We start from the raw sequence: 288,358 nt of genomic DNA, 5'->3' as shown, positions 1-288,358 counted from the left end.
GCAGATTATAAAGTGGAATTGAGTGGAATTGTATTGAAAAGTATTTGTGCGAAAAAGTGCAAGTGTCACTTGAATAGCAGAATGCATCAGAATTGATCGTATCACTGACTTTAAATCACCAATGATCTATAAAAACTACAGTGTAGACGTGAAGCAAAATGATTAATAAATGGTTCCTCTTTATTTCAGTCATTTATCATTTTGAGTCTTGCTAATATAATACAGTTATATAAAGAATGGTGTTTTTAACTTGTTACTTGTGACAGTAACTGTGGATAAGAATGTCCAGGTCAAGTACGTGTTACTCACCTTCATTTACTTTCTAATTGTGAGTAATTACACGAGGGTTACCAAGACAATTTAAAGACATGTTTTACATGACAATGATATATTATCAATATATTTATGTTTATAACTTGAGAGAAGGGTATACATAGAGACAAATGAGATTCAACATTACGATTCCCTCAAACAAGATCCACTAATGTTAATCTGCAAGTCCAAGTCTACTGTTGATTATGTTTTCAAGAGAAATGTCCTTGACCCTAGTTCACAGTTGGTCTTCTCTTCACTCAAAGTGTACACAGGCTTTTGCTTCGGTAACAATCATTACGTATCATTCATATGTACCTAGCAATATTCTGTTATTATGCACAGTACTATATTATCCACAATGTATAGCAGACCTGCGTCGAAGATACTTTCTAATCAGTAGAGGCTGATGGAGTCGGAGGACAGGCTCATTGTAATGGATGGAAGGAAATGAGGAACGGTATCAGCCACATATAAAACATGTGTTTGATACCATTGCTCATTCCTCATCCTGTTGGTTTTTGTAGTTTGTAGTTTCATCCAAGTCATTTTGTAGTTTGGATGAACTACCCCTTTAATTATTGTCGCTATAAAGCCTATATATCCATAATCATTCTGGTGAATTACAACCAATAAAAGGATTGTAATGTTAACGTTCAGTAACACATTTTTGTCAAAAGGTTTGAAGAACTTATTCGTGAGATTGTGTTGTAGAGGTGAAGTTTGTGAGCTACATGCTGTAAACAACAGCAAATAAGATACAGCAGGTTAAAATACAGTAGTTGCACCCTCATGGTCTTGCGAGCACTATCCCTTTTGCATGAACGAAGCACATTGAATCTAAAGATCATGGCATTAAACAAACGCATCTGTAGTGCTCTGTGTTTGAAGTTTGCTTTTCACAAAAACTGAAGCAGAAGAGCAAGCCTTGCTTTTAGGAATATTTAATTAAAGTATAACATACACACGTTGACAACAATGTTATTTCTGTTTTAAATCTTCAAAACAATATTATATAACAGGTTGATAAAAAACAAGCATTGTTATTGGTCGAGAGCTGTTCAAAGCCATTATTTAATGTCCATGTCATGGTTAAGTCGCCTGTTATGATATAGCCCCTTCCTTGGGAACTCAAGGCAGGGCAGAAACCACCACAATCTATCACAAAATAAATACTTAAAGCATTGATTTCTTGTCACAATTTTCGGATTTGTTGTGTAACTGTTGTATAAAAGTAATAATTCCCTAAATATCGTCACTTGGTAGAGCATTTGCCAGTACTCCACTCACTAGGCGAATGGGAATTAATGGGTTCTTGATTGAACCATGTCAGGAGTAGGTTTAAGAGAAAAAAAGCTATTTTATTAAGGAATATAAACCATGTTTGCCACATTCATTATAATGATACTTTAAAACGTTTAATGGTGTCACCATCATGTATCGGCGTGATTTTCATTGCAAAATGTTGTTTTTGTAATTACAGTGTTTTGACATATTTCATGACATATAGTGATGACATATATGATGTATGTTTATGGGTTAACCAAACTTAGAAAGATGAAATTGGAAGCTTAATTATTGATTCTGAAAACATATAAATAATGACAATTCACCTTTATTTCACTTTCTGTACAAATCTGCTGAACGCATTATTGATTTGACACAGCAATCACGATTTACTCACTCCCAGCTGCAGCGTAGACCAGTTAACTGACTGTTTTCGGGGAACACGTTCTGAAGCTGTCTAAAGAGTAGATATGCATGGTGTCAACTGCCCCAAAGTGTTTAGACCAAATTATCTTCATGAAGCAGTGCTTTGGTTTGCTCTAATGTTGATATCAAGATTCAAGATTCAAGATTCAAGATTCTTTATTTGTCACGTGCATACAAGTATACAGTGAAATGCAAAAGTGACAGTGCTATGAGTTAGGGTTTCAGTTATAGAGGATGATCTCTCAGTTCTAATCGTGGAATTAGAACTGTTTATTACAGATTTAAAAACTGTCTATAAACTAATAATTACTGTAGTATAAACTACTACTAATGTACATGTAAAGTGTAACCGTGTTTTCTTTGTCATCATTGTCTTTCTTTCACTTTTGTTGTTGTTGTATCATCTATGAAACTCATACACTCAAGTTTGCATACCTGCATCAATATAATTGTTCTGTTGATTACTAGTTTCCTTCATTGATATGTGAAACATTAAAACGATTGAATAAAATACATACACGTTCTGTAACGTTTGCCCTGTGAGTTGGCAAACTGCCAACATCCGTTTATGCATTGTGCTCTCCATGTTCATAATGCCTTGTAATGTGGATGACAAAATAAGATACAGTACATGTACTGCATTATAGAAATAGTTCAATATCAAGTGTTACAAACTACATAGGATATTAGTAGCAATGAGAAAATGTATTCTGCCTCTTTTATTCGTTGTACTGTGAAACTCAGTATACCAATGCTTCTCTCTCTTTTCTCTCTCTCTCTCTCTCTCTCTCTCTCCCCGTCTTTCTCTCTGTGTCTCTGCCTGTGGCGAGGTCTGTGGTTTCTCTGTGGTCTGTTTGTTTCAGCGTCAAGATGAGGAGCCTGGAGTTGAAAGCTCCACTAGAGAGAATGATAGCATCTCAATGCATGTCTCTCTCTCTTTCTCTCTCTTTCTCTCTCTTTCTCTCTCTCTCTTTCTCTCTCTCTCTCTCTCTGTAGCACAGGAAAGGGTCTTGTGCTCTCATCGAGACCTGAAGAACCACTAAAGACAGATGTTTTTTGCCTCCCCCCAGTTCAAATGCTACAAGAGTGTATGCTCTTTAACTTTATCCTGATGTATTCTTCTTGTGTGTATAGACTGTAATATTGTGATCTACATCAATAAAAATACTTAACTTGATGCATATGATGCTGGTTTTCGAAAAGCACTGCATATGAATGTTATACTACAGTATAATGTACGAGCTAGTGTGCGTGCTTGATCTGTTTGTACAGAAATTGAATCATATGATGGTATGTGTACAAAGTAAAGGAAGAAACGGCCCCCTTATTTCCCACTCAACTTCCGTCATTGACAACAAAATATTGAGACTGGGAAATCACACCCTACTCCTACGAGCGCATGCACGCACACACACATACGCACACACTCATGCACGCACACGCACACACACACACACACACACACACACACACACACTAACAAGACGACATTGACGTTCTAATTCACAACAGGGAATTGAGAGAACTTGTTTATGCTAAATCACAAAAATAGAGGTGGAGAAGAAACTCTTCGAGCCAATTGCTGCCCACTTTTACTCTTCAGCCAAAAGTTGCACTTCCTCTTATTCCGCAAGCATGTGTTCTTTTAAATTCATTGTATGAGTGCACTTGAGGAAAAGGTGAGAGAACCAGGACGTAACCCAATACCATTTAATACCATTTAATCCACCCAATACCATTTAATATCATTTAATCCACCCAATACCATTTAATTAATATATTATTTGTACAAGGAAAAAGATAATTTAAAATCCCAATATAGTTAAAAAACAATACATTGGAATTTAAAAGAAGTAAATGTTGAATATTATAGAATGAAAAAAGAGTAGTGAGTGAGGACAGTGTTATTGGGTAGAGAAAAGGGTAGAAAAAGGGTAGAGACAGAAATATTGGATACAGTCAAAGATGATGACAAAGACGAGACACACACATCCTCATTATGGGCTCATGTGCTTTGGCATGCAACATAATCAACTGATCAACATAAAAATTAAACATAAAAATCACATTTGGTATTGTTGTGGTGATTTAGTATTCTTATTGGCTCCTTCTTCATATCAAAGGCAGAACACTGTAGCATATACAAATATAAAACCAGCTTTTATTGACAGTTGTCAGAAGTACAGTAAATGGTGTACACAGGCAATATGAATGAAATAAGTGATTATACTGTAAGTGGTAGCAACCCAGCAATAACAAAAATGGTTTTAAAGATGACAGGTGAATGATGGCTGTTTCAGACAACAACATAAAAAAAAAACAGCGCTACATGTATGTATATACAATATATATATATATATATAGTGCCCTGCATAAGCAATGGAACAGTGAAGCTTTTTTTCTTATTTTGGCTCTACAAACAATTACTATGAGGTTAGTCAAGATTCTCAGCTTTTATTTGATGGTATTTGTGTAATATTGGTTTTACCATTCAGAAATTCCACCAATTTGTATGCAAATTGGTATATTTCAGGGCTATTTCAGGGTACCCAAAAGTAATGGGACAATTACCGTGACAGGTGTTTCTGGTGTTTCATCAATGAAAAGTCAAGGAAGTCATGAAAAATCATAAAAAACAGAAACATAGCCAAAACCTTAGGCTTGCCTAATGCTCACCATAATTAAGAAAACCCCCAAAACCACTGTCCCACAGAACAGGAACACTCTCCAGGAGTGTTATCCTCAAAAAGGATGGTCAGGTTACAGTTTGCTAAAAAGTACCTAAAAATCCTGCAGAGGTCTTTATTATAAGATTCTTAAGATACGATTAATATTATCATGTAAGTAAAAAAGTATCTGCCAAAGATTTACAGCATACCACCTCGTTTGTGAAACATGTTTTGGCATGTATAGCTGCCACTAGAACTTACTAACTTGTCTTAAATGATGATTGTACCTGCTGATGGCAGAAGCGGAATGTATTCTGAAGTGTACAGAAACATCTTGTCTGCTTGAGTGCAAGCAAATGCCTCCAAATGTATTGGATGGTGCTTCATCATGACCTACTGTATACATAGTAACTAGGGAGTTTTTCAGAGCCAAAAAGTGGATAGGTCTTGACTGGCCAAGTCAATCTTCACATTTAAATCCAATTGAGCATGCATTTAATTTCCCGACGATAAGATTTTAGACAAAAATACCTCAAAACAAACAACTGATCATAGCTGCCGTACAGGCCTGGCAAAGTATCACCAAAGAAGATACCCAGCGTCTGGTGAGCTCAATGGGTCACAGACTTCAGGCAGTTATTGCAAAGGATTGTCCACCAAATGCTAAACATGAGTGCTTAATTTGGACATGTGATAAATCTGTCCCATTACTTTTGGGTTCCCTGAAATATGGGGACTATGCATAATAATGTATAATGTAAGCGTCTGGTGGCATCAATGGGTCACAGACTTATTGCAACTATTGCATGCAAAGGATTGTCGACCAAATATTAAACACAAGTGCTTATTTTGGACATTTGATAAATCTGTCGCATTACTTATGGGTACCCTGTAATAGGGTATATGCATACATGGTGTCTTTTCTGAATGGTGAAACCAATATTACACAAATACCAATAAATAAAAGCTGAGAATCTCTACTTTAACCTCACAATAATTGTTTGATATCAAATCCCAACTTTTGGAGTATAGAGCCGAAAGAAGAATGCTTCACTGTCCCATTACTTACGCAGGACACTGTATTTCAGACCTTTCAAGTGCTGCACAGACGCTGTCCTGGTACACACACCAGTGCATAAAACAAGCTTGAGTGTACATAAATCCATTTCATTACAAATTCATAGCCATAAACATAGCAATTGTCAACGGAATCCTAGTCTCCTTTTAACAGTTAGATCTTCACACTTAATATGTGAGCAAAGGTAGTGGGATGCCCCGATGTACATGGTCTGAAGTCTTTGTCAGAGTGGGAAGAGGGTGTGGAGGCTGAACAGGCCGTCCTCAGGTTCAAGCACTGGAATTGGATTCCTGTAATGACACACATACTGTAATTGTGATGACTTATTTTTTGCAATCTCAGTACACAAACTACAATTTGTATCACACAAACTCAGATTACATCAAACTCACGGTACATTAACGTTATTTGTGAATGTTTCGAATGGGATCGAAGCAGATTTTTTTTCTCTTATCAAACATCATCTTATTGATTACATTCCTTTAAAACATGATTGGAAAGGTTGGGATTGTTAGAGAACACACATACTCTGAGTCAACAGCTTCTATGATCTTCTTCACTTGAACCGTCCTTTCCTGTGATCTTCTTCACTTGAACCGTCCTTTCCTGTGATCTTCTTCACTTGAACCATCCTTTCCAGAAACCAAATTAAAGCGAGTCAAATACACAGATGCAACATATAACACAGGGAGATACACAATGACTGAGTCAGCATGTACAACCTGCCAGCATTGTTTCTGCTGTGTCTTTTTTAGGAAACTAACTACCTATTTTATGTTCTGACAACTCACACACACACACACACACACACAAAGATCATGATCAAATGTTCTTATAATTCTAAAATCACACATATGTCTTAAAGAGAAACTTACTTCACAAACTGATGTCGGCACTTTTTGGGTAGTCCTGTGGGCATATTCAAACAACAATATTAGCAAATCATTAACACACTACTGCCCCACAAAATAAACATATCCTACACATATTATTGCAGTTGCCTCCTAGTGCACTTTTTTCCAGTGTTTCTTTAAACAGGTCAAATGTTGCAGGTTTTAATGCCGCGTGTGGATGTTCTGGTCATTGAGTGTGATAGGGAGGGGAAACACTATAAAGAAGACTTAAAACAGTACGAGAGCTAATCTCAACCAGCCACATCTGTACAAACGTGTAAATACAGCGCCAGAGCCCAATACCTTGGGACTGACCCATAAGAACCTAAGCAGATTAACATTTCAGACCAGCTTCATGAGTGCCACAGGCAGGATAGCAAATCAGGACCGACTAGAACATCGTAAGGGGGAATAGGTGAATGTTGACAGACCTTGACTGCTCAAAATTACAATTCAGTTCTACCCAACTGCACACCAACAGTGTTAGTCTTAGCTAATGGCCTTTTGTAGGTACAGTAATGCTTTATCAGATGTTATGGAAGGAACGGAAGGGAAGGAGGTAAGGAGGGAAGACTCACGGCTGAAGTAGAACAGTGTGGAGATCAGAGCCACTGCCAGACCCAGGAGAATTCCAACCAGTGGCCAAAGCACCATGGTACCACAGCCTGCAACACAATACACAATCTCTTACACAGTGTTTCAATGACCTTTAAAACAATAAACAACAGCATACCCTGTAACACAACGCTCAACCTGTTACGCTTTTAACACAACCTGTCATACAACAAACCCTCTCCCGTTACACAGTATTTCAACGACCTGTTACACAATTAACACAACCATACAGTATGGAACAAACCATATTTTACATACTGTATGGATTTACACACCTGTACAACAAACAACCTGTAACACATTCAGTGTTTTAAACATTGTTTCCACAAAACTGTACAGCTCATTTGACAGTGTTAGGTAACACAAGATGTTACCTAATGTTACCTGAAGATGAACCTTGTACTGTATACAACCAATGGTCAAACAACATACACCCTACAGAAGCTCACCTTTCGGAGTTTGGCGGTTGCTTTTGAAGCAGCGGCACTTTGGAACCTCTGGAGGCTTTGGCTTCTTTATGGGGGGTAATGTCGGGGGAGTTTCTGGAGGATCACAAAAACGCACAAAGCGATGGAGATACAGTAAGACACACAAAGAGACGGTGGTAAATTACACAATTATCGCAACAACACCTATAACACATCATCACACCTGCAGCCAGATGATGTGAGTCTATAAGAGTCCATATGGGGGTCAATGACATCCAAAGATACATCTCAGCATAAAACAAACATAAAGCTAGAAAACACATGGAGGGCTAAATCCTGACTTGAGGTCAACGCTCAAAAGTCAGACTAAAAAAACCCACTCAAATTAGTATTAGTATTAATGTGTTTCACAAGGAGGACTATCAGAGGCGGGTTCACATTCCAATCTTGCAAAGTATTGCATGATATTGGAATGTATATGCCTAATAGAGTTCTTACTTGGTCTTGAATCATACAATCCATTTCTGATAAACTTACTAGGGTACCATGTCAAACAGCAGAACGCTTGAGCTGCAGAGACGAAGTGTGGGCTTTCATGTCCTGCACCTGTCACCTGGGTTCTCTCCAGTGTTTACTTATGCATGTTTTCTTTAAAGGGGTCTTATCATGTCATGAGTCAAGTGCATAAATAAATGTAGGTGTAAGAAAAACAAAGGACTCTCATACACAGTCATGGTACTACTAAGTTTTGACTACTGATTTAGGTCTCAGTCAGGTCGATATATTCTTTGTCATGGGAGCAGAGAAGCGGTGTACTGTATGTGATTTTTCACATTTACACAGACTACCTACCATAAACTGCTACTGTTATTTATGCTCCTAATTCATAAGATAGTTCTACATGTGAAACCCGCGGAGAAAACATAGACAATGTACATCTTTTCACGATAAAGATCTATATAAGGTAAAAAATACACAAATTCCGGAAAAAATCCATTCCTTATTTTAGTCAGAAAGAGAAGGACCGAACCGACAGTGGGATGGCAGTGTTAGAGTTCCACTCACCTCCAGGCCTGAGGAGAAATCCGGGCCTTAGCTCAATGTGTGAAAACGTATTCCGTAGAACACAGGAGTAGAGTCCCGCATCCTCATCTGTTACGTTGTTGATGCGAAGGGAGAAAACCAAGTCCCTCCGGCTGGTCTTAAACTTTTTTTGGTCAACCTTGTCTCCGTAAATGCTCCTATGAGCCATGTTATGGTAGACAAGGTGCTGGAAGCTGGAGATACTGCCGTCACCGCGAAGACTGCGGAACCAGTAGGCTGTTTGGCAGGTACTGTCGGGGCATTTGCAGGTCAGGATCGTGCTGGTGTTGATCGGGAGGTACTGGATGAAGTCAGACTCTGCCGTGGACTGACTGGACACTGGGCAAGCTGAGGAAGAGAGGTTACAGAGAGTCCAATTGGACAATGAAATAACACAATATGCTCTTGTGACCATTGTCAATTTCGACGCCAATCTAACTTAGACTTTTGCATTATTGATCTGAAATCAGAGGACAGCCTTTACCAGGAACAGGGAATGTGATCTATCGGTGAAATACAGACAATGACCATTCTGTGGTTTAGTCTATGCCTGAGGATACTAAAGAAATGTAGTGGCCAACGTTGCTGGACCTTGGTCACCTTTGAGTGGCAGTGTCATCTAGGCCTTCTGATTATCACTTAGTAAATTGAAAAATTATTTTGCAATTTAGATATCGGAAAGGAAATACAAAGCATGAAAGCGAAGGAGTTCGACAGAGATGAGTGAAAGAATTAAGGATGTCCACAATACTTATATCCCCTGACAATACTTTCTCTGGACATCTATACAAGATTGAAATGTCGTCAGCTTGAGTGTCAATAGACAGGCGAATGAAAAGGAGGGAAATGGAGAGAAAATAACGCTGATACCGCTCCATTTGGCAAAGCAGAATTGACAAAGAGACACAAACCTAGCATTTTTTTAACCATGTTGAAACAACCTAGAAGGTTAGAGGATAGGCTTATCTCTAAAGGTGACATTATAAGGTGAGCATTGCGACATGCCACTGCACTTTTCGCTTCTCTTCATTATTTTAAGCGCATCATAGAAAAGTCTATAGATAAATGTCTAAACTATATGTCATTGGAGTTATGTATAGAGTGGTTACATACTGTCGCTACTGGATTGTCTTTGAATCTCAGGTTTGGAGATATGGCATGTATTGTCTTGGTGGATTTTGATGAAATGCCAAAAGCTGTAGGAGGTTAAAGGCCTCAATAGTGATGCATTTTCTAAGGTTTGTTGGGACAGAAATAATAACAACAGTAATCAATTGCAGCCCTAAAAAGTTTATTCCTTACACTAGATAAAATATATTTACTGCATAGTCCCATACGTATAGCAGGCCGTATACGCATACATGTAACTTGAAAACTCCCAATTTAGGGTAGATTTAACATACATAACTATATGTTGTCAATATAGGATTTATAGTATTATGAATGTCATTATCTTATAAGGATACTCATATTTTGTGTAGACTTAAGTTGACTTCTCTTAAACTTCTTAATAAAAATGGACTTCTCATAAATATCACGAGCAGGGCAACGCGCACGAGAAGACCTCCTGTTTTCTATGGCTTTTTTCAGTTCATAACGATTTGGACCCAAAAAATGTATTGAAGTTCTTCAAACTATTTTAAATATACTACAAACTCACGGCAACTAAAGATAAAGTTAGAGCTTAAAACACCTTAAAGCACCTTATTTAAAGAACCATGGCATGGCCTTTCACTGCTTTGACCACAACCTTTACAGGTAAAAAATCGACTTACTCTACACAACAAATCACAAACAACAATAAACTACAAACAACTGCAAATCTCACATTTGAACAAAGATAATGACACGCAGCCTAACAACAGTACGTTAGTCGTTTAAACAGACCTACTACAACATTTGTGTGATCAGAGTTTGTGTTTTTGTGAGGCCGAGTAGTGCCAGTTATAAGTAACAAGATTGGGGCCTACCTGTTGTCCACAGACAAACGGCTGCCCATACGAGTGCCAGTGGGGTCATCTTGAGTGGTCGAGATGAGCGTCTCTAATGTTGGCTGAAGGGCGGCAAAAACACTTTCTTTTTTCCTCTCTGCATCTGTCAGTGATGAGGGGAGGAACTGAACTGACAAGGCCCAGTGTCGCCAGGGTAACACCCCACCATGACAGCACACAGCCACTTATAGGGCGTATCAGAGAGTGAACCACATTGCATGCAGGCGCGCACATGCACACACACACACACACACACACACACACACACACACACACACACGCACACGCACACTTAAATGAAAATACACAGTCAAGTAAAGTAACACTTTGTAACACTTTTATTTAATCAATGTCCTCTCTACCACAGTCACACTAAGTGACACTTTCATTCAAAAGTTTACTCCTTATTTTTCTTAAAAAGTACAGCTAAAAGATTGAAAAGAAAAAAAAACAGTAGACAAAATTGTGGATATGATTGTATAAGTTGCTGAAACTGAAATAAAAACTGAGTAAAAAAAAAAAGTTTACTCCTAGTTGAAAGAATATTTCAACTAGGTAGAATGTTTCACATAAAAAAATAGAATCTGTTTATGCCATAGCAGTGCAGTAAAATGATCATGCGTAAAGTGTGCAGAATTGCAGTCTTGATCCTAACCTCTGACCAGGTGCGTGATCTAGAGCCCAGCTGCAGTAACAAGACCTGAGTTGTCAGCACCACTGCAACTCCATGCACTGTAACATCACTTAATGTATCTTTAAAAAATACAGCCAAGAAAAACAAAACAATGACATTAATTTGCATACATACGTGTATGGATGATGTAATGTATTATATCCAAAATACAAATGACATATACATGATGTATTGTATTTATAGTACAACCGTGTCTCAATACTGAGTGGTCCACAATGTGATTTTTAAATCTATATTTTTGTATTGTCAATTATATGCATTATTGTGGAGTGACACTTAAATAAATGTTCTATCTATCTTCAATTGGAACCTCGAGAATTGAGCTCATAAACATTATTAGTTATTGAAATTCTACCCACGCTTGCATACTATACCCACAGAGCATACTATATATATAGTAAAAAGGTGTGATAAAGCAGCATTGTGGTCACTGACCTCTGTGTATGATAAGCTCTATGATAATCAATGATTGATGTAAATGTCATGAGAAATACTGCTCTTCAGTAGAAAAATACAGTACAGTAGTTCAAATTTCAGGCACGGCGACATTATTCTCAAACCTATACAGAAAAAAAAAATAAGGCTATATCAAATAGAGAGTACTGTATATGTTTCAATAATTAATACCAAAACATATTCATTGAAAATATCATAAAGAAAAAAAAGAAAAAGGAAAAAGTGTGACAACCCTACCTGGTCTCCATGTGTTTCACAGATGAACAATAGCCTGCTTTGGCTATAGAATGAAGGGGATGCTCAAATGCACAAGCATTAGAAATATTAAATGACCATGTCCACTCAAAAGTGACATCATAACACATAAGTTACTGTTTAATCAGATCCCATTGTATTTTGAAACACAAACACAATTTCTAAATGTAACCCATCCTGCCCACATAGAAAGAAGGGTTCTTTGCCCCATACAGTACCTTTCCTCAGGGTCCTATATGGCACCAAAAACGTCTCTTAAAGGGGCTCTCCTACAGGGACAAACTGAAGAACCCGGTTCTTTTTGGTTGTTGGTAAACCTTTTGTGTTTCCAAAAGTCATCAGAAGTTTGAATATGACTACTTGTATATCATGTCAATATGACTATGATTGGTTGTGTAGATCCAGCAATATACTGTACCTCAAACCCAAATGGATGGAAAAAAATCATGAAATTATTGAAGAATATGACTTAGAAATTGCTCAGTAGACTGTTTTACCTCATCATAACCCAACATAAGGTTATTTTATGTCATTGTTTGTAAACAAGGTCATTTTAAACAAACAATATATAGCTGTGAAATATGTTTAGTACCATTTCATGGTCTAGTCCTTGTACGCAGAGCTCTATGAGTTTGAGAGCAGTCACATTTCCCAGCCCCATATCTCAACTTTCTACCAAAACACGTGACTGGCCAGCCATTTGCCTGAACACTGAATGAACACCTTACTTCAGGGCTGTATCGGGCAAATAGCCTGACGGGTGTGTGATGGTTTTCAGGTATGAAAGGTTTAGAAGGGTTGTAGAATCCAAAAGTAAAATAAAATAATATATGAATATGAATGGCACATATCATTCCTGCGCAGCACCAAAGACGCATGTAGAACAAAACTAGTTTTGAGGCATTTTCTAGATCTTCTACAATATGAACATTATAGTACTTGTTTCTGTTGCGCCACAGTCGCAGGGTCTATACTAATAAGAAGTGTCAAATACAAGCTGCTGAATGAGAGAAATGTGAAAGACAAAGATACTAAAATAAATAAAAATACTATGGAAAAACAACCGTTTCCCATTATTAGTGGTAATATCTCAAGTTCAAGTCTTGGTATGAAGATATAGTGTGTGTCTATAAAGCTTGATTGTGTAACATGTTGTGAGGGGGCTGAGTGGTTTAGGGGGGGGGGGGCAGAATGGCCTAGGTGGGGGTCGTGGAGGGGAGGATGTGGGCACCGCACAGCTCTACGGGGGTCGACGGTTCCACATAGACAGGGAATGTAACCACAGGATTCTTTGAAAACAGGAGATCTCAAGGGGGCTTTGGAGCGTTTCTTCTCTACACGCCTCTGAACGAGCCTTTGTTGGTCTCTTGACTTATAGTTCTTCTCATGCCTGTGCGAGCACATACAGTGCCCTCCATAAGTATTGGAAGGAGAAAGCATTTTGTCTTCTTTTAGCTCTATACTCCGACGGTTTGGATTTGAAATCAAACAATTATGACAGGGTCAAAGTAGAGATTCTCAGCTTCAATTCAGAGTTTTTTTCTTTCAGATTGGTTTTTATCATTTTGAAAGTACAATTTTTTTAAATATTTTGTTTAGTATTTGGTCGACAATCCTTTGCATGCAGTAACTGCCTAAAGTCTGTAAACCAGATGCTGGGTATGTTCTCTGGTGATGCTCTGCCAGGCCTGTACTGCAGCCATCTTCAGTTGTTGTTGGTTTTGAGGTATTTTTGCCTTAAGTTCCCTCTTCAGCAAATTAAATGCATGTCCAATTGAATTTAAATCTGAAGATTGACTTGGCCAGTGAACAACATTCCACTTTTTGGTCCTGAAAAAGTCCCTAGTTGCTATGGCAGTATGTTTTGGGTCATAGTCTTACTGTATGATGAAGCACCATCCAATGAATTTGGAGGTATTTGCTTGTACTGGAGCACACAGATGTTTCTGTACACTTCAGAATACATTCTGCTGCTGCCATAAGCAGTAATATCAATTAACACAAGTTAGCTAGTTCAAGTGGCAGCTATATATGCCCAAACCATAACACCCCCAGAATTGTTTGACTAGCTACAGTGTTTTTAAGTTGTGGATGCAGTGTTAATTAAGTTTGACAATGTGGATGAAAAGCTGGCTTAGCCAGTCACATTTCAGATGGAACGAAATGGGTGCACATCAGCCACTGTGTGTACAAAACAGTGCATATAAATGCCACTAAAAGTAGCCAGCTACTTTTTTTTGGAAGCAAATGGTTTGAATTGAGTTTGGAGTGGTGAGTGCTGGCCCCTTATTATATCTATATTTGTAATTCCACTTCAAGCAATGTTTTTCTGATATCACAGCACGACAGTATACAGAAGTGTATAGTATATTGACGCAGATGCAGAAATTCTTTGATTTTTAAGGATGAGTTCCACAATTTTGCAAGACAGGTGGGTGGAGGGACTAGCATTGCATATGAGTGATGCCTGTAACACTTCTTTTGAAGGTAGCATACATAGGCATTCATAACACCTGACGTGACTGTTTTATAACACGCATGAATTCCTATGTATACTACTTTAAATAAAGTGTTACCAAAACAGTAAGGATTTTGACCAACATATAATATTGTTACAAGTATTGTCATACAACTACAGTATGAATCTGGAGTGTGTGTGTGTGTGTGTGTGTGTGGGGGGGGGGGTTAGGGTTAGGGTTAGGGTTGGGGGGGGCACCATTGCAAATCAAGTGTCCTCATTTTTACCTCCTGCACCTGTTTAATCTGACACACAAATGTAAGCACACACAATATGCAATTTCTTTACAGGTCTACAATCTCTCAAAGATGACATCTCACTATTTTGATAAGCAAACCCTATTTAAAATTTAAATGTAATGAAAAGTCCAGCAATGACAGATTATATTGGTTTTAGCTGAGATTCAGGGTCATACTGTCATATGACCCTCATGTTTATGACCCTGATGTCAACGACCTACCTTTTCTTGGGCTGCTTGAATGGAAGCTAAATGAGATGGGTGACTTTCCAGTGGTTATGGGTGGGATTGTTTTATCAGGTGATGGACCCCATTTTGGACTGTGATCCACCACTTCCCTGTCCCCGTTAGTTAGTTAGACGGTTTGGGTCTGAAATAATGCTTAAAAGTGTAACATGTAGTTCTGCGCTTTGCTGCCCTCTTTAGCGACACTGAATATCTGGAAACGTACAATACGCTACGTGTTCTAATAGTGGCAAATGTGTGCTAACCCAAAAATTTACAAATGGTATAAAGGCCAGTGCTTGACCACAACACCAGATTACAGAAAGAGCCTTGTCTGGACCAAAACATATAATGAACTCTCATGAACGGCTTATACCCTGTTTATGTTTTGGTTGTTTACAAGGATATGTACATATTTACACCTATTAAAAACACATATTTACCTTTTATATTTTCATTGCAAATACAGAGGGCAGCAAAGAGCGGAACTACACACTGGACCTTTAACAAGATTGGCCGAACCCCACGTGGGAGACTGAATTCTAGGTTGCTCCTGGATGTAAGCTTTAAGGAAACCCTATGTATCTGTGCACTGAAAACCATACCGTAGACTTAAAACTTGCTGTTGACTCGTCCCTCTCTTGTATTTGTCGCTATAACATGTGAGAAATAGTGAAGGCAGATAGATAGATGGAGATAGATAGGTGCACACAAAAGAAGAAGAAGAAGAAGAAGAAGAAGAAGAAGAAGAAGAAGAAGAAGAAGACTTTGGCCATGCTATCAATTCTCATCAATTGTAGGAATTTGACACGTGCACACCCCTCCCGAGACAACCCACACACACACACACACTACACCCCCAAGGGAGAACAGAGTTCATATTGACATTTCATATGGACATGTTTTTTGGGGGGGAAATGGAAGCATTGCACAGATACTGTAAAGCGATGTTCCACTATATTTTGTAGTTTTGCTCAGGGATTTGATGTAGTCAATCACCTCGGTAGTTTTTATGTCCATATCTAGCTTCTTTAGGTATTAAGATGCAGCCTTCAGTCTTCATTTTGTCCATTGATGCCCATTAATTCTGTAACTCAAATCAAGGATAAACAACAATGTTGTTTCTGAATAATTTTTCTGTATTACTTTAAGTAATTCACTGAACATTATTTTTTTGAAAGAAGTTCCAATGCAAGTACATTTTCCTGTTTCTCTGTCACTTTCTCCAAATGTTTTCACAACACAACTCTGTGACTGCCTACCCAATGGGCAGTGACCTCTGATGTTCAGTAGACATGCCACAACTGCTCACCTTCGACGGGGGAGGCAGTTACTTGCGCCATTGACAGGAAATGAGTACACTCACATCTGTAATTGATGGGTCATTTCCATGTGAGATAATGATAATCTCCTCCCTCATTCGGCAATAAGCAGTTGATATGGGCCACAGTGTATGAGAATCAGAGAACTTGTAAGAACAGGATAAAACATTTTGCAATCCTGGGTGTGTTCACTTTGGCTGTTTCAAACTGGGAAAAGCGCATGCCACTCATCTCTGAATATTACCGATTGGCTTTCTGCAAATAAATCTCTACTTCTCTAACGCACCTTACATGATACAATATCAAGAGTGTTGATAGGTGAAAACATATTATTCTATTGAAAATTACGTACATTAGACATGCATTTCTGTTTACCTAACTTGGTTTCACAGATGCCTTGAATAAAGCTCAACAGTACCTCCCAGTGGTTGTAATAGGTAAAGCAATCTGGTTAACGCTTTATCCTGTGTGTGTGTGTGTGTGTGGGTGTGTGTGTGTGTGTGTGTGTGTGTGTGTGTGTGTGTGTGTGTGTCTGGGGAATTTTTTCCTTGGCTTACTCCCGGGGGTCTATGATTTGGTGTTAGATCATATTGTTTGTACTGTATTTATTGTTTATATTGTTTAGTATTATTTTGTTGTGAAGCACTTTGGGACATTTGTCAATGTAAAAAGCGCTATACGAATAAACTTGATTGATTGATTGATTGTGTGTGTGTGTGCGTGCGTGTGTGGGTGGGTGGATGGGTGAATATTGTGTTGCACCAATTAAGAAGCCAGTCCCCTCCAACTGCCAGTGAAACCTACCCACAAATAGACCTTCTCACTTTAGTTCCCCTCTACAACTCTTAAAGTATCTGTGCACTGCTCTATTTCTCCCCGAAAATCGATCCATATATGTCAATATGAGTGACAATCTTTTTTTTAATCATTTTGTATTTTAAATAGCAACCTTGGTGTGCACTTATTTTTCCTCTGGGCGCTAATGCCAGGAATCTGGTGTGGTCTTGTTCAACAGCTGAAGTTGTTGAAGTTAGCTAGTAAGCTAATTAAGAGTACATAGGAAGTAACCCTACATCTAAATATGTCTAGCTAGCTAGCAAGCTACCTTACCTCGTCAATCTCTCGAACAAATCTGATGTTTCATTTAATGTAGCAAATATAGGGTTAATGACTGTTGATAATTAATTACTTGGAATTATTAATTTGGCTATTTCAAATTAATACCTGGAAGCACCACTTAATGATTTTATTGGCCAGAGATAATTAAGTTAAACTCTGAAATGTTCTTTTACAGAATAATTACTTGAACAGTCAGTCTCATATCAATAATCTGAAGGGTATTTGGCATCTCAAATATCTTAGTAAATTATTTAATTGTTCTTAGAGCCATTTGAGAGAGGAACAGTGGAGTTTCCAGAGTGTAGTCAAGCAAAAACCTGTAAATTCAACAAAATAGACCCCAGTCTTACTCACTACCACAGCCTCAACAGCTAAGGGCGATGCCTAGTGCTGAGAGAGGAACAGTGGAGTTTTCAGAGTGTAGTCTAGTAACTTGGAAAATCCAACAGAAATATGTCCAAGTGTAGTCAAGAAAGTTGTCCTCAACAGCTGTTCAGCGGCTGCAATCCGTGAGTCAGGATTTGATCAGAGTATGAGCTCCGGACACGGTATCCAACACACTCTCTCCTGCTCCGATGCTTCAGGTTTTAACGCTCCTCAGCGGGGAATGACCAGCGAATTGCTCCGGGGAGCTCGTTTTATACCCTTGCAAAAAGTACCTCTCTACCTTGTGTGTGTCTATGTTTAACAGAGAGCGAACAGCACTTCTCTACCTTCTGTGCGTCTATGTTTATCTGCAAAGTGTTTGCAGAGAGTGTGCAAAGTGTCTGCAGAAATAGGGAAGTACTTTTAGGGAAGTTTCTCTGTCCCTCAACAAGCATGGCTACCAGGCCTTATCACATTAATACATTTCAAACCGTATAACAATATAGTAATCAAGCATTTTAAAGGATCCAAACCAGTAAATCACTCTATTCTTCACACCGTTAGTCTTAAACATTCTTAGCATGTTCATACTTGATTATGGACACCGAGGTAGTTTTCTGTTGGGGATTTCCACCAGCTGACCTGCCTCACCCGGCAGGCCTTACACAATATCCCCTTTCTTGCAATGATTAAACTTTGTACCTTCACCAACAATTTCAGTAATATAGTATCTTACTTCAGTGATCATCCCTGAGTAAGATTACACAATCAAGCATGGGTATTCTCATATTCTTAGTACTTTCTTTGATAACGGGCCGTCATCACAATGAGGCCTAAGCAGATATGTTGACCCGGGGTCATACACTCACATTCTAGTTACTCTTATGCAGTTAGGCAGTTACATATGTTTGAATCAACTTATCATCTATAAGCAGTTATGCAGTTACACATATTTGAATCAACTTATCGTCTATAAGCAGTTATGCAGTTACACATATTTGAATCAACTTATCATCTATAAGCAGTTATACATATTTTAATCAAACCTATCGTTTACAGATCCTGGAGTGTAGAGCTGACGAACGGCTCCGTCCCCTCTTCCTCCACAGGGATTGGCATCTCCAGCTGTGGCAGGAACAACTCGTAGAGTAGATCAGTGAAGTCGATCTCGTAGGACATCTCTGGTGGAGAACTCGGCTGTAAGGTCTCCGTCTCTAGAGTGGGAGTTGGCAGTTGGTCGTCCTCTGGTAGTATAATAACTAATTCAGGAACATCCTCAGTCGTGGCGTCCCACATCTGGTTGAGCAGGATCGGATCGATCACTGGCTCCTGAATGACGTCTGTTGTTGTGAGAGGCGAATATGGGGAAATAGGTGAGTAGAGAGGGGTGGGTTCCTCGTCCAATATCACCCAGCCGGGAGGTAGCTGTATGTCCTCCCTATCAGTTGGCTCCTCCTCTTCCTGCCGGGGTATGGAGTTGTTGGTTGAAACCTCCTTTGATAGCTCCGAGGAGGAGATATTCTCAAGTTCCAACGGGACCTGTGATGTTGGCGTGGGCGGTGGTGTAACCACCTTCTTCTCATGCGCCCCCTGGCCTCCTGTGGGTCTCTCTGGAGTATTGCACTTTGCTTTTGCACCCGTGCTTTTAGGGGTCACCACACCCAAACGCCTGTTGAGCCTCATACGCTTGTTGAGCATAGGCTTTGGTCGATAGTAGGTAGTCTCAGACTCAGACTCGGTTGACTCGGTTGCAGAACCAGCAATATAAATTGGTCCACTGTGTCGTTGTGGCCTTAACTCCTTTTCACCCTCTTTGTTTGTACCGGATTAATAGGCCCGGTCCGAGTGACCTCCACCTCCATCAGTGGCAGTATCATCAGTGGCGGTATCGCCATACTGCGGCGTCTCTTAGGGAGTGGTGATTCCGCAGGGGTGCCCTCACCAGCAATGGAGTCCCCTGCAGTCTCAACTCCCTGCTTCTCCCCTGTATCAGGACCCCACCTAGCCTTTGGGCCTAACCTGTTGTAACTCTGGGAGTGGTGCTCAGGCCGGGGAAAGGCCATACTAGACTCGCCCTCTGCGACAATATCACAGTTCATATTTCTCTTGTTCAGATTGATCTTCCATAGAATACAATACACTCAATGATAATACATCAAACCACCTGTGCAACGACTTATGAAACATTTCATATTAAACACGTCTTCAAGAGTCTGAAAGTCAGACAGTAGAATTCATTATTAATTAAATGAAACACACCATATGCTTTATATAGTTCATAGGCACAAATTAACTAAATGTTTTAAGTATTATTTGTCTGAATATAGTTTTAAAACTATGGTTTTAAGTGTACAGGTACTTTAAAAGGCACAAATCAAAAAGGGTTTTTGTACATGGAAGTGACCTTCCATTGTAGACTAATTTATGACAGGGATATCAATGGAAGCTTTCTTTACAGCCTTTTAGACTTCATAAAGTTTTTACTTTTGCAAATTGGGCTCTGGAAAAGTAATTATTACATTTAGCATATCTGTGAGTCTAATAAAAGATAATGTACCAGATTATCTTTTTCTTGTATTTTATTTTGCCTTTCCTTTATATACATACAGTAAATTATTCCTGAGTGCAAGCATTCTTCAGTTCTAACACATTCATACAGTCAAGCTTGCAGACTGGAATAATAACAACAACATCTAAGGGGAAATCATGTACATTTTGTTTTTCGCTTTATTTGTCTAACAGACTCCATTAATGAAAATCGACAGTACCAACCAGCAGTTACCATAAGTATTTGCAATTATTTACTCTCATTGTCTTGTGTGTGAGTCTGTGCAGAGTACACAGGTACTCCACACCCTGTAGAGTTGTTTCAGACAATCTCTACATTTCATCAGTTTTCAGATTAACCACACGTTTACTTTTATTTTCATTGAGCAGAAGAAGAAAAGAGAAAAGAAAGAAAACCATACGTTACATTCATGTGGTCATGGGTTCATTAGCTCGAATAATCACCTGGTTTAATGAAGATCAGAAGTAGTCACATAGCTTCCACCATCACAAACTAATCAGCTAGCCACCATCTTCTGACAGACATAGAGGGGTACAAATTATGTTGCAGACAGGAAACAAGGCTAATAGTCTCTTTCATCATGGGTTAGTCAAAGTGCTCACTAGACATGGAGGGACAGATTACCTAAACATGCTGGGTAGAGACAGGTCCATGCCATTAAGACCAAGAACACTGAAAGCGTCTGGTTTACAAAGTGTTTGGAAATTAAATGTGTGTAATAATATAGATAAAAAAATAGCATGTGTTATAGATAACACATGCTATTTTAAGATGTGAAGTGAGCTTCAGTGGCATTTCCAAATGACTCTTTCAAACAGAATAGATGCAAATGTGCAATTAGAGTCGTTCTGGGCAGGTTGAGAACATAAACCTGACATTTGACTTGAACCAGTCATAAGGCCTACATAAGCCTGTCAGAAGCATGCCATAGCATGTGTTATGAAGTAACAGTCGTGGAACAAAATGTATACATTCATGACACAAACAGTTATCTTTGACTCAGTATATGGCTGGCCAGCTCGCATACTAACAGGACACAACTGTTTTTGTCATGACAGGGAGCATAATGGTCACAAACTTAAAGTCAGCCGTCATGATGACTTATGGCGTCTGTAATGTCACCCTGATGACAACTGCATGATAGCCGTCAAGTGTTGCTCTGCCACATGGCATCACAAGCCTAGGGACTCGTCCCATAGCTTCTCCTCCTCTGTCCTGGTGTCCACTTTTTCTTTCGTTCTCTTCTTCTCTTTCCTGTGTTTGGTTTTAGACTGCTTGGCCTGCTCCCTCTCTTCGGACTCTTTCATCTCAGCCTGCATGTGGAGCTCCGTCTCCTCTCCTTTCCCTACCCTTCCCTCCGTACTCTCCTCTTTCTCCACTCTCCTTCCTTCCACCTCTTCCTCCTCCACCCGGCTTCTCTTTGCTCGGTGCCCCTCTCCTTGTCTTTTGCTCTGGCTTGGTCTTTTCCTCTCCGTCCTCCTCCTCCTCTCTTCCTCCACCTCTGTGTCATCTTCTCTTCCTCTCCTCCCTTCAGAGTCGTCGTCTCTTATCCTTTTCCCTCCCTTGCTCCTCCTCCTCTCCTCCTCATCCGAATCCTCTCTGACCCTCCTCTCTCGCTCCCTCCTGCTCTTCCTCTTCCTCCTCCTCTTCCGCCTGTAGTCGCTATCGCTGCTGTCACTGCTGCTGCTACTACTGCTACTGTTGGAGGTGGAGCTTGTGTAGGAGGAGGAGGAAGAGGGGCTAGGATGGTCCTTGCCCCTCCCTCTCCCTCTCCCTCTCCCTGTCCCTCTCCCTCTCCCCGTCCCACTCCCCCTGGCCCTGGTTGTGGACCAATCAATGAAGCCTGGAGAAGCTGTCCCAGGGAGTAGGGGTTGAGTAGGGAGGTGGGGGTAATGGGTATTCCCTCCAAAACCAAAGTGAGTGGGCCTAGCCTGATATGGTGGGCACCAACCTTGAGGAGGGTAGAAAGCAGCAGTGTACGGATTATAAGGAGGGTGAGAGGAGGGAGGAAGGCGGGGGACCGCTTTATTCACTTCTGTGCCGTCACCTTTGCTAAGGTCCCGTCCTCCTTCCTCTCCCTCCTCCGTTCTCTCTTTCTGTCCATCTCTGTCGCAAACGCCAATGCCGGTCTTGGGGGCCAGTCCACGGGCTTTCTGGACCTGAACATAGTCGGCCAACTCATCAGCAAAGTTGTCGTATACCTTCTGTTGAGACTTGCAGAGATCGGCAACTTTCTTCTCTCTGTTGGGGGTGGAACAATAAAGGTCCAGAGTTACTACACTAACACATGGCAGAACCAGGAGCTACATTATTAAAAGAGCAGAAATACACTCAAGCGTATTGCTATCAATCTGTCTCGACTCTTTGAGGTGCAAAAGTATGTCAGGTGATGGGCATGGCTGTTGTCTTACTTGATCTGGTGTTTGTTTCCTTGCATGTGGGCCTGGAACATCTCCACAGAGTTGAGCTCAATGTTGCACACCGGACACGTGTACAAGTTTGCTGCAGCGGGTAGAGAACAGGTGAGTGTGAGTCAGGGTGAGAACACTGAAGAAGATAATATTTTGAGTCCATGAGAAAGCACTATACAAATCTATTGTATTATTATTATTATAATAACTGGCTTTGGCTTGATACTAAGAAAGACGCTCACACACATCTCTCCTTTTGTCACAGATATTTCTTGTGAATTGACCAATGTTTCCCAGACGTGGGTCAAATGCATGAGTATGTGAGGGTGAGTAAGGGTGAAGATAAAGATAACACTGGCTTTGGCTTGATACTGAGAAAGCTTCCTTTCTACCTCTCCTCAAAGTCTATTGCATTCACTTACTCTACAAAGTCCAGTGTCAAATCAATGGTCAGGTAAGAGTTGATGTCACTGAAGTGCATTAACCACGTAGATAAACCGCACCCTGACGACCACACAGTGAAACATGAATCTAACTGAACCGCTCTTGTGACTGCGGCCTAAGCGGAGGCACCATACCTTGCTGGGCGTCCTCTCCCAGGTCTCTGAGCATCTGCTGGCGGGAGTGGTTCCTCTGGTGCTTGCGCCCGCTGTAGTGCTGCTGGGCCATGTGGGGGTTGTTGAAGGAGGCAGCGCAGAGGCGACAGTGCTTGTTGGGGTCGTTGAGGTCCACCTCCAGGCTGTCCTGGTGGGGTCCCTTCCCCCCATCCTCCTCCATGGTCCTCTGGTCAGTGGTGGGGCCTAGGAGGGTCAGATCAGGGCCCCTTTGAGCTGTGGTGACTGGAGAGAGAAAGAGAGATGCGTATGTTCATGTCATACGCTGGTAATATCTCCAATCTCCAATGTGTTTATTATATGTGTTCTGTTCTACTGGGCGGTGAAAGTTGGCTAGATTTGCCTTTTCATGTGGGAGGGGTATGTAGACTGTTCGTATCAATTTGCTATAGTAGGACATTGGCTGTACATTGATTGGAATTCCAAATTGAGGAATTTAACTGAATTCCATTTTGCTGTATTTGCGTACTTGCTAGGTAGTGGGATGCAGACTATAGGCCTACCTGTCTGTCCAGTACACAGTGGGATGTAGGGCTGTACTTGCCTGTTGGCTGGGTGGTGGGATGGAGGCCTTGTTTGCGAAGGTTTTTAGCATGGACCTTGCCGTCGTAGTGCTGGCGGGCCACCACTGGGGAGCTGAAGACCATGCTGCACAGCTCACAGAAGCGCTCTCGGTCCATAGTGACTCCTCTCTGCTCAACACAAAGGGACACCACACAAACTGAACACAGTGGAATGCAATGGAACACTGATTGAGCACAATAAAACAATACAGAGGACACATCAGACCTGGGTTACATCTACGTCTGGCGCTTCAGCTGCACTTAGGTGATGTTAGTGCCTGGTGCAATGGAAGCGAGGGAATAGTCCCGAAAGTGCAAACTCAAAGCTGAATCAAGTGCATTTCAAATACTTTCACATATTTCATGCATTTCACCCACGTTTGGGAAACACTGGTCAATTCACAAGAGAAATATCTGTGACAAAAGGAGAGATTTGAGTGAGTGAGTGGCTTACCTGGAGACCACTGGCTGGGTCTTTGTTCAGCTTCTCATCTTTCTTGGTCTGCAGATACAATCTCAGTTTCTGGGCATGCTTCTTCCCCTACAGCCAGAGGAAGAGAAGGGGTGTTACACCAGGAGCTCAGTGCTGTACCTGCTCCCGTGGTACGTGATAAAACTCATACAATGTCCACACTGAATACCATGAAGGAAAATACGGCATGGTTGCGTTAGACTTGGGTAGGTGCTACACATTGATACTGGTGGATGAGGTGAGTCACCCCCGTTCAATGTCAAACCCTTACTGAACGAATGCCATTCATTTTCATTACAAAACACAATGGATTTATGGGGGAAGAGCACACCTCATAGTGTGAGATCTTCTGGGACTCAAACAGCAGTACGGCCTCACACACGTGGCAGTACTCATCTGTCAGAAGGCCTTTCAGAAGCTCACCCTCACCCAAGTCTCCTAGGGATAGAAAGCACTCAACATCAAATCGCTGTGTAAAAATACAACACTAAAAACACCCTCAATGTTTTACAGACAGTATACGCAAAGTAGTACAAACAGTACTCTCAAAACAAAGAGAAACCTTTGACTCTACAAACCACAAACAGTACATAAAGACACAGCACTATTTCTGCATGTTTTCACTGTCATGTGTGACCCACTGCAATGTTTGATGCAATGGACTATTTGTTCCACCATCAGATTTCCCAGGCCCAGATTTAGCCTTCCCCTGGACCCAGATGCAGTGGAGATTTTCCATTAAGCAAGTCATTTAGTTCAGAACTGGGCTTAATCTGGCTCAGTGGGACCAGCCTCAATTAATTCTTATTTAGGCCTTCCTACTGAGCAATTATCATTATCTTAAGTATCTTTCAATCAAGTCTGCATTCAGCCTACATCTATTCAGTATCCTACATTTGATAGATGTTGTAAGACAACAATGGATGCTGCTCATGTGATGGCGACAGTGAAAGCATAAACACAAGCAATTAACAGCCTTGGTTTGTCATGGGGTTGGTCAACCAGGTGCAGCCACAAATCCATTTTCATTCTATTCAATCTTAAGATTGAAGTAAATAGAAACTTAACAACTGTCTTTAATGTTCCCTCTTTAGATATTAGCATTACATGTAGATGTGATAGTCAACTACTTTAAATTTCTGGGGACGCAGACATTAATATGGCACTGGGTTACAGCTTCCTTGGACCAAAAAAACAAACAACGGAATGTCAAGCGTTGGTTGTCTTTACTCAAAATGTCCTCACTCACAATACCATTTTAATAGTTTGATTATTAAAATATCATTATAGAATGCAATATATACCTTGCAGCCAGAGCCTGAGAGAAGTAGAGGAGAAAGTGTGATTCCACAGAGGATTTGGCTTAATTTGATAAAGCTATCTTAACATTGACTAAAGATTATTTTCTATCTTTGGATCTAACCTTGGGTGATTTACAGCACAACAACTGATTTCAACAGTATCGCAGTGCTGTTCCATTCTAAGCAGAAAAGTTGATCACTTCTTATATGACACTGTATATCACATATTTACTTTCATTTAAGTGTGTTTCTTTGATCTTCTTCGTCTGAAGGGAGGTTAGCGGTCTTCTTTTGTTACTCGTCACGTTTAATCTCGACAGATTTTAATCACTCCTCAACTGAATTCCACAAGTCACTTGGTTTATGTCTTAATTCAATCACAACATAAGCCTGGTATTGAGAAATTTTGACCATGGACCATAACAATGTTTAAATGAATCCCAGGACAGACTTCACTGCATTTTTAAAAAGTAAAATAGATATTAAAATAGATTTTTAGAGAGTGAACATTGACTACACCACCACACATTGAGTGAAACTGTCAGGGCGAATATATTTCATTTGACAGGTGCCTGAAATAGCATACGCTTCACATACAACTGTCTGGGCAATTCACACATTCTGCAATATTTCAAAAAGCTATGGTTGCTTGCTCTCCTAATTTGTTTAAGGGGTGCATAGAGAGCGATTCCTCTTTTTGATCTGCACACCGACAGTAGCTTTATGAAATAGTGATGCATATCAATATTGTGATCTAGGAGACACAAACTGCTTCAAATTAATCTTTGTGAGGGCACTTGAAAAGGATTCTCTTCATGCAATTTTCAATTATACTAATTCAATTACCAATTGCATCTTCCACTACCATCATGGGAAAAATAAATCTATGGGGTCCACACACATTTGGATGTATACAGATAATCTGCTTTTAAGTACTTACCAAATGCAAACCACAACATTTTGGTGATGGTAAACAAGGTGGCAGAAATAGAAGGCATCTTGATGTTAGGAAAATATCAACACAGGGACAGTGTGGGGCATTTTCAATGTGGATAAAGTTGCAACTTCTCTCTCAAAACGTGATTTAGGTCTATATATTGATTAGAGGAGCTATTGTATTACAGCAACAAAGTATAAGGAATTTAAAAAAAATGTTTTTTGCTACCCAGTGTATGTGGGTATTCTTTTTTCTGAGGCACTATTTATTCCCTGCAGATATGCGTGCACCACTTCTGAACAAACTAAATCTTTTTAACAATTAAATGAAAATATTTGTTGTAGTAATATGTTAAAGGTTACTGAGCATTATTGAGGGATTAATACTTGTTAACTTATTTCCATACTAAAACGTACAAAAATAAAAATCAAAAATATCACGTTTAATGACAGGACCAAGGTAACATGACAAGAGATGGCTAAGGAGAAGGCTATCAGTAATTCAGGGCCTTAGTTGATCAAAAACATGTCAAACTTTAAGCACAGAGTTCATGAATAGCAATATAGAATGCAGTTTAAAAAAAAGAAATGGGCATCAGTTTTATAATTAATAGGATCCTGGTCACTATTCAAAAGTTTGCTGAAATAAAATGTAGAGTAGCAACATATTAGTAATGTGATAATTATGCATCAGTGCTTTTTGAGCATTGGCATGTCATGCATACGGTCAAAGCTTGAGAAATTAACTTTAAGCTCTAGTTACATTTTAGTGTTAGTTAACTGTAACTTTGACTCAACTACCTAGCTACACTAAATTTGACTTTTTCCCAGTCTAACTGGGTGACTTCTCCAAGTCCTCTTCAAGACACGGCTAGCAACTCCAAGATGCTAGCTAGCTAGCTACTAGCTAGCAGTGGCACGTTTCGTGGGGCAAAGGTTTGTAGCTAGGCTAGCTAACTTAGCTAACTAGCTATAGCTGTGTTATTGGGGATGTCTGTACATTCATTTATGTTTTCCTAGACAGACATCTGCAAACGAAGATGGGGAAGACACGATCAATCACCCGCGGAAACGTTGCGGTAGCTACAGACAAGCTAGAATTGAAGCTGAAGGGTCCAATTTGACATTGACAACAGATGCTAGCTAGCTAACCAGCTAGGTACGTTAGCAATGCTAAACTGGACTTCACCAGACCTGTCATTTCACGTTCTTAACGAACTCACCTTCAATCTGGGAACTATTGGTATTATTAGTGTTTATTACTGTGTCAGCATCTGATGAAGAAGCTAAGTTATTATGAGGAATAACATTGTTTTCAGTATCTGCCTCCGCGAGTTGCGGATCACAGATACTTTGCTCCTCCATCTTTTTCCAATGAAATGGGCATGCGCACAGTGGCGCGAGAATTTGATGGTAATTTATGCCAAATTATGAGTAACCTTTACAGAAGAATCACACTTTTGCAATTTATCTGTTAAGAGAAACATTTTGTTCTAATTATATTCACTTTCTGTCGTCATCAGCTTATTCATGCTCGGTCAAAAAGCAGGAAAATTGCCTCCCAACTAATTAGCGCTAGGCTTCTACATTTGGACTAAGTGGTGAAGTCTGTGTCCAGACGGAGGAAATTAATTTAATCTTGTTTAACTCAGTGTGTTGCTAATAGTATTGCTGTGGCTATCCTGCCTGAAGTCCTGGGGCCTAGTTAATGTTGAAAACAATCTGCTTGAAACCAATTGCTGTCAATCTCCAGTGGGAGGGGCTGAAACGTCTCTGCAAGGTACTTAAGTGCCTACTCAGCTCTGACTAGAACTAAGTACATTTGGACTGAGTGGTGAAGTCTGTCTCCAGACTGAGTCAGCGTGGCGACTTCTTAGAAGAGATGGATGTCCTTCTCAGCTTCTTCCCTGAGGACAGCACACCGCTTACACTACTGGTTGACATCAAAATCCAGTCAGACAAGCTTCACTCGTCTGGAGTACTTGACCTTCTCTCCACCTTCGACTTTACCTTGTCTTCACCAGATCCTCCCATACCTTCAACCTTACTGTTACCCCACTTCCAGTTTCTGATCATCATTTTGTATCTTTCTCCCTTCCCCTCAAATCACCCCCTCCCAGTCAGACTCTAACCACAATGTATCCTCTCGTCGCAACCTGTGTACCCTCTCCCTCACCGTTCTCTCTTCCTCTGTCTTATCCTCCCTACCCTCTGTTGAATCCTTCTCCCTTCTATCCACTGATGCAGCCTCCTCCACCTTCCTGTCCACTCTTTCCTCATCCTTCAACTCTCTCTGTCCACTCACCTCAAGGCCAGCACAATCCTCTCCACACGCTCCTTGGCTGTCTGAAACCCTGCAAGCTTGTAGAATAGGGCTCCAGGCAGCTGAGAGGAAATGGAGTAAAACCGGCCTCCCTGATGACCTAAAACCTTATCTCTCTCTCCTCCTCAACTACACCTTCTCTGCATCAACTGCTAAAGCGTCTTACTACCATTCCAAAATTCAATCCTCTGACCCAAGGAAACTGTTCTCCACATTTTCCTCAGTCCTCAACCCACCTCCTCCCCTTCCTCCCTCCTCCCTGTCTGCTGATGACTTTGTCACCTACTTTGAAAAGAAGGTTGATGACATTAGCAGGCTTTTCTCTCTACCTCTTGCCAACATTGCTACCACTCCTCCCAAACCTACTGCGCTACACTCAGTCTCTGGTTTATCAGCTCTTTCCCCCCTCTCCCCTGAGGATATTCTAAAACTGGTCACATCCAAGCGGGCAACCACATGCTCTCTCGATCCTATCTCCTCCCCCTTTCTCCAATCCATTTGCAAAGTCCTCCTTCCGTTTCTTACCATAATCAATTTCTCTCTATCCACAGGATCTGTCCCAGCTGCCTTTAAGACAGTCAAGCCTCTTCTCAAGGAACCAACTCTTGACCCATCTGCTGTTCATAACTACAGACTTCTCCCTTCTCTCCTTCTTATCTAAAACCCTTGAATGTGCTATCTCTAACCAACTGTCTCACTATCTCCTTCTTGAACAACCTCCTTGACCCTCACCAATCTGGATTTAAGGCTGGGCACTCTACTGAGACTGCTCTCTGTGCTCTTGGGGTAATCCTTGACAACCACTTATCCTGTGCGGCGAACATCACAGCGACAACACGCTCCTGGAGATTCTTCCTCTACAACATCAGAAAGATACGTCCATTCCTCATGAGAGAAGCAGCACAACTCTTGGTCCAGCCACTTAGAATCTCCCGCCTTGACTACTGCGACACACTCTTGGCTGGGCTCCCCGCCTCTGCCATCAGACCTCTGCAGCTCATCCAGAATGCTGCCGCCCGTCTGGTGTTCAATCTCCCCAAATTCTCCCATGTCACCCCCCTCCTTCACACCCTTCATTGGCTCCCGGTAGCAGCTTGCATCAGATTCAAGACCCTGGTGCTCGCCTACCAGGCGGCAAAGGGAACAGCCCCTCCCTACTTGCAAGCAATAGTCAGCCCCCAAACCCTTGCCCGATCACTCTGCTCTTCCACCTCGGCTGGCTGCCTGGCACCGCTGCCTCTACCTGGATGCAGCCGGGCATGGCTTTTCACTGTCCTGGCACCCCGGTGGTGGAACGAGCTTCCCACTGCTGTCAGGACTGCAGAGTCACTACCTATCTTCCACTGTAGACTGAAGACCCATCTCTTCAGGCTACATCTTGACTGTCCCTCCTAAAGACCTCTTCATCCCCACTACCCCCCTGTAAAGTTTCTCTACTGTTATATAATAATAATATTTTTTTATCTTTCTTCTTCTAGCATTGTGACTACCAATGGCCATTGGTCCTAGCATAGATTTGTTTTTCTTACAATGACTGATGTATAGATGATTCACTTACCTTTGACAAATGTACTTGTTCGAAGGATAATGGATAATGGCTGTGCTAAATGTCTAAAAATGTAAAAATCTCACATTAGGCTACCTGACAGGCTCCCTTTCTCGTTGAACTCATCATCTTTCTTCTCGAATCCGCAGGACATAAAACATGTCGATTTTGATATATTTTTTTGTATACGCTTTTCATATTAACGCAAAATTAGTGTTCTTCACAAGTGGTGTATCTTTGTGAAATGTCAACGGAGCACTGAGCGAACGCCGAGCATTTCATTTTCAAACCCTTTTACGTTCAATTTATCTCATATCACCTTTATTTAGCTTTCTATGGCCCGCGGAAACAATTTTGAAGACGACCACCACAACATGTACATTCTTAAAAGGTGCTGCTAGACAGCGGCACCGCTCTGCCAACAGTGCTCGGTGCTTATTATCGGATACATTGGGTTACGAAATCAGACTTTTTAAATCCAATGTTTATGATATGTTAGATACATAGCACACGGAACGATTCACAACATGAAGAATCATATTGTTTTGATAAAAATGTGTTTTTATAACATGAGGAAATGGAATTTCACAACCAAAGTGCGGTTTCTCTCACTCTGGTCAGTAATATTTTCAGAATTTAAAAACACTAATTTTAAGAAAATGAGTTTGTTTACTTTGCAGCGGGTGTGGTTGGTACATGAACAATGATGACGTTTATTGTAATATAAAATAATATTTCTATTCTCGTATTTATATGTATTATCCATAATAAGCCATCTAAACGTATCATTGGGATGTAACCTTCCCCAGTCCTTTTTCCTTTGGCTCATTGATGTGATTGAACTAAATAAATGAGAGCAGTACAGTGAGGACACTAAAGGGCCCAGGCTAAATTCATAGCTTCCCCCAAGCTCCTACCCCTTCAGTGCTTGCAGATGTGAAGGAATCAGATACTGACTGGGTTTAGGTGTGATGTGCAAAGTCAAAAGATAAGATCAGATCAATCAACGAATACAATGTGCGCACAATAGAGAGATACTGCACACAGCAAAGTACATTTACATTTATGGCATTTAGCAGACACCTTTATCCAAAGCGACTTACAACAAATACATTTGTTTAAGTAAGTGAATCATCTATCCATCAGCCATCATAAGATAAAGTAATCAATGCTCAGACCAGGGGCCATAGGCAGTCACAATGCTAGAAGAAGGAATTTATTTTAAATTATTTATTTATTTTTATTTATTAACAGGAGAGGAACTTGTACAGGGGGGTAGGGGGGTGAAGAGGTCTTTAGGAGGGACTGTTAAGATGTAGCCTGAAGAGATAGGTCTTCAATCTACGGCGGAAGATTGGTAGTGACTCTGCTGTCAAAGTAGGAAGTATCTCTGAGGAGCAGAAGGCCGGTACTCAAATAAAAAATGACAAGCAGTGGAAAAGTACCCGAGACAGCAAATCTAATGACCTCACTCAGTCCCTCTCTTGCTCCCTGTCTTATCATATGGGCAGCCAGCGCCCATCCTGAGGTCAATGTGTTTACTATGGCACTTGGACTGAGCAGCTTGGACTGAGTCAAAACACATCCTTCTGGGGACAGAGACAAGAGAGAGGGCCTGATGGCGCAGCCTATAACTGAGCTGACAACTGGAATACCAATGCATCATTAACTTAATTTGATCATCTTTTGCTCAATGTGAATTGTGAATTCCTTGTAATCGTTTGATGATTGAATGTCATTTATCTTTTGTTCCGTTTTCTCCATCCTTCCTGAGAAATGGCAGTATGCTGGACCAACATTTTAGGAGATTGCTACAGTGCTGTGTGATATCTGCCTATGTTACTAATAGGCATTACAACCGTCAACTTATTTGTGTTGGGTTAGGGCCCAAAGTATCGGGTGCATGACGCCCCTGCTTGTCTGATCTTGACAACATCTCTAATGGAAACCAATGTTGTTGTAATAGAAATATGTTGAATGTATTTGCTCCATTGTTTCCATGTTGTAAGTGGCTGTAGCATGCGGTGATCAGTGACAGTGCTTTTAAAGCTTTGTTCATTAGTTCAGCCAAAGAAAGTCTCAACGTGTTATAAAATGAACCTCCACCAGGATAATTCAGTGTTACAAATACACCCTGGAAATGATCAAAGTAAAATCTTAGGATAATACATGCTGTAGCAGGGTCCTTGATAGCTGCTGTTCTTTCTTGCTCCACATTCTATACCTTAATCAATTGAAGAGGACAAAGATGAAGACATTGATATCAAAATAGATACTTTATTACAGGAAATACCTGTGCATGTGACATTTGTAATTCCTAAAGCAAAATGGGATACCACTAATGAACAATTAGTTGTTAATGCTGGTAAGAGAATGCAAGGACCAATTTGGGATGTTATAAACCACAATGTTGGACTTGGAGACAAAGGACAATAGTGGTCATATGAGAAACAAAGTAGGATTGGAATAATGGTTTCCATGGTAGAAAAAGCAGGCCATTGGATCCAGGACAAGCTTATTGGCCACAGTGGGTTGTTGTTACTTTCTCTTCTGGAATTCTCTGGCCAGGGCATCCAACTGCAAACAGAGTTGAAGTAAATGTGCCATGTAGTATTTTTCCTACTCAACATAAGATAAGATAAAGATAAGGCTACAGACATTTGATTTGAAGGCAATCAAATCTTATTATCTGTCAAAATACACCGACAGTGTTGCATTCTGTATAAAGTTGTGCTTATCTGAAGAAATAGATATGTTAAATATATATAATATAATGAAACAGTATCTATGAAACACCTTATAAAAAATACATATTTTCAGAATATATTCAGCTATTTATTTTAGAAAAGCTATTATTAAAACCACAAAGTCATACAATCTGTGGTTCACTATGTTCAATCTGTGGTTCAATATGTTTTTTTAAATGAGGGTAGTAAAAATGTGTCACTGTTTTTTTGTTTTTTTTTAAACTACCAAGTGAGAGCCTCTCTTACACCACGGTAGTAAAACTGCCTCTGCAGGCCACCTAATACCGTATCAGTACATGACTGTACTTCTGCCTTCCCCTCCATACAACCACTCACACTCACAAGAATGTTCCTGAGGATATTTCTTTGTTGGGGTCTCAGGTAGCTGCATTCACCTGCCTCACAGAGCTTAAACTCCTCTGAAATCTGAGAGGTAAAGAAAACGAGGGGTAGAGAGAAAGTTTGGGGGGAGGGGAAAAGGAGTCATTTAGTGATTTTCTGCCAGTCCACACAGTCCAAAGCTTGTTTGTCCACAGCCGAATATTCGTGCTAGGTTATGTGTGTTACACATTTTTTCAGATTCATTATTTTTGTAAATTTCACACAGATTTACAGCTACCTGTCGGCTCTCAGTCCCCTGACTAAGGCTGGGTACAGCCGCACTGCGTCGGTGTGTGTTATTATTCTGGCCATGCAAAAAGCAAACATTCCATAAAGGCTTTTTAACCTTTCTACACGAGAGAGTTGAATTTTGTTTTTGCCGTTTTTATATTTCTTACAGGCTGCATACATTTGGGTTTTTCAACATTACAGCTTGATATAGCAATTATAGTTGCTGACTCATCTGCATAAGAATGGCGGAATAAATGGCTGACATGATCCAGACAGGCAATGAACACACACACACACACACACACACACACACACACACACACACACACACACACACACACACACACACACACTGTACAATCGGAAGCACTGAGATCTGGTTGAAAAAGCTCTATATGAATTCAAGTCATTGTTATTCTGTTGTGACCCACCTCTGAGGTGCTGATTGAGTCCAGCTCCCTCTTGCCCCCAGGGTACCAGCCATGAGACCAATGCTGAGAGGAGGACAACTGCACCCCCAGACACAGCAACAACCCCAAGAGCAGCACAAGTCTCGCCACACATGCCATTGTAGAGCTGGGTAAGGAAGGAGGGAGGGAGAGAGAGAGAGAGGGTGAGACACCCGCCAACAAACTATGGATGAGAGGGTACCTGGCAATAGAAAATGTACTGTTAGAGCTAGAGAAAAGGGAACGACTACAGTGTTTTAGGGTGAGAAGAAATCTATCTTTGGTTCATGACCATTGGTTCATTGGGTCTTTATAAATGTTATGTGCTTTCAGGTTGAATTGGAAGTGGTTGGTAATGATACCAAAGAAATGTGATGAAACTTTAGCTGATCAAATATAAATATACAGTTAATATGAATATATAAATATCAACCCTGTTTCCATTTGGAGACCCACCACCACATTACTGGCTGAAAAGTACCTTCTTGGAAGATTTATTTTTCTATTTTCTCTCAAAATCACACGGATGCAAAAGGGTCTGACCAGGCTTTGAGTAGCTAGTTCGCAGATCCATGACCAGAGGCTAATGTCGTCAGACCTATACTTACTATACTTAATGATAAAACCTTCCCCAAGATCACACTATGAACCTACTAACATCCAGATAGAATTCTGGACCGAACTCACAGTAAAAGTAAATCTGGCACTCTTACCTTTGATCCTTTGTCTGCTTATCCCTCTGCTTTATGGAATTGGTCGTCACTGTAGGCGTCTAGCAAGTCTACCACTTCTTCCTTTCAATCTGTCTGTAACTTAGTGGCAAATCTCTGTCCCAGTCGTAGTGAGTGTTGTAGAGCTACTCTGCTTCTCAAAAGCCTCCTCTTTCTCCTCCTCAATTTATGTCCCAACCTGATGCTTACCACCCCCACCCCCCCCTCCCAACCCCGCCCATCCCTGACCCCTTTGCTCCTAGCAGTGCCAGTGGTCAGCTGAACAGCCTTGGGGGACGAGGGACGTGCGTAAAATCCACTCAATTCCAATTATCATCTTCAAACATTCTGACCCCCCCCCATGGGACATCCTTTTTCACTCTCTGCCTAATTCACCCCACACACACCATCACCACCCTTACACCAAAATCAACACAGACATATGCAGTGACGTACATTGAGGAACATACGTAAAACAATGTCTACAAAATCTCAAGTGATGCCTAATAATGTGAGGTTCACTCATCACCATGTGGAAAATGCCCATGGAAGACAAAACACATAAATCAATTGTGTTTTTAAAAGGAAACTATGGTACACGTTGGAAAAGTATGCCCCTATTAGGCTATAATATGTATCAATTACAAGGCACTGTATTGGAAACATACTATGACTAACCTACCCAAATCTAATTATCTTGCTGTAGCTAGCAAGACGGGTTACTGCACTGTTCACTACATTGGTGTTAGCAGTCGGATGGCGCCTGTGAGGCCAGAGATGTATCCTTGTGCGGGACTTGGAATAGAGAGGCATGAAGGCTTGTTCTTCAGTATATACTGTAGGCACTTCAGCCTCTCCACAAAGGAGGCTAATTCTCTTGGCCAGTGAGTCAGTATGGGAAACCGGAGACCGTCCGTTCTATCCTTGCTCCGTACAAGCTACTCTACCTCTCTGTTCGTTGCAGTACATTACAAATATACACTGACCGGCCACTTTATTAGGTACACCTGTTCAACTGCTTGTTAACGCAAATATCTAACCAGCCAATCACATGGCAGCAACTCAATGCATTTAGGCATGTAGACATGGTCAAGACGACCTGCTGAAGTTCAAACCAAGCATCAGAATGGGGAAGAAAGGTGATTTAAGTGACTTTGAATGTGGCATGGTTGTTGGTGCCAGACGAGCTGGTCTGAGTATTTCAGAAACTGCTGATCTACTGGGATTTTCATGCACAACCATCTCTAGGGTTTACAGAGAATGGTCAGAAAAAGAGAAAATATCCAGTGAGCAGCAGTTCTCTAGGCGAAAATGCCTTGTTGATGCCAGAGGTCAGAGGAGAATGGCCAGACTGGTTTGAGATGATAGAAAGGCAACAGTAACTCAAAGGTTGGTGGTGGTGGTGTAATGGTGTGGGGGATATTTTCTTGGCACATTTTGGGCCCCTTAGTACCAACTGAGCATCGTTTAAACGCCACAGCCTACCTGAGTATTGTTGCTAACCATGTCCATCCCTTTATGACCACAGTGTCCCCATCTTCTCATCGGGATAACGCGCCATGTCACAAAGCTCACATCATCTCAAACAGGTTTCTTGAACATGACAATGAGTTCACTGTACTCCAATGGCCTCCACAGTTACCAGATCTCAATCCAATAGAGCACCTTTGGGATGTGGTGGAACGGGAGATTCGCATCATGGATGTGCAGCCGACAAATCTGCAGCAGCTGCGTGATGCTATCATGTCAATATGGCCCAAAATCTTTGAGGAATGTTTCCAGCACCTTGTTGAATCTATGCCACAAAGAATTAAGGCAGTTCTGAAGGCAAAAGGGGGTCCAACCCGGTACTAGCAAGGTGTACCTAATAAAGTGGCCGGTGAGTGTATATAGTCATTATCATTTCACACCATTTTAAAGTGGCTCTAGTCAGCTTATCAGAGAGAAAGACAGAGGGTCATCCTGTTTTTTACTCTGTATTTGCACCTGTTCCCAATGGTGTTGTGGCCTGTCCCTCACCTACCAGTGACGGTGAGACAGGGTGACCATGGGGACACTGGATGACAGCTCACTAGCAAACACTCCAGCAGCCGACATCTCTCTCAATTACAGTGTGACAAGCGTTTTTCTTGTGAATTTGGGAGAGTTGCCCAGCTTATTTTCATGTTTGAAATGCCAGTCAAGTTCCTATTTGCGAAGTGTTTGACAAGCGTGTCTGGTTTTTGTTGACATAGTTAATCTGCTGGCTACAGCCCAATGACATGGGACAGCCTGCGTGAGGGGATGAGTCACCAAGGAGACGCCCAATGAGCCTTAGCTGAGCCTACGAACATGAGGTTAGAACAAGGACCTTTTTAAAGATATGTGGCCCTCTGTTTAGAAACTCTAAGGGCCCCAATTTGCTGGAGCAAGTAGTGTTGAGCAGAGCAAAAAATACCTTACACCTCAGAATAGTCTGCAGCATGATTGACCTTGTTTTAACATGTTTTTGAGAAAACTGTGATTATTCAACCTAGGTTTTAGTAAACAGTCTGAAAATGCATTTGCATATCATGGAAATGTTAGTTGCAGTATTCAAATCTCCCATTGTCTTATGTCTCATTGCGTCTAATATACTGTAAATATTATAGTGAAGATGGAGGACTTCGCTCCCATTTTACATGTTTGCACATTGGAGCCCTAAGTCTTACACCACTGCAGAGATGGGAAATACCAGTCCTGAATTTAGAGTATCATTGTCATTGAAGTTGGACTGTGATTAATGGAAAGGAATCAAGTGTGTTTAGTGCTTGGCTGAACTAAAAGCCTGAACATAATTCAAGACCGGAAATGCCCACCAAAGACACTAGGAACCTATCAAATGCTTCTGCTCTTTAAAAAAAGGAAGTTCTACCTAGAACCAAAGAATGTTATTTGGCTTGTTAAGAAGCCCTTTTGGTGGTGTGCAGAACGTTTGGGACATGGAACCCAGGGGTTCTTAGGGTTCTCCCTAAAGAATGTAAGAGTGGCGCTGCGCCACACTGTGAACTTTTCAGCGCCACTATGTAACCATTACGAGGTAAATTAAACTATATATTTAGTAATGATAGAGTAACTATCTTTGATCTCGAAAAAGGAAAGCGAACTGATGTTCCTCAGTGAATTAATCGTTTTACATGCATTTTGACATGAATAAACGAGTGTTGGGTTTTGATAATGCTATCCAGTGCCAGCTGTTAAAAAATCCTGGGGAAATCCTGGTTGTTCTCCATGGCAACAAAATGTGTTCTTCGAAGGGTTCTGTTACAGGGAAAAGCCTAAGAACACCCTTTTTTCTAAAGGTGTACCACACTGAGTGGATTATCTGGACTGCATTACAAATTTCCCTTTGGGGACAATAAACCTAGTGATTGATTGATTAGTCTCACCAACCTCTACCATGGATAGCTTTGTAGTCAATCTCCCTTCATGAGCATTCCAACACTTTTCCTGAATGATGCAGTGGGGGTAATTAAGAGTTACAAAAGCAGCATGAATATTTGATTCAGGGCAGGGGTTCAACAATGATTAAAACCCAGTCCAACCAAACACTCAATAATAGTTCCTGACCTGGATGGGCATAGGAGGACCAGGCAACAAGCCACACCACCATTAGTCATCATTGAGAGTAGCCTAAAAAGAGCACTAGACTGTCAGCATGTGGCGACTGAAGACTGCAAGCACTGGTCACACTTTGTTTCCATTAGGGTTGTTCTTAGCCTGCTACATCAGAAACATCAAATCTGAGATCAGCATTTCTCATTAACTAGTTGTCTAAGTAAGTGTATCAACTATTCGATAGTCATCGTAAGTAAAACCATCGATAAGAACGTGCCATGGGCAGTCATAGTGCTAAAGAAAGGAAGAAACTTTATTATTTAAAAAAAAATGTATAACAGTAATGTAGTGTGTTAGGGGGTGGAGAGGTCTGAGGAGGTCTCTACGGCGGAAGATAGGTAGTGACTCTGCCATCCTGACAGTGGTGGGAAGCTCATTCCAACAAGACAGAGAAGAGCCGTGACTGAGCAGAGCAACCACTCTGTCCTTGTAGAGATGGCGGTGTCAAGTGGCCAGAAGAGGTGGAAGAACGGAGTGATCAGGCCGGGGCTTGGGGACTGACCATCGATTGCAGATAGGGAGGTGCTGTTTCCTTTACCGCTCTACTAGGCGAGCACTAAGGTCTTGAATCAGATGTTGCTACTAAATAAACCAGACATTCAGCTGCTACTGGGAGCCAGTAAAGGGTGGAGAGGAGGGGGGTGACATGGGAGAATTTGATTGAACACCAGACAGGCTGCAGCATTCTGGAAGACATTTTTGCATTTGAGCTAATTTTAGGAGTGTCATAGCAAATGGGGTGAACACTTATTGACTTTCAGCTTTTCATTTTTAATTGGTAAATATTTAAAACAAATATTTTTCACTTTCACATTTTAGGGTATGTGGTGTAGATCAGTGACAAAAAATATATATTAAACCTATTTTAAAGTCAGGTTATAACACAACGAAATGTGGAAAAAGTCCAGGGGGTGAATACTTTTATAGCACTGTACAAGCTTGTGGTGTAGTTTGGCAGTTAAAACAGTGCACTGCCATTTTAAAAGCAGGTTCAGTGGAACTGGGAGACGTGTAGGCAGGCAGGGAGGATTGTTCAACATTCTGATCAGCACAGTGTGTAATTAATTCTCTATTCAACTGAGGGACCCTACAAAGACAAGGGTATTCATTCAGCAATCGCTTCAACTGTTATTATGGTGCTCAGACTCAATTCAACTTATTGTGTAATTTGTTGAAGAACTTTTTGCATTTGGGCTAGTCTCACATAGCCATACCTCCCAAATGGAAGCAATCCAAATCTTCAATGTTGCAAGCTAGCAAAATAGCCCTACCCGGTTGGAAAAGACGACGCACACAACAAGCAACCATCTACGGGCATGTGGGGGAGGGTTCTTGGAATGTAACGTCCACAAAAATTGTAAGCACATTTTCACAAATTAATTCTGTTTTGCCAGAAGTGTGCTTTATACACAAAATGGAGTCAAAGAAAGCATTACTCTGCTTGAACACTTTACTTAAAGAAAGATGATGTTGTATTTACCTACTACCTATTTACCTATGGTAAAAGTTTACCTCCTGGCTATGGTAAAGGTTTACCTGCTGGCTATGGTAAAGGCTTACCTGCTGGCTATGGTAAAAGTTTGGTGTATGAAGCTTGGCCAACAGTCTGTGATGTATTTAAATTAAAACATTTAGAAGTCGATGGTAATAGTAGTTTGTCCTCGCTGTGTGGAAACATGGCCAAGGTATTTCATTGGTTTAACTTGTGGCAAGGCGTCACTCATTTCTGGTCTCTATGAGGTTACATTTGGGCTAAGTGTACGAGTGCCATTGCAAAGGGATTGAATACTTAGGTAAAACAATCTGTTCTCTGTGTTTTTGTCTTAAATTTCTGAAAATATTTATAATGCACACACATACATTAATCAAGGCATCAATGATAAAATCTCAAGCACTTTATTAGGTTTGAACAGTATCTTGCTTAGAAAGGCCATTTGGCATTATATAATTATATATAATTTTATCATATATATAATTATATATATACATATATTCAAATTTTGAATAACAAAAACACTAGAAAACAAACTGATGCAAATTAAAAATAGGATTTTCTTAAGACAATAATAATACCAAATTAAAAATAGGCAAAACAAAAAACATTTCAAAATGGTCCCAGTACAGTTTTAATATACACAAAGAAATAAAAAGAGAAATTAAAATAAAAAGCAAGGCAGCAGACAGGAATGAAATATAAATAACCTTACATTATGTACAGAAGGGAGTGGGGCAGTGACCGGTTTAGGGAAGACAAAACCAGTCCAAGGGGTAAAGAGAGAGGGAGAAGGAAACTGTTTTGGGGAAAGAAAGAAATGTTGAGAGAGATAGGATAAGGGAGAGAGACATCTTTAGCTGTCTCACATAGGAACAGATCAACAAGTTCAGGACTAAAGAGAGTTTAGGGGTGAGAGACAGAGACTGGTTGTTGAAGCCCCAATCCTCCAGTCTCTCTTCCTCCGTCTCTGGTGAATGTAATGTCCTGTTGCTCAGGGAATAAAAAAAAAAAAATGCTCTACTGGGGCGTTGCTTGCGTCACATTTAAAATGGCAGCCAGCAGGGGGATGGAACAAGGGCCCAGGCACACCTGATATCCCTTTATAAGAAAAAGTTAAATGGTGCGACTGTGATGTTGTTGTAAATGGTGCACTCATCAGTGCATGAGTGTGTAGGGTTAAGCACTTCAGCAGAATGGAATGGAATCAAGCCATGGAGCCAAGATGGAGCTGGTGTACAAAACAATGGAATGGAATGGAATTGAATAATGAATTGGAATTGGAGGTGAAAACCCCACATAGGATAGCTGAAAATGGAATGGAACTTCACGGACCCAGACAGTCAGGATTGGACTGGAGCAGACGTGAATTGGAGAATCAAGGTCTTTTTCTTGGTTCTGTGAAACAAACCCAAGCAGAAGCTCTCTTGTTTTAGGCTATGTACAGAGTGCTTGGCCAATATGCACAAATGGGTAAATGTATGGGGTGGAAGGGGGGACCGATGGGTAAATGTCTGGGGTGGAAGGGGGGACACATGGGCAAATTGGCCTTTTGGTTGACACCAACCAACTTGTTGAGGGAGAGAGGTGCCCCAGTGACATTATTCTCTACTAAAATCAATAACCCGTGAGGCACTTTCTTGGTTAACTAGAGTGAAGCCTTAAGTCAATAGGGTTGGGTGTTGGCTCAGTGTCTGTCTGAGGAGACGGGTTATCACATCTGCCAAACACTCAGAAGAGAAGACAAACCCATAGAATGGAAACTGGGCCGATAGAAACGACCAACCGACCGTTTGGCTAAAACAACAACAACGTGGCACTCCCACTTTGGCACACACACAGATGCCCACCCTCCCATGTTGATTAAACAATATCTAACTCCAACAGAGGAAAAAAACAAAATGGCACCAATCGTAACACAAACACTTGCAATGCTTTGGAATGAAAGTCGATCTGACGATGGCCACGCACCTACGGCTGTGGGTTTTAGTGACCAGTCATTGCAGTGAAATATTCACATCAAGGTCATACATTTGTTTACTTGAAGGACCTAGCTAGAGGCCGTATCTAGAGACTTTCAAGCCACTTTAAATTTGACAAGTCATTTCCTATCTTGGGGCCAAGTTACCCATCCGACCTCTGTATCATTGGTTCAGTCATTTCAAGGGCTTTTTGGTGCAAATATAGCAAGTATTCTAACAAATCAACAAAAATGCAACAATGCTCAATCTAAATAATGGTGCATTTTGTGGAATTTCATGGGTTAGTCTCAATTAAATCACTCCATTAAACTTGAACAAATAAACAGTTGGATTGTGCTCCTGCCATTTTGATTACAAAAATATAAGTGAAGGAACCTTTAACCAGTTCATCCAAACTCTAGAATATAAGAGGGTTTTACATGGTGCATGTATGTGAATACACAGGGCTTTCCTTTGGCCTAATTACAAACAACACTGAACTTCTGTCGCAGGCTGTTGAGCTGTGGACTGGTTAACAGACCAGGGATGGGGTTGGTTCCATTTGACCTGAGGAACTGAGGAAATTGCTTGAAATTCAACTGGTGAATCGAGAGAATCCTTAAAAAAAGGGGCAATATCAAGTCATTTCCTGAGTTGACCAAGATGAAATAGAATTGACCTCAAACCTGTAGCTAACTGACATCATTTATCTTTCATTACAATCACAACTCCAGATGGTGGAACGCTCAGCAGTGGCCTCATCTAAAAAGCATAGCGTGTGTTTCAAGCCAAGCTGTGTTTCAAGCCATAGAAAAAATAACAATCACTGCAAACATTCCATGGCACACTTCAACAATAAAAGTAACAATGTATCCATTTTTTAAGAATATCAATGCAACAGCAAGAAAATCTTCAGTAATAGTGACCTAGACATAGATGATAATGAAATTCTATAAAACACTAAAATATGACACTACACTTTCAGGATGCCAGAGCAGTTGAAATACAAGGAGGGGGGTCTGCAGATGGGCCAATCTTTTAAAGCTATCACAACTAACCTATACCAAAAAGAGATGGATTTAATTTAATACAAGCTCATAGAACAATACGAAAGTAATGTATAGGGAATAACATTTTATTGTCTAAGCCATGAAAAATATTAACATTCATAAGAATTGGTCCGTTTCCAAAATGCATGTTTACTAGCATCCATTTTGAGAAACAGAAACATGCCTTTCATGTATAATCTACTGTATGTAGTTTCATTTATGGACAAATGTAAATATAAAGACATGGCATGTCAATACATGGATCTCCAGAGGTACATTTTAAAGTCTTTTCTGAAAGATTCCACATAAATTGACAGATTTGATGACCAATTCTTACATTTATTTCGATATACCTCTACATTTTACCCATCTAATTTCTATAGGTTTCAATATGTATCTCTTTTCGGTAATGTTAAGTGTAACTTTCCTCCCTTTTTCCTTAAACCACTCCAAGGCTCTCTACATCCTCAAACACAGCAAAGCCAAGTCTTTGTTACTGAATGGGGACAGACCTGGCTGGTCACAGTCTAGGATGACTCTCGGGGTGACAGAGCTCTGGCGCTGTTGGACTGAGGGGCTTTGGCACACCTGGGGATCAGTGATGACCCCCGGCCCTGGCGCTGCGATCCAACGTTTCACAGCTCCCTTTTAAAACACACAGGAGTGTTTGTGCCCTGAGAATGCGTCGGCTCTAGGGCTCTATGCTTGTGTAAACATCTTTCAACTTCATTGCACAGAGTGTGTTTATAGGATGGGTTTGGATCAAAGAACCCAGAAGATCTAATTAGAATGATCCTTCTCACACCATGGTTGGCCCATCATCTCTTTCTGACTGAGCGGAAAACCTCAAGGGTTTGGAAAATGTGATTGGTGACGCTGGTGTGTGTGTGTGTGTGTGTGTGATAAATCATAAGTAAGTGTGAGATAAGACAGGAGAGAACAAAAGGCATTCTGATTGGCTCAGAGCCTCACCTCCCAGCCAAAGCGAGAGTGTGTATCAGATGAAGCTGTATCAACCACTGAAGTCTCACTCAACTTCAAAAAAGAAAAAAAAAGAAAAGAAAAAAATGAAACACCACAAAGAAAGCCCCAACACCATTCCCTCGACTCCTGATTTTCAACCTAAGCCTCTAAAGCGCCAGATTTATATTCATATATATATATATATATATATATATATATATATATATATATATATATATATATATATATATATATATATATGTGTGTATATATGTATACACACACACACACACACCAATAAAATACATTATAAATGTCACCCTAAAAATGCAGCCAAACTTAAACAGCTTCTAAAAACAAAATGAAAATGTGACAGGGTAAGTATATGTACATTGGGGGCGGGAGGGAGGGGAGGGGGGGGGTAGGGATAAGGGCTGTATTAACAAGATCAATATTACAAAATATTTAAGAAGGCATCTCTGATATTCTCTCCAGCCGACTGCACCGCGCTCGTCTCAGCTCTAAGACCTCCGTTCCCTTTTCCTCTGAGCGGTCTGTCCATTCCTCTACATTGTGACAAGCTTGTTTTTCGTTGGGTACAAGTGTGTATGAGTGTGTGTTTATGACTGTGTATGGATGTCCATCCCTGGGGGTCCCCTACTTGAAGTTGGCGTAGTCAGAAAAGGCATCGATATACTCTTGGACCACTTTGTAGCAGAACTCATACTGCTCCTAAGAGAGGAACAAGGTGTGAACAGGGTGTGAATTACTAAATAAACCAGACATTCATGTGAATTAATACATTATGCACATAAACTGAATCGCATATCGACTCTCCATTGAAAGGTTGTTGTAATTGCTGTGTAGAAATGTTTAGGCAAGCAGACAGGAAAATGGTCTATATGAACCTAAAACACTAACGTGTGAACACGGTCATTCAGCTTTGATCACGTAAACGGAAAAAAAAGGAGCGCGTCACATTTTAGAATGGGTATAAAAATGCTTGTAGAGGATAATTAACAATTAACAACATACATCCCCATCAAAACTAACAAACAGCTGTTGAGCTACAGTGCCCAGCGTAAGTAAAGGGACAGTGAAGTATTTTTTCTTCTTTTGGCACTGCACTCCAAAAGTTTAGTGTTGATTTGCCACGAGGTTAAAGTAGAGATTCTCAGCTTTTATTTGATAGTATTTGTGTACATATTGGTTTCACCATTCAGAAATTACAACAGTTTTTATGCGTAGTGTTCGATTTAAAAATTTCGACTTTTGGAGTGCAGTGCCAAAAACACGAAAAAATGCTTCACTGTCCCATTACTTCCGCTGGGCACTGTATAACTGCATCCTTGTGACTGGCCTTACTTCTTTAGTGTAGAGACACTGTACTGTACACTCGTTTACTTCAGGCTCAGTAAATAAAATAAAACGACACTCCAAAAAATTCATACAAAAATGATGATGTGGGTGCTGACTCCTCATTATAAAACCAGAGAAAATGGACTCCAATGGATACATTTCAGATAATAGCAAATGTGTTGCAGGTGTGAGTGTAGTGTCAGGTGAGTGTGTAGTGTCAGGTATGAGTGTAGTGTGTAGTGTCAGGTGTGAGTGTAGTGTGTGCTGTGAGTGTAGTGTGTGGTGTGTGTTGGTCCTCACCAGTGTCTGCACCATGTGGGGTCTCTGCAGCCTGAGGCTCTTCACGGTCTGGAACACGTCCAGGATGCCCTCAGCCTTCACCCGCTCCAGGACCGTGCTCAGAGCACAGAACGTCCCCGTCCGCCCCGCCCCGGCACTGGACAACACACAGCAACATACACACGTTTAGCCATGTTCAGAGTCACATGCACACACACACACACGGCATACACAGCCAACCATGAGAATGCGCGGCCATTTTTCAAGGATGTGTTCTTCATACAATATTCTTGGAATGTCGGGAGGAAGAGGAAAACAATCCCTTCAACCACCGTCTTCCTGTGACTTAATGAGCACGGATGTTTCAGACACACAGAACACACTGGTTGTTTACCAGCTGGTCGTTTACTCCATGACACGGAGCTAGAGAGTCAAGTTGTTGAGGTTGTGGTGCCTTTATCAGTTTAAATGTCCGCTCACTGTTAAGAGCAGGATAGAAGCTGGTTGGCAGGGTAGGAGTGTAACGTTGTGTGTGTGTGTTACCTGCAGTGGACAGTGATGGGGTGGTTTCCGGATTGTTGCTGCTGCTTCTGCACCGCGGCGATGATGTTGATCATGCCCTTGCCATCGGTGGGGATGCCGACCTCCGGCCAGCCGTGGAAATGAAACTGGCGCACCGCACGAGCCTTATTCTCCTATAGACCACACAGGTGGAGCGAAGGAGGAGCGAGAGAAAGAGAGTGTCATATCTAAATGTACCCCAGTTAGATGTTGTGTCGTGTGGTAGATCTTAAAGCCACTGTCCAAAGTATTTTCAAATAATGAAATACACCTTCTAAATACATGAGTAGAAAAACTGTATTACCTCGTCATAATCAGAGCAATAAGAACTACACTGTTTATGTGGTCATTTGTAAACAAATGATGTACAGCTTCATGTTTAATAAATTAAAATGTTTGTACACATTATTACATTTTCACTTGGTCATTTCAGTCCTTTATGGTATATTTGGTATTATTTCTGGTGTACACGCTAAGACATATTTCATTTTAATTGATAGAGATTTTATTTAATCCTGTTTGTTCCATTGTTTATGTTTTGTTGGTGGCCCTGCATGCAGAATCACGGACAGTGGCTTTTAACAGGACTTCCACAAGTGACAGTAACGCAGCTCTATGTAGTGTGTATGGAGAAGGCCGTGTACCCTGTTGTTGGTGACCAGGAGGTCTCGGACAGTGTAGCTCTCACTCTCCTCCTCCCTCTTCAGCTCAATGGAGATGTCCCCACATACCATCACACCATCACTGGGCCAGTACTGGCCACACTTCTCCTAAAGGACAGGAAAGGAGGGAGGGCATGAGAGGAGAGAGAGAGACAGACAGACAGACAGAGACAGAGAGAGAGAGAGAAACAAGAGTGTAAGGTACTGGCTCCCAAATAATGGGTCAAGGCAGATGCTCTGGATCACTGCAAACAAGTAAGTTGCAGTGGCTAGAAGTGAACAAGAAAATCGATCCAAAACGAGTTGGGTCATGGTGCGCAAACGCTCTGCTGTGCTGTCACTGTATGCCATCGCTAACAACAGTAAAGCACATTCCCCACGCTGAAGTCAGCTACAGGAAAGTGCTGGAAAATGACCCACTCATTACAAGAGAGTAGCGGGAAACTGATAAATAACACACTCTTGCTCTTCAGAGATATTAAAAGCACAGATCAGGCTGTATGTCTGTCTGTCAGTCCCATTCATTGCATTTGTGACAGTATGGGGAGTGTTGTGTCGTCGACTGGGTGGGACCGTTTGGGTCGACGCGTTCTAGATTGATTGTAATTGGCTTTCAGGTGCGTAGCGCCATCTACTGGTGCCTGTAAGTGACAGACTTCAGACACAGGAGCTGCAGGCCAACACTCCTGCACAGCAGGTGGCAGTGAATCGTGGCCTGGGGTGATCCAGTGGTCTAGGGGGTGGTCCACCGCGGCCTACAGTGCACAAATCTGCCCATGTCGGCATGGATTCCAATCTGGCCCATGGCCTGCTGACATACCCTCTCCTCTTTACTTTCCTATCTCTCCCCACAATCTCTATCCAATATATCTTATAAAATATAAGAGTGGGACTGCCCCACGCAAAAAAAGTTTAAAAAAGGTGGTAGTGAATCACCAACATTAGATTTATGCCCACTCAAATCACAGAAGATGAAGAAACTTGGAATCACCAACATTAGATTTATGCCCACTCAAATCACAGAAGATGAAGAACGTTGATTACACTCCCTTTAGGGGAGTGCGCCCTCTGGTGGTTAGACCTCGATGGTGTTCTAGATGGACACATTCCTCCGTTTCTCAGAGTTAAAAAAAACAATGGCTGGCTGCTGGGCTGGATTTCATTCTAGAAAGTTCTTCCCTCCCGTCTGCTCACGTTCTCAGATTTGAGACGATTGGGCATCATTGGTCGATTGGTACATTCTGGAATAAAATGTAGCCCTGTCCTCTCTCTCCTCCCTCCATACCTGGCCTCTCTCCTCGAGCTCTGTGAGCATGACTATGCTGCAGCTCCTCCACTCCCAGATCATCCTCCAGAAGTCCTCGATAGTGTGCTGCAGTGGCCCCTGGCTGGCCATGTAAGAGTCCTTCTGCCTGTAGCCCTGCAGAGAGGGAGGGAGGGAGGGAGGGGGAGAAAAGAGGGGGGGGGGGGGGAAGTAAAGAGGGAGAAGGGGATGCTTAGATAAAGTCACACATATCGGGGTAACATATTGGGGACGGACAGCTGATCTCACGTTATGCAAACATGTCACACGTTCATGGGCCATTGGCATCGCCACTCTGGCATTTTTTGGGCATCCCACCCACCTCCCCAGCTTCCACCTGCAGGTTTGCTCTGTTTTACCTACCTACAGGGGGTTTGATGTTATGGGCTCCCTGCCAGGTATATTATTTGTATTTAAGTTTGTTTAACGTCAGGCAGGGAGCTATATCAGAGTGGAAGGCAATCCATTTAAAGCCATCAAAGCGCCACCATGTCAGGCTTTAGCTTCATCCACACATTCCAACTACTGTTCCAACACATTCGGGTTGATGTGAAAGATTTCAGCCAAAGCTACAGAGAGGACAGTGTTATGTTGGACAGCGTGGCTCTGAGGATAACACCCCGTGTGACTTACGTCAATAAAGGAGGCGTTGACGTAGTCTGTGTTCTCCTCTCCCCTTTTGACAGGGATGATGACTCTGTTGAACTCATCTGCAACGGAGGAGAGAACACAGATGAGGTCATAGGGAAGGAAAGGGGCTTCCACAGCATACAGGGGGACAGAAGATGCTACTGTCATACACGCTGGCATCCTGACATGCTTTTCACACACTTTTAGATTAGACGTAAATGACACCTCTCACATACTACTTTCTCGCCTGCACGTACGCACACCTCACACCTAGTACAGAAGTGCACACACACACACACACACACACACACACACGCGCGCGCACACACAGTCACACATGCAGTCACTCACACACACATCTCCTTAGCCCAGAAACTGTCAAACTCACATGGGATGATCTGCAGAACTCTGTTCTTCTTCATGTTGGCTGGCAGGTTCCCCGTTCTCATCTTGTCATTCTGGATCTTGATGGAGGTCAGTTTCTGTAGGAAGAGAATGACGTTTTCATAACATTCATTATTATTCTTGTGAATTATTTCAAACATAACATCTAACAATGTTTTCAGAGCTGAGTACATCTATGGGGTAAAAAGCCATCCTGAAATAGCCCTTCAATCCATATCCATGTTGTTTTCTCCAGTTATTTCAAGAGGGAATTAAATACAAAATATCTACGTAAACAAATGATGTACATCTTGAAAAAAGGCAGACAGACAGATGTCCACGTGAGAGGAGTGAGACAGAGAGCTGGATATACAGGATGACAGAGCGTGAGGAGAGAGTCAAAAAGAGGTAGTAAGGCAAGGAGGGAGTAGGCAAACTGTTGCTAAAGATGTTAAAACAATGTTGAAATTAGAAAGTTAGAAGTTTACCCTAACTCCATTTTCACATGGATTTCTAGTCAATCCGTCTTGAAGTTTCATTATGAAACGCGAGGTCTGTGTTTACTTCATAAAAAATTCTCATACCATGTTAAAATATGTCAGATGACAGTTTTTGCACTCTGACCCTGCTCTACTATGCCCGTGATTCCCAGAGAGCAGCGCGCGCTAGCTCTTGTCTGTTCCAACAGAAGGACCTCGCGTGGGAGAGAGAAGGGAATCGTGGGACTCAAATGGGCAATTTGGAACATCAGGACTGATTCAAAGCGAGATATCTTGACTCTTGAATAATAGAAAACAACATATCCACTAGATTACAGGGTACAATTCTGCTTTAACATCCCTATTGAAAGTACCTGGTAAAAGTGTTATTACCTCAATTTCATATTAATCAGATTCACTGACTCGAGGAAACACCATGTGACATTGAGTACCAGGTGGTTATCAATGGTGATGAATTTGTTGAGGCAAGTAGCAGAAGTCGCCATTGTTAACCACATAGTGTCTTAGTCAATACTGTGTAAATTATATCTAGTGAAAGACGGGCTGACCTTGAACTCTGCCTCCATCCCCCCACAGCCAGCCCCGGGGGAGGGTGCGTACAGCTTGGCCAGGTGGGACTCCAGGGAGGTCACCTCCAGCTCCGTGTCCCCATACAGGTAGTGCTCCAGCATGGCCTGGAAGATGAACACATACTGCATCTGTGGTGGGGGAGGGGGGGAGACAGAGAGATGGGGGGGGGGGGGGGATTATATATTAGAGGTGTATCTGCAATGCACACTTTGACTTTAATAATAATTCTCAGACAAAGACCTCAAGAGGAATCAACATGTTGTCTGCATTACACATCATTACACATGCAACAGGCAACTAAAGGTTTGTCAGCTCTTATTGTGTATTGTGTAGCTTGTACAATCTGACAGAAATTGAGCACCAAATGTCTTGATGGTACAGCTCAATCAAGCACTCCTCATGTTATTTCAAGAATTCGGTGGTCTGGGGTGGTCCAGTGGTCCAGCACCATGGCCTATGTCGGCATGGGTTCCAATCCGGCCCGTGTCCTGCTGACATACCCTCTCCTCCTTACTTTCCTGTCTCTCCCCACTATCTCTATCCAATAAAAAATGAAAAGTGGGACTACCACACTGCAACAAAAATAACCTTAAACAATTAGTTTTTCAAGAATTGGATGTGTATGTGTGGCCCAGGTCCGGTTGGGTGTATGTGTGTGTGTATGTGTGTGTGTGTGTGTGTGGTTATTGGCAGGTCAGCGTAAAGGACGTACGTCTGTCTGCACCATCTGGCAGCGCTGCGCTCGGATGCGTGTGACGAAGCCGAACACGTCCACCTTCCTCTCTGTGTTCATCATGTCCAACATGGCGTCTATCACGATGAAGGTCCCCGTCCTACCTACGCCCGCACTGAGAAAGAGGAGGGAGGAGAGAGAGAGAGAGAGGTCAACACTCATCCACAGGTTTGCTTGGTAGACAGACAGACAGACAGAGACAGACTCACCTGCAGTGGACCACGATGGGGCCGGCGTACTGTGGGTTACAGGTCTTGACCTTCTTGAGGAACTTGAGCATGCCGATGGGTGTGAAGGGAACCCCAAAGTCTGGCCAGCTGGTGAAGTGGAACTGGGTGACCAGGCGCTGGGGCTTCTTACCCGACACATCTCCTACCTAGAGAGAGGGAGGGAGGGGGGGGGGGGGGGGAGAGAGAGAGAGAAGGGGGGGGGGGGGGGGAGAGAGGGAGAGAGGGTGGAGACAGAGAGAGAGAGAGAGGGAGAGGGGGGAGACAAGAAAGAGGGTGAGAGAGTGAGAGAGAAAGAGGGGAAAAAGAGAGGGAGGATAGAGGGGGAGAGAGGGAACAAGCAAATGAGAGACATACAGTAGAGAGAGGGAGAGAAAGAGGCCACATTTAAAAGTTGACACTTTCTCGGCCTATTCAACAAGACGTGGCTGTATTGAAGACAGTGATCCAATGTCATTAGCACAGGAGCTTGAGCCCTTTTGTTGGGCTGAAGAGATAAAGCAACAAAGCGGTCAGACGAGAGGAGGAGGAGACGGTACCTGTTGGATGCAGAACTTGCGGATGGTGTAGTCCACCAGCACCATCATGTCCTCCACAGAGACCCGGATGTTCCCGTAAGTCCAGCAGCCCTGGTCCGGCCAGTACTGGGCACACTTACACTGCAGCAAGGACAGAGAGAGGAAAAAGAAACAGTCACTATGTTTTAAAGTGGAATTTTACCCTATAATCCAGTGGATTTGTTGTTTTCATTATTCAATAGCAATAACACATTGACCAAAACAAAGCGTGTTTTAAAACAACCTCTTGAGACAAGATATCTTGCTTTGAATGCCCTGATCATTCCCGATGTTCCAAATTTGCCCATTTGATTCAATTCCTACAATTCCCATGATTCCCTTCTCCCTCCCACACAAGGTCCTTCTGTTGAACAGCGCAATAGCTAAGACGTGCTGCTCTCTGGGTGGGTCACTGGTAGGGTCAGAGTGCAAAAACTCTCATCTGACATATTTTAACACGGTATGAGAGTTTTTAAGGAAGTAAACACAGACCTCCTCTGTGGCTCAGTTGGTAGAGCATGGCGCTAACAACGCTTAGGTTGTGGGTTTGATTCCTGCTGGGACCATATATACTGAAATGTATGCACTCACTGCAATGTAAGTCACTTTGGATAAAAGCGTCAGCTAAATGGCATATGTGATGCAGCTGCACGTGAAATTATGAACGTTCGAGACGGTATGCATCGTGGAGTGGCCAGAATTAAATCAAATGTATTTTGGGTAAACTTCCCCTTTAAAAGGCACGGCAGGGACTTGTACAGGAGAGTGTGAAAGGGTTGAGAAAACCCTTTGCCCTGCCAGTCATTCACATTGCACCGCCTTTTTCTTCAACGTCGCAAGCTAGCATAGGCAACAACTCTCTGCAAAATAGTCCTACCTGGTCGAAAAGACGACGCACACAACGACAAGTAACCACCTATGAGGGGCATGTACAGTAGGGGGGGAGGGTTCTTGGAATGTAACATCCAATGAAATTGCGAGCACATTCTCCCATCGCTCAGTCCAATGCAACCCAAGCCAGATCGGCTAATCTAACATTTCCAGACCTCCAAAAGAGGTGTCACAACAATGCGATTTGGATACTAATCGTGAGGTAACGTACTGAATGGTTAGTTTATCTGCTGTGAGTCATTTTGTTAGTGTTATACTGTACAACTAACTCTCAAGTATAGCCCTATTCAAAGACCCGCCATCACATCATCATCGTCCTCCTCCTTATATCCGCCACAACAGACCCTAACAACGGTGTTCTAAGAACCATGCCTCCTCCTCCTCCTCCTCTTCCTCCCCTACCTCTTTTCTCTCCTTCAGATTGGTCACCATGACAATGGTGGCTGTGTTCTGCTCCCAGATCATTCTCCAGAAGTCGTTCACAGTCTCCTCCTTTGGTCCTGAGAGAGAGAGAGAGGGAGGGAAGGAGGGAGAGAAAATAAGAGAAAGAGGTTTGGGAGACTTGCCATTTTGTGTATTTGCATCTGTCGTATTACAGAGCAACTACGACTGGTAATAGTCAGAATAGTATATCTGAAACCGAGTTGAGTATGTATTTTGAGACTATGACATTTCGGCATATGAGAAACACAGACAACTAGCAATGGATTGAATTTTTTGCCCCTTCCTCAATGGCTAACAACTGCCTCTTTACCTTGAGCCGCAATGAACTTGTTCTTCTCTTGGTACCCCTGTGAACGAGTGGGGAGCAAGAGAAGGAAAGAAAGAAGTGAGAGCATTATTATACGCGAGTCTCCCACCATTTTGGTTTCAAACGTCAGCCATTTTGGGCCCACCCCATACTCACATTGATGAAGGAGGCATTGATAAAGTCAGAGTCGGGGACTCCCTCCAGAGATGAGAGATGCACCCTGGAGTGATCGTCTGAAAGACAAAAGGAGAGGGGGAAAAAAGGGGAAGAGACAGGAGGAAGGAAAGAGTGAGATGGAATTACAATGACACAGTACGTTTTTTTCGACTGCAGTACGTTTTCGACACAGTACGTTTTTTTCCACTGCACCACGCCACTCATAAGCTCCTTGACACTGTATAAATAATGATAATAATAATAGTGTCATGGCAATGCCACATAAACACACGCAATGTAACATCACGCATCCTACCCACCCTCCCTCCCTCCTACGACAGCTGACAATCATATTGTTCTGAAGACAAGCCATTGCTGTGACAATGTCATGTAGGTTTTATGGCAGGGGCTTTCCAGTTCCCCAGTGAACAGGGGAACAAACAAACTATTCAAAATGGACGAACACGGAGGGCTACACTTAAGCAGACTAAAGCTCACCCAAAACAAGTCTGTTGATGAAACTTAAAAAAAATTCATAATAATCTCGTCATGGCTGGCAGACAGACAAGTCAATTCATTCATTCAAGACCGGTAATATGGTCCCCGTAACACTTTCACACACATGACATGTTCAGTCAAGTGGGTTTTGAGCAATAATAATTGCTCGGTTGTGTGTAACAATCAGAAATGTGGAGGGGGTGACTCACAGGGCAGGATGTTGACGTATCTGTTCTTCTCCTTGTTCTCCTCCTTGGAGGCTGCGTCGCACGATGCCTGGATGGGACACACCGGCAGCGCCTGGACAGATGGAGGGACGGACAGAGACCCGTTAGACACACAGACAAGACTTAAAAAAAAACGTTGCTGCCTCTCCTCATCTCCTTTCCTTGGCGACCGCTGTCTATGGCAGAACGTGACTCAGGGCTATAATGACACCGATATGCCCTGGTGAGTTCAGTGTGTGCTACCCGTGTGCTGTTGAACTGAAGTTGCACAACTATCTTTTCAACGAGCTGCTCTTAGTCATCCTTGTCCATTGTGGGGAGCGCTGACATAGAGAAAGGTGTGTGTGAAAGGCGTGTGTGTGTGGGGGTATAAAGACAGAAGAGGGGGCGGGGCCTACGTTAAACTCCTCCCGGAAAAGCTTGTTGTCGTCGGCCATGCGACGGTTCATCTCCTCCTCCAGCTTGTCCACGTGAAGGGGCGGGTACTTCCTGTTTGTGCTGGGGGAGCGAGCCAATAGCGGCACGCTCTGGAGCTCTGAGAGAGAGAGCAGGAAGTGAGGGAGGGAGGAGAGGAAAGAGATGAGGGAAGGAACGGGAGGTAAGAGACAGGAGGGGATACAGGCAGAGAGAGAGGGACAGAGAGAGAAAAAGAGAGAGAGAGAGAGGGGGGGAGGGGGAAGAAGAGACAGATAGAGAGAGAGAGAGAGAGAGAGAGAGAGAGAATGAAACAGAGGTAAAGCATAACAGTAACAAGTCATAACAATTGCATTCCAAACATGCAGCGACCTCTCAAAGTTGACTGTCTGTTACACAGAAGGCCACCAGAGGGAGACACCATCCACTCCAATCCTGCTACTGAGGCACCAAACTTCACGCTGACCGTTAAGTCATCACACGGAACAAAAGCCTTGGCTAAGAGTCAGTGATTATGACAGCATTATCAACCATTATTACAAGACCAATGCAATCTTATAAAAAAAGACCACAACACCACAAGACATACAGACATACTGTATACACAACTACAAGTAGTACACACACACAGGCGCACACACACACACACACACATTCTTACCTGTATCGTCTGATCTACCGTTGGTCAGTCTGAAGGAGTTGGAATGGCTGCCAGCCTGCTTGTATTTCTTGAACCTGTCAATCAAACATAGCACACACACGAATACATATCTGCAGAATCTATCTCCAGAATCACAATCAGCCATTGCCATGGTAACTACAGCAGTGGGTTCAACAAAGCCGCTGGAGTGTGTGTATTAACAAAAGACGAGCGGACTATTCCATCCTCTTTGCTTCAGGTGTGTGTGTGTGTGTGTGTGTGTGTGTGTGTGTGTGGGGGGGGGGGGGTTCGGGCCATTTCTACTTAGGAGTGAGTGGGACTGACTAACCTGAGCATGTAGAGGATGATGATGATGAAGACGATGACCAGCAGGGAGGACAGAGCCACCATCACTGCGATGATGGGTGTGTCATCAGAGGGGGTATCTGGCTCTGAGAGAGAGAGAGAGACATATTCTAGTGTTACAATACTGCAATGTGCCACACAGTAACAGCACATACACAGCAATTCTTCACAGGGCAGCAGCCTGAAGAGCCTTCCAGTGTTTTCCAGTTGCGTCTTACAGACTTAGTAGAGTAGTGTTACACATGTAAGAGCAGTAGACAGAAGTGCAATGGAGTAGGCCAACGTTGCCATTCAGAAAACCCTAGAAACAAAAGCTACATCAGTAATATGGCATGACTACACAAAACTATTCCATTCTATCTGGCTTATTAGCATTAAAGGACGCTATGAAACATTAGGACCTCATAATGCTCACACATAATTCAACGCATTATGCTCATAATCATGGAAATTCCAGCTCAACTATGTGTTTGAAATCTATTTGAAAAGGCTCTAACATACCCTCTTAGCATTAAGAGTTAGCGGTGGTGAGACGTTAACAAAAGTGATGGGGAAAGTTCTGGACTATGGAAAGGACCACCACCGGCGTCACAAATCATTGACTAACATCTAACTGTGCCAATATCATTGACTGGCCTCTTATCATGACAACATCATTGACTGATCTAAATATGACAGTGACATTGTGACGCAAAAAGGGCCCGGTTTCCCCTGTGAGAAGTGAACACCGTCCTACCAACAGACACATTTCAGTTCACTCTAGAGACTACTAACAGATTGGTTAATACCTATAAAGATGGATTGGGCTGACGCCATGGAAAAATTAAAATGTTTTGTGGGCCATTGAGTTACTTCTGAGGGCCATTGAGTTACGTCTGCATGTTTTGAAGTACACACTCATGTGGGAGTCATTTTTGGGTCAACACTGACTACATTGCTTTTATTTTATATAGACAAGACAGGCGGGGAGGTGTGTATATATATATATATATATATATATTTTTTTTTTTTTTTTAAATATATATTTCTACTCCCTAAACCCCTAAAGAGAGAGTCTATGCGGTGGTGTCTGTTAATATTTCATTTGCTTTCAAAGAAAAGGGCCTGTACTGAGAGTGTGGACAGAGAAAGCCTTAAGAGTGCAGATATCACTATTTAACTTCCTGATCAAGTCAACCTTATCCATTGTCTACCAGACTGGTGACAGCCAGCAAATAAAAGCCTATCACTACTGAAGAGAACAACAGTCCCCAATGGGCATTGCGTACATGCCACTTTGGATTAACTACACTAATCATTTAGGCTAAATGACTATCACACATAAATTAGCAATTTGAAACAGTAGCATCTTTTAGCATTAGAAAATATCTAGTATTTTGCTTATGAAAGTACCATGATAATAGCAAACCACTTGCATAGGCCTTACGACATTCAACTACATAGGCTTCCTGAGTTAAACATAGTTGCTGATTGCAGGACCCTAGGGACAACTTGGTAACATTTGACTGGACACCTTTGTCATACATCTTAGATAATGCTGTCACCAAAATGACATAAGAGATTGTCTTGGACAGTTGTGTCAGCTTCTGAGACCAGTCATAACACAAAACGTTATGATACCTTTACATTACAACTGTCCATACGCAATTGAGAGGATAATCACAGAAATACGGGGATTTCAAACAAGGGGATAATAGGTTATTAGTTACAGACGGGTCCCACTATGGAAATACTCTAATGGCGTCTTTCAGACTATCTGGTCGTACCAAGCAGCACTTTGCTGGCACACATGTTTTTCTTTCACATTGCATTATTCTGCACAGTTCAGGTTGTTAAAAATGGGCTCCACAACCTATCTGGTGGAAGCCTGCTTGTACCCGTGCCGAGGGTCAGGCCACCGTGACCATGTCTAAACCAGCCGTGTTGAGATAGTCCAACCACGCCTGTCTACTCAGATGTGGAAATGCATCATTGTTTACTTCAGCTTCCGCCCTGACAGGGATGTAATAGGCCATGTGAAATGAAGCTCGCTGTTCAATCCCAAGACATAGAAGTTTGGAATGCTCAACTTAATGTCGGTCATCAGGCCATTTGGTCATTATTCGGTGGCGTTTTCGTGAGACAATGTAAACATTCAATGGTGCTGCAATGGTAGGTATGTGAGATGAATGAATAGAGCCTAGACTGCTCATCGACACACTCCATCTCAAGGGGCCTCAGCAGAGGGACCATAGAGGGACTATAGACAGGAGAGGAGAAGATGCTTGCATACCACATACATTTCACATGACTGTTACATCATCGACCATGACATTTGTTATGTCTCGCAAACAACAGAGTAAAGTCAATTGTGTGACAACTGAGTCACTGAGTGCTACCTAATGTTGCATGCCAACTCAACTCAATATGTTATGCGGACAACGCACTCATCCACACCTTTTAAAACAAACAGCAACACACATACAACACTTATATTCTCCCTGTTCAGTATCCCATAACAAATGCCTACATGAGTGATAACCACACATACGGTGCTCCATAAGTATTGGAAAGAGGAAGCTTTCTAGCTCTATACTCCCAACAGTTTAGATTTGAAATCAAACAAATCACTATGAGGTTTAAGTATAGATTCTCAGTTTTAATTCAATGTTTTTTTTCTTTCAGATTGGTTTCACCATTTAGAAAGTACAATACTTAAAAATAAACATACTCCCCCTATTTCAGGGCTCCAAAGGTATTGGGGGGAAAAAATCATATAATGTCCAAATAAGGCACTCATGTTTAGTATTTGGTAAGTATTAGTTTAGTATTTGGTAATTTTGGCAATAACTGCCTGAACTCTGCGACCCAATGACCCCACTAGACGCTGGGTATATTCTCTGGTGATGCTCTGCCAGGCCTTTACTGCAGCCATCTTCAGTTGTTGTTTGTTTTGAGGTCTTTTTACCTTAAGTTCCCTCTTCGGCAAATGAAATGCATGTTCAATTGGATTTAAATCTGGAGATTGACTTGGCCAGTCAATAACCTTCCACTTGTAGGCCCTGATAAACTCCCTACTTGCTATGGCAGTATGTTTTGGGTCAAAGTCTTACTGTATGATGAAGCGCCATCCTATGAATTTGGAGGCATGATACTTCAAGATACATTTTGCTGCTGCCATCACAGCAGTAACATCATCAATTAAGACAAGTAAGCTAGTTCTAGTGGCAGCTATACATGCCCAAACCATGACACCCCCTTCCACCATGTTTCACAGATGAGGTGGTATGCTATAAATCTTGGGTAGATCCTTTTTTCTCCAGACTCCACTTGCAATCACTCATCCCATCTGTCCACAAGACCTTCTTCCAAACCTCTGCAGGCTTTTAGGTATTTTTTAGCAAACTGTAACCTGACCATCCTTTTTGAGGATAGCTAATGGTTTGCACTTTGCAGTGAAGCCACAGCAGTTCGGCTGGTGATGGTATTCTGCCGATGATAGTCTCTGACACATTCATGCCTACCTCCTGGAGAGCGTTCCTGATCTGTGCAACAGTTGTTTTGGAGTTTTTCTTAATTATCGTGAGCATTACTTGGTCATCCACTGCCTTGGCCTACCAGCCCATTTACGACTGCTGAGCTCACGAGTGCTTTTTTTTTCTTTTTAATGATGTTCCAAACTGTTGATTTTGGCAAACCTATGGTTTTGGCTATGTTTATGATGGATTTTTCTGATTTCTCAGCCTCATAACAGCTTCCTTGAATTTCATTGACATCTCTCTGGTCCCCATGTAAAAGACACCAATAGCAGACTCCAGAAACACCTGTCAAGCCAATTTTCCAATACTACTGGTTCCCTGAAATAGGGGGACTATATATAAAAAGGGTTGTGATTTCTAAATGGTGAAAACAATCTGAAAAAAGAAAACATTGAATTAAAGGGTTAGTAAATTGTTTCTCTCTCTCTCACACACACACACCTGGAGGGTCACTGCTGTCAGCCGTTGTGCGTTCCACAGTGGGTTCTGTGGCGGTTTCGGTCTCCAGTGAGATGTCGATGTCCACATCTGTGGAGGGATCTGGGGGCGGAGTTCCTGGAACAGAGGGTGTGGTCCCATTTTCCCCTCCCCCGTCCCCGGTGACTGTGGTGAAGCCAGGGGTTGGCTGTGCAGTTGGGGGGACTGGGGGTGCATCGGTTGGGGCTGGGGGTGGTGGCGGTGCCGGCACAGGGGTGACAGAAGCGTCTGCTGTTGGAACGGCTGCATCACTTGCCGGGATTGTTGTTGCCGAAGCAACCGGCGGGATTGCAGTTGTAGGCGTAGTGGTGGTGGGTGCTGCCACGGTGACGGGAGGGTCTGTGGGTTTGGCAATAGGGTCGTCTAGAAGGACTACTGGACCGTCTAGGATGAGGGGAAGGGAGCAGAGCAAGAGACATTCAATTATGTCACCACTGACATTTCCACTAGATAGGAGAATACTTTGCTTATGGTTCAGTGAAATGTACTAATGTTTGGGTCAATGCAGCACTTGTTCAGTCAGGAGTGTTGCAGTTCAAGTCGTAAGGGCATTTATGCAAGATTCAGCCAATTACATTTGGGACAATGCTGTGAGACATGACATCACATGAGTAAAAGTCAAAACCTAAAATGTAAGTTAATAACGCCGAAATCTCGACGATTATTGCAAACGATAACCTAATTGGTGATAGTGGTGGGGCCACTGCTATAGTATTCAGGCAACTGAGCCGACTGGTGGTCCTCACCTGTGGTGGGGGGTCCCTGGGCCAGGGCCCGGAGGGCCACACTGAGCAGCAGCAGCAGCAGGGGACACACACCCATACTGCCCTGGGACAAACAAGGGGATAATTGGTTATTAGTTACAGACTGAAAACCCCAAAATGACCCCTCTACAAACAGATTATGTTTGAATTATAAATCCAGATTATTTCCCGAGCACTTATCCTAATCCCTGGTGCTCACATTTAGAGAATAATGTTTTTTTCCCCACAACATTTGAAAATACTGTTTGTGCAGAAGAAGTGTACATATTATGCCTGTACAGTTCACTTATCATCGTTAGTTGAGTGGATCTCTCACCTTAAGGTGCGAAGTTGACATCAATTACTCATTCGCTCAGCGTGGTCCTAGAAAACAAACAAAAAAGAAAGGCACTGTTAAAATCTCCACAAGAGACACTCATCAAGGACAGTTACGTTTACATTTCTTTTAGACTACTTCATAATATTCACCTAACCATTATTTTACAATGTTGTCTGTTGAGAGACATGTTTTGGGCACAAAACTAAATTAGTTAGAACCATTATGAAACACAATGAACTACTGGTCAAGACGGGTTTGCTCAAGATATGACACCCCACATATAGTACTTGTATAATCCGTCTTGACATATCCCTTAAATAATACAAATTTGCCTGATGGGAATTCATCCAATTACACTATCAGACCCGTTCCCCTAATAAACACTGATTGCACTAAATATCACACAATAACCAGTCGATAACCAAAATCCCACCACTGGCATTCGTTAACTGCAAAATCTCACCAACTCCCTCCCAGTTGTGCATGTCTCTTGTATCCAGGTGGTGCTCCGTAACAAAATGAATAATAAATGACCACATTATTCTGGGACGCGGCAAGGGAACAGAAAAAAGGCATCTTATGTATGCATTTCAGTTTGGGCAATGCGGAACTCAGAGGGTAGGGATTGAGAGGGAACAAAGAACCCAGTTGGAGTCAATCAGATTTGTGTCGATTCCAAAATGGACTCTGAATAACAAGGTCTTAAATTTGTAACAAAAAAAAAAGGGGGGGGCTGTATTGTCAGACCATAGTTAAATCAGTGTCACACTTGAATTCCAGAGCTGACTGCAATTGAAATTAAACTGACTCACTTCTTAGTCACAAAAGCACTGGTGAGCTCAGTGAGAAGAGTGAGGAACTAGAGAATGCTAACCTACTCAATCAAACTAGTGTCGCTGGGCCAGGGATGGAGCACTGGGTGGGCTGACTGACTGTCAGCCTTTGGTGTAATCTCACCAGGTCTCTTGGTGTTCTCTCACTGACTCAACTGTGATAATCCCTATCCTAATCCAGTGGTCCTGACCCAGGAATAATCCAGCCCGTCTGGCTCTCAACAGACACAAGACTGCTGATTATCAGGGATCATCGAGGGGGGAGGGGGGGGGGTCAGAATTGGGTGCAAAAACAGCAAATGTGCCTGTTTTGTATCTAGGCAAAAAACTAAAGCCTCAATTGGACATGAATTACTCAAGGGGGAACCCATCAACTCAACAAAATTGAGGGTGGCATTTTCAAAATGCTTTTGTCAGAGTAGACATCAGAATTCCATATTTAGCCTAGCCTTATGATTTTTAAGCTAGCAGATCTACTCCTGCCAGTCTTGTTCATAAATGGACAGGAGCCAAATGAAAAGCCCCACAGCTAACAAAAATGCCCACAATTACAGTCCTGCCTTCCATGCCAACCCAACCACCTTCCCTGAAACCTCAACCAGAGCTACTGTGTTTCACTGACATCTCTGTCCACTGCTGCTGGGGAGGATCATCTCACTCGTGCCATTTCTACCTCTAAACGAGGGCAAGATTTGTCCCTCAGCTAAATTTAGAGAACGTGTTTCTAAATTAAAAAGAGTGGCCTTGCATGGTGAGTCTTTCACTTTGCCTTTGAAGCAGATTCGTCATTGAAGACTGCACTGAGGCGAGTCGACGATAGAACACGGCAACAGTCAACACACTTTTGAGAACCCAATCCAACTCAATTAGGCTAAATGTACTTCCTTACTTGAAAAATCTTGTTTAGCCTCATTTAAATGAGATGCCACAAGAATGTCAAACAAAAACTAAAATGCACTGTCTATGCAGATGATAATGTACTTCTCTCTCTCCCTCCCCATCAATTCAGACTTCAGGAGTTGTAAAAGTTCCTTCCCCTGCTGTCTGGTCTGATAGTCCCTCCCGCAAACCCCTTGCTGATCCTCCAAAACAAGTCGCTGCCCCCTGAAACCTATCCCACGTCCTGTTCACTGCCTTATGCAAACCTAAAGCTCAACCATCTCCATGACTAGTCTACATGACTCAGCTACCATATGACCCCATTCACAGCTCAGTGCTCACATCACTGTTAGCGCCTCTAAAACAATGTTAGCACACTTCAAAGACTCCTCTAGATTAGGCTAAATTTAGCATGGTTGCATCAGTTGGCCTGTTTTGCACTTATGAATCAGTGAGAATCATACTGAGCAATTTATTATGACCTTTCTAAACCGTATATGACTCATTGTTGCCACCCTGTATGGAGCAGCATGTTGCAGAGGCATGTTGATGCCGGTGAGGCTAGCCCAGCTAGCAAAGAAAACACATGGATGCACTAGCTAACATATCAGCCTGATCTATAGGCCTGAGTGCACCAGTCACTAGGGACTCAGCTAAATGTGTTTTGCCCACCTAAGCAGTCCCAAACTCGTTTTCCTGTGTGTGTGTGTGTGTGTGTGTGTGTGCGCACACAGGCATGTGCTGTTAGGAGGATGTCCCAGTGACTTAAGTGGAGAGAAGGCATTATTAATTCAAGAGGCACTAGTCAAGTGTTTCTACTTCATACACTTAACACAAAAGAGTGGCATCTTTTAATAGTCAGGACTAAAACCCTTTGGGGTGAGGGGCCTCTCCTGCATTAGTGGGAAGTAGTAGACCGAGGGGGTATACACCAAATGGGTCACACAAATGTTCATGATTAAAAAAATATCAAAGGCTGCTTTCTTTGCAGTTTCATCATCTTCTATATGGTTCTTTATTGCACTGATGGACAGTTGGACAACAGCAGGCCGAAGCCTTTGTGAGGGGAGAGGACCAACATGATGTCTGTCCTCTTATTGAAAGTGTTGAGAGACAACATTTGAAATGTAGCTTATGGGCCTATATTCAGGTAGCCATTTTATTCTGCCTATCGCTCTTAGCACAGATGCTAACAATCCTAAAATCCATTGACACAATCTTCTTTACCATGATAAAGTTGTGCAAACTGCAAAGCAAACATTAAATGTTCCACTCTTGCTCAAAAACGTTTCCTGTAAGCAAAGCTTTGTTTGACAACCATACCCAACCAATATATTCTACTCCTTGAGCAACCAAAAGCAATGGTCTACCTGCATTCTCACTGCTCAAACGTAAAATGAACGCATGTTTTTCACGCATTAAAAAATAAAATAAATACAAACATATAACATCTTGTTGTGTTTTGTACATGCAGGCGTAATAATGGTTTCATTCCACATCTAATTTGTGTATCAATGTAATATCTCATCTCTGCACACCTCACCTGTGCTTCAGCTGAAACAAAACACTCAAGTTCACGCAAGTTCACGCAAATGGGGTTATATGCAGCCAGTCAGCACTGCACAAGCAGATTTTTTTCTATGGATGGCTCCACAAATGAGAGAATTAACAAGATGGTTGAGTCTCGTCGTCCACCCCTGCAACTAACAACGTAGCCACTGCAGGCATGCGCAAAGAGGTTTTTCTGTGATATTGTGTAAATATTTTTAGTAATGTGTATCACATATCGGTAATTATTCATAATGATGTTGTCAGACTGCACATGTGAATAGCAGAAAGAAAAGGCTGAACCATTTTGATGGTAGTGTTTTGAAGATGCACGTTTTTTTAAAGCTGGCGTGACCTCTGCTGCTTAATTTCTGATATTTATCCATCTTGATCTATCTATTTTCACATTGGCAAATACAACTGATTTATATTATCCACTGGTCACTGTTCTGATGACCAGTCAGTCAGTTCCCCTCTCCCTTATCCATTCTGGCAAGCTGTTCATAAGCTTAAATCATGATACTAATACAAGGAAACAAGACTGCATGCCTCTGTTTCTGAAATCAAATGGATTTTCAAAAGGGCCCCATTGGATGTGCATGGTGATTTTTTCTCCTTCTCTCTTATCTTACTGCTTTCATCACTTACTCCGTTTTCATCACAGAATCCTCTAGAGATGATGTTGTCTCATCAAAAGGTCTATTTCTAGGCAAAGAATTCAGGCACAGACTCTACTGCAAGGTCCACCACTAAGGTGTTCCACAGGGCTCCATGTTCCATCCACTGCTGTTCTAACATTTCCTTGGGTCAAAGCACAGCCCTCGTATGGTCAGAAATACACAGAAATAGCCCTCTGTTTCTCTTATATAGGTGCATATTACCGGGACGTACTAAAAGGCTTAATCTCATCAAGTGGTAGAAACTCAACACTTTGTATAGAAGTAGCTATTGTAAAGGAATCCAATTACTTTCAGTACCCAAAAGGAAATGGGAGGAATCTAAAGATAAATTGACTAAATTCACAATAAGCCAACCTTGGTTGTTTAGAATGATATGCACACTATATAAAACAAATATTTTAAATATAAATATATAATTACATATTTCAATTTCAGGGGGCAGCAAAGCACCAAAATACACTCTGTACACTAAAACGTTTAAACCGCTATTACCCGGATGCCGTTTTTACACACATCAGCACATCACATTAACTACCCTGATTGAGGTTCTCTGCTCCTTTTCTTTCACACAGTGCTTGAATACAGAGAGCCTATTCTGTCCAACTCTATCCAATTAAAGATGCCAATTAAGTGAAGATTGGGATAAAAACAAAGCCACTTTGTGGCACAGCAGGAGGAGAGTTGGCTTCTCTGTAGGCTCACAGAGAGCCAAAGCCTACTTTACAAGTCTTAACACTAACGAATGAATGAATCCAACAATTCCGCTTCTTTACACAACACCACATAGTTAACCAAATAAGTTGACCTCAGGATAAAAAGAAAAGATTTACCAGATTCAGAACACTTGAACATAAGATATTGATATTGCTCAAACAACCAACCTGTGATGTCAAAAATGTATTCCAATTCTATTTTTAACGACAGTGTAGACTTAAAGGGATGTTCCACTTCTTTAACATTGTTTCCTGGTTTGGCCCTGACCTTGGGTGTAGTCGATAAGTCCAGACAGTTTTTTGTTACATGCTGTACGCTGCTTCCTTAGACACTGAGTAGTCATTTCTTAGGCCCCATTCATTCTTAAAGTATGTCCAAAACTCCTTGCAGACACTGCAATCTGTCATTTTGTTATGCTGTAATACACTTTTGTATTTTCGTTTCATGGTAACAGAATGCTAAAGTGAATTACAGCATAGTCAAGTGACTTTACAAAAGTCTTCAGAGGGGGATTCTGTCATATAATGTGTTGGTTTTGGGTGCCTTAAAGGTGTTTTGGACATATTGCCAGAATGAATGATTACTCAGTAACTAAGAAGTAAAATACGTAACTAAAAACTGTCTGGACTAATAATCTACAGCCAAGGTCAGGGTCAAACCAGGATTATTTTTTTATTTTTATTTTTTAAAGTTGAACATCCCTTTAATGCTTAACACATACAAGTGGCGATCACAGTGTGACTAATTAATCCGTTGTTCCCTCTGCCTGTGGCCAAGTGTAGGCCTGATGAGTGTGACATCACTGAGAGTCTCAAGGCTGGTGCTCTCACGGCATTTCATTCACAAAGACAGAGAGAATCACTTAAAGCAGGAGGCGAATCACAACCAGGGCTGAGTGGAGTGCCAAGTGCATCTCCATGCCAACTATGGGCTATGAAATTGTAGCTGTGGAAGATTTAAGAGGTAGATCCTCCCACTTCCAATCTGCTGTGGGTCTGAGCAATGCTCATGATAAGTGTGCCATCTATAATGACCCTCCTTCATGTCAAATTCACACAGCACCTTTACTTTGAGCTGGTACACCATTCAATGGAGTAATTCTCTGGTATTCTGTAACATTTTCTTTTGCAACAAACAATATGGTAAATCCAACCCCTGCGTCTCGTTGTCATCCTTATCATAAGTTAACCCATAGGCGAGGAAGCTAGGAAGACAGAAAAGTTGCTTTCAGCTGTCCATACCTGATTGAAAAAAGAAATTACTCACCACGCTCGTGATACGTGGTTGGTGTGAATTAACACTTCGACCTAAATGTAAAGGATGTATTGCAAAAGGAAATAGTTAAATGGTGGGCTGACCTGTCGACATCTGAAGGTTGGAATTAGATATGGAATGGATAGTTGATGGCCGATTCACTGATGAACTTATTGAAATTATAAATGTCTATATGCATGTATATGACTCCAAGCAAAAAATAAACAAACAAAAATAAAAGGGCCTAGAAATGACACAAGCAATGCCATCTGACAGAAGTTCAATCCTATTTACTAATTTCAAAGCTGATCTAAACACACTTCTGCCTATTTGGCAACATTTCAACCCAGCGAACTCACTCTGAGGTATAAATACAAAACAATGTCATCTCCTCTGTACTCACGATAACTCATCCTGGGTGGCTTAGACGTATCAGTGTATCGCCTAGCTAGCAGCCTCCTCGATAAGACGCCCCAACAGCCTTGATGATATGGCGACAGCAAGGGCAACGAGAACGGGGTTGCTGGTAGTTGTCGTCTGGTTATTCAGTTCACCCATTCCAGACAGAGTAAAAAAAAAAAAAAAAAAACCCGGCTGCTCACTCGAGGGTGCAGTGCTCCACGAGTCATTGCAGGGAAAGATAATGGCAGTCTGTCTGTCCCCGTTCATGGCATATTAATACTCTGACTGTGTCCTGAGGGGAGGGGGGTCTGCCGTGACAGGAATACTCTGAATGCCTCTCTTCATGACGGCCAAAGTGGCCCATGCACAGGGCTCCGAGGACACTCGCCCCAACACAGACCACAGATTATACATCCTCAATGCCATATACATCACCCACAATCCTCTGGACTTCCCTTTTTTTTTGCTGGCTACAATTCCTTTTAGTCTGGTTTGTGTTCCCTCGCCAAGCTACTAAACTGGTGAAAAGTTGGGTAGGGATCCAGGGTTAGCATTACAGAGAACCATGCAGAGCAAACCACCATGTCTGTTCGCCATACCTCATGGGGGTTTGATCATGTAAGGACCGAGAGCAAACTGGCCTTAGGGAGCGAACGTGGTGACTTTGTGAGGCAGCGCAGTCTGATCCCCACTTTGTTGTGGGGTTTCTCACAGAGCGTGCCAGGGGCCTCTAACGGTCTGCCCACATCACACAGAGTAAGAGGATGCGGCAGACTGGCGGTGCTCACAGTGGCGTTCCCACAAAGCCACTCTGACCCAGCAGCATGGTGTGAGGCCATGGGGCAGGCTAAGGGCCCACAAACCCACACTCACTCACGTTGCTGCCCTGCATCACTCTGTAGCTCAAATATAACGGTGAGAGAGAATTGGTTTGTTTCAGTTCGGACTGTTTGGTAATTGGATTCCTTACGTACATGGTAACTGAATGTGCTTCATTGGTGGGGAAATGGTGGCCACTGACTTGTAAAGTATGAAGGGTAGCTCTCTGCATGCAATCATCCATATTGCTTTATATGAATTAGTTTTAGCCTCTCTCTCTCAATCTCCACTGACCTGGGGTACCTATCATGGAGCAAGCAAACGGGTGGCCCAGCCCAATTCCTAACCTCCAGGCCTCTAATTGGTCATTTGGGTCAAATATAATAGATACCAATATCAAGTGGCAGCATATGCTCCTTGGCCCATACAAGACCAACCCAGGCCCATACAAGACCAAGAAAGACATCCACAGCAGTGATAAAGGCCAATGTGTCCCCTCTTCAGTTCATTTCCTCAGTGGGGCAGAAAGGCAAACTGGGGCCTGCCATCAATACCAAACATTTCCACTGGAACTTTTGGAAACACTTCTGGGCGGGGAAACACTGTATAGCCTAGGCCTACATTCTACACCACAAGCAACCCCAGTCTGCTTGTGTGCCTTACAGTCCATTGGAGAATTGGTATGATTTAGGCTAGGTCCCCATTTACAAATGAAGGGATGGTACAAATATGAGGCCAACACTTCTAAGACACTCAGTAGAATTTCTTTCAAAAGCTCTAGACCTAATTCTGCGACATCCATGCAGGGCACTGATCACCTCTGCTGATTAACAGTGTTATGGTGAAGATACAACATGCATGTTAAATAGGCTTAAATGGTGCATCAAGTATATTTGAAGTGACATGGTGCATTTGAACAATAGCCCAGATTTCTTTACATTGTCAAAATGTCACCCCTTGTTCATCTGCTACCTGCGTGTCTTGTCTTCACCAGAAACCACCCAACACACCTAGCAGACACAAATGTACAGATCGGATGTTATTGCATAACAGGTAGGCTATCCCACATCTTGAGTGGAAAAGTGGGAGGGAACAGGAAGATTCTATCTTGTTTGTCCAATTACGCAAGCTTTTTGATGTTCTCACAACTGTAGCGCTGAGTCATTATAGTAATTACGTCTACAGAACTGACAGGAAAAACACCATACATTCAATAAAACATTGTCCTGATCTGCATTACAGGACAACTTAACACTGTCCCCTGAACAGCATGTTTGCTGTTCTCTTAATATCAGTTGATCTCATCTCAGGGGAGCAGCAGAGGGAACAGCACCAATGACCAGAGCGCAATTCTCTTCACGACTTCCCATGTTTTGCTTGCTTGTCTGTCTCCCACTCCCTCCACCAATGCCCACCCTGCCCCAACCCAAAGGGCTTTCTCACTGTAATGTGTCAGCACTGAGGAATTGTGGAATTTCCCATCGTACCGGTAGTTAGAAACACCCACCCATCAAAACATCATACAAGCTGTTTAAAGTCCCATAAAGAGCAGCAGCGACCTAACCTTTATCTTCTGTATTCTTGAGGACAAACTAGGATTATATAATTAGGGTAATTGAGAGAAGAGGTGGTCGAATCCAATGTCTTTCCCTACATATTGACAAACATCTCCTGCTGTTGAAGAGGTGGACTTCTAGTGGCTCAGCTGGAGCAGTGACGAGCCCAAACATGACAAGCCGAGGTCAGGGCAGACCTACCGGCGCACTGGGGCCGTCCAGGTCTGACGAGTCAATGTCAGATAGAAGCAGGCTCGGCTTTGCACTTGGATAGTTGAGACATGACGAGCAGAGCTCAGTGGAGGGAAACTGCATTTTGGAGTGAGGAGAGCTCAGGACCGATGCAGCCGCTCGCTGAAGCGGTCCAGACATAACGAGTCAAGCTTCAGGCAGACACGGACGTGCGCAGCTCAGTTCAGACATGACGAGTCAAGCTTCAGGCAGACATAGCCGTGTGCAGCTCAGTCCAGACAGGACAGGGCAAGCTCCTCCATACTCCCTCTCAGATCACTGCTGTATTCAATCCAGCTTTATTCATCCATTGCTTTCTAACCTATCTTGCTGATCGTTGAGAATGTAACACTGACATAATCTTTCTTTTAACCCAAATACTGAAAATCATGTCAGTTCCCTCTGCATAATTCTGAGAGTGTTCCAGCGAGCTTTACATGTGGTTTTGTCATGTCGAACTACAGGCCTGGGGTGGTGTGTGTCTCCTCTTAAACTGAGATTGAATAGGCTCACTCACACAACCTCCCAAATTGCACTCCTAATGTACAATTTCAAAAGCCTATGACAAGAAAACTGGTTTCATAAGGTCAACTTAATGTGACAAAACGTCTCTCTTCAAGCACATTCACTTTTATTGATTAGGCCTAGACGATGATCTGTCACCAATGTAAACAGTTCTCAGTTATGTCTCTTTTACATCCAACTCAATGAAATCTCAGTGGCTCTTTCATCTGCAATGTGGAGACCCCTGAAGTGAAGCTGTTCTTCTAGTTAGTGTTAGAGATAACTATAAAGTGGGTTCATCTAGAAAGAGAGAGCAGAGCCATCACACACATCTTGTCCACTGGATCTAACAGCATGAGCCCCCAGAACCTCAGAAATGGTTGTAAACAGGTGTGATCAAAATGGTTTACATCATTACACCAAAAGTATTCAGACACCAGTGAATCCAGGTGCAGACCTACAATGATCAGCAGCTATGAGCCACTTGCAATTGGAAATAAAAAGGGCTACATTCATTAACCTGTTGAAAGAGGCTTATTCAGACACCGATGGTAAAACCTAGCTTGATGCATAAATCATGCCAGAATAACACGTCAATAATAGGACACGGGGAATGGTAACTAACGCAGAGGCAAAGCAGCTTATCAAGAGTGAGACAGTATCTGTGATTTGACAGGGCATGGTTGTTCAAGCGACCTAATTCCTGGGCTGTGGTCCCACACAGCCACATAACCCCACCACCAAAATCCCCCCCCCCCCCACCCTCTCGAAACATGGAGCAACAAAGCGTTCATCAATGTGTACTTTTTCACTGAGGTAGAACGCACTGGACCCTTCCATTGTTTCCACTTCGCATTGTTGCCATGTACGCGTTCACAGAACACGCTCACTCTCTGGCAGTCTATCAGACTGACTTGTAATAAAAGGTATGCTGTGGCACTCTTCCCCTCTCTCCCCCTCTTTCCTCGCCAGCCCCCCTCGCTAAATGTTCCCTCCCTGCCTCCGAGCTAGTTGTGTAAATGTTCGTGTCGCAACAAACATAGCTAGTTGGCTACGCTCCCACGACGGAACGTCATGTAAAATCACCGCGATATTCTCTCCTCGCCTTGGGTCTACTATTCACAAGGATTTTTTCGCCGTAAAATACTTAGAAAATGTGGGACAAAAAGTGCTTGTTTGTGTGACACACAAGTAGCTCGTTCTCACACTAAAAGCATGCTACGCTGCCACACTAGTGTCCCATTTATCGCAGAATCAAAAACAAAACTCACCACGACTCCCGTTTCGCACAGTTATAGTCCTGGATATCTGTAGCGATTGCAATTATTGTTCGTCCTTTTTTCCACGTTCTCAGCCCCGGCCCCTGTTTCCACACCCCAGGAACCAAGAGTGTGTGCGGGGTGGGGGGCCTGGGTGATAGGAATGATCTGGGACACACAGCCAATTTGGAGAGGCAACAGATCGCAAGTATGTTTATGTTAAACGACTGGCTTCAACGGTCCCAAAAATTCCTTGACATTTCCGAGGGTCCTCCTAACAACTTGCTGTTTCTCCGTCTTCCTTAAAGCATGAGGGACGTAAATTCCACCGTTTATTCGCTGTATCCGGGCGCGTCGGCCGCCTCTTCTAGTCCGCCATGTTGTGTGTCTGCACTAGGAGGAATGGGAAGCAGTGAATTCCCAGGCCATGCCATGCCCTCCCCTCCTCCTCCTCCCTCTCCCCTCCTCCTCCTCCCTCTCCCTCCTCCCTCTCCCCGTGTCGCTGCGACCTCTGGCGGTGGGATTCGGCGGTACATCTGGGAACTTCTTCAGGAGAAAAGTCAAGGATAATATCAGTGGAGCAGGAGTCCACCATGTGGCCATGTCGTCATAGCCTACTCGAGTAGTGGACGGGCAAAAATCTGAAGGAATTATCCTATAATATAACCTCAGTCTCTAAAATGCGTTATTTGAATGCTTGAAGAGTTTGCAAACGGGATTTATTTGGAGGTGTAGAGTATACATGTATAGACATTCCCTGGCTGATACAGAGATTGTCTAGACCAAACTCTCGTCTACATAATGCATATCTATGCAACGTTCCCCTACCCCAGGCGTTCATATCTTGCACAACCAATTAAAAAACAAGTATGCACTTTTGATTTAAGTATGATATTTTTGGCTAAATTACCTTAATGGTTATTTTTGTGTCAGTTTATAAAAAATGGGCTGAAAATGTATCCACAGTGGAAGTGTCAAATAAATATTCCACAACAACCTCGTGAGTTTTATATAGGCTAGTACACCTACCCAACCCTGGTCCTATGATATGGTGCTGCTTTGGTTCCAGCCCAGCAAACACACACAAATCAATTACTCATTGAGACCGACATGAGTTAAATCAGGTGTTGGTACCGAGCTGGAATAACAACCAGCACCATGTAGCTTTCCCAGGGCCAGAGTAAGTGACTACTGGAAGCAAATACACAATAGTGAAAACAAAACAGGACTCTTATTTCTGAGGGAGAAATTGTCTGGAGATTACTTCAAACAACAGCATTTGTATTCATCTACAGTGGATGAGAAATGGGCTCTTCATTTCAACATCATGATTTATGTGACACATTTTCCACACCGTAAGAGTATCATACGTTTATTACTGCTCATGAATGAAAACGTCAAAGTAAAACTAGTGCCGGTTTCCCAGACACACATTAAGTGTAATCCTAGACTAAAAAGCATCTTCAATGCTGATTTGCCATTGAAATGTGACTTAGTCCAGGACTAGGCTTAATCTGTCTGAGAAACCACCCCCTAGTGAATAAATAACAGAATAAATACACTGACATAGTACACACATGGTGTATGAACAGTGACTCTAAACAAGGTCCAGTCGTTTAACTGTTCAGCAGACAGTACATTACCCTAATACAGAATGGAATGTGACTGACAGGTTTATCATTATGATATTGAATGGGAGAACATTAAATTTCTGTGCATTTATAAGACTGAATGTTCTGTCCCCATGTTGGTTTCTCATTCATGTACAGTAGCAGGTCCTCCGTGTGTGTGTGTGTGTGTGTGCATATGAAGGATTGTGCGCATTTTATGTAAACTGTATTTATTTCATTGCGTATGAGTGTGTGGGTGGGTGTAAGCAGTTGTTGCTGAGCGGGTCAGGAGAAGGATATATATAAGGGAAGGGAGGGTGTGTGTCTGAATGGTTGTTTCAGAGAGATTAGTTTGACAGAGGTAAATAAAGTGTGTGTGGGTGTGTGGTAGCTGCAGAGAGATTTCATTGAGAGACTAGCTCAGACGGCCAGGTTGGCGATGACAGCGCGGGTGAATTCGTCGCTTGAGGCATAGCCCCCCAGATCTCCTGTACGCACCTGTCGCAAACAAAAGAACAGTGGATTAGACATACTGCTGGAACAAACACTTCTGGTCCATTTAAACAGGCAAAGACAAATCGTCCTGACACAGACAGACACCATCCTGACTAGTGTGTTAAGAGACAAACACAATAATTGATGAAGGGAAGAAAACATTAGGTTTTATATTTTAGCAACTCATGTCATGCATGTTTATTAACATACTCCAAGCCCCATATACTGTATGTCATTAAGGATGACGACCATAAAATCATATAAAATGCAAGAGAATTTTAGATATTTTGGGTCAACTGTCCCTCTACAGATTCTGCGCCAAACATTTAAACTCAGCAAAACAGATTACAAGCCTACATGTTGTTTTTACATATTTACTGTATGTCCTAAACAGTCAAACAAACAACTCTTTTATGCTTTCGATATTTGTCCATGGTAACATCATTAAAATGATAGCGGTCTGTAAGGCAGTGGAACATTTCGAGCACAGGGGACATATCATCGAGTGACAGGTGTTGGTTCAAAATCCCCAGTTGCAACCCCAATCCTAGCCGTAATAACAATCATAGATAAAAAGTCCCAATCAATGACTGACACATGACATGTCTCAAAAATCACCAGCAGCGATACTGCTGTACCAGGCATAGAGGATGATGATGATTATTTTCTATATACACAAAGATATCATAGCACCAATGTATGGCACGTACAAAAACAGTAAATACACGATTGAAAAACATTTCTGAGGGGATGAAATGGTTTGACCTTATATTGGCCAAGTTATATGTTGCATATGAAATATGTCAACCAAATGTGACAAGACAAATGCGGTTTAACAGTGGGTTTCTCATTAAGAGAGTTTAACTTTTACAAAAGCAAACACCATTTATCGTGATGGTCATCATTAAATAATAGCTCACAAGATAAGAGGCTATTATGTTGTGTACATTCTACAGCATAGACAGTTGATCACATGTTAAGACTTTCTAAAGATACATTCTTTCTTTCAGTGGTAAAAATTGTGAATATGATCCATTGTGGATCATAGGCCCAATGTGGCTAGTAAGCTAATTTTAGGAGTTGTGTGACAAGTTAGCATCTCTGGTAGCCCAAGAATGAGGACACAATGAGTTCCTCCATCTACCTACATTTCCTGCTGTCCTTAGGTCAGGTGGAAGGACAAACCCCTATTCTTTGGCGCATGAATGATTACTCAGTGGAAACCAGTCCAGTTTGCACAGCAGGAACCTTCACAGTCTCAGTGGTATGACAGCGTGTATAAAAGGTTTGATGGGAGAGTAAAAGGCCAGCAAACGTATTCACAGGTGTTTTCCTTTTCCAGCTAAGCAGCACAGAAGGTTACAAAGAGTTGGCCTCATGCTTGTGATGGTGATTTGGCAGACCATAATTCCACTGATATGTGGCCAAGGCAACTATTGAAAGGTTAAACCGACATTTCACTTGTTTTGGCATTGGTGAATAGTCATCAGGATGCAAAATCAGCTTGACCAATATTGCTATACAACATACTGATCTAGGGCTCAAATCAACATACTGATCTATCAACACGGATTCAATTAAAATGGAAAATATTTTCACAGAGACAAGGAAGCCGAGTAGAGAGAGAAGAGGTAGCAGACAGATACTGATGGGAATGATTAGTTGATGGTAAGAGCTGGAACAGCATGCAGAGAAATTGCACTGCAGAAGCACAACATATTCTAGCCCAGTTTATGGGAGTCAATCAAAGCACGGGTAGAAAGAAGAACAGGCAGACATGGAGAGAAGCATGGAGCAGCATCAGAGTGAGGGGCACCAGAAAGCCGCCATGACAGATCAAGAGCTTAGAGTTGCTTTAAGGGTAAAGCTAGGAAACGACTAGGTGAACGTAAAGGAGGGCCAGTCAGATCATCAACAGATGTTTTGGTGGAAGAAAAATGTGTTGCGAAAGCAGGGAGTTGAATCAAAGCCGTCCGACGTAACTGCAGTGGTTGTACAGAGGTACATGCAGCGGTTGCATCCTTGCCAATGAGGTTAAACAAGCATCATTTGAATTTGCATGAGAGTCAAGAAAGTGTTGTGATGGATACATGGCTCATGTTACGCAGAAAGAGGGTTGTGAGAAGAAAGTGGACAATAGGAGCGGAGACTGTGAGCTGCCAGAAGTTACATGTGGGACTAGCTGGGGGCAGGACAATGTGGGTAGTGTGAAACAGTTTGCGAGGTAAAGTTATTTGGGAATATAGCAGGGGGTTGGTGTAGTGCGGAATAGAGGGCAAAGAAATAATGTAGCCAGTGCATGTGAAGGTGGCTGCTCGGGTAAAGGGAACAAGGACAGGGTGGGTTGTTCAGGGGACTGGGACGTCTTAGTGCAGGAGTCGGTGATGCAGGTTGTCCACAACAGCATGAACAAAGTCCCCGGTAGTGGCATAACCGCCGAGGTCCCGCGTCCGCACCTGAGACAGACACACATACACACACACACACACAGTAGGGTGCAAGGGGAGAGGAAGAAGCAGGGGGAGAGGGAGGGCACTTCAGACACCTCACAAATGGATTCCACTTTCAGTTGACAGAGAAACACCATACTTCCTTCCAACACTTTCAGAACTCAGTCAACCTTCAATTCGAAAGATTTCCCCAACCACCATACTTTAGATCTCAACATGTACCACCATTCCTTCAGTCAGGCAAAAACAGGCTTTCCTCTCTCCGAGGCTGACACCTTAACACGATACCACGGCGCAACGATGGGTCGATCATATACTTGAAATGCTTGCAGAGGAAGGACAAGGAACCATGGTTTTGTGTTTCTGTTAGTGCTGCTGTTGGTCGAGTATAATTATGTCTGTCTGTCTGTATGTATGTACGTACCAATCGGGGGAGAGAATGTCACGAATGTCAACGCCTAGATTGTGTCTTGCGGAAAGGAACACCTCCAAGTGGAAGTGCAAAGTGATGTCTCTTAATAAAATGGTGACCGGTGTAAATGTACAGTAGTTCTACACATGAACACCCACATCAACATGTGGAATAAAAGACCCTCACACACTTGTATATGGATAACTGCTTGTTAGAAGCATTTTCATGACACAAAATCTGTGGAGAAAACTTTGACCAACACACATGCACACGTTTAGTCGCAAACCATATACTCTCTCCCTTTGACCTACAGAAATATTCATATATTGTATGTGTTTATAGAACGGACAAAGACTGCAACACACTAACCCTAACCCCCTCGTTGTTAAGCCCCGGCCACACTAGCCTGTTGTATCTGTTAATTATGGATTGAGCCAATGGTTTCTCTATGGGAGTCCGTTGACGGACAACAGAGATGACAGTTTGCATTGTTGAGCCCAAATTCCACAGATCATTCCTAGATGTTTTAATCAGTTTTCTGACGGACTAGTGTGGCCTGACCCTTACTTGTCGGTATACACAACACACTCACCTTTCCCTGTTTGATGACCCTTTTGACAGCATCAGACACCATATGGGAGTGGTATTCCAGGCTGTAACACAACACAGTACAGTCAATTGAGACTGTGACAAAACTGTCTCGCACACACAAGTCTAGCAGTACAGTACAAGCATGTACACATCTGTACTATAAAAGAATGAACAAACTGACACACTTTTAAAAACAAATTGTCGTCTTTAACTGTTTTTGCAAACCAGTTAATCTCTCTCTCTCTCTTAAAATGGTGGTTCACACTGATGCCCACTCACTTGAGGTGTTTGAGCATGTTGGCAGCGCTGAGCAGCATGGCCGTGGGGTTGGCGATGTTCCTGCCCACAGCCTGGGCGAAGGGATGCCTGGCACCCTGAGGGAACAAACAAGATGGTTAGGGTACAGAAGATCAAACACTGCCACATTCTGTGTGGCTCCTCTCCTCCTTCAGGCACTGTGCAGCCTTATTCAGTGTCACCATGTGCAATATTTGATATGCAATTGCTGTTGCTTTAAAATAAATAAATGGTAAGCGACGATTTCATTTGTCTTCAGGTGCAAATATTAGAAAGTACATAGCAAAAAAATAACCTGTATGTTATGATACAATATGGACACATCAGAAGCTACCTGATTACTTTGACTGACCAAAACAAGTTGAGGTTTAGAAACACAAGGAATATATGAGACACAGACAGACAGACAGACAGAAAGACAGACACTTACGGTCTCAAAGACGGCGTATTCTGCACTGTAGCTCTCCCCTGGCACCACTCCTGCCCCGCCAACCAGACCGGCTGCCAGGTTATCGATGATGTTGCCATACAGATTGGGCATTACCAGTACGTCAAACTGGTACGGGTTCTGGACCAGCTACAAAAGAGGGTTGAACTGATTTAGTGCCGAGGGTGAATTAAGTCGCCCAAATGGTCTTACATTCTAGAGTACCAAAGGTGACTTTATTCACCAGAAATGCATAAATGATGATGCTTCATTTTGTAGCCAATTAAAGTATTGTTGCTTGGTAATTACCACATAAAAACACTTGGCACTCTAGGTGGAGAGTGAAATGGATGATGTGGTGTGCTTTGTCCGAGGATTCGATTGAAATGACGACAGTGACAAACAGAGTGACAGTCGGGGGGGCCTACCTGCATGCAACAGTTGTCAATGATGATGTTCTCATATTTGATTTTGGGATAAAGCTCTGCCACCTCAGCACAGCTCTGCAGGAAGAGACCATCTGCCAGTTTCCTGTAGCGTGATGGTGAGAAGAAAGTCAGTTTCTCTTAGCATATGTGGAGCTCACGCACCAGGCCTCTACGCTCTCCTGAAGGTACCTGTAAAGTACTGTGTGAAGAAGAGGCCGTTTGTCCCAGTAGTACTTACATGATGTTAGCCTTGTGTACGGCCGTGACCTTGCTGCGTCCCTTCTTGGTGGCGTAGTCAAAGGCAAACTTGGCGATGCGCCGGGACTTGACCCTGGTGATGATCTTCAGACACTCGATCACACCTGTGACGCTCTGAGAAGCAGACGGAAGACATGTTGTTAGTTCTGTAGTTGGAGGACTGTATAATGAGCAATTATATGTGGTGGTGGTGTTTTGACTAGTGTCACTGGTTCCATTATAATGCATTATTTTAACATGAGCTACGTGATACACCAAATGAAGAAACAATGAGTTTTCCCCAACGGCAGATATATCAGGTGTGGATTCAGAATGCCTTGACTATCAGGAGTCACACTTTGATTGAGTCCCCATTGAAATTCGCCTTGGCAACTTCGCAGCCCAAAGTAAACTATGTTTGATTAAAACAAATCTTTATGCTACTTTGTCAACGGGTATTGTCAATACACTCGGGAAAGTTCTGACGTTTCCGCATTCCCGCTTTAAATCCGGGGACCGCTTGTAGTTCTTTGTAGTTCTTCTGCTGTTGCTAATCACTAATCTGAGTAGAACATTGCAGCCAATCACTTGTTGAAGCCCGTTGTAGTTTTTTACACTCAGATACACGGTTCTGGTTGATAGTCGGTAGGGTCAAGTAAAAGCACAGAATACATGCAATCATCCCTACGCATTCTCCTGATGTGAGAATCAGGTTTGGACAATATCCCCACTGTTCCATATTTCATATCTGGCAGAAAGGCATCACGAGAGCCCATAGACACTACGAGCATCCCGGCTAACAGGCTGGCCCCACTGACAGAATCAAGGGTGCGAAAACGCAAGAAAGAGGCCTTTATCTTTCCCAGTGTATACCATTATACAGTAGCCATCTTTAGAAGACAGACTAGCCTGCAGGTGAGAACAGTGGTTCACCTCATGCTCCAGAGCGCTGTACTCCCCCTCCGTCTGCTCGCGGATCACCACCATGTCCAGGTTGTTGTGGCGAGTGCTGTAGCCTGGGAGACTGTTCACATGGACCACGTTGGCAAACAGGTCCAGTTTCCGCCTGAATACAGGAGATGTTCACAAATTAGAACAGGCGAGCGCACGGGCACGCGCGCGCACACACACACACACACACACACACACACACACACACACACACACACACACACACAAAATCTTAAGACGTAGGTACAGTTAAATCATTCAGTGTAAGCTACAGCAGTAAAGTCATATGTGGTCCAGTGCCTTACCTCAGTCTCATCTCATAGGAAGCCAGCTCCCCTTTGAACTCCATGGGGGTGTGAATCTTCCCTGCACACACACACACACACACACACACACACACACACACATCAACTAAGGTGCCTATACATAGCATACAACTCTTTTCAAACTGTTCACCATTTGTTGGCCCAGAGCCTGGAATCAAAATACATTCAATTAGGATTATTTTTTTCCACTTTCAAAAAAAAAAAATGTTAAAAGTCCACAGCCCCTTTGCTGTGGCTCTGCTAAAATGAGCTGAAATGCAAACATGTCTTCAACAACTTCATTAATAAGTTGAATTGAGTCCATTGAGTGAAATGATAACAGTATGTTTTTGAATGAATAGCCTTGTCTTTGCAGGGTCCATCTTTTGAATAGGAATTCCAATTACACATTCTGTTCATCAGGTTGTCATTACAAACAGAGTGAATGGAGAGAATTAAAACAGCTCAGGAATGCTACCTTGAGGCCTGGGGAGTCTTAAAAAAAAGTTAGGATCAGGAGAAATTTTTGAAATGTGCTGAGTTGGTAGTGACAGTCTAATCAACAATGTGTCATTGATTCCCATTCAAATCAGGGACCCTATAAAGACAAAGATATTACTTCCGAAATAACATGAACTATTAACATTTTGAAAGGGGGTGGAGACTTTCTATAGGCACTATATAATATTTATATCATAATCATAGGGAATACATTAATAGAAACTACCAGACCTAATTAAAATACATAACATGTATTATGTCATATCATGTTGAATATGTTCAAATACATAACATAGATACCAGATACTTGATCAAGTTTGCCTAGTGCAAAGGAACCAATGGAATTTTCCAAAAAGTGCAAACTACAAGCCAAATTAAGCACACTTCAAATTCTTTCTAGTATCCTCTGTAAGCCTTTCTTTGCAACTCCGTTACCTTTCATTGCCACCCTGTTGGTCTTCATGGATGTCAGTACCTCATCCAGCTTTTCTTCACTAGCCATGTGCTGAACCTCGCTCAGATGGAACTCCTCAAACTCTACCGGTACATCGCCAGCCTGTGGAGGGGAGGGGCGTTCAGTAAATGAAATAATGAAAAGGGGAGCAAAAGGAGACCAGAGGGTTGGGGGTGGGGATTAAGTGGGTGGTATAACAGACTATTAAAGTCTAGGGGATAAGAAATAGAGAGAGAGAGGGGGGGGGAGGGTTCTCCAGGATTGAGAGGTGGTGGAATGCTTGAGAAAACATCCAATTCCCTTGTGGGCTACATGTAGAAGTGTTAACATGATGTTGTATGAAGGAAAATTATTAACCAGCGAACCAAAACCCACAAATATTAGAATGTTATCATGAGGCCAGGAACACTGAGTAGGGGTGGTCGGATGATCGCAGTGCACAAAAGAGAAGGACTATCCAATCAAGGTAGAGGGAACAAACATGCACACAGAAACTCTTGGGACACAGTTGCTTATCATCAGCTTTGATGGGAGACGAGCTACCCACTGTACTTCTCGTATATTTTTCCGTTTTTATTGGACATGGTGTTAGACCACTGGACCACCCCAGGCTACGGTGCTAGACCACTGGACCACCCCAGGCCACGGTGCTAGACCAGTGGACCACCCAAGGCCACGGTGCTAGACCAGTGGACCACCCCAGGCCAGGGTGCTAGACCAGTGGACCACCCCAGGCCAGGGTGCTAGACCACTGGACCACCTCAGGCCATGGTGCTAGACCACTGGACCACGGTGCTAGACCACTGGACCGCCCCAGGCCATGGTGCTAGACCACTGGACCACCCCAGGCCATGGTGCTAGACCACTGGACCACCCCAGGCCACGGTGCTAGACCACTGGACCGCCCCAGGCCACGGTGCTAGACCACTGGACCACGGTGTTAGACCACTGGGCCACCCCAGGCCACGATGCTAGATCACTTGACCACCCCAGGCCACGGTGCTAGACCACTGGACCGCCCCAGGCCACGGTGCTAGACCACTGGACCACCCCAGGCCACTAACCACTGTACCTTGAACACCTCCTTGACGGCGGTCATCAACTCAGGCCCCACGCCGTCACCTGGGACCATGGTGACTTTGAAGGTGGCGTCGGCGCGTGCCGGGGGGGCCTCGGGGGTGCACACACTGACACTCAGGGACCGGGCAACCAGCTGCTGCCGCCAGGGACCAGCAAGGCCCTAAAATCAGGAGACAACGGCAAGGGTATATTCAATACATTTCAAGGCCAGAGCAAACATTTTTGGCGGTTTGACTGTCAACAGGGTTCTAGATAGAATTACGTCTCCACCATACACATTTCACTGAAGCTCTGGTAAAACATCAAGTCAATATGGAAGGGAAAGACAACTAAATGCTGAGGCTGTTGAAATCTACTAGGACGACTACACTCTGACAAAATAGATTGTTCCTGGTTTCTCCTCTTGTCCTGTATCAGGATACGGTTTATCAACTCTACCTGGGTTATCAGAGTGTCTGGGTTAGGTTTAACAGATCAGAAGTGAGGTCTGTTGGCCTGGCGTGAGGCTCAAATAGTTAGCAGCGCTCACTGGAGACCTGTTAGCAGCCTCTCTACCGTTAACATTTAAAACGGTTTAACATTTAAAAAGTGATGACATACACTCATACAATGAAATTCCATATCTCCTTTACACATCTCTCCTTATACTTTAATGAGATTGGCCATACCCCTCTTACCCTGTAGCTTACACTAGGACACATCACCCCATGTTTGTGGGTTTTTTTGTGCCGCTTTGTAACCAAATGAAGCTTCAAATCTTATGTGTCATGGTTAACAGTAAGTTAAGGTATTATTGTACAGAACATGTTGCGTTTGTTGATGCTGGACATGACCTAGCGAGCTAGCTATCTAGCGATCGACTAGAGAGAGGTTAAAGAGAGCAATGTCAGTCAACCCAGAGACTAGACAGCTCGTCCTGATATTGGTGCAACAACGAATCCGTCTGATTGATGAATTACAACATGTTTGTAAACTATACGGTGAGAGGTAAGCCTCCTCTAAGGACTCACCTTGGCCAATGTTACAAAGCTCCCTCTCAGAGCGGACGCCATCGTGTATCCGTACGCCTCTGAAAATGCGGAGGAAATGAACGTTGACAGGAGCGGCTGCCAACACCTTCTTCTTTGGTTGCTAGCGGGCACAAAAAAGCGACTGAGCAGATACCGCCACCCGATGGACAGACGGAGTTCGAGCAGGTGAAACGTAATATTATACTTATAATAATAATAATAATAATAATAATAATAATAATAATAATAATAATAATAATAATAATAATAATAATAATAATAATAATATATGCCATTTATCTGACGCTTTTATCCCAAAATAATCCTAGTGCATACATTTTTCAGTATATATGGTCCCAGCGGGAAACATTTCAAGCACCAACTTTGTACAGGTCTATCAAACATTAACCCAATAATAAATGACTTCAATATAAAGATTTGAGATAAATAAAGATACGACAAGGCTGCGAAATGACACCTTTTATAGTCACACAAGGGGGGTATCAGTTGGGGGTATCAGTTGACTCTATCCCTCCCATTAGTCATTACACGTTTCAACATGTTATCCAACACACCCAACATGGATTATGCTTTGAAGGGGGGGAAACCTGAGCTAAGCAATCTTGTATGTTAGCTCTCATTGCCAAACTTAATAAATACTGCACATTCAAATTCTAATCTCCTTTGCTAGTCATACAATCATGTAACTAAGAAATTCGCAGGAAAGGAACTTGCAAATCATTTATGGATTTATTCTTTTGTTGAATAGTCATGACTGGTTTGAGACTGAAAAGTTCATCTGTCCCATAGGTACTCATGCCGGAAGCGCTAACATCCCGGAAATCCATGCCACTCTACTGGGGTACGGAAATCAAGTTTCCCCATTGACCCTCACTACAAATAGTTTACTGTTGGCCACTTTCGACATTCGCTGTTGTTGTTATTTTTTGTTTCAATAAAAAAATTTATGAGTTTGGGGTGTCATTATTAAAATAAAAGCAGTCATCACCATCAATCACCTGTATCATGGTTAAAAGATAATTGGAAAACGCATTGGAAACCCCATTGGAAACCACACTTCCGTACCCCAGTAGAGAGCTGTGAAACATCACAGCATGAGATACTAGTTCCACTACATGTACTTCAGCTCTCAGTTTAACTGCATTTTGCAGTAGCTTGGTGTTAGTTAAACTAAGCTATTGTCACTACTCACTAAATGTTTCCAAAAGAAAACCAAAAAAACCCAACAACTTTGGAATTAAACTCCAGTTTAATTTCATTCCAGACCTTGAACTTCAACGTCCCTCACTGCCTCTGATCTCCCCACTTTACCCTTTTTTTCTCCCCCAGTGATTTCAGTCACACGCTTTCTGTCACATGGACTGGTCATCTTTCAGTAACTGACTGTCGTGTGTTGGAGGCTTTAGTTTAAATATATATCTCTCAATGGTAGCTTTAATGTAGTTCAACTTCTGTCCTTGTAAAGTAATTGGTAATCTAGTTAAACATATTTTCAGTTGCTTCCCCCAACACTGTGTAGCACATGGGCTGCTTTCTCTATCTTGGGGATAGCCTCAGAACTAAGCCGCAGATTAAAGATATGAGGCCTAGCTGTAAGAGGTGCCGCAAGCTTCAGTAGACCAGGGTCCAGTAGGTCCCGAAGAGCATCAAGCACTTCAAAATCTGGGAACTGTCTAAAGGAGAATATGGGATGCATGTTGATGCACAGCTCAGATTGGCAGACAATCGGAACCTCCTCAGTCCCTACAAATTTAGGGGCACCCAATGAACCTAACTTATCAAACAAGCATCCTGCAGAAACAAAGTGTTGATTAAAAGCATGACTAATTTCCCCATTGTCATCAATGGGACCAGAATTTGAATTTCGTTTCAGTGATTTAACCGTTTTCCAGAATTTACCTGGGTTTCCACCACTACTATACACAGAGTCTAGGTAATAAGTAGATTTAGCTTTCCTGATTATAGCAATGCATCTATTTCTCAATTGTCTGAATGACTGCCAGTCTGCAGCAGAGTCATATATATATAGAGAGAGAGAGAGAGTTTTTTTTTACATTTGATTTGCCATGATTCTGTAATATCAAAAATGTCCGGGTGTGTCTGAAAGGTCATGACACTAATAAAATACATTTTGGAAGCCAAACTTCTCATATTAACGTTACAATCCGATGGTGACTCAATGTAGGATGGAGGAAAACAGCTGTATCCGGCTTCACCATGGTGCTACCCTAGAGGGTGCTGTTGAGACTACTGTATAGTTAGTATAGTGATATCTAAAAAAGAGAACTTGTTTCACTATATTTTATTGTGTGTGTGTCATAATCAATTTGGTGGCATGGTATAGTGGTAGTAGAATTAGTAGAAGTGGCAGAATGTTGGCTTGGCCATTGAACTTTCTCTTATTTTTTTTGCCTAAGGCCTATTGTCATATTTTGCAATATTAAATTACCCACATGATCCTAGCGTAGGATAAGCATGCCATACCGGTATGCAGGAATTGAAACATAACAGATACTTCCATGATGCAGTAAGTTATCACATTTCCTTAAAAAAATAAAATAATAATAATAACCATGATGTTGTCTTTCCCACAAAACTGTAGTGAATTCAGTGAATGGAAACGCTATGTTCATTGTATTTGATTGTTTCATCTCTATCAATCCATTGTTTTACTAGGTAGGCCTCTCATAATGTAGTATCCGTGTTTGACCCACCCAATGGTTTGACCAGACTTTATACTCGGTATTTGGCTACAGTACCTATATTTGTGGCGGTAAGTTATCTTTAGAATGTCGGTACCAAAACGGAGGATGATTACTGGGGGTCCCCCAACCGCAACCCACCCCAAAGGAATGTTGATGCTGTCATCGCGATATTTGGAACGCCGAATTTGTTCTGCTATCCTGTCACGTATACCCAGTTATTGAGATTACCACAACCTTCACGACTTTTGAAAGGGAATCGGATGACCTTGTTGGGTATCTTTTTACCTTGTTGGGTATCTTTTACCTTGTTAGGTATTTTTGAACTAACTACTAACTAGGCTATTCAAGCAGACGTCATTTCCTCACTGAGCAAGTGAGCGCAAGCCTAGTGGGCGACAGCTGGTCGCGTCGGAGTCGAGTTGTCCATATATGGGCATAGCGAGGCACAAGGAGCACGGCGTTCTCTTCCGTGTTTGGACGATTAGGAGAGTCTAGCCTAGCCGGTAGTAGGGACGTACGGATCAGGGAGGATTGGTGTTTCATTCATTCGGAGAAATTAATAGGAAATCAGCGACTATGTCATATGAATTGAGTAAGTGTACTTTGCCTTGTTGAGTGAATATGCAATACAGGTGGACCTCTGCTCAGTCGCTTGCCTGCACAGGAATGGGGCCAGCCTTTGATTGAAGTAGCTCGCTAAGCTAGATGGCTAGCTGTGTAAGCACTAACCTCGCCCATCCTCAATCAGATTTCGTGGCAAGATAGCAAACTAGCTTTGTGAAGGTTCACACTTTCCTACTGATGCTTTTTGTGGAGCAGACTTCGATAGGGAACCCATGGTTGACGCACTGTGCTCGAACCCTAAACACATTTTTGAATTTCTGGACAGAAATATGCAACATTGTTATGACATGTCACAGAATGTGGGTGGGAACTCGGGTTTTTTGGGGGGGCTGGAACGCAGAGCCACGCAAGCCAAGGATAGGACACTTTTGTGTAGATCTTGTGTAGCTCTCCAAATCAAATAATGACAGGCTAATCACGGTTTCTTGATCAGTATGAATTGACACAACTAATTGACACATCTTCATTGCCGTTCACACAGAACATGTATTTGCCAGCCTCCCGCAGATGGAACGAGGGGTCGCCAAAGTCATCGGCGGGGATCCCAAAGGCAACAACTTCCTATACACTAATGGAAAGAGTGTCATCATCCGAAATATTGATGTAATTTTTCCATCTTAATTCATGTTGTTGTCATAAACTATGATCAATGCCTTTTTTCTTTTTCTTATTTTTTTTCTTTCTCTTTTTTACATTTATTCTAAAATGAATTAGAATATATGTTTGAGTGCATGGATGTCCAGTGTGTGATCAGGTCAGATCAACATACACTGATGTCTGAGTTTGGCTCATTTTCTCCCTTATTGTGTCTCCCTCTGACAGAACCCAGCCATTGCAGACATCTACACAGAGCATCCTCATCAGGTGACTGTTGCCAAGTATGCTCCCAGTGGCTTCTACATTGCTTCTGGAGGTAACTATGGATGTTGATGTCTTACTAAGAGCATGTCCTTCAAAGATGTCAAAAGGCATGAATGTCAGCTCTCCACTTCCGTCTCAGATTGTTATTCACTGTCATGGTTATAATGGCAATTAATTAATAGATAAGTGTGTCGTTTTGTGAAGTAACTATATTTCGTCTTTTCATACATAGTTTCTGCGGAAAACATACCTTCTTCAATTGCTGAATGTGCACAGAAATGTTTTCCACAATAGTCATATTAAATCAAATCCTTCCTGCAGATGTGTCTGGTAAAATCCGTATCTGGGACACGACCCAGAAGGAGCACCTGCTGAAGTACGAGTACCAACCCTTCGCCGGCAAGATCAAGGACATCGCCTGGACAGAAGACAGCAAACGGATCGCTGTTGTTGGAGAGGGACGCGAGACGTGAGTGTCTTGGGTCCAGTGTAGACCGCGTCAGAGTGGATGAGAACGCTACGTACTTTGTGGAAACATATTGAATTATTTGCTCTGGAGCAAAACCCAAACCTATCTTATCCTGGAACTTTTCTAATGTGAGTGTGCTGTTGTGACATGCGGTCCCACTTTGTAAATGTGTGTGTTCCACCCAGGTACGGGGCTGTGTTTCTGTGGGACACGGGCTCCTCTGTGGGAGATCTCTCAGGCCACATCAAACTCATCAACAGCGTGGACTTGAAGCAGAGTCGCCCCTATCGCCTCATCACCGGCAGCGATGACAACTCTGCTGCCTTCTTCGAGGGACCCCCCTTCAAGTTCAAGTTCACGATGAGCGTGAGTCACAGAGATTCCCTTTTTGTCATGAGGCGTGCTATAAAAGCTTGGGGGGTCTTTAAAGCCATAACTTGTCATGAGCATAGCTTTATCTACAACTGAAACATCATTTATGAAGTTTGTGGGTCTTCAACTCTGGTTCTGTGGAGCTACAGGGTGTGCAGGCTTTCATTATAACACAACACCTGAATCTGTCCAGACTGAAAATGATTATTTGTTTTTTTTAAAAGATGAAAAAGTCATTGTCCCCATTAACTGTCCAGTTCCAGAATTAAAGAGCCCTAATGTTAATGCATGACATCATGCAGAGTCGGTCAAAATCTAACACATCCAAGATCATCTTTTAGTGGTCTCCTTTATGAAGAGACTTCTAAAATTATATCCTGGTCTGAAGAACTATATAATATTATATATATATATGCCATTTAGCTGACGCTTTTATCCAAAGTGACTTACATTGCAGTGAGTGCATACATTTCAGTATATATGGTCCCAGCAGGAATCAAACCCCCAACCGAGGCATTGTTAGCACCATGCTCTACCAACTGAGCCACAGAGGACCACAGAACTCTGTTGAAGATGTTACCATTCTTGCAAACGATCTTGTGGTTATGTCATTGGTGTAACGCAGAGTAGCCTATTTAAGTACTAAAGCAATCTCCTGTACAAGAGACTAAGTCCCTTTTCTGTAAGTTAGAAGACGTGTCTTGACCTCAACGTGATACAGCGGAAGTATTCTTTTGTCATTTTGAGTGATTCTCAGTTCTCGCAGTTTGTTCCATATTGGTGCTCTCACTGCATGGCCTTGTATGCTTGTTCATATTACATAATCCACATCCCCCTATAAATTCTTGGGAGTATTTGGAAACAGCATTTGTTAACAAGGAAGGCCACACCATGCTGGAAATCTGGCAGTTCACTGTGCACATAACCTATTTTTCGCAAATGGATTTTGCGAAAAAAATGTTTATCTTCCCTCTAGATTCTAACTTGTAAGGACTTTTTGGAATGCTGTATGTGCCTGAACTTGGTTTCCAAACAATCACTACTCTTTGGCCATGTCCATATACATTTGAGTGGTTATTAATCCACATTTTTGTCCACAACTATTGTCAACCTGCTTATGTCATGCTCTGTCATGGTTCCTTATGAAGCACATGACCTGTTGTAGGGCCACTTCTCTGCTCTGGAGATGACAGAGCTGGCTTTCTGACATTTCCTTTGTTGGTTAGGAATTTGATTAGTAAATCAGGGTTCCTCATTCAATGATTTAACTTAAAGTGATAGTTCTCCCAAATTACAGTCACACATTTGATTCCTTACTTTTAATGAAGTCTATGGACAAGGAACCAACAAACCACTTTTGTTGTTTTAATGTGTATGTCGCACATGTTGGGTTCTGTAAATGCGTATTTATGGAAAAAAGGTAGCGGTTTGTCTTAAATGTAAACCAACCATCTTGGATAAGATTGCTGTCAGAGAATTAATGCAAGGCTGTATTAATCAATAGCATTCTCATGCAGGGCATCTTGTGTGCATTGCATTCATGTCAAACTTTCAACCAAGTATTGTGGTTGTATACTTGCGTAGCCTTTGATATTCGTGAATAAAGGCTGTCTAACATTTGGATTTGGCTGATGTTAAGTTATCCCTGTGTTGAATAACTTCAGCTTAGTGCTGGTCAGTTATCTGAACTGACACCAGAGATGATAAATGGTCAGCCTCTCGGGAGGCCTGCCAGATATACCACTTACTTAAAAAAACAGGCCTTATGTAACCAGGAGCAACAGTCAAGAAATTCCTCTGACGAGTTCCCCCAGGGTCTCTAGAAGTAGGTTGTGTGTCGTGCTCTCTCTGTTTCTCTCTCTCTCTGTGTCTGTGAGAGAGAGAGGATTGAATATAAAAGGCTCCTTGTTCTAGAACTAGCCTTCTCTAACAGTACTGCTTCTTTCTCTCTCCTCCAGGACCACAGTCGCTTTGTCAACTGTGTCCGCTTCTCTCCAGACGGGCACCGGTTTGTCACAGCTGGTGCTGATGGTCAGGTGAGTGAATAGGCCTACCTGGAAGATTTAAATGAACACACATTATTATTCACATTAATTTCCCCCCCACAAACTATAATTTGGTTCTTACACTGTATTGTTTCCACAGGTCGTCCTGTATGATGGAAAGACTGGCGAGAAGATCGGCGTTCTGGGTGGAGAAAAGGCACATGAGGGAGGAGTCTATGCCGTAAGTGACTCAAATGCAGTTCAGTTTTTCGTTTCCATTTATAAGAAGTTCAGCTCATGATTGTGGTGATACATGTGTTTTTAGTAGACACATTCAAACCTCAGATCAGCTGTCTTGAGATGTTAAATGAGGAAAGGAGGCCCATATAGATTACTTAGACGAGTCCATGTCAAAATACATACAACTTTAATTGCGATGATGGTAAAGACGTTGCCATTGCGTGCCCGCACACTTTCATGAGCAAAGGCACTTTTTTGAGCAAAGGCATTATCTCGGTAGATTTTTCTAATTGTACTGGAATCACAAGTAATAATTTGCATTAAATAATGTACATTATTATCCTTTTCCATGTTACAATGCTTATTATTGGCATTCACCATTTGGCAATGTCTGTCAACCATACAGTCTGTCTGATAAATAAAGACACAAAATCAAATCCCCCCCCCAACATCCAATTGCAATGATATTGAGAGACCCCCCCCCCATTCCTCCCAGGTGAGCTGGAGTCCAGACAGCTCCCAGCTCATCTCTGCCTCCGGGGACAAGACTGTGAAGCTGTGGGACATGGGCACCAGCACGGCCCTCACCACCTTCAACATGGGCGCTGACGTCATGGACCAGCAGCTCGGCTGCCTCTGGCAGAAGGATCACCTGGTCAGCGTCTCCCTGTCTGGCTACATCAACTACCTAGACAAGAACAACCCCGACCGCCCGCTACGCACCATCAAGGTCAGACTCAAAGCGTTGACAGGGAAACAGTGGTGAAAAAAGGAGTGGGTAAACTTTGGATGTTACCTACTTGACTTTATTGAATTGAGTTTTACAGTAACAATGCACATTAATTAACAGTTCTGTTAATCCAGTTTTAGCCAGCCAGCTAATATACCACTGTAGTCCCACTGGGCAGGTGTTGAATGGAGGTGGAGGGTGATGTGTCAACGTAAGCCCTGATGCTAACAATGCGGCACAGTAGGCAGGTTAAGGCTATAACTCCATAAAGTGTGTAAAAAGGTATATTGGTTGGTAGGGGTGGTGGTGAGGGAAGGAACAAGGCTGGGGCGAAAGTGGTATGGCTTCTGTTTGTTATGAATATGATTGTTTGTCAGGGGAAATTGGTTTTCCATATGCATTTAATCCATTCATATTGCACTTAACTTATTTATTTTTACTGATGACAGTATGTCTATTCCGATCACTTGTTATTCATCACAAGTTCAGTAACAGGAAATACAAATGGTCTCCTTAGCAGCTGCCAAAATGCCATAGTTGACAGTTTTTTGGGAAGCCAAACAATGCCATATTTGTGCCCAAACTGAAAGCGTTGCAAATAGACATTTTCTATGTTTAATATTCAACGACAATAACTGTTGTTCTTGACTGGTTTTGATGGCTCTGGTAAACATTAATTATGTCTCTCATATCTACAGGGTCACAGCAAATCCATTCAGTCTTTAACGGTTCACAAAAACGAGGGGCGGTCCTGCATCTACACTGGCAGCCATGATGGACACATCAATATCCTTTCACTGGGGAAGTTGCACCGCTATAGATTGATGTGGGGGTGTATTCCAGCATACATTTCCCTTATGGAGTGTAGTGGTGAGTGATTGGCACACAACCAAATGCCATGGAAAATCCTAGTCTCCAAGCATGAATGACATTAATGAAATGATTCTGATCATAAATGTATTTTCCACTTAATTATCAGTAGCACATTTGTTTCTGGCAATTGACACTGATATAATTTCCAAACAAGCACCTCTCTCCCTCCTATGTTAGGCCTTTTTGAACGGATGAATTCAGATTTTTTTTAGGAGGGTTCAGACCTTTTTTAGGAGGGTACAGACATTTGTGATTTCACTTGTTTTTGGAGAAACTTACCAGCACCAGTGATGCCCTCATCAGTCTACAGTGGAAGAAATGAGGTAACACATGCAATCGCCAGCAAAGTTGTCCTTTCAGTTCAGCTCAACCACCCTCTCCCGGTGTAAAGCAATCCTTAACCCAACCCTCCACATTACTGGGATGCTGAGACCGGGGAGAACGATGAATTCTCAGGGAAGGGCCACAGCAACCAGGTGACCAAGATGATGGTGGACGAAGAAGACCAGCTGGTGACATGCAGCATGGATGACACTGTCCGATACATCAGCCTGACCAAGAAGGAATACAGGTGAGCTTTGCACACTACAGTACCATCCTGCCTCTGATATCTTAATTTCACATGGTCCTTTCCAGTGTGATGCATAACCAGGCCAGCACATTACAGCTCACAATTGTGTTTCCCCAAAGCTTCGTAGCTTAATTTCTCCCCACAACCCAGCAAAGCCGTGAGAGAGTAACAGTTATAAGTCGATGTTTTCTTCTGCACGTGAAAGAACAACATTTGTTAAATGAAGAGCTTTGGTCTAGGAGAGGAGTGTGTTTGGATTTTCGGGAAGCTACACCAGCTCGGTTCTGCTCAGTAGTATGAAAGGGGTTTTCGATGTATGAGGCATTAGAGCCCGACAGATATTTACCACTTTGATAAAGTTTGTCTTTGGCTGGAATAAACAGTTATTGGAAATAACAGTGGTTCGCAACCAAGAAGTGCAAGGGGTGGTCTTAACAGTGGATGATCAAACTGTGTCACAGCAAGTTGCATTGAACAGCAAACCATTGATAACAATATGCAGTGTACTGAATATGTGCTATTCTCATTTGGCATAGTACAAGTCACTGTGCACATAAAATAAATAAATGTTTCTCTATTTACCAATGGAGTTGACACGATGGTGTAGGGACCTTCACCATATTCTCATCAGACAAGTTGATGTACTTTCAAATTGTTGTGACGTCAACTTCTTTTATACTCATATTTTTATATTCATAAACATGGAGTGACAATTATATTTAAAACAGAACAGTGGTACGATAATCAGAACATAATGATAACTTGAATGGCAAAGTATACTTCAAAAGTAAACCCGTTGCCATAGCACTTCAAAACAATAATTAGGACTCTATGGAGGTGAAATGATGACTTTCACTTTGTTGCATTTGCAGTGCTTCTGACTTGGTGAAGATGGATGTCCAACCCAGGTGTGTCTCAGTAGCATCAGGAGGACTGGCATTGGCAGTGTGCATCGGACAGGTACAAATGTCTACCCATTACTTGTGCAAATTTGTATTTTATTCTGACTTAATAACTCATCAAAATGGGACACTTTTTCTGTCATTTTTCCACAACAATACCTGTCCATTTCTAGTATGTTTCATAGTTTGGGTAGTCGGCATTGGAATCAATTCTATTAAACTTTAATGGGATATTCATTTCGTGAATTGAAAACTCCGGTGTCGGGTAGGTTCAGCTGGTTGATGGATGTGTCTGTGTTGTGGTCAGCTGGTCCTGCTGAAGGGTAAGAAGAAGGTGTTCACGTTGGACAACCTGGGTTACGAGCCCGAGACTGGAGCCATCCACCCAGGGGGCAGTACTGTGGCTGTAGGCGGAGCAGTAAGTATCATCAACTTCATCTTAATCTGAGCACTGGGAAATAGTTTTTGTGTCTGTAAGGTTTAGGCTGTTGGGAGGCTAATCAGGCCAACCATTTAGAAATGGTTTTCAAAACACCCAGTGATGGTGAGTGATCAAGTTAAGTGTGACAAGAACTATCAAATCAGTTAACATGCAGGTTGGTATGACATGAAGATGATAATGCTTTGTATACTGCTTCAGACTGGGTGATAGATTAAAGGGTAACACACTACAAGATCTGATGGAAAACTCAGTTCTTGGTTCAGACCACATGGCTGGCATGGACTTGCTCTGCTGCCTGATATACAAGTAAAATATTCCTTAAATACAGAAGTTGTTGCTGTCCTTTTATTTTCTTGCAGATCAGGAAAAAGTCAAATCCACCAAACCATACCCTGTGCCATATTTCATCAAGCAATCTAATACGAGTTGCACATAAACTTGTAGGCGGGCACAGTTAATCTTGCTGTTTCCTATTGAACTGAACTTGTTTCAACTCGTTTCATTATTCATTCTTGTTCCCCCCCCTTCCATCAGGATGGAAAAGTCCGTTTCTATTCCATCCAGGGCAACACTCTGAAAGAGGATGGGAAGACTGTGGAGGCCAAGGGGCTGGTCACAGACATGGCCTACTCCAAAGACGGGGCCTACCTAGCCGTCACCGATGATAAGAAGGTTGTCACTGTCTTCACCGTGGCAGATGATTATTCGGTACGCAGTCTCCAGTCACACATCCTTCTCTTTTCAAGTTTTGGCAAGAAACTCCTCCAACCACACGCTCTCAAATGCCACAGTATGCCATTGGTTATGACAGGTTATAGTCACTGTCTTGGATGTTGGACTAATTTTCTTTAAATACATTGTACTACAAGCATCATTTGCTCAAGGATTTATAGATATTAAACAATGACCAATGTGTCAATTTGAGTGAGTGGAGTTTCTAAACATTCCCAAGGTGGATCTTGTTACCAATTTAGTTTATTCATCCCTTAGGTCAAAAATGAGTTTTACGGACACCATGCTAAGATTGTCACCCTGGCCTGGTCACCTGACAACGAGCACTTTGCCAGTGGCGGGATGGACATGATGGTCTACATCTGGACAGTGAACGACTCTGACAAAAGAGTGAAGATCCCAGGTGAGTGGGCACAATGCCTTTTAGACGAGACACACACATACCTGGACGGACAAGCAGGCAGGCAGACACAAACACACTCTCACTCCCTCCCTCCCTCAACCTGGGGTTTCCCCGTTGTTCTATTTAAATCCTCTCTGTAACCATAGCTGCAAATGTAAAACGGGCACTACGGAAACTAAAGGTGTTAAAGGGGTTATGTATCGGCATGTGTGTTCGAGATGAGGTTTTAGGATTGGTTCCCTACGCCACACATCTAAGGTGCTTATTTGGTATAAACTATTTTAGAATGGCTAAACATCTTTTTGCCCAGATACTTTGTTAATGAGTTTTTTGGGTTAGCTTTAAAAAAAAAAAAAAAAAAGAGGTTAGCGTTACAAAAAAAGGGGACTTGTCTATGAACATATTTGCATCCACAATTTAGCCAAATCAGTCCTTTAGGTGTAACCACTGATCTATATACACTCACTGAGCACTTCATTAGGAAGACCTGTACACCTTCTCATGGTGGAGGTGGTGTAATGGTGTGGGGAATGTTTTTCTTGGCACACTTTGGGCCCGTTAATACCAATCATTGCTTGAATGCCATAGCCTATTTGAGTATTGTTGCCGACCATGTGCATCCCTTCATGGACACAATTTACTCATCTTCTAATGGCTACTTCCAGCATGACCATGTCACAAAGCAAAAGTCATCTCAAACTGGTTTCATGAACATGACAATGAGTTCGGTCTTCTTCAGTGGCCTTCCCAGTCACCGGATCTGAATCCAATGGAACACCTTTGGGATGTGGTAGAACGGGCGATTCACAGCTTAAAAGTGCACCTGAAAAATCTGCAGGAATTGCGCGATGCAATCATGTCATCATGGAACAGAATCTCAAAGGAATGTTTCCAACATCTTGTGAAATCAATGCCACGAAGAATTGAGGCTGTTTTGAGAGCAAAGGGAGGCCCTACCCAGTATTAGTATAGTGTTCCTAATAAAGTGTTCGGTGAGTGTAGATCCTAGGTATAACAGGCGTCACACTGCCCGAAACAATATTGCTTCCTTGTTCACAAGCTCACAAGTCTCCATCTTGGGTCCCCTCTATTGCAAATACATGACCGCCCTCCGAAACACCAATATTAACCAGCTACAACACGAAAAGCTAGCAATTTGATGGCGGGGGTATTTCAACTTGAGTAGTGAGTTACATAGGGACAAGTCATCTTTTGCTAACTGACATTTTGCCACCATTGCTGAAGTGCAGGTTACAATGACATGATTGTATGCCCATCTCTCTCTCCTCAGACTCCCACCGGTTGCATCATGTCAGTGGTTTGGCCTGGATAGACGAGCACACCCTAGTGACCACCTCCCACGACGCCAGCGTCAAGCAGTGGACTATTAAATTCTGACCTGCCTGGGCACACACAACGCCAGATCTCTAGGGACAAGGACTACTGTAGCCCTCTCTCTCTTACTCTCATACGCGTACAATATTTTCTGTATCTAATTGATGGTCTTTATTGTCAGCAACCCCTGAAATTGTGGATTGTTTGTCATGGCAGGGAAAAAAAGCTCTCATCTGAAACAAACAAAAAATCCCTTAAGCTGTATTATTCTTTGATGCTTTTAATTGTTAACTAATGCACCAACAGAACAAAATAACACAAATAGAAGCACTTGACATCTATTGAGCTTTTCTGCACAAGAAAAACTTCTAAGCTCAACATTCCAGAGGCCTCAGCCTTCTCAGTTCAAACTGAAACAGCAAAGATGGGGTCAATACATGTCAGTCAATTCAGGGAATGAACTGAAATTCAATTTATGAATTGAATAAAATCCTTTTGAAAAAAATAAAATAATGTAAGTGTATTTCAGTCATATTCCATAATTGAACTGAGAAGTAATTGGTCCTCAATTGTGCCCGCCAATTCATGTCTTCACTGAAGGTGGATGTTACAATTTGTATGGGGGTGGGTGTCTTATTTTTTTTTGCCTCGTCTTTCTTTGGCTTCATATAACATGTCTGTCATTCTCAATCATTGTTTTGAACGGATGTTGTTGGGGGAGCAATAATAGGAACTTAAAGAAATTAATATCACGTATACAATCGAAATGCTGTGTGTTCAATGAACTGTACTGTTGCTGTGTTTCTGTTTCGGCTCATGATGTCTCACTTTTTATTATTATCCTTTTTTGATGCATCCACTTTTTCCACAGAGTGGATATGGTTCATAATATTATTAATGAAAATAAATAAAAAAGCGACACTTTTTATGCATTTCTAGAAACTCATGACCATTTCCTGCAATCAATGCTTGCCAAAAGTCATGTGCTTGTCCTCATATTTCATCAGCATGAAGGGGTTTACTTTTTATGGCAAGTTAGGCTGACCAGTGGGCAGAGAGGCAGCACCAGTGTCTGTCATTGGGTAATCATTGTGGTGGTCAGCATATTGGCGTATGTTCAAATGATGTTCTCAGAATGTCGAGTGAGAAAAGGGAATCGGCCGTCTGTTGTACCACAGGATGTTTCTCCCATCTCTTCACCTTGCCACAACGTTGCCATCTGGCCTCTGCTCCATATACTTTGTTTAAAGGCCCACTCTAGTGACATCGTAAATGTTCAAGCTGCAAAACCAAGACGTGTGCTTACCCATGATGTTTTATGATGAAAAAATTATAATTGTGGATTTTTTCTCTATACAGTGCCTTCAGAAAGTATTCAGACCCCTTCACTTTTTCCATATTTTGCTGTGTTATAGACCCAATTTAAAATTGATTAAATTAAAAGAATTTGCCAACAATCCACACACAATACCCCAGAATGACACAGTGAAAACAGGTTTTTAGAAATTTCAGTAAATTTATTAAAGTTGAAATGCAGAAATACCTTGTGCGTGAGTATTCAGACCCTTTGCGATGACGCTCTTAAAATTAGCTAAAATGCAAAAATGTCATCAACAAATCACTCAATATGTTGAATTGAGTCCATTTTAATGCAAGGATAATAGTTAATGTAATTTTGGAATTAATATTGTTGGAGCAAAGGAGACTAGTCAGTGAGGGAATAAATAGTAAGGACATTTGAAGTTCAAGTGTGGGGGGGGGAGATGTAGTGAGTAGTTACAGTAGCTCACTATACTGCTACATGGCAAAAAAGTAACTACTGAAAACACTACTAAGATTTGAATTTAGTTTAACATTACCAAGCTACAGCAAATGTAGTTTAACTAATAGTAGAGCTACATGTAGTGGAACTACTCCCCAACAATGCACACACCTCTTGATATAATACTGTTTTTTTATTGAGCATTTCAGAAATGTACATACAGTACAGTAGAGATATCAAGAACATAACTGTCCCCCACCCATACCATACCCAAATTACGCTTACTCCAGTACTCCAACTGAGCGACCGCCTCATCCCGTATGAGAAAATTACATACAACTGACATACAACTGAAGTAACAGACCAGACTCAAATCAAGATTATATACATTGGTATAAAAACAACAACACACTGATGAATAGATTAACACAAAAGTATCCAAAAAAACATATCTTCCACAAAAGGTATGGTTAAGGATGAGAAAGGTTGCCATATTGGTACAAATGGAAGTTCATTGGAGCTTTCACTTATTTATGGGTTGGTATCCTAGAGAAGCTGAGGGGAAGAAAATGGATATACAATATCAATTCCTTGTAAAATGTTCCCTCCAAAATGTATTTTTTCATATAAATAGATGAGGGGAAAATGTCAATTCATTCCGTCATGAGACCAACTGCTGGCTATCACTTTGTTACTCTGGAGACTTGCCCGGAGAAGAGGGAGAAGCGACCCCAGGACAACACTACAGGGACCGTATCAGGACCATACTGAAACCATATTGGGACCAAAAGTAATCCCCGGGATGTGACTATAGGGACCTTATCAGGACCATGTCAGATTGTAAATGAAAAAATGTATTGTCAAAATATGAAATGCAGCAATATTCTGAAACATTTCAAGCCTGAAGAGACCGTTCGAATTGTAAATTCAAAACCTTATTTGCAATAGATTGAATACAGAAATATAATTGAAAATGAAACAATGCAAAAAATGTTGTAATAGAAGCACATTTTTGTTTCTACTCCATAATATGTGCTGATTTCTCCAAGGTCCTGCCTCCCTCAGACAGTGACATGACAGTGCACATGCTTTTCCCATTGGTTTTCTGTCCATTCATCTAATTTTCAATCTAACATATAAAAGATCTTTGATTATGATTATATCCACAGAATGCATGCCACTGCGCTCTCCAATCAGAATCCTTTTCAATCCTTTGTGGGTCAGAGCAGAGGGTTATACAGGCACACACAACACTATTCACCCCCAGTTATACGAGTGCCCCTGCTGCACCTCTGTGTTTTAACAGTATGAAATGTTTAAGCATTATTTTTCTTAGATTTAAGCCCTCTGTTCTAAGGGTATGATGATGGAGTCCATATGCCACACTCGCAGCAAAGCTTTTGGGATGTTCTTTGTTCATTCTGTTTAAATTAAGTTAACCAGCCATTCCTCATGTGATAATGATAAAGCAGTTAGTGAGTGACTGAAAGCCTGAATCATTTGCCTGGAGAATCTCACAGGACAAGTTTGTGGTCCTGGAGACTAGAAAGTTCACAAAGAGACAGAGGCATAGAGGGAGGTAAGTTTGTTGCTTATTGTTTTCACAGTTTACAGTTAAAGCCATGATCTGCAAAAGGTAAAACGGTCAAACGTGTTTTGCTTTAGTAAAAGTGGCAATGCGACTGCCCTCAAAAGTTTGTTTTCATTGAGAAATTATTGGGAAATGGCAGCATAAGGTTACCATCATGCATCTCTCTTTCTGCTCACACGGTACAGAAGTGAAACCACAAACCTCACTACAATGTTGTGAAACTAAACGGCAGACACATAGCTAAACTGTCTCTCTGGTTATTCCTTCTAAAGAGAAACACCATATTTTCTGTGTCTGTGGTGGGTCAGCCAATTAGCTGTTTCCTCTTTTGCGGAATATGACCTAAAAGCTACTGTTATATGCTATATTTTCTGAAATGTCAATTGATAAAAAATACCCCTTGATTATGATCAATAAGACTTTAAAATACCTCAATGAGAGTAGAATGACAGATACAATGGGAAAGACACCTATGTTGTATACACCATTGGTAGTAAGTGATAAATGTTTGCTGCAATTTTCTAACATGTTGAATACATTTGGCAAGTGTGAGTGGTGCTCTGATAAATGTGAGGCATATGTCCCAGTTAGCTGCCACAGCCAATTGGCCAGTGATCATATTCTACTGTGGTAGTGTTGCTAGGTGTATGTCCTGTACCGATTACCTGTTCAGTATGAATTGGCTTCCCTGTCAAACTGACAAAAGGTAAAGCAAATTGCAAAAGTTGGCAGATGTATCCTAAGTTCTGGACATTTGGCTGGCTCTCTTGCAATTGGCATATAACAGAGTTGTCCCTTTCTTTCATTTCTTTCATCACACTTTGAATGCAAGCAAGTTCTCCCATGGAATGCTTCTTTTCCTGTTAACAATACAGAACAAAAAAGCATGACAATTGTTCTTTGGGCTGCATCTGTTACCTTGTTGACCTAACACCCAAACACGATTGCGCCTGTCATGTAAGTGGAATGTTTGTGTCCCATCATGGTTGTGCTGGGGATGCTGCACCAGGCCCGTAACAGAAGCGTGCCGTCAGTAAGTGGCAGACCAGAGAGAGGATTTGGGCACACTCAACTTGTGTTGTTTTTCATCTTGCGGGCTCACTTGAATCCTATATGTGTGCTACAGCCCCACGAGCCAGATGTAAAGCTGTGCTGCTCATGTAGCCTGTGTAAAATATCTGTCCTTGGGAACTGACGGACGCTTCCATAACCAAGCCGTGATGTGCCCAATGTAGGCTGACCATAAGATGTGCCATGGCAAAGGCAGCTGCACAGTTGTCTTCCCAGTTGAACTCTCGCTCCTTGTTGGTGAGACGGTGCAGGGGGCTGGCAATGGAGGCGAAGTCGCGGACACAATATCGGTAGTAGGAGGTGAGCCCTAGGAAGCTGCGCACCTCACTGACGTTTCAGGGGACTGGCCATTTCTCAACCACCTCCACCTTGGCAGGATCGGTGGCTACACCCTCTGCTCCCACCACATGGCCCAAGAACTTGGTATTGCGCTGAAGGAGGTTGCATTTCATGGGGTGTAGGCGCAGGCCGCCCCTCGAATGGCTTTGAAGACCTGGCGGAGGTTCTCCAGGGCCAGCTCGAAGTCAGTGGCATGGTCTCTCGAACGTGGCGGGGGCGTTGCAGAGGCCAAAGGGCATCACGCGAAACTGCCAGAGTCCTTGGCCGATGGTGAAAGCCATCTTGGGTCTGGCTTCTGGTGCCTGCTCCACCTGCCAGTAGCCACTCCGTAGGGCAAGTGAGCTGAAAAACTGTGACCCTGCGATTTGGTCCAGGGCGTCGTCAATGCGGGGCAAAAGGTCGAAGTCCTTGCGGGTTGCATTGTTCAGTTGACAATAGTCCACACAGAACCTCTAGGTGCCATCCTTCTTTTTGACCAGGATGGCAGGGGTGGCCCATGGGCTGTTGGATGGCTCTATCACCCCTGCTGCAGCCATCTCCAGTATCATCCGCTCTGCAGCTTCACGCTTGGCAAGGACTAACCGGTAGGGTCGCAGGCTAATGGGCGGGGCTGTGCCAGTGTCAATTGTGTGCTGCCCCAGGTTGGTCTGGGTGCACTCCTCATCGTGTGCAGCAAAAATGTCTGTGAACTGTTGGAGCAGGTCTCCCAGCTGTTGGCTCTGCTGAGAGTCCAGCACTTCATTGCTCCGCTGATATAGATCCTGGACTGCGGTGACAGTGTCTGATGAGGATGTCTGAGGAATGGTAGCCTTGACGGAGGTCACGGTCATTGTAGGTGGGCCAGGCGGTGCCGTGCCAAGGTGAATGACGTTCCTTGACACATCAACCAATGCCCCCCAGCGAGTCAGCAGGTCCAGCCCGATGATGCAGGGGTCTTGGATGTTGGCCAACCAAAACTCGTGAGTGGTTGCGGTGTTCCCTGCCTCCACCGGCAGCAGTCGCTTCCCCAACATGCTGTCTAGTTTCCCGGTCACAGTTCTGATTTTACAGGCGATGGGCATCCTGTCTCTGGTAGCACCCCTGGACGCACAATGGAGATGGTGGACCCCGTGTCCACGAGGGACCAGCAGGGACATCCCTTGATGGAGCAGCGGAGGTAGAGACCGTGTGCGCAGCCCACTCTGCCAATCTGGTGAAAGTTCTCAATGGGGGATATTGGCTGGGTGGCAGTCTCTCCATGGAGCCACCCCGCTCTAGTTTCCCGACTGCGGAGCGCTATGGTGTTGTGGTGCAGGGACGGGGCAGTTATGGGCTACGTGCCTCACTTCTCCGTAGCAGTAGCATGGCTTGTTGAAACGGCGCGTCCGGGGCCCGAAGGGCGGTCGCAGTCAGCCTGGTTGAGCTGGTGACGGGCGAGCCTGGCAGACGACCCTTCCTTCAACGTCTCCCTCGTCCTTGCTGACGTCGGCCTGATGCACCTGGGGGCTTAATTGTTTGCATCCTTTCTGCCTCTTCCAGCGCAGTACTGAAGGTCGTCGGTGCCGTGATGTGGAGGTGCTCCTTTCTGGTGTGAGCCCCTGGATGAAGGCACTTCTCTTCACAAACTCTTCACGAGCTGCTGGATCAAAGGTGGGGTAGCCACAATGTGTATAGAAGCGCACAGCTGTTGCATAGGTTCCCAGCCTCTTGCCCTCTTGATGGCGCCAGCAGGTCAGCTGGTTTTGCATGCTGTCAGTGGAGACCTGTTGACCAAAGCGCCATTCAGCGGCCAGTGTCTGGTAGTCTTGTTGTTCGGTTGGCGCCAGGTTGAGCAACACCTGAAGCGCGTTCCCTTCAAGTGCCAGGGCAACGTGGGCATCAGTGTCTCGGGTGCTCCAATGCTTGTACATCACTGCCAGTCTTACTTGAGCTAGGTATGGATCTAGAGCCGTGATGCCAACATACCGTGTGAGCTTAAAGGTGGTCCTTGGCGACAGCAGCATCACATTGGCAGGGGGCGCTGATGTTATAATGGCAATGGCCAGCGATGGGATGGTGGGCGATGTATTGGCAGTGGTGAAATGGTGGCAGCGGCCGGCAGAATGTCGGTGGCGGTGAAGTCTCAGTGGGCGGCGACCTCTTGCCGGCATCTGCTTCAGCTCACCAGGCCAATTAGCTTTCACAGTCTCTTTATTGACTAGCAAGCTGAGAAACAAAGACTTACTTAGCATGAAACTTAACACTGGGGTCATCAAACTGAACAGTAATGCCACCCAAGGTTTCAGTACTTAACAACATAACATAAGTCTGAACACAATGCATGCTGGGAAACATGAAGCCACAATGCTAACTGTGTAGCCCCGTTGCTACAATACATTGTCTTATATTCCTTATGCTATTATCCTACCCAACCCTGCAAATAATATGCGCTGTCTTGCATCCACTTCACTATGTTTCTATTTAGAAAAGTTTTTCTTATTTTTCCTGCTGTTTCCGGCATTTCCTGCACATTATAAAGTCTTATGGAGGTGATTAATTGATTGACCATATGTCTATATAACTGCGTATTAATAGAGGGGGCAGTGAAGCTTGTTCACATGCGCACATTTTCAAGATGGGTCTGATTTATAATTGAAACCGAATTCAAAACATATGTGAGACATTCCATCGTTTATAAATCTCAATATCTTCATGCTTGCGCCTACAGATACAGATAGTGACCTAATGGAATGTCCTGGAGTAGATGTCCTGTACGGTTGGGAGCTCACGGCTCCTGATGGACTGGGCCGTATTCACCTTTCTGAAGGGCCTTTAAGGTTGAGGTTTTACTCTCAGTGGTGCACTTGTAGAAGTTCATGAGGATCTGGGGGGACATGCCAGATGCTGACGTGCCGTCTTGATCACTGTAAGGGTGTGGTGTGACCGTGTTAGGTCCTTAATGATGTGGACACCGAGGGACTTGGAGCTGTTGGCCGTGATGAGTGTCCATTAACAGGCCATTCAGCAGAAGTGACAGATCCAAACTTAAGACAGAAAAATATCGTCAGGTAGATTTTTATGAAGAGGTCCAAGGGAGAATGCGAAAAAAAGGAGGAGGATGAAAAGAAAGCTAAATACAGAGGTATGTCGAATGACTGTTTATTATTATCATCACGCAAAGTTATAGCTAGCTAGCTAAACATAGAATTGGGAGCTGGCAACTGAGCTGATGTACCTATTGTTGAACCAGCTAGCTAGCTACCAGTTATTATTATTTGTTTGTTCCATCTGATATGATAAACCACAAATGACAATGGACATACAATGATTTTGTGTAGGCTATAGGATAAGCCAGGGTTACATTTTAAATTATAAAAAGAGGTTAGGTTATGAATAGAGATGGGGAAGGAAACCCGGTTCTACAATGAAACAGGTTCTAAAAGACTTGCCAATTATTTTCTTTGCTTAAAGGCCGATTCATGCTTCAATGACAACAATGCAACAAGGGGTCTGCGTAGGTTCGCGGAGGTATCGCAACTGTAGCAGAGGAGGTTGCACAGGGGTTCGCGCTCCTCTCTCGATTTCTCAATGAGCGACCTGCCACGTAGATGTTACCATTGATTGGTTGGTTAGTGAATGGAGGCGGAGCTGAAATAATTATATCGTTAGCTAAAAGCACCGGGAGACTGAGACAAACTATCATGTGTTAAATACAAGCAGCCTTTGTTTACTAGCTAGCTAGTTAGCTTTGTTTGTTAGCTAACCACTACTGCTACACTACTTTGACTGCAGCTGTACCCAACCATTAATTATGTAATTGGTAATATAAATGCCAAATATGTGCGTTCTACCTAGCGAACATGACACCGCTGCACGTAGACTACGCAGAAGTATGAATTACAGAGTACTTGCGACAGTGTTGCGCAGCGTACTAGTCGCGCAGCGTACTAGTCGCGCAAGTGACGCAGAAGCACGTAGAGTTGATACGCAGAAGGCAGGGAGTTATCTGGGGAAAACACCAAAACTGCAATTAACATTGCTTTACCACTCCACAGCTCATAGTTCATAGTTGTCAGTCTAGAATCGAGCTCAAGAGAAGGCTGAGTGAGTCACCAATCCTTAGCAGGTGGTTTTGGAGCAAACTGTATAAACTGTTCAAAGCAGCAATATGAAACTGGAGCTGTGTTCACACTACAGCACTGTTCAAACTACAGTGGTGATACAATAGTACACCCTACTGGTCGAAATAAGGAAAAGCTTACTGCACCGGGTATTCCCAGGCAAATGCCATGTGCCGGGACTACTATGTCCAGAAAGGTACAGTACTTAATCACACACTTACGCAAGGTTATCCTTAGTTATCCATAGTTTTTCATGCATATTCTAGCAATGACGACGAACATGGTATAAAGTTAAGTTTTAAAAGCAAAGAAGCAAAGAAACCGTGCATATTATTGAATGAATCCACAAGTGGTTGTTGTAACTACGCAGACACATTTGTGATTAGTACAATTACATATTTGCAGTTGAGGAAGAGCAGTCTCGTGAGGAGTCGGAGTCGGAGTCGGTTGAACAGGAACAAGGTGAAGATGAGGAGATGGCAGACGAGGGTCTTGGCATGTCTGCAGAGTCAGAGGAGGATCCTATCCACAGCGTCTGTAGGAAGCATGCCGTCCTAACCCAGGCAGAACAGGTGGAGGAGGAGGATAGTCCTGCTCTGCAAGATGTGCTTATGAGCCAGAGACATCTGCATCTGCCAGGAATAGAGGAAGTGGAGGCACTGGCCTTGCTGCTTCTAGAACTGGCAGACAACAGCGACCTCCACCTAGTGCCAGCCGACCTCAGGCAGAAGATCGCCACCGCCGCCAGCTCTCTTCACGAGCACGACAAGACCGCCGCCCTATTCGTCAAACAGTATGAGTCCAGGTGGGGCTACACCTTGTTTGGTCGGTGCCTTGTTTGAGTCAAAGTGTTTCAAAGTGTTTTAGCAAGTAGAGCAATACAGTCAGCCTGACAAACCTTTGTCAACCTGAGGAGTGGATTTCTCCAAATCAGTGTTCAGCAATACTCTGAGTGTAACAGGCTCTTTGTCGCTCATTATTGGCAGTTGAGACACACATTTAGCAAGGTTAGAAAACTGAGGTTATTATGAAGATAGAGATGTATGTACCAAAATTCTCGATCATACAAGTTGTGGCCTTTCCAAATTAGCATTTTCAATTGCATGGTTTTGCGCCACCTTGTGGCCAGATGGCATGACAGGGTGTGGCCTATGGCCTTTTACCAACATACCAATTTGCAAGCTCCTCTGCCTTACAAAGTAAAAGTTATTTCCATTACATTGCAAAAACAGCGGATGCAGGAGAATGATGGCAACAATAACAAACGGCAGGGTAGAGTAGCTTGCCCTAAGCGGGTATCGAACTCGCAAGCTTCTGCTTACAAACCGGCCGCACTAGCTACAACACGAAGAGAGTTAACTCCCTTGGCGTAGCTGCTAACGGGCCTTACACAGGGTCGTTACACTATCCCCTCCATTCAGGAGAGCGTGCCCTCACGCTTCACTATACCAAGTCCCTCATGTGGACATGCCTCTCCGATGGCCTCATCCCACTTCTGACACTATTGTAGCGAACGGCGCGGTAGAGTAGCTTGCCCTAAGCGGGTGTCAAACTCACAACCTTCCGCTTACAAACCACACATTGTCACACAAATGTGTTTCATTCTGAGTTTAGTCTTTCGAACAACATTGACGTTAGTTAGCTAGATAAATAATAGCAGCTAGCCCCTGTAGTTCCCATCCCATTGGGCATATATCGAACGTTGAATGATAATGACAAGATGTTTTTGATGTATGTTTCACTCAGTTCTTGCATCCATACTTCTGTCTATGAAATGGAGAGTAGTTAAAATTCTCCAACCCCATTCCTTAGCTTAAAAAGAAAATGGTGGAGAGACCGCTTTCTTATTGTTTGAATCCGCACCTTTAAGTCCATATCCTTATGGTAAGTATACTGTCATGCTATGATTGGGGGAGTTCTGCTCAAGATTTCAGGAAGCACAGAAAGTACATTTTTTAAACATACTCCCCCTATTTCAGGGCTCCAAAAGTATTGTCCAAATAAACTACTAATGTTTAGTATTTGGTCGACAATGCTTTGTATGCAATAACTGGCTGACGTCTGCGACCCATTGACCCCATCAGATGCTGGATATATTCTATGGAGATGCTCTGCCAGGCCTGTACTGCAGCCATCTTCAGTTGTTGTTTGTTTTTAGGTATTTCTTGCCTAAAATCTTACCTCATGAAATGAAACGCATGTTCAAGTGGATTTAAATCTGAACATTGACTTGGCCAGTCAAGAACCTTCCACTTTTTGGCCCTGAAAAAAAAGTTGCTATGGCAGTAGGTTTGGGGTTATTGTCTTACTATATGATGAAGTGCCATCCAATACTGTACATTTGGAGGCATTTGCTTGGAAGTGGATGACCGAAGAATGCTCACCATGATTAAGAAAAAAACAGCAACAACTGTCCCACAGATCAAGAACACTCTCCAGGAGGTAGGTGTGAATGTGTCAGAGACTACCATCCACAGAATATGTTACCAGAGATTGAGCATCCTGCTTATTTTGTAGGCCATCTACCTAGGATGGGCTTCAGAAATAACCAGAGTAACCCTTCATTTTAGAGCCTGGTATTAAAAAGAAAAAGGTAATTTACATAGAAAGTACTGGGTAAAATAGTTATTACCTGATAATTGCATATTAAGTATGATTGCTCTTTTCTTTTAGATGTATTGATTCAAGCAAAACTATGTGCCATTTAGTACCATGTACTGTAGTTACAAATGGTGCAGAATTTATTGAGGTAAATACCAGAAATAGTTTCTAAATACTGGGTAAATACCAGCTGAAACAGGGCTGTAATTTTCAAGCTTGGTTGTGCTCTTTGAGCGCAATCTAAGGATGGATGGGGAATGTCAGTCTCCTTCTCCTTGTTGATGCACGGCAGTCCAGATGAAATGTACATGCACACCAGGGTTCTGCTGGCTGCTCAAATGCTAACTCCTAATGCTCTGTGTCCTCTAAAACCTGAATGCCTATAACATCCAAGCTAACCTGCACACACACACACACACACACACACACACACACACACACACACACACACACACACACACACGCACACACACACACACAAACACACACAAACACACACACACACTAACTTGCGCATCTGCACAAACACACACTACACACACTCTACTCTCTCCCAGACACATCTAAACCATATACATCCACCTGGGCAATGAAATATTTGTGCCCTGCGTGCATCCTCGGAGCTGGTGTTCAGAAGTAGGCTAGGTTGTGAAAAGCATTTCATTGTACTGTTTAATGCTGTATCTTGTGCATATGATAAATAAATTAGGATTTGATTTGATTTGATTTTACTTGCAGTCCTGAAAACAGCGAAAGAGAGCTGAACTCCTTGGTATTTTGGGCTGGTTAATAAATGCACTGTGGGTGATGAGGGACTGAAACTGAGCTATTCAGCCGCTGCGTTCAGTGTGTTTCTGAAGGAATCATGGGATCGTTCCATATTTATATTTATTCTGCTATCTACCTCATGTTACTGTTAATACATATATATACTGCTAGACTGCATTACCTATACAGTTCATATGCTGCTACACTGTTCATACTGTAACCTATTTATTCTGCTTATAATGCTACTGCTATTCATTTACTGCTTACACTGCACTACTATACTATACTGCACTACTTACTGCTCACATACTGCACTACTTGTATATACTGTTCATTGCACTTTCTGCTTTTTGCACTTCTGGTTAGACGCTAACTGCATTTCGTTGTCTCTGTACTTGTACTCTGCACAATGACAATAAAGTTGAATCTAATCTAATCTAATCATCTACATCAACTCAAACTATGCAAATAATGCAAACAACATTCAGCAGCCAAGTGGATTTCAATCAATTCTTATACATGACATTTCTGTAAATAGAACTTCAGGCCAGTGAACACCAGGGGGCATCCTTCTTTCTGATCAATTTTCATCCGATCCCAGGTTGAGCAATAGGGACTTGGGGGGGTCATGGGCCATTCCCAGGCGGTCTCCCATCCAAGTACTAACCTGGCCCGACCCTGCTTAGCTTCCGAGATCGGACGAGATCGGGCGTGTTCAGGGTGGTATGGCCGTAAGCGAAGGTCCCAGCCCTCTGCACTGTATATAAAGTCAAGGAAAGGAGACGCCCGCCACTTGACAACACAAACAATACTGTAGAGGCCTTTACGGAGTGCTTGCTACAGTGTAGCGTAGCGCGAACCACGTACTAGTCGCACAAGTGACGCAGAAGCATGTAAAGGCCTTAAGTGTGCTCATCCATCACTCACTCGTTAACAACATGGCTTAGCTACTTTTCACAAAAGTATAAAGAAAAGGAGGAAGTGAAATGAACTATATGTAGTCGGTCGTTCTTTTGCAAGGGGGCAATGGGTGGGGCACGGGTATGCAAGTAGCAAGCCCCTTACCTTGACTATGACAAAGTAATTAATGCTAATGTAAAAATATATGAAACATTCGCCAACTTTATTAATTTAGATGGTCACCCCTCGCCAAACCACTGCTGCTCCAGATGGTTTGACGTTACCTCAAACTCCCTTCACTCAGTTTTTTCTGTATTATTTACAATATTGCTGTGAAAAGTGTATGCTTGTTATGTTCATCAATAAAAGCAATGCCAGTTATGTTCTTAAGAATTGTCTTCTTTCCTCCAAAAAGTATAGATAATGTTATCAATATAATATAATAATCTACTCCTTAAGCAGTATCGATAATGGTATAGAATCGATAAAATCCTAACGATACCCATCCCTAGTTATGAATAGCCTAATTCATAACCACTTATAAAAATGCGTTTTGCATAAATTGCCTGCCAGGCAATTAAAAGGGACAGGCATATTTGAAACTTTGCAGCTGCTTTAATCATAATGATTAGTCAGGCTGCTCAGTATTATTGCAGATTGGGACCTACATAAATCTACTGCATATGTATGCATGTATGCTTGTTTTGGCTTACATCTATTACATAACTTTCCAGGTATACTCACGAAATATCTGGGACAGCCCACCAATGCACATGTTATCATGTTTAGATTTGAATGGATTACTGTATGTTTGTCTGTGAGTGGGAAGGGGGTGCAGGGTTGATGAGATAGTGAGGTGGCAGCATCAGAGGGCAGGTTGGAGGAGTTTGGGTGGTGAGATATGCAGTGTGCAGGGAGTGTGGTATGCACACATAAGGAATTTTGTGGCATACGCGCACAGAGGGGCCTCTGGTATGCAGCGTGTAATGTGTAAGGAACTTCAGCGCACGCTGAGGGGGGGCGAGGCTACATATCTCGCCTATGACTCCAAAAAGGAAACCCCATGTGAAAAAACAATACACTAAAGCATATTAGAAACACATGCATGTGTTTCTGTATGGTTTTGGGGATTGTTTATGGTAATTCTACATATCTATTTTGCTTTTGGCCTGTAAGGATTGGGATGGATATGTTACACTCGAACATCAGCGGAACCAAATGACGGCGCTCAGAGATGGTGGGGGGTTTAGCCCGAAGGCGTATTCAATAATAGAGGGGGAAAAGGGGTAGGGGAGAGAAGGATAATCCAAAAGAGTAATCGTGGGTCGGTCCAGGGTTCGGCAGGCAGGCGGGTAGTCGGACGAGCAGGGGAGATCCGACTAGATCATGAATTACAGGGAGATGAAGAGTGGAAATTGTTTAAATATTATGTTATCTTAACAGGGACCAACTTGTGTTTTTACAATATCCTTGTCAACTCTCATACTTTTTGTAATAGTCATCAAGCATTCTCTCATATGCACAGCAGCAACGCACAACAGTGTGGAGAAACGGGGGAAATATTTTAGTTGTAATTTGGCTTTGATAATGCAACCTATGGATTATAGAATAAAGTTATGAATGTTCATGCAATATAGGCTGGGTAGAGAAGATACAATTTTCTGTCCCATGCCTCTACTGTATGGTTGTGACAGAGACGCTTATATGAGAGTACGGTAGTCTAATGTCCCGCTTCAGGTTTTTACCACCAAGCCTACTTGTATTTCAATTTGAATACATTTACTGACATTTCTAAAAACCTGTTTTCACTGTCATTCTGGGGTATTGTGTGTGGATTGATGGCAAATTCTTTTAATTTAATCAATTTTAAATTGAGTCTATAACACAACAAAATGTGGAAAAAGTGAAGGGGTCTGAATACTTTCCGAAGGCACTGTAGTGTGTTTGTCAGTGGCAGAGCTGGTGCATATCCAGTATCAGTGTGGGTCACATGTTGAAAGTGTAAAGCATGATTCCAGTGGATGCAAGTCTGTGACTATGATAACTTTGCTCTGTTATTTCCTGGGGTAAACCACCAAATTAACAACAACAAAAGTCTAGGAATCGTGCAATGATAAAAAGGATCTTTGCAGGCTGAAACAACCATATGTAGATAGTTCTGGTGAGCAAACATCAATGTGCATATCTTATTTTTTTGGCATTGGTTCATATTCACATTTGGATTGGGTAATACAAGACCCACTCTGTCTATACTGTTCATAATCTGTCTATACTGTTCATAATGCACATATCCCTATATTTTCTTTAATACTACTGTTAATACACTGCACATATCTGTACATACTGTATATACCTGTTTATACTGTTCATACGGCATTCCATATTTATATTTATTCTGCTATCTACCTTAATGTTACTGTTAATACATATATACTGCTAGACTGCATTACCTATACAGCTCATATGCTGCTACACTGTTCATACTGCAACCTATTTATTCTGCTTATAATGCTACTGCTTACTCATATACTGCTTACACTGCACTACTTATACTATACTGCATAGTTTTTACTTAACTGCTCATACTTTACTGCTTATACTTTACTGCTCATATATTGCACTACCTGTATATACTGTACATTGCACTTTCTGCTATTTTGCACTTCTGGTTAGACGCTAACTGCATTTCGTTGTCTCTGTACTTGTACTTTGCACAATGACAATAAAGTTGAATCTAATCTAATCTAATCTAATCTAATCTATACTACAGGACCACCACCAACACAATCAGCTCCACAGACAGCCTGCCGGACGACCTAAATACCTTCTGCCGGACGACCTAAATACCTAAATCAGGCCAGGTAAACAAAGCCCTGAGGAAGATCAACCCCCGAAAGGCAGCAGGACCAGACAACATCCCTGGGCGGGCTCTCAGAGCATGTGCCAACGAGCTGGCTGATGTTCTCACCTCCATCTTCAACCTTTCCCTCAGTCACAGCACTGTTCCCTCCTGCTTCAAGACCACAACCATCGTCCCCCTTCCCAAGAAGAGCCAACCTGCCTGCCTGAATGATTACAGGCCAGTAGCACTCACTCCAATCATTATGAAGTGTTTTGAGAGAGTGGTACTGGCACACATTAAGAGCAGCATGCCGGACACCCTAGACCCCCTGCAGTATGCCTACCGGCCCAACAGGTCCACCTCAGACGCTATCGCTGCTGTCCTCCACTATTCCCTCTCCCACCTGGAAAACAAAGACTCCTACATCAGGACGCTCTTTGTAGATTACAGCTCCGCTTTTAATACAGTTATCCCCCACAGACTCATCCACAAAATGTCCACACTTGGCCTGCACCCCACCCTCTGTGACTGGCTCCTAGACTTTCTGACTGGCAGGCCCCAGTCTGTCAGGATTGGCAATAGGACTCCAGCCAGCATTATTACAAATGTTGGCACCCCACAGGGATGCGTCCTCAGCCCCATCCTCTACACCCTGTTCACCCACGACTGTGTCGCCTCCCACAAAGACAACACCATCCTAAAATTTGCAGACGACACCGCAGTGATAGGATGCATCACTGGCGGGGACGAAGCGGCTTACAGGAGGGAGGTGGCCAGTCTGGTAACATGGTGCGAGGACAACAACCTCACCCTCAATACGGACAAGACGAAGGAGATGATAGTGGACATGAGGAAGGAGAGGGGACCTCATCGGCCACTGTACATCCGGGAACTTGAAGTAGAGAGGGTGAGCAGTTTCAAATACCTGGGCGTCCACATCAGCGAGGACCTCACCTGGACACTTAACACCACTCAGCTGGTTAAGAAGGCCCAACAGCGGCTGTACTTTCTGAGGAGGCTGAGGAAGTTTGGCATGTTGCCCAAGATCCTCAGCAACTTCTACAGCTGCATTGTTGAGAGCATCCTAACTAGCTGTATCACTGTGTGGTACGGCAGCACTACTGCTATGGACCGCAGACGCCTGCAGAGAGTGGTGAACTGCTGAGAAAATCACCAGGACTCCACTGCCCTCTCTGCAGAGCATCTACCACCGCAGAGTCCACAGGAGAGCCGCCTCCATCCTCAAGGACCCCACCCACCCCCAGCACGGACTGTTCACACTTCTACCCTCAGGCCGGAGGTACAGAAGTGTTAAATGCAGGACCACCCGACTGAAGAACTCCTTCTTTCCCACTGCCATCAGACTCCTAAACAACCCATAGGAGATTAATATAACCTTACTACCTCAATAACTGAACTTTCCAGTTTGCATAATTGCACTGCTACATTTGCACTGTTTTATTATTATTATTGCTGCTATTTTATTTTATGCCTTAAATTTTGCTATCTTGTACATTTGTTTAGTATATATTGTATATTCTTTAGTATTGTATATTTTACATTGGTTGGCATTCTGCGGACAGCAAAGCAAGAATTTCGTTGTACAGTGAAACATGTTTTCTACTGTGCATATGATAATAAACACTTTGAATCTTGAATCTTGAATCTTGAATCTAATCTAATTTCACTGGGGGATTCCTAGGCCTCCCCTCGCATACCAAAGGCCTAGGAATCCAAGGGAACAAAAAAGGATTTGTGACTTGGGGATTTTCTCAGAGAGAGGGATTGCTTAGCAGTGTTAAGATGGGGAAAGTAGTAGCATGCCGGTTTGCCTCTGGTTGAAGAACATCAGTGTCTCATGTCAGGTATGTAAGTATTGATACATTTTTTTTATGAAGAAGAACTGCAATGATGGCTCAGTAACTTTACGTCATGTTTTTATTACTGTACCAAACTTAAAGGTTTATGATCGCTTTCCCTGTTATTGGTTATTATCACTAAAACCTATAGTTTTTTAAAACTGGTGTACTGTTTGAGCCAGTTATCGTGTTCTCGCGTAACCAATCACACACTCCCAAAGACCAAAAAATCTAGTGTGTCCTAAACAACAATTTTCAAATGCAATGTTTTTTTTCGTTTCACACGGTTTTGTTTATTTAAGTTGATGGACTTTTCCATTAGACATCACCTCCCCTCAGTGTGTGTCAAGATGGTTTTGTTCACATTGTAAATTTCCATTATCACCCAGTTACCTCAACTTGAAATCCTCAAGGAAATGCTACAAGATGTGCATGTTTCAAAATGCTGGAACCACTTCCTGAACATACCCTGATGGTGACTTTCCATACAGGGCACTGGGGGGACCTCCCTGTGTAGGGGTCGCTGGCGAATTCTTTTGCAAATATTATAAATGGCGGAATGTCATCCCCAGCTGTGTTTAAGCAGGCCATGACAGAGATGTGGTTTCTGGTCCCCGGTGACTGGTGATAGGGATGTCTACAGCCCTCAGGGACCAGTACTCTGTGCCTGCTCCTGTCCAACTGAAACCCTGACTCATCGCAGTTATAGATTTGTCTGTGTTTCTCCCTCAAACCGCTCTCCTCCAAGGTCTTCTCCAAGAGCTGGAAGTAGGTGTCCACCATCGGCTGCGTGGTGTACTCTGCTCTCCGCCTGATTAAGATATGCTGAGCCTGTCTTCATGCCCGCCTCATGCTGAGCTTGTCTTCATGCCTCTCCCTGAACATTTCCCACCACTTCTTCCTGAGTGGTGGGATTCTCTCCCCTGGGTGCCTCTTCTGGTGTATGGCTGTACCTTAGGCCAGCAGCCGGGCCTTGGTCAAGGAGAACCCATGGTGCGCGCAAATACTGCAACAGAGCTTCCTCATCCTCTGGTGCAAGTAATTTAGCAGGGCCACTGCGGCAACCATGAGTCACCCGGCCACTGATCCTGTCCAACAGGGTCTGCCGCGACACTCCATGGACCTATGCAGAAAATAGGAAATTAATAGTGTGCATATATATATATATATATATATATATATATATATATATATATATAAATTCTCTCTGTTACAGATAAATTTGATTTTTATCTGTCACAGAGGTTGACTAAAGAGTGACTAAAAATAGTTGTCGCAAATGTCAAATTTTAAGATTCGCAGCAAGTCCCGCATTACTTTAAAACATGATATATTTTAAAACTCACAACTTAGCTAAATGTTAATGAATTGTTATGAGAGTTGGTAATCAGATACCTTGGGGTTAATGCAGGAGAGAATTTACCGTTATTTTTCTGGTCTTTTTCAAATGAATGTAAACAGTGAATGAAAACAGCTGATCGTGGGCATAACCGATAATAGGGGGCTGTTAGCTAACTGCAGGTGCAGTTAGAGAGGAATAGAAAAAAAGCCATGCAACACTGCTTACCTGCACACTCTGAAGGTCTCGACCGAAACATCAGTGATTAAATGCAGTGATTTTTTTTGTTTTTCTTTACAGTATGGATAGTGCCAACAGAGAGAATCCATGTGATGTGAGACTGACCAAACAAAAATTGGCCTGGTGGAATAGAGGAGAGGGCAGAGTATGATCATCCAGTCATGAGGTTAGGGGCAAGTGAGTGTGAGTAGACTAATTAGACTAATACTATAATTAAACGGGCAATCCGGAATACAAACAACAACACAGTGGTCTTCCCACCACTTTTTTGGTAAAAAGCTGAGGGATGGGGTTCGAGAAATGTAACCACTCTCAATTATGTGGTAAATTTAAAGACAATTGCAGGGTTAGCAATCCCACACCCAGTGAAGAGATCAAAGGACAACAGATAGTCTTAAAATATTTGAAGAGTGCAATAAAAGAGGGGTCCTCGCACCTAGAGGGTGTGAATACAATGAATACAATAAGTACAATGTATTAGCAGCCAGGGATAGATGAATAATTAACACAGTTGTAAACAGCCAGGACAGATGGCTTGTGTAAACAGCCTGGGCCAATTGATCTTTCAACAGACTGACCGATGCCAGGTCAGGTGGGAGTAGCTCCCTGGATGGCGAAATGTAGTTCTTGAATGTTATTGGTGTATGTATACAGGAACTAGAAGTTTGTTGAATGGAGGGCGTTGACCTATGTGATGTCTATAAAAAGACAGGTAACGAAAGTGGAAAGGGTGTTCAACTTTGCAAATCTGAACCGGCTTCTTTCTCTGTGAATAAAGTCTCTGAATGAATCAACAGCTCTGGTTAATGGTATTTTATTTCAAAATACTATTATTTAAATTCTACGACAATTACATAGACATATATGACAGCTATGGATGCAAGGACTGACCATCCATGAGATCAAAATGAAAGTTTTAACCATGTTTTGAAGCTATACAGTTTTACAATTGCATTGTTTACATACAATGGAGTAAAACAAATGTATATTTTGGGTTCTGATGGGGTAAAATAGTTGAACTAAGGGTTAGGGTTAGGGTTAGGGTCATGAGTGATTTATACATTAAATCCCAGATTGCCCCTTTAAAAGTACACTATGGAAGGTTAATTGTTAAACGATTAACCTCAGACTTTGAGCCTTGGCTTTACGGTTATGATACTCCTATGATATAATGCAAATACATATCTTGCCTCATTAAACCAGACAATCCTTCGTTTTAGGCTTAAAAACTTTAGAAAGAAAGGCTGATGCTCATGGACATTGCAAGGTGTGGCCCTTTCAGTAAATATTTAGCTTGAAAACATTTTTAACCTTGGGGAGAAACATCCACCGTAAATTCAGGGTGATTGTACTAACAGAGTTCATTTGTGACCTATAATATGTATATGGCAAACTTAACCTTGGGGGCAAAATACAAGTGAATGACGAAATACAGTATATAGCTTGAAAACGTTGTTATTCTTGTGGCGAAACAGTCCTCATAGAATAATAATAGACATGTTTACCATTAATTATCTATCAGTCCGGCCTGTCTCCAAAATTGACAAGAGTGTCTCCAGTTATGTTTACATTCTGCAGTTTATGACACTTGACTGATTTGATGACACTTGATACTACTCCAGGAAGCAAACTTAGACTTTCTGCAAACTTAGACTTTCTGGCGATCTATGAGGCTACCAGGTTGCCAGTTAGGGGGATGAGTTTGTTATTGTGTAATGACCTGGCTGGGGTGCATGTTTGTGTTACTCCGAGGGAATCTGAGGCTGTGGAGAAGGAATATCTCTAGCCGGTGTGGTTGCTCCCTCTCAGATGCCAGTCAAAGAGAGTCAGGAGAGGGTCAAGGAGATGGCAGTGGGGTCAGGAGGAGGTCAATTATGTAGTTAGCCCTCCAGGCCAAAGGCATGACCCTTTTGGCTGAAGAGCATTCTCAGTTGCAAAATCTTCCATAACATACTATTATGTGTTCAAACTTTCATACTCTTATGAAAGTTTATAATAAAATAAAAAGAAAGTTTATAAGTTTAAAATATGAAAGTTTCAACACTTTAAAGTATTTGTACGTATGCGTTTGCTCAAAACCATTTTCTCAGTGCATGTTAATCATTTATCAGGGGGGAGTTTACATTCCATAATCTTTCACTGTCAGAATGTTTAAAGGCTCAGTGGCAAGTTCTCTCAGTGTGTCAGCCCCTGGATAGTCTTTTCGTGGGTGAGTTAACTCATTGATGTGTCAAATTTCCTTCTTTGTGCCAATGAAGAGTATGTATTTAGATTCAAAGCCCTAACAGTTGCGTGGAGACTATTTGTTTTCAATTTGATCCCCTACTCTAAGGAGGTGTTTGACCGGTAAAATGTCTGAAGTGTTGAATTGTCTGTTGGACATGTGGTTTGTTGTGGGAACTGTAATAATCTGGATATGCCAGTGCATGAATATAGTTTTGGTTATTTAGTCTCTGAATAGTCTAGACTTGTTAATTGGGTTGATTATTAAGTGTTGTGTATTATTATTATGTTGTGTATGTAAACATTTCATTTTTTTCATACTTTTGTTTTGTTTGTATTTAAAGTTATCAGTATAATATTCTCTTCTCTATGCTCAGAAGTTGGATGTACTTTTTGAGTCATGAGTAAAGTTACTAGTGTAGAATTATAAGTCTTACAAGGTGTGATTTTATTTTATTTATTGATTTGCACACACACAATTACAAATGAACGACAAAATGAAAAGCCTCCTCTATAAAGTAGTAAAAAGCAAATGATAATTTTTAAATGTGATTTTATTTTTGGCCTTTTAATAATGAATACAATATGAATGGGATTTTCTTCGGTGAGACAATCACATACAAATCTGCATTTATAGACTCACTTTGCTGTACGTCTTGTGTTCCCCATTAAAAACCTCTAATGTTGCGAAATCGCTCCATACATATTTTTATAGTGTGTGTGAGTGTAATTGTGTTGTGTAATCATGGGCAGTACACAGCATTCCAGGACCATATACTATTATTTCTAAATCATAAAGCGCTTCTATTGTATGTTACGTAATGCTAATTGGTCACATGTATGCTATCTAAGGCTGGAACACCAGCAGTCAAACGCTGTTCAATGAAACCAGCAACTGCAATGTAAGTTGCTTTGGATAAAAGTGTCAGCTAAATAGCATATATTATATATATATAAAATCACACATAGAAAAAAATCAGGAAGCATTTTCATGACTACCACAGCTTTTTTTGATAGCCAACATCTCCAAGTCACATGCTGAGGCGCTATTACTCCTGCCCCCAAAGCCATTTTCGCTCCTCACTGTAGCTTTACCCTCATCATGGTGAATCGAAACTGGTGTTACAGTTATGAACAGTTTACCCATTTCAGCCTATTAGACCTTATTGTTCTCCACCTGTGTGTGTGTACAGTATATGGGCTACAGATAAGGGCACGAGATCCATGCGTGTGGAGATGGACAAATTTGTCACGATTACAGACATTTGGAACACTTTTGCATATAACTCGATTGCTTGTTATAAGCCAGCAGAAACCATCAATATTTGTTTTGAATGTGGTTTTCATGGTGGAGTATAAGAGCTGCTGGATTTGTCTGTGGACAGACACATTTACGTAAAGGCGCATAGCCAATGTTTTTGTGTCCACTTTAATTCTTTTCACTTTTTTTTACACTAGCAAATTACTAGTGTACAGACCTTCTTACAGATTTGTGTTCTGCTTTACTTGTTATCAAGTATTGGTGCTTCACATTTGACTGTGTTTTTTGTACTGTACAGTTACACCAATTATGTCCGTCAATATGTTATATTCAATATGTAAGCTTTTATTTCCTCTTTAAAATACAAAATGTGGTATTCCAATGATTCTTAAGTGCTGACTAAACTACTGACTACTTTTGATCTGTCCCATGACCTCCAGGAGCAAGACAGATCAGTGCAGATGGAGTCTATCACCTCAACTCCAAACTAACCCTGAAATGCTTAGGCTCAATGGGATTCCTCTCAAGTAGACCTAATGTTAAAATAAAGCAAGCTTGATACTGTATTAAACAGGCTATGCACTACTACAACTGAGCCATGGGCTACGAATATAGTAATGTCCCTCACACAAACAGTGCTCTCATCATGACTACCATATCACCCAAATCTGTGGGCTGATTTCAAATAATGCTATTAAAAAAGCAAGGTTAAATCACTACATCCACACAAATCAAAGAATCAGTCATATAAATCATCAAAGCTTTATAGGGCACGTAATGTGGGTTAACTGGGCGCCAGACTCTGTAGGACAGAGGGCCAATAACTCCTTCGGTTTACAAAAATAATACATTGATTGATGCTTGAATACTGTCCCTGGGCTCCTAATGAATCAAATAAACACAACAACATGGCCTTCAAGAGGCAACAACCCCTCGATAGCAAGAGACAGGATGGGACAGAAGAGAAAATCTTATTTTGGAAACAAAACTTTTCTGTAAGCACATTTTCCCCATGGCACTGAGTACTAGGCGTGAATCGAACAGTATAGGCTACCTCAGACAAACTACGCGCCTCTCATTCTCCCGTTTATCATGACTTCAAACTGGCTCCCAACCTACCCAAATATGTGGGATTCATTTAAATAAGTATATACAGTGCCCTCCATAAGTATTGGAAGGAGGAAGCATTTTGTCTTCTTTTAGCTCTATATTCCAGTTTTTATACAACAGTTTGGATTTTAAATCAAACAATTACTACTACTACGGTCAAAGTAGAGATTCTCAGCTTTAATTCAATTTAAACATAGTCCCCCTATTTCAGGGCTTCAAAAGTATTGGAAAAATCATATAATGTCCAATAAATATTCAATTGGATTTAAATCTGAAGATTTACTTGGCCAGTCAAGAACTTTCCGCTTTTTGGCCCTGAAGACCTCCCTATTTGCTATGGCAGTATGTTTGGGGTCATTGTCTTACTGTATGATGAAGCGCCATCCAATGAATTTTAGAGCCATTTGTTTGTACTCGAGCAGACAATATGTTTCTTTACACTTCAGAATACATTCTGCTGCTGCTGTAACACCATCAATTAAGACAAGTTAGCCCGTTCTTGTGGCAGCTATACATGCCCAAACCATAGCACCATGGCTCACAGATTAGGTGGTATGCTGGAAATCTTGCAATTGCTGAGCTCACCAGTGCTTTCATTCATTGTTAATGAAGTTACAAACTGTTGATTATGGTAAGTGTAAGGTTTTGGATATGTTTTCAGATTTTTTCTGAAGCCTCATAATGGTCCTTGACTTTCATTGACGTCTCTTTGGTCCTCATGTTGACAGACAGCAATAGCAGACTTCAAAGGCAAATGCAAAGCCTAGAATCAAGACTAGACATTGACAGCTCTCTTATGCCTGCACAAATTATGTGACGGAACACACCTGACTAACCAGAAACACCTGTCAAGCCAATTAATACTTTTGGTGCCCTGAAATAGGGGGACTATGCATAAAAGGGTTGTCATTTCTAAATGGTCAAACCAATCTTAAAAAATTAAACATTGAATTAATGTTTCAAATCCAAACTGGAGTATAGAGTACTAAAAGAAGACAAAATGCTTCCTCTCTCCAATACTTATGGAGGGCACTGTATATATAAGTAAATTCATGAATCCATACGAAAGAAGCTCTAGGCTACAATGTAGGCCTAGTCTACAAACATGAGCTTATACTTTCGATTTGACCACCGTGTAATTGACTTGCGATTTGAGTCTGTGGAATGGCAGGGGGTAGGCACCTGTTATTTCATGCAGGATGATATTTTTAATGCTCCTGATTTCGGAGCTCACAGGCTACTGTGGTGGAAGCTCAGATAATATATTTTTAAGCCCACATGCAAAAGCCTGTTGCCTATTGGAGAGATGGGATGGACGGAACAGGAGGAAAAATGTAGGATATTCTTAGAATGACATGCCATTGTATTGCTTTCCCACTTTTGACAATGCCATGGCCTTACTGTATAATATATAAGGTGGTCTGACAACATTGAGTTAAAGCAATCAGATCCAATTATTTTTTGCAATTTAATTTATATAGTCACCGTAGCCTAGTGCAAGATGCATCTTGAAAACAAACAAACGTCTGGTTAGCCTGCTCTCACTGTTCCTTCAATCCCAAACTGACCCTCAAATACTTGGAATGCCTTCAAATACTGTCAAATAAAACAACGTTTTAAAAAAATGAAAGGTTATACTGTAAAATATGCGCTACTACTAGGGCTTTAGTCTGCAAGGAACCATGAGAAGTGGAATATAATGGTAACCACCAGATGGCAGTCTAACTGTACTTCTTTAACCTGACAACCACAGAGCAATCAGAGAATGTATTCAGTGGGTTATTTCTAGAACTGTGTTATATTGACTCTTTTCTCTGATATGTATATTTATTCCACCACTAAGAATACTATTCAACCAAACATGTTATCTGGAGGTTTCTAGGATAACAAATAACAATATCCTTCCAGTGTTGTGAGAAATTGTGTTTGAATTAGTATCCAGTTGAGATCCACATACTGAACATTTTTGTAATATTTAAAGAATTCACATGTGCATTCATGCAGCTCAAGAGAAAAGTTGTTTATTGTTTCATTTTTAAAAATCAAACCTCATTGAATTCCATACATCCACTGAGTTGGTTTTCTGTTCGGCCTGTTTCGAGCCGTGGAAACTCATGTCAGCACAATAATTTCCTCCTTCAGTCTCTCTTTGTCTCTTTGTCTATCTTTGTGGGAACTGGGTGAGTAATACAACATATTGCGTCATTGTCATTTCAGTGTCCTGCAAAACCAAAATGGAAAAGCCAGAGGAGACCCAAAAAGATGAGCCGAACAGCAACATCAACAATAACAAGACAGCTGAGTCCGCAGACCAGGTCAGTGGGTCATTTCAGGATCTTATCAGACCTAGTCAAACCACTAGCCTTACATATTTTTTGTTGTCACCCCACATGGAAATTCATTTTTTCAATCATTCACATGTGAAGAGTGGGTGGTCCTCCTAATAACAATATGGTCCATGGTTGTGCTTGTGTTTGTTTACATGTAATCTTAGTTGCCCCTGACTTGAAAGGCTTGGAATAAATCTGTTCAAGCTGCTAAGGTGTTTCTCAATGTGATGGGGTTAACAGTTTGTAGAGCATTTCTTACAGCCCATCATGCAATTACCTTCTTCAAGAAGCTGCTGAATGTCACCCCATTAGCAACAGGTCAAATTCTTTGTGAGAGCCATTTGCACAAGACAGGACACAGGATCATGTCCCTGTGACCCCTTGCAACGCAAGTCTGATTATTAAGAAGGACGGACCCATATACAAGGCCAAATTCTGCTTTAATTTAATTATTAATTTGATTATTGATTACTTTATCTTCTTGTCATGTGTAGTATGTTATTGTGAACTATGATCTGAGCATATCCATACAAAACTTCAAGGTGTTACCTATCAAATGGCATCTTGCTTGTGCATCTGATCATCATATTTCTAATGTTAGCAGTTTAGTTTGGGTCTGGTTTTTAGACAGAAATTTGTCAAATAGGGCTTTCAGCAGAAGAGGTTAATGAGGTACTTGATCATGAACTTGAAAGTGATGATTCCAGTGGAGACACAGCGTTTATGAGTTCTGAGAACATTTGGAGTAATTAGCTCGACCTTCATCAAACCATATTGCTGACATCAGTTTACTCACAGGAGGTGTTCATAGCTCTTGCTCTATGATTCACATACTGAACATGTTTTGTTTTTTTCTTCTCCAGTTGTGTGTAGTGAATGCAATATGCAGTATTTGGGTCATTAAGTATACACGCAAATAATACTTACAATATAACTTATAACCTTATTTGTTGCAGAGGAGGGTGGAACATTTGTGCCAATGATTGTCATTAATGGAACCTATATATGCAAATATTTTTTGTCATTATATAGTATGTAGCTTTTTCTGCTAGAATTTCTTTCTCCTTCAATTTATGAAATAAGACCCTATCACAGAAAAGCTATTCTGAATCTCCATTTGATGTGAGATTGATTTTAATTTCTCTAATATTTAAATGTCTTATTTGATTACTTCTTTGAGTTGGGAAGGCATCAGCCAATCAAGTCAACACATAGGGCTCTTTTTTAACAACCCAAATGCAATTGTTGATCTACAGTACCCTGCATAAGTAGTGCAACAGTGAAGCATTTTTTCTTCTTTTAGCTCTATAACTGATGTTCTAAACTGTTGATTTTGGCAAGACTAGGGTTTTGGCTATTTTTCTGATAGTTGTTTTCAGATTTTACAGCCTAATAATGGTGTCCTTGACTTTCATTGACACCTCTTTGGTCCTCATGTTGACAGACACCAATAGCCAACTATGAAAAAGAAAAAATGCTTCAGTGTCCCATTACTCACGCAGGGCACCATAAGTGCTATGTTGTTGTGCTATCACTGAGGGTGCGTTTCAGAAATAATTTAACAAGTTTTGTGGTGATGCAAATTCCAGCAGTAGCGTAAAAGCTTTAGATTAATACATGAGAGCTGTGTTGAGGGCTTGACCACTCACAGACCAATCAAAATCTGTGGCTTGTGTGTTTTCCTTAACTTAGACTAGAAGCGCTGGGCCCTCATGACTAACCAAAATACCCACATTTGTTGACGTTACTGTAACAGTGTAATCATTGAATTTGATCAGTACCATGCAAAAAATAATGCACTGGTTGTGTTTAATCAGGACTTACTGAAAAGCCTACAGAAAAGTTTTGTTTCCAAAAGAAGCCCTATGAGGCATTTTCTCTTTTGTCCCATCCCGTCTCCGCTATCGAGGGGTTGTTGCCTCTTGAGGGCCATGTTGTTGTGTTTATTTGATTCATTAGGAGCCCAGGGACAGTATTCAAGCATCAATCAGTGTATATTTTTGTAAACCGAAGGAGCTATTGGCCCTCTGTCTTATAGAGTCTGGTGCCCAGTTAACCCACATTACGTGCCCTATAAAGCTTTGATGATTTACATGACTGATTCTTTGATTTGTGTGGATGTAGTGATTTAACCTTGCTTTTTTAATAGCATTATTTGAAATCAGCCCACAGATTTGGGTGAAATGGGAGTCATACCTTCTGAAACTGTGGTAATATTGTACAAGAATAAATAAAAACGATTGATCTTTGATTTTGTGTGTCAGTTAATAGGCTACATGAACCTTGCATGCATTGAAATAACAGGAATTTCTCAAGAGGAATAGCTACAGGCATTTGCTAATATCGGTTCTGACCGACTGATGCACCTTTGACTTGTGCAGAATGCGCAGCCCCATCATTTTAACCATTTTAATCACACCCCAATCATGAGTATCATCCGGATATGAAAATCAAGTCCTTTGGTTGGATACGAATATGAGTATGACGAATCCAGCATACCCCTAATAACTCATAGCTATATAATGTTTCTCAGTTGATTCCGCACATTTCAGCAGTAGACTGTATGGACACAGCGCGCTCACAACGCAAAGAGCGCAGTTCGTGTCATGGATTTTCCACTTAGGTGCTGCGAGTTCATGTTGCACATATAAAACTTGTCCCTCGCTTCTCCGCGTGTTGGTTGCTGTTGTGACTGTTTTGTGTCCAACACTCAGGTTTGCAGGTACTGTACTGTTGGAGAGAATGCCTAATGTCTAATGACTACCACGAACAGTTTGAGAGTAGATATTATATAAGGATATTTGAAAAAACATGGTCCCATTGCTTGGTCCCTGTTAAGATAACTTGATATAAACCATTTTTCCATCTTCATCTCCCTGTAATTCATGAGCTGATTTGCTGTAATCAACTTGATTTTGCCAAATATAGCCTTAAGTCTCTGATATATTCTGTCAGTTGTGGAAGGACGTAATCTATCTAACAAGCTAATTAAGCTACAATCAAACTATTCTCTATCTGTCTCTTTATTTGAGTGATTATTTGGAGGGAATACCAATAATGTCAGCACTGTCAATAATTTATACCGACAGAAACCAACTAAACTACTTCTAAAGCTACAACAACTCTGCCATCAGGTTGGTGTTTTTCTGTGGGCATTTCAACTCAAGATTCAAGATTCAAGATTCAAAGTGTTTATTATCATATGCACAGTAGAAAACATGTTTCCCTGTACAATGAAATTCTTGCTTTGCTGTCCGCAGAATGCCAACCAATGTAAAATGTACAATACAAAAAAATATACAATATATACTAAACAAAATGTACAAGATAACAAAATTTAAGGCAGCATGTGATAATAAAAAAGCAACAATAATAATAATAAAACAGTGCAAATGTAAGCAGTGCAATTATGCATGTGCAAACTGAAAATTTAACAGTCGGGTTCAGTTATATGAGGTAGTACAGTTATATGAGGTAGTCCATGATTATAATCTCCTATGCGTTGTTTAGGAGCCTGATGGCAGTGGGAAAGAAGGAGTTCTTTAGTCTGGTGGTCCTGCATTTAACACTTCTGTACCTCCGGCCTGTCGCCAGTGTGGTCGAAGTGGACTCGATCCACTTGGCGTCTCTCCAAGTGTTTGATTCAATAGATGGCGTGTCTGTGTGGTTGTGTTGGACAATAGGGCATGCCGCAGGAGGAGTGCTCTTAAGATGAGAGAGATTGAAGAGCTGCTGGGACTGCACAGACATATACTGTACATGTCTGCTCTCTGTCTTTTACTCTGTCAATCTACCTATCAAGCAGGCACAGAGTCATGCATTCATGCATACTGTATACATGGGCATGCATGCACACACTCACACACACACACACATACACACACACACACACACACACACACACACACACACACACACACACACACATTCACCTAAATTGTAGCCTCAACTTGCCCGGTAACCTCAGAGAACTCATATGACACCAGTCTACCATGTGACGCACATCCTTTGTGTATTTCGCTCTTTATTGCCTGTCATCTTTAGAGACCAGTAGTACTTTCATGTAGTACAGCACCTGCAAACCTGAGTGTTGGTCACAAACCAGTCACATTATGCTGTCACAGTGTAGGAAAATGGGCGAGTTCCTCTGATACAGCCTTAGCCTAGTCCTGGACTAAAGGGCACTCTAAATGGAAATCCTCCATTAAACATGTTTTTTAGTCAAAAAAGTAAGAAAGTAAAGTAAAAAAATCTTCAAAAAGCAGTGCAGAGAGGTGCCGCTTCCGTTAACCAATCACAAATGAGTTGGAGGTGCTACAGAGTGGTGTCCTTCTTTCTTGCCAAACATAAACATCTAATTTTATCTAACATCTTATCTCAGGATTGTTCACCTGTTAGTAGCTGAAGGTCAGGGATCACTATTGCAGCAGGGGATTCCAATCTCATCATGGACTCAAAATTAGATGCTCAAGGTAACAAACAGCATAGCTCTGAGCAAGCAACAAAAATGATGAGATGAGCTACAATACAGAACTTTTAGGAATTGAGACAGATTGGTCAATAGTTTTCTGTGGGATGGGAAAAAGGCGAGTGTCAAATTGAAAACACTCAAACGTGCACACGATCTAGGGGGACTCGCTTTTCCCAACCTACAGAACTTTTTTTTACTCAGCCCAAATACAACTTATACGATCCTGGTTGAATAAAAACTCACCGGCTAGATGGAGGACAATAGCAAAAGGATCTTACACAAAATTGTAATAAATGTATACAAACAGCAGAACACACACAGAACACAATTTGTATGAAATATTAAAAGCCAGGGCGTATGAAAGAGTAGGAGTATAAAGCTAAAAGAAAACAAAATGCTTCCCTTTCCAGTACTTATGGAGGGCACTCAACAGTCAAATGTTTTACTCCTGCCCTGTTCTAATATCTTATTGGAATTTATTTTCTTTTATTATTTCTACAGTACTTAATTTTGTATGTGTGATTTTTTTGTTTTCTTTTTCTGTTGTGTTTGTTTTCTACGTGTGTGTATCATTTTGAAGTTATAAAATAAAAATAAACAACCCTCTGCTCTCGGTTGCGTGAACCTGGTGTCATTGTCACCACAACAGCTGAAAAGACCTTCAGAAAGACCTTCAGCTAGCAATGAATCAGAGATGCCTTCTCTTCTATCCATAAAGATTTTCTGTCTATTATTAATAACTGACTCTGACCAAAAGGGAGCTGAAGAGAATCAGTTGCCTCCAGGGAAATGTCCTGGAAAGATAGCTACTGGGTGTGCACAGTGGAATCGAGGTAAAAAGCCCAGGCTCCAACCCAGACAGTCACATTGGTGCCGCGACAAAAATTTGGGAGGGAAGTGAAACGAAGGTGGTTTGGAACCACGCTTGCCTGATGGGTAACCTGGACCCCCCCCCCCCCCCCCCAAAAGTACGCAAAACCATTTGGCTCACCAGGACCAGAGTTCCCATGGCCTGCCTCTGTCCTTCCACTTATCCCTCCTTCCATTCCTCCTTCTTTCACCCCCTTTGTCCAGGTGTAGAGTGATACTCACAAAGGCTCTTTGTGCTACAGTGCACCTTGGTCTTGATGAGTCACCCACAGGAGAAGGCAGGCAGCTTCGGCCAGTTGCACAATGCATTTTAACTGTGGATCTAATTCCTTCCAGTTTCCTGGGATTGGGATCCATTTCAGTTTATACAGTAGATGGGTGGATTATTCTTGGAGTTGATCGATATGCCGGAAGTTGCTCAAAGGGATAAGTTACTCACAATAGTAAGTACTTGTGTTCAACCATCCTCTGTGATGGATTTTTTGGCATACATGATCTCTTGCAGACATTGATATGCAGCACATCTGGTTCTGAATCACATTTTGAGTGACAGGAGATTCATGATGTCCTCCATCCAGGGCAAACGATGCTTGCGTAAGGCACGCAACATCGTCAAGGACATTTCTCACCCCAACCACAGACTTTTCACCCCACTCCCCTCCGGGAGGCGCTACAGGTCTCTCCGCACCCGAACCAGCAGATTCAGAGGCAGCTTCTTCCCTGCGGCTGTCACCCTGCTGAACTCGAACACTGAACCTACCTGACAACCTACTACCCCTGCAACCCCTGCAAACCCCCCCCCCCCCCCACCCGGACAATTGCACTGTCACTCCCCTCCCCTGCTCTTACTCAATACCACTGCTCTTCTGTACATATCTGTCCATACTGTTCATACTGTTCATAATGCACATAATGCACATATCTTTATATTTTTCTTAATACTACTGTTAATACTCTGCACACACTGTACATACCCGTTTATACTGTTCATACGGCATTCCATATTTATATTTATTCTGCTATCTACCTCATGTTACTGTTAATACATATATATACTGCTAGACTGCATTACTATACAGTTCATATGCTGCTACACTGTTCATACTGTAACTTATTTACTCTGCTATAATGCTAATGCTTACTCATATACTGCTTACACTGCACTACTTATATTATACTGCACTACTTACTGCTCATATATTGCACTACCTGTAAATACTGTTCATTGCACTTTCTGCTATTTTGCACTTCTGGTTAGACGCTAACTGCATTTCGTTGTCTCTGTACTTGTACTCTGCACAATGACAATAAAGTTGAATCTAATCTAATCTAATCATCATAACTCTCCAGACCTGGCTTCAAGTAGTATTCGATATCCTTTCAAATGGTTAAAGGTCCAGCAGGTAGTGTTGCGTGCTGCTGCCCCTGCTGGCCACACTGGAAATTTGAAAATGTGCATACAGTATGCTATTTTTTCTAATAACGGCAAACATGTGCATATCTACATATATTATTTGAATCCAGGTGTAGGTAACTATGTACATAATGTACTCAACCCCCTCTCATGTTGAACACGTGCTTATTATTTATTGGCATTGGCATTGACTGGATCTGACAGTTGCTGAGGAAGCAGTGGTACACACAAGGACATACTGGGACGGCTGTGGACAGATTCCATGTGTAAATATATGTATATATATGCATTGTCCTTCCCAGAATTCCCCTTGGGTCTTCTCATAACCTTTGTTCATATAGAACATGCTATTGTAACAATGACATTATCTCTAACATCTGTGTGTGTGTGTGTGTGTGTGTGTGTGTGTGTTTGTGTTTGTGTTTGTGTTTGTGTGTGCGTGCGTTCTTATCTACAGTGTATCACTGCCTGTCTGGTGAATGCAGCCTTCTTCGGTGCCCTTGGGTCATCTTATCTCTATGGTTACAACCTCTCTGTTGTCAACGCTCCTGCATTGGTGAGTAGAACTATTGGGTCACCCTGTGATTGGTCCTGTAGAGGTGAGACTATTGCATCACCTTGTGACTGGTCCTGTAGAGGTGAGCCTTGCCATTGTTTCCCCATGTGACACCTTGTTAGCACTCGTGGAGACAATGGACCAAGTGGACCTTAGTATTACCCTGTATCAATTAGATAAAGGTTTGAAAGCATGATATGGTGCAAACAAGCCTTTTGAATTCCTTGATTACAGGAAAGATAATTAGATGTGCAGTGTGGAATAATTGCCAAGAGGCACATCCGGTTCATCCAATAACAGTGGGGTTCTAATAGTAATTAGTCCTATCGTGGACAAGTTGAGAAAACCAGAGATCACAATGTCAGCCTTGATTATCATAACTGCCTAAAAAAGAGACACAAAATAATTAAATAATTGACAATAGCATGGGGACTTGGCAACACAGTCTATTTTCTGTCTACTGACTGGCTATCAGGTGCCTTTCAGTGTCATATAGTTTGAATTCCAAACTAAGAACAAAGAGCTTCCGGTCTTGCCCCATATTATAGGTTTGAAAGTAAGACACATTAAATCAGCCCAACTATTTAGCATGATTTTTACCCCAAACCTAAACTAGAATTTGTTAACCTGCGGCGGTTCTTAATCATGTCTGTGCTGTGACATCTTTAAAGCCTTCACATTTCTCTTTTGACCAACACATTTGCCAAACCAATGTTTATGGCCATGAGGTGATGAAGCAAGTTTTGAGCTGCGACCCAAAATAATTGTGCCGTGATCCACCCCTGTGTCCCAAACCACCATTTGGGAATCAGATTAGATTAGATTGCGCACCCATGCCCAGTGTAAAGTGATTACACACAGCAACTGGACAAAGCTCAGTAATTGTCATAATTTGTTTATTGGCCTCAATAATAGAGTGGTGTTGCCCATTTGAAAACCTTGTATGGGTTAGAGAATATGTCCTTATTTACTGTCATTGGACCACAGAAGTCATAACAGCGACATATCCTTCAAAGACTCAGCCATCTCTGCCTAGAATAGTAGAGTAGACAGAGAATTTCAGTCCTTTGCCCTGAGAGAACACTCTCACAAGGTGTGTGTGTGTGTGTGTGTGTGTGTGTGTGTGTGTGTGTGTGTGTGTGTGTGTGTGTGTGTGTGTGTGTCCAACATAAGCAAGACATCACAATGGAGTGACACTAGCTGTGGCTCTGGCACCTGGCCTAGAGTTTTTCAGGGACTGTACAGTAATTCCACTTTGATGGAACAACTGTGAAATTACAAGCCTCTTTAAATGGCTATGGAATTTTTTTTTCAAGAAAAGAGCTTCCCTCCCTTTCAGAGAGAGACACAGCTGTCAATGTTTGTGGTTTTCTCTGAGATTGTTCACTCGGGACAGACTTTGTGTTTGTTTTGAGGCATCCCTGGGTAACTTGATTCATTTTTGAATGACGGGACCATCCTCTGCTTGGGAAGTGTGTTTTTCTAGAGGGTATTGGAGGTTTCAGGAAATGTAACATCTTTAGAGCTTGATTTAGCCCAGTTCCTATTGAGAATAAGCACTGGACATTCACATCAATGATCAGCACTTGAAGGATGCAGAGATGATAAGTAGTGAAAAAAGCTAGTAGGTATTCCATCCTTGACAGGCGAAACCACCACTTGAGATAACTTCACTGAGTTCAAGATTCATTTTGGGACTCACCTCAGCAATACCATAATTAATCAGAATGTACGTTTTGTTTATCAACAATGCACAAGAGAAGCTTCCCTCTTTCTCCTCCATTTACAGTTACAACACTTTTTTAATCTGGTGAGTGAGTCTAGTTAAAAATACTTTAAAAAAATGTAATATTTAATTCCAAATAGAGTTATATTGTAACTTAAATAACTCTCGCAGCTCTTGCAGGAGGCCATTGTATGCATGGTTTCACATGTAATTGGTTGTCACAACAAAGGGCCTGTGACAAACCTCATAGACAGACCATTATGTAACAGGCAAAGATTGTATCTGGTGCTTTGCCAGTTGCGTAACACATATTTAACTGCTTCCTCGTGCTAATTTAGATACAGCGAGGGCTTTTGGTGCAAACAAGCCTTTTGAATTCCTTGATTACAGGAAAGATAACAGAGTAATTAGACGTGCAGTGTGAAATAATGGCCAAGAGGCACCTCCGGTTCATCCAATAAAAGTGGGGTTCTAATGGTAAATAGTCCTATCGTAAGAAAACCAGAGATCACAATGCAAGCCTTGATTATCATACCTGCCGAAAAAAGAGACACTAAATTATTAAATAATTGGCAATAGCATGGGGACTTGGCATGGGGTCTATTGACTGGCTATCAGGTGCCTTTCAGTGTCATATAGTTTGAATTCCAAACTAAAAACAAAGACCCTCCGGTGTGGCCTCATATTATAGCCAACATAAAAACTTTATGATTCTATCAGTGAGTTATTAACTATTAAACTGTAAACCTTTTATATGTTGGGTTACTTCGGTGTGGTTTCAATCTGTATTGTGCTAACTAACCTTGCAATACCATTCAGGGGTCAGTTTCCCAAAGCTTTGTAACTAAAGATTTTCTCTCACAGCTTTGCAGCTAGGTTGTCAGCAGAAATTAAGTACTACTTAAGCTGTGGAGCTTTTGGTAAACTGACCCCAGATTCAGAGTCAAGGCAATTCTCAAACCCTACTTCACAAATGTCTGGGAAAAATGTGGAGTAAGCATCCCTTTCAAGCCTGGAAACCCTAAAGACTTCACCATCAATCAGACATGTTCTTCACACACTAGACTGTCATAAGAAAGAAAGAAAGGTGTCAATATCAATCTTATTTATAATGCAGAAATCAATTCAGAGATTAAGGTCTTTACATGGCCCCAAGACTTTAACCTCTGAATTGATTTCTATATTAGTTGACCTGATTCAGCCCACTTGCCAGAAGTCCATTGTTTTTATTTTTTGTATACAGGGTAACCTAACCTCAATTGTTAAAGATGAAATGTTATTGATTCAGAGATTGATCGAGCTACTGTTGGGATGACTGTCAGAGGACATACAATATTTGGGAAACTCTTTACTATCCATCTTAAAACCTACATAACACTTTCATAACTCTAACATCAACATGTCAGAAACAATATCACCCATAGCACCCACTGTCACCCTATGAGTCATGGATTGCTTTCAATGAAGAGTCTATATTGAAGATGCTTTGTATTCTAGTAGTAGGCTTAATGTTTGTCCTGGGAAAACCACCTTTATAAGTCCTGTCAAAATCATGACAAAATATTAATTTGGCTAGCAGTATACTCAACCAGCTATGCCTATAGAGTTTTCATGAGCCCATGACTGTGTGACCAGGAAAGAACTGTACACCTGTTAATAGGACAACTGCTAGGGCACTGTTATGACAGTGTTATGTAGGCCCTAAGACAAAGGGTTCAGGTGAAATGTAACAAAGATTTGAATCACCTCATACCACAGAACATGACAAGATTTTTATGTGAGCACACATAACATGTACATGCACACACACGCACACACACACACACACACACACACACACACACACACACACACACACACACACACACACACACACACACACACACACACACACACACACACAAACACAGACAGAATCACATAGCTAGCTAACTGGCTGTATTAACAGTTCAGCTAATGAGTTTGTCAGCCTAACTAGCTAAATTGTAATGCCAGTTAGCTAGCCAGTGTGTTTACAGTTGTGAAGTTGTAAGAAGCTAGCAACTCATCTCGAACTGAAAGCTCTATCCGCCTTATTATTTAAGGCAAGAAACGTATATATACACATATTATGATTTAGCCTTTAAAACAGAGTGAAATGGATAGAAAAAACAGCCCATTTAAGGTTAACGAAAACGGTAATTATATGCTAATTAGGGGCTGCGACATGCAACTGGAAATGATAGAACACATCACAATTTATATCAGCTCAAATTGGGCAAGTGAAGATGCAGATATGAGCTACTATTTCACAACAAGCCTCCATTAGAATTGCTCAACAATACCCCTGGTGGTTGTATTGCAGAGTGAAATACCTCAAATTAAATGTATGCAAAAGGCCATTTGACTGGTGCAGTACCTCCGCGATAATGTAGCTCAACCACAAACCTTTTTAACACTTAAATTTAAACGTCTTTTGTTATCTGTTCACATATTTGAAATGTATTCACCTCAAAGGTTAGACAAAGGTTACATTCAAATAGAAAAAATAAAGCATTTTAAGAAATATGTATACTGTATACATGTATACTGAGTTGTTGACTTTCTTCCTCTCCCTCCCCTGTGCAGTATATAAAGACATTTTACAATAAGACATGGATGGAGCGTTATGGAGAGCCCATAAGGGCAGAGACGGTCACCTTGCTGTGGTCCGTCACCGTGTCCATATTCGCCATCGGGGGCCTACTTGGAGCCCTCACTGTCTCAATGCTCATCAAAGTCTTTGGAAGGTATGTAGAAACTGGGAACTCCTCACTTTAACAACTAATTTAAAGGAGAGCAGGTAACTACAGTAATGTAGGTAGATATAAATTAGGAGGTAATCATACAGTTTGTAATTTTCAACGTGGCTTTCCCCTTGTTTTTATTTTTTTCTCCCCTTGTTTAAGAATTATATTGACAGTATATGGCACCATGTATTTCAGTTTTTTACATTTATATAGCTATTATTTTCACCAGGTGTCAAAGCACCTTATAGTACATTGCAAAAGGGTTAACTTGTGTCATCCACCTCACATGAGTAGAGTGGAGAATTTTTATGGTATAATGTTCACCACATATTGGCCATTGTAGTAGTGAGTGAGGAGGATACAGTAGATTTTTTAAAATCCCCTTCTCCCCTTTAAACACATACCTTGCTGATTTCTTCCGATCCTTCACCACCTCTTTGCTCAACCCTTAAGAACAGTTACTTAGATAATCACTTAGATAATCATTTCAACACCCCCCCAATCCCCCTTCCTCCATATATACAGTATATCCTTGTTCTCTCTCCCCTCTTGTCATTAGCCACTAAATCAAGTATAAGTTACCCCTGAAAATCTGTTTTGATGAAATGAATGGATTGATGGCTCAAGCCCCGGGAGAGTGTGGATCAAAAAATAAACACCATTCAAGTCCATATTCTATCCCCCTCGGGAGAAAAATGTGTCAAATAAATTGAACACAAAGACTCCATTAAGCGAGATGTACAGCTTCATGCCTCAGTCCCCCATTTCCTCTCGCATCTCGACATTGATACCGATGGATGTTGGGCTGGAACATGACTTAAAAGCTTGCAGACACAAATCGAACATGACGCAGGAACAAACATGTGATCCACCTCTCAGCTCCCACACTTAAAGCCCTCAGAATTAGTCTGCATTATTTTATACATAGGTATTGTCTAGTGCACTTGTCAGAAATAGGGTATTCCTGGGAGATTATCTTGATATTCATTGCAATTTGCTGGATCAGGAAATTTGCAATGTAACATTGTTTTAGGACATCATAGGGTTGGAGACAACAACCTTCTGGTGTGCTATTCTTACTATTTGCTCAATCGTTTTTTGATTAAATTCAAAAAATAAATAAATACTCAAGACCAAAATTTTGATTTTCTTAGACAAACAAACTCAGACTCCACATGTAGTGAGATACTACTCCTTGTCTCCTTGGCCCTTCTATAAAAGGAAAGTGATGGAGAAACCTATGAATGAAGCAAAACATTAATTCATAAACTGTTTACTTTACACTCTGGTTGTCTCTGTTTTACCATGCTGTGTCCCCGTTGCGCACAGGGAGGGCTTTTCTCTTGGTGCGATCACCTTCTGTGATCAAAGAGAAAAATAATTCGGGCACCATTAGGCTACTATCATACTAACTCTGTTTTGATATAAGACACCTTTACTTCAAACCCAAGTTTCACCAATAGGTGAAAGGTATTTGCACAGCCAATATTTCAATCAGTCTTGCTTCTTAATGTTTTTGTCTTATATACAGTGCCTATAGAAAGTCATCATACCCTGTGAAATCTTTACCTTTTGTCACATTACACCCTGGAAATTAAAATAAATCAAATCTAACTTTTTTGAGCTGTATGTACACATTATAACCCTCATCATCAAAGTGAAAATAAAAAAAATAAAAATTCTGGACAATTATTAAAAATTAATTAGTGAAATACCTGGTTAGGTTAAGTGATCAGCCCCTTAGAGTATACCATTATAAACTTGCTCAGGTGCAACCAATCAACTTCCAGATCAAACACCAGGCTAATTGCCCCCCACCTGACATCAATTGTAGTGGTTTTGATTACTTTAGAATAAAATCAGCTGTTTCTTGAGGATTCTACTACTAGAAGTGTGTGGTTCTGCAAAGAATTCACCATGTTTGGAAAAGTACTTTCAAAAGGCCTCCGGGATAAAGTTGTAGGAAGGCACAAGTTAGGTGAAGGCTACAAAAAGATTTTGAAGGCTTTAGCTATCCCTCTGAGTACCGTTCAGAGCATCATTAAGAAGTGGAAGGCGTATGGCAACCTTGCCTAGATCAGGCCGTCCGTCCAAACTGGATGACCAAGCCAAGCTACTAAGAGGCCAAAGGCAACTTTGAAGGCCTTACAAGTCTTTATGGCTGGGACTGGTCTGTCTGTGCATGTGATAACAATCTCACAAGCTTTACACAAAGCTGGCCTGTATGGCAGAGTAGCAAGAAAGAAGCCTTTTCTGAAAAAGTGCCACACTCAGTGTCGTTTGTGCTATGCAAAAACACACCTGGAAGATTCTGTTGCTATGTGGAAAAAGGTTTTATGGTCAGACGAGACTAAGATTGAACTTTTTGGACTGAACTCCAAGCGCTATGTTTGGCGAAAACCAAACACAGCACATCACCCAAAACACACCATACCTACTGTGAAGTATGGTGGTGGCAACATTATGTTGTGGGGATGTTTCTCTTCATTGCAGATATTTGGAACACTTTTGTGTGACAAAATCTATATTTGTTTTGAATGTGGTTTGCATGGTGGAGCATAGAGCTCACGGATATGTCTGTAGACTGTGTTCTGTTTTACTTAACATTTGACCAGAGGCTGCTTGTCTTTTACAGTAGGCTATCTGCAGTTAGACCAATGATGTCCGTCAATAAGTTATATTGAATATGCAAGCTATTCAAAATACAAAATGCTATATTCTAATGATTCTTTAGTCCACAACCAGTTCATTATTTTTTGCTAATTCAATTATTACACTGTTCGCTAGCGTCAACAAATGGAGGTCTCCAGAAGTCAATCTGGGTACTTTGGTTAGTAATGAGGGCCTGGGGCTTCTAGTGTTAACAAATGAGTGTGTGAATTGAGGATAAGCTAGCTCTGAGCCATGTCTTAGACCTGTGCAAAGAACATGCAGTGTAAAAAGATCTATTGTCAACCCTGCTTTTTCAAACTCAGAAGTAAGCACAGAATTCTACCAACTGAGTCTCTGTGGATTACTCCCATTGTTAAAGCGCAGCAGAGCTTTGAGACAGCTGGTAAATTTCTTCAACGCATCAGTTGCAGACACTTAGGCCCATCTCATTCGCTGCAGTCCATAATGATCTGGTAGAGGCTTGAATCTCCCTGTTGCACCTCTTGATTTACAGACAGTGGTGGAAGGTGACAATATGGGCCCTGGCGGCGTGTTGACACCGCCAAGCAATCATTCCTTGTTTGCCCTCCCTGCTTGTGGGCTGAGTACTTGTGGTTATGAAAGCTGTAACATTAGACAGAATACACATGGGCACAACCTGTGCTCAGTCTGAGAGACGATTAGGGGATAACAGTGAAAGGTAGCAAGAAGAGTTTTATGATTATGTAAACAATGGGAGTTTATATTAAATGAGTGATGTCTGCACAAGGGAGAAAATATTACAATATTATTTCATTTGCTGTCTTCACCCTACCATACATCATCCATAATAGCCTAAGTATGAGATTAAAAATACATTCATTTGTCATATGCTATGGCCTGGGTTGATTACTTTTTGCATGGCCTAAAATCACTCCACTCATGTGATGGTGACAGAATACATCATCATGAATACAAAATGGTCATTTTAAGACAGAATGATAAAGAAGGAAAAGCCTGTACTTAATAGAGAGCTGTTTAAAACCAACTAGGGTTATGTGTACAGAATTCTTAATAGGAAATCGTCAGTTCTCACACAATGCTGCCTCACTTGTCATCCCAAACTCTCTCAGTTCTCATACTGTATCTTCGTCAAGGCAGCATCATTCCACATTGAGTAAGGCATCAGTTCTCATCCATCAGTCGTCAGTCCTCGGTTGTCAGGTAGAACTCCCTCTGCATTTGGAGATACTACAGTATCAGTAGTCTGTTAACGACCGTAACTTTGATTGAAATCTGTGAATACGAGATGATTTTTTTCATCATAATGCCATTGCCAACCTCTCCCGTCCCGCTTTACCTCACCCAAATATGGGGTGAAAACCTGAAGCGGGTCGTTAACAGACTTCGCACCCTGGCCATTATTAACAAATGGGGGAAGGTGAAGGGGGAATTAAACGTCCAGAAAAAAATTTCTGTTTTGGGAACGATGCAAGATGCACAGGCATATCGGTCACAGCCATCTTATCATGTCCAATATATACTACTGTAGGCTACCTGTCTATCCAGTCTCAATCGGAATGAAACACAAAATCCTTACTCCTGTCTCACATGAATTCTCCTAACTTTATTCTGTAATCCATAGGTTGCATTATCAAAGCCAACTCACCCTGTCATTCGTGGAAGGAGCTGATCTATCTAACAAGCTGATTAAGCAAAGCTCTACAATCAATCCAGTCTCTATCTTATTTTTATTTGAGTGATTATTTGGAGGGAACACCAATATTGTCAGCACTGTCTTTTCAAACATCCTTGACAGCTCTTGTCACCACCTTGTGGTGGCTTTCGGCAGCACTTCACACGTTTTTACACAACTGTCTTAGAGGTAGCCCACCGTTGCAATGGCAGTATGAACCTCTTTAACACTGGCCTACTGTACCTGGAAGAGAAAGACTTAACTGTTATAATCTGCAGATATACAGTATATTAGTATGATACAAAGTGGAGTTCAAGATCAGTTGGAAATCTTTCAAATATATTTGTTGACCTTAAAATACCAGGATTATGAGTTATTCCATTATGCAAAGAGCCGAGTTATCCGTACATGCTCTCCCAAGGGCAGATTGGAACATTAACTTTTTACGTGGGGAAAAGTAATTTTCTTCTCAGTAGCATAGGTCTGTGGACCAATTCTGTCCCAACTGATCTAATTTCAGAGAGAGTGTGATGAGTTCACCAGGTTTTGGGCTTGTTGTTCTCTCTGTGTCATTTTGACAGATCCTCACTACACACACACACACACACACACACACTTTTTCCTCATTACTCAGAAATAAATTTACATTTCAAAGAATCAATTTTCAATGTCACTGTGTCTGAGAACTTTTTACCAAATCATTTGTTCATTTTAAACCAGCGAATGAGCAGAACTGAAAGCCAAGGTGATGGACTCTCATCTAAGATTGAGAAAGTCTTAGTATATTAGATTGAGGTTTGTAGTGGTTCTGAAGGTATAGAATTGCACAACACTTTTATATTCATAATTGTTTTTAGGGTTAGGGTTCTTCTAACAGGATTTATCATTTAAGAATGATTTAATTCTAGTAAATGTGCTTTAAGCTCAGTAAGGCAATTTGGTTTCCATGTTAATGGAATTTGAAGTGACTTTCTGTTAATCTAGACATGCATTGATTAAAGAAAAAAAATTGCTCAGTGGCAAAAACCTTCCACACTACATTTATTTTTTACGGAGCCCCTTAGAGCTCATGGTGGGGAAAAAAAAAACAGCCACTAATCCGTTCCCTTCGTTTACTATTTCATTCTCTCAATTTAATAAATCATTTCCTCAATTCTCTCTCGTCTTGATACTGAATATCAATAATCACATCTAACAATGATCACACTACAGTATAGCCATCACTGATAAATAACCACAATTCAGTAGGGAGCAAGAATCCGATTTGCTGGTGGTATTGCTCATCAGATACTGCACCAGGACATGTAAGCCTCAATGGTTCACGTCGAACATGCTTCTCTTACTTTGAGTAAAAAAAAAAAAAGTAAATAAAAGTAAGACAGTAATAGAAGCATGAACGACTTGAGGGGAACAATTGGGGCTACTGGACACCCTCCTATAACAGCTAGCTCCATCTGCATCCATACTATACAGCCACAGACGGAGCTAGCTGTCAACCGAGGAGCCATAAACTGTAGCTCCATGAAGTAGCTTGCTAGCTGGCTACTCCTGAAAGTTTTAGCTATATCTATCAACACCAGACAGGACAGTATATGTACGCCTCGAATGCATTGCTATCTCCAGCATAAATTAAACAGTAGAACTAGTGCTTTCTAATGTCTCGTTAACAGGGCTATTCCGGAATGTTAAGTCTATGGGCTATTCGCATGCGTGCCCTCACAGCCGTGGTTACTGCCATCTTGTGTTGAAAGCTATCAACTTCTGCACAGTCAGCTCTCTGTTGAGAGCTAGCTCAGTCTGCGGTTATTTGAAGACAGCTAGCTCAGTCTGCGGCTATCATACCCAACAAAATCAACTGTGTGGGAATGAGCTATGCTAAATTGTGGGAACAGTTTGTTTAGTTTGAGGGAACAGATTAATACATTTAGGGAAATAATTATTAAATCGAGGGAAGGATTAACTACATTTAGGGAACTATTTATTAAATTAAGGGAACAGATTAGTGCTGTTTTTTTCCACCATGAGCGCTAAGGGGCTCCGTACTTTTTATATTTTGGGGAATACATTTGTGTTGAAAGGACTTGGGTGTCTCCGTTTGGCCACAAGCAGACACAGAGATGCTCAATAACTAAGCAAGTGTGAGATTACACCTTTGTGGGATTCTCCAGCTGTAATTCCAGCCTTTTCAGAGGAAAAGAAAGCTAAGGCGAGGAAAGAAAAGCTAAACCAAATGAGATTTTCTAGGCCTCATACCGAAAGCATGGATAAAAGCCGGGTAGAAATCATTTTCTGTAATACAAGTCGTGACTGACATAATGAAGAGTTTTATGATGTGACTGCATCTGGGGGTGTTGATTTGTTTGGTGGGATAGAGACACTTGTTTGCTGGTTCTGTTCAATTGACTTCAGTCTTAAGGCAATAAAGCTTAAACAACTAAAAAGAAATTCCACTTGTAACAGCATTTTAAGACAAATTCAGAAGTGCCTCTGAATTTTATCTCTTTTTGAAATTGCATTCCAATCACCAACATTTTTTTTTTACCTTGGTCTTGTTTAACCTGAGAACACAATACTGCTACTATATGATAGTGAGTGAACAATTGTTACAGAGACACGGAAAAACCTAAAACTGACCACCAGGTTGGAAACACTGGCGCGTATCTTTGATTGTCATGGTGTGATGCCAGGTGTTACAAAGCTTTTATGGTGCTGTTACAGTGTTGTTCTTTTCTATGTTAAGTGTTATCATCCATCGAGTCAATGGTGCAGTGACAGTATTTAAAAGTTTAGTTGTAGCATCCTTGAATTATTGAGTCATAGTCAGAGTTAATTTTGTTCTGGCAGAAAAAAAGGCTCTTATTAAGCTTTGCTGTTTTCAGAATCTGGGATTTACAACTCAGACGTTCGAGTTCTGCTGTATTGGTGATCTACATCTTTCCCTGGCACGTAATTTAATTTACCAATTAACGTTACTGATTAGCTGTAGACTGTGGATAGTGCACACATTTTTCTCATCTAGAACTCAGTCTCTGGCAAAAAGGCATGGGCAAAAACCAGCAGTAGCTCTCGAGAACCTGAGCTGTGCACCTCTGTTTTAGATTCACATTTCTATTAGTTTGTCCCAATAAAATAGAAAATGTTCGACCAAAGTTGTAGCTTTCTTTAGAGGGTGGTTGCATGTAATGGATAGTATGCCAATGTTGGTGATTATTTATTTAGCTAAATAAATCATTTTTCCAATCCGAGTCATTTGACCAATCCGAGTAAAACAGAATGATAAATAGAAATACTGCAACGTATTTACGTTACATACTGCAACGTAGTTAGTAGGAGTTTTCAGTATTATAGATTAGAAAGTTTAGCAGTATGTGAAATTTACAGAAATTCAGTATGGATAAAATGCCAGGATGTCATACTCGATGTGTTACGGTTCCCCCTTCTAACCAACCCTCTGGCACCACCTCGAGGCCGCGGCGGTCATCACTGGAGCGTCTTCCTCCCAGTCGACAGCGCACCTGGACCCGATCCCCAATCAGCACACCTGTGACCCATCTCCAATCAGCACCCTATAAGAACCCTGCCCGATCTTCACTCCAGTGCCAGATCGTACTGTGACTTACGAACCCTCGTTTTCCTCGGACCCCCTCGTCAACCCGTTCCACGGACCTACCCCTCTCTACTACTGGATTCCCCCGTTAACGAACTCTGGACCGTCCCCAATGACTACCCCTACGGATTACCCACGGCTCTCTCCCCCTCCCCCGAACACTGGACCTCCCGCTATCGACCCCCGGACCTGACCCCGACGACCCCTTGGATTATCCTTCTCTCCCCAACCCCTCTCCTTATTATTATTATTATTATTATTATTATTATTATTATTATTTACTATTAAATACACCTTTGGGCTAAACCCTACCCTCTCTGTGTGCCGCCATTTGTTTCCGCAGACGTTCCGTTGTAACAAGATGTGCCTTTCTATGTAGTATGAATTCACTGCACACTATTCAGGAAGTCCTTTCTGATTTTGATACCACAATTCAATGGAACAGGTAAGGGAGGCGAGCAGTAGTGAAATTTAACCAATTACCATGAACAACATGGTTGAGTTACAGATGATGAATTCTCAGTATGAATGAGAGATCTCTAGTATGTTGAGAGATCTCTAGTATGTTGAAATCAGTATTCAAGCATTCAAACACGGCCCAAGTCTTTCTGATGGATAATGCCGCCTCATGGGGTTAAAAGAAGACAGACCAGTGACAGAACTCTAAATGTGCTGTCTCTGTCCTCTGTCCTGCAAGAATCCATTAGAACCCTTAATGGATTCCAAGGCCTTTTTTCTGTCTCAATGCTCATTGAAACGTGACTTCACCCAGTTTTGAGAATTATTATCAACACAGTGCAGAATACATTTCCATGCATTTCTAGGCTCTGAATAAGTATGACTGTTATTTAATTCATTTTTTAATTAATTAGTCTCCAGTTTCCCCTTTTCTTATTCCCAAAAGAATTGCATGAATAAATCAAATTTTCATTCCTTATCCTCTCCACGGCTTTGAGTGAACATGACGTTCTTATCATCCTTCCTCAGCAAATGAGTGTTAACACTTCCTTTCTAAGTTTGTCATACACATGGTTGTGTACATTTTGTGAACTACTTGGCATTTTATCTCCAAATCCAGAGATGTGCTTTTTTATGTGACAGGTGAAGCTGCTGAAGATGTGTGACTACTGTAAGAAGTGATCACAAGCTGGGTTTTTTCTTTGCATTCTTTGTTTTTGAGAGAAAAGCTGCATTGAGCACTTGTGTATTCAGGAGGGATCTTTTGAAGGCAGGGATGGAAGGACATCAGAGATACAGTTTCCCCCTAAATGTTCTTCCGGCCTTGGGAATGACTTTAAAGAAAAAAAGAGAAATCAGCACTTTTTGAAAATAATTATAAAAACTGCTATAAAAAGAAAACATTAAAACTAACAAAAAAATAATTATTTTCAAACGCTTTCTCATTTTTCACTGATGTTGTTTGTGATTGGACTGGATGGAGTTGGTCAAGTTTGAAAAATCATCACCACTAGTTCGGGCAAATGTATTAAAAACAGGCAAGGAAACCAATGACCAATGTAATGAGCTCTGTTCTATTCTCTATGCAGGGTGGGTTGTCATGTAATTTAGCTATCCGCTGGCAGCACTGGATTCTGCATCTCATTGCTATCGTCACAATCGACACAGGCATATTATGCAAACAGCTGTGTGCTCATCTGTCATCTGTGTACATGAACATTAGGACAGACGTAATTGTGGTGTCAACCATGTTTGACGTGACGCGTACACTTCTGGAATTCCTTGACATTTCCATAGAAAATAATGAATAATCTCACCTATTATGGTAAATTGACATTTTGATACAACAGATACTGCATGGGTGAAGCTATTTGTTTAGCCCTTAATTTAATAAATCACATTAGTGTAGTCCTATCATCATGATAAAGTCGATTTATTAAACAGTTTTCAATGAATTTCCCAGACATTAAACTGTACACAAGGTGAATGTTAATGTAGTAACACATGCACAAGCTGTCTTTCTGACTGAAGGAAGGGCCTATTTAGTTTATAATAAAATACAACTATTTATTAGAGCACTAAGAAGAAGTACTCTTACAATATATTTTAATGCTGTGTACAGTATATTCATACCTGTAGCTATTCTTGACATTTTCCACTCTCTCTCTCTCTCTCTCTCTCTCTCTCTCTCTCCCCCCCCCCCCCCCCTCTCTGTAGGAAGGGCACCTTGCTCTTGAATAACAGCTTTGCAGTGATAGCTGCTCTGCTGATGGCCCTGGGGGAGAAGGCGGGCTCTTTTGAGATGCTCATCATCGGGCGCTTCATCATCGGGGTGGACTCTGGTGAGTGCTCTTTCCACAAGGCTGGAGAAATCTGGCCCATTATCCAGCTAAAAATAGTAGCCAGGAGATGCTGAAGACTTTCAGTGACTCATACCAACGTGCATGGTATAAGACAAGTAACTGAATCAGTGCCAATAATAACAGAGACAGGATTGGCATGGATTCCTTAAGAGTGCTCTTGGGAGTAGCAATATACAAAGGAGCCACAGCAACATACCGAGTATAGACCATATACCTACCAATCTAACAGAGCCCTGCTTCCTTAACATGGCTGTTTTTACGCCCCCACAGACTGTAACTCAATGGAATTAAAGGGGTACTTCACCACTTTTCAACCCCATGTCCATTATTCCCAGCACCGTACAAGTGTTTGTGAACAATGTGAAAAGGGCAAAAAACGGCTATGCTCAGGTTAGGATGTGGCCCGATCAGAGCTAATGCTGCTACTGTAGTAGAGCATACATTATGATAATGAACCTGACGACAACTCATAGCTATTCTTTCTAGTAACAAAATACCAATTTTAAGCGTTGTATGTATAGTATATGCCTGTGAGGCATATACAGTGCCCTGCGTAAGTAAAGGGACAGTGAAGCATTTTCTTCTTTTTGCTCAACACTGCAAAAGCTTGGATTTGAATAGAAACAATTACTATGAGGTCAAAGTAGAGAGCTTTTATTTGAGGTTCTTTGTGTACATATTGGTTTTACCTTTTAGAAATAACATAGTTCCCCTATTTCAGGGCACCAAAAGACACAATTGGCTTGACAGGTGTTTCTGGTAAGTCAGGTGTGCTCCTTCACGTCATTTTTGCAGGCATATGAGAGCTGTCAATGTCTAGTATTCATTCTAGGTTTTGCGTTTGCCTTTGGCGTCTGCTATGAGTGTCTGTCAAGATGAGAACCAAAGAGGTGTCAAGGAAAGTCAAGGATGGTCAGGTTACAGTTAGCTAAAAAGTAACTAAAAGGTCTTGTGACAGATAAGATGAATATTATCATGTATCAGAGTGATTGCTAGTGGAAAGTTTGGAGAAAACCTTTTGCCCAAGTTTTACAGCATACCACCTCATCTGTGAAACTTGGTGGAGGGGTGTTATGGTTTGGGCATGTATAGCTGCCTCTAGAACTGGCTTACTGTCCACAGAATGTATTCTGAAGTGTATAGAACCATCTTGTCTGCTCTAGTACAAGCAAATGCCTCAAAATGCTTTGGATGGCACTTCATCATACAGTAAGACAATGACCCAAAACATACTGCCATAGCAACGAGGGAGCCAAAAAGTGGAAAGTTCTTGACTGGCCAAGTACATTTTTAGATTTTAATCCAATTAAACATTTCATTTCTTGATGATAAGGCAAAAAGACCTCAAAACAACTGAAGGATGGCTGCAGTATATTCCTGGTAGAGCATCACCAGAGAAGATACCCAGCCTTTGGTGGGGTCACTGGGTCAGACTCCAGGTTATTGAAACCATGCAAAGGATTGTCAACCAAATACTAAACATGAGTGCTTAATTTGGACATTATATGAATCTGTCCCATTACCTTTGGTGCCCTGAAATAGGAGGACTATGTATAAAAGGAGAATCTATACTTTAACCTCATAGTAATTCTAGCAAATCCAAACTTTTGGAGCTTAGAGCCAAAATAAGAAAAAATGCTGTCCCATTACTTATGCAGGACACTGTATGTAGCCATTGCATCTTGAAGAATGTAACTTGGAAATGCCCCATAGTTCATTGTTTTACTCCATCAGAACCCAAATATAATATAAGCTTGTTAGCTGTAAATAATGTAATTGTAAACAAACACTATAGTTTCAGAACATGGTTAAAACTATAAACTGGATTTTCAATCTACAACGACTAATCACTTTCTTCTGAAAGCCATCAGGCCCAAGATTTGATAACTCAACCTTTCCCCATTGACCTCAATCCATGATTTAAGCTATTCGGCCAAATGTGTGTATGACGTGCTTGATAAGCTGTCCCCTATCCTGAAGTGTTGACCGTCTCCCATTCAAAACAAATCCAGTGTTTTCTTTGCCAAAATCCTGTCTCTATGTAACTCACATTGAATTTCACATGCTCCATTTTGTGCCAATGATATGTTCATTCTCCTTTTCTTTTATATTTATTTTTCTTCTGACAGGTATTGCTCTTAGCACCCTACCTATGTACCTGGGCGAGATTTCACCTAGACACGTAAGAGGCTCCATCGGCCAATTCAATTCCATCTTTATCTGCCTCGGGGTCTTCACCGGACAAGTGCTGGGGCTCCCTGAACTACTGGGCCAGGTTAGTACTGTTAATGATGGGTATTACTGAAGCTTTTTTGGGAGGGTTGAATTCAATACAGAAGGTCTTAAACCTCTATTTGTATATGAAGGTGAGGTTGGTGATGATGATGATGATGATGATGATGAATGATAATGATTATGATGATAGTGATTTGGTCAATCACTCCAACTTTTGAACTCTGGAACTTCCTCAGGAGTTGGGATATTTTTTTTGTCGGGGGGGGGGGGGGGGGGGGGGTATTGGGCAGGGGAACTGGAACATAAATATTCTTCTAATGTAGTTTGTTTTATGAATAGGAATAAACACTTGGTCATCTGATGTGAGAGGATGGAGTTCCCCCCCCCCCCAAAAAAAAGCTCTCAGGTTCAATTCACAATCAAGCCTTATTTACTCAAGCGGAAATATGATCGGCTCCCTCCCCTCCCATTGCCCCCCCCCCCTCTGTAATCCCCCTATTCATCTGTAAAATGTTGTTGGATTATTAGTTTGACTTCACAACAGACGCCTCCCCAGGGGGGTTGCGTGTGATTTACAACCCAAAACAGCATTCTTATGGTCATGGCCTATGACAGTGTACTATAGCACTCCACTGCAGCACATTCTTTGGGCTTCTGCCAGCCAACTGGTTATCTTTTCCTTGGTGGATCATCTATTAATGGCTGTCCCACGTTTACAGCCTCAAATCTCCTTTTCCGCCTTTTACTAATTGTGAGTGTACAAATGTGTGAACCTCGTAATCCAGCTGAAATTATATGGCTCATGGCCTGAATGAAGCCAAGGCTTAACATTGGTATTGTATTGGGAGCATGTACCATCGTCCGTTACTAATCCACCGGTCACTGGGGAGAACATGTTGATTGTGGGGTTGGCTTTGTGTATGAAAGGACCGGCCGAGGAGCCAGATTCAGGATGAAATGCTGGTCAGTCAGGACAAATACTCTGCCCTGTCTATGGCTTCAAATACAACTAGATATCCCTGAGCAAAAGCATGTGTTTTAATTAAAGCTAGTGAACTGCACTACATTTAAAGGGATGGTTCACCCAAATGACAAAATCACATATTTGGTTCCTTACTCTGAAAGGAGTGGATAAGAACAGACTTCAATCCACACTTTGGTTCTGTTTATCTGGGCACTGGAACTAACAGCCAATTGTTAGCATTTTAACCAAAACTCAATGCAAGTCAATGGACCCTATGTTAGCATGTTTGAAATATCATGCTCAAATCATCTCAAAGTCATTTAAATTAAGTAATTGATTCTCTTCAGAGAATTTAAGATGATTTCGGCATGAAATTTCAAACATGCTAACTTGACTTGCATTGGGTTTTGGTTAAACATGGTAACCATTAGCTGTTAGTTACAGTGCCCAGATAAACAGACCCAAAGTGTTGATTGAAGTTTGTCCTTGTCCATAAATTAATTTCAGGGTAAGGAACAAAATATGTGATTTTGTAATTTGGGTGAACTATCCCTTTAAGGCTATCTGATGTGCACTTATCAGAAGTCAGTGTAACCTGAGTTGGTAGGTAAAGGCTCTAGGGCTCGGCCCAAGTGGTTGGGCTCCTGACTCTGTCCTTCCAATTAGGTTGCAATAAGATCATACAAATACTACCATCCTGCAACATGAAAAAGGGGTGAGCTGACATCAAGGTGAGAATCCCTTATATGTCCCTGAAACGTCATTATGGAGAGCAGGTGTTGGAATGAGCGATGATAAACTGGTACGCGTTACTTCAAAGGGAAAATGTCATATTAGTTAGACAATGATAGGCCTTTAAGCACGGTACAATACCAGACCTGGGTTGAAACATATTTGAAATACATTCAAATAGTTTGAGCATTTGCTTGAGTGCCAGATGAGCAGGTTTTGTAATTGTGTGAATATTCCATTGGTTCCATTGTGTGCCAGGCAAACTGCTTTCACATAATATTTGAACCCAGTTCTGTAAAGCAAATATGGAATATCAAAAAAACTTTGATGATCAATAGAGCAATACATTTAATCACAGAGAAATAACATCTCTCTCTCTGTGATCAAATTATTGCTATATTTATCCTGAATGGCTTTTGTTTGTAATCCAACTCTTTGAGACTTAGGTTGATGCCAAGCAACGGCGTGTGTGGCAGAGGAGGAGGAGGCTGGAAATATTCCTTTCCTTCAAATACCTGTCTATATGTTTGATCTACAGTACTACTCAAGACATGCATCTTTCAACAGTGTAGGGAGGAGGACAGGTAGAGAATTACTGAAGCAGTAAACTAAGGCTCAGTTGTCCACAAGGCAAGGGCACTCCAAATGAGTTTCATTAATTCCATACATGAGCTGGGCCTACTATTCATATTGAATTGTAATTTACTAGACAATTTGTTTCCATTTTCCACCATCAGACTCTCTACAAAATGCAAATATAGTTATTTAAACCTTAAACCTTTGAACTTCAATTCCCCGTTCCTTCTCTTCTCTTCATTGTTGTCAGATTCGTATTAGTATTTGACCTCATTGTATGAACAAGGTCCTTTTCGTGTCATTCTGTCTGCAATGCCATTTATATGTCAAAGTCATAGCAGTGAAGCAGCTGGCAAGCCAGATACTCATTTTTAATTCATACGGTCTGTTTCATCAATCATTCCACCGTCCAGACACAAAAATCACAAAATTCTCCCACCCTATGCAAAAGGGGGCTGTCTATTTTACATGGGAGTATTAACAAGGTATTTACATAGAAAGTACTTCTTTATTTTTTTCAGTATATTAATACACAACCATTTTGGTTTGAAATAAGCAATTTTGGTAAAAGAAAATAGATCTTTACAATCAAAGTCAAAATCCTTATAATCTGAGATATGTCCTTTTGATGACGTGCTTACTTCCTGACGTCATCGAGGTGCCCTGTCAAATATCTAATCAGCCAATCACATGGCAGCAACTCAATGCATTTAGGCATTTAGTTCAAACCGAGCATCAGAATGGGGAAGATAGGTGATTTAAGTGACTTTGAACGTGGCATGGTTGTTGGTGCCAGATGGGCTGGTCTGAGTATTTCAGAAACTGCTGATCTACTGGGATTTTCACACACAACCATCTCTAGAGTTTACAGAGAATGGTCCAAAAAAGAGAAAATATCCAGTGAGCGGCAGTTCTCTGGGCGAAAATGCCTTGTTGATGCCAGAGGTCAGAGGAGAATGGCCAGACTGGTTCGAGATGATAGAAAGGCAACAGTAACTCAAATAACCACTCGTTACAACCAAGGTATGCAGAAGACCATCTCTGAATGCACAACACGTCAAACCTTGAAGCAGATGGGCTACAAAAGGGGGTCCAACCCAGTACTAGCAAGGTGTACCTAATAAAGTGGCTGGTGAGTGTATGTGTGATAAAGAGATCCAGACAAGATTTTCATTCAGCTTTTGAGCCACAAAAATATAATTTTACATGAAAGCCTATGCAAAGCATAATGTGTGATTACAGTCCTTAATGCCTGATGTTGTGTATATGCAACATTAGCATTTTGTCTGTTGATAACAGTGGTGGCTGGTGCCGTTCAAGATTAGGGAGGACATTTTTTTTTATGAGCATGGCGTTATTTCTATTACAGCATATTGGATGACTGTCATTCATATTCCATTCACCCAACTCGAATCACCCGCACACACAGTTCACATTCATAGCTGTATTTTTTAAATTATTATTTTAAGTTATTATTAACAATAGAGGAACGGTACAGAGGGATAGTGGGGGGTGAAGAGGTCTTTAAGAGGGACAGGGATGATGTAGCCTGAAGATATGGGTCTTCAGTCTACGGCGGAAGATAGGTAGTAACTCTGCAGTCCTGACAGCAGTGGGAAGCTTGTTCCACCACTGGGACGCCAAGACAGTGAAAAGCTGTGACTGAACAGCGTGACCGCTGCATCATAGAGGCGGCGGTGCCAGGCGGCCAGCCGAGGTGGAAGAAGGGGGAGTTTGGGGGCTGACCATTGCTTGCAAGTAGGGAGGAGCTGTTCCCTTTACTGCCCGGTAGGCGAGCACCAGGGTCTTGAATCTGATGCGAGCTGCTACCAGGAGCCAGTGAAGGGTGCGGAGGAGGGGGGTGACATGGAAGAATTTGGGGAGATTGAACACCAGATGGGCAGCAGCATTCTGGATGAGCTGCAGAGGTCTGATGGCGGAGGCGGTGAGCCCGGCCAAGAGTGCGTTGCAACAGAGAACAGTTTGTGTGGTGGTGCGCGGTGACATAGGCGCCTGCTACTGTAAATTCTAGCACATGACTGTATGACTTGGGATTGACATACTGACAAATATATGCAACACTTATCAGAGCTGTTTATAGGCCTTGTGTCATAAACCTGATATCTGATAATTTCATGCTTTTCACACACACTAACCACTACGTTATTCTCCTATCAAAAGTCACCAGAATTGTTTGTTTACCATGTGATGTGCAACACATCCCCCCCTTCACCCCCCTTGCAACATTTTAGGCAGCACCCCACTCACTGTAGCCACCTCACATAATTTCGTCGGATATCCAATACAGGCAAAATTTAAGATAACGTTAAACTACTGTATACAAAGTAGACCAACTTTTTTAGCCTACCAAGGCTATGACATACTGTACAAAATGCAGAGCGTTTGAAACAAGTCATACAGTAAGATACAGTACAGTACTCTCGCAATGTAAACATATCCATTATGCTCAACAATGCCTCCTAGAGGTTGTTTTGCCAAGGTGAATGACCTGAAATAAAACTCATGGGTGCCGTTGCGGAACTCCTGCAACAATTCTAAACTTCTGCCAACTGTAGATTCCTTTTGTGAATTGATTGTGTACAGACATTTTACCAGGTGTTTAAAGACATTGATACCTATATGCAACATCAGGCATTGCAAGGGGTAAGGTGCAGAATAACATCAATGATGAGGTGACACATACATACACACCCACCCACACCCACACCCACACCCACACACACACACACACACACACACACACACACACACACACACACACACACACACGAGGGATGAGTGCACTTGCTCATTAAATGTAACACTGTTTGCGTGTGTTTAATTGCTTGTTTAATTATTCAGTTATATTACACTTGCTGGGATGATATCATGCCAGCCGAGACCTGTGAGTATCCTTTGTTTTGCCAGGAGTGGAGATAACAGGGCAGACACACATTCTCTCCAACGGACAACAGCACGAGGAAAGGGGACTTGAGGAGTGTTTATGAATTATACTAAACAACCCTAGGGTTACACTTTATTTTGTATGCTATTCATAATGACTTTAAATTGCACAATAAATGGTAATTACTCAATAGTTACCTTGTTACTTACCTTTGTATGTGGCAGAAACAGGCACCGTAATACCATTTAGCGCCAGCTTATTGCCAATTATGCTAATTTCTAGGTACCCATGAGCACTACTTGCTACCATAAAATTTCTCAATTCTATAAAAGCAACTGATACCTCATATTGTTGTGGCATTGCTCCTCTACCACTCTGAATTACAGGAGCCTTGCTCCCACAATCTAAATCCCAAAGGGCAGCACAAGGTTAATGAGAAGGCAGGGTTATCAACGGGGGAAAAAACAGAACTATGTCCACTTGAGGCAATTGACAATTTGTTCTTTTAAGGGAGCAAGGGAGAAATAGATTGACAAACATTTCTTACAGCCAGGTGACTGTAGGATACAGCATATGCATCTCAAAAGGATATTTTTTTATCTCGCAGACATTAGTTGGGTTTATGAGTCTATATCTGTTTTTTTTGGTGGTGTGAGTTACTGGATAGAAACAACCCAGTAAGCAGGGAACCCAGTCAGCAGATTTGCCACATCAACATTCTGGCCTAGGCCTGGCCTTTGTGTGGCAAAGGACTGGCTTAGTTTTTGCAACCTGACCTGGCCCACTTCTGGAACAACATTCCAAGTGGTGATGTGGCCACATCCACATGCTGGCCAAGATGTGGCCTTTTCATGGTGATGATTGGGTTTAGGTACGGCCACTAGAGCCAGTCCGCTTATGGCCCAGAGAACAAGTTGTACCTGGGCCACATCAACATTCTGGCCTAGGCTTGGGCTATTTGTGGCAAAGGCCTGATTTAGTAATGGAAACCAGACCTGGCCCACTTCTGCACCATCATTTCAAGTGGTTACTGGGACACATCCACATGCCGGCCAAGATGTGGCCTTTTCATGGGTATGATTGGGCTTAGGTACGGCCACCAGAGCCGGTCCACTTCTGGCCCAGGCTTGGCCTATTTGTGTCTGTCTTAGTTATGGAAATAACTGGTCTGTCTTAGTTATGGCAATCAGATTTGGCTTAGTTATGACAACCAGATCTGGCCCTGTTCTACTCAAATTGGAATTTGGCAACTTTACTGCAACCAGATCAAGCCCACTAATGATTGTATTGTGGCCAAAATGTGGTTTATTTACGGCAACAAACCCATTCACAGATGTACTGTTGAGTGTGCTGAGATCCAGCTTTACGTATGGTAACTAGATCAGTGTTGCATTGTCAGAAAGTTCACAGTTGTATGGTAACTATACTGCCCTTACGATGGCAAAGTGCAGTAACTACGTAAACAGTGAAACTGAGAAAAATGTCTGAAAAACTGTTTTTTAACTGTAGAGCCAAATGTATTGTAGGTATATTAGTGGTAATGCACTGATTTAATGTCTTAATTTATGAAGCAATATATTTAAGTAATATATTTAAGAATAAGATATTTTATGCTAAGAACCATGACCACGGATCTGATCCATGACCCCAAAAATGCAGATACTGCACATGCCTTGGGATGACCTTAAACAATTATACAGGTCAAAGGCAAAGTGCAGTATCTACAATCTTATTGTGTTCTTCCAACTTTCTTGTTGTTTTTCAGTATGAGGAAAAGTGTTTTGAGTTCTTACAACATTCTAATTGTACTTAATAGTTGTATTTATTGATTTCAACATTAAATGTTGAAATTGATGAATAATGAAGTAACCCTCAAGCATTATTGTTATTGCAATCATTTCATCACAATTTTAGTTTTTGGATTATTAAGAAGACGTTGTAGTATGATGATAATGAGGACGATAATGATGATGATGATGAAGAAATAAAAATGATGAAAATAATATGATCACCATAATCTACATCATCATAATCGCAACCATGGTCACTGTCATCATCATCATCATCATCACCACTACCATCATCATTATCAGCTTCACTGTTGTTGCCATGGTCACTGTCGCCGTTATCATTTCCATTGTCGTTGTCATCCTCATCATTTTATACAATAAGGGGTCTATTCTCATTTTCTTCTATCTGTGGTTATATGTTTCACTTTTTAGAGGTCTTGGTCATTTAGCCTACCTTGATAGGGTCTGTTGCTATTAAAAGGCCTAAATGTGTATCATTTCAAATCTATCTCATTATTTCTTACCAATTAGAAAGAATGGCCTCACTGATGGAGGGAATCTGGTCCAAGAATAACAGAATACTTACAGTTGAAAGTTGTATTGTAATATTACTGTATGTAGCCTACTGGGATACAGGAGAGTTTATGACAGTACAATTACATTCTTACTCGCAGGCCCTCCTCTTTGCAATAACACACAAGAAGTAAATTGAAGTAATTTTTTACATGTTGGATTACTGTTTTACCAAAGTTACTTTTGATAACAAATGTTAAAATCTTTCCAAACACTTGAATGCTCCATGACACTTCTGACAGACAGCTGCAGGTTTACCTTTGCAATGTTCCCACCACTGATTTTGCAATGATTTTGCATGCAATGATCACAATAGCGTGAACTCTGGGCCCAGGAGAATCCCAAGGCAGACCACAGTAACTGCAGCCTGCAGCAGGAAACAAAACCAGAGTGCAGTAACTTCACTTACTGTGGTTTGCCTTGGTTTTTAGTTAATTTTCTAGTTACTGCAATTTTGACACCTATTTTCTTTAAAACAGAGTATGAATGAACCCAGATACTTTGTCACAAGATAAAACAGATATCCAAAAGCCTGATTACAGTCTTAACTCAATTTTGAGTTGAAGTGTGGGTTGCATCTATAAGCATTATAGTTCTGTTCCAACATTGATGCATTTGAAAGGACCATATTACAGAAAACAAGCAGTGGACATGTCTCAATAGGCCCAACAGGTGCAAGAGCAAAGCCTGTAATAGGATTGTTTATCTGGAGTGCTGATATATGACACATTCCATTCTATATAATTTTCCATTAAAATTCTAGAACTTAATTGGAATGAATCTGCAATTCTCAACGGAGTCGACATACCCTCAGATCTACTCTCTCTGAATTCACTTCTACTCTCCTTCTCTGTAACTGTAACCTAGATATCCACTGGAGACTACAAATAAGAAAAACTCCAGGCAAAAAATACACTTTATGTTTTTTTTCCTCTCAGGTCTCAGCTTGAGTGAACCCATTTAGCTTTGTAGCAGGGGTGTTTTGTTGATCTTAAATGATTAACGATCCAGGTCAGAGCTATAATTTCCAACCTGAAGTGTGTATTATCAGGGGCGCCCATCTGGAGCTGTGAGCAGGGCCCAGGAGGGAAGGCTTGGTCGGTGGCTCACTTGACTCGCTCTAGTTAAAGCCGGCTTCCTGACATCAATAGAAAAAGTGCTTGAAAATGAAAACAGACATATTTTTAGGGGTGTTGCATAATCCATATGTGTTCATGTAGATGAGTGATCAGAGTCTTCAAGGCATTTCCAGTCGATCACAAAACATTTCTGAATGCCTGCTACGTTTCTGCAATGTTGCAGAAACTCAATTTCTGCAACATGGACAAAACCTGAAGTGCATCACTCTCACATCCAAAGGCATGCTTTGTTGCAGTGTGTAACCATCTACACAGATTGCAGACCCAAAATACTCCCAATACAGTACTAACCCTAACCAGAATACATATAAACATCTTAGATTAGATTAGATTAGATTCAACTTTATTGTCATTGTGCAGAGTACAAGTACAGAGACAACGAAATGCAGTTAGCGTCTAACCAGAAGTGCAAAATAGCAGAAAGTGCAATGAACAGTATTTACAGGTAGTGCAATATATGAGCAGTAAGTAGTGCAGTATAATATAAGTAGTGCAGTGTAAGCAGTATATGAGTAGCATTAGCATTATAGCAGAGTAAATAAGTTACAGTATGAACAGTGTAGCAGCATATGAACTGTATAGGTAATGCAGTCTAGCAGTATATATATGTATTAACAGTAACATGAGGTAGATAGCAGAATAAATATAAATATGGAACGATCCCATGATTCCTTCAGAAACACACTGAACGCAGCGGCTGAATAGCTCAGTTTCAGTCCCTCATCACCCACAGTGCATTTATTAACCAGCCCAAAATACCAAGGAGTTCAGCTCTCTTTCGCTGTTTTCAGGACTGCAAGTAAAATCAAATCAAATCAAATCCTAATTTATTTATCATATGCACAAGATACAGCATTAAACAGTACAATGAAATGCTTTTCACAACCTAGCCTACTTCTGAACACCAGCTCCGAGGATGCACGCAGGGCACAAATATTTCATTGCCCAGGTGGATGTCTATGGTTTAGATGTGTCTGGGAGAGAGTAGAGTGTGTGTAGTGTGTGTTTGTGCAGATGCGCAAGTTAGTGTGTGTGTGTGTTTGTGTGTGTTTGTGTGTGTGCGTGTGTGTGTGTGTGTGTGTGTGTGTGTGTGTGTGTGTGTGTGTGTGTGTGTGTGTGTGTGTGTGTGTGTGTGTGCAGGTTAGCTTGGATGTTATAGGCATTCAGGTTTTAGAGGACACAGAGCATTAGGAGTTAGCATTTGAGCAGCCAGCAGAACCCTGGTGTGCATGTACATTTCATCTGGACTGCCGTGCATCAACAAGGAGAAGGAGACTGACATTCCCCATCCATCCTTAGATTGCGCTCAAAGAGCACAACCAAGCTTGAAAATTACAGCCCTGTTTCAGCTGGTATTTACCCAGTATTTAGAAACTATTTCTGGTATTTACCTCAATAAATTCTGCACCATTTGTAACTACAGTACATGGTACTAAATGGCACATAGTTTTGCTTGAATCAATACATCTAAAAGAAAAGAGCAATCATACTTAATATGCAATTATCAGGTAATAACTATTTTACCCAGTACTTTCTATGTAAATTACCTTTTTCTTTTTAATACCAGGCTCTAAAATGAAGGGTTACTCTGGTTATTTCTGAAGCCCATCCTAGGTAGATGGCCTACAAAATAAGCAGGATGCTCAATCTCTGGTAACATATTCTGTGGATGGTAGTCTCTGACACATTCACACCTACCTCCTGGAGAGTGTTCTTGATCTGTGGGACAGTTGTTGCTGTTTTTTTCTTAATCATGGTGAGCATTCTTCGGTCATCCACTTCCAAGCAAATGCCTCCAAATGTACAGTATTGGATGGCACTTCATCATATAGTAAGACAATGACCCCAAACCTACTGCCATAGCAACTTTTTTTTCAGGGCCAAAAAGTGGAAGGTTCTTGACTGGCCAAGTCAATGTTCAGATTTAAATCCACTTGAACATGCATTTCATTTCATGAGGTAAGATTTTAGGCAAGAAATACCTAAAAACAAACAACAACTGAAGATGGCTGCAGTACAGGCCTGGCAGAGCATCTCCATAGAATATATCCAGCATCTGATGGGGTCAATGGGTCGCAGACGTCAGCCAGTTATTACATACAAAGCATTGTCGACCAAATACTAAACATTAGTAGTTTATTTGGACAATACTTTTGGAGCCCTGAAATAGGGGGAGTATGTTTAAAAAATGTACTTTCTGTGCTTCCTGAAATCTTGAGCAGAACTCCCCCAATCATAGCATGACAGTATACTTACCATAAGGATATGGACTTAAAGGTGCGGATTCAAACAATAAGAAAGCGGTCTCTCCACCATTTTCTTTTTAAGCTAAGGAATGGGGTTGGAGAATTTTAACTACTCTCCATTTCATAGACAGAAGTATGGATGCAAGAACTGAGTGAAACATACATCAAAAACATCTTGTCATTATCATTCAACGTTCGATATATGCCCAATGGGATGGGAACTACAGGGGCTAGCTGCTATTATTTATCTAGCTAACTAACGTCAATGTTGTTCGAAAGACTAAACTCAGAATGAAACACATTTGTGTGACAATGTGTGGTTTGTAAGCGGAAGGTTGTGAGTTTGACACCCGCTTAAGGCAAGCTACTCTACCGCGCCGTTCGCTACAATAGTGTCAGAAGTGGGATGAGGCCATCGGAGAGGCATGTCCACATGAGGGACTTGGTATAGTGAAGCGTGAGGGCACGCTCTCCTGAATGGAGGGGATAGTGTAACGACCCTGTGTAAGGCCCGTTAGCAGCTACGCCAAGGGAGTTAACTCTCTTCGTGTTGTAGCTAGTGCGGCCGGTTTGTAAGCAGAAGCTTGCGAGTTCGATACCCGCTTAGGGCAAGCTACTCTACCCTGCCGTTTGTTATTGTTGCCATCATTCTCCTGCATCCGCTGTTTTTGCAATGTAATGGAAATAACTTTTACTTTGTAAGGCAGAGGAGCTTGCAAATTGGTATGTTGGTAAAAGGCCATAGGCCACACCCTGTCATGCCATCTGGCCACAAGGTGGCGCAAAACCATGCAATTGAAAATGCTAATTTGGAAAGGCCACAACTTGTATGATCGAGAATTTTGGTACATACATCTCTATCTTCATAATAACCTCAGTTTTCTAACCTTGCTAAATGTGTGTCTCAACTGCCAATAATGAGCGACAAAGAGCCTGTTACAGTCAGAGTATTGCTGAACACTGATTTGGAGAAATCCACTCCTCAGGTTGACTCTCAGGTCCACTCCTCAGTTGACTTTTTGAGGTAACGGCTATCACATTCCACTCGCGGCACTGCGGAAACTTGCACTGTGGCTCAAATTTTTCTGACATTAAGCAAATTACATAGCTAGCTGGCTGGCTGTGATAACAGTTCAGCTAAGGAGTGTGTCAGCTTGACTTTAGCTAAACTGTAATGCAAGACAGCCAGTTAGCTAGCCAGTGAGTTTACAGCTGGTGTAGTTGTAAGGAGCTAGCAACTCAACTCGAACTGATAGCTCTATCCACCTCATCATTTAAGACATGATCATCCTTTCACATTTAAAACTAAGTGAAATGGATAGAAAACATGTTGTTCTAGTGAAATCTGTTAAAATCCCAAAATAGCCCATGTAAGGGTTTTTGACAAAAAAGGTATATGCTAATTAGGGGTGGCGACATGCGACTGGAAATGAAGTGTTCTGTTGGTGCCCTGTGAAATATGCGGTGTGATACTATGCCATAGCTTAGACCCCGGGCATCGCTGCTTGCAGCTATATTTTAGCTCACATTTGTAGGAGTTATAGCTATAGTTTATTTTAGCTTATAGCTAATGTAACCAAGAGGAGAGCCTATTTATTTCTGCTGCTTGGAGAACAGTCTGTCTTGGACGGGAGGGGAGAGTGATGCACTAACAGACATGATACTGACACTTGGAGAGAAAAAAAAATACAGGGCAAACAGTAAAAATGTTTTGTATTGAATTGAAAGCCTTCACAAAGACACACTTTGGCCAAAACAAGGTCAGCCGTCATGTTTTGATTTAAGATGTTTACCTTCCACAACTCAAGTGGTGGGCCTTTTGAGTTGCAGCAAGTACGGATTCTACCTTTAATGACAATGCATAACACTTTTTAACATAAAAACTCAAAGATGTGTATCTGTACTTGAAATTAATACACTCATTTGCTTACCATTGATTGAGCACAGTATGACTGTTATACTGTGGCCTGAAGACCTGAGAGGAAGTATTTTACAAAGTATTTTTATTCTATTTGATTATTTTTTCACTACTCTGAGTGTATTGAGCGCTACCTACATCTTGTATCTTGTACAAACCCTCTATCTCTATACCGTCAAATATTACAATGTACTTTCTCCTCATTCCTGTTATTTCATCCCTCAAGAGGACACATAGACGCTACACCTCTCCTTGCAACCCATCCAATCTAATCTAACCACCATGCTCAACTGACCATGACCTCACTGTCGCGGGAGGACTTTGGAACTGCCAGTCAGCTGTCCTGAAAGCAGAGGCTATCTCAGCCTATGCCTGCTTCATGTCCCTCCACTTCCTTGCTCTCACAGAGACATGGATTACAACAAAAAACACAGCTACTCCGGCAGCCCTCTCTGATGCCTACTCCTTTTCTCATTCCCCTAGACTCTCTGGTCAAGGGGGAGGCAAAAGAGTCCTCATCTCACCTAAGTGGTCACATAATGTCCTTCCCCTGTCACACCTGACCATATCCACCTTTGAATTCCATGCTGTTTCTGTCACCTCCCCAGTCAAACTTCACATTGTTGTTATCTATCATCCCCCAGATCAGCTTGGCCACTTATTAGAAGAGATGGATGTCCTTCTCAGCTTCTTCCCTGAGGACGGCACACCGCTCTCACTACTGGGTGAATTCAACATCCAGTCAGAGAAGCTTCACTCTTCTGGAGTACTTGACCTTCTCTCCTCCTTCGACCTTACCCTGTTCCACTGTCCTCCAACTCATAAGGTGGCCGACTCATAATCAGCTCCACCTTGTCTTCACCAGATCCTCCCATACCTCCAATCTTACTGTCACTGTCACTCCCCTCCCCTTTGTATCCTTCTCCCTTCACCTCAAATCCACCCCCTCCCAGTCCTCAAATCCACCCTCTCCCTCACCGCTCTCTCTTCCTCTGTCTTATCCTCCCTACCCTCTGATGAATCCTTCTCCCTTCTATCCACTGATGCAGCCTCCTCCACCCTCCTGTCCACTTTTTCCTCATCCTTTGACTCTCTCTGTCCACTGACCTCAAGGCCAGCACGATCCTCTCCACATGCTCCTTGGCTGTCTGAAATCCTGCAAGCTTGTAGAATAGGACTCCAGGCAGCTGAGAGGAAATGGAGAAAAACCGGCCTCCCTGATGACCTAAAACCTTATCTCTCTCTCCTCCTCAACTACACCTCCTCTGCATCAGCTGCTAAAGCTTCTTACTACCATTCCAAAATTCAATCCTCTGCCTCTGACCCAAGGAAACTGTTCTCCACATTTTCCTCACTCCTCAACCCACCTCCTCCCCCTCCTCCCTCCTCCCTGTCTGCAGATGACTTTGTCACCTACTTTGAAAAGAAGGTTGATGACATTAGCAGCTCTTTCTCTCTACCTCTCGCCAACACTGCTACCACAACACTGCTACCAAACCCACTGCGCTACACTTGGTCTCTGGTTTATCAGATCTTTCCCCCCTCTTTCCTGATGATATTCTAAATCTGGTCACATCCAAGTGGGCAACCACCTGCCCCCTCGATCCTATCCCCTCCCCCTTTCTTCAATCTTCAATTCTGTTAGCTCTTCAACAGTTTGCATTTGAAATCAATCAGTGGGGTCAAAGTAGAGATTCTCAGCTTTAATTCAACTCATGTTTAGTATTTGGTTGACAATTATATGTATGCAATAACTGCCTGAAGTCTGCAACTCACTGACCCCACCAGATGCTGGGTATCTTCTTTGGTGATGCTCTGCCAAGCCTGTACTGCAGGATTTAAATCTGGAGATTGACTTTTTGGCTTATCAAAGTTCTGGAGTGTAGAGCCAAAAGAAGAAAAAATGCATCACTATCCCATTACTTACACAGGGCACTGTAGAAAACCCAGACCTCTTCCATCTTCTACCCTCTGGAAAACATTAGACCAGTTAGCTACTACACACCTCAAAAGGCAGTTTCTTTCCTGTGGTAGTATAATTCCTGAATTCTCAATCATGTACTGTACTGTATGCCCAGTCTCTGCAGTGCTCTATCTCCCTAAAGTATTTTATCAACATTTTGCACTTTCTCAACAGTCCTGTATGTCACACTTTATGTTGATCTCTGTATGCCACCATGATTCAGTGTGCTGTGCTATATTTCACTGATTGTCTAGTCTGTACAATAGTTGGCTCTAGAACAACAACGCATTTTTACTGGTGTTGGTTGGGCAGACATTGGAGTTTTCACACGTGTCATGGTATCCCCAACCCCAAATCTGGGAAACCAGATTTTAGTTCACATTTAATACATTTACATTTAATTAATTAATTTTTGGGGGTTTGGCCTATTTTTCTTCTTTCCTGTAAAGGTTAGGGAGACTGCGATTCTCCCAGGCGTGTTATATGAGTGGCTAGGGACCTGACATTTTCGCTCCAAAGGGCATCTCCTGCCAGAGTCCCGCCGAATCTGTGAACCCCCACTGACACCAAGACGGCACGTATCTGTAAAGCAGATTGGGGGAGTGTGTCTCGTCACGTCCCGGGGGTGGTGGGAGGGTAGGGTGGTGGTATGGGTAGGTGGGTGGGTGGTGCAGGGACATCCAGAGTGACTCAGCGGTCCATTTTGATCTGGCTAATGCATCTGTAGTCGTGATGGTGCAATGACGGGGTCAGTGACCCCCTTTCCGTTCAGACTATTCTTGGCTTAGAGGTTGTTGTCGTCAGCACCAGTGGTCACTGACAAATATAGTCTTCTTGTGAGTGTGTGTGTGTGTGTGTGTGTGTGTGTGTGGCCACATTGGCTCGGACTGAAGAGTAGAGATCTTTTTTTAAATATAAATGTCTTTGTCTAGTCTTTGTGAATTAGTCTTTAGTCAGTAATTATATTATCTAGTCTTTGTAACTATATTTTTTAACAAGGTTAACTGCAATATTTCATGACAGATTCTCAGGATCAATGTTGATTTCAGTGAAGCAGATTTCAATGTTTCTCCTCAGATGTTATCATAGTGGAATTGGATTGGTTCAGCTGGTGTCCATCCGTCCGTCTGTCCATCCATCCATCCATCTCTCAGCCAGCTCTGTGCATTATATTTCAATCTGCAACCCTCACATTTTTTGCCCATCAGCCTTTGTTCTTGTCCGTCACCCTCCACTACAGGCAGTGGGAGTATGGCCAACTCAATTTGTTCGGATTGGCACAGCTGTTAAACAAAAGGCGGGCACCGCTTTGATCCAGGTCACTTCCCAAGAGGAAAGAGGGATCACATGATAAGTTGGGTCAACGGAAGAGGTGGAAAGAGTACTGAAAAATCCTACTCAAGTTGAAGTACTGTTACTTTAGTAAAATAGCGAGGTACAGTACAATACTTTATTTCAAATGTCACTCAAGTAAAAGTAGAGACATTCAAAGCTACTTAAAAAGTACAAATCCTTGAAAATCTACTTTACCATTTTTTTTTTGTTGCTGTCATCTGGCATGGCTTGTAGATAACAGATGCTGCCTGTAAGTCTTACTGCCTGTAATACTTTTGAAAAAACACAACCTCTTTTTTGGTTTTAAATTAGATTTAGACAAAAAAAAATTCTAGGCTTATGGGGAAATAAATTGGAAGTTTGAACTTCGAAACCTGTAATGAATTTTGCTTTGTTTCCAGCCAGCAATGGATTGATTGTTTATAGAATGAACTGAGGTGGACTGACAAGTAACAACTTATTATACCTAGTCTTGAGATTTTTGTTTGTTTACCTTATTGTTTTTGACTTTAGTCTTTCTGGGCAAAAGAAACATAAAAAAGATTTCCTTTTCGATTCTCAAATATATATAAAGGTATAAAATAGCTGTTCCTTAGTGTGTTAGCAGTGTCCTTTAATGCCAGGAACTATTCATTCAAACTGCCACTTTACGCCATCGTATTTTGTATGAAACAGCAGTTCATTCAACTGGACTGCTCACAGTAGGCAGGAGAAGTGGGGTACCATTGGTAAATGCTTAACTCACAGTGCTCAAAACTTTTTGTTTGAATCAACTTGAATGGGGGCACAGTGTGGTGTCCATAGACATTGAATGGGCATTATATTTTGTTCATGTCATCAGTGTTAACTACCTATTGGCCTCTGTAGTACTTGTAAAGTAACAAATAGCAAACAAGGCAGAAAATGTCACAGTTAGTTTCTGGAACTAAAGGGTCCATGGGGGTGGAAACACTGTGAATGTTACAGCCTGTTTTGGTCTTGTAACAAAATTAGCAGGATTATATCATTTGGCTGCGCAATAGAATTTCACATTTTAGCATGTACAAGTACACACATTTTACAAGATGTTGTAATAAGCTTCAATTCTTCAAAATTTCCAAACTAACTCACCTACAGTGCCTATAGAAAGTCATCATACCCCTGTGAAATCTTTACCTTTTGTCACATTACACCCTGGAAATTAAAATAAATCAAATCTAACTTTTTTGAGTTGTATTACATGTATTATGTTACATTATAACCCTCATCATCAAAGTGAAAATAAAAATGTAAAAAATTCTGGACAATTATTAGAAATTAATTAGTGAAATACCTGGTTTGGTTAAGTGATCAGCTCCTTAGAGTATACCATTATAAACTTGCTCAGGTGCAACCAATCAACTTCCAGATCAAACACCAGGCTAATTGCCCCCCACCTGACATCAATTGTAGTGGTTTTGATTACTTCAGAATAAAACCAGCTGTTTCTTGAGGATTCCACTATTAGAAGTGCATGGTTCTGCAAAGAATTCATTGAACTTTTTGGACTGAACTCCAAGCACTATGTTTGGCGAAAACCAAACACAGCACACCACCCAAAACACACCATACCTACTGTGAAGCATGGTGGTGGCAACATTATGTTGTGGGGATGTTTCTCTTCAGCGAGGACTGGGCAATTGGTCAGGATTGAAGGGAAAATGGATGCTGCCAAGTACACCCAAATTCTTGAGGACAACCTGCGTCCCTCTGCTAGACAGCTGAAGATGGGCAGGTCATTCACCTTCCAACACGACAACGATCCTAAACATACCGCCAAAAGAACAACGCAGTGGCTTAAGGAGAGAAAGGTGAATGTCCTTGAGTGGCCAAGTCAGAGCCCTGACTTAAATCCGATAGAAAATCTGTGGATGGACTTTAAGAGAGCAGTCCATTGCCGCTCACCACGGAATTTGACTGAACTCGAACAATTCTGCAAGGAAGAATGGGCAAATATTCTCCAATCTAGGTGTGCAAAGCTAGTAGAGACATATCCAAACAGATTGATGGCTGTAATTGCAGCAAAAGGTGGCTCTACAAAGTATTAAATCAGGGGACTGATGACTTTTCCAACCCTGTTATTCTTGTTTTTTATTTTTTTATAAATTTTCAGAACTGTCGCCTTTTTTTTCATTAGTTTGATGTTGTATGGCTAAATTTGTACATAAAGCTGAATGGGTTTTGATTTCAGGCTGTACGACAAATATAGTAACTATTTCAAAGGGGTATGATGACTTTTTATAGGCACTGTATCTGGCTGTAGGGCCACATACCATGGAACAATGCTTTGAATTAGAATGTCTGTTCAGCCATAAACATACACACTGTATAAAGACATGCACTGCTGCAATGCTGTACTGTATAGTCTAATTCTACCCATTAAGGCTGAGGTATTCTTCTGTCGTATCCCCCCATCCCCAACACACAATAACGGAGGACAACTTTATTTGTATTTAAAAGACACCTGGAAGAAAATAACAACCAACGACAATCAATAACGAGAACAAAAACAATCATCATCTTCACAACAATCATCTTCATTTGTCCTTCATCATTGCCATACTGTACATCATACATTGTTGTTTTTTCTTCTTTGTTATCTCTTGGGGTCACTGCAGGAGTCCAGGTGGAACTTCCTGTTTGCCTTTCTGGCCGTGCCCGCCCTGCTCCAGCTCTGTGTACTGCCCTTCCTGCCGGAGAGCCCACGCTACCTTCTGATGGAGAGGAAAGATGAGGCTGGAGCAGAGAAAGGTACAGTAAACTACTGCATAACTTGGCTATTTTGGATGAAGCACAGAAGCAAACATACTGATGCAGTGCACATACGCAAACACACACACAAGTGCGTGCACACACGCACGGATATGTGCGAGCACCTGCATGCACCCGATTTTAGAGAATGCTACAGTATGCCATTATGATGAGGCCCCCTTCACATATTGGTTTAATGGCTTGTCACTTAAATGCTAAGTGAAATAGTTTGTGAGTAGATCATTTCTCTCCGTATGGTTAGGGCGGACTGAGGGTTTAAACTTGAGCGATGTTGCTTTGGAGAAGAGGCCTTTTGACAGAATGGGGCTGAGAGCTTTAGCTCAGTCAGGACTACATCATATCCAAAGGAATGTATGAATTAATTGAGTTCCATTGATTAAATACTGTGCTTCTCCTTCATTCAGTCTTCCCATGCCATAAACCTTGGGCCTAATTCAAACAAACTTTTTGTGTAGCCACAAAAATGTTTACCTTTATTTCACCAGGTTAGTCACATTGAGATTAACAATCTATTTTATGAGAGACCTGGCCAAAATAAATTACGGCCAATTGTTTGCTTCTTCAAAAATTCTTCAAAACATTTAACAACAGTTTGTTCTTTATATGTTTATTAATTTAATATACTTAATACATAACAAAATAATAACATTCTGACTAAACTACTGAGCTACAATTAAGCATTTTAGCTGGGAAAACTTTAATTGGCCTGGACATAAGAAGAGCTACAGTTGGTCAGAGTTTAAAAGGTTCATTCTTCAGCGACGGTACCGCGACAGTCAACTGGCCTTTTCCACATTTTATTTGAGGCGTTTTACCTTGGCAATACATCCATCAGCTCATCGTTGCCCAATTTGTGAGCTGCCCAATTTGTGAGCTGATATTAATTGTATTGTTTGTATTATTGTAATTCAATAATGGCAGCCTGGATGAATTACATGAGGAGTAGCCCGGCGGTTCCCCCCACCACCCGCAGGCCCCACAAGCCATCATCATCATATATACACTCACCGGCCACTTTATTAGGTACTCCTTGCTAGTACCGGGTTGGACCCCCTTTTGCCTTCAGAACTGCCTTAATTCTTTGTGGCATAGATTCAACAAGGTGCTGGAAACATTCCTCCGAGATTTCGGTCCATGTTGACATGATAGCATCATTGCTGCAGATTTGTCGGCTGCACATCCATGATGCGAATCTCCCGTTCCACCACATCCCAAAGGTGCTCTATTGGATTGAGATCTGGTGACTGTGGAGGCCATTGGAGTACAGTGAACTCATTGTCATGTTCATGAAACCAGTTTGAGATGATGTGAGCTTTGTGACATAGCTACTTCCAGCAGGATAACACACCATCAGAAGATGGGTACACTGTGGTCATAAAGGGATGGACATGGTCAGCAACAATACTCAGGTAGGCTGTGGTGTTTAAACAATGCTCAGTTGGTACTAAGGGGCCCAAAGTGTGCCAAGAAAATATCCCCCACACCCATTAGATATTTGCGTTAACGAACAGTTGAACAGGTGTACCTAATAAAGTGAGTAGTGAGTGCATTCTTCACCGTCATAGGAGGCCGTCATAGTCTATGTGGTCTCAAATAACATCAAAGAGCATCAATCGGAGCTGCTGAAGGAGGGCCTGTGCCATCCTTGGATCGTGGCTGCGAAAGATTTCAGCAGACTTTTGGAGCTACAGACTTGGCTGAAGGACTACTGCCAGGCTGTTGAATTGGCTTTCATAGACAATTTTGACTCATTCTGGAAACAGAGGATGCTACACAGGCCGGATTGTGTCCACCCAAACACCTTGGAGCCTGGACTCTCTCATCACATTTCAAAAACTCCCTACAGTATTGACTCACAGGTAATTCAGGCTCCTCTCAGGTAATCCCTACTGTTATTTCAAAGCGTTGTCATCATCATTGAACTGCAGTTATCCATAATCTGATCCCTTGTTCGAGACACAGACCAAATGGCATGGTTATAAACAACCTCGTTATGATACTCATCATTCAGTGTAGAAACAACTGTTAGTGGGAGTTATCAGCCTTAGAGACTCCATCTGATCTCAATTCACAACATGGGCTTGGACTGTTCCAGTATATGGGATATTATATACTGCTACTTCTTGGGGTATTATTATATTACTGTTCCATATAAGGGGTATTATCTCTAAAATGGACTTCATTAACATTTGGATCCGTGATCCAGATGTTTTTATTTTTTATTTTAACAAAGACATGGCTAAACAAATCAATACCTAATGATGATATAACAATGGCTACAATATCTTTAGATCTGATAGGTTAGGAAGAGGAGGCGGTGTTGGGATATTTGTGAAAATTTGTTTTACCATGTCGGTTTTAAATTCAACAACTGTACCCAAACAATTTGAATACCTTGCATTAAGTATGTTGCCAGGAGCCACCAGTTTTCACATTGCTCTTGCTCATTCCCAGTAGAAATTAGATTAATGACTGTGAAACGCCCTAGTTTCCTGAAGGTAACAGGAAGACCTGGTGAGAGCCCCCCCCCGGTGAGTGCCTCTTCCTCACCTACCTTCTCCCATCAACCTCCATGAACGTGCTCCTCAAGGACGGCAGGCACAGAGGAGACCAACAACATCATCAACAACTCTCCTGTTGGGTCACCCTGTAGTATTGTATTATCACAATCCCCAACTTCAGACTTCAGCCAGACACTGGGTGTTATTCTCACACCCTATCCTGTCTTCCCATCTCATCTTCCCTATGGAATCTTCCTTAGCGTCTTTCCCTAATTTTGATATATAAACTTGAAGGAAGATTTGGCAACTGTCTACTTGAAGCTGTGTTGTCGCAACAGGCAGATATGCCATGATACCTTTCTGCACATGTATAATTGCTGTTGACACACTGTTACTTTTGAAATTCCATTTGTAAATCCCGATGAGCTAAAACGCTCAGTCTAATTCAATGTCTTCCCATTTTTGCTTCATAAAACCTCAGGTGTCAAAGATGCCGTCATAAATTGTCTTTTTTCCTCGACCATTGTGATAGGACATATGCCATGTTATTATGTTTTTATGTTTTTCTACCTCAATGGTGTTACTGAACTTGGCATCCTCAACAGACCCTCTTTTTCTGGAGCTTGGGCCCTTTGTTAAGCACTCTGTGACAATGACATTGTGAGCCCTTGCTCAAATAAAGCTTAAGTGAATTGAATTCCGTCTCCATCTCCGTCTCTCAGCTTTTCGATATTGACAAATTTGTTCCTACTGAACTAACTGAGATCACATCATCGGTTTTTGTACTGACAATACCCTGTGGGATCTCTCCTCAAACAGACGGTTTGTCTGTCTGGCCTCGATAAGGCCCTTTGTTGTGTGTATCCCACCTCCTCGCGATGCTGCGAGGGCTCAGGTTCCAACACGGTCCAGTGTAGCCCCACTGTCAACCTGCCGAAAACAAAATAGGCCCCCCACAGGGACAATGTCACTGTTTATAATCTCCCTTGCAGAAAGAAGAGCCTCATGTCCTGCCATGTGTTCTGAATAATGATATTGAGTCACGCCACTCACTCTGACAGACCCAGCATGCAACTAGATTTTCTATTTAATCTTCTCGATCGCTGGGGGGGAGAATGGAATGTTCTTGTATGCACATGCACATTTGGTTCCTAATTAAAACACAGATTGGCTGAATAAAGGTAATGCTATTTGCAGCATGTTCATCATACCAAATTTAAAAACAGCAACTTGTTTTCTGTTAATTTAGTGTTGCGGTTGGCAAGGTTTTGTCTAAAGTGAACTAAAGGAATCAGTTAAAACGTAAGTTGTTGCTTTTTTCAGTTAGAGACACTTTTGAAAAGTAAAATCAAGTAACCTTTGAATTTTTTATGGCATTGCTCTCCTATCTGGCACATCAAGCAGCAGGGAACTTGAAGACTTTATACAAGATCTTATCTGTGCTTTTTCTTCTCCGCCATTCAACTTTGTAGATTTTTGTAAGTCTCCCCAGGCCTCAGGCTCACATTCATGAGCAGTATTGTTCCTCTCTATTTGCTCAATTTGTAAGGACAACCTGTGTGTACTTCCGATGCAAATCAGAGACCCTATAAAAACAAAGATATTAATTCCAAAAATACATTAACTATTATCCTTGCATTAAGATGGACTCAATTCAACTTATGGAGTGATTTGTTGATGACATTTTTGCATTTTAGCTAATTTTAAGAGTGTCATAGCAAAGGTTCTGAATACTTATGTACATGAGGTATTTCTGTATTTCAATTTTAATAAATTTACAGAAATTTCTAAAAACCTGTTTTTGCTTTGTCATTCTGGGGTATTGTATGTGGATTGATGGCAAATTGTTTTAATTTAATCCATTTCAAATTGAGTCTATAACACAACAAAATGTGGAAAAAGTGAAGGGGTCTAAATACTTTGCGAAGGCACTGTAGAGACAAGTGGCATTTTATGTGATCATGAAACTTTCAAGGATAGATGAGTAATGGATGTACTGTAACTGAGTATTACAGTACCTGTACCGGACAGAACTGCTACTGCATTCTCCACTATTTCCCACTTAGACTGCTCATGTTTCTTGGTGGACTGGACAGGTCAAACATTCCAACAGCTGTAAACCTTCAACCTTTTCTTTGGATGCATCTTTTCAACAAACCAAACAAAGCCATTTTAGAGCCACATACAGGTGTGTTGATCCATCCTTTTTGTATGCCTAACAGCATTCAGAGCTTTCCTGGGAAAGGAGGACGTGTCGAAGGAGCTGGAGGAAGTCTACGCTGAGAGCCGGGCCCAGAACAACCTGCAGATGGCGTCTGTCACTGAGCTCTTCCGCAGCCGTGCCGTGCGCTGGCAGATCATCACCGTCATCGTTACCATGGCCTGCTACCAGCTGTGTGGCCTCAATGCCGTAAGTACCCGCTGTTTCTCATCATTTTTCATCTCTCTTTTCTCAGAAAAACTAAATATAACTCCGACCAGGTTGGATAACACTGTTGAAGAATGGGTTACGGTTAAATCTATTGTGACTCAGAAAATGTATGTTTTGAAATTTCATGTAGAAATCTGCATCAAACATCATAGACAGTCTCTCTAATTCATGAATGGGATTTCAACATATTACCTGTATTGACTAAGTGAAATCCTGTTAGAATAACTGCCGCTTTAAAAGGTGCAATATGTAACCTTCAAGCTTTCTTAAAGCTGTCTAATGGCTGTAATGATGTTTAATAGGTAGCGATCTCGGAATAAGATCTCTTGAAAGAATATACGAAATCTGCTTTCGTCCCCCGAAAGCGCTTTCTAAAATGGAGTGTCCTACCTGACACTCGGTATGGTATGGACACCAACATGTAACTGGCCTGGGGTGTTCTTGGGGAGTCACCTTTCTGTCTCTGGTGGCTGCCTCTTCGAATCGAGTGTGCATGCAGAAACAATAGCATGTCAGAAAATGTCTGACACTGCAAGTCCATTTTGGGGGGTTATATTATTACTAAGGAGGATGTTGTTGTTTGGAACTTCAATCTGTATTTCGCCAGTGGTGGCAGATTTTCAACAGATTTACTCCTTTAAGCTTTTCACATCTTTTACTTTATATTATGTGTATGTGACCATTTTGGAGCCAACAGACACCTGAGCGAACTGTACAGTACATAGTGTACTGAGCATAGGATGGTTGGGATGGTTAACAGTGGTATGGGTTAATGTAAAGTAAGGTATATTAAACATCTCAACCACCTCAGTACCAGAGTATCTAGCATCAACAGTGATCATGTAATTCAAATAACTCAGTGACAGTTACATTTATCAAGACCCAGTTAACAACCAAGGTCAGGGGCAGTACCCTGAAATTAAAGTTACAGATTGTGCCCTTAAAGACAGCTTACATTAATTATTGCCCCAATTTGAAATAGTCAGTTGAGGTGTGTTATTATCACCATGACAACTGGCTGACCAGCAACCAACTTCTTTGCTGTTAATGATCTCCGCACTCTGAAGGGGTGAGATAAGTCCAGTGAATTTTAACGGGTAATATTAATATTATAGGCATGTGTACCAAGACTGACACAAGCCATCAAAAATGCACTTTTTTCCACCGTCCATTTGCCTTTGAAATGTTCAGGAATAATTTGAAATGCCGATGTTTTGGAGATAAATATGTTGATAGCCACATGATTTCATGTATGTTTAATATGCCTGCTGCTGGAGCGTGGAGAGAAAAAGATAGAAAGCATGAATGAGCAGTTGGAGGCAGTGTAGGCATTTGATATAGCTAACTGTCGGAAAACAAAGATTTACATATCGATCGGGAAATGGAATGACTGATGAGGGACTTGGCTTTCCAGACACATTTCGAGATGGGAGTTTTTTTTTAAAGTTAGTGACAGGCAGGTAATGGAGGTGATCTGATTGCCTCGATAGGAGGGATATTGGTAATAATGGATCATAAGCCGCTTTCACAGGCAGTATGAGGAATATAAGCATTTTTATCAGTCATGATTTCATTTTGAGTTAATGAATTATTCATGTTGATTGTAAGGCAGCAAGATTGGTTGCAGGGATTTTGGGGGAGTGTGTAATCCTGTGGCTTGTGCCTTGCATATTCATACAATATATACTAATGAGCAAACAGCATCTCATCAGCTTCTCTTGAGTAAACTACTCAACCAATCAACAGCTACAGGAATTCTCCTTATTCTTATTATGGGAGTCAATAAGTTACATACTTACATTACGCAATTGTCAAGGATTTTAAGGTTAATGATACTAATACACTTTTTTGTTTTGTATTCTCAAGGAGGTAAACTGAAAAGAAGTGTGTGCTGGCCAAAGTACTACATTTGATGTGTGGTTTACCTGTGAATATCTTGCTACTCTGTCAGTGCGGGCAATGAGTTTGGCTGTGCAAAAGCTTGAGGAGTGCAGCCCGTTCTCATCCACTCATGTAAAACCCCTGTTTTTCATCTTTCTGTCATATTTTGCGATATGATTAGATATTTGAGTGATATGGAATTAAAATAAGATAATTGACACAAAGTCTATTAAGAAAAGTGTCTTTCATCCTATTGACTTTGTCAGTCAAACTGCAGAGATGCATTTCTACTTAGTCAACCACCAAAGCTATAGCTGCTTAAACTAACGGTTACAAATGTAACCCAGGTTCTATGAAGGAGATGAGGGAGACCCCTCACTATGGGACACACACTTTTGTGTACCTTACGCTGAAGACCCCTATTCAATCATACAGACCGGTGACACTTGCAAGTGATAGCCTGGCAAGTGTGCCATTTCATCCAGCAAACCACTCTTCACGAGTTCAGCACGAGAAGAGCAATGAGATGGGGGTCTCCCTCAGAGAACCTGGGTTACATTTGTAAGCTTTAGTTCTCTTTCAATCGACTCAGTTCGACTCCTCACAGTGGGACCCTGCAAAACGCACCAATTGCATGGTCCGAACTGGATACCTTTATGGATACAAGGATGTACCCTTTCGACATCACGCAGTCTCCAAACCAGCTCTAAGGACGCTTTGCGCCACGGAGGGCGCAGTCATATACAGGCTGTAGAACCTTTGAAAGGTATTCAGAGAAGCCCAGCTGGAAGCAGCACATCCGCATCTCTGAAACAGAGACTCCCTTGAACAGGGCCCAGGACACTGCCAAACTGCAGGTGGAGTGTGCCTGGATCCCCACAGGGGACTGCAATCCCCTAGAATTGTAAGCCTCAATAATGGTTCCCATAATCCAATGGGAGAGGTGCTGTATATACAGGTTGCAGACAACCTTAGGCTTGCCAAAACCAGCAGACCACCAGCTGAACTACAGAGGCTTCACTGCAAGGTGCAAATTACTAGTTATCCTCAAAAAGGATGAGGTTACAGTTTGATAAAAAGTACCAAAAAAACAGACAGAGCTCTGGAAAAAGGTCTGATCAGTGGACAGATAAGACAAATATTATCATGTACCAGAGGGATTGCAAGAGGAAAGTTGGGAATATGTACAGCTTGTCTGCTCGAGTACAAGCAAATGCCTCCAAATTCATTGGATGGTGATTGGATGGTGCAACTACAGTAGGGAGATTTTCAGGGCAAAAAAGTGGAAAGTTATTGACTGGCCAAGTCAATCTTCCGTTTTAAATCCAATTGAACATTTCCTGATGATAAAAATAAAATAAAAATATCTCAAAACAAACAACAACTGAAGATGGCTGCAGTACAGGCCTGGCAAAGCATCACCAAAGAAGATACCCAGCATCTAGTGGGGTTAATGGGTCACAGACTTCAGGTAGTTATTGCATGCAGTATTGTCAACCAAATACTAAACATGAGTACATCATTTGGAAATTATATGAATCTGTCCCATTACTTTATGGTACCCTGAAATAGGGGGACTATGTATAAAAAGTGTTGTAACTTCTGAATGGTTAAACCAATATGTACAATACCTTAAATAAAAGCTCATAATCTATAATTTAACCTCATAGTAATTATTTGATTTCAAAACCAAAGTTTTTGAGTATAGAGCCAAAAGAAGAAAAAATGCTTCATTTCCCATTACCAGTGCAGGGCAGTGGCAGCTTCGACACACGTTGTGAATGTGATTGGGGCCAGGGACAGACCTGTACTCGCAAGATACTCCCAAGTGGGCGAATCTGGGAATGTTTGTCGCCATTCTGTCGCGATGTTAAGGCGCCATAGGTCCCATACAGGGCCCCTGTGGTTTCCCCACTCATTGGAACCACAAAGTACCGGCTGTAGAACCCCAGTTGGGATTCTCCCTGGGGAACCACTCGGGTCGTGCCCTTGGCCACCAGAGGGTATTTCCTCGTGGAGGGCATGGGTCGCATCCCAGTGTGCAACTAATTGTGCAAGGTGTAATCTGTCGACCTGTGACACTGTGTGGTGAACCCAGGGGAAGACTGAACGCGTGCACCACTGCTCTGAATTAAGTGACAGGGAGGCCCACAGGGACATGAAGAGGTACAGCTGTGGCTGTGCACACAAGAGACATGACCCCTAAAGGGGGCTTGGCTTGAGGCAGAGTTTTTCTATTTTAATTACAGGAACTGGAGGAGGAGATCCATGTGTCTCCATGGAAGGGCTGCGGGGTCTCACCTTCAGAAAACAGAGACACAGTGGTTATTAATGGCCTTAGCAGGGCCAACAACTGAAAGAGTAAATTCTCCCTGGAAAAAACTCACCGACATACCAAACAGTACAGCAATGAAGCTACACTAAATGGTGGAAGATAGCTAGCATGCCAATGGCCTGAGACCAACTGGTAGCGTTGCTGTTTTAAGCTAGTAACTGGATGCACAAGTTGTAATGAGGGACCTAGGTTTCTTACACAAGATAACTAGCTAGGAATCATGTCGAACTAGGAAGTGCTCAGTAGTCCTTGGACTATGTACACAACCTAGATAAGCCTCCTGCAAACAGGGATATATTCTATCACACAAGGTGAGAGAAAAATTTGCTTGTCAAAGCTAGGCAAGGGCTGTCCAGGATAATCGTATGATTCTTAGTGGAACAGTTCAGTTAAGTTGTACTGTAGCTCACTACAATAATACAGTACAGTTTGGACAGTCAGCAAGTGAAGAGTGGATGAAATGGCGCACAATAGAATAGATCTGACATTATCATATGAAACATGTAGGGTGGCATTGCTACTACAGAGGCCATCTGACATTGGATTAGACCAGTCAGCCTGCAAATGGTTCCAGTGCATTTCAGTTGATGAAGTGTAGTAAAAAAAAGTAAATAAATGTGTCCCGCAGGGATCAATTCTAGGTCCACTGCTATTTACCATTTACATAAATAGTATTGGTCTGTTATTGGTCTGTCACCTACAAATTGTCTTACAAAAGTCACATTTTTATGCTGATGATACTATTTTGTATACTGCGGCCTCCTCTGTGACACAGGCTATAGCTAACCTCCAGCTATCTGCTGAAATACAGAAGCCGCTGAAGTTTAAGGCCCTGATGAACCTTAAACTTGTGCCGATAAAGGAAAATCTATGTTTTTTGCTAGGGGGCGCAAAGATTGCTCTACTGACTCGATCGGTCCTCAAGTTGAACAAGTTCCCTTATATGATACCTAGGGATCTGGATTGATGCCAAGCCATCTTTTAAAACTCATGGAGATAAGATAACAAAGAAAGAAAGAAGAATCAAGCTAGGCTTCTTCTACAGAAATAAAACATGCTTCACTTTTACCAGTAAAAAAAAAACATTTGTCCAGTCTACCTTTCTGTCAGTCCGCACCTGCTACTACACTGAAGCCACTTGATGCAATTAACGAAAGCGCTCTCCGTTTCATTGAAGAGCATCATTGTGCATGACAGAAGCAAATGGGTAGGGGGCTTACAAACAAAACTTCATTAAAGCCATAATTTCCTCCACAAACAAGATCAAAGACAAGTCAATAACATACCCATTTTTCATTGCAGCAGACTTTGAAAAGGTGTCCTTCTGTGAAGTCTATGGAATTTTCAATGGGATGAAGGAAAAATAGCAACAGCACACACTCCTTCTCAGTTTTAACTCAGTAACTTGGTATTCTCAAACATGTTTGTGCTCCAAAGAAAGGATCTTAACTTTTCTAATCGACATCAAAGGAAACGACCAGCTTAATGAATGCATTACAGGCGATGTTGTTGCTTGATAAGAGTGCAAGAGAGACCGAATTAAATGCTAATGGCAGTGTATAAGCATGAGGGCTTACACTGAATGAGATTTAGATCAGGATCAATCCAAGGACACAGGTGATCAAGTACAAAAGGATTTGGAGCTTCATTAAATCAGTAAATCGACCTTTGCACTGTAATTGGCATAAAATGGCCTTTCTTTCTGAGCCATTGGACAGATAGGAGATGACATGGACATAGACATGGACATACTTTCTCTGGGGTAGTTAGATAACTTGTATTACTAACTTATTTCAATAGTCTTATTGCATATAATATCCATGTGATAGCAATGTAAACGTTTGCGGGCCTGAGACGGAATGGTGATGGTGCAGCAGTTAAATTGTTGCATTCCAAACAAGTTTTGATGATTGTAATACAATGTTACATTTCACCTAAGTCAAGCAGATATAATATGAAAACTAGTTATTTTAACTTTGAGATGGTATGAATTATACACAAATATATATTTCAATAGCCTTGGGATTGTAGAGTGCAAATAAAGTTGTAAACAGGTATGTTCACCATCTATTTCTGTTTTGACCTAGAGACCAATACAGAGCTGTAAAATGCCTCTAGTGATACTAATCTGATGTTTCTACACTGTTTAGACTGGGAACGCATAGAACTCTAAAACAGCAAAATACTTTGGGGGAGCTAAGTAAGTTTATTCTGTGTATTTTGTAGGTGTTACAATTGCTCCGGGCCCTGACTCTTTGGATAAAATCAATACTGCGACCCAAACTTCCTCTCTAGAGACCTACAGTATACATGGTATGAATGATTAGACAGATGTATGTTTCCTATATAAAAAAGCTACTGGTCTAGGTTGAGTGGTCTCTGAGTAAGAATTAATTGCAAAATCAATAACAATTTCCCCAGGTCTCTCCTAGTGTGTTTTGACAGCACTGTGCCAAGCAGGTTTGATCCTCAGTTCAATCAAACCCACAATTGTAGTACTCCTGCAGTAAACACCTTGGGACCTTGTTTTAAGTAAAACAATATCGACAACCAATACTGTTCATATTATTCCTTCGGCATGACAGCTGGCACATTTATTTGTAAAATAACAAATATTCTTGATTAATTGTAAAATGTGATTGCTGTTTCTCACCGCTAGAAAATAATTGCGAAAATTATGTCACAAAGGAATTATATTGGACTGAGTTCCATATTGTTTCTGATAATGTACACTTCTGCTGATGTAGACAGAGAGTATATGTTAAATGGATTTTTATGTAAGTCATAGGGCATCACTCTCAACCGATGGACTTTTCAGGCCCTTGCTCCTGACCTTGGGGACAGGATTGGTATTCATGCCAGTCTTCTCTTTGTTCTCTGCCTGCTCCAGGTACTTGGCACTGGGCTCTGCTCTAATTCTGTTTTGTCAATCATTGAAACTCAGCGAGGCATTCATCCATATATTCATATTCCTATGTTTAAAGTCGATTTGAAATCAGGAGGACATGTGAATGCACATTATTTATTATCTTTCATATTTCAGATTTGTCTCTTTGTTTTGCTTGTCTTCAACTTTGGAAAGCTCCCAAATGCTCTCAAGTATTCTCTCATGACGCATCCAGAAATGTTTGAATATCTATTGATATTGGTGGTGCATTTACAATGCCCTGTGTAAGTAATGGGACAGTGAATAGTTTTTTTATTCTTACAGCTCTATATTCCAAAAGTTTGGATTTGAAATCCAACAATTACTATGAGATTAAAGTGTCGATTGTCAGCTATTATGAGAGTTTTTGGGGTTTCTTTACATGTTGGTTCAGAAAATACAACACCTTTTTACATAGTCCCCCTATTTCAGGGCACCAAAATTAATGGGACAGATTCATATTATGTCCAAATTAAGTACTCATATTCAGTATTTGGTCGACAATCCTTTGCATGCAATAACTGCTTGAAGTCCACGATCCCTTGACCCCACCTTCAGTTGTTATTTGTTTTGAGGTATTTTTGCTTAAAATCTTATCAGGAAATGGAATGCATGTTCAATTGGATTTAAATCTAAAAATTGTTCTTGGCCAGTGAAGAACTTTTGACTTTCTGGCCCTAAAAACTCCCTAGTTGCTATAGCAGTATGTTCGCGGTCATTGTCTTACCGATGAATGATGAAGCGCCATCTAATGAATTTGGAGGCATTTGCTTGTTCTCAAGAAGACAAGATGTTTCTGTACACTTCAGAATACATTTTGCTGCTGCCATCAGCAGTTACACCATCAGTTAAGACAGGTTAGCCAATTATAATGGCAGCTATACATACCAAAACCATCATGTTTCACAGATGAGGTGGGATGCTATAAATCTTGGGCAGATCCTTTTTTCTCTAAACTTTCCTCTTGCAATCACTCTGGTTATCACTATGATAATATTCATCATATCTGTCCACAAGACCTTTCTCCAGACATCTGCAGGCTTTTTAGGTACTTTTTAGCAAACTGTAACCTGACCATCCTTTTTCTGGACATTTAGTGGTTTGCACCTTGCAGTGAAGCCTTTGTAGTTCCTTGATGATGTAGTCTGTGGAGGGTAGTCTGACACATTAACGCCTACCTCCTGGAGAGTATTCCTGATCTGTGGAACAGTTGTTTTCTTTTTTTTCTTAATCATGGTTAGCGTTCTTCAGTCATCCACTGTACAAGTCTTCCTTGGCCTACCAAGCCGATTTCTGACCTCACCAAGCTTTCTTTGCTTTTAATGACGTTCCAAACTGTTGATTTTAATAAGTTTAAGGTTTTCGCTATGTTTCTGATCGACTGATTTTTCAGATGTTTCAGTCTCATAATGGTTTCCCCCGACTCTTTGGTCCTCATGTTGACAGACACCAATAGCAGACTCTAAAGGCAAATGCAAAGCCGAGGATTAATACTAGACATTGAGAGCTCTCTTATGACTGCCCAAATTATGTGAAGGAACACACCTGAGAAGCCATTGTCCCATTACTTTTGGATACCCTCAAATAGGTGGACTATGCATACAAGGTGTTGTAATTTCTGAATGGTGATGACCAATATGTACACAAATGCCATCAAATAAAAGCTGAGAATCTCTATTTGAACCTCATAGTAATTGTTTGATTTCAAATCCAAACATCTGGAGTGTTGAGCCAAAAGAAGAAAAAATGCTTCACTGTCGTAATACTTACACAGGGCACTGTATATGGCTGAAAACTACCGCACTATTGATGTATTGACATTGGTTGATTTGTAGTCATCTCTTTGCAGATCTGGTACTACACAAATGGGATCTTCCAAGAGGCGGGCTTTGCAGAGAACCTGATCCCATATATCACCCTCAGCACCGGTGGCATAGAGACTCTGGCTGCCATAGTTTCGGTGAGTATGACCCCTCAGTGAGTATGACCCCTCAGTGAGTATGACCTCTCAGTGAGTATGACCCCTCAGTGAGTATGACCTCTCAGTGAGTATGACCCCTCAGTGAGTATGACCCCTCAGTGAGTATGACCCGAGACAACATCTGTGTTGAGTGCTTGAACAAAACGCTTAAGATACCATTTAAGTTGGTTGCCAACTCGTCATAAACTACAATTAATACAAAGACTTCAGTCAGCTTGATTATAGGTGAGGTTTTGATTGTTAGAAAGCTTGTCATGCCAACCAGTAATTCTAAAGTCACTGAACAGGAATCCAATGATTTCCCATTATTCACTTGAATCCACAAACAAACAACTAAAGTTAGCATCAACGGAAGTGCCTCTGAAACCCAATGTCAGTGTAAACATTCTCACCTTCCAATCTCAGAAACTAAGTCAAGCATTTCTGTGAAGTATCCCTTTAAAGGGGCAATCTGGGATTGTTACATCCATTTTTGAAATTTAAAATAAATTTTGTCTTACCTATCTGTCTTTTGGGTTCTGTCTTACCCTATCAGAACCCAAAATAAAAGCTTGTTTTACTCAATTGTTTGTAAACAATGCAATTATAAACAGACACTGTATAGCTTCAAAACATGGTTAAAACTAGCATTTTGATCTCGTGGATGGTCAGTCCTTTCATCCATAGCTCTATCTATGAAATTGAGAGTTCCATTTCTCCAGCCCCATCCCAAAGCTGTTTACCAAAAAAGTGGCAGGGTGACCGCTTTGTTGTTCCCAGATTGTCCCTTTAAAGCGATGCTACAGGATTGTTTTATATCTTATGCCACTAGTTCTAAAATGAGTGCTCACAAGCCATAAATGGGTCCCCAAAATAGACAGAAATATTGTCTAGAAATTACCTGATTGGTCAGAGAGGGGCACACCTCTCCACTCCCATCAGCAAAAGCTAATTTGTCAAATGTTTGTTGCCCTTAAACTGAGGACTGTGTGGCCAAAATTGTCTGCAAAGAATTATCGACAAAAGTCCTGTAGCATCTCTAAGTCAAAAGGAATGTAACAAGAATAATCATGTAATTAGCCATATGAAATCATTCTGTTCTTATTCTATGCATGTCATGTACACAATACAGTGCCCTTCATATGCAATGGGACAGAAACATATCTAAAACCTTAGGCTTGCCAAAATCAACAGTTTGGAAGATCATTAAAAAGAAAAAAAGCACTAGTGAGCACAGCAATCCAAAGGGCTGGTAGGCCAAGGAAGACTTCTACAGTGGATGACCGAAGAATGCTCACCATAATTAAGAACCCCAAAACAACTGTCCGAAGAATGTTCACCATAATTAAGAACCCCAAAACAACTGTCCCAGAGATCAGGAACACTCTCCAGGAGGTAGGTGTGAATGTTTCAGAGACTACAATCCGCAGAACAGATTGCCAAAAGCCAAACTACAGAGGCTTCACTGCTGCAAGGTGCAAACCACTAGTTATCCTCAAAAGTTTATGTTACAGTTTGCTAAAAAGTACCTAAAAGCCTGCAGAGGTCTGGGAAAAGGTATTGTGGACAGATAAGATGAATATTATTATGTACCAGAGTGATTGCAGGAGGAAGGTTTGGAGAACAAAGCATCTGCCCAAGAATGACAGCATACCACCTTATCTGTGAAACATGGTAGAGGGGGTGTTGTGGTTTGGGAATGTATAGCTGCCACTAGAACTGGCTCACATGTCTTTATTGATTATTGTAATTGCTGATGGATGGGCTTCATCATACAGTAAAGACAATAACCCAAAACATGCTGGAACTGGATAACTTGTCTTAATTGATGATGTAACTGCTGACGGCAGCAGCAGAATGTATTTGTGTACAGAAACATTTTGTCTGCTCGAGTACATTGATGATGTAACTGCTGACGGCAGCAGAATATATTAGTGTACAGAAACATTGTGTCTGCTCGAGTACAAGCAAATGCCTCCAAAGTCATTGGATGGCGCTTCATAATTCAGTAAGGCAAGTTTTTCAGTGCCAAAAAGCTGAAAGTTCTTGACTGGCTAAGTCATTTAATTCCCTCATGGTAAGATTTTATGAAAAAATACCTCAAAATAAACAACTGAAGATGGCTGCTTCACAGGCCTGGCAGAGCATCACCAGAGAAGATACCCAGTGTCTGGTGGGGTCAATGGGTTGCAGACTTCAGGCAGTTATTACATGCAAAGGATTAAATATGAGTGCTTCAGTTTTACATCATATTAATCTGTCCCATTACTTTTGTTGCCCTGAAATAGTGGAACTGTGTATCAAAGCGTTGTAATTTCTGAACAAATGTACAAAAATACACTGACAAGCTGACAATCTATACTTAACCTCATAGAAATCCAAACTTTTGGAGTACATAGCCAAAAGAAGAAAAAAAGCTTTACTGTCCCATTACTTACAGAGGGCACTGTAATCATGTAACCTATTAAAGGACCTACAATACAGTCTCCTTATTTTGTGGATTATGATGACTTTTGACGGTTAGGGTTAGGGTTAGGGTTAGGGTTAGGGTTACTGGATAACTTGTCTTAATTGATGATGTAACTGTAACTTCACCCTAATTATTCATAAGAATTTAGAGACACCTCATCACACCTAGCTGTTAAAAACATATTACCAGTAGGATAATTATAATACAAAATAAAAATAATAAAATAGACAACATCACACAGAGGAAAGAAACATAGGTACAATGACACATTAAAGGAAGACATACGTAATTGCTCACTGACTGACAAACAACTATAACACCAGCTTGGAACAGTGGAAGTTAGTCAGGGGGGAGAACATGCAGCCTATAAAAATAAGAAAGGAAAGGATACCAGTGTGTGAAAAATGTATCTATAGACCCCCTTACAGTTAATTTTAAGGTTAGAAAAAGGATAACGTCATGTACTGAGAACGTGGCTGATGGGGGTGATTTGGCATTCCAAAGCAGAAGTATTCCATGATGGGCAATCAGAGAGGCAAAGTAGATGACATTAGTTTGTTTAGAAGTGGCATTCAGGTCTTCCTCAGCAATCCCAAAGATGGCAGGGGAGGAGGGGATGGTACTATATCTCCAGTACCTTTAGAGATTGCATCGAAGAACGATTTCCAGTATTCGGCCAACTTGGGACCATAACATATGGGTCAAGTTAGCTAGCGACAGAGCATCTGTCAGAAGAGTCTGCTACATCTGGGAATATCTTGGCCAGTTTAGCCTTGCTAAAATGAACCCTGTGGAGCCTTAAATTGAATCAGGTTGGGCCTTGCACAGGAAGAGGAAGTCAACTCTCTCTAGTGCTTCATCACTGATCAGAGAATGAAACCCCTGGTTCTGCCTCCCAGTCTGTCTTGATTTTGTGCAAAAAAGGGGATTATCTTCTGGTAATATAAGATCATATATAAATGATACGTGATCCTTTGGCATGATAGCCACATCATGCAAACAGTCATTGCCAGGAGCAGGCAGAAGTCATGGAAATACAAAAGTGCTGATATGGAGAGTGAGGTCCATTTAAAGTGTTGTCGTATTTGTAGCCAGATTCTTAAAGTGGAGAAAATAATTGGATTGGGAGAGTGCCGAGAAGGTGAGAGTGGAAGATTGTTACAGACCAAAGCTTGAAGGGAGGACAAGCTACAGGATTTAGCCTCCAATTGGCACCAGCTTTTCTCTGGTCCGTGGAACCACAGTCATCTTATGCAAATTGGCTGCCCAGTAGTAATATAAATAAATGAGGATATCATGGTATCAAATTTATGAAAGAAAGATTCGGGGAGAAAGAGAGGCAGACACTGAAGTCTGGAAAAAGGTGGCCCTGAAAGGTGGCCCTGAAATACTCCCTAGTTGGCAGTATGTTTGGGGTTATTGCCTTATTGTATGATGAAGCGCCAATGCAGTACAATTAACTTGGAGGCATTTGCTTGTACTCGAGCAGACAGGACATTTCTGTACACTTCAAAATACATTATACTGCTGCCGTCAGCAGTTGCATCATCAATTAAGACAAGTTAATCAGTTCTAGTGGCAGTTATACATCAAACCATAACACCCCAAACCATAACACTCCCCTCCACCATGCTTTACAGAGGAGTTGGTATGCTGTAAATCTTGGGCAGATCCTTTTTTTCTCTAAACTTTCCACTTGAAATCACTCTGGTACATGATAATATTCATCTTATCTCTCCACAAGACCTTTTTCCAGACTTCTATAGGCTTTTTAGCAAACTGTAACCTGTCCATCCTTTTTGAGGATAACTAGTGGTGTGGATCTTGCAGTGAAGCCTCTGTAGTTCGGCTGGTGACATATTTTGATGGTAGTCTCTGACACATTTACAGCTACCTCTTGGAGAGTGTTTCTGATCTGTGGGACAGTTGTTTTGGGGTTTTCCTGCATTATAGTGCATTATGGTGAGTATTATTAGATTTCATATCCAAACTTTTGGGATATAGAGCCAAAAGAAGAAAACATGCTGCACTGTCCCATTACTTATGCAGGGAGGGGGGCATCTTAACCCGGCATGTTGCAATCACATAATGCATATTGTAAACACCAAATTGATGTAGATCTACTTTATACCTTATTTGTACCTCAACAGTGAATGAGAGACAATGATATCTAGCACTCCACAATAACCTCCTCTATCATCTGAAATGACTTCACTTTTCTGTGATAGGGTTAGAAATGTATCTTTGCCAAATTGTACCTTAATTGAAGTTATTGGTGTATGGATGGTTTCCCATCTAAGCATTACTATAGATTTTCCATTTCTCACATAGTCTAATATCCCACTCTGTCAAAATTATGTTCATCATCATCTATAAATTGGCCTTCTGGCTCTCATTAGTCATGCCGCATTCTGTCAATCGCTGATTGTACTGTTATACAATGAAGAGATAGTGATTAAACTAGATCTCCATTTGCATCCCTTCATGGCCACAATTTACCCATCTTCTAATGGCTACTTCCAGCATCATAATGCACCATGCCACAAAGCAAAAGTTGTCTCAAAATGCTTTTAGGCTTGTATGAGAAAAGTCAAAAAGCCATTATTGTGCGGCTTACCACCAACACGTTTTGGCGAATGCCTTCGTCAGGGTATCTGGCTGTTTTTCACGTTCCACTTTAGAGATCAGTCCTACAACCATTTTTCTAGTGATGGGTCATTCGCGAACAAGCCAAATCTTTGAACTGGCTCTTTTTGGTGAACTTTGGGAACCGAGTTGCATATCTGAAGAGCTGTTTTTTGGAGTTGAAAAATTAAGATTGTAATTATTCGAATATACACATAGCCTATTTTCATATAACCCGCATACAGAAGCTTTTTTACTTGTAAGGCATGTAATAGTGTCTTGATTTTATTTGAGGACATTAGCCAAGTCCAATTACATTTCAATTTAATTTGACTGTTTATCTAAATAATGTTATTTTGATAGTTAGATAAAGGTACATTTGGATTTAACTGAAAAATGTAAGTGATAAATGTGCACAAGGACCAATCAGAAGTCAAAATGATGCTAACTGGACTGAGTTTAACAAAGAGTAGTTTAGGAGCCGGATGAACGGCTCTTTTAGGACTTGAAATGCCCATCCCTACATTATTAATAGTCAATATTTTGCCTTGATTCCAAAGAACACCTTTTGTGTTTATCAGACGATACATGAAGCACTGCATAACTCCTTATTGTTTGTTTTTTCTCCAGACATATGGAGCTTGTTTATAAAGTACAACATTTGCTTCAGATGATTTGTAAAGCATGTATTACTCCTTATAAAGGATTCATGAAGCCCTCATAAAAACCTCTTTATATGTAAGATATGTATTTGAAAATGTGACTGTTTATTTTTTGTATATATGTGTCAACCAGGGGCCTTCTGCCTCATTGGGCGCTCTCCTGAGGGAATGGGCTGCGCTGTTGTCTCCAAAACACTGCGGCAAGTCTGAGTGCTGCTGAGATAGCTGTCACCTCAGGGTACCCCTGCATGTGTCACACAGATCTCTCTCCAGTGTTTTTGTGAGTAAGGGCAAAAGCTGAGTGTAAAACATATCGCACTCCTCTTTAGAGTAAATCATCTGGAGCTAACGCCGGAAGTGTGAAAAACCTGAGGAGAGAGATTCTGGAGCTCTGTAAGTTTGACAACGAACTGTAAAGGCCTACACTTCAGTCCCTTACGTATGGGGTGTGATTGAGTGATGTTTTTACTCCATCAGTGCTAGATGTATTCCCTTGCTCACACCTTGGCAGGTGTGCCTTGTGGCAGCATTGAACATCTGTTTAGTTGACTAGACATTTCTCTTAAAGTGGATATTGTTGCAGTAGTAAAAGAGCAACCATGGAGGGACTGCTTCACTTAAGTAGTGCAGGAAATGCAAAAGTGAGAACTTTGTTCAACTTTGTTCCCCATGCCAGAAGTGGGATGGCTCTGGCTGCCATTCCTGAGTCTTATCTTTGCCATGAAAAGGCCAGACCTTGGCCGGCATGTGGCCTAGTTACGACCTTGTTCCCCGGGCCAGAAGTGGACCAACTCTGGCCGTAATATCTGAGCCTCAGTCAACATGTTCACTGCAGACAGGGTCAGTTGGACTACAAATTGTGTTGCAGAAATGTAGTCCAGGCTTCAAACCAGGCATGCCATGCAAATGCTATGTGAAGTTTAACATTAGGCTCATCACCCTATTCACATATATATATATGGCAGTGCCAATACACCTACACCTGAAGATAAACTTAATTTACCAAATGCACTTTGCACATTTAATAAACTGGCTTTGAGTAACATCTGGAAAGCATACAGTAAGACTGAAACGTATGGCATCCACACATGGGTTCTAAATATTACCTGTAAAGAAAAACATGTTGTTAGTTTGTCGCACATCCATTTCGATTATTGACTGGGAATTTCCCACAATTTAGTGGACACAACATTGCATATTCTTGGATTGATCAGGGAATCAATGATAGTTCGTCTAATAAATTCCATCTGACTCCAATTAATACAAGATGATAGATTGGCTTCCTACGTTTGTAGTCGAAAGACTTTTAATTGCTGTGGCCGCAGTGAGAGCTTTACTTGAGTCTTTGAATATTTATTTAGTTGGGAATACAATATGTATGTCGGAAATATCTCTCCTAATTATAAGCAGAAACTAATTGCAGAAATCGAAAGGCTACGAATGGCAACCGATGTCAAAATCATGTTGTCCACTGATGCTTGAGTTTGCAACACAACTAAGGATTGTAAATTAATTTCTAGGTTTAGCTTTGTCAAGTATACTGCTTGCATGGATTCTAGCAGATTACCTTAGCACACAAAGTTAGTTTGAGGCATTACAGGATAAATGGGGACAGCGTCATATCTATAATAAGCATTCATGGCTTACTTCAAGAATTATGAGTGTAAATACACATGTGTAAATACACAAAATATTAACATACCGTTAGGCAAAAGTTCTAAGAAATGATTCAATTAAATATAGATTGTCGTTGGCTGACAATACGTGCATAACAACATTAAACATTTAACCCTGAACATGTCAGATTTGAGAGAAGGGATAGTGGAAATGTCTTGTTAACGAAATTGAGCTGGTTTCATAGGTAGGCTACTTATTGATAAGGAACCACTGGAACAGGGATGTAACAATTAAAACTGAACATCAGTCAAAAATAGGGTATTAAGTATGTATTACTTGAAGCAACCCAACTATAAAATGAATTGCTGTATTACAACACTAGTCCACCTGGAGATCATACGGGAGAGCTCAACTGCAAATTCAAACAGGCTTGTTCATTAGACTCAAAGCACCATGCTTTGAGCACTAGCTGGCCGATAATAAGCCTTGGCATGCATTGGCACGGCTGTCAAAAAGAAGCTAATGTTTGGAGCAAACCCGATATATGGTAGCAAACTAAGGAACGTCATCAAAATGTCATAAAATCAAGAAGAAATGAATTCATAAGAGTTGATCCTACTCCTCACTGAGAGTGTGTGTAAGAAGGTTGATAACACACTCCCACTGCCTACTCTGAGGGAATACCTTTCGTTATAACTGCACTTTTAGCACGATTTCTATGAGTAATTCTGAGAGGCTTGACAGCTACGGGACCGGGCCCACAATTGTCTGCTGATTGGGTTAGCTTTGCAAACAACAGAGAGGAAGAAAGCTACTCCAAATCCACACCGTAGAGGCTTCACATTTCCCTTGTGCTTTTTTTAATCTGCCTTTAATTGGTGCACTCATTAACTATGAGTGCATAGTGGTTCCATCACACACCATTCCCTATTTGAAGGAAACATTTAAAAGGTGATCTTTGTTCTGCTCGAATGTGTAAATAGAGAGGATGGTGTTCCATGTTATTGTAGAACTAATTTCATCAGGACAGTAGTGCGACATAGGTGTCTGTGAATGGAGCTCAATATGTACAGTAGACAGTAGTAGTACAGTACCCTATTCAATGAAACTTTATAGAGAAAAACAGCCACCATGTTGTAACACAAAAAAACTATGGAGTAGCACGGGCTTCTCTAGGAGGTAAAATTAGTTTGATAAACCCCCTAAATGTGAAATGCACAATAAACGTATTTCTCCACAGGAGGACAATGCCTGAAGCCCACACAGAGGCAGTTATATGTTGCTATGGGACAAAGTATTGATTAACATAACATATCTCCAATTAAATCTATTCCAGGGACTATAGATATTCATATCTAACACGTAAGTCATAATTAACACACATTGTGCTAACCCTAACCCTAACCCCATATACTCATGCCCAGTTTACCCCTTCAGCAATGCCTTAAGTAATCGTGATTTCCACGCAAGCGAGCTCACTGGCAATAATCTCTCACATGTCGCTGCTGTTTGTGATATGTAGCAAAGCTCATGCACCTGTACGGGAATTAAACTGCATAACAGGGAGCCTGGCAACCCTAGAGAGACAGCTCTGTGTGTGCACATAAGTCCACCCAGCAATTTATCTCTGCTTCCAGAATTTTGAGATTCCGACAGGGGAGATTATGTGTGTGTTTGCTCCATGCTGCTTCCTGTTAATTAGTTTGGCAGAGGAAGAGAGTACCCCTGCTCTGCATGTGCTCACAAGACAGAGTCTCACTCTCTCCTCTCTGCTCTAGGGAAATGATATGGTCTACTACTACTACAAAAAGAAGCCCATAGGGGTTTTGCTGATCGCAAGTGGCGATACCTTTGCATGACCCTAGAAGAGCAAGCCAAAACAGATGAAATGGGGGGAAAAGCTCAGTGTTTGGGATGTAATCTACATTCTTAGCAGGCTAATTGAATTCAAAATGACCTTTTAATTTGCTTGAGTTATGTATAGAATACCATTGCCTTTTCCGCTATGAATGTCAAAATGTAAACAAAACTGGAGACACTCATAATTTTTAGAGACAGTGTCAATGTTATTATTCATAGCAAAAGAGACTTCAGCGGGGGTGCTAATTAACGGTTAATTTACCTTGATCTTAGTAAACCTTGGGCTAAATCAGAACATATTTACTGTTCATCAGCTATCACTCAGATTTTCTTTTTCTAGCAATCATAACAGTGGAGTGTCTCCTGTTATGTTTACATTCTGCAGTTTGTGACGTACAGACTTTCAGAGCATATCGAAATGGCATTGAGAAAATGTTGCCCTTAATTCTGGGGCTAACTGTTTTAGTTAGTTTGGGTAGGCATTTTACAAGTGTTTATACAGAGAGTAAAACACTCAACTTAACGCAGTTGTTTGTAAAGGTGCAATCCTTAATTAGTTTTCAGCCACATTGTTTTGGTATAAAGATGAGAGACGGGGATGATGGGGCACTCTCAAATAAAAAGACTGGACTCTGGATACCAGGAATAACAGTCAAAATATTTAAATTCTATTTTTTTGATACACATATTTCAAAACCATAAAAAAATGTGTTTAGAAAGACATTGTTTACAAAGAATTAAGTAAAACCCTATATTTTGGATTATGATGGTAAGACAATATTTATGAGTTGTATTCTTCGAGAATCAATGGGCATATACTGTATCATGAATTGAAACACAAATACAAATACCAGATTCAGTATTTAATTTTGAGGCCAATCAATGTTGCTGTCCAGACACGCTTAACTACCCATTAGGACTAGTCTTGTGTAGTCTTGTGTGGCCATACAGTATGCTGTAATCTCAATGGATTCTCAACAAAGTGTATAGAAACATGTAAGAGAGGGAAAACCTATTTCAAAAGGTATCAAAATCCCTGACGAACACCTGTTGACTGAAAACGTTTTTTTGGTTCCAGTTTTTCCAAAAAATACCAGTATGCTTTTTCTGTCTTTTTTTTTCTCCAAGTTGCATGTTTTGTACTTTGAACTAAAGATGTACTAAAAGTTATACCAAAAAGGTACCGAAATCCAGTGTTTTTGTTTTATTTTAGAAAGAATCCTTTTAAAATTAATCAATCAATAAATTGTATTTCTATAGTGCATTTTACATAGACAAATGTCACAAAGTGCTTCATAACAAAATAATTCTAAACAATATAAACAATGAATAAAATACAAACAATATGATCTATCACCAAATTATAGACCCCCAGGAGTAAGCCAAGGAAAAAACTCCCCAGAGGGGAAGAGGAATCAGACTCCAGGGGGACCCATCCTCCTCTAGCTGAAGGAGTAAACCTCCTGGTGCTGAAGAGTAAACTAATGTGGAATGTTGTGTGGTGCGAGAGTTCAGGGGTCCATAGTGAAGGGCAGCTTTCTGATGGGAAACCGAGTGGGGTGGCAAGGACCAGGATGAGTCTTGAGCCTAGATTTGAAAATTGAGACTGAATCTGACACTCTAACATGAATCTGAAGAGATGGGGTAAATTAAAATGCTTTGCCCCCTTGCCGTAGTCTTAGATATTCTGGGAACGGCTAATCTCTCTGTGTCTTGTGAACGAAGCGCATGTGGAGGTTTATATAGCTGAAGGAGATACAATGGAACGAGTCAGTGTAACGCTTTATAGGCTAATAACAGAATTTTAAAGTCTGCTTGTGCTTTAATTGGAAGCCAGTGCAAAGACGCACGTACTGGAGTGATATGATCATACTTTTTGGTTCTAGTAAGGATTCTAGCAGCAGTATTTTGTACTAGTTGGAGATTTTTCAGCAAAGAATTTGGGCAGCCAGATAATAGCGCATTGCAGTAATCAAGTCGCGAGGATACAAATGCGTGAATCAACTTTTCTGCATCACTTGATGATTACAATCCCAGCAGCCAAAGCCCTACCAAAAGAGTCTGAAATAAGTTTGAGCACACATTAAAAGCGACACACAGTTGGTAAAAGGAGTTTGACAAGCTGTGTGAGCGGTATGTTGTGAGATGGCTTTGAGGAGAATAAAATGATTGACAGCTCAGCTCATTTTACATATGTAAAACTTCAAACTGTACACTCTTTCATCTTTGGCTGTCAAGCAACTGCAGTGCTCTCTGAAGTGTCAGCTTGTTTTCATTCTAGCATTTTTTTATTCCACGTTCAACCAACGCATCAATTACTGCAGAAAATGGCCCCTTCTCTAAGTTCTTCAGTCAGAGGCTGGAACGGGTTAAGCTAGTGTGAGAGGAGAGAGGAACCAATTATTGACTTGAGCAATGACTGGACTTCACCACTGAAGCGAAGTGATGATATTTGTCTCTACACATTCCATGCCCCTTTTCCACATGGCTGCTTTGATGTACTGGGCTTGAAAAGACCCCTGCTGACTTCTTGCTCTTAATTGGGCTTGCAGGGTTGCCGGTTTCCCCAGTGAGGCCACTGCATAGAGTCAATACCACTGTTACTGTAAATAAACGATTAGCACAACAGTGAAGGTTTGGCCCTTGAATCGAAATTCAAATGTGTTGTATTTTAAGTGGTTGCTGGCCCCTGGCTTACCTCAATTGTCATGCAGTGTGCCATTGCCCTTTTGCTGTTTGCTTGAGTTGCCGGGGAAACACCTTATGGATGGCATGTCACTCTGATGATGTCATGTAGAGTGTGCGAAGGCACATCACATCAGGCTAAACATTGCTCCACTTGCCCCCCAGTGCCCCCCCAGTGCTGGAAAAACTAAGAAAAGAAGAAAGTCAACGAATCATTGTCAGTATTCTCTTAATAATAACTGACCTTATTAGTTTGAACAAGTAGCATCTATTTTTAAAACCATTCCGACAAGAAGTTATACAGTTGAGTGACACCAGAGCAAAACGTAAACCTGGTGAGGTCAATGTCTGCATGTCTGTGAAGCTGTGTGTTAATGCGGACATGGATTTTCACTTTTTTTTTTACCAAAGCACTATTGAGAAATGAAGCAGATATGTCAATGTGGACTTTAAAAAATCTAAAATAATTTTACTGAAAATGAACTGCATTATTTGACGTTTTTTGTATTTTTCTAAATAGTAAGAAAATGCCAGTGAAAGTACCTTAATTCAAAACATTTCCCATTAAATAACAACAATGGTGCCGGACTAACCACTTCAACAAAACACATGAACATGAGGACAGATATAATACAGTTAGAATCAAACAAGAACCAACATCAAAGGTACATCAGTTAGTGAGATAATACACCACAAAGAAAAATAAATTCACACTTACCATCAATCACTATGTCTAATAAGTGTTGTAATTTCTGAATGGTGAAACCAATTTGTACACAAATACCATCAAATAAAAACTGAGAATCTCTACTTTAACTTCATAGTAATTATTTGAGTGTAGAGCCAAAAGAAGAAAAAATGCTTCACTGTCCCATAACTTATGCAGGGCACTGTACACTGAAAATTTACAAAAACTGCTGAATTCTGTGAAAACAGTTGAAATGAAATTACTTATTAGTTATTTATGTCTTTTTACAAATATAACCAGTATTTTCACAGGATAAAATATGTTTTTGAACATGAAAAAGAACTAAGTTGACGTTCAAAATACAGTATTCAAATTAGTTTTGAATGTAAAGGAAAGGGTTAATGTCTGTGAATTGCAAACATATCCATTATTTTACCTATGGAAAATTACTGTATTCATGGCTTTTCCATGTTACTGAATTTTACAGAACTTTACTATTATTTGGTTTATGTTTGGCACCCTGTGCTGCCATGCTTTTGATTATTTGTTTACAGTGTGGTAAAGATTTGAGATCACAAGAGAAGCCAGTAGTGCTTTGAGCTGTGGTCTGTTACTTCTGCATCCTCATCTGCCTCTGGAGTGGATGCATATCTGCAGGGCACAGAAGCCCAGCTTGCGCACACTGAGGACTGACCATCAATGATGCTCACACACACTCAGGTGTACATACACACTCACTCAAATACCCCACATACCCCCCTGCCACACACACTCAAACTCCCACATGCGCCTAATGGGCTTGAGAGTGGCCAGTGGCTCGATGTTGCCCGTGCCTGAGTGCTACAGCACTGTGCCAGTGAGAAAAGCACCATGTCCTTAGGGGCCAGGAGTGTTAAGAGAGGTCCTCAAACCCTACCACCAGACAGACTGGAAAGCCACCACTAGTGCATGGCCAACACTCCTCTTCTCACCACACTACACACTGCCACACAACCACACACTGTATGTTCTGGTTTTCAACACAGACACACACACACACACACACACACACACACACACACACACACACACACACACACACACACACACACAATAAATAAAACTAAACAAACTAAATGAAATGCAGTAAAATCTTTGCCTCTTTTGCAAAAAGCCCATCTTGGTCCCAAACATGCGCCTGTGTGATAGCGTTCCCCCTCAATTCCAACACAAGAACACAAGAAAGACAGTCCTAAAGCCCACAATCCATCTCTTCTCTCCTCACTCTTCTTTCTTCACTCAGAGACCCCTGAGAGAAGGACTTTAAACCAATGCCCCCTGAATGACTCAACAGTCTGGGATCGGTGGTGGTGGTATACATGTTTCATGCTGAGATGCTTGCCATGTCTTTCGCTATGGACACAATATCCCTGAGCTTAAGTTAAGCTTCTGGCGGGGGGGGGGGGGGGGGGGGGGTTTCGATCTCGGGGTCAGACACTCCAGCCGTGACCCCTGGAGCAAGATAGGTGGGTGGAGAAGGACAGAGAATATGTTTCTGCATTATTTATCATTTGCAATAACATGTGTGTTGCATTATGCAATGCCAGGGCTACCGTACCTTGGAAGAGGGGTACTTTCCCTCAGTGGGATTTCCAGGTCAGATAAAGGTTGAATAAATAAATAAAATGCATTTATATAGGTTGTTGTCGATGTTTATAGCTTGTCTTCATTCAAGACATTTCTGAATCCTGCCATAACGGTTCCTAAAGAATCGTAGCCATAAGATGATCTTAATGTTTACATATCTAAACTGCTAACATGACAAGTTGTGAATAGAAAATGTCAACTGCTACATTTTGATCCTTTTAATCGAGCCTTTTGAATGGAAATAATTAGATGATGCAAGAATGCATTATAGAATGGCGTTGAATCTAATCTCATCCCAATGTTGGTGTTTGTCTCATCCCCAGGGTCTTGTTATTGAGCGCATTGGAAGAAGACCCCTCCTCATATTCGGGTTCTCTGCTATGGCTATGTTCTTTGGTCTTCTCACTGTGTTCCTGAATTTCCAGGTCAGTCCAGCCTTATGCAACACACGCACACGCACACGCACACGCACACACACACACACACACACACACACACACACACACACACACACACACAACGTCACACATAAACTGTTAACTCCAACCAACATGTGACTAACCAACAATCATCAAAAATAATGTCAATCCAACATTGCAAAAGCTATAGAGCTCCAGCGTATGCATTTTTGACGATAAAAAAACATTTAGAAAAAACATTAAAAAACAATACTCTCAACTGTTGTACAATATCCACTTCAAAAAATTATAACATAGTAAATACAGTATAGCAAGTAAGCATACAGAACATGCTACGTTGTTCACTTAATTGAAGTTACTTGTGAATACACTGAAGCTTATTTTGAGTGATACTGAAAATAAATAACAAACTGCTTTGTACAGTTTACATCTATCCATCACGCTCCCCCCCCCTCTCTCTAAATGGGGGCAGTTGAATCAGAACTGCCCTAAGCAGCGCTCATGTAATGTTAATACGTTCATTGAGCTTATTTTACACACTTATGCTTCTTTAAGCATTTTCTTTCATTCTCCTATTCAAAGGCATGGGACTGAAATAGCATTCTTTGGGCCCTGGCCTCTCTCGTCGCTCTTGATCTCTTGTTTACATTTTACGTTAGGCACAATTTTATTCACCCAAACAAATCACACAAGATGGGGTGTAAGGGGAAATAAAGCAGAGAAAGAGAGAATGCAGGTTTCTCTCAAGGCTTTGTTTTAGTCTATATTTGCAGTGTGTTTTGTACTCTATAATGATACAATAGTCCAATACTATGAAAGATGTGTTACTAGGAGTACACCAATTGCATTGTCCAACATAATTTCGACAGTCAGTATTTTGACTGTCCATGTACTATAGATTGAATAAGGTACAGTTGGCCAGTGTTTAAAAGGTTCATACTGCCATTGCAACGATGTTCTACCTCAAAGCCACTACTGCAGCAGACAAGAATTGTGAAGACTTAAACTCCAAATAACCACTCAAATAAAAATTAGAGGGAGAATGGTTTGTGATAATTTGCCTTATCAGCTTGCCTTACCAGATAGATAGGTAAAATCAAGTTTATTAGGTTATAGTGAATTACAGAGATGAAGAGTGTAAATTGTTTAAATATCAGGTTATCTTAAGGAGAACCAAGCAATGGGACCAACTTGGGTTTTTCAAATATCCTTATCTACTCTCATACCGTCATCACTCGTCAACCTCATAGGCCCTATATGCACAGGCAGCAACCATGTTTTAGCATCATTTGACATGAATAAATACAATAAACAGAGATCAAGCGAAAAACAAATCAATGACTTGTTCTGTATGAGCATTCCCCCTATACACTCAGTGGCGACATTTCAGCTAAACCTGTGGTATAATCATTGGCGCTAAAATTCATAATCATAATTTGGACGGAGAGTCTGGGAGAAATTGGTGAATAGTCAAAGTCTTTTTTTTGCTGGCTGCTCTTTTTGCAGCATGCTTTTCACGTGCAATATAATGTAAAGCTATTTGTGACAATGTCTATACAAATACTTTCAATCAAATGCTTTATTTGCCCTACAATCAATGTCACCCCCCCCCCCCCCCCCGAGAAAACACACATGCTTCATTGTTGATCACACCTCCCCCTAACTCATTTGTACTGTAGATCATTGCATATTACCCATTTGAAACAGACTCCCTTGGAAAAGAGAGATAATTTTGTCGGTAGAAATTACAGTGCATTACATCTAAAATGGATAAAAAAAAAAAATCCTTATCAACCTGCACACAATACCCCATAATGACAAAGCAAAAACAGGTTTTTAGAAATTGTTGCTAATTTATTAAAAAAAAAAACTGAAATATCACCTTAAGTATTCAAGTATTCAGATCCTTGAAATTGAGCTCAGGTGCATCCTGTTTCCATAATCTGTGAGATGTTTCTATGACTTGATTGGAGTCCACCTGTGGTAAAGATTGAAGGTCCCCAAGAACACAGTAGCCTCCATCATTCTTAAATGGAAGAAGTTTGGAACCACTAAGACTCTTCCTAGAGCTGGCCGCCCGGCCAAAATGAGCAATAGGGGGAGAAGGGCCATCGTCAGGGAGGTGACCAAGAACCCAATGGTCACTCTGACAGAGCTCCAGAGTCCCTCTGTGGAGATGGGAGAACCTTCCAGAAGGACAACCATGTCTGCAGCACTCCACCAATCAGGCCTTTATGGTAGAGTGGCCAGACAGAAACCACTCCTCAGTAAAGAGCACATGACAGCCTGCTTGGAGATTGCCAAAAGAAACCTAAAGGACTCTCAGACCATGAGAAACAAGATTCTCTGGTCTGATGAAACCAAGACTGAACTCTTTGGCCTAAATGCCAAGCGTCACGTCTGGAGGAATCCAGGCACAGCTCATCACCTGGCCAGTACCATCCCTACGGTGAAGCATGGTGATTGCATCATCATGCTGTGGGCCTGGGAGACTAGTCAGGATCGAGGGAAAGATGAACGGAGCAAAGTACAGAGAGATCCTTGATGAAAACCTGCTCCAGAGCGCTCAGGACATCAGACTCCCCAAAATACAGGTGTGCCAAGCTTGTTGTGTCATAACCAAGAAGACTCGAGGCTGTAATTGCTGCCAAAGGTGCTTCAACAAAGTACTGAGTAAAGGGTCAGAATATTTATGTAAATGTAATATTTAAAATGTTTATTTTTAATAAATTAGCAACAATTTATAAAAACCTGTTTTCACTTTGTCATTATTGGGTATTGTGTATAGATTGATGATGAAAAAAAAATCCATTTTAGAATAAGGCTGTAACATAACATAATGCAGAAAAAGTGAAGGGGTCTGAATACTTTACGAATGCACTGTACACTACTGACCCGCCCCCTCCTCTATGGAGCATTTTACTAATAGCAGACTCCAAAGGCAGATTCAAAGCCTTTAATCAAGACTAGATAATGACAGTTCTCTTATGCCTGCACAAATGATGTGACAGAAACATCAAAATGCCAGCAAAATCATCCCCACGATTCAGGAAATAACTCCACTATGCAACCATTGCAACCACTATGCAACCATTGCAATAATGTTGCATTATTTCACATCAGGGTTAGTTTCCAAAGCATTTATAAGTGTATTTATAAAGCATTAATAACTGGCTCCTGATTGCAAGCTCCTTATTTGGCAAGCACTAAGTGAATATCAAACATCTAAACTAATGAGTTCTAACTGGTTTATAATTGAATAGTAATAGTATTGGTGCTAAAGTGATTTATTAACTTTTATTAATAACTTTATTATTACTATCTATTATTATAACTTTATTTATTAACCATTTATAAACCCTAAACAAATCGGACTTTAATGTAACGTGCAACCCTCTATCCATTGTAATAGCATAGAATTTCCAATCAAGTGTTATCAACAGGCGATGCATGATTGATATCCTCAGGACGTCCATCAGGCATGCTCATTCAACTGTAAATAAGTGTTCTGGGCTGAGAGATCACCATTCACAAAAGGTAAAACAGCACTTTTATTGTGTCAGTCACATGTAAACACATTTAAATAGTAAGATATTGGTCACCACACACAAGCACATGACTGTCTCCACCAAATCTGTCTACATATGTATAAAAAGAAAATAAAAGCTGAGAATCTCTTCTTTAACCTCATAGTATTTTAAAAAAATCCAACTTTTGGAGTATAGAGCCAAAAAATAAAATGCTTCACTGTCTCATTACTTATGCAGGGAACTTGCAGTGGTGGCTATCATCGGCGCCACACTTCTCATCTTCATAAAACTGAACATTGATCTCCCGATTTGCAAATCAGCGAACAGTAATATGATCAAATACAGTAAAAACACAATAAAAAAAGACCGTAAACGTGTAACCTCTTATAGAAAATATAGAAATCGTTTGCCACTGTTACCCAGCTGAATTTGAAGCAAGCAGCTAGGGATGTACCTGAATCCGATATTCAGATGTGTAGGAATAATGACATTTAAATATATACAGATACTTGGCAAATATCAACTTCATTTCTGTGACATTTTGTCTGGGATGCCTGAAAAGTGAGAGAGTGCTTGTTCTCCCCTTTGCTCCCCTCACACACACACACACACACACACACACACACACACACACACACACACACTCACTCAGCAGTGCATTGGAGCCGTGGAGCGAGAGAGAAGTGATATTTTCCTTTTTGCCCATTTGATGTCTGTTCTTGTTTATTCACTTTATATTACTCCTATAAAAACCTGCAAAAACGCCCCCCCCCGGCCCAAGTAACTACCAAACAGTCCCTTAGAGAGGAAATTACGAGGGGGTACAGAGATAGAGAGATAATAGATTAAAGGATCAAATAGGCAATGGGTGGATTTGAACCCCGCTGCTGTTCCTACTGCTCACCGTTCCTACTGCACACAGCACATATAAGCCTGGACTAACAAGCACTAGAACCTGGCCTTCTTGGGAGTGAATTTACTGAATAAAGTATTTGTCATGATTTGATTTTAGCGAATCATGCAACTGCGAGGCCTGGCTCTGAGTCAGAAACATGTGAAACATTACATAACTAGTAATCACATAGTATAGATTAATGTCCCCAAAATAGGGAATACACTCAACGAGCAGACAAAGCTCTGCCTTGAACATTGGAACAATTATACTGTACTGCAACACTGTCCATGACACAAAGCAGAGACATTCCCTAATTGAGGTGCAGTACATGCTTTGGAGAAATAATGATGGTAATGATAATGATGTCCTCTGTTATCCCTCTGTCCTCTCTCTCCCTCTTTGTCATCGATCCACAGGACCAGTATACATGGATGCCCTATCTCAGTTTCATCTGCATATTGGCTGTAATTGCCTCTTTCTGCTCTGGTCCAGGTAATGTAACGACAGTCATTTTCTCTCTCTCTCTCACTCCCACCCCCCCCCCCCCTCTCTGTGACAGTATGTAGTACATAATTGACCTAAATTGGCTGTACACCTCTTTCGTACTCATATTTTCACCTGTCACATTGTATGGTGTCTTACCAAAATGTGGCATAATCTTCGGATTAACTGAACACCAACCTATTTCACAACTGTGTGTGACCATACCTCCATATCCATGTTCATAAGCATCAATAGCATTCAAACTACACAGTTGGTGGAAGTGGAAGTGATCTGACGCAATCAAACAAATGAAAACAAATGATTTTGCAGTACACTCTCTCGCACCACTTATCGGAAATGAACTGTAATTGCCAATTGTGATTTCCCTGGATACAGTTGCATATTGGCCATTCCAGTGTGTTTAAATCGTTGGATTCATAAAGCAGTCACTGTGCTTGTGAGGAGAATAACGGCTGCAGGCGCTACCATAGATTAGCATGTCAATTAGTGGCTGACGCTAGGCTCAGGGTTTTTTTTTTTTAGCCCGTGCGTCTGCTGATGTGCATGCATACATTACAGCATGGCGTGTGCTGGATGTGCATGATGACGCGGCCTGGTGGGAGGTTGGCGTTAGATTTCAAGGTGTGCCTGTCGCCAAACATTTACATTCCATTTGAATAGCGACTCCCGCTGGGAGGGCTAATCCGAACACCCACTCAGCGATCTGTCTCAGTGTGGTGGATGGGACTGGGAGCAGTGGGAAGACGGGGCTACCCACCTACAGTACTGCCACGGTGAAGGGTGGTGGTGATGATTCATAGTGCACCAAATCAAACAAGCCCCTTGGTAGCTCAGACATTGTGAACAACTGTGAGGAAGAAGAAAAAAGGCCATGAGAGGGATGACCTCGGGACTGCTTTGTGTACTTGTGCGAAAAAATGAGGAGCCGCAGTTGCTTCACCATGGCAACAGTGGCCCAGATATTTCAAAGTTGGGGAAAAATACATAGATCACATGGGCTGCCCTCAGAGCAGGCTGGTGATGTTTTTCTTTTTACCATGATGCATTACAACAGGCACTAATGTATGTTTTTTGTAAAGATTGCATGTCTTATGGAAAGAAAAGGCATGGTATATCAATGCTCCACAGTGCTTTAATTCTGCACCAAACAAAACAACAAAGTTTCCACTACAAACAATCTTTGTCAGGTACTATCATTGTCATAAATGTAATCAGATGGTGAATAAAGCATATCATCATGCTCATTTTTATTGTTAAAAAGCATAGTCAAATCAATCATCATAATAATAATCATCATAATCAGCACCAATACCACTGATATCATCATTGTCATAATCCTCTTTAAAATGTTGTTGACAGTGGGGAAAATCTCAGAATATCACAATGTCCTCACTCTCTGCACAATCAATGGATGGATAAAGGCTTTGCTCATCATACATTCAGAAACATGCACTAACCCAAAGTCTACATTTAAAACAAAGAACCCAGCAATTTCCGGTGTCTGTGGGGTGATTGTTTCCCCCCCCTTCAGAATCCCGAATAGAAAATGATTAACAAACCTTACACCCCCCCCCCCCCACACACACACACACACACACACACACACATATAAAAAACATTGGAAATGTCAGAACTCCCAGCAGATGTTTTGCGTCTTTTTTTGGGTGACTGGCCAACCTCATTTGCACGATCTCCCACTGGAACTGCCAGATTTGAATATTCATAATGGACCTCACACAAACTCTTGTGATGAAATTGCTTCTGCGTCAGTTTTCCCTTTCCCCTCAGCCAGGCGCTACAGCATGAGGCTTGAATTTCTTTCCCACTGAGTTATGCAGTTTCTGACAAACCAGCCCAAGAGTCCTTAATGAACTCTGTTGACATGTTTTGCCCCAGAAGAGTGAGGAAACTATTTCGACCAAAAAATGGACATTTTTAATGAGCCGCAGTTGTAGGCTGATAGAAATCTTTATTAACAGGAACAGGAACAGCAGTGTGTGCGGTTGAAGCCTCTCCGTCGACAGCAGATGTTCACACGTCCGTGTGTCGTCCCTGCAGGCCTTCTTCAGGCAGACAGCATCGGGGCTAGAGAGGACGATATGTTCATAGCACAACAGAGACCTACATACAATGATGCTCATATAGTTACTGTCATATGAAGAGTAGGCACTATTTCATTGAATTCCTGCAATAGCCTTATTTCTAAAGGTTCAACTCAGACTTGCATTGCAGTATTCACAAGGGGTGTGCCGAGTTCTCGGCCATAACAAGTACTTCTTACGGATTTGGGGAATTTTACAGATGTGATCGTCATCATATGATATTATCAATCAGAGGATTCCTTTCTATCTCAAAATAATTATTCATTGTCCAGTTTAGCTGTCTGTAAACGAATGAGAGATGTGTGCGATGTGCCTGCTGCCATGATTGTATCCTACTCACATGAACCATGCATGCAAGTATCAGCACCATATAGTATTCCCATTCTATAACAGAAGCATACTGGTGTGCCAAATGGTTTTGGGTAAGAATAGAAAAAAAGTAGGTTAATATTCATAATGCTACTCTACCCTAAATCATATGCATAATGTGTTTGGACAGTTCTAATTCAAATTTTGGCTCTATAGCAAATTGGGTTTTAGATCAAATGATGACGAGGAGGCATACGTACACAATGTCTATTTTAACATTTGGAAATTGAAGCACTTTATGTCGGTTGTGATGATGAGTGAGAGAGTTTCAGAGGCTTAACCAAAAACTGCTAAACTCTCATCAGCACCACAAGCAGGGGAGATGCTAATTGATTTGTATATTTTGGTCGAGCCTCTGTAACTTTCTCATTCATTCATGACTTACTGTATAATCATGGCAGCATCAGAATGGGTAAAGGCAACTCATTCCACTTGGAGGCTCCTGAATACAAGAATGTATCTTTCCCAGCCAAACTCCTGAACCTGTATAGGCACACATTGGCAACACCAGAGCTGGTGTTTCAGTTGTGTGTATCTCTAATGTGGGGAAAGTCCTTAAATAGAAACCTAGGCACAACACCATAAATAATCTTGTGAACAACAAGGGGGAGGGGCAATGGAACAAGACCGAGTCTGATCTGCGACACCCTAGCTGGGACAGGCAGCCAGTTGAGCTCCTGAAAGCAGCCCCGGCATATGTGAGTATGTGGACTCAATTTCAATACTACCCTGATCAGCTTATCCTGGGTTATCTTGAGCTGAACATTCAGTAGTTTAGATAAACCCCTAAACCATGAAGTACTAGTGTCGTCAAAATTACATTGAATGTGCCCAGCACTCTCATGGAGTCCTCATCAAGCAGCTTGGACTTTGTAGCCAAAAACTTGCTCTTAGCATTAACCTTCTCCAGGCTTTTGACTGTCAGCACCTCTCCCCCTAACTCCACTCTGATGTTTAAGGATTTACATAATTTAGGTCTGGACCAAAAATAATTGCCTCTGTTTTTCCTAGGTGCAGGGATAGTTTGTTATGTGGTTATGTTGGTCTCTTACATGGTTATAATGCAAAATATGTATGAAATGCTACCTTGTCTCATTATCCAAATCCAGGGAAAACACCCATGTCCCTTTTACAGGTGTGCCCTAATACAAATAAAAAGCAAAATATATACACATCAAATATACAACACATTAAAATACAAAATACACCCACTAATTAATTGAAAACCAGAGCCTTTCTCTGTGAGCTGGCCCTTAACTAAGGATTTAAAACGGCTATCGGGGACCAAATGCTTTAACTTGTAATTCATTCCATGTCTGGGGGGCATAGACATGGAATGCAGTCTTCCCCAGCTTTGAGGAGGCACAGGGAACATCAAAGACCAGCCAGTTCTGATCACAAGTCCAATAGATGGGATGTTTCCAACTCAAATGGAACTCAAGACATAAGATAGGCGAGTTTCTGTATTGATTTTGCCTGAGACAGTGAACCATTTACCTCAACTTGCTCCCTACCTGACAAGATGGACTTCAGCCCAATGTCTCCAGCTTGGTTTTTAGAAGACAGTGCTTAACTGTATCAAAAGCTTTTTGCAGGTCAAGCAATACCATCCCACAAAGATTTCCCTTGTCAATCTATTTTCTGATTAAGTTAGTCAAGTAAAGTAGACATGAATCTAAGGAGTATGATTTTCTAAACCCTGACTTGAAATCATACAAGAGGTTTTGTTTATTGACACATTCATAACTTTCTCTAGGATCTTGGATGTGACACTGTGGAGATACAGGCCTACAATTCCCAGGGTCAGACCTTGTCCCCTTCTTATACAGAGGTATATCTTGCCCCTTGGGAAAGATACCTTGTTAGAGAGAGAGGTTAACAATGTGTGTAATACAAGGGGCAATTTGTTCAGCAAAATCTCTTTGAAACCTTGCAGGAACATTATCCAAGCCTGTGACTTTGGAGCAATTAAAGGGTCAGTTCAGGATGTTGGGTGTTATACCTCATTTTCCTCTTACTTGCATGTATAGGTCACAAAGACATGAGATGGCTGTAGAATTTTTTATGGAGATGTTTTTAAGTAGTTTGAGACCTGTGTTTTATTCCCAGTCCATTTCCACTAGCATGGCTAATGCTAGCAGCCAAGCCCAGCAATAGCTCAAGAATGTGAGTAAAAAAAGTGTCTGGATGAGATACAGTATATGCCATTTAGCTGACGCTTTTATCCAAATGCAGTGAGTGCATACGTTTTTCAGTATACATGTATATGGTCCCAGCGGGAATCAAACCCACAACCTAGGCATTGTTAGCTCCATGCTCTACCAACTGTGCCACAGAGGACCATCCATGAGTCTACAACACTCTAAGTAAGTGGAGAATGAAGTATGACATCCACAATCCTGAACTGACCCTTTAAGCTATGCTAGCATCCTGGCTACTTTGGCTGTTGATACCTTTGCAAGTGTAACAGTATTATCTGAATGTCATAGGAAGGTAAGGTTGTTCTTGGCAACAATTAATGTGTGTGAGTTTCTCTCTAATGTACACTCCCAGATGTTCTCACAACAGGGTATGAGGAGGTTGGGTGAGGAGTAATTTCACGCAGCCTGGTGTTCTGGAGAAATAGTTATTAGCCGATTACATTGGAATGGAGCTCTGGCTGCTAGCAGTCACATTTTGATTGGCTTTGAGCAGAAGTGATGTTTAGAGAACAAACAACCGCCTCCCCTTTTTTGTTACTCTTGAAAACCAGGCTGTGGGGTTGGAGGATAGCGTACACTTTAGGGTTGTCTCCGGGTCCTGGTTGACCCTCTCCATCTTGCCGTTCAACTGGGGATGGTAGGAGAGAAGAGGTTGATTGTTGCCCTGATGAGATATGAGGGAGTCTACAAAAGCCTTGAGAGGATGGAGGTGGTTCCCCCAGGAGATGGAGGCTGCCAACAGGATACCAGACTTGGAGGACTCGGGAGGAATGATAGGACTCGTCACAGGTCTCCCACCCCCAGACGAGTCTGCTCTTTTCCTGAGAGCTCTGGACAGGCTCGGCGGAAGTGGCCTGATACTCCACAATAGAGACAGCAACTCTCCTTCATCCTGAGTTCCCGTTCCTGCTGAATGAGCCGGGTCCTCCCCAACTGCATCAGTTTCTTGACCATAGGCCGAAGGAGCAGGGGCTGTTCGAGGCTCGGGATATGAGGAAGCTATAGACCGGCGCTCTCAACGCCTCTCCCGTATGCGATTATCCACCCATATGGACATATCCACAAAGGCATCAAAGTCATAGGCGGCTTCTTGGGTAGCCAGGTAATCCTTAACTTAACCGTAAGCCTGTGGCGAAAAGTGGTGATAAGGGCCTCGGGGTTCCATCCACTATCAGCGGCGAGAGTGTGAAATTCGATGGCAAAGTCCGCTACACTCTGTGAGCCTTGGCGGAGAAGCAGCTAACATAGCAGACTGTAATTCAAAGATCAGGCAGCATTGGGCCAGAAACCTCCGGCACCCACCCAAATTACCATTATGGCATTCTGGGGTAAGTAGTCATAGGTCCCTGTCTTGCTGGGTAACAGGCTCAGGATGAATTGGTGGTGGTGGGTCAGCAGGAGATGCCGTCTGAGCCTGGCGTTGCTGGATGGCCACGGTGAGAATTTGTACATTGTTAATGACTTGTAGGAGTAATTGTTCATGCCTACCGACTGTGGCTCCTTGGCTTGCCAGAGCAGCGCGTACTTGGTCCATTTCTGCTGGGTCCATGTTTGGTTCTATCCTGCTGTAATGGGTTAAAGTGGTGTGGACCCAAGTGCAGCAATAACACAGGAGGCAAGGTTTCCAATATTCCAAAACGTAGGTACTTTACTTAAGAAAGTTAGCCTGTGTCTGTGCATGTGTGTGTGGGAAAATGAGAGAGCAAGAGAGGGAACCCCTCTTGATGTTATCTCACTTTCCTTTTTGACAAGTAAATGTTTGCAGTTCTCCTTGTTCAATCGATAAGGAAGTCATTCCACTTACTGACTGTGCCCGCCATGGTTGATTACCTTCACCACATATTGACTGAGCAACTGTTCCAACAGCACATGAACAATAGGTCACTGTTTTGAACGGCTTATTGCGTCAAACTACAATAGGTCACTGTTTTGAACGGCTTATTGCGTCAAACTACAAAATACAGAGTGTCAAAGTCTGCAGCCATCAAACACAATCAAGAATAATAATAATAATACATTTTATTTGATTGGAATCTCCCATTACTGGGAGACTACTATTATTGAAGACAACCATACTTAATTTGCATGGATGCAGCTTCTTAAAAACATGTATACATTTTGAGCTATAAGTATTTCAAGTTTTCATTAACCTGTTTTAGGAGCTTATCTACTGGGGGGATAGCGAGAGGGGAGAGAAGCATGCCAATTTATGATTATACCAGAAGATGGCTGCATGTTCATCTGATTATGACGATATTGTCCTTCTAAGTGCAACCTGACTCCTGCACCGAACAAGAAATTGTTTTACTTGTATGAACCAGCTGTGGCTAATGCATCATGAATAAACTTAGTGCCTTCAATCCATCCACATTGCCTTATTAACCTTATTATAACCATAAATGATAACTTGGGGCACTTTAACATAGCCTTTATAGCACATAATGTATAGTATACTACACACACAAGTGGTGGTGGAGCATCAGACAGTATAAGATCTGCTACAGGCATTGATTTAAGTGCTCATGACTTCTAATAACATAAACACAAGCATTCATAATCCGTTTGACAAAAGCGGTTCATAGAAAAGGATAGCAACAATTCTCTACCCTGGATCCTGGATTCACATCGACCTGTTATGCCCCTGGAGCGCCAGCAGGGGTGTAGGTTTCATTAAGCATGGGTGGGACATGTCTCACTCATGTTTTGCCAATGGCATTTTTGTGGTCGTCCTCCCACACACACTTTTTATCAAGAGATGACGTTTAAAAGCTGCTACCCTGGGTGCTTTAGGACCATGCAGAGATTGGACAGTCGGCAGCCAGGTAATCTGCTGGAAAACCACCAGCTGCCTGTTTCAGTGATCTACCTCAGTGCTGATGCCGAAGCTAAAACTGTGTGATCACAGACTGAGTGACTGACGTCCCGTATTTTGTCCCCTCTTGACTCAAATGAGGTTGCTAGATTAACATATACACACATAAAACACCTGGAAGCATTTTCATGACTACCACAGCTTTTTTTTTATAGCCAACATCTCCAAGTCATGTCCTGAGGCACGATTAACACCTGCTCCCAAAAGGCAAAAGCCTCACCATAGCCTTTACCCTCATTATGGTGAATCAAAACTGACCTCACCGTTACAAATGGCTTACCCATTTCAACCATAATGGGTCATATAGGTATTTGCATGATCAATGCGCAATTACATATAGTGCTATCTTTTAGCAATGTTATTGTAATGTGTATATCGAACTCTTACCTTTCATTTCTGGAAAAAGAAAATAATGCAGGAAATTAGCTTTGTAAATGTGTGCACATTTTTTACATCAAAACCTACGCCCCTGAGCACCAGTGAAGCAACAGGCATGGTGACTCAACCCTGAACCGCGTCACTGTAAATATAACAAGTTAAAGAATATAGGTCACAGACATTTCTGTCTCCTTGCGTCACATATAAATATTTGGAAGATTTAGTTCACCTGTGGAAAAGCAGTGTGTGTGTGTGTGTGTGTGTGTGTGTGTGTGTGTGTGTGTGTGCGTGTGCGTGTGCGTGTGCGTGTGCGTGTGCGCTTGTACGTGTGTGTGTGTGTATGTGTGTGTGTGTGTGCTCATAGCTCATCAGAACATTGTTGAGCCCTCTGAGAGGTCCTTTTGTGAAGAGTTAGCATTTCCTAGTGTGCTGTGTACCAGCTAATGCGGTACTTCTGGAAACAACAAATCAAACTTTTGAGAAGTTCCAGAAGGGAGAAAACACTTTTCCAGGGAGGGTCTTCTACAGTTTGGGTAGGTGGTGTTCAGAATCAGTGGAGGTGGCTCATAGGAATAACTATAGCTGGATTTCCAGCGTGTGCATGTCCCTCCCATTCTGTCTTTTGAACACAAAAGACAATAAGGGCACAGACAGTAGCCGAGAGCATATAGAATTCATGGGAGGCAACGCTTCTGGCTTTAGAGACTACTCTTCGGTATGTGGTCAAGGTGATGAACCATGGCTGGCATGGTCAGTATGTGGTCAAGGTGATGAACCATGGCTGGCATGGTCAGTATGCAGATTTAACTGCAAACACTTATTAACACAATGCTGTGGACATAGTAATTTTTTGGAACACAAGCAAAATATCTAGATAGTTTGTCTTGCACTGCAAAAAAGTACATTGCAATCCATCACGCAGTCAGTAAAACAATGTGTAAAGCATAAAACAAAAGGACACTGAATTGCATATTCATAAAAAAATATGCTTTATTGCAGCCCTGAAATAATACTATCATCCTTGTCCTTTCTTTATTGTTAACAGTTTTGGAAAGGTCCTTTGATTGACCCTTAGATGTCATCAAGATTTTGTTGTAAAACATAGAAACCTCAGACCCTGTTCTCTGACAATTCCTCTTTGCACTCTAATGAAGTGTTTTTGCCTGAAGGGGGCAGCCCAGTCAACACATAACATTTTCACAGCGTTACTGTCACATTCCAGGAACGTCAACATTACTTGAACATTCCGGCTTGCTCTTAGCCACGCACTTATCATTCACTATGTATCTCCATAGCTATGCTCTCAAGGTCTTTTATGTACGGTTCACCATTCATCTGAAATCACACACTGTTTGAATGGTTCAAAAAGCCTCTTATAAATTATACACATTTGGTCATTACCACGAGCAACCTCATTTTAGAGATTTTCTTTCATATATTTTTTTTATTTCAACCCCATTAGCCAGACTTTGAGCACAACTTAAGAGGTGCTTGAGAACATAATTAATGATAGCCGATACAAATGAGACATGATTATCAGTTGAGTATCAAACTCCCCATATGACTCAGTTGGGATTCAAACCCTGGGATCATGAGGAATGCATGCTGCCAAGCTAAGCCAAGTCATTAGCTTGGGGGGCATATGTCTTCATGTCTCAGGCAGGGTTACTCATCACACGAGCGTGGTGACTGAACCACCCCTGTTAAACCCACACATGTAGATAATAGACAATAGGCTTTACTGTGAGAACAATGAGACACCTTGAGAACTGAGATTTTAAGACAGTATTACAGTTTCAACACTTGTGGGGGCTGTTTGTGATTGAGCAAACCGAGGTTTAGAGTGAGATGCAATAACAGTTGGACTGCTGAGAGAAATACACTGTACATCCCTAGAAAGTCAAAATGACTGGCACTTTTTAAAGGCAGCAATGTTCTTGTATGGATTACAGATCGGGTGAGGTATATGCCATTAAACTTTCCTCTAGATTTAAGTGTATAACCTGCTGTCATTTTGTCTGTGTGAAAACATAGATATATGTAGATACTGTACTGAAGTATAAATAGTTTGATTATGGAGACAGATAGATAGATAGATAGATAGATAGATAGATAGATAGATAGATAGATAGTATATATGCTTCTAAATTTATATTATCTAAAAGGCTTGAGCACTAGTAGGAAAATCAATAAAATGACATCCCACACAAGCAGAGCTGTTTTTGTAGTCACACCAACCTCTCTCTAAAGGGACACATCCTCCATTCCACTGTCCACCCTCCTTACACAATGCAGAACGTCCTTGATACAGAGAGAGACATTGTCAAGGTTAATTGGGATGTTTCGGTGCTGCAGGCTATAATTGAGAGTGACGGCTGTGTAGACTCAAGATGATCATGGTAGAGACCGTCTCTTCATTTCCCCTTTGGGAAAGCATGGACTGTAATTCATAGGCTTTGCACACTGAATCGGTTGCCTATTTTCTGTAATCGGAAAAACATTTGGATAAAAGATTTCTTTCAACATGATAGTTGTCTCCTGGGTTTGTGGAGATGCAGATAATCATGAATGATGATTGATGATGATAATAATGTACAGTAGATTTGTCATTTGGTCGGTGTGTTTCAGTGCACAAAAGAGATGCAGTCTCCATTTGTAATAGGCAAATAATTATCCTAATACATTTGAAATGTTAGGCTATACATTTATGCTAATAGCAACTGACCCTCTCAAGGTAAGGTAGATGACCACTAAAATGTTAGTCTACCACAGATAAGGGTGGCAGTGCTATTTTCTATTTCAATGCTGCTACATGTTTTTCAGTTGATTTCAGTGTCAACCATCATTCATAGAATACTAATAGCAGAAGATGCAATAGTGTTGCTGGACTTAATGTAGTGTCTCCAGGACGAAGGGAACATGGATTTTTTCGCATAAAATATCAGAAGAGAATGCACGTATCTATGATATTCATGAGACACACCCCTCAAATAATGTGAGTTTCTCCGCCGACAACGCCCAGTTGGCACAATGGTCCATACTGGGCTGACATTAGAATATGCGTTGGAGATCTGCACACATATTTGTCACGTAAATCACAGATCCACGCATGTAAGGTAATGACAATAGACCCCTTAGTGCCTTTTGAGCCCAAGACTTATTTAATTGAAGTCAGCTTAGATCAATGCTCTCTCAAACAAATGTGGTCTGCATTTTTCTTTCATCTCTCTTTCTTTTAATTAGTGCCCAAGGCGAGGGCACAGTGTCCTCACATTAATTGTAATGTTTAATTCTCTACCTCCATTAAGTGTGCCACCATCATTGTCACCTTTTCACTCTCTAATAAAGCAACCGACCAACTATTCAGGACTGCTGACAATTAATCCCAGCAATTAAACAATTAATCACTATACAATACCAGTGAGAAAGTTACATTACAGTTGACATACTGAGAAAGGCAGTATGAAATAATTAACAGCAACTCTGAACTCCTAGATTCTTATATCTATTTGGGGAGCCGGAATATCAGCCAAACCATCCAATATCAGTTATACAGAGACAACACTTTAAAAATGAATTGTAGGTTCCTTTGTTTTGTCCTCGAGGATCGGATAGGTTTCGGGAGTAAGCCTGATCTAAATCAGACAGTATACCGTTGTCCTCAGAAAAGAACAAAAAGAGAACTACATTTGTGTTAATGGCCCCAGTGTTTATGCTGCTTTTCCTGCCTTTTGTATGGTATTTGCACAATGGGATATTTGGACAATGAGATATTGAATAAACACTGAAAACGTAAATGTTTTAAACCCTGCTCCTTTTTTAAAGCTGTTTCAGTACGGTGTGTGGTGGGCCCTATTCTTGATGTCACAATGAGGGTTCATTTTAATAGACCACCATTATTACTTGTGTGTTTATCAACGGGAAGCCAGCTGATTATCGGGAGAGAAATTCATGCTCGCAATTGTCCACAACTTACCATTGGGATACATGCAGGGCTCTATCTGTTGTAGTCATTTTTAAGGTCTTCCCATTCAGGAACAAATGCAGGTTCATACATGGCTAAACATGGCTTTGCACCATTGTGTTAGCTAGCTGCCATAATTTCAGGTGGGGTTTGTTTTGGTTCTTGTGAAAGACTGAGGCAGTGACCGTACTGTCAGCCAATCAGCTGTGGAACATGAATATGAATGGTTTATGGAAACACACCTACAGCAGCAGACTGTATTTCCAAGAGAAAAAGAGACTCAGGAAAATAAATCGTAAAAAATTGGTTTTGATGATTTTTCTTCAAAACAAACACACATTAGTTTATGAGATGCTCAGCAATGATACAAAATGTACATTAAACCGACTGGAGGGGAACTTTAAAGGTTTCATGTGTGTGTTTGTGTGTGTGTGTGTGTGTTTGTGTAGTTACAAGTGATCAAAGCCTCCTATTTTTCTCATTACTGTCTTCATTACAGTAGTTAATGACCTTTTCTGCATTATTAGTGTTGTGAGGTAAAATTGATTTTTTGAGTATTTGCGGCATGACAGAGAACCAATTTGTCACCATTTTCTCATTAAGAAAATCATGCACAGGCTTGGGTTGTGTTTGCTGATAGAGACCACAACACAGACACACAATATTGTCTGCTTTTTGGCATTGAGAAATATGAATATGATTGCTTTCTCCCCATTTTATGTACCATGTACAGTACATATTTATTGCATTACATAGACGACGGACTACACATTACACTGTCCTGCATGGATTTGGTTCTATGCATGCAATTTCATGCATAATGCGTGAAGTTCCTTATGAATTTGAATGTTATTGATTTATTACTAATCTTTCCCTCCCCATTTTTGCAAAATTTGATATGCAATTTATTGCATATTGATATGCAATTTATATAGTGTGTATCATTGCACATGGGTTAAATGTGTGTCAGGGTTGGTTAACTTTTGAGGTTCCTTGGGTCTCCACAGAATTGGATAAATCTACTTTTAGTTTTGGTGCACCTCACTACTGGAACAATCTACAAAATACATTACAGTTTGTTTGTTCTGAAGCCGCTCGGGCAATTTAATATATTGATTGAGGACGTCTTTGATGAAAAATTGAATTGTTTCTTTTAATTGTGCTTCATAATGTTATATATAATGTTTGTAATGTTGTGTGATGCATAATTGCAAATTGTAAAAAAAGTTTGATCTGTTCTAGTTTTCCTGTCTGTACAGTATTTCACTTGTCTGAGGAATGGTGTCATTGATTGACATTTGTATTGTATTTAACTGTACTCACTTTTTGATGTGTCCTCACCTGGGATTCAAATGTATCACCTTTTGTACTGTGGTACTGTAGTTGTGGTATTGTGGTACTGTGGTACTGTAGTTGTGGTATTGTGGTACCGTGGTACTGTGGGTACTGTGGTACTGTGGTACTGTAGTTGTGGTACTGTAGTTGTGGTACTGTGGTATTGTGGTGCTGTAGTTGTGGTACTGTAGTTGTGGTACTGTGGTACCGTGGTACTGTGGTACTGTAGTTGTGGTACTGTGGTACTGTAGTTGTGGTATTGTGGTACTGTGGTACTGTAGTTGTGGTACCGTGGGTACAGTGGTATTGTGGTACTGTAGTTGTGGTACTGTAGTTGTGGTACTGTGGTACTGTGGTACTGTAGTTGTGGTACTGTGGTGCTGTAGTTGTGGTACTGTGGTACTGTAGATACTGTGGGTACCGTGGTACCGTGAGTACCGTGGTACCGTGGGTTCTCAAACAGTGGCATAAAGCAGTACTGTAGAGTCAGACCTCCATGTTTTGACTGAGATCATTGATCTCCAGTAAAGTCTTGTTGGGAGACATTTGAAAGTGTGCTTGAGCAGTAAAGTGGTAATCTGTGTATATTATAAACATTGAACATGACAGGATAAGATGTGCAGTGGAGGGTAAACACTGTTTACACTCCTTTTCCGAAAATGTGTGGATTTTAAAGTGGAATTTTACCTGAAATATATGTTCATGTGTATTTCTAGTCAATCCACGATGCCTACCATCTCAAACTAGCATCATTTAATGTATGATGGCATCATTGCTATTGAAATGGTAGGTCTGTGTCCTAGAAACATCTCACAGGCATGTTAAAATGTCACCATGAGACTATGCACTTTGACCCTGGGGGGAAATTCAAATGATCTTCTGAATTGAGGGAGAAGAGAAACTTGTGAGTTGTAGGAATTGACTCAAAAGGGGCGATTTGGAACATCAGGATTGATCAGGGCATTCATAGCAAGGTACATTATCTTGACTCAGAGATTGATTTTTTAAACACGAGTCATTGTGAATGTGTCTACTATGGACTAATGAAAACAACAAAACCGCTGGATACTGGGTAAAATTCTACTTTAATGTCATGCCTGGATAGCCACTATTTATGTAAGGCTCACATCTATATTTCTCATTTATTGTCATCTGTTGGATACTGCAATAAATGGATGTTTTAAAATGTATAAAAATTAATTCAAGTCCACAAACCAAAGGGTTTGTCTCGTATTCAAATACTTCAGTCTTAGAATATTGATTACAAGAAGACAATGAAAAATCTGTGCTGGCAAAAGAAATGCAATAATGTTCTTATATGCTGCAAGAAATAACTGTGTTCAAAACCACTACACTTTAATCTAACCATTGCTCAAAAGAACAAGAGCGAGATTTATCAAATAATTTCCTTGTAGCACTATGTGTGCCATCTATGCAGTGTTTCATTGACATCACTGTGATGGATGCTCTCTCAGTTTTCCATCATCACAAGTGATTCAACTGATTCATGGTGCCATTGTTCTGTGGCAGCTGGTGTCTTTGATTGCATTTGAAAGTTCCTGGATGACTTTTCAGGGGCTGTCAGTGCAGCTAGGTGAGCCTATTGTCCACTGGCAGCAGACCATCAATAACCACAATACACGCCTTTCTGATAAGTCATCCAGCGGGAAAAGACCGCTTTTGGGTTCGTTAATTTATAATGTATCAGTTCTAATGTGTTTATTATTATTAGTGGCAATAGATCCCATCCATTTTGTCAGCTGTCTTGGTGCAGGCTATAGCAGAATTTAACTGCTCAAGCTGATGGAACAGAAAACTTTTAACTTTTGAAAATGAATGTACCATCTATAATGCTATATACATTGTCTTTTTTAGCTGACAGGGCAGCTTTGTAATGTGTCTAAAGGGGGCATGCAGGCTAGTGACTTATGGCCTTAGAGCGATGGACTTTTCATCAAAGCTGTGTCTGCTATGGCCTTGAAGTTCTATGTCAAAAGCTTTAGACCCTTTGGCAAGGGTTTAATCATACAGCAAAATTGATTTCAGTCTTGTTTCCTTTTTATCATCCGAAGAGGCAGCAGCGGTGAGCAATACTACAAACTAAGCAGAACATATTTTATTATTTAAGTGCCCTTATGTAATCAGAAATTGCCCTTGTATCATTGTCTTATATTCACATTCCATACAATAACTCTTCTCACTGCATTTGACGATCATGCCGGGAACTAAGCAGATGCATTCAGTCACTCAAACAGTACAAAGCCTGTCTGCTGCCGCCAACATTTTCTAATTAATTGAAATGTCAATTGCCTACTTCTATGGTCAATTGAAATGCAGTCTGCCTTGAATAGTGAAAACCAACTGGATGCATGACCATACAATTCCATTGTTGGATGATAATGAATATTTAAATTGTGGTATTGCCTTGGTGAATTGAGTTGAGACCTTTTTTTCAGCATTGGCTTCAATGCTGGTTTCAGAGCAAACTACACTACGTTACCGAATTACTATAAATTATAAGAAAAGAGGGTATAGAAATATGGCAACAGATAGGGTTGAGAGTTTAAAGTACTCTCAGTTTCATATGATTTCCAAATGGTCAAGTCTCTACAGTGCCCTGTGTAAGTAATGGGACAGAGAAGCATTTTTTATTCTTTTGGACAAGTTTGGATTTGAAATTAAACAATTACTGAGGTTAAAGTATAGATTATATGCTTTTATTTGATGATTGGTTTCATCATTTAGAAATGACAGCACTTTTTATACATAGTCCCCCCCCCCCATTTTAGGGCACCAAAAGTAATGGGACAGATTCATATAAAGTCTAAATTAAGCACTCATGTTTAGCATTTGGTCAACATTCATTTGCAAGCAATAACTGCCTAAAGTCTGTGACCCATTGACCCCACCAGACACTGGGTATTTTTCAGCCCCTTCCTTGACTTTCATTGACCTTAGGTCCTCATATTGACAGACACGAATAGCAAACCCTAAAGGCAGAATAGAGTCAATACTAGAATCAATACTAGACATTGACAGCCCTCTTATGCCTCACAAATGAGGTGACAGAACACATATGACTTACCAGAAACACCTGTCAAACCAATTGTCCCATTACTTTTTTTTTCTTTTTTTCCCCCTGAAATATGTATAAAAAATCATTTCTAAATGGTGAAACCAGTATAAACACAAATGCCCTCAAACTTACTTTAACCTCGTAGTAATTGTTTGATTTCAAATCCAAACCTTTGGAGTACAGAGCCAAATAGACCCTGGCTGCAGGGGAGAGGCCAAGTTTATAAAGAAAGCTGGCATTGACGGACAGGGTAAAGTGAACGAGACAGCAGCCTAGTGAAGAAGACAAATGGTCTCCAGAAGTAGGAGGGGGTGCAGAAGAGAGACACACACACACTGAGAGGCTGGACCTCTGCTGAGACTAGCAGATAATGAGAGGAATGTCAGTATGAAATGTGAAGAAGTGTGAGAAACTTAAGAGGTGTCTGCTGCACTTCACAGGATATGAGAGAGAAATATAGAGAAAAAGCAAGAGAGACAGAGTGAGGGACAGACGAATGAGAGAGATGGGCTGTCAGTGAATGCGAGCATCTTGCAAAATGAGGAAAATTCTGAGCCAGAGTAAATGACAGGGAGAGTTAGAAAGAGAGAGGTTGACTGACAAAATAAAGAGGGAGTAAGTGCAGGGAGGCAGAAAGAGAGATGGACTGCCAAAGAACGAGAGATGGTGACAGTCAGGGTTGGCAAGTCACATCTTCAGTCCAGGTTCTGATTGGGATCAAGAGAGAGAATCCACTGACCCTACAGGATTATCACCCCGAGTGGGATGTGTAAAAAAGGTTAACACTCAGTCAGTGGCATACTGCAGTTTCTCTGGACCGCCCTGTAAAATCTGAATTGGGCGCCTCCCTCCCTCCCTCAAAAAAAATATAGAATGCAATCACAAAGTAAATATAATATAGTATAATTTGAAAGTTTATAAATATAGCTAATACAGATAGTATACTGCATAATACATAGATTGGTTTACACACCACACTGAACTTCCTATCCAAGCTAGGAGAGAGTGCAAGCCAGGAGCACGGCTCATTGTGCAGGCTTAGTGTATATTCTAAAAAGATCCATTGGTTGCTGATTAGTACCTGTATGCTATTGCATGTATTAGCACCCTCACCCACTTCTTTGGTAAACAGTTGAGGGATGGGGTTGGAGAAATGTTACCACTCTCAATTTAATAGACAGAGCTATTGATGCAAGGACTGACCATCCATGAGATCAAAATGATAGTTTTAACCAGGTTAATTGCAACCAACATTCTTAATGGGATGCTGAATCATTACTCATTCTTAATGGGATGCAAACCATGCTGAATCATTACTCATAATGCATTGGCAGTCTGTGACAGTGACCCTGCCTTTTGCCTGAATTTGCTTTTCCGAATTCCAATCCTAGCAAATGTCCTGTTTGCCATGACAGTCTTGTCTGAGTTTTGTTTGGGGAATGAGGGGATTTGTTTGAAACTTCAGGTTCAGCGAATGTTAGTGTATCAGCTGGCTAGCTCATTTCCATATTCATATCTGCGAACATTTTTCCACATTTTGTTATGTTACAGCCTTATTCTAAAATGGATTAAATATTTTTTTCCCCTTATCAATCTACACACAATACCCCATAATGACAAAGCCAAAACAGGTTTTTAGAAATGTTTGCTAATTTATTAAAAATAAAAAACTGAAATATCACATTTATGTATTCAGACCCTTTACTCAGTACTTTGTTGAAGCACCTTTGGCAGCGATTACAGCCTCAAGTCTTCTTGGGTATGACACTACACGCTTGGCACACCTGTATTTGGGGAGTTTCTCCCATTCTTCTCTGCAGATTCTCTCAATCTCTGTCAGGTTGGATGGGGAGCGTCGGTGCACAGCTATTTTCAAGTCTCTCCAGAGATGTTAGATCGGGTTCAAGTCTGGGCAAATAAGTCTTGCTAGTTTTAAGGTCATGTAATGTGGAGGGAAAACCCTCCAAATTTGAGTTCTTCTTGGTTAGTCACAATCTAGCATACTACATATTCTGTAATCAAGAAACCAAAGTTAATTTTGAGCTCATTTATTATTCCAAGTTGACAGGAAGCTTTCAATACACCGAAATCAATGCACAGAGAGAGAGATACTCTACACACGACACAGGGCAGAGAAAAAATCAAAGATATCCCTCTGTAGGCAGCCTTTTTATATCCAAATCATCTCTTTGTTTCCACTTTTTCCTCTCAATCTTTAAACCAGATGTTGCCTTTCACCTCTCTGTATATAAATCCTAGGTATTAAGTTGTCATCCCTACATATGGAAATCATTGTTGCAACTTTTTTTTTTTTAAGCCAAAAGCCTTCCAATCTGTATCTCTTTTATGTCTTATGGGTGCATTCAGTCAAGTCAGTCTTGATCAGTCTTGGTCAGTTGTATGTGGCGGGGTAGGGGTGTAGTTTGGTCTCCTAGCAATGTAATTGTTGCTATAGTCAGACCTCCTACTATCAGCCACAAGAGCCATCTGCGCCACAAACTTCTTTGTCGACCACAGGGTTTTCTCTGCCATCCGTGGTCCACCCTTTGGTGCCTTTCACCTTGTGGCAGTGATTCAGGTGAATCCATGGACCCACTTCCTTCTCCTTCACAGCCGTGGGGGTGCTTAGGATCACCTTGAATGGGCCCCTCTGCTGAGGTTCCTTCCATTTCCGTTCATCACGTACACCAGGTCTCCGGGGAACACCTGTTTCTCCTGGTGTTCCGCTGGTGGTCCTTGCGCCTGTACCTGTGAATACACAGATCTCACAGCTCGGGTTAGATCTTTCAAATACTCACCCATCTCTTCCTCATACAGCTCCATGGAGGGAAGAACTCCTTCTGGTCTCCTGAGGGGTACAGTCATTGGTCTACCACGCATGGGGTGTTAAATGAGTTTCTCTACTTCTACTGTTCCTCATAGCCATAAGAGCTAACGGTAAACAAGTAACCCAATCCTGTCCTCTCTTTGCATGCTTTGGCTAATTTCTGTTTCAGAATTCTGTTCCATCTCTCAACCAAACCAGCCAATTGCGGGTGGTAGGCTGTACTGAATTTCTGATTGATTCCTAGAATCAAACTTCTTTAACCATGGTTGCTGTAAAATTAACACCATTGTCACTGGACAATGTTTGTTGGCAAATGCCGAATCTGCAGAAAATTTCCCTCACCAAGCTTTTGACGACAGACTTGGCATCTGCGTAGGCTGTAGGAAACGCTTCCACCCATCTAGAGAATCGATCGGTAACAACGAAGCAATAATGCTTGCCTTGGTTTCATTGACATATGTCAATATTCCATAAAAAGGTGTGAAAATGGACTGATTGGAGGCAGCATTTTTCCAGGTTTGGTGGGAATTCCCTTTTTGACATTTTTTTCTTGACAAATTTGGCTTTTGCAAATGAAATTTTGCACATGGTCTGTGACCTTTGGTATAAACTAATCAGCACATCATTTCTCCATCATATCCCCCCTAGCAGAGTGATTCTCTTACTAATTGGGCATTTTTGATAGGAGTACCTGCTGCAATCAGGTAGTCCCTCGAGGCCCATATCCCTGCCCAACTACACATAACTCCACAGGCATAATCTGAGTCACAATAGATTGTAACTCATTTACCCTTCCCCAGTGTACATGCATGTTGGAGTGCAACCAATTCTGCCATTTGAGCACTATAGTGTGGAGGTAATGCAAATCCCTCCCTCACTTCGTAAGTGTCCTTGGCCGTCAATTCAACGATAGCATAGCCGGCTCTATGCTGGCCAGTTTCTCTTGAGGCTGAGCCATCACCAAAAAATGTTCTTTCAGGGTTAGGCAGGGGATCGTGATGCAGGTCAGGACAGGCTTGCGATTCTGTGTGCACTACTTCCTTGCATCGATGGGCAGTTCCATCATCTGCCCATGCTGCCTTGAAATCCTCTTTCTCTTTGCCATTGATTTCTCCCTTGGCCTTGTCCTACACCCTGATTTCCAGTGAAGATCTGAACTGGTTGTAGGTGCTGTGGCCATCCCAAGGCTTGGGGAGGTGGCTGTATCTGTGGTGGACTTTGGTACTGTATTGGAGGTGGTTGAGGAGTAGGCTTTACGGCCTGTGGTGTAATGACTGCTGCTTTGGTCACATTGTCCTTGTTTTGGTCCTTTTTCTTGTCTTTTTCCAGCTCTGCAATCTGTAGAGACATTATTTTCTTCTTAAGTTTGTCAACTCCTTCTGCTTCTTTTTTCTGTCTTTCAGTGTATTTCCTGGTGTAGTGGATAAGCATACACTTTTGCTTCGACCATTCTTCATCAGCCAGGTGTAATTCTTCTTCAAGGCGATTCTTGACTGGAGTGAGCAGAGACCTGTCAGGGCTATCTGCCAGAACAATGCTTTAGTTGAGATGTTAGTCACCCATGGCTCATCCATCCTGTTCTTCCCACAGGTCAGCTAGTCTGCTCACATGGTCTTCTGGTTCTTCTCCTTCTTTCAGTTTAGTTCCCATCAGTTCAAGGCCTTCCATAGGGCTGGGTGATGAACGTTGAATGACACTGTCTCATGTTTTCCTGCTGTAGCCAAGTGTCTTACTTTGGCCATTTCAAAAATGTCCTTCATCCTATGGCCTACGTATCGGGTCCACATTTGTTTCATATCTCCAATGGCTAAAATCAGATGACAAGTTTTTGACTCGAAAGCTCCTGTCCAAGTCCTTGCACCATTTGTAAGCCTGGGAAGCTTAGAGTGGATTTGTTCCATGTGTCCACTTGACCATGGCACATACTTACTTTGCTTGTGGCCAATTGGCACATTGCATCATCAAGAGTGGGGCTATTATTGCTTCCTCCTTGTTTACTTCTGGGATCCTTTGTGTTGATCCCCAGGTTCCTTGGTATGTGTCAGGTGATCTTCTGTCTCGATTTGATCTTCTTATAGTATGTACTTCATCCAACTGTGTCCGGACCTCCTCAGCCCTAGCAAGGTGTTCGTGAATGGTTAGATCCAAAATGTTTCTCTGCTCTTCTGTCAGGGTTTGTTGTGCTGTTGCCTTCTGTTGGTCTGCTTCTATCCATGTTCGAGTGTGGTCTAATCGGCGAGCTTCCAATTCGTTTTCCTTTTCATCCATTGCCACAGCTCACCCTGGTCTTATCCGCTTGACCAGGCATGGAGGTTGACAGTCAGATGGCAGATGAGGCTGCTTGGTCTACTCCGTGTCTGAGGCAGGCTTTCATATGCCTCACTATGTAATGGGGATTCCCAGATGCCAGATCCTTTATTCTGAGAGCCAAGGCTCCAGGAGGGAGAACCGAATCCTTGTCCTGGTTCTCTGGGTGTAGACATCGTCTGCTGGTCAGTGTTAACTTGAAACTGACCTTTAAGGTTTCCATCAAACTGAATGGTTGCTCCTGGTGTCATCATTGGCATTTGATGAATAGGTATTCCTTGGTTTACCATCAGTGCTTGTTTGTTCTGTTCTCCCAGTGTGGTAATGCTGGGATACACTGATACATATGATGGAGGATCTGGTGCCTTGCTTTTAGGTAATGTCGCTTTTTGTTGTGTTGCTGCTTTAGATGTGACCTGGTTTGCTTTAGTGCTTCTCTTCACCACTTCTGCTTTCCATTGCTCCAGGGCAAGACAGTGTGAACACGTCTTTTCTTCTCATGCAGCCTTTTTTAGAATTAGCGGCTTCTTTCATGCTGTAAGCTGTTTCAACACTAACCATGTACTTTGGACTCCATGTGCCTTCAATGGGCCAGGCGTATGGACTGTTCTTGGTCCACAATGACCATTTCTTAGTAATGGCTGTGTGTTCAGGCCCGTTTACTCGCACCATGTATTGTAGTGAGTTTCAACTCTATCCATCTTGAATTTCTTTATTTATTCTATTCTTTGTATTATTGTACTTTCAAAAATGAGAAAGATGTGTCTCTTTCACAAAATCTGAATACAATAATAAGGTAAGTGTTATTAGTAATTGTTTGCACTCACCCCACAATGTCGCAACAGAAAATCTCTTTCTCTCTAAAATTCTAATTTTAATCTCATGGATGGTCAGTCCTTGCATCATTAGAGTTATTAGTGCAATAAATGTGTTTGGACAGTGGTGGAAAATGCATTCCATGTGAGCTGAGACCCTTAATGACCTGTACCCTTTATAAGTGCCAATATGCTTGAGGCATGTTGAAACAATACAACAAAACAAAACAATACAGCACTGTGAATCATGTGCGCAACACTGACTATCTGCTCTCTCAAAGTGAAATATGCCCCCTCAGGCCAATATGGCATATTGACTGAAAGATTTTTTTTCACCAGTGTTTTGGTTCAGTAGCAATACGAAGTATTGATTAGAAATGATGATGCTGTAAACTATGTGGAATTCCATGAAATGCGGTAACAGTAGACCCAATTTTCCTACAGGACTCCCAGACCCCAAATTGTGACTATGAATTTTTGTGCCAATATTCTGACATATATATATAGTTGAAACGATGCTGGGTGTAGGGGCCAAAGGCCTACTCTTACTAGCAGGTTTAAAATAACAAAATGTGTTTGGGAGAAGCGCACAAGAAAATAGCACAAGAAAATAGCACTACATCGCTGATTTGGACACACACTCTGCTGTATCTCTCTCTCTCTTCTCTTGCTCTCTCATTCTCTCACACATACATCAGCTATAACATCAGCTAAAGTCGGTGAATATGAGATTCGTTCAAGTCTCTGTTGTCAGGGGCGACTAGTCACTAAAGGCATCTTAGGCACCACCTTACCAATCATTTGCTGTCAAAACGTATTTGTTTCAATGAGCCAACATAGGAACAAGACAACAATAACCAATTCTATACAGTATCTCTCTTTGAGTCACACTAGCTATTCTCTCGTTCCAAGACACTTTGCCCAAATGCACGAATGGTCTGGTGGACCAATACATCAAATTTGGACTTCATTAAGCCAATAGAAAGACCATCGAAAACGGATGGCGCATAACCTTAGCATTACTTTGCATCAATCATCCCACAGCAATTCCACACCACACATTTCTGATTCATAGCTATGTGATTTGCTGAAATCAAATAATAAGAAACACTTTAGAATAATAAAGAGTGCTTTTAGCCTGGGGCTAAGCAACTGTTCACATTTGCACTTTCTTAGGTGGGCTAGCACTGACTTTAGCCCAGGGCCAGCTGGCTAACACACACACATTATGTTGTCTTGTCATCAATGCATAGCATAGCATAGCCCCACAGCTGGAAAAATATATGACGTTAACCTGGATTTTGGGGCCTAAACACATTTTTTAGGAACATATTTATAAATGAGGCCCACTGAACATGAGCAGTTATCCACAACAGGATGGTTATATGGTTTAAAAATCCAGATCCAATATGTATTTCAATATAAATAGGCTATACAGAAAACAAGAGACTATTAAGAGACTATTCACACACTGGCCATTGTTAACAAATGGGTGGGGGAAGGTGAAGTTGGAATTAAACGCACAATGCACTAACCATTTCTGACAAAGCCATGAAGTAGAGGCATGGGAGGGAAAATTCATCCACATTGTGGGGGCTGCAGGGGGGTGTGGTATGGTAGTGACTCAAGTGAGAGGATGTACAGTTGTTGATGTACAACAACAAGTCATCATCCCACTCTTGATCAGCAGAATGAGACAACTGGAATCCCACAGTCGCATCCTCAGGACACTCTCCATAAGCGTGCACCATTTTGTAAAGGACTAGTGTGTCATTCCAATGTTCTGTTTCCATTCCCCACCTGTACATTCCAGGAGCACAATTCATTCCCACTATTCTTTACTTTGAATATCTGTCCACTGTTGTGATGCGAGAAAAAAATAATAATAATTAGGTTGCGGCAGACTCTGTACAAGGAGTCTGTTCAGGGATGTGGCATGATGGAAGGCCTCTGATTCCAGTTGTTGCTTTCCGCTGATCAAGAGTGGGATGATGATTTGTTGGGTCGGTCTAATAAAAAAGGATGACGACTAGCAGTGCAAATTATGCGAAAAACGTGTTGGCCTTTTGTGCCGTGGGATACAAAGAAAAGGCCACTGCACCAGTCAGAAATGACTTTATTCAGATTATATGTTAGGACATGTAAACAGTAATTTCCAAAAGAGCAATTGCATTTGCGATGATAAACATTTTTTTCTGAATGTCCTTTCTGAATGAATTCATTTTGAAAGGCCAAATATTGTGCATGTAAATGCGGTCACTGAGGAGGGACATTTCCCAATATCATAAGAATTATGAAAATTAAAGTGCATAAAGCTCAGCCTGTGACATCCACCATCTAATATATACAGTATTAGAACAATGACATATCTTAGTTGGACATATGTGTGCATTTGTGGAAGACGAAGGACTGCATTCTCTTGCTGTGCCCCCCACTGCCTTGTGTTCATTATGTAATTAATTGTATTTATAGTGCCTGTGTTCATTGTTAGATAATAGCAACTAAATCCTCCACTGAAGCAGCGAAGCACACTGCATCCCTCGCTTCAGGGGATGAGGTAGGCCTGCTGGAAATTCCACTTAGCCATGAATACGTACCTATCACTCCAGTTTTTTGGGGTGCACTTTTATGGATTACCTGTCACAGAAAACTGGATATGGATAAGGATATTGTATACTTAACATATTTTAAGTATTCTATTATTGAGACAGGATTCTATTGTAGAGTGGGAGGTTAAATACATAGAATAGAAGGGGATACAGATGAGAGAAGACAGAACAGACTGCCGGACCAAGGCCTTTAGGCGGGAGAGTACATGTGCATTAAGGAGCGTTCCTGTTAAGTCTCAACGCCAGCACAGGAGAAGACAACATTTAGTTGGTAGTAGCAAATATTTTTTTATCATTAGAAGATAGTTGAGTGGCTCGAAACCCCAGAACCTAGCCACGTAGCCACTGCAGGCATGCACAGAGAGGTCTGTCAATGATAGGTTTCATATTTTGTAATATACATTTGTGAAAGTAGCTGGACAACGAAGTGCCATTAAGTAGGAAAATATATTAAATTGTGTCGCAAATATTTTTATACATGCGTATTAGCAAGTATTCACGAGAGCAAAAGATCTCATCAGACTGCACATGTATAGCAGCCACTCTCCCTACTCTCCCTTAGTCCTGTGCGGCGAAGAGATCGTAAGACCCTAGACATTACACACATTAAGCTAACACCAATAAGGACAATGTACAAAAGTAAAACACAAATGTTCACAGCCCTCCTATTGTTTTCAGCATTGAAAAAACAGCCCAGTACGGAAATGGATGCCGAGTGAACCCTCTGGCTCCTATCTATATGGTACCACACACCTATACAGCCATGACTTTCTGGAGTATTTAGTCTTAATTATTAGTGCACAGACATTCTGTATTTTGCCATCAGCCCTTCTTAACTTGTTATCACTTTATCCATCCCAGTCTTTGTTAAAACATATTCAAATAAATATTTAAAATAGCCCTTTAAAGTTGTTGCCTTATATACTGTCTATTGAATCATTAAATCACGCTCGCTCTCTTCTCACGCTCGCTGTCCAACACATGCTGTCTCCTCTGGGCCTGCAGAAACATCTGCTAACACATCAGATGAGGCACACATCCTAATTACCCAGTAGCCCTCTCCACACCACGTGGAGGAAACTGCGAAGCTGCTGTGACAACAAGTGAACTCAGCTTGACCTCCAAAATTACACATTCACATTCAGTCGTGGTATGGGTCTGTTGAAGCCAGGACCTGAGAGGAATTCTGGATACTTTGATTGTTATTTATGATACTATGGACAGTTAATGTATTGCAAAAAGCACCAGGGTCCTTAGACGTCTTTAGCGTGTACACAGGAGATAACAAACCCTCATTGTGTTGTTTTTGTAGCAGTGACTGAATGCACAGGCTTGGTTCACCGCATCTAAATTCAAAACAAGCTGGTTGTTAACATTACATGGTTTGACAAAGATGGTATGGGTGTTCCCGCTACTACTCTCTCTAGATCTAGCGAGCCAAAAGTTAGATTCTCTGATCTGCAGAAAAAAGCACGGTCACTTTTGATCTTGGATCCAGCAGCTGCATAGAACCAATATATAATACGGACAAAGTGGGCCTCAGGCTGTGGTGGTGGAAAGTGCTGTACAACCAAGAACTAGGCTACCATATGCAGGCTTTGGTTGAAAAGTTCAAATCCTGGATTGTACAAACAAACCCTACTGTGGAGAATATCATAAAAAAATGTGTAGAATAATATCGGCTTTGCTAACAGGCAGTTCTCTGTGTGATTTATATATTAACAGATTCTCTTTAGACACAACTTGATATATTTCCCACAGCTGTTTCAGTGACATGCTATATATTCAACAACGCATTATTCATTATTCACTTGACATTTTCCCAAAAGAGCTCATCCATACTGTTCCCTTCTCAGGGATTGTAATGTCCTGTAAAAACATAACAAAACACAATCCGCTCAAAAGCTGTATTTCAGTTACTTTTTAGATAGGCCAAGCCAGGGCCAAGGCATTCTAGATATATGAAGAAAACATAGACACATTTTATTGAACTATATCAATCCATGCCCTATAGGCTAAATGTCTAAAAATGTAAATGTCCGGCGGTATGTGTGTATGATTCACACACACAGCGTGATTCATCCAGTGTCAAGTGTATATCAGATGCCAAAGTCATATTTTAATGTATGTGATAAAATCGCTTCACATGTTCTCCAGCAGTGGCTAGTGTGCTGAGCTATGCCATTGTGTGTTGGAATGGGAACTTAGCCAAGGAGGACATGAATCAGCAATCAACACATTGTTTCATGTTTTGTCCTTGTCATTTATTGATGATGCAGAGTGAATATGCGGAGTGAAAATGCTTCAGTAACTCTGGTCCTTAGTCCTGACTGATTCCCTAGCGAGGGGTTAAAGGATGACTTAAACCTCAGAGCTTATGTATGTATATATGTAATATGTATATTTATGTATTCAGCCCATACAGAGCAGTAAACTGTAGTTAGTAAACTGTGCTACTGAGCAGGCACACAGGCTTTGGATCAGCTCCCTCACTATCGTGCTGATGTGGATTTCAGGTTCTAATTAGCTCTCTTTCTGCTCAATGCCTAACTTCACACTACTTTTGTTGCTTCATGCTGTGATTGCAGCATGTTCTCTGGATGTTTCTTTTCCTCTGATTTGCATGGAGCTCTCTCTCACTCACACACACACACACACACACATACACACACACACACACACACAAAGTCTTTATTGATTTGATTTATTGCACTTTAACAAGACAGAAAAACAAACGTAAGCAGTAATACAGAGTGCCGGCAAACCCCTACCAAGTGACAATATTGAAATTGACTTATTTAGTGTGTGAGATCCTGTTGGTGTGCAAGTTTTTGTTTCAGCCCAGTACTTGCCTGATTTAACTGATAGTAATCCAGACTGATTACTAGTGCTAGTGCTGAGGTAGCTAACACAAGCTAACATAGTAACTTTACACAACCGAGTTGGAGACCCCTGCCTTGTACAACCATTTCAAATTCAATGGACAGTACACCTGTGTTCATATAGTGGTTTAAATCATTGCAGAAACTATGTTGTGCTTAATTGAGTTTGCCTTGTACAATGTAACCAATACAACAGTCCCATCTAGCACTCCAGGCAGGCTCAAGCAAATGCTTGAAGTATAGGAGTTTTTTGTTTTTTTTACTCTACAAATGGTTGTGTCCATTTGACACACACACGCACACACACACACACACACACACACACACACACACACACACACACACACAAACACACACACGGCACACCACAGCCATTGAGTATTAATGGAGGTTGCATTTTTCACAAGTAATTAAGTCCAAGTGACCTCCATCCATTTAGTACAAACACTCCTGATGGTGCAGAGGAGAGAGTAACTCATTAACTCTATACAACCTAGAACTATTTTTAAAGCTCAGCAGTAGTACACATCATTTGTAATATATATATCTATATATATATAATGACATGAAACAATCCTAAATGTACATTTAGAATTACAAACATAATACAGTTAATTAATTACATATCAATTACAAAGTCAATTTACACAATATAATCGGTTAAAACATTCCTCGGATGACAGATCCTTTATCAAGGTCTTAAATTGACCAAGTGACACAAGATAATCTAATTTCAGTAAGATTTGAAGTTCGTTCCAAGTACTTGGGGCCCAGAAACTTTACGTAGGTCAGACAAAACGTGTGGATACTGTAAGGGTTTGAAGTGCCATTATAAATTGTGAACATTACAAGCATTTTATAATGGCTCATTAATGAGAGTTATTATAAAGTGTTGTCTTCCATTCTCTTTTGGGAGGTTTTAATGAATCCTCAGATGCACAAGGGACCTATTCAATCATCTTTGGTAAACAACATCCACAGTTGTAATCAGGAATTCAACGCAACAGTAGTGCCAATTCCTCACTAGAAACTGTGGAAATACACTATGTGTGTGTGTGTGTGTGTGTGTGTGTGTGTGTGTGTGTGTGTGTGTGATGAACTGTGGAAGTGGTGAACGATCACCTGAGTCAAATATAACATTGTTCAGATTACCACCATTTTTGCACAATAATACAGTAACCTCACTATACACAGTAATAGCATTGAATATACACAATAATACAATGTCGGCACTGACTCTGAGGCATACATAATACAGTGTCTATAAAGGCATGATTGTTGACTGTGTGTTTCTGTTCTCTACCAGGTGGGATCCCCTTCATTCTGACCGGTGAGCTTTTTGAGCAGGCGTACCGACCCTCAGCCTTCATGATTGCTGGTATCGTCAATTGGCAAGCCAACTTCGCCGTGGGGCTGCTGTTCCCTTTCATTCAGGTGTGTGTGTGTGTGTGTGTGTGTGTGTGTGTGTGTGTGTGTGTGTGTGTGTGTGTGTGTGTGTGTGTGTACATATGTATGGGAGAGAGATGGAGAAAGGAGGGAGTGATGGGAGTTAATAACTTTGGGAAAGAAGCTGTGGTTGTGGTGGTTAGCCCCACCACCTAGTGATTTGAAAGGTCTGCCAGAGGGCAGGAGTTCAAAGAGGTGGTGAGCGTCTTTGATGATTTTCCTCGCCTCTTTGGTGTTGCACCTGATGTACAGGGACTCCAACGATGGGTACCACCTCTCCACAAGCCTATAAAAGAGGGGCAATCTGGTGAGATTTCTCCCTCATCTCCTACAGAGAATCGGGGTTACATACCGTAACTCAAAGTTCTCTTTCAGTCGACTCGGTTCGACATTTCACAATGGGACGCCCCGATTGCCAAAGCCTATATAGAAAAACAAAGCAAGTATGGAAATGTACCCGGTTCACCCTACTCAGTGCCAGCACCAAGGACCGTATTCACCAAATAAGGTACAGTGACATGAAGGTGGTAGAATCTTGTGTGAGGGGGAGTGGCTGCAGCACAAATCTCAGAAACAGAGATGCCATTGAACAGAGCCAAAGACGTAGCAAATTCTCTAGTGGAATCGGTCCAGACTCCCAAAGGGGGCTGCGGGTTTTTAGACATTTTTGCCTCCACTATACAGTGAGTATGCGCTGTTTGGATAGTGCCCTACCATGTACACACAAACTGTTGATCACACCCATTGAACGCCTCAGATCTGTCCTTGTAAATGCATAATGCACCAGGTAGAGAGTGGTCAGACGCCTATCTTCCAGAGAAGAAGCGGCGGAGAATGTAACGGAAACAGTTCTGTAGCACGACTACTGTACATCATAGCAATGGCGTCGTGAACGAACACGGCGTTAGGACGTATCGTAACCCTAGAATCGCCTGGGGCAATACTGAGTGCTCTAGCACTCTGGATTGTGGCTGAATCATGTTCGGGGCCAAGCTCTCTGGGTGTTGAGATCTCCTGGCCAATGCTGGGCAATCAGGAGAAAAGATTGAGAACAGATTGTCCACGCAACCTCACTCTGTTCAGAGTGGGAGAAATGCGGCTGACAGGAGGAAATGCGCAAAGGAGCATGTCTGGTTACTAGTGAGCAAGCCGAGGTCCACGCCTAGAAGAGTGTTGCGAACCTGTGTGCTCTGCTGCCTCTTCCAAGGTGACCGCACATTTCAACCAATTGTCACCTTTTTCCCGAAAGAAGGCTATGGCTGCTTCAGCATACTTTATGAATGTCTGTGAGCCAGAGACGGACTGAATGGTAAGGTTAGATATTCATAAGTCGCGCTCTGGAAGGTGAACCTCAGAAATCACCTATGTGCAGGATATACTGGAGGATCAGGACCCACACCCACCCCCCCCTCCCCCCCCCAATCCTCTAAAACTGGCTGGGTCACCAGAGTGATGTGTATGTTTGCTAGCATGTAATGGCTGTAGTCCGCAGGCAGAGGTTTCAAATGCTCAACTAAAATCCAAAAGAATAGTCTTTAATTCCAAAAAGCAGGGGTCGGTACACAGGTAGACAGTCAATGGGTAGGCAGATAGTTTGATAAGGAGTAGACAGAGCAGAGTACAGTACACAGGTTGGCAGTTCAAAAAGGCAGGCAGATAATCCGATAAGGAGTAGGCAAAAAGCTAAATCAGAATAAACTATTAGGGATTGTAAACCAGGAAAGCTAAACACTAGGAATGAACACTGGAACGTATTGACAAAAGTACAAAGATGAACTGGTACAGAGACAGGGGAACACACAGACTAAATACACAGGGAAGGATGATGAGGAACAGGTGAAGCCAATCAGGGCGGGGTAGACAATCACACAGACGGGAAACACAAGGGCAGGTAGTGAAGTGTCTGAAATGAGAGACAAGGTGAGTAACACAAAAATAAACAGGAAACAATAAATGAATAACATGAAACAAAGACAAACATAAACTTAGGAACAGGACGAGATGTTACATAGTATACTAGCATACAATGCACGCAAACGAGCCAGTAGCAAGACGTGTAATGTATCGACGCATCTGATCCACAAATTCAAGTTGAACCTGAAAGGAACTACAAGAGAAAATAGCCAGGTTGTGGTTTATAGTAATCACCTAGTGTCGGTTTTTATTAGCCAAACAGTCTGTAACCCAATAGCTAGGCTAGAGACTAATTCAAACTCTTGTTGGTGAACCAAACTAGAGAGAAATTTGATCTGTAAAAGTGAAGCCTGAATCAGCAGGATTCCTGTGAGGAAGAATAAGCAACCAAATAACGACCCCGGAGAAAGCTATTAACTTTCCAGTGGAACAGTTAAGCTCGGTAGCTAGGTTATATCAAAAAACTGCAGACAGGCTTGCGAATAAGCGAGTGAAAAGTGAAAATGGGTGCACATTGCAGTAGCCTTTATAGGCTGGACTGGGCGGTGTCAGCCATGCAGAGCACTCCTGGCCTGTCCCAGGCATGACTGAATAGGGTTTCAGCGATTAGGGTACACAGGGGTGCATATCCTATAGTGAAATAAGAACAGAGGCGAGGGAACCAAGTCAACTGAAAGAGAAACTTATTTTTTATCCTTGCAGATAAAAAGACTCAGAGTTTGTGCGCATATACAAGTGCACTTTTCAGAAGAGACTGGCTTTGATGGTTCTCATTATCTGTTTTAGTCAGACATTTCTATATAGCCTTTCAATACTCCAAGGCTGGCTTCATGTATTACATCCTCCTTGAATTAGGACAAAGCAAGGAGCAGGGATCTTTTGTTCTCATCCCCCATTCATTAAGTTCACCCAATAGTCCTTCCTATATTGCAAAGGATTTAATCTCTTTGCATCTGTTAATTGCAGTTTGAGCTGCTACTGAGTGGTATGTCAAGGCTGTCTTGTCATCAGCAACAGATGTGTTTGGGTGAATGTTTAGAAATGTGGTCCAGTTGCTTTGCATTGATAATATCTCAGTGAATGCATAATTAATTAAATAGTGTAATATCTTGATACCAGACATTAAAAAAAATATTCAAAATATATTCATTATTCATCATTCAATATTCAATATTAAAAGAATATTCATTCTTCATTATTCAATATTCATATTAATTAATATATTCAATATTCATATTAAAACACACACACTCAATACGTCACTTCAGGCATTAACCTTGGAAATTGACATTTTGGTTATTGGAATTGTAGTCACATTGCTCCCATTGTCCTTTAAGAACTAGCTAGCTAGAAGTTAGCTAGTTTGTGTTTTTTTTCTCCCTTTGAGCCCAGGGAGATTGTTTTTGTTAGCACACCTCAAGTATCGCATTCGTCTGATTTGCTCAAATTAAATTAGGACAAATACTTAAGATCACTCCCATAGAATTCTATGGCCACTCCCACTAAGGTCAACTTTGAGTGGTTGATATTCCAGGTTTATCTGTGCTGTGCGAATTGCCTGGGGATGATGTCATACTGTACCAAACCACATCAGGAAATCATAACTTTCAACAACCAAAGGCCCCTACAGTAAATGTATTGAATTCCACATAAAACCATTGAGGAACATAATCAGATGCACTACCGTAAATTAGAAAGGGAGCACTCTGATTTCTTTTCGCCTGATGGCGCCGGAAATCCAACAAGGTGGTAGTAGTGGCCCTGAAGCAACGTTCTTCGGCGGGGGAATCTCGCTCTAATGGCGGAGCATGGCTTTCTGGTATCTGAGCAGTGTTCTGTCACATCAGTAAAATGTGAGGAGGCAGCAGGGCCGGAGGCTTCTGGGGAATAGCCCTGGGGCCCATTACTGAAACAAGAAGAGGGGAGGGAGGCAGAGATATACTGTATCAGGGAGTGCTGAGTGGAGGTGAACAGTTAGCCTCAGCAGTAAAGCATGAGCAACAAAACACGTGACCACAGACAGGTGTTGGAAATAAAAATAACGATTCCACCTGCGTACTTGTTTTGACTTAGTGTATATTATGCAGAGGGTGGAAGAAAGTTGTAGATATGTACTTCTCACCAGTCTTGCTTGGGCTTATAAGTGAATTCTTATTGTTGGATTCTCTATGGAAAATACCTCCTACGTTGATATGCAAAGGAAGTGTCTATCAGTGAGGGCTGGGCTCTACAAGGTGACCCAGTGAGTCAAATGAATTATTAGCCCCTTCAGTCCTTCATTCATCTACAGGGAATTCAACATGGTTAGGTGTTGTATATATGCCTGACCTATGGTTAGCTCATATATACTGGAGATTCTGCTTCACAGAGATGTTGGAGTAAAAAAGAAGGGATGAATATTGTATTTTATGTGGGAGATATCAATATGGCATTTAGCTTGACATGAGCTCTCCAAGAGCAAGGTCTTTGAGAGAGAGATACTATATGCATCTACTCTTTTCCCCACACTCATTCTTTCTCTCTCTCTCATTATCAACCTGCACACTCTCAAGGACCTTAGTGGATTGATTTGCCAGGTACCAATAAATATGTATCTTTCTCTTGCTCTCTCTCTCTCCCCACCCTACTCTTGCTGTCAAGCACAAATAAAGTAGTTTGGCAAGGGGCCTTAAATCAGATATTCTGATGCCTGAACAGCATTTTAGCTGCCTCAATGCCAAGTTGTAGGGTTACACAGGCAGGTGAAGCTAATACTTCTCTCTCCGTTCTTTATTCTTTACTATACCCAAGGAATGTAAGCTTGGTGTTTTGAAGTAAAAAATAAAAGACGGCACATAAGATAATAACATCATTCATCATTCAAAACATTTCCACAGTCCACTCTCAGTAGAGGAGGGTTCATGTTATTTTTTGCGTAAGACATGGTGGAATTACTGTGCAGATTTGAAGTATTCTCAGGCTATAAATTGACATTTTCCTCTGAATTAACTAGCTTTACAGTGCCCAAAAATGCCTTGCCATTTCGTATCTCTAAGTCTTTTGATAGATATTCAATACATTTAAAGACATTTTAGATTTAAATATTTGAGGATTAATGTCACTCGCACTTTGTCGACAATATATGAAGAGAACTTTGTTCCTTGATCAACAAACTTAAACTTGACTTCCAGAGATGGAGTATCCTCCATCTGTAAAGTGAACTGTGTTAAAATGAATGTCTTGCCCAGGTTGTTGTATTTGTTTAAATGTCTCCATGTTTCCCTACCAAAGTATTTTTTTTGTTTAATGGATAAACTTGTGTCTCATCATCTCTTCCTGCTCTAGCCACATGAAATCTAACTCTTACTATCTTGCTTGTTGTCTTGTTGTTTCCACTAAAAAAATGTGGACTCAATTCCGCCAAAAAAAACTCATAGACTTTTCTTTACTTTGCCCTATCTTTAATAATCACCTCTTCCTTCCGGCTAAATTGGATTCTGCTTTTGAGTCTTGACTTCTATATAGATGTCATTTTTGTCAATTTCAATTACCTTTATCAAATGTAATTTGCCCCGTTTTAACTTATTCTGTTACTTTCAGGTTTGTCAGTTCATTTGTACTAATCGCTCCACTTTCCCTAATTTACAACCAAGATCAGGATTGGACAGTCTATAAAGCTTTTTTCACACTGCAGGCCTTAATGCTCAAATCGGTTTTGTTTTTCAAATCGGTTTTGGAATACTGACTGTTCAAACATCATTTACAAGTGATCAAATCAGATTTTTGTGCGGTCAGACAGTGTAGTCTTAAGCTGACATGATACTAGTTGTCATAGTAAAGACGGGACCCTATGCAGTGTAGGTGGTGGTGCTAGTGGTTCCTCTAACTTCCTCTAAGAAGTTGTTGTGGGTGATAACAATGCCTGCCATGGATGTTTCCCAGCTACTTGCTCTGTTTGTGTTTATGAGAATCATGGCTAGTGACAGAAAGCAACACACCTGTTCAGTACTCCATTAACTCTTTTGAACTTGCCTGTTCAGACTGCAGAAAAAAAAAACTTCGACTCAGATATGAAACATTTATTTGAGTCACTTTAAACTGCCAGTGTGAACAAGGCTTGAGAGACACACTTTCCCCTATAGGGTCTCATATCTTCCATCCTGGACATAATTATGTCTCTTGACAACATGCCACTCAGTAAGATATGATTAGACTAGGAGAGGAAGCTCGGAGCTCTGCCTTATGCACAGTAAATTAAGGTTTTCTCTATCCCTTTAAGTAAGGCTAGATTAGCTCAATTATATCCCACTGTAGACAGAACATGTGATAGATGCAGTTGTGCCTTGGTAGACTTGACCCACATGTTTTGGTCTTGCCCATGACTGACTTGATACAGATACAGTATACAGCCACATCCCGGATTAGCTATATTTGGATTTCTAGATGACTTTATCCCAAAAAAATAGACAACTGGATGTCATTCGCTTCTGTGCTAGCCCCTAGGAGAATCCTTTTAGATTGGAAGTCTGCCAACCCTCCCAAAGCATCCCTCTGGCTTAAAGACCTTATGTTATTCTTAAAGCTAGAAAAGATTAAATATACCATTAGAGGGTCAACTAGTAAATGTCATTCTATTTGTAGTCTCAGTAAGTCAGACTCTCCATTTAAGAGTCTGAGGGCGTACCCATCGAAAAGTGCTGATGGTAGGCGGTGCACTGGGTGAAGTTCACCAGCAACACGCAGATTTTACTGACAAATAGAGAGGAGTGCTTCAAATGGAGGCAGGGATTTCAAACAGATTTTGTTCTAAAGTTTATTGAATACACACTGCTTATCTGCCAACTCCATTGGTGCACATTCATGTGTGCACACTGGTTTGTAAACAACAGCATGAGGTGGGTTTGTGCAAGTGGAGCCTACAGCAAAACGTTTTAGCCCCCCCAACAAAAGGTTTCTCCTTTTTCTTGAATGGAATATTATAACGATGAATACTTGTCTATATGTATCTACTGTATATGTGTCTTACAGTGCCCTGCGTAAGCTGTTTTTTTTCTTTCGGCTTTTCCAAAAATAAAACATTTACTATGAGGTTAAAGTAGAGATTCTCAACTTTTACTCTCAGCTTTCCTTATTTTAGGCCACCAAAAGTGATTGGACAGATTCATCAAATATCCAAATTAAACACTCATGTTTAGTATTTGGTTGACAGTCCTTTGCTGCCTGAAGTATGTGACCCATTGACCCCACCAGATGCTGAGTATCTTTTGTGACACTCTGAACTGGCTAACTTGTCTTAATTGATGTTACTGCTGGTTAAACATGAGTACTTTATTTGGACATTATATTATTTTACCAATACTTTTGGAGCACTGAAAATCTCTACTTTGACCCCATAGAAATTGTTTGATTATAGAGCTAAAAGAAGACTATAGAGCTGTATTGCAGCTCTATAGAGCTGTATTGCAGCCATCTTCAGTTGTTGTTTGCTTAAAGTATCCTCTTCAGTATCCTCTTCAGCAAATTAAATGCATGTTCAATAGGATTTAAATCTGGAGATTGACAACGTTCTACTTTTTGACCTTAAAACACTCCCTAGTTGCTATGGCAGTATATTTTGGGTCATTGTCTTTTGTATGATGAAGCACCATCCAATGAATTTGGAGGCATTTGCTGGTACTTGAGCAGACAAGATGTTTCTTTACACTTCAGGATTCATCCTGCTGCTGCCATCAGCAGTTATATCATCACTGAAGACAAGTGAGCCAGTTCCAGTGGAAGCATGTACTGTATAGCTGCCACAAGAACTGGCTAACTTGTCTTAATTGATGTTACTGCTGGTTAAACATGAGTACTTTATTTGGACATTATATTATTTTACCAATACTTTTGGAGCACTGAAAATCTCTACTTTGACCCCATAGTAATTGTTTGATTATAGAGCTAAAAGAAGACAAAATGCTTCCTCTTTCCAATACTTATGGAGGGCACTGTATTACAAAAAAAGAAAGAAAATGGAGCCCTGAGTCTAAGACTACTGACTCTTCAGTAATGAGGTAAATTAACCAGTCCAATAGGGTTCCCAGTGTAGCAGGAAATTCAAAAGTATGTGAGATCAGAGGCTACAAATTACAATGTGTGTCTAAGTGGCCTGAAGTTTACAGATTTCTTACTTATATGGGTATTGCACAATTTTTGTTTGCTTGTTTGGCCTTTCAAAATAGTGAAAGAATCCATTTTTTTTTTTTTTTTATTATTTAAGGAACCACACACTCATACAATGGGAGATGCCTAATAATGGAAGACATCTAATAATAGGGAACACATGAATGAAGACACTCAAATGATGTGACTTTGACTATACTTGAAATAATTCTACTTCCATAACCTTTGAAGATCTTAATTCCATCTGTCTTCAGTGTCACTAGGAGTAGATTTCAGCAGATTTGTTCTAGTTAAAATCGATTATCATTCCGTATCACACCACCATGTGTACATGACAGCCTGGCCAAGCTATTACATGAGCATCCTCATTTCAAATCGAGACACAATTGCATATCCTTGTCTGAATCGCTGATTCGACTTTGTTGGGAAAGTATGCGACAAGTGGGTGTTCAGTAACACTGCTGACCAAAAATTGGGGTCGTTTCCCAATCACTGTGTGGGGCCCAATTGTTGAAGGGCTATAAGCCTGGAAAGCTAAGCGATTTGATTCTAGCTTAATTACCCCAATATGTATTACTCCTTATCAGATCCAGACATATCCTCTTTGCTGGATGTCATTTTTAATATTGAGCCAACACACATTCTCATTATGAGGGAATCAGTCACAGATGAAGGAGGTGTAGATAGTGGAGGGTGGCAGTGTTGCCATAATTGAGTCTTCTTAGTCACAAACAGTATAAATTACATAGAACATAGTGGAGATGCCCATGTAGTAGTTATGTGTAACAGAGTAGCTCTGTGTTGGTGTGAGTTTGAGTTTGTGTGTGTGTGTGTGTGTGTGTGTTCCATCCTTAAAATTACTGTTATAATAAAACAGGAGGGAGTTGACAGGCCCTGACCAACCACTGACACCTGGGAGCTTTAATCATGGAGGATATTAAACTGCATTATTCAGCTGGGCTCTCTCTGTCTCTGGAAACTGGAAGGACAATTCAAAGAGGGAAAAAGAGAGAGAGTCCGACAAGTCCACCCCAAAGTTTGAGCACAAAGCTAGAACTGCTACTGGCGATACATTCGACATACCAATGATGCAAAGTGACTTTCTGTCAGACTTGTACCCCTGCTTTTCTCTGCAGCCATTCAAGGTCTTCAAATTCCACTGTCGCAGTCAACACCATTGTCACGCTTTGTGTAATAGAGGTGAAAAGCTAGCTTTAGCCACTTTTGCGCATATTAAAAACACACCAACAAGTTTCTCAAAGGAATGTTGAGAGGGCATCGCTGTCTGCTGGGATTTCAATCCTGTCTTTATTGTTGAGTCTCTCTCCACCTACCGTGTTCGGAATTACAGTGACAGAAACGTCTGCACATTGAGTCTTTTTTTTGTGCTCTTGTGTTTCCTTCAGCTGTAATCACATCATGAGTGTCTGTGTAGCCTAGCAATCAAGATATAGTGAGGCATATTTACCTGCCTGGTTAACAAATCCATTTGGGATGGAATCCAGGTGAATTTCAAAGGTGAACAGTGTAAGGTAAAAAAAAATAAAAGTAAGACATGCTGAAAGAAAAAAGATCATGTGCTCACGCAGACTATCATTTTAATCAGGATTCATTTGTTCCAATCAGGAAGAGGACCCAGGTAGCTTTTCTCAGCAGTACAGTTACTAATCTGGAGTGTCAAGAGCTCCATGGAACACTAATTACACATCTCATCTCATGAAATGGAGTGAGGCAGACAGACAGACACGGGTCGCGACGGGGGAGGGGGGAGGGGGGTATTCATGTAGGTATACCAGCACTACCAACCCTTTTTGTGTGGGAATGAGGTGCTAATCTGAGTAAAGAGTTGAGCCTTCCACCAAAAACAAAAATCCCCAAAATGGACTCAATACCATTTCAGCCATAGTCTGTCAAAAGAGAAAGAGATGAGTAGGTGATAAGACTGGGAGATAGATGGGTCCCTCAACATGATGTGGAGCACATTGACATTGGTGGCGTAAGGTGTCAGATATACGAAGGGGAGGTGAAAGACGAGGCTGAGATGCACCCCAGACAGATGAGGAAGGAGGAGGAAAGTGGAAGCTTGGCTGAGAGAGCATGATGGGGAACTATAGAACTGGAGATAGAGAGAGACAGACACTGGCTGGGAAGGAGAGGACGAATGCACAAGGGGAAACGACAAGCAGGTTATTTTTAGCAGCGAGAGGGACACAAATAAAGCAGTTTTGGTTGGCTGGGCAGAGGCGGCGTTGGTGCCCCGAGGCAGCCAGCTCCTCGCTCCTCACCAGGCACTGGCTGGCACCTGGACCCAGCTTTGGTCACCCCAGCTGTCTATCAGAATAACACCCATCACATCGCACCCAAAACCTCCTGACGGATCACCTCTGAGGGGGCAGCCGACCCTAGCTCCCTCACCAATCCACCCTCCACCTCCCACCAATCCGCCTCCCACCAATCCACCCTCCACCCCCTAAAGTCGGTGCATTGACTTTATCTAGCTATATTCATCACTGGTCCTCCTGCAGGCTTTGTGAGACCACAAGAATCACATTTCTGCCTGGACAGGGCTCAAATCCACCATACTGTGTGCAGTGGGTGTTGCAGACACTTACAAGCGGCAGCTACACTATTACGATGCAGTGACTCATTTGTTTGCTTTCACAAAAGAGGGACCACAGTATCTTTTCAACTCAACAAATGAGAGGGAAAAACAATGCCGTAATGTGCTGTGCAAAAAGAGAAATGTAATCCTTATTTCATTAAATCTTTCCCAGACTGAGAGAAACGTTTGTTTTCACAGTGGAGCATTATACTAACAGCCTCATGCCAGTCTGTCACAACCATGGCCTTCCTGCATAATTACCTGTTTTGCATTTGTCGAGGCATGTCATTTTGTACAATGATGGCACACGCTACTGACCTCAGTTAACTTTCATTCGAGCAAATCCTGATCCCTTTGCACCTCAGTGTTGTGGTGAATATTATAGCCAATGGGTAATTTTTTGAAGAAACAGTGACACAGTCCAAACAGTTTGCAAATCACCACTTCAGTAATCTGAGTTGTATCTTGTGCCATTTCCGGAAATTCTGAGATTCTATTCTTCCTATTTGCCTTTTTATTTTTTTATTTTATTTTATAGTCTCAATTTGAATCAATGGATACACTTGTGACATAAGCACTTATTTGGACACACTTGTGACATAAGCACTTATTTGGACACACTTGTGACATAAGCAAAGCATCATAAGACTGGTCAATTTGAGGGATATTTAAAGATGTTTCATTAAATGAAAATGATCAGGAAATTAGGTGCACATCATTCCTTTCATTTTGGATTTAATGATATATTGGATGATCAACTGTTATGACATGTAGATCATCTCTACATTAGACCACTTGGAATATAAAAACATTTGACAAACTATGATTTTGTTATTTTTGACAAAATAACCATATTTGGGGTCCATTACAGGGTTCAATATCTCAGACTAACAAGCCTGCCATGATTTCTGCATCGCGAAAAAGTGAGGAAGCTTTTTAAACCTGTTTTATGATCTGTTGGACACATATTTCAAAGCGGCCGTGCTGTGACACATAGGCTCCAAATTCACTTTGAAAGTTTGTTTGACAACATCAGAAACATTGAACATCTTGACATTTTGTCATGACCAGCATTAAATCCACACATTGGCTAATAATACAATAAATCTTCTGTATATCTGGCTTTGTGTGGAAGGCATCTCAACTTTATATTCCAGATGCGTATCTCCCTTGTGACTGAGTCGGTGTGTAATATTACTGGCTTACGGAGTCTAAATTACTATTACTTCCGACTCTCCAGAAGCTCATTACAGGAGAAAGCGAAGGGATTGTTTAAGCTTGATCTCCACCAAAAAGAGGCATTGCTCCTCTGTCTTTCACTCTCTAGCCGTTAATCCCCTCAAGGACGTGCTGTTGGGTGTAAATGGGGAGGGAGGATTGTGATAATCCCGAAGTGGCTTCGCTAGATAATGCAAAACAATACATTATAGGTTAAGCTCTGAAGCCACCGCACCATCAAAATGGGAAATGAATATATAAATATATACACTTTGTGAGGTATTGATTGATATCTGGGGCACTATTATTTAATGACATTTCATGCCATGTCAGTTAACTGTAATTTAGAGTCAGTGTTTGCATGGTGCCTTGGTACAGTACCTGATATGGTTGTGTGTGTTTGTGTGTGTATTAGTTATGACAGGCTCTATAATATAATACTCATTCTCTGTGGTTTATCAAACTCTCTAGAGCTCTAAAACAGGTCCAGAAAGTGCAGCGTCTTCAGAATATGAAAGGTGGCAAGCTTACAGTTTTTTGGGCTGAAAAAATATAATATTTAGTAGTGCTTGGCCTTGCATGCAGCTAATATACTCTCTTTGAGTCCTCCTCCCCTTGGTCCTTTAAGCCTGAGCACAGCCTGCACAAGACACACACACATCTACACCCCCCCGCCCCTGCCTCCACCTCTGCCTCTGCTCTGTCAATGGGGACAAACCATTGTCCCCAGAATGCAGTGACCATGACAAAAAAACCCTTCTGAAGGCCACTCCCATTTGCATTCAACTTTTACCTTCCAATCTGATTTGTACACCCCTCCCCCACCCCCTCCATTAGGGAAGTTTAATTATCCTGGTGTTCCCGTGGCACGCCGCTGCAGACGATAAACCTCTCCCTCTAGGTCAGCGTGTGTGGGACAGTGAAGCTGAGCTGAGCCAGCACAACAGATAAAGCTCTTGGAAATAAATAAAAAAGGGACTCCCTCGTTCTTCCTCCTCAATCTATAGGGCCAGTGGAAATTCAATTAATGACAAGAAGTGGAGGGTGGGACATTTGTTGATGGCATGATTTATCCTACGTTGTCAGGCAAACTTGGTGGGAAAAGCGGAATTTTTAGAAACTTTGCAGATGAGAATTGCGTCACAGAAAGCATTTTGTATCTGGGTCATGCACCCAAACGGCGCCCCGTTTATCCTCTTATAAAATATTTGAAAGAGAAAGACAGTCTGGGGGAGGAAAAACAGGGTAGTGATGATATAACCGAGAATGCCCATTCAGGTTGAGGGTGAATGAAAACACAGGAAGTAGTTCTGCATTGAGGTCATCGATGTTTTGGGCACACAGTGTTTTTATATGGGTAATAGCTTTTATGCGCATAATGTCCTCATGAACAACGGATTAAAACTCTCTTGGTGACATGCCCTCCGAGTTCAGTCAAGTTTCTCAGTCTCGCTCTCTCTCCCTCTCTCTCTCTATTTTGTAATCTGCCTCTCTGGGCTTAAAATCCCTCATTAAGCCGTATGACAGACAGTGCAAGGTCAGCTTTCAAAGATTGGGTAATTTTTATTTTTTTTCCCATGTATTTTGTATGCATTTATTCACTCCTTTTTTTCGTTTTCATAGACTGTCTCAATATTCTTAAAGAGTTTCCACCCCAGAAGCCTTTGTTAATATTGTTGTAAATATATGTAGATAAAGCAATCCAATGTACTGTACTCTATTTCAATCATACAGTAGTTTGTAAAGCTTTCACTCTGTCCAATGATTTTAGCACACTCAGAGTTATATGCATGTTAGAGTTACAGCAATAGTATTCAATTCTCTGCAGGCAATAGTTCCAGTGGGCATCAGACCAAAAACTTTACATAATAATTTTACATAATAATTACCTAATTAATTATAATAGGACATAGGAAATAGGACTGTAAAATAAAGGCTTAGCGATTATATTGATGGAGCCACAAAACATTATTTCCCTAGGACTATACTTACTGTATATATAATTTATATCAAGCTTATGTTTGGTCAGGTAATGGACATGTGCAATGGAATAAAAACCCAACAGTACAACATTACCGTAACTTATAATTATAACTATAAAACAAGGTAAGATGCCACCAGGGCTGTAGTACTCTTCAGTGTGTGCCGTTTGTGTCCAACCACACACCGGTCCCTGTGTTGCTGTTTGACTGATGTTTCACTGCCATGAGAGTCTCTGACTCCTGAGCAGTGATGCGCCCTATGCTGCTTGGCTGACTTCACATGTAGTCTATTTTTAGTAGTTGTGATTCACCACTGAGTTGGGATGCTCTTTGGGCCCCCTGGAGGTGGCCAATGGACCCGGGGTCCCTGGTGTGTGTGTGTGTGTGTGTGCGTGTGCGTGTGTGTGTGTGTGTGTGTGTGTGTGTCGATTTTCATGTCGCCATTTTGAAGGGCATCCAAATAGTGTAAGAGAAGTTGAAGTCCACATCAGATACCTGCTGAAGTCGACCTTCAGCGTACATTTCACTCCTGTGTGACATCGTAGCCATCTGATATTTAAATAGATACATAGCACACAGCATACTTGGCTAAATGAAGCATGCCCCTTTGAACAGTCGTGGTAAATAACTAGCTGTAAGAGAGGCTCACAAATATTTCATATTGTTTGATTATTTGTGTGTGTGTGTGCGTGCGTGCGTGCGTGCGTGCGTGCGTGCGTGCGTGCGTGCGTGCCTGTGTTCGTGTTCGTGTGTATGTTCATGTGTGTGTAATTGAGCTCCATTGCTCAATGGGCATGCCACTTGGGAGTGATTAAGAGAGAAGCACATCGGGAGAATGGGGCCTTCATCGCATGTCACACTGTCACAGCATGAGACACTGACAGAGGACCAGATGCCTCTACCTACAGTGTGCCTCTAATTGGGACTGACTGCTTGGGAGGAGGGAGGAGATGAGCTGGTGTCAAAAGGTGTTAGAAATTATTGGATAAAGTGGTCATTGTTCAAAACAATTAAATGAGAAGTCAGATTTGATATCTATTTCAAATCTATTTTTCAGAAAATGCCCATCCTGAGAATTTTTTCTTCGAGGACTTGGTCCAACATTTTATTTTGATTCTTAATTTGTGTAGCCTAATCCAGCCTAAACCTTTTGTCTTTATTTTTTTGAAGGGGGGGGAGGGGGTCATACAGGTGTCACAACATGATGGTTCAAATACACTGTTTAATGAAAGTGTTGCGAAACCTAAAAACTGGTGGCAACTGAGCTTTTGTGAAGGTTTTGAGACATGTTTTAAGATGTACTGTATGAAACACTAATTAACTGGTTGATTAACTGGTTGAAAAAACAAGTAAACCAGCTCCACCATGCAAACCACATTTAAAACAAATATTGTTTTTGTCTCTTGGCTTATAACAAGCAATCGAGTTACTCACAAAAGTCTTCCAATAATCAGGGCTCTTCTTGTTCACGTGTCTGTTCTGTGCTTCTATTCACTCTCTTTGATCATGCAAATAATTATAGTCTGTCTGTCAATGTTGCTGATTTCTCCATTACAGTTGAAATGGGTAAGCCATTTATAACTGTAAGGTACATTTCATAAACCCACACACACACACAGAAGAGTTTGTTTGTCTCATTCATTATTTGTCTCGTCCATTATTACACATTGACTGCCCACTTTCAGTATTGTTACAGTATCAACATCACTGGCCTTTACATAGACACACATAGTGTAGCCTACAGTACATACACACACAGGAGGAGATATCATAAGATGCTCATTGAAAACAAGGTTAACTGCGTTTTGACATACAGGTGTCTCTTCTCCAGAGGCTGGGTAAATCTGGTAAGGGTAAAATACGGTGAGGGAGTGCAAATGGACCATTTGTTTCTTTTGGGAGCATCTCAGGACATGACTTGGAGATGTTGGTGAAGAATTGGAATAAAAACACTGAAGGATAGAGAAAGGACTGGACGGGTTAAGAATGAAGACAGACATTTATTCCCCAGTACAACTTCAGATGGTTATGGACATGATAAAGCGGACTCTACACACATAACCAACTAACACAAGTTAACATTACGTTATATCTGACTCCAAAAGGTATTTTATCATTTTTTAATGATTGATAATGATTTGTTCATCCCTGTGTGACAGACATTCAATCATATCAGATCCTAGATTCCATTAAGAGTACCCAATATGCTATTACCAATCAAAGAAATTTATAAAATAAACAAACTGTAGTAAATGAATGGAAGTTTAAACATAAGTCTATGTGTGTAAAGGCTGAGAGAGGGGGGCATTGATCACCGTTCACATGCATAGCTAACAACACGTAGACTTGAGTCATCGGCATCAGGTATTGGACCATGTGTAAACTCCTCACGATTTCTTGGAACTTAAAAGCATGGTCATAGCATATTGGGCATTCTTAATGGAATCTAGGATCTGATTTGATCGAGTGTCTTTCACACAGGAATGAGCAAATCAATCATTATTAATCTAAAAATATATTTTGGAGTCAGATGTGACCACTTGTGTGTAGAGTCCACTTTATCATGTCCATAACGTAGAAGTTTACTGAGGAATAAATGTATGTTCTTTATTCTTATCCCGTCCAGTCCTCCTCTCGCTTTTAATTATCCTTCGTTTTCTTACCACTTCTTAAGAATAACTCATCAGTGTTCAAGCCCCATCATTGCAGATTGTTATACTATTATTTAATCTATATTTTTTATGCTGCAAATATCATTATTTTACACTGCACATGTTTTCTCTCTCATAGCTCAATTATCATTGACTGTTCACTTACGGTATGTGATTACATGGATGACACAGCCTGCCAAAAGAGATGGGATGAGATGAAGATATCCATTGTTCTCACCAATCAGGATTTCACTGAAAATATTGGAATAGGTCATTATTTGTCTTTTTTGTCAAATAAAATGACCATAATTACAGTTGTAGGCAATAAATTCAATGCCAAATTCAACCTGGTAGTCTCCAAGCACTGTAGAATGGTTTAATGAACCTGCTGCAACTTTTCTCATACAGTATTATCATCGCATCATCTATATCCTCCATTATCACTCGCAACCATTACCAACTGCCACTTTGGTTTAGTCTTGGTTCAGTTGCCGTCACGCATTTCATCATTTAATTTACCTTTTTTGGTTTCCGCTCTGTAAACGGTGTCACAACTGTATGGTTATTAGAAGTGTATTCCTGCTTAGGGTCCCTGACAATAGTGGACAGTATTTAATGTAAATAAATAAATAAATACATGGGAAAGTCAGGAGCATGAACCTGTTGAGATACGATGCGCACAGTTGCAATGCGCACAGTTCCAATAATCAGTGGGGGCTATCATGCATGGGGGCAGCCTTACAAAGGCCTATTGTATGCTCATTTATATGATCTCCCCTCCCAATATTACCATGGATTTACAAAGTGGAATTTGATCACTTTCAGGATAATTCTAACAGCCTTAATATATGCCATTTAGCTGACGCTTTTATCCAAAGCAACTTACATTGCAGTGAGTGCATACATTTTTCAGTATATATGGTCCCAGCGGGAACCATCTTTTTAGTTTGTGTTTGATTCTTCAAACGTATTTTTTATGCATATGTTTCCTGATATTCTCCGATATCTGATTTTAAAGACATCAAAGACATGCGGGGTTGCATTATTTAATTAGTAATTGTGTATGTAACATTAGTCATTCAATGTTTTTCGGGAATATGCCGTACAATTTCATAATGCGAGAATATACACTCTCGGCCTACTTCCATATACAGTGCCCTGTGCAAGTAATGGGACAGTGAAGCATTTTCTTTTCTTTTGGCTCTACACTCCAAAAGTTTGGATTTTAAATCAAACAATTGCTATAATTGCTATGAGGTTAAAGTAGAGATTCTCAGCTTTTATTTGGTGGTATTTGTGTAATATTTTAGGGTACCCAAAAGTAATGGGACAGTTGGCTTGACAGGTGTTTCTGGTAAGTCATTCTGGTATATGTTCCGTCACATCATTTGTGCAGGCATAAGAGAGCTGTCAATGTCTAGTATTGATTCAAGGCTTTACATTTCCCTTTGGTGTTTGCTATTGGTGTCTGTCAACATGAGGACCAAAGAGGTGTCAATGAAAGTCAACATAGCCATTATTAGGCTGAAAAATCTGAAACATAGCCAAAACCTTAGGCTTTCCAAAATCAACATCATTAAAAAGAAAAAGCACTGGTGAGCTCAGCTCAAACACAAAGGGGTTGGTAGGAGAACAACTGTCTCACAGATCAGGAACACTCTCCAGGAGGTAGGTGTGAATGTGTCAGAGACTACCATCTGCAGAATACTTCACTAGCCAAACTAGAGACGCTTCATTGCAAGGTACAAGCCACTAGTTATCCTCAAAAAGGATGGTCAGGTTTGCTAAAAAGTACTTAAAAAGCCTGCAGAGGTCTGGGAAAAGGTCTTGTGGACAGATTACTATTATCATGTACCAAAGTGATTGCAAGAAGAAAGTTTGGAGAAAAAAGGATCTGCCCAAGATTTACAGCATACCACCTCACCTGTGAAACATGGTGCAGGAGGTGTTAGGCTTGAGCATGTATAGCTGCCACTAGAACTGGCTCACTTGTCTTTCTTGAGGATTGTAACTGCTGACGGCAGTAGCAGAAAAAATTCTGAAGTGTATACAGTAGAAACATCTTGTCTGCTCGGGTGCAAGCAAATGCCTCCAAATTCATTGGATGGTGCTTCATCATACAGTAAGACAAGGTTTTCAGGGCCAAAAAGTGGAAAGGTCTTGACTGGCCAAGTCAATCTTCTGAATCCAATTGAACATGCATTTAATTTCCTGATGATAAGATTTTAGGCAAAAAGACCTCAAAACAAACAACAATAGAACAGTACAGGCATTTACATTTATGGCATTTAGCAGATGCCTTTATCCAAAGCGACTTACAATTTTTTTTTATTATTATTTTGTATTTATTTATTTACAGGAGAGAAACTTGCACAGGGGGGTAGTAGAGATGAATAGGTCTTTAGGAGGGACAGTTAAGATGTAGCCTAAAGAGATGGGTCTCCAATCTACGGCGGAAGATAGGTAGTGACTCTGCAGCCATGACAGCAATGGGAAGCTCGTTCCACCAGCGGGGCGCCAGGACAGTGAAAAGCTGTGACCGAGTAGCGTGGCTGCTGTATCCACGTAGAGGCAGCGGTGCCAGGCAGCAGCGGAGTGATCAGGCAGGGGTTTGGGGGCTGACCATTGCTTGCAAGTACGGAGGGGCTGTTCCCTTTGCCGCCCGGTAGGCGAGCACCAGGGTCTTGAATATGATGCGAGCTGCTATCGGGGGCCAGTGAAGGGTGCGAAGGAGGGGGGTGACATGGGAGAATTTGGGGAGATTGAACACCAGACGGGCAGCAGCATTCTGGATGAGCTGCAGAGGCCTGATGGCAGAGGCAGGGAGCCCGGCCAAGAGTGCGTTGCAGTCGTCAAGGCGAGAGATCACAAGTGTTTGGACCAAAAGTTGTGCTGCTTCTCTGGTGAGGAATGGACATATCCTTCTAATGTTGTAGAGGAAGAATCTACAGGAGCATGCTGTCGCTGTGATGTTTTCAACACACAGGAGAAGTAGTTGTCATGGATCACCCCAAGGTTCTTGCCTGTCTGGGAGGACGTCACAGTAGAGTTCTCTACTGTGATGGAGAAGTCTTGGAGAGGGCAGGCTTTCCCCGGGAGGAAGAGCAGCTCAGTCTTGTTAAGGTTGAGCTTGAGGTGGTGGGCTGACATCCAAGCAGAAATGTCTGCAAGACACGCAGAGACACGTGTTGCCACCTTTGAGTCAGAAGGGGGGAAAGAGAGAATGAGTTGAATGTCGTCTGCGTAGCAGTGGTAGGAGAAACCATTTGAGGAAATTACCGAGCCAAGAGATTTGGTGTAGAGGGAGAACAGTAAGGGTCCTAGGACAGAGCCATGGGGGACCCCAGTGGTGAGGACTCATGGAGAGGACAGTGATCCTCTCCATGTCCTCTCCATGTGTAAGAGTGATCGGCCAGGTAGGATTACAAACCAGGAGAGTGCAGAACCAGAGATGCCCAGTTCTGATATGGTGGAGAGAATGATCGGGTGGTTTACTGTGTCGAATGCAGCAGACAGGTCCAGAAGAATGAGAACAGAGGAGAGGGAGGAAGCTCGAGCAGAATGGAGAGCCTCTATGACAGCAAGGAGAGCAGTCTCAGTAGAGTGCCCAGCTTTAAAGCCGGATTAGTGATGGTCAAGGAGGTTGTTCTGAAGGAGGTAGTGAGACAGTTGGTTCGAGACAGCAGCACGTTCAAGGGTTTTAGATAAGAAGGAGAGAAGGGATACCGGTCTGTAGTTATGGACAGCAGATGGGTCAAGAGTTGGTTTCTTGAGAAGAGGCCTGACTCTGGCTGCCTTAAAGGCAGCTGGGACAGATCCCGTGGATAGAGAGGAATTGATTATGGTGGTAAGGAACGGAAGGAGGTTTTTGGATCGAGAGGGCAGGTGGACCAGAGATGATACCCAGCATCTGGTGGGGTCAATGGGTTGCAGACTTCAGGCAGTTATTGAATGCAAAGAATTGTCGACCAAATATTAAATATGAGTGCTTAATTTGGGCATTTCATAAATCTGTCCCATTACTTTTGGGTACCCTGAAATAGGGGGACTATGCATAAAAAGTGGTATAATTTCTGAATGGTGAAAACAATATGTTCACCAATACCATCACATAAAAGCAGAGAATATCTACTTTAACCTTATAGTAATTGTTTGATTTCAAATCCAAACTTTTGGAATGTAGTGTCAAAAGAAGAAAACAAATGATTCACTGCCCCATTACTCACGCAGGGCACTGTATGTTGTAGGGGATGTACTGGTGGTATGAGGGATTCTCCCCGATAACAGCTGTGCCTGTTATAATCAAATATGTGTCAATTTTATTGAACATGGAATGGATAATTGTCCCACTCCCCTTGCCAACCCTCTGAACACTCCCATTTACTGCTTTGCCTATATTGGTGCAAAGTTTATGTTGGTCATGGGAAACAACAAATTACCAAAACAGTCTTTGGTTTTAGGGGTGTCTTTAGCTGAACAAATTGGAGCCATCTGTGTATCATAACACTTATATTGGGTCTGGTCTGGTGTTTTCAAACACCATTCAAACTCCAGATCTTAGCTTAGGTACACCACTTTTTATTGTTTCAAAATGCAATACACATGTTTTGAGTCACTTTCTTCTAAGTGTAGATTTTGGGCGCAATAACTGAATAAATGAGTTGAGAGATTGAGAAATTCGCAGGATATGCATATTTGATGTGATTATGTCACTAACACTGAACCCGCTCTGGCCCCACGCTTAAGCCCCACGCAAGTGCAAGCTTGGAGCTTAGCGTCTGAAATAGAACCAGATTCTGTTTGAGACCCAGGAGGAAAACAGGCACTCACAAGCAATGTGGATGAAATGATTGAATAAAATGGGAGTGTTCGATCATTTTGCAAAGCTTTCATGCCGTTCCCAGTGCAGGTTTTATGTAAGAACTGTTGGATTAATGTTTAAAACATGTTGGGTGAAATACCTCAAAGAATGAAGGGTGATTTGATTGTGTGATCTAATAATTATTATTTTGGTGTGAGTCTGTAAGATTTCAAGGATGGGTGTGTGTGAAAAAAATATGTGTGTGGAAAAGTAACTTTCTGCACATCAATCATTGACATTTTGCTGTTTGCGTTTTTGCAGGAGACGCTGCAGACCTATTGCTTCCTAGTCTTTATGGTTGTCTGTGTGATGGGTGCCCTGTACCTCTACTGCATCCTACCTGAGACCAAAAACAAGACATTTGTAGACATCAGCCAAAGCTTCGCCAAGATCAACAAGATCTCTGACGTGCCACCTGACAAGGAAATGGAGGTCGTACTCTCTGTCAAAGACGGGACCAAGGAAGTAAAAAATGGAAAAGCAAGCAATGTCGTTGAAATGGAGAGCTCATTTTGATTAGAAAAAAGTTGCTAGGTGTTGGGTATGGTATTGTAGTTTGTTTTATGTATACATTTATTGTATGACTGAAATTAATGTCTTTACACTGGTAATTTAATTACTTACACTGGTGAGTGTTATGGCTATTTTGTAAGCATATTTTTCAATACAATTTAGAAGATTACATTTTTGGTGTCTTTATTTACGTGTGTGAAATCATTTTGGCCTTTGTGAATTCTGTATACTGTATATCCTCAAAAGCAACCGAAAGTGGTGAAGTGGTGACCATCAAGGTTTCAACAAGCCAGTTGCAATGTTCCTGTATCGTTCTTTACAGTATAAACCTTGGTTGAGTTCAATGTCTGAGATAAAATTACTGGTGAACTAACATTCACCAGAAATGAAAGTGCTAAACAATGTTAAATGAAGTGTCAATCAAATGAGAAATGTCCTGTTTTGTGTAGGAAATGTGTTGATTTCCTCCCATTCTTTAAGCAGGATTGATGAACACAGTAACTTTATGACACTAGTTTACTTTTCTTAATTAGTCTGTTGAATAACATCATTAACATCAGGGAGTGTGAGGGGAACTGCCAATGCATGACACGGAGGGGAGGAAGTGCATCGGGTATGCCGCATAAGGAGGTTGGCGGGGTGGTGGAGGCATGAACCGCCCGATTTATAATCCGAACGTCACCTGCGGGGTGGTGGAGGGATGAAGCACCCGATTTATAATCCAAACGTCGCTGGATCCAAACGCACTTGGGACACTACTTATTTCTTGTGTTAATTCTTGCTAATTCTTGTTGCTTGTGCTAATATTTGCTAATGCCTTCCCTGACAACTTACCATAACCTTAACCACTCTGAGTTAATGTCTAGTACTGCCTAACCGCCCACGGAAGTCGTAATTCACGTGGTCAAGCATACCTAAACATAGGTCGTATTCTGATGCATAAACAATTGGAACAATCATTAGTTCCATCAGAATGCAATTGTAAACAAACACTGTATCCTTCAAAACACAGTTAAAACTATCATTTTGATCTCATGGATGGTCAGTCCTTGCATTCATAGCTCTGTCTATGAAATTGAGAGTGGTTACAGTGGTTTCCAGCCCCATCCCTCAGCTGTTTACCATGAAAGTGGCAAGGAGCCCCCTCTGTTGTTGTTTGAATTACAGATTTGCACCTTTAACGTGTTAACATTGACAGCCCTAGTATTTTATTTTTTATTTAACCAGGCAAGTCAATTCAGAACCAATTCTCACGACCTGGCCAAGAGTCCTAAATTGCAAACACAATCAAACACAGATTCAGTACATATTCAGATTCAGAGTATAGCAATATTAAGATAGCCTTCTACCAGTAAACTCAGCAAACCGACCCTATGTGTGTGAGGGTATGACCCATTTTTAGTCAAAAGCAGATTTGATGCAGTAAAAAAAAGAGAATATTTTTTGACACAGGGGGAACAGACCTGGACCACAGGAGAGTCTTATTCCAGAGGATTAAAGCACTTCTACTAAAACTGATGTCTTTGTTAGATCCCCAACTGGGGAAGGGTGAGGAGTGGGAATGTGAGAGGAAGAGGGGGGGGGGGGGTCACAGTTTGCATGACTGTAAGGTACGGGACACACAGAGGACACTTGGGGAGACAATCTGTCAGTACACAGTTAGCCTTGCAGTGGGTATTGGAAAGTTGAGAAACAGCTTGACTTGAGTCACTTTTAATTTAGATCAGGTTCGATAAATTAGCCCCACCAGACAACACATTTGTTGTGTTGGCAAGCAAGCAGGGGGTTGAGGAGAAACATAATTGGTCTGTAATTCAGTTTCAGCAAGTTTGTTAGGTGGATACTTTTGTATGGGAAACACTTATAAAGCACAAAAGTGTTTAAAAAGTAGCTAATTGGGCAATTTTGGGATATTACTAACCATTTATTAGGTTTTTATTCAGTGTTTTCTTGATTTCAGTCAACCCTCCAATCACTGGCTCACATCCTTGGCTTGAACTTGCGACCTTGTGGTTACTGGCTAGCCTCCCCAATAACATTGTGTGTGTGTGTGTGTGTGTGTGTGTGTGTGTGTGTGTGTGTGTGTGTGTGTGTGTGTGTGTGTGTGTGTGTGTGTGTGTGTGTGTGTGTGTGTGTGTGTGTGTGTGTGTGTGTGTGTGTGTGTGTGTGTGTGTGTGTGTGTGTGTGTGTGTGTGTGTGTGTGTGTGTGTGTGTGTGTGTGTCTTGAGGGGTTAGGTAGAAAGCAAACACTTATAAGCTACAAATATGTGTTCACTGAAATAGAATCACTTTCCATGCAACGTTAATCAATCAGTCGAGGTACAACAGGGAAGGGAACTGGTTTCTGCTTGTGAGTGTAATTACATTGACCCACACACAGACTTCACAAATAGTGATATTGTCTCCATGTTTATCGACAAAAGCAAGCCTCCCACTTTATTCTGTGCAGATAAAAACACATGTCCAGCCCTATGCCATCAATTTCCTTATCCCTTGCTGTGAGTGGATGTGGTTTTGATCGATTAAGGACCATCACCTAGAGGCATGTTCTTGACAAAGAAATACTGTAATAATTATAATTGTTAGTGTGACTTTAGCCCAGTGGCAATACTTGATTGTTGCACTTGATAACAAACTCAGCTGATTTGGCTTACAGGCTATTTTATTGGTAGCTCCAATAAATGCCCCCGTCGTAAGCAGCTGCGCTCTCCTTCAGTCGCCACACTATTGGTTACGAGTGGGCTGGAGTACGTGACAGATCCTGATGTTTGAAAGAGTTGATGAGGGAGAGAAAGAGCAAATATCAATATGCACCGCATTAAGTTCCCTCTATTTTTGTTCCTTGCAATATGAAGTAGACCTCTATAGCCTCACTCTACCTTAAACAAGTACTTTATGTGTGTGAATTCAAGTACTGTACCCCTTGACACATAAGCTTAAAGGAGTTCTTTACCCCAAAATAATTTTGGAGTACAGTACTTCTTTAAGCATGTGTCAAGAGGTACTTGAATCCACACACTCTGGATCTGAGACATCATGAATTTAGCATGTTTTTAGACTTTAATTTCATAGAGCGTCCTGATACAGCTGCATAACACTGTCTAACACGTATCACCTGTTGTCAGATGGAAAATATTCTATTGATTCCATAATAGGACATATGTCCCATTGGTTGAATTTACCACAATTTGGAAGGCTCCTGTTCTGACAGTGTATACAGTAGCAGGCTGCATGTCAGTTAGGTACGATTTTACCGTAGTTCCACGATGTAAAGTACAACTTTTAAAATTACAACCAGACCAGGAGGAACGACGGACTTTGAAGTGACATACAGTGGAGATAAATGACTTTCTTCCAACCAAAACCGTGTCGCTGCTCAGTTTAATCCATACACCTACATTTCTTTCTGCCACTTGGAGAGAAAATGTGTTTCCAATTGAGATTGAGTTATGAAAAATCTCTTCTGACTACCGGCCCAGCTCTGACAGGGGATCTACAGTTTGAAAAATGTTCCTCAACACCTGCCTGTGTTCATTTTCAGTTTTCAATAGCAGTCTACATATCTAGAACTCAACAGCAGGCATACAGTATAGTTGGCTCTACACAACAGATGGTGTAGGTAGGACAAGGACATTAGACTACTTTTGAGGTAGTCACCTGAGGTAGTCACCTGACTTTGATTTTGGAGTGAACTATCACTTTCTATCACAAAACATTTTAATTAATATGTATGACACATAGACTGAGGTTTTGAATGTTTAGAGGGTATATTTCCATAGGTATAGAATTATTGCCTGCTTATTTATTCTCTATATAGGTGGGCAATAATTCTATGCCACCGGAAATTACAATAACATGTTCTACAGTTCATCCCCTCGAGGGCAGTGAAGATAAAGATCATGCTTACGTAAATGCTAATGTCAATGAAGCTAATAATAGCATAATATTTACCCACCGTTATACAATATATTATATTAGCTGTGTTTACTTAAGCATGACTCCTTTCTTCACTGCCATCAAGCACTAAATCCTGAGTAGAACATGTGACCTTCATTTCTGGTGTCATAGAATTATTGGCCACCTATAAAAAATAATAAATATTATTCTATTAAAGTAATTATTATCGTTTGAACTGAATTTCGCCTCAGTGGCCAGAGGTGGCAGATTTCCAATAGACTTATGCACAGACTTACCCCAAAAATGGTCTTGCAGTGTTGAAATATGGCAAATACAGTAGCATTTTTGCTCGAAAAAAAGGTAATTGTGGCATTGCTATGCAAACTCTGGGCCTGGGGTTAGGGTCAAATTTTTCACTGGTTTAGTGGTGCATGTCAGAGCGCAAACTCCAGAATGGAGTATCAAAGCATCATGCAATTTAACCTTTTGCTCAACGTAGTATTGTAGACAATTACATTTCTGTTACTCTCTATACAAATACAATAATATCACATAAAGCAGTTTTAGAGACTTTTTGAAGTCTGTTTTTCACTCCATCACTGTCTGTCATTTGCAATGAGCAATTTTGACTGCAGCCCCTGTGATGTCACGATCAATCAATGTTGGAGAATTGACAGGACTCGTTGTCCCATTGAGTGATTCAGAGGTGTGTGTGTGGCAGGTGGTGATGGATTCTGTGACAGAAACTAATTTCTGATCCAGAACAGAGCAGTGACCCCTCCAGACCATGCTGTCAATACTCAAACAAATGAGGCAACACGTTTCTGTCGTAGACGACGCAAACAAGTCCTTTCAACCTTGCTACGCCACAATCCATTGAAAGATGCCAAAAGTTTAGCATAGCAATTTCATTCAAACCCTTATGAGGAGGTGGCAGGTGGCCTAGAGGTTAGAGAGGCCGGCCAGCAATCGGGAGGTTGCTGGTTTGATCCCCACCCTAGGAGGGAGCCGGATGTGAGCTGGTAACTGGAAGGTTGCTGGCGTCATATTAACTGCTCCAGTGGTGCCGAATATGGCTGTCCTGTGCCCAGAGCTCTGTTCTCCCTTGGGGGTGTGGTGTGTGCAGTGTGTGTTGTCTTGGGAGGGATGTGCACAAATTCCTACAATTAATGAGAATTGATTGCATGGCCAAATAAAGAGTCTTCTTCTTCTATGATATACTACTCAAAGCTTTAGACAATACCAAGATGCTCAAAGATTAAGCTGTACAAGGTACTCTTAGGGTTGTTTCACACCTAGTTTGTTTGCTTAAGAGTCCGATTGCGTTATGATTTATTCATTTAGTTCGGTTAGCTTTTACATTGCCAAATTCCAAGCGCACTAAAAGTGTGATGAAACCATGTGATCATGTGTTCATTCGTTCATTGGTTAGAATTTAGTGAGTAAATCCTGCATCAATCAGGTTCCAACCAACAAAGAATTTCCGATGTAAAAGCGTACGTATTAACTAATCTCATGAATAATTGTAACCATTTACACTGCGCAGATTTGCTAATCTTGATCACAAAATCGGTCGTTTCTTGCAACAGATTGTTGGTAGATCAGTGATACTGCACAACGGTCGTATAGAATCTCTTTTTAGGCAGACCACTTGTTTAGTGCGCAGACTAGATCAGCATTCACATATGTGAAAATGAACCGGATTTAGGGGTTAAAAGCTGGGAGGTCTTAAGCGTATCTCTCACATTCTCATATACCATATGCAAAACTGTGACCTTTAGAAGCAGTGGCGGCTCGTACCTTTTTAAATTGGTGAGGCACCACGTTTTTGGAGGGTATATTTAGTAGGCTATATTTCAAATGTGGCCATTAAAGCAATTTAAACCATCCGATCGCCTTGATAGCGGCACATCTTTCAAACTTGCAACAAAAAATGATTTTTTTTATGTCAGCAATACACACGTGATTTACTGTAAAGTCATGTGTAAACGTGTACTCTGTAGGTCCTTGAGGAGTTTATAGGTTCTGTGTAACGGACCCCTCGCTGGGTGCCTTACTTAACCATTTGTTGTCATAGTAACATCCTTATTAAAAGCAGCCCCCCGCCCGGTGCCTTTGTTAATACGTTGACACTGCGCTTGCATGAAATCTCATCTCAAACGTTGCTCAACTCAACGCTGCCTGCCAGCACCGCTTGTAGATAGTGCGCCTCAGTTAGAGATACAGAAGCGTTTTTTTGTTGTTGTGTTCTCAATGCCAAAAAAATATGCTGACAGCAAATGATTGGTAAAGCGTGGCTATAGTGATGAGCCGCCACTGCTCAAAAGCACTTAACTTTACAATACAATAACATGAATTAATCATTAGTTGATTCTGTACGTGAACAATACAGTTATTTAACTAGGCATGTTCACTCAGCTATCAAAAATGTTAGAGCCAGTGGTGTATAACAAAAAGGAAATGTGCCATCACAAAATATTTGCCATTGTTATGCCATGCATCAGATTTTTTTTTTAAAATGAGATTGGACATCGACCCTCTTTCACGCATTGTTCTTTATTGAGAGAGTAAGAAGGTACAGAAAGAAAGATAGGGAAGCAGAAAGACAGGCAATTATGTGGTAGGAGTCTGCTAAGATTTTTGCCACACTCCAGCACAACATGCATCAGTTTAAATAAATCATTTGGTGAGATACACAATAAAGTCTACCAATGTACCAAGGCCCTATTTCAGCAGTGCAGAAATGCAACATTGCAAAAAAAAGTCAAACACTTGTTTCAACAATTTATTTCAGAGTGCAACAATATCGATGCAGGTTTAGAGCCCCATTTTCTGGGTTCAGAGCAGTGAATAAAACAATATTTGAAATAGACATGGCAAATAATGCGGCTAGTGGTTGCAGTATTGATTGATTTGAAATGATAGTCCCTCTCCTTTTCTCCCTACCTCCCTGCATCCCAGGTAAAGCTCAGGCAGTGTTTTTCACCTTGTCTAACAACATACCCCTCACCTCGGTCATCCCAAAATCACTGGTCTGGTAAATGAACGACTTGATGGTTTATTGGTTATCAACCTGGAGTCACCATGACAGCCAGATGTAAACATGCCAACAAGACTTTACATTTAAAACTGAACAAACGTACAGTACGGGACCTAATTCAATCAATTGCAGGTAAAGGCAAACCACACTGCAGGTTCACTTAGATTGCTATCATTTTACAAGAGATGTTCTTTATTGAGGAAATGTGCCACTCCATTGACTTACAATAGGTTTTGAGAGAGATGGGGAATATGGTGCCAGTCCCACGTGGGGATTACATTTCTGACCAATCACCACGCAGTACTAGATAAGCATCTCTGACAGATGTCGTTCCTAGGACCAATGATATTTTTCTCATGCTGTTCCCCTGAGCAGCTTGTGTAAGACTAGAGGGGAGGCTAGGACAGAGCCAAATAGTGTCCTTTTAGGGTCCTACTAATCACCCCAAACAACCCAGAAGCACCCAAAACAACCACAAACAACCACAAACAGGTTTCCAGAAGTACCCAAAACAACCCCTAACAACCACAAACAGGTACCCAAAACAACCCAAAAGTACCCAAAAGAACCATAAATAACCACAAACAGGTACTCAAAAGAACCATAAGCCTTTAACACCCGATGTTGCATATAGGCAACAATGCTTTTAAACATCTGGTTTATTTTCTTGCTTAATAAATGTAAGTACACACACACACACATGTACATGCACATGCACACACTTGCGTGCAGCCCCTCACCTCAGCCTTGTCAGACAAGCTGCCTACAATATGTAGCCCCCCTCTCTTTTGGCTTCTTATCAACACATTTTCTTATACAACTTGACACTTAATCTGTAGGTGTCTCTCAACTGTGTTTCTTTCTCTCATTATCTCTCTCTATCTCCCTCTTATCGAAGTGTGAGACAGAGATGTATTGTTCTCTAGTGCCATGACGTAAAGTACAGAAACCTGAATTGATTGCCTTCTTCTCTCCCCTGTTCTGTGTCCCGCTTGTGTGCTGCTGCCTGCTGTGTGTGTGTGTGTGTGTGTGTGCATGCATGCGTGCTTGCGTGTGTGCGTGCGTGCATGCAGAGTGTGCATGTGTGTGTGCCTCAGAAAATGAGCAATGGTGTTTTGGTGTCCATTTTACATGTGTAGTTTTGGATGAGGTGTGTAATGTACTTAAGTGATATGAAAAACCAAAAACCAAAATCAGTATAATTTTGGTGTTAACCGAATTTTTGTCTTTCCCTCCCATAGAGAACCTGTCTAAAAAAACAGCCTTTGGTACGGTATGACTTGGCGGTACAGATTCTCAGATTTTACTCTGAAGACGTTTCCAATGACAATGTCAGGGAGGTGTGGTTTGCAGTGATAATGGCTGTTTGAGGATGAACTTGTTGAGGTTAAAAAAGCAAACCCCAGATAATTGTTGTGTACAGTAACTCAGTATGGGGTAAAGCTTATGTTTTGTGAACATAAGAGGACAGGGGAAAAGAGGAAGAGCCTCGGCTACAAAGAGTGGATACAACAGCTTTGAGCTATAGAGGGAGAACCTGTAGAGAGTAAGGGATCATGCTGGGTTGATTCTGAGAGAGAATCAAAGACATACATCTCTGGAGAGAAAATCTCACATTAAATCCCTAGAACAGTTGGAGGTACTGTATCTGGGACACAGAAAATACATAAGAAATTCAGTCGACAGTCCGAGTGGCGAGTACAGTGGTATGCACATCCTGATAGCAGCTTGCAGATAACAAATGCAGATAGCAGCTTTCCGCACTATGCTTTCCAGGGTGTGTTTGATTTGTACAACAGTGTGTCCTGGACGTAAGGACTTTACGTTTGATTTATACGGTGCCATCCATAAGTATTGGACAGAGGAAACATTTTGTCTTCTTTCTCTGTAGCTCTATACTCCTACAGTTTAATTTGAAATCAAACAGTTACTATGAGGTTAAAGTGAAGATTTCAGATTGGTTTCACCATTTAGAAAGTACAAAAATGTTTAAACATACCCCCCCTGTTCAGGGCTTCAAAACTATTGGAAAATGATTGGAAAAAAACATATAATGTCCATGTAAAGCACTCATGTTTAGTATTTTGTCAACAAACTGTTAGGCGTATAGAGCTAAAAGAAGACAAACTGCTTCCTCTATCGAATACTTATGGAGGGCACTGTATATTGGCAGACCTGTGGCGTGCTTGGGCAGTCATCCAGCACATGCGACCTAATTTCCCTTTCCTTAATGACGTACCGTATAAGCTCTGTGTCAAATCTGTCATATCCTGTTCAGGAAACCTCACTTCAACATCAACATTCCAAGCGTCCAAATCCTAATCAATATTGGCATTAGCAGCTGTGGAGTCTCAATTAAGTTTTCAGAAAATCCTCCTCATACGTTGCCATTCTCCCAATGTCTTTTGGCCAACTGCCAATAATAATGTGACAATCTGCAATCCCCTGCTGGGAGTGGACTATGCACACACATAGTAGGGGGTGGATGTGTTAGTTGAGCATGACTGGGTGGGAGTTGTTCTCAGGAGGCCCTGAGGGCCTTGCTGGTGATCCTGCTGTGTCTCTCTGTGTCTATGTGTTTACCCATAGCTATTCCCATTTCCATCAGCGCCATGCTTCTTCCTCCAGCTAGGTCAGGGAGGAAAAGCTGCTTATTTTTTGATGCTGACACCCTTAAGAAGCTGAAGTATCACCCATGTTGCCTGAACACACACACACACACACACACACACACACACACACACACACACACGCACACACAAGCTGTATGTTTAAGTGTTCTAGTACTAGTCATTGTACTTGGTCTAGAAACCTCATAAGTAATCAAGAAACCATTGACAGTCCATCCATACATAACATTTTCCTGTGTATCAACACTGCAGTGGGCCAGTTCAGCCTGGATGAGGAAAGTCACCTTGCTAGAACATGTGTCTTCCTTCCTTTAACTTTTCCTATGCTGGCAAGGATAAAGTAAGTCCTGATCCTTTAATCATGACTGTGACATTCCCTATTACTCTCTCTCTCTCTCACACACACACACACACACACACACACACACACATTTTCTCTCTCTCTCTCTCTCTCTCTCTCTCTCTCTCTCTCTCTCTCTGTCTCTCTCTCTCTCTCTCAGGAGTTCATCACTCAGTCTCAAATAACAAAGACTACTAATAACTTTTAGCTAATATTTCACTTTTTGGTAAAAGAAGTGAACTTTGAGATATAGATTATTGCCTTACTCGACCTTTTGTTTCAGGTGTTTCAATATGCTTTGGAAAATTCTCCTCCCTTTTGAATTAAGAGAACTTTTGTTAAGGCTGTGGAGGCAAAATAATATATATTTTTAACTTTCTACCTGTTGTGTTCCATTCCATATTCCACCACTCATCCCAAATTCAAACAACCTGGTATGGTATTAATTATGCAGAGCATTGGGGTATTTAGTATCGTTATGCTCTGCTAGTAAAAACGTGTGCATAGTTGGCACTTTGCGGCAATCTGTGTTCATTGAGTTGAACAAGCTGAAGAGCACAAAGTGTGTGGGGCTGGGGCTGACTCTCAGCAATTATTACTCGTCTGGTTCCGTAGCATCAAAATATGACGAAATTGATACGCGGCCAGATTTGGTACAAATGTTCATTGGGATGTATAAATTAATTCAGACTCATTTAGTGCCTTTTTTGGACATCAATATATATGCCGGCACAGCATTTGTTAGTAGTCGACCAATATTCAATAATATGTGTAAAACACCAAAAATGGACTTCAGATATTGCTTACTACTGCATGAATTACCTTATAAAAGGTATGTACAAGGTTGAAAACACCATGTAATCAAGCCAAAAACTAGCCAACACACCCTAGTAGTTATATACATTATGCATTGATAACATGAAATTAGCAAACAGAAGACCTACCTAGTAGGCACCACACGTCACATCTAACTACAAGCCCCGTGGCTAGTTAGAGTTAATAATAAAGCAGATAACCTGTCACTATACACAAAGAGCGTAAGAAGGTGACAATCTTATTGGTCAGAATTTGGAAATTCATTCATGGCTAGCCACCAATGTAAGCTTGTGCACTGCTTTTTAAAAGGCTTTCACAAATGCATTGGAGTGTGTAAACATTGAGACAAACATATTTTTAATTGTATATATATCCTCACATAATATAGTGTAACAATATTAGATAGATGCATTTTTTTCTGGTCAGTCCTCATAGCCTTGTATTCAAGGCAGTGCTCACTCTAACATATACAGTAACTTGATTTAGCTTGTATATCAACGTTATGGTAGGTAGCATTTAAAAGTACATCCTTCTTAAAGGCTTTAAACAAAATATTTGAGTCTTTTAGAGACAAACATATGTTTAATATTCACTTGAAATTAATTTCAAGTAAAATAGGAAAGATATTTGGAAAGTTGTCTGCATAAATTACACATGCATGATTTATTTTCTGTTCAGTCCTTAGATTTATTGAAGGCAGTGCTCACTTACATATAACATTTTTTAAAGCCTTTTTAAAGGCTTTCACACATTGACTGGAGTGTAAAGAATAATAAATGTTTTATATTTTGTCTAAATCAATTTCTTCTTCCTTAAAATTTCCTGGTCAGTGAGCCTAGATCTGTACATACAGTGACTTGGTTGCTTTAGCTGGAATATCAACGAGACCGCTAGATAGCATTTCAAACACCTTTTTTGGATGGATTGTAGTGTGTGTGTGATTTGTTCTATGGTAGAGGGGGATCTTACATGCTCGGCAGATTCTGTTTGCTCGCAAACATTTGTTTGTTTGTTCGCAAACATTTCAGGAGGTGACCTCATTGTCATTGAAGCTAAATACAACAAGGACTCTTAGTAAATACAAAAATCCATACGGAAGCATACAAAGAGCACAACAAAACGCAGGTTCAAATGAGAATGAAAAACTTCAGCAGGCATTGGTGTTGCACATTGTAGCACACATTGAGAGCTATTTAGCAGATGGACTCAACATCTTCAAGCTCTCAGAACTGTATGAGACATATGGAAATGAGAGAGGTTGGCATCAACAAAGGCATAAACAAATCCAGATGAAATTGCAGATAATTTGGGCACTTTGAGTGCCAGGAACAAACTTGACAAAAAACAGATAGTCATCAATAACATTTCTCACATTGTCAAAGCTTCAGAGAGACGCTTGGCTTTTGGAGTCATCATGCCCTTCCTTTGAAATCTGGAAAGCAGAGATGATAAAGAGTTCTCCAACAATCCAGTTCTAGAACACTGTTCTCTTGAATTAGAGAGACTTGTGTTGATCTTTGTCCATGCACACATAATTCAAGATTGTGAGCTTTATGTTGAAACATTAGAAGCCTTAGCACCATGGTGTTTTTCAATGGACAGAACGAATTACGCAAGATGAATTCCTATCCACATCAATGAGATGAAAGCTCTACCAGCACACATTAGACAGGAATTTTTAAACTACTGGGTCCTCCCAAAAACTGACTACTGCCTTCATTGACATGACAGATCAACCTTTTCAATCCCTCAGTCTGGAATCACCCAATTTTGCATTGCTAGCTATATATATATATATATATATATATATATATATATACCTGTGTTCAAATCGATCATTTGGTCAACAAGCCTGAAAGCACTTCTATCTGCACATCACTGGAACGATTTGGATGGGCTAAAACTGATGATACTTGGTCACCTATGTGGACACTCTTACCAGAGGCTGCCAAAGCTAGATGCTGGATTACAATGCACTGCATTATGCTATTGTGCTGGCACGTGCACCTGGGCCCCAAGTCTTTATTCACAAAAAATGAAAACTAAAGGAACACATAAGATGTTATTTTACACATTCTCATATTATTTTATGATATTTGACTTAATTAAGTAGTTTGAACAACACTAAGGATTATTACACATATTCCTTATAACTCGCTTCATGTATTGGATTAAATTGGGCACCCCTTCTAGGATGTTTTTATATCACCTGACTTGTGCTCTTTTTCTCTTTTGTTGGATTGAGGGAAGCTTAACTGAAGCTTGATCATGATCTGTGCAATGTGTATCACAGTGACATATTGTCAAACATGGAGACTGTTTGATCGATGGGATTGATTGGGGGGTCATTGATCGGAGTAGATTGGGAAGACATATTGTTTAGTAATTCCACTCATGTCTGGTTGATTCTTTTTAATTAAAATGGATCTGTCTTTCAATTCTGTCTCTGTTTCATTCTGTCTCCTGAGTCATAAAATTTGAAATATGAGACAAGTATCTGTTTCTCTCTAATGCAGAATGAGTAGAACCCCCATCCTTTTGGCTCAGTGTTGGAATCAATTCTGAGCCAATTGCTAACCTTGTATACATGGCAGCTTAAATGCTGTGAAGGGTAAGTGCAATACAGCAAATAACTAAACATGAACACATCTTATTCTGCAGTGTACTGCCACAAAGCACTCTGTGTAAATATAAATCAAACATCAAACACAACCCACAGAATAACAACTATCAGCTGCTAACAACAACAAAAAATCCTAAACCTTTGAGATTCACATTGTGCACTAGGCCAAAAGTTAATTAAACAGTTATTTGTACATGTTTTTCAAAGATGCTTCGTTTTTGGGGTGGAATCCAGACTTTCACACAACTTTATCTTTTTTACTTGTTACTTCCAACCCCCACAGAAATCAAACATATTAGTTTTGTTCAACCCACTCACTCTTTTTATAGTCCCTGTCCTTCTGTAGAAACTGCAGTGAGGATGCACTACACACAAATAACTTAGTATTGCCACAACACAATTCCTCCATCAGAATAAAAGGTGATTTGTTTGAAATTGATTTTGTCCAGAGCCCTACATCTAGGCACCACAGGGACTCCTTTTAAAGAGGGTGCTCATTACAATTGTGATGAGCAATAATGCCCAAGAGGCTGTAATTTATCGTCAACATTGTCACGGGTAGGGGGAGTTGTTAGCACAATGCGCATCGGCACACCCCTGCCAAGTGACAATATTGACGATATATGAAGGCCTCGAGAACATTATTGCTTTTATTACAGAACCAATCCGAAAATTGTCACAGGAAAACAATGCTTTTAGCATTTATTTTGTGATAGATTGTGGTGGTTTCTGCCCTGAGAAATCTATTGTAGTTCCCAAAACTACAAACGTTGTCAAGGGAAAATGATACACAAATCTACTGCAGCATAGGAATATCATAATAGGTGACTGTGACATTATAGTTATTAAATCGCGGCCAATCACAATGCTTGTTTTCCTCAACCCATTGTATAAACTCTGATTGTGTCCTATTTCTCTTCCAAAGTGGTTGTCTTTTATGCTTACTGTACCCATGACACTTTTCACAATGCTGCTTTCAGATACACACCTGTGGAGAAGGTTAACCTGACTTTTTCTGTGAAAAACAACATCACACTCACAGTGATGTCATCATCCCCAACTTAAATTGTCTCATTCATCCCCTCTCCTCTCAATTCTTCCCTCGGTCATTGCTTCAAAAGATATGTTCTCAGTCAACATACCTGGTAAAATAAGGGTTACAAAACTGTTTCATTGTACACTGTAAACAGAAAGTGAACACTATCAAACAACAAAGTCATTGACAAGTGCAGCAAGAGCAAAACGATCACATCTTTTTTTCTGATTGTATTTTTGTCTACTTCTTTTTTAATCAACATTTTATCTTGAAGAAAATGTGAGTTGACATGCAACAAACTAAAACAAAATCAATACAACTCGAATGCATACACAGTTCAGAGTGCAGAAAGGTAAAATTAGTCAAATACGACAAACTCTATTGCAGGGTGACATTACAATGTTGCACCAAACAACAACTTAATCTTCACTTTTTCATTTTAAAGAACTTATGCAATGAAATCTTCAGGTTATGATATGTAACCATGGTTTTCTGAAGAAGATGAGGGAGACATCTCACTGTGGGATATGCACCCTGGTGTACCCTATTCGCTGAAACCCTATTCAATCACGCCTGGAACAGGCAATCTGGGGTTACATCCCGTAACCTTAAGTTCTCTTTCAGTCGACTCGGTTTCGATATCTCGCTATGGGACATTTGTACACCCTACTCAGCTCCAGCGTCAAGGACCGTATGGGGCAAATAAGGTTCAGTGACACCCAGGCAGTAGAATCTCACGAAAGTGTGGAAATGCCTCAGATCTGTCCTTGTAAATGTGTAGTGTGTGCACCGGTGTTCAGACACCTATTCTCCGGAGAAGAAGCGGTGGGGGATGGAAGGAAAACATTTCAGTAGCATGATTACTGTACGCCCTAGAAATTATTTCTGGAACAAACGTGGTGTTTGAGAGTCATGTCCCAGTGTGTCCTGGCGTGGCTGCTGGGTGGTCTGGGCCAGCTCCCTACCGATGCCGTCAAAGGTGGCTGTAGCGTCTTGGGGATCTTGAAGTATAAGCCACCCATAGTCACCACCTGTGCAGCTCGAGGCATGCAAGGTTGGTGAAAGGCCTCCTCTCCCCTCATCCTGGATTAGACCCTGGTCTGTGTGTTGCCCGTGACCTGCCCGAACAGTCCTGAGGGGCCGGCAGGTCATCAAGGATACACTTCCTCTCCTTATGCAACGGTTTAGTTTTGTCGGGCCAGAGAGCTCTGTGGCCGATCATAGCATGCCCCATCACTCTGCCAGTAGCCGCAGCACTGGTTGAGTGGTCAGCAAGGAGGCAGAGCTCCATACATTTTCCGCGGCCGCCCCTAGGACTCGGGAGTCACACATCCCCTTAGCCTACTCTGCCAAGTAGACAGAGAGGAGGGCTGTGGAGCTGATGGAGCGTGTCTCCTGGGCAGTGGCTCGGAAAATCCTGTTGTAGGTGGCAGCATTGAACCTCTCAAGCTTCAGTGTGGCCATGGTGGAGGAGGAGGAACTCGTCCTCTTGGGCCAAGGACTCCACAGGAGGAAGTTCTAGACCACTGACTCTGCATCACTCATGTCTATGACAAGGGTGCACACAGGTTGAGAGAAGGGGAGGGGCTTCCACTCCACCATCCACTGTGAGGTGAGGGGGGAGACCTGTAACACAACCCTCCACAAAACTGGCTCTCGGCACAGTTCCCGACCTAACAATTGGGAGGAAGCTCACCATTGAAGGATATAGAAGCTGCCCTGTATGTAAACACCCCCTCACTGTTTCGTAACCGACTAATCAGACCACGCACAGGGGAATAGCAAAGACAGAAGCTTACCAAGGTAAGTGTAAAATCCACCATGGCTAGGCCCACAGTGACTTGTATGCTAGCTAGCTCGAATGCATGCACATGAGCCAGTAGCAACATGTGAAATGTGTCGACGCACTATCTGACACACAAACTCAAGTTGAACCTTCAAGGAACTATGAGAGAAAGTAGCCAGGTAGTGGTTCATAGTAATTACCTTGTGTGGGTTTATGGCTAGCCAACCGTTGTTTGCCAGCTACCATTGCGAATGTGAGCCAGGCTAATAAGAGTGGAGTGGGGGTGTGTACCGTTGGCTAGCTTGTCAAGTTTTTCAATGCTATCACTCATGCGGAAAACACAAGGGGGCAAACTAGACTCTTTCTTTCACTTGTGTAGTAAAATAGCATGAATGAAAAAGAATGAAATGGCCGCACATTGCAGCAACCTTTATTAGCTGAGCTGGGACGGGGTCAGCCATGCAAAGCACTCCTGGCCTGTTAAAGGCATGATTGAATAGGGTTTCACCAAATAGGGTACACAGGGGTACATATCCCATAGTGAGATGTAGAACCAAATTGACTGAAAGAGAACCTTTTTTTGTAATGTCCCTCTGATGGAGCAGTTACAACCCCTTTGCAGTGATTGTTTTGACAGCTCTGTAGTGCAGTGTAAATTGCCTAGCATCAATCTGTACTGTTCAGTATGCCTAATCGCCTATACCCTGTAATCATTCCACTGAGGCGTAAACCATCTTTTCCATAGTGAAAATATTGAGGAGTAACCAACAACTGTGTGTAAACAAGATGAAGGGATACTATTAGAGTCCCATTTTAGAAGTTGTTTACTGGCTTTGCGGCACACTGCTGTGATGATTGTATTTCCAAGAAGTATTTTACTCATCAAAAGTGAGAGAGAAGGCTACGTGCAACTTGCGTCATTAAAACCCATGGAGTTACACTGTAAATGTTTTCTGTTATTACACAAGTGGAAACAGGTCATTTCTGTATGTCACTTGGAGCTCTCAAGCTGTCTTTGCTATAACTGAAAGGAAATATTCCTTTGTGAGGGTAGTGCCTTTCTAATCATAAAAAAAATCTTTTTCCCCTTAGAACACAGATTTTAAAGTGAAAGACAAGATTTTCCCTCTTATTATTCCCGCTGTCTACATTTAGAAATGCAGGGACACCAAGGCCCTGCACAATGAGTTCTGGGATGCACACAAGAGCCATTCTTTTAGGGAGAGAAAACTGAAACCACCTAGAGAGTACTCTAGTTATGAATAATGAATGAGATTTTTGGATGGGTTGTATTTTTATGTTGTATTTTGACTGAGAGATGGCAGGATCACTCATACTTGTGCGCCATAGACCAAGTGGAAAAAAAGAGAGGTACATCCCCATTAATCTTAGCTCAGTGGGACAGAGGCCAAAAGATGACACACACATCAGTGCATAGTAAACAGTCGGTGTGAAAATAGGCTGTGGCAGGAGAGGACATAACAGCAGTCTAGTTGGATGTACTGTAGGCTTCAACTGATTATTTAGGACAAGAAATCCTCAATAAATCTGTTGGGGACACATAATAATAATAATAATAATAATAATAATAATAATAATAATAATACGTTTAATCAATAAGGCAATAATGTTTTATGCATTCTTATAATTGTTATAATTTGTACTGTTGTTTTCTGACATAGCACATGCCAAGAGTTTCAAAATAAGATTAAAGGCCCTTTTGTTAAAGTCCTCAAAATATATTGGACTAAAATGTCCCCAAAATGTACCTAAATACCCTTAACTACATTTTCTAGTTTAATAGCAGTCTGGCTAATACTTACCACACAATATTATCAGCAAGTGAGAGCTTATAGATAGATAGATAGATAGATAGATAGATAGATAGATAGATAGATAGATAGATAGATAGATAGATAGATAGATAGGTACCTTATTGATCCCCGAGGGGGAATTAAGGCGTTACAGCAGCTCACATCACAAACAACAACAACAACAACAAGTGACAATAGACATCTGAAACATTATATACAGTAAGAACAGTCCAGTATGATTTAACACCCCGCAGCCTGACTCTGATCACCCCAATCGTGCTAGCCGGAGGAGGAGTTGTACAGTCTTATTGCGGCAGGCAGAAAAGATATAGCGCTCCTTAGTGCAACGTGGTTGTAATAATCTGTTGCTAAAGGGGCTTCTCTGCTCTGCCACAGTGTCATGTTGGGGATGGGAGGGATTGTCCATGATGACCAGGCGTTTCGTCCTCATCCTCCTATTGGCCACCTCCTCCACAGTGTCCAGGGTGACACTGAGGACAGAACCAGCTTTCCTAATAAGCCTCTTCCTTAATGCTGCCCCCCCCCAGCATACCACTGTGTACAGCACTGCGCTGGCCATCACTGACTGGTAGAACATGTTCAGCAGAGTCCTGCACACGCCAAAGGACCTGAGCCTCCTCAGGAGATAAAGCCGGCTCTGGCCCCTTTTGTTTTATCTGATTTTGAGACAATTAAATGTTTCACATTGACAGCACAGTCAATATGCCTTCAACAATGGATTGCTCTTTACAGTGGGGCTACACAATTAGTATAGTGTGGAATAGTCAAGGTTGATGCAATTTCTTACTCTGATGGCCTGTATTGAATTAATTGATTTACCCCCTTTCTATTCATTTCCTTCTCCATGAATGCCTGAAAGTAGATAAATTGAGAAAATAAAAGCCTGGGTACACGGAAACCTTATTAGCTGTATTGAAACCAGAAATAAAGTTACCCCTTACAACACATACTTAAATGTGCTTTGAGTTTTTTATATTGAGTTTGCCTGGCACAATGGAACCAAGTGTGAACCCTGTCCATCTTGCACTCGTGAGGTAGACTCAAGCAAACGCTCAAAGTATTTGAAAGTATTTCCAATATTTTTCAACCAGATCTGCTCTGGTACCTGGTGAAAATAAGTAAGCACAATGTTTTTGTTTACTCTCCATCCCTGGATACCAGCCATTTTTATGATAAAGAGGGCTGCTAAAAATATCCAAACATGGTATTTAAGACAGGTTGAACACCGGCCTGTTTCCTATCCCTAACCCTAACTGAATTGAACCCATTTTCTACTCCCCTTTATATGTCAGAGTAAGCTTATAGGACAGGCCCTGGGCTTAAAAGTGGCTTGATCTTATGTATTTGAAATCAGTACACCTTGACCCCAATTAAGTCCTCAAAAAAAGCTCCAGTAAATCACTGGGTAGAATCTTTGCTCATGGGAACAGATTTCGGCTAAAGACCTTTTATTTCGCTGCCTTTGGAGAAGTGTTTTGGAGGCTTGAGACTCAAGGGTGGTAAGAGAGAGACATTTAATTGGTGACCTTTAGCGTACTCAACAAATAATCATGTTTTATTGTGTTAAATTGTCGTTGTTGCTGAAAATGATTTGAGAGCACAGATGTGTATGGAAAGTGAGACCCTTATTTTTTCTGAACAGTTAATCACACCACATCACAATGTGTGAGTGACTAATGATTTGTAGATTCGATCAAAATGCATTAATACAGAACCTTGGATATCAAACACTGATATAATCCAACATCCAGGGTGTTTAACATTTGATATGGTAGGCCAATGTAATAATAATGGATCATATTTTAATAGTTTTGTCTCAGATTTTTAGCCTATTCCATGGGTATGCCTGGAACATATTTTCCATACACAGGCTATTGGCTAAGCATTAGACCCACACATATGTCCAACAAAACACCACACAATCTCAGTCATTTCACTTCATTTAATAAATACTGTGCAATATATTGCATTGACTCCAAATGAGATATTTGTATACATATGTATCACAAGTACATTAAAAGTCCAAAATGTACAAAGTACATTAAAGGCACAAAACTTTTGAAGGCAAATGAAACATGATTTCACGATTACTGCAAGGCATGTGGCTCCTTTTAATCTTGCCTTAAAAGCTGAGTCAGAAGGTATGCAGGTGTACATGTAGGTTGTTCCTATACAGCCCCCATTTTAAACCACAATGCAATTTTGTTAGATAACAGGAGCAAGGGCTTGTTTACAAGTTAAAGGGAGAGTTCACTATTTTACAACTTATAGTCAGGTTCATTACATTGAAAGTAGTCTATGGAGCAGGAGAAACTGTAATGTTTGCTTAAATAGTCACTATTAACCTCAGCTTACTTTTATTACATATTTTAGGCTATACCAAAATTATTATTATTATTGATCTGCTGATTGAATGGTTGCTCTCTGTGAAGAATACGATAATAACAATATTGTAATGCAATTGTTTGTTTTTAAAGCATTCCAGAAGCCTAAGGAGAATTACCATTATATTTCTTATCATATTGTACATTACATTGAAGATGTTTTTCAATCATACTAAAAAGATTATTTTTACTTTTGATTACTTTATGTTATGATGACTGATGGATAGATGATTCACTTACTTAAACAAATGCTTTGGAAAAAGGCGTCTGCTAAATGCCATAAATGTAATTCCAAGTAGACATTATGCCTAATTAAGTCCACACTATACACAATAACATATAGATACAGCCATTTAATTTCCTACCGTTCTTCAAACCGCTCTCTATGTAACACATCGCACAGCATAGTGAACTACAAATACTGAACCACATGTAACCAACTATGTCATTTTCTTTCATGGTTTGAAGAACAATGTGAGAGTGCTGTGGCCATGTGACAACGGGAGGAGATAGTTCTAGTTACATTTACATTTATGCCATTTAGCAGACGCCTTTATCCAAAGCGACTTACAACAAATACATTTGTTTAAGTAAGTGAATCATCTATCCAACAGTCATCATAAAACAAGGTAATCAATGCTCACACCAGGGGCCATTGGCAGTCGTAATGCCAGAAGCCAATTTTTTCTTTTTTTATTATTATTAACAGGAGAGAACTTGTACAGAGGGGAAGAGGGGGTGAAGAGGTCTCAAGGGTTGGGGTTAGGGTTAGTACAGGGGGGGTAGTGGGGGTGAAGAGGTCTTTAGGAGGGACTGTTAAGATGAAGCCTGAAGAGATGGGTTTTCAATGTACGGCGGAAGATCGGTAGTGACTCTGCAGTCCTGACGGTGGTGGGAAGTTCATTCCACCAGCGGGGCGCCAGGACAGTGAAAGGCCATGACCGTGTGGCGCGGCCGCTGCATCCACGTAGAGGCGGAGGTGCCAGGCGGGCAGCCGAGGTGGAAGAGCGGAGTGATCGTGCAGGGGTTTTGGGGCTAACCATTGCTTGCAAGTAGGGAGGGGCTGTTCCCTTTGCCGCCCGGTAGGCAAGCACCAGGGTCTTGAATCTGATGTGAGCCGCTGAGGTCCGCTGTGCGGAGGAGGGGCGTGACATGGGAGAATTTGGGGAGATTGAACACCAGATTCTGGATGAGCTGCAGAGGCCTGATGGCGGAGGCGGGGAGTCCGGCCAAGAGTGTGTTGCAGTAGTCAAGGCGAGAGATTACAAGTGTTTGGACCAAAAGTTGTGCTGCTTCTCTGATGAGGAATGGACGTATCCTTCTGATGTTGTAGAGGAAGAATCTACAGGAGCGTGCTGTTGCTGTGATGTTCGCCACACAGGATAAGTGGTTATCAAGGATCACCCCAAGGTTCTTGGCTGTATGGGAGGAGGTCACAGTAGAGTTCTCTACTGTGATGGAGAAGTCTTGGAGAGGGCAGGCTTTCCCTGGGAGGAAGAGCAGCTCAGTCTTGTCAAGGTTGAGCTTGAGGTGGTGGGCTGACATCCAAGCAGAAATGTCTGCAAGACATGCAGAGACACATGTTGCCACCTGTGAGTCAGAAAGGGGGAAAGAGAGAAAAGGTTGAGTGTCATCTGCGTAGGTGTGGTAGGAGAAACCATGTGAAGAAATTACAGAGCGATATAGTATAGAGAGAGAACAGTAAAGGCCCAAGGACAGAGCCCTGGGGGACCCCAGTGGTGAGGGCTCGTGGAGAGGACAGCGATCTTCTCCATGTCACCTGGTAGGAGCAATCGGATGCAACCAGGATGCAAACCAGGGGAGTGCAGAGCCAAAGATGCTCAATTCTGAGAGGGTGGAGAGAAGGATCGGGGGGGTTACTGTGTCGAATGCAGCAGACAGGTCCAGAAGAATGAGAACAGAGGAGAGGGAGGAAGCTTGAGCGGAGTGGAGGGCCTCCGTGACAGCAAGGAGAGCAGTCTCAGTAGAGTGCCCAGCTTTAAAGCTTAGATTGGTGGGAGTCAAGGAAGTTGTTCTGAAGGAGATAGTTAGACAGTTGGTTAGAGGCAGCACGTTCAAGGGTTTTAGATAAGAAGGAGAGAAGGGATACCGGTCTGTAGTTATGGACAGCAGACGGGTTAAGAGTTGGTTTCTTGAGAAGAGGCTTGACTCTGGCTGTCTTGAAGGCAGTTGGGACAGATAGAGATGAATTGATTAAGGTGGTAAGGAACGGAAGGAGGTCTTTGGAGATGGATTGGAGAAGGGGGGAGGGGATAGGATCGAGGGGGCAGGTGGTTGCCCGCTTGGATGTGACCAGTTTTAGAACATCATCAGGGGAGAGGGGGGAGAAATCTGATAAACCAGAGACTGGATGTTGCACAGTGGGTTTGGGAGGAAAGGTAGCATTGTTGGTGAGAGGTAGAGTGTGGAGAACAGTTTCCTTGGGTTAGAGAGAGGATTGAATTTTGGAATGGTAGTATAAAGCTTTAGCAGCTGATGCAGATGAGGTGAGAGATAAGGGTCTAGATCACCAGGAAGGCCAGATTTTCTTAATTTCCTCTCAGCTGACCGAAGCCCTATTCTACAAGCTTGCAGGGTTTCAGACAGCCAGGGAGCGCGTGGGGTGGATGGTGCCGGCCTTGAGATCTGTGGACAGAGAGAGTCGAAGGATGAGGAAAGAGAGGACAGGAGGGTGGAGGAAGCTGCATCAGTGGAAAGAAGAGACAAGGATTCAACAGATGGTAGGGCGGGTAAGACAGAGGAAGAGAGAGCGGTGAGTGAGAGGGTGCGACAAGAGGATACAGTGTGGGTAGAGACTGGCTGGGGGGGGGGGCATTTGAGAGGGAGGGAGAAGGATACAAAATGATGATCAGAAACCAGAAGAGGGGTAACAGTGAGGTTTGAGGTGTGGGAGGATGTTATCAAATCAATTCCAGCGACTAATAGTTTATTCCAACAGTACTGTATGCACATAAATAAAAGCATAGAACCTCAATTTAAGGTTAAAGTGGCTGGGATTGGTATATTGGTATATCCACATTTTTCACTTAAATTAAATTAATGATATATAGCCATTGATTTTTGAAGAATAGAACTTATAAATGTCTCATGAGCTGAGTTCAACTGTCTTACCCCATCAGAACCTAAAATGTAAGCTTGTTTTACTCCACTGTTTGTAAACAAACTCTTAATATCATCAAAACATTAACATTAAAATTTTGATGGAAGGTCAGTTCTTGCATCCATAGCTCTGTCTATGAACTTGAGAGTGGTTATATTTCAGCCCCTCCCTCAGCAGTTTACCAACAAAAGTGGCGGGGAGACAGCTTTGTTGTTTGAATCCCAAATTGCCCCTTTAAGGTATTGTGTTTATTGAAAACCAGTGTATTGGCAATGTGTGAGATCATAAAGATGTTTACGCATGACCTTCAAGTTTTCACAAAGCACTGCATTAGTAACAACTTACTTGGCGGTGAGGCAGTATTAGGCATTAGCGTGGTTAAGGTAAGGGTACAGTAGGGTTAGGCATTCACTTTGAGTGGTCAGGGTTAGGTTAAGTCATTATCTTTGAGTGGTTAGAGTTAGGCATTCACTTTGAGTGGTTAAGGCAAGGGTATGTTGTCAGGGGAAGATATTAGCAAACATTAGCATTAGCAACAAGAATTTGCAAACTAAAACACTAAAAGCACTTTTGTCAAAATTGCCCTGACGATTAGAACCTGTGACGTTCAGGTTGCATATCTTGGTTTTCTTTGACTTGTGCATCAAGTTTGGGTCTTCAAACTCATTTCTAGATTGGTTGTAATATATAACGACAACCAAAACCAAGTTAAACCAGAGCAGGAAGGAAGGAGGGAGAGGATACGGACAGGCATGCAGCATCCCAGAGCTGCTGTCACATTGATGGAGTGTACACAGACAAAATGTTCAGATCCCCCCCAAAAATGCTCTAGTTTCTCTCCACTGAACTAGAAAACTTTAGGGAACTTTTAAGAGCAGGAAATCACTAAAGACTGTTTTACATTGGAAACTCTCACCAGAGGCATCAGGTTCCGGCCTTTTGATCTTCACTGTCCTGATGGTGTGTGTGTGTGTGTGTGTGTGTGTGTGTGTGTGTGACAGACATAAATACGTAACATACCGTACAATACACAAGATATATGAACACAGGTTATTTCAACAGGCTGTTATTGAGGATGGTTACAACAGAGGTGATGAATGGTCTCTTATAAGAGTTTCAAGTCTCTAGCTTGATGGTAACATGTGAAATGATGGATGATGGGTATGAGTATAGTCACTGGACACCTGGACTGCCTTCGTTGTGATGGTCTGCGTGAACAGGCCTTGCAGTTGTAGCTGTTTGTTGCTAACAATTTTGCTGGCATGATTGAGAATCTTGTGACTGAGGGTTTCCTGTACCATGAGACCATTTGTGTTTAACATGTCTTAATACAAAAATATAAATATATCAGCTTCTATGCTGTGTTGCACATTGTCCCAATGAAAATAGCCCTAGGACAGTTTCATACACTTTTTTGCGTATGACTGGTTCCTCATGCATGACTGGTTCCTCAGCCACAGTCACACATTGTTGACTTCAGGTATCTGAAGTGGACTTGAACTTCTCCTACACTATTGGGACACCCTTCAAAATGGCAACACAAACATGTATTTCTCGGTCAGTAGGAGAAATCTGTAGTGGTAGTGAAAAGAATATATTTTTTTGAGGGATGGGACATGCACATGTTTTAAATAAAGCCGATTTGGCTCTTCCAGGTCGACAGCTTTAATGGTAGTTTAGTTGAATACATGTCATCATTCTATTTCTATGCGAGTGGTAGTGGTAAGTGGGAGTGAAAAGAAGTGAAACATTTTGGGATGCACCTAATGTCTGAGAGATCCATATCGGAGTTGGCAGCCTCATTGGCATGCATTTGCCATTCTGGTTCCTGTTTCACTTATGTAAGAGGGGGGTACAGTGGGCCTACTTTATAATAACTTTCATTTATAAGCCATTTATTAACTATTTATTGATAATGACCTCACTATTAAAGTATTATTATTATTATTATTTTAACATTTATAAACATTATTAAATGCTTGGTAAATTAATAGTAACTATATCTATAAACATTTATCAATAATTTACCGATGTATTTGGTTAGTTAATGATTTGCTAACATTTATAAATCATTCATAATTCATGACTATTATTATCACACCTTTACCCAAGTGCATTTACAAATTATTTGTAAATGCATTCATAAGCAATGTATAAATCTTTTGCATGAGCTAATCTAAAGTTGCAACAATTCATCCTTTACAAAAAAAAATTCATGTTTATCTCTATTAATGGTTTATAAATGGCTTATAAATTAAAGTTATTATAAAGTGTTAATGTTTTAGGCTTTTAAATAGGCTATGGCACAAACCAGGGAGGTGGCATGAGCTAAGTGTCAATCAGCTGCAGTTTCTTTTCTTCTTAGCTGTTACACTTTGAAGGGCTTCTTTCTCTTCGTACTCCTCCTCCCTCTCTTCTTCCCCGAAAGCAGTTGCTTTGAAGTTGTTGTGACGATGTTTCAGGGTTGTTCAGCATGCAGCTCACCAAAAATATCTGGCACAACCTTTAAATTTTTAAAGTAACGCGAGCAAATGCAAATGTTTGTATACTGGTATTTATTTTCATATGTGTGTTTGTTTGGAGGGTTTCCCCAAATTGTTTCCCTGAAACCAGATTTAACAACTGAAATACCAACCGATAAAAAACAAACTGCACTCACTTATAACAAAAGGGGCACCTCGGGGCACCTTGGGGCACCAGATGCATCAAGGCCAACGTTCTTTCTGCAATGCAGTTGCCTGAGAGTAAGAAGCAGAGAATGTAAAAAAAAATGTTCTGCTGAGGTAAAATGTACTTCCATGGCCTGTACATCTGAATAATGTCCCAAAAAGCACTTGCCAAGATGATGGGCTGGACTACTAACTAATGCTGTCTAAAGCCTTACATATACCCTACGTACGTACACAGACGTAGCTACACAAAATGCAATCCTCTGTACTTGCGTCACGAAAATATGCAGAAGTGTGAGGTGTGTTACACAACGTTAGAACGTAGTATTTACTTGGGCCTTGGGCCTAAATTGGCCTTAACTCTCTCCTTACCTTCTGTACTTTTGATTCTTGGATATCATCTTGAACATGAATATCTATGGTCTGTTGGTATAGAATTGTCCTTAACCTTGCAACTCACCTCTGGCCTTCTTAATGCACTACGGCATTGACCTGCATTGACCGATCTCAAAGGCCCTTGTTACACATGCTTGATAGTATCATTAACAATAACATTAACTGCTAATTTATTAGTTACACATGTTTGTCTTGACTATCCAATGCTTCAATAGATATCATTGCATTTATCTTCATCTTGCTTATGCATTTCAAGTCTGAGTCTAGACATGCCATCATGATAGGACTTTTTGCTCAGGAATTGTTTGTATGTATTATATGTATCTGCCCATTATGTATTGTACCTCATACATGGTTAACATCAAATGTGTATATATCAATCTCAGTCTTTGTCAAAAAGGCCTGGGTAACAGTTAGTAATAATTTTCATTATTTGATATGCTTGTAAATGTTTATGAATATTTAGACACTCAATACACTCACAATTTATTGCTAAGCAATTACACAACTGATAGATTTGTCAATGCATACTAAAGAAAAATATAATTAAGTGTTAGCAAGGTCTGTTCCTTCAATTAAACTAAGGATTATTGACTGGTTAAATGAGGATTAGGGGATTATTATAATGGAAGTTTGAAATAGCAGTAAATAGCAGTATTCACATACAAGCGTGACAAAATTATTGATCATTCTGACGACACAACGAGTTAACAATGTGTCATATAAGCCAACCTAGTCTTTCCCTTTCCCAGACTTTCACACCAATTCCCTTTCCCAGACTTTCACACCAATTCTAACTTTAATGGAGTTAGATTGTCTTCAGATGGCAGAGCCACTGACAAAGTGCTAGAATTACACGAGCTAAGATGCTCCCCCATCAATGCTCTCTGGTTGGGAGGCCAATCAATGAGAGCTGTAAGTGAGAGTCTATCACAGAGTGACTTGGGGTCAGAGTGACAAGCTGAAATAGCACATCATTATAATGTGTTGCTGGCTCTGAGATACCAAAAGACACACATGAAGACATTTATTATCGAACACAGCATGTTTTTTGTGACAGGACTGTATAAAGTCCAATAAAGTTACATTCAGATAAGATGTAGAGTTCCAACTTAAATGTGTTAGTCTCTTTAACTTTATTTAACTGGTGACTAAAACACAATGCACGCACGCACACACACACACACACACACACACACACACACACACACACACACACACACACACACAGTATGGGTGGTCTCTCAGTTTCTTACGTTTACCTCCATATCAGTTAGAGAACAAACTACAACCATGTGGCTATAGCTCTCTCTAAAAAGGTATATATTTTCTGTACTATCACAAACTCAGTGCCACTAATGTTTTTCCCTGCACAGGGATCTAGGTCAACATGTATTTGACCTCTAGAATGAGGAGAATGAATTGGACACAGCTACAGTATCTAGGATGCAAATATTTGCCTATGGGTCAGACAGTGAAGTGTGAAGGACACTGGCAGACAATGATGAAAACTGCGCTGTAGCCTCATTTATTTTTTACTTGTTAGGCTTTCAAAATCATATGTAGTGTACATGTGTTACTTCCCTTAGGCATGCAGTAAAACACCAACAAAACTGTCAACCACAACAGGAGTGATAAAAACTCAAATTTGCCAGTAAAATAATGATAATGATGATTGTCTTATGTAGCACATTTCATAGAGTGTTTGCTGCCCATGATAATAGTAAATAATTAAGAGGCACATGTAAATGATTCAGTTGAAAATAACTCAGAAGAGAGAAGAGGGAGGAGTAGAGTATAGAGCCCACCCAGCATATGATGTACATGAATATTTATGTTATATGTCAAGCAGTCGACATTATCATAATGTCAAGCAGCACTCTATAGCTTCCATTTAATAGAGGGACTTATTCCACAGTCACAAGGTTTGAGTAGGGGGCCTGAAGTCAAAGATAACCATAGATGTTTGAGAAGCATTCATCCTTCAGGCCTCACCTTCAAACAAGGCCATCCTCCACAACACACCTGCTCTTTGGCAGGAGAGAAGATCCCTGGGAATCGCTGTAGCTCCAGTCCTGCGGTGAAGGCTTTCATGGAGATTTCTCCTTTGAAATGATGAACGGAAAAATGACCAAATACTGACTACTGTAGATAGGGAGTTGGAATATGATTGTCATATTGAAACGTGCAGCTGCTGCAAAGCATAGAATGAAATCCATAGGATGTTTCAACTGGGTAAACATTTCAATGGGGGCATCACATGTCCTTTCGTTATAAGTGAGTGCAGTTTGTTTTTTATCGGTTGGTATTTCAGTTGTTAAATCTGGTTTCAGGGAAACAATTTGGGGAGACCCTCCAAACAAACACACATATAAAAACAAACACCAGTATACAAACATTTGCATTTGCTCACTTCACTTTAAAAATGTAAATAAAATGTACAAATAACTAACCCTAACCCTTTGAGCAGTTTCTCAGAGCATGTCATACATTTAGCGGTTTTAAAAGAGTCAATCTACATAGTGGTGCTGCTGTGACAACCCATAGACAGCTGAGGGATATATTGTGCTAATTATATTTGTTTCTGTAACTAACAATACAGAAGACACCACCTCTCTTATTTGTCTCTTTCAGGGATACACTATACTTCCCAGGGGGGTTGTAGTTTACAGCCATGCCTGTTTTTGAGTGAAAATATCGATTTGCTTTCTTTATAACTCAGAGAATTGATCCGTCCACTGAGCTCCATGTGGGAATACTCCCTTATGGCATCTTCATTGTCTACCAACCAGACCCATGGTAGAAACACAATTCTTCTGTTATTGGCACTATCATATATAGGTCATGGATCCTCCCTAGGTTTATTTGGCTGCACAGGACACAACCCACTTCAGACTGTTGCCATTTACTAAAATGTGTCTTTGTTTTGTAATTTGAGCTTCTTGCCCGATAGCCTGTTATCAGAAACTCAGTAAGACTGCAGGAAGCGACTAGGGACTAACTCTGTGTCATGAGGATCTCCCTGCAGATTATGTATGACAATATTGCCAAGTGATGTTTCCTATTTACGGGTCACCTGTGCTTATCAAGGTATTCATCAAGATCCATGCTCTAACGGCAGAAACAACCGGTGAATACTATGGTAAAGTATTCCTGTGATTGGAATAGCCAAGTCAGCGAGAAGTCCTCCTCTACAACACACATTTTCGACACACATTTTACACAACAATTGCTCCATGCTCAACCATAGGCGTCCATAAGACATGTGTAAACAAAGAACAAACCAGGTTTCATGACATATCTAAAGCAACACGACATTCCACCGAACCAACCATCCAAACAACTGAATTTTATGGGGAACCAAACACCAAAGTGGACCAAGGCAAAGGCAAGGCTGATCAGAGATAGGGAGTGCATGGTGTTGATTAATGAGACTTTTGACATCCAATTTAAGCTATTGGGATTTTGGTCAATTAGTCATTGTTGGTTTGGTTCATATTTTAATATTGTCGCTATTGTAAGAGAAAAAAAGTGATTAGCAATCAGGAACACAATCCTCCGTGCCCTCAAATAATGCACATTTGTATTCCTGTAATCAACAAAACTCTTAACTTAAAATTGCTTTATGGCTGCTCCGGATATTAATTTAAATTGTAATTGTTTTACTTTCCTGGTAACTGGGTTTAATTGAGGGGGGACCCCTGCTTCAGATTTATTAATTTGGCTTTAATGGAAATAAAACTGGGCTCCCCACCCTTGTAACCCCTAGCACCTACTATTGAATACAACCAGAGACAGTAGGCTGTTTTGATAAACGATAGTATTATGTCACAGGATGGAACAGTGACAAGTTGGAATATGGGTTGAGCAGGCAGTGTGAAGTAGCTTTCCCACATTTAATAAAGATAAGGCAGGTTTACAGGTAGAGTTCTTGGGATATTTGTAAAAAGCCAAGCAAGTTAAAAATGTGAACAAGCAAAGGAACGATCAACAAATGAAATCAAAAAGGCACAGGAGATGGTGCAGCCCAGCAGGCAGGCATCCATCTTCTTTAGCACGATAATCCCTGTGCTTCAAGGACCCACAGGAACCCACCATGCCTCTGGACTGCATCACCTCCTGAGGGCAACCGCCTCTCAAACAGAAAGAACATTGTTATATTGTTCAGATCAACACATGTATACTCAATTATCCAATTAAATCACTTGCTTGATTATCAGGGTCATTGGTCACACCTGTGACACACGCCTGATGTTGTCACTGCAGGTGCAAACAGAGAAGAGAAAACATATTCAACTGTAAAGAAAAACTCCATGCAACTCTGCTTGCTTGCAAAAATCTCTGTTGAAGAATCACTGACGTTTCGCTCAAGAGACCTTCTTCAAAGACTTTGAAGAAGGTCTCTTGAGTGAAACGTCAGTGATTCTTAAACTCAGTGATTTTTGCAAGCAAGAAGTGTTGCATGGAGTTTTTCTTTACAACTTCTGCAAATCAAACTAAATAAATTATACTCTCAATTGCAATCAGTGGTGTCGTTGTTTGAGTCAAGCCTAACAATCCACTTAACTAATGCATTTTACATTGTAAAATCAATAATTTAATTACAGCTCCCAATTGAAGTTTATTGGTGTCATATACATTACATTTAAATACTGTCACTTGAGAGTGAAGTGCTCTTTAAGATATAACCAAAGACTGAGGAACAGCTCATGGTCAGCTGGAATTACCTTTAAGTAGCATCGGCTCCTAGGCTTTAGAGGGGGTCATTCTACAGCTAATTATTTAACCCTTGCAACATGATCTTCCAGATGCACACACACACACACACACACACACACACACACACACACACACACACACACACACACACACACACAGGAAGTTGCATGGTGTCACATTAGGTCACCTTGGGTTTCCCCTACAGTATAACCACTGTGTCTCCTGGACCTGTTCTGGAGTCAGTTACCTATATCACGTATAGGCGTTAATGTGATTAAAATCTCCATCCTTCCAAGGATTTTATATTTATTTCAGTATTTCCCAATTTGTCCACCAAAGGCATTTTATGGGTTATGAAGCCAAAATGTAAAACCGGTTGTATTGGCTTTTTAGGAACAGTTGGGGCATATGACATTGTTTCCAAATATTCACAAAAGGTTAGCTGGCAAGGTACATTTGTTTGAGGTTAACAGAGAAAGGAGAGGGATGTTTAATATGCCTCATAATATAAAGGGAATTTAGGTAAAGGCCAAGAGATGGTTGGAGACGCAAAGATTCAGCTCAATATACAGCATAGAGAACATTAAAGCAGAAACAAAAGGGGGCCGGAACAGAGTAATAAAACGTAATAAAGGAGAGACAAATAACACCCAGAGATAGAGATATCAAGAAAGACAGTGAGAAAGCAAGGGGTGGATGGAATCAGAGGGGTTACATTACATTACATTTAGTAATGAGACGAGAATAGCACAAACGGTTCGACGAGAATAGCACAAAAGAGTAACGGGGAAACAAAAAGAGGGAACACAAATATAATCAGAGTGTTGGTGTGTGGGGTTAAAGATCAAACTAAAAGCTGTGTTCTTGTGAAGAAATGTCTGATGTGTCTTCTGAATGACACCATTATGACATTTGACTTTGTGCCTTGCATTGTCTTACGACAGATATCGCAACGTACAAAGTGTTCAGACAAAGCGGCATTGCGGCAATACTTGATGTAAGACAATGGAGAGCTTAGATGAAGCAACTCTAGAGACTGGGTTGGAGAAGGAGAGGGGAGATACAACTCAATATATAGAAAACATTACAGCAGAAACAAAGGGAGAACAGAACAGAGGGAGGGGGAGAGTGGGAGTCAAAGGGACTGGCAGTGAAAGAAGTGTCCTCTGATTGACACCATTATAGCGTTTGACTTTGTGCCGTGCTGGTCAAGCACCAGAGTCTTTCTGAGGAAGATATGTGGATTCACAACCCACTCTGTGACTTCAGTTTTAGCTGAGCCCTTGATGTCACCCCCATTGATTTCTCTCAACTGTGTCAAACTGATGAAAGAGAGAGAGATGAAAAAGAAAAGCAATACCCCACCAAGAGACCACTGTGTACGCATACTGGGATGATACACAGCGCCACAAGTCACTTGACCTTTTGATGCACATACCAATTGCTTGTTCCTTTGCTCCTACAATAGGATAGACAATATTCAAATATCTTGTTGAAACACGACATTTGAGCTTCTTAGAACACAACAACCATCAAAAATAACAATTGTCCTTTAAGCAAAGTCAAGCAGGACTGGGCATAGCATTGCCAGCACAGCATTACCAGGCAAGGGCTCATGGAAAATACCAGGCAGTGTTAGAATGAAGGGATAATGCCGAGCAAAGAGCAGGGTGGGGTAGGCACTGGGCAATGTTTGTGTCAGGGCTAGATTGGGGTAAGACAGGAGTCAAGAGGAAGGCAAGGCAGGGCAGAGCAGGATAAGAACTGAGCCAGACAGGGAAGGACTGGCCAATACTGAAAATAGCCAACACACTAGTTAGAACATACTGTTGTGAGAGAACACCAGAACCTCAATTAACCTACAGTAGCACACTGTCATTGGAACAATGTCCCAGAGCAGTTCTATTGATCGATTCATTGATTGATGCTCCACATGGTCGCTGAAGGTTAGAGAGTCATAATTGGCCCTAGGTTCATGGTTTGTGATGACATGTCATGATGAGGACTGACAGCGCTTGCTCCATTAACCAAGACAATCTGGTCAATCATAATCATTGTTATCAAGACATCATGGGGCTATTCTTCTGTCACCTAGCATTTTTCAGTTCAGTCTGGCCTTGAGTGCGTTCTTCAAAAATGAACAATTTGCTGGTTTATACTGAACCTGAATCATGAGTGCTTTTAACCAATGGTAACTGCACACTTCTTATGTTGTTAATGCCTAAATGTGCGTGGCAGCATGTTATCTGCCGCCAATAGACTGAAAAACAAATAGCAGATTAGATCAACAAAAATTGCACTATTTGAAAATATCGGAACCGAAAGACCTCATTAATTTTACATTACATTCTATTGAGAGTCAAATTCATGTTTTGGATCAATAGGCAAATTATGCTTCATTTGTTTGTTAATCATTTGTTTACGTGTGCTGTGCTTTACCACACATTTCAAAACAAGAAAGTAAATGGGGAAAAAAGTACTCAAAGTAAACTAAGCAAAGCCGATCAGCTGATTTTAGGGTCAAGGTGTGAATTACATCATGTCAAAGGTGAGAATTAGCCTACATCCTTTTCATAGTGATTCAAAGTTGCTTATTTGAATTAATGAGCAACTAAAAAGCGCCCCTGATCTAATGGATTTACAGTAGAGCGAAATGGAATTTACCTTTTTACTGATTTTACATAACGTTCAACCTTCAACAATACATGCTAATTCAGTATGGATGCTGTGTCAGTGGACATAGGTCGTAACGTGACTCCAGAAACCATTGAACCGCTACCTGCAAACCCCCCCTCCCCCCACCAACCCCGTTATCCCCCTCTTGCATAACAAGCCAGTGCCAGAGAGTGGTCACAGTAGACATTGCTTCCCTGCCGTATTCGGTTACAGATCACTCTGACTGTGTGGGAAAGACAGCCTGTCCATTTTCCAGGGGAAAGAATCCGCAATGGATCATACCCTCTGGGTCCCTCGCTACACTACACCACCAATCTTGGGAGGTGTTATTCATAGTGTACCCCTATGGCCGGGTTGGTTGTTGGAGGTCTGCTCTTCTCCATTTTATTGGCTGAATTCTGAGTGTGACGGCGTGTACGTGGCCGACACAAATTAACTCACACTGCATGGTTGTTTCTCTGTCACAATAACCTACATACATTTCTAGCATTACAACCCCCATGATGGTCAAGTTTATTGTCATTTTAAGAATTCTGATAAAGGGTATTTCCATTCTTAATATATTTTCGGGATCAATAATAATTCTTCTTCTTAATTCACTTCTTGGTGTTTTAAATGAGTGTGGTAACCACTCATTTAAAAAAAATATATAAGTAAAGGGGAAATGCATCAATAGGCTAGTGTGCAAAGTAGCCTATGCAATTTGATGTAGTCTTATTTCACGAAATATGGTATATTGGCTTTTTCACAAAGGATATTTCACTATTAAAATAGTATATAAAACATATTTTAAAACACATCATGACAATGAATGTGTACTAAAAGTGGTTTATATTAATTAATTAATATGTTTCAGTATTGAATGTTTTTCAGTGCTGGAGTGTATAGAGCCTATGGAAAGTTATTGGACAGTATGAGAAAAGGTCCTCTTAATGATAGATAAGATTGGTGTAGCGTCACTGGGCACAACACTAACTAACATGTCAAGCTACGAATACAGCCTTATAATGGCAATTGACTTGAAAGAACACATACACTTACTCAAACACACAAAGGGTGTACAAATTCTCTAATATTTTATGCTAGTTCCCTTAAACATCAGCATTGCAGCAACTAGCTGGCTTGCTTATGATTGTGGGAATTTGACCCTGGGCAGAGACAGTGAAGTTGCAGTCACAATCAATATGTGTCAATTTTGGCGAAGAGTTCAATTAAACATAATTTCGCATCCAATATTTCAAGAGTGCTCTTAGTGAAACAAGAGAGGACGTGTCTTTTTAATCAATGGAAGATAATGAAGACGTTGATGAAAGCTCTACAGGTCCTCCTTGAGTAGGCTTTGAAGCATTATCAGTTCTGCACTGCATTCTTTGAAGGAATATGTCAAGGCAAGCAGCTATGCTTTCTTCATTGTTGGCAGAAGCAGAATTAGATAACGGGTTAAACATTTATGACAAACTGATGAATTCACAGTGAACTGTGGCTGTGTGGGGCCAAATTCATGATTCAGCATGACGCACCCAAAGCGTATCTCTTTTACACATTTATGTCACTTTTATGTCACTCTGACCAGATAAGAATGACATTTAATGGCAGATGGCATTTCACAAGCATCCATTTTACATTTATGAAAGATTGACCAAGATAAGAGTGACATATTAAAGCAGCCTTTATTAAATGTGAATTCATCATTCACCCACCTTTTAATGTAACTTGAGAATGCTTAAATAACATTACTATTCCCTGAATGAGAAAATCTGATTATCTTAATGCCAGCAACTTCATGTTATAGTTTCCTTCTAAATTAAATATCTTAACACTTTGAGTGGAGAAGGTTCTGATTGTTGTTAATTAATAAGTCAATAAATATGTCAAAAGAAGCTTAATTGTGCACATTTGTTTGAGCATGTTCTGTTATTGACAGTCAATTGTACTTTTATCAGGGTTCACATTTGGAAACATACATATTTCTAGCTAATTGATTGTGATGAAACTAGAATACAGTATGTGATACCAGACTGATCATGATCATTATCCTCTCTCCGTCTCATGTATATTTCTGTCTAAGTCTTGTGTATCAGTTGACTCTTTGTCAGTTGCCCTTGTATTGTGTCAGTAGCCCTCAGCTAATTGCATAAAAGTAAATGAATAAATCAAGTTTTGTATTGTATTGCCTCTGATGAGAAGCAAAAAGGGTTCTTCACAGGGTTCTCCTACAGGGACAGGGTTCGTATGGCGACTAATGTGGGTATTGTCGAGATTCTCCAAATGCTCTTGAGGGGCTCTGCGATGATCGGCGACCACCCAATCAATATCAGAACATGTTTGATATTTGATTGTGCCCAAACCATTCATGCCTGACATTCTACGGTGTTGTTGTTAATTGTGAAAGCCACACATCTTAAAATGGAACAGAATAATGATCTGATATGTGAAAGGTTAACCCACCGGAGGATGGATTGTCGGTGTGTATGCAGCTTAACGATTATATTTTAAGTTAATTCCATCATTACTTTTTAATGGACTTGAAGTCCATCATTACTTTTTAATGGACCACACAGAGGAAGTGAAGTTCCAGAGTCAGATATCAGTGCTTTTTCTGCAATTGATTTCCTTTTAGCGGAATTGACCTATGGGAGGTATTACCTACAGGATGTTGAGCTGATGGCTTCCCTCCGCCTCGACCATGGCTACAGTTAACACACGTAATAGAGTGGAAGAGATGCCACAGGGCCAATTGGCCAGCAATTTCCTTCACTACACAACCATCAGGGACTGGCTGAGTGACGCAAGTGGCAGGTACTAGAGATTAGATAAAGGGACAGTGAAGAGGGGGAGGGATAGATTTTTTTCCACCAGTAATAACAAACCGCTATTGCAGTATTTGCTCTCTCTGGTACTTTGTACCCTGAGAAAGAAATCATATATTGTATCTCTGAGAGAAACCCTCCCAGTTATACAGTAAACAGGAAGTCATCTAATTTTGATCGTAACGTTTGGATGGCCAACCCCCACTGAGAGAAGATGAGAGACAAGTATGGACAAGTATGTGAAGGAGGAGTGAGCGTCAAAGATGAAAAAAAAAAATAGGGAGAGAAAGAGGGGGGGGGGGGGGGGGGAGAGAGCGTAAGGAAGGTAGTGAGGAAGAAAGAAAGAAAGTTCGAGAGAAAGCGTGTGAGAGAGAAAGAGCCATCTCTGGGAATAGAGAGGGAAAGAGAGAGGGTTTTGACGGATGTGTACTGACGGATGGTGAATCCCCTGGAGCATACCTTGTCTTCCACTCCCAACCTCCTGTCATCGTGGAACATCAAGGCCAAACTACCTTTCATATCTCCTCCAAACAGGGCGGGGGGTGGGGGGGGGGGGGAATTCACAGTCAACTCTTGCTTTTATTGGTAAAAGTGATGGTGAGAGAGTGAAAGTCTACATTGTCGTAAGCAAAACTCTGGAGGAATTCCCACTGGTTTTCATCTGAGTAGCGCTTTTCTATCGTTCTATCACCACAATGAAGTCATGTTAAACAGCTCTGACTGAAGACCTTTTGTAGTTTTGTAACATATTTGTGATATCCTAATGTGATAGCTTATTGCTGAATTTACCAAATGTATACATTTCCTCCATTAATAAGTATATTAGTACTAAAAATCTGCCTACTACCTGCACTCTATAAACCTGCCGAGGATGCCATTATTGTGTCTTCCCAATGTGGGCGTGCCGCTTTGGGTGCGTCATGCTGAATCATGAATTTGGCCCCACACAGCCACAGTTCACTGTGAATTCATCAGTTTGTCATAAATGTTTAACCCGTTATCTGCCGATTATGTACGATTATGTCAGGCCAGTCACTTATAGGAAACGTGCG

General features: G+C 41.4%; 7 protein-coding genes across 9 annotated transcripts; 2 read left to right on the top strand and 5 right to left on the bottom strand.

Moving 5' to 3' along the window:
* Positions 1-6,350: 6,350 nt before the first annotated feature.
* Positions 6,351-10,919, bottom strand: cd8b (cd8 beta). Its single transcript, XM_083667930.1, has 6 exons — positions 10,762-10,919; positions 8,774-9,139; positions 7,730-7,822; positions 7,244-7,330; positions 6,648-6,681; positions 6,351-6,378 (listed from the first exon to the last, which is right to left on the bottom strand). Exons 1-6 carry the CDS (start codon positions 10,808-10,810, stop codon positions 6,360-6,362), a joined length of 648 nt encoding a protein of 215 aa, XP_083524056.1. The 5' UTR covers positions 10,811-10,919; the 3' UTR covers positions 6,351-6,359.
* A 9,765-nt stretch (positions 10,920-20,684) lies between these two features.
* Positions 20,685-28,206, bottom strand: zmat1 (zinc finger matrin-type 1; the record flags this gene model as incomplete). The annotated part of the gene is made up of 8 exons (XM_083668481.1): positions 20,685-22,284; positions 22,375-22,785; positions 22,956-23,046; positions 23,534-23,794; positions 24,114-24,261; positions 24,587-24,673; positions 24,936-25,042; positions 28,065-28,206. The coding sequence occupies 8 exons, from the start codon at positions 28,204-28,206 to the stop codon at positions 21,717-21,719; spliced, it is 1,815 nt and encodes a 604-aa protein (XP_083524607.1). The 3' UTR covers positions 20,685-21,716.
* A 4,878-nt stretch (positions 28,207-33,084) lies between these two features.
* Positions 33,085-34,638, bottom strand: gnrh2 (gonadotropin-releasing hormone 2; the record flags this gene model as incomplete). Its single annotated transcript, XM_083668899.1, has 3 exons — positions 33,085-33,287; positions 33,800-33,883; positions 34,501-34,638. 3 exons carry the CDS (start codon positions 34,636-34,638, stop codon positions 33,249-33,251), a joined length of 261 nt encoding a protein of 86 aa, XP_083525025.1. The 3' UTR covers positions 33,085-33,248.
* Positions 34,639-44,599: 9,961 nt separating this feature from the next.
* Positions 44,600-72,152, bottom strand: ptpra (protein tyrosine phosphatase receptor type A). 2 transcript variants are annotated; one of them, XM_083668089.1, is made up of 22 exons: positions 71,807-72,152; positions 61,113-61,159; positions 60,779-60,860; positions 59,997-60,416; positions 56,021-56,123; positions 55,693-55,766; positions 55,016-55,152; positions 54,600-54,690; positions 53,893-53,969; positions 53,740-53,776; positions 53,388-53,485; positions 52,077-52,196; positions 51,520-51,686; positions 51,290-51,425; positions 50,556-50,705; positions 49,512-49,605; positions 49,127-49,203; positions 48,476-48,610; positions 47,173-47,298; positions 46,511-46,662; positions 45,989-46,124; positions 44,600-45,061 (listed from the first exon to the last, which is right to left on the bottom strand). In XM_083668089.1, the coding sequence occupies exons 2-22, from the start codon at positions 61,131-61,133 to the stop codon at positions 44,987-44,989; spliced, it is 2,508 nt and encodes an 835-aa protein (XP_083524215.1). In that variant the 5' UTR covers positions 61,134-61,159; positions 71,807-72,152; the 3' UTR covers positions 44,600-44,986. The 2 variants fall into 2 exon arrangements, with proteins under 2 accessions (XP_083524215.1, XP_083524216.1); XM_083668090.1 differs by lacking the exon at positions 71,807-72,152 and having other exon boundaries at positions 60,779-60,855; positions 61,113-61,160.
* Positions 72,153-73,127: 975 nt separating this feature from the next.
* On the bottom strand, positions 73,128-83,105 carry idh3b (isocitrate dehydrogenase (NAD(+)) 3 non-catalytic subunit beta). 2 transcript variants are annotated; one of them, XM_083669242.1, is made up of 11 exons: positions 83,043-83,105; positions 82,025-82,192; positions 80,934-81,054; positions 79,998-80,058; positions 79,675-79,807; positions 78,743-78,876; positions 78,505-78,607; positions 78,080-78,226; positions 77,632-77,726; positions 77,354-77,414; positions 73,128-73,902 (listed from the first exon to the last, which is right to left on the bottom strand). In XM_083669242.1, exons 1-11 carry the CDS (start codon positions 83,082-83,084, stop codon positions 73,825-73,827), a joined length of 1,143 nt encoding a protein of 380 aa, XP_083525368.1. In that variant the 5' UTR covers positions 83,085-83,105; the 3' UTR covers positions 73,128-73,824. The 2 variants fall into 2 exon arrangements, with proteins under 2 accessions (XP_083525368.1, XP_083525367.1); XM_083669241.1 differs by lacking the exon at positions 73,128-73,902 and adding an exon at positions 73,921-76,355.
* Positions 83,106-86,201: 3,096 nt separating this feature from the next.
* Positions 86,202-97,239, top strand: wdr1 (WD repeat domain 1). Its single transcript, XM_083668339.1, has 15 exons — positions 86,202-86,360; positions 86,874-86,995; positions 87,215-87,305; positions 87,575-87,722; positions 87,908-88,088; positions 90,053-90,130; positions 90,240-90,320; positions 90,816-91,049; positions 91,748-91,837; positions 92,339-92,493; positions 93,366-93,453; positions 93,703-93,813; positions 94,372-94,545; positions 94,828-94,972; positions 96,264-97,239. Exons 1-15 carry the CDS (start codon positions 86,345-86,347, stop codon positions 96,368-96,370), a joined length of 1,821 nt encoding a protein of 606 aa, XP_083524465.1. The 5' UTR covers positions 86,202-86,344; the 3' UTR covers positions 96,371-97,239.
* Positions 97,240-122,526: 25,287 nt separating this feature from the next.
* slc2a9l2 (solute carrier family 2 member 9, like 2) lies at positions 122,527-250,531 on the top strand (the record flags this gene model as incomplete). Its single annotated transcript, XM_083668480.1, has 12 exons — positions 122,527-122,607; positions 129,835-129,933; positions 134,267-134,427; positions 144,537-144,661; positions 146,812-146,957; positions 165,695-165,827; positions 170,572-170,759; positions 179,772-179,882; positions 194,439-194,540; positions 199,376-199,451; positions 228,507-228,634; positions 250,277-250,531. 12 exons carry the CDS (start codon positions 122,527-122,529, stop codon positions 250,529-250,531), a joined length of 1,605 nt encoding a protein of 534 aa, XP_083524606.1.
* Between the last annotated feature and the right edge of the window lie 37,827 nt (positions 250,532-288,358).

The sequence above is a fragment of the Argentina silus genome, assembly GCF_951799395.1.
Source record: "Argentina silus genome assembly, chromosome: 4".
NCBI lineage: Eukaryota > Metazoa > Chordata > Actinopteri > Argentiniformes > Argentinidae > Argentina > Argentina silus.
Note: the sequence above shows the minus strand (reverse complement) of the source record. Positions and strands in the feature narration are given on the sequence as shown.

Coding starts and splice junctions, on each gene's coding strand:
- cd8b (XM_083667930.1), bottom strand. CDS start 10,810: ATGACCCCACTGGCACTCGTATGGGCAGCCGTTTGTCTGTGGACAACA. Junction 9,140..10,761: donor CGTTTGTCTGTGGACAACAG/GTAGGCCCCAAT, acceptor TCTCTTCCTCAG/CTTGCCCAGTGTCCAGTCAG. Junction 7,331..7,729: donor CAACCGCCAAACTCCGAAAG/GTGAGCTTCTGT, acceptor ATTGTGTTGCAG/GCTGTGGTACCATGGTGCTT.
- ptpra (XM_083668089.1), bottom strand. CDS start 61,133: ATGTCAACTTCGCACCTTAAG. Junction 53,486..53,739: donor CAAGTTCATTGCGGCTCAAG/GTAAAGAGGCAG, acceptor TCTCTCTCTCAG/GACCAAAGGAGGAGACTGTG. Junction 47,299..48,475: donor AGCTCGAGGAGAGAGGCCAG/GTATGGAGGGAG, acceptor CCTGTCCTTTAG/GAGAAGTGTGGCCAGTACTG.
- idh3b (XM_083669241.1), bottom strand. CDS start 83,084: ATGGCGTCCGCTCTGAGAGGGAGCTTTGTAACATTGGCCAAG. Junction 78,877..79,674: donor ACAGCGCTCTGGAGCATGAG/GTGAACCACTGT, acceptor TCTGCTTCTCAG/AGCGTCACAGGTGTGATCGA. Junction 78,608..78,742: donor GTACACAAGGCTAACATCAT/GTAAGTACTACT, acceptor ATCACGCTACAG/GAAACTGGCAGATGGTCTCT.
- wdr1 (XM_083668339.1), top strand. Junction 87,306..87,574: donor CTTCTACATTGCTTCTGGAG/GTAACTATGGAT, acceptor TCCTTCCTGCAG/ATGTGTCTGGTAAAATCCGT. Junction 92,494..93,365: donor CTGACCAAGAAGGAATACAG/GTGAGCTTTGCA, acceptor TTGCATTTGCAG/TGCTTCTGACTTGGTGAAGA.